At 47.6% G+C, this 240,473-nt stretch overlaps 5 protein-coding genes across 16 annotated transcripts; 4 read left to right on the plus strand and 1 right to left on the minus strand.

The window, feature by feature from the left end:
- Positions 1-4,601: 4,601 nt before the first annotated feature.
- On the plus strand, positions 4,602-51,644 carry SYT2 (synaptotagmin 2). Of its 4 annotated transcripts, none has more exons than XM_068918455.1 (11): positions 4,607-4,688; positions 32,591-32,646; positions 39,210-39,347; positions 40,178-40,360; positions 40,470-40,639; positions 43,002-43,127; positions 43,350-43,517; positions 43,663-43,830; positions 44,286-44,403; positions 45,251-45,384; positions 46,250-51,644. In XM_068918455.1, the coding sequence occupies exons 4-11, from the start codon at positions 40,195-40,197 to the stop codon at positions 46,454-46,456; spliced, it is 1,257 nt and encodes a 418-aa protein (XP_068774556.1). In that variant the 5' UTR covers positions 4,607-4,688; positions 32,591-32,646; positions 39,210-39,347; positions 40,178-40,194; the 3' UTR covers positions 46,457-51,644. The 4 variants fall into 4 exon arrangements, with proteins under 4 accessions (XP_068774555.1, XP_068774556.1, XP_068774557.1 ...); XM_068918456.1 differs by having other exon boundaries at positions 39,269-39,347; XM_068918454.1 differs by lacking the exon at positions 39,210-39,347 and having other exon boundaries at positions 4,602-4,688.
- Positions 51,645-53,014: 1,370 nt separating this feature from the next.
- PPP1R12B (protein phosphatase 1 regulatory subunit 12B) lies at positions 53,015-180,922 on the minus strand. Of its 8 annotated transcripts, XM_068918084.1 has the most exons (26): positions 180,530-180,922; positions 147,110-147,240; positions 144,849-144,967; positions 141,235-141,394; positions 138,861-139,005; positions 137,122-137,196; positions 134,532-134,611; positions 133,855-134,000; positions 129,080-129,189; positions 125,594-125,791; positions 124,732-124,814; positions 122,844-122,969; positions 117,729-117,914; positions 116,984-117,169; positions 103,796-103,886; positions 102,999-103,169; positions 102,063-102,246; positions 101,356-101,468; positions 99,234-99,281; positions 71,133-71,149; positions 70,470-70,620; positions 69,172-69,276; positions 68,834-68,887; positions 66,086-66,136; positions 65,692-65,759; positions 56,338-56,481 (listed from the first exon to the last, which is right to left on the minus strand). In XM_068918084.1, exons 1-26 carry the CDS (start codon positions 180,815-180,817, stop codon positions 56,475-56,477), a joined length of 3,093 nt encoding a protein of 1,030 aa, XP_068774185.1. In that variant the 5' UTR covers positions 180,818-180,922; the 3' UTR covers positions 56,338-56,474. The 8 variants fall into 8 exon arrangements, with proteins under 8 accessions (XP_068774183.1, XP_068774184.1, XP_068774186.1 ...); XM_068918082.1 differs by lacking the exon at positions 65,692-65,759 and having other exon boundaries at positions 53,015-56,481; XM_068918083.1 differs by lacking the exon at positions 65,692-65,759 and having other exon boundaries at positions 53,015-56,481; positions 99,234-99,277; positions 101,355-101,468.
- A 9,494-nt stretch (positions 180,923-190,416) lies between these two features.
- Positions 190,417-206,233, plus strand: CSRP1 (cysteine and glycine rich protein 1). 2 transcript variants are annotated; one of them, XM_068917950.1, is made up of 6 exons: positions 190,417-190,638; positions 198,152-198,264; positions 202,532-202,700; positions 203,532-203,661; positions 205,315-205,408; positions 205,779-206,233. In XM_068917950.1, the coding sequence occupies exons 2-6, from the start codon at positions 198,153-198,155 to the stop codon at positions 205,853-205,855; spliced, it is 582 nt and encodes a 193-aa protein (XP_068774051.1). In that variant the 5' UTR covers positions 190,417-190,638; position 198,152; the 3' UTR covers positions 205,856-206,233. The 2 variants fall into 2 exon arrangements, with proteins under 2 accessions (XP_068774051.1, XP_009665623.1); XM_009667328.2 differs by lacking the exon at positions 190,417-190,638 and adding an exon at positions 195,335-196,462.
- A 5,927-nt stretch (positions 206,234-212,160) lies between these two features.
- Positions 212,161-214,733, plus strand: PHLDA3 (pleckstrin homology like domain family A member 3). Its single transcript, XM_009667327.2, has 2 exons — positions 212,161-212,928; positions 213,861-214,733. Exons 1-2 carry the CDS (start codon positions 212,577-212,579, stop codon positions 213,980-213,982), a joined length of 474 nt encoding a protein of 157 aa, XP_009665622.1. The 5' UTR covers positions 212,161-212,576; the 3' UTR covers positions 213,983-214,733.
- Positions 214,734-228,146: 13,413 nt separating this feature from the next.
- On the plus strand, positions 228,147-232,225 carry TNNI1 (troponin I1, slow skeletal type). The gene is made up of 6 exons (XM_009667326.2): positions 228,147-228,255; positions 228,615-228,746; positions 228,835-228,924; positions 229,412-229,588; positions 231,226-231,336; positions 231,712-232,225. The coding sequence occupies exons 2-5, from the start codon at positions 228,621-228,623 to the stop codon at positions 231,331-231,333; spliced, it is 501 nt and encodes a 166-aa protein (XP_009665621.1). The 5' UTR covers positions 228,147-228,255; positions 228,615-228,620; the 3' UTR covers positions 231,334-231,336; positions 231,712-232,225.
- The last annotated feature ends 8,248 nt before the right edge of the window (positions 232,226-240,473 follow it).

Raw genomic sequence — 240,473 nt, forward strand, 5'->3', positions numbered from 1 at the left:
AGGATATCGGGGTGGGGACAGTGGCTCCAGGGAAACATTTCCTTCCCCGGGGCTTGGTGGATGTTCGCAGCATGAGTGTTGTGACAGTGCAAGGCTCCCACAAATGTGCCACGTTCATAGGCTGGCCCTCCTGCCCTGCCTCCTCCCCAGTGCCCCAAGAGAGGGGCACTGGGGGATGCACAGGGACCACACGGGGATGACGTTGATGTTTTGATTTCAGCAAGACACCCCACATTTAGGAAAATTCAGCTGCTTACTTCAAGGGTGATGTACAGGGGAGGGGAACAGCACCCACAGGCTCGATGCTGGATCGCAGATGCGGTCCCCACGTGGGGGCCCCTTCCTTTCCTTTGGCGGCTAGCAGGAGCTCATGGGCGTCTCTGCAATGTGGGCAGACAGGGCCTGCCCCCGCGTGCCCCAACCTGGCCCCGAGCTTATGGCCCAGAGGGGACGTAGGGCACAGGGTCCCCCAGCAGAGGATGGACACATTGGGTACAGCATCTTGTGTACACAGCAGCACCCGTGGGGGACAGCACTGTGTGTGCGTACAGCAGCACCCATGGGGGACAGCACTGTGTGTGTGTTCAGCAGCACCCATGGGGGACAGCACTGTGTGTGTTCAGCAGCACCCATGAGGTATAGCACTGTGTGTGCGTACAGCAGCACCCATGGGGGACAGCACTGTGTGTGTGTTCAGCAGCACCCATGGGGGACAGCACTGTGTGTGTTCAGCAGCACCCATGAGGTATAGCACTGTGTGTGTGTACAGCAGCACCCATGGGGTTCAGCACCCACCCACCCACACAGGAGTCTCCATTCAGCAGCTCCTCCCAAGGTGACCTACCATCTTCGTGCCAGCAACATCTGCTTCCCTGCAGAAATGCCACCCATTTCAGGGAGTGGTGGGGGAGGCGTCACAGCCCCATTGCACCCAGGGGAGCAGCCAGTGCTCGGAGGGTGCTCAGGGGCCCACGGGGGCCGTCTCCCTGTTCCCTCGCTCTGGGCACCATCTCTCTCGGCAGCCCTACCCGGCCTCCCCTTCCCTACGTGAGCAAGGGGGCTGCTCTTTCCTCACTGCTGCCTTGAGTTGAAGCAGCCTTAGCTAGCGCTGCAGAAGCACGAATGGTGACGACCTGTGTTTTAATTTAGCAGTGCCTGCTCATTAAGGCCAGGGTGAAGTCTGCCTTGGCTCAGGGCCATTGCGGGGGCGCAAGGAAATCAATCCTGTTATTAGGCGCTCTGGCTGGAGCAGCCTGTCACGTCCCGGCTCCTGTCTCAGACGACTGTCGCCCTGGTGCAGCTCGGGCTCTCGTGGGTGCTCTGTGCACCCGGTTGCTCAGAGCCAAGCGCTCATCACCGTCGGGGCCGCCATGCCAGCAGCTGGCAGCCTCCATGGCGCAGTCTGCCGGCGTCCCAGGGATGCTTGGCTCCTGGCTGAGATGAGCGTGTGACTCACCAGGGAGCCGGGAACCCTCTTGGGGGGTTGGAGCTGGAGGTGGGGGACCTGCCAGGCTGTGAGTGACAGCATGGGTTTGTGCTGTGCCCGCGGGGTCCCCGTCTTTGCCACCACCTCACCCCTGTGGTCGGGGCAGCTTGCAAAATAAAAAAGTGGTGTACTGTCCCCCTTGCTCTTCTATAGGCTCCCAGCCTTGCCTGGAACAAGACATGCTTTCCCTGCCTCAGTTTCCCCATCATCCAGGAGGAAGGGTTTTTCCTTTCCTCTTGGAGACAAACCCAGGATGCAAGGCTCCTGCGGTGACAGCCGAGACAAGCGGTTCGGCTTTTGCTCGCCTCCCAAGGGTCTGGGCTCAGGGGCTCACCCCGCGCAGGGCCAACCCGGCGGCTTTCCCCGGCCTGAGCAGAAACCCTGCCTGGCCAGGGCAGCACCTTTTACTGCTGCTTTTACAGCCCCTGAGTTCATAAAATGTCAGGTTGCACAGGACCCCGTGTTGCCACTCGTTTAATCAGTGGAGGACTTGGGAAGAGTGCGCCGCTAGTCGTTAATTTGATTCACTGGTTAGATATGCTCAGACTGATTGGGGCACATAACTCACAACACAGATCAAAAATTGCTGCCGCATCCCCGCCCTGAAACTTGACAGGCCATCGGTTTCCCTCCTTCTCTCTGCCAGAGGTGTCTGGCTCATCACTCAATTTTTACCAGCTTTTTATCACTATTTTGTCTCCCAATTCAAAGCCAAGATCCCAGAAGTGCTCTGGACCTGGTGTTTCTGGCACGTTGTGGGTGAAGGTGGTGCTGCTTCCTACCTGACCACCCACCTTTCCTCTCCAGATGCGTGGTCCTGTCCTCCCACACCACCACGGCTGCCTCTCCCATGGTATCCGTGAAGACCTGGGGGTATTGGGGTCCACTGCCCTCTGCTGCGAGGCTACTCGTGCCATAGGAGAGAGGTGTGCTGTTGCAGCAGAGCCACAGGACAGGCACCGTCGAGACCTTGGCATACCAGTATGCTGCCACAATGGGAAGGTGCTGGAGGAGGCTGGGAGCTGCCAGACTTGTGTGCACACAGAAAACGAGTGCAGAAGGACTGCCGGGATGGCTATGGCTGAGGCTAGCTAGGTGTATTATTAAAAGGTATTAGACCACTCCGTTAAGGTAATTAATTAGCCTTTCAAGTATCTGCTCTCCTCTGTGCTCTTGGAGGGAGATGGCAGTGCAAGGGACCTGGTAACGGCCTCGTCTCTCAGAAACATCTGACCTTGTTCCCGTCACTCACATCCGCAGAGCCCATCTAGCATCCCCACGCACTGGCACCAATGCACCGACACGCAGGACCATCACGGGGGTATCGGGGCGAGTTACAGCTCCCCCAGCGTCCACTCGGGTGCTGGCACATGGCTGCAGGGCCTGGGGGATGGAGAACATGAAGGACGTGGTGACCTCTGGGTGCCAAAGTCTCAACTAGGAAGGAGGGCCCGCTGAGTGGCCCAAAAATGGAGCGTGGGTGGATAGGGACGCTCAGGAAAGCCGCGCTGTGGTTTTGAGCTAGGCAGAAGGCACTGGGCCCGGTGCCGGAGAGCATGGGGCACAACCCCACTCCTTAGAGTGTTTCTTTCCACCTAAAGGCAGCAGAATTGATTGCATGGTGTGATGCTCCGAGGTCGAAGGAAATGCGGCTCGGAAACGTCTCTGCAGTGTCCTTGCTGGCAGAGCCCAGTTTGCCCCCCAATGGTGGCCCGAAATGCCATGCGCAGAGCCGGCAGCAAAGCGACTCTTCCTGGAGGACGTGGTGAAACAACAGCATCCGCTTTTGGGGGTAGACGCTGCCCCAGGCTCTGCTGGGACGGCCTGGCCCAGTGCCAGGCCTGGCTCGGGGATGCCTGTGGCCCTGGGGCAGATGGCCAGAGCCGGTGACCCGCCGGGAGCGTGTGGGGGCCGGGGGCTGGGAGGGGACAGGCATGGGGGGAGTGAGGTGACTGGTGTGGGGTGACCAGTGCAGGGTGACCAGGGATTTGACTGGGGCTTGGAGTGATCTGTGGGGGGTGACTGGGATCAAGAGACTGGTATGGGGGAGACTGATGTGGGGTGATCGGTGTGGGGTGACAGGGCTGAGGTGTCTAGCGGGGGGGTGACTGGCAGGGGTCGACTGGTGGGGGTGGTGACCAGGGGTGCGCAGATGGGTGTGAAGTGACTGCGGTGAGGTGACCAGTGAGGAGGACCTGGGAGGTGACAGGGATGAGGGGACTGGTGTGCAGTGACTGGTGTGAGGGGACCGTTCGTTATGAGGTGATCAGTGTGAGGGGATCAGTGTGAGGGGACCAGTGAGAGGGGACGGGTGTGCATGGATGGGTGTGAGGGGATGAGTGGGGGGGATCAGTGTGAGGGGACGGGTGTGCATGGATGGGTGTGAGAGGACCGGTGTGAAGTTACCAGTGTGAGGTGACCGGTGTGAGGGGACCGGTGAGAGGGGACGGGTGTGCATGGATGGGTGTGAGGGGATGGGTGTGAGGTGACCAGTGTGAGGGGACAGCTGTGAGGTGACTGGTGTGAGGGGACGGCTGTGAGGGGACGGGCGTGAGGGCACGGCTGTGAAGGGAAGAGTGTGAGGTGACCGGTGTGAGGGGATGGCCATGAGGGGATGAGTGTGAGGGGACCGGTGTGAGGGGATGGCCATGAGGGGACGAGTGTGAGGGGACGGGTGTGAGGGGATGAGTGTGAGGGGACGGGCGCGAGGGGATGGTTGTGAGGGGACGGTTGTGAGGGGACGGGTGTGAGGGGATGAGTGTGAGGGGACGGACGTGAGGGGACGGGCGTGAGGGGACCGGTGTGAGGAGATGGTTGTGAGGGGACGGGCGTGAGGGGAAGAGTGTGAGGGGACGGGCGTGAGGGGATGAGTGTGAGGGGATGGGCGTGAGGGGACGGGCGTGAGGGGACCGGTGTGAGGGGACGGGCGTGAGGGGACGGGCGTGAGGGGACGGGCGTGAGGGCACGGCTGTGAGGGGACGGCTGTGAGGGGACGGCTGTGAGGTGACCGTTGGGGAGCGGCCGGAGCGCGGGGCCTGCCCGTGGGGCGGGGCCGCCCCAGCCGGCGGGGCGGGGCGGGGCGAGGGGGCGGGGCGAGGGGCGGCCCCTCGGCAGTGGGCGGGAGCAGCGCGGAGCCGCCGCACGCGAGCCCGGAGGGGCCGGGGTGCCGCAGCGCCCGCTCCGCTCCGCTCCGCTGCGGCCGGTAAGTTTGCGCTTCCCGCCCGGGGCGCCCGAGCTGGCGGCGAAGTTTCCGCCCGGCGCCGGGGCTGCGCGGGACGGGGCTGCCCGCGGGCCGGGGTGACGCCGGTGCGGGCGGGAGCGGAGGTGTGACCGGGGCCGCGGGCACGGCGGTGCCGGGCTGCAGCGGGCGGGAGCGGCTCCTCCCGCCTTGCCCCGGTGCCGGGAGCAGGGCAGGGCCGGGGGCGAGGGCTGCGGCCGCGCTCGGCGCCGCGGCGGGACGTCCGGGTCCCGCGGCCGCCCGGGCTGGGGTGCAGCCCCCCGGCTGGCCGGGCAGGGGACGCGGTGGTGGCAGCGGAGGCGACCGTGAGCTCCTGTCCCGGGGGCTGGCGGCGCTCTGGCCGGGCTGCACCCCGAAGCCAACTTGGTGCAGAAGCACCTGGGGCTGCTTTGCCCGGCGGGATGGCCATGGGGAGGGCTGAAGGTGCCCTCTGGAAACGGGGGCGGCCACCGGCCCTGCTCCGGCTCCGCATCCGTGCGTGGGCGGTTGCGCGCCCGCCTGCGGGTGCCTTTGGGGTTTTTCGGGGAGACGGCCGGGGTGCGTGGCTTGGCCGCGGGGCGCAGGTGCGGCGCAGGGAATGCACCGTGCGGCTCCAAGCGGGGAAGAGCGCTGGTGCTCCCGGCTGTGGGCACCCGCAGGCCCTGCTGGAGCAGTGGGGTTGTCCGTAGCGTCCTGGCCGGCAGCCAGCTCCAGCGAGTCCGTTCTGCTGGACTAAATTCCCCACCGCGGTTCCAGCCTGCTATGGGATTCTCCTGCACTTCTTGCGCTTGTCGTGTGTCGTTCCGGCGGAGCGGTAAGGAGGTGCCGGAGCTGTGCTGGGTGTCTGCCTCGGGATACTTGAGCCTTTACGTCCCCATCTGTGTCAGAGCCGGGTGCTTTTGCCATCCCCACCTCTTCCCCAGCACCTTGCTGCTCCCCTGCAGCCCTCTTCCAAAAAGCACGGAGAAGGAGTGGGAGCGATCCCCAAAGACATCTCCAAATTGTGCAGAGGAAAGACAGTTTTGCAGCTGGCAAGGTGACCGTGGCACAGAGATGTGCCCGGGTCACCCATCGCTTTGTGGTCCCCAGCCCTGCGCTGGGCTTTGGCGTCTTTGCCCCACGTGCCCCTCCATGTCCTTCGGGCGAGCGCACCTGGGGCAGCGGGTGCTGCGGGGTGCTGCCGCTGCGGGTGCTCTGCCGGCCCTGGAGCTGTGGCAGCCGCAGGCCCTCTGCAGCAGCGAAACTTCAGTCCTTGAGCGAAGGTGCTCATTTAATTTGCGCTGAGGTGCTGCTGCAGATATTTTATTCTCATGCACGAGCTGCACAGAAGCGCCGCGACCGGCAGGAGTCGTCTCCTGCCTGCTGCATTGTTTCTCGCTAGCGCAGCTCCTTTGACGACGCGCCGCCGAGGGCTCCTGGCTCCTAGAGCTGCGGTGCCGTAGTCGGGGCGGATGGCGCTTTTTGGCCTTTGCTGCCTTTTGGTGCCTTTTTGCCAGGAGGCTGTGGTGGGAATGAGAGTTGCTCGGTGTGTTTTGTGTGTCAGGAAAGCGCGGGGCGCCAGGGGAGGCGATGCACCCAAGGTCATTGAGCCCGTTGGAGGCAGCGGGCGCGCGTCACTTGAGCTGCCCGAGAAGAGAACGATCTAGTAAAGCGCTAATCCTCTACTGTACCCCCAAACCCCTTAAGTGCTCTTGGGGCGATGCCGTGTCCCCTTCTTGCAGATGGGGAAGTGCAGAAACAGGTCTGACCTTGCCTGATCACCTGGAGAGCCAGAGTTTCTCCATCTCCTGCCTGCGCGGGAAAGCTGGGAGCAGGCCGATGCGATGTCCTAGAGCAGGACTGATGCCCAAAGCAAATGAGCAGACCTAGTGTCCACCGGCTTTTGCATTTTGCCCTTGGGTGCTGAGGGACTTGCCCTCTTGGGTGCAAGAGCCTGCTGTCCCCTTGCTCGTCCCTGCGGCTGGGATGCCGGCTGCCCTCTGCTCGCCTCCTGGAGGAGCTTGCACTTCCCTAAGCGCTCTTTGATTATTAGCCCTAATAATTGCGTTATCGCATTGATTGAAACGTTTCAGAGGCCAGAGCTAATTTTGCTCTTCATGCCTTCCTTCATCTATAATGGGATTTTGATAGCATCGTGCGTCCTGAAGTATTGGATAAACTCAGCACAATTCCCCATTTATTAATTAAACCTTAAATTAGGCAGCATGCGGCTGGAATGCGAGATGCCCCCGTGCCTGCATAATCCGGCTCCCGCGGCCAAGGGACGGCGAATGGCCCTGTGCCTGCACTCATGTGTCCCTGCCAAGCCCTGAAGCGTGGGAGCCAAATCCCTTTTGAGCTCGGAGGTTTGCCCGCATCCCAGCGGGGCCTTTCGCTTGCTCCCGTTCGTGCTGCAAGTCAAACGACGTTTAATCTGCTTCGGTGCCTGGTGGAGGGATCGTGATTTCTCTCCGTATCACTGCTACACGAGCAAAGGGCCAGTCTGGCAGCGCGGGCCCTGGTTGAGGGGTCTCGACGCTGGCGTCGCCCCTTTGGGGAGGTGCCCGTGCTGTGGCATGTTGGGGGTTGCTTGGGGCTGGCTCTGGGAGGGGACGTGGCGCTGGCTGACGCGGCGCTGGGGAAGGTTGGCCTGCTCCGGTCCTTCCCCAGAGCCAGCCGCTGGCGAGTTGTCCGTCTGCTCTGCACCAAATCCACCGCTGACAGGGGCCAAGTGCCTGAAAGCGTGTGATTCAGCATCTATGATGAGACCCTGTCTGGAAGCGGGTCCTGGTGGCTTTAAGGCTTTCTTCAGATAATGTGGCCTAATATTTTAATATGTTTTAGTTAAGTGCATCACTTTAGGCGTTTCTCGCTCCCCCACCCTTCCTGGTCCTGTGTGGGAGCAGCAGACGGGTGCAGCATTAGCAGATGTTAGAAAGCCTGGGGCAAAGTCTGTGCTTGTGGATGCGGAGCTGTGGAAGGGTGTTGGAGGCACCTTTCCTCCTTGAGAAGGTCTGGGCTTACCTAAACCAGGAGCTCATCTGACCCTGTGCCAGGTGGAGGTGGCGCGCAAGGATCCTGCCCTGGCTGGACCACGCCGGAGCTGATCCCGGCTCGGCATGAAGCCGCGGGAACGGGGATGCACGGCTGCATCCCCGTTCTGAGGTCTGAGAGCTGCTGGGCTGCTCTTGGGCCGGGGTTTGCAGAGCTGATCCCGCTGCAGCGAGGCAGGCACGCAGCGTCATGCGTGGGGAGGCCCCTTCGCCCTCGTCCGGGACGCGGGACGCTGCGTGGAGACGTGGCCGAGGGCAGGGGATCCCTGAGGCGGCAGCTCCTTGCTTGCGTCGTGTACTTGTGGGCCTCGAGTGTAGGGAGCAAGGGGAGGAAAAAGGACTTTATTGCCATGCACGGATTTACGAACCTGCTGGACCCATCTGGCAGTGGCTGGGGCAAGACGGGAATGCCCTGTGGGGCTCTGATCCCTGGTTGCTCATCTCCCAGGGGCGTTAAGGAAATTTCTCCTGTTACTAAAGCCCCGGGAGTGCTGAGTTACTGCCTGAGGGTGCCGGCACAGACGTGTGCCCTTTCCATGCACAAAAACCTGCATTGCTGCGAGCAGCCGCTGCCTTGTGCCGCAATGAACTCTGCGGTGAGGCCGTGCCAGGCTCATCTGTTTGTTCATGCTGCTTGCGAGACTGATGCTTGCACGCTCGGCAAGGCTCCAGGCTGCAGGGGGACCCACGGGGCGAGCGGCTGCAAATGCCGGTGTCGGACACCGGGAGCCTTGGTGCTTTCCCTGCACTTGCAGCTCCCTAGAGGCTGAGCTCTCGAGGTTCGTACTGGGGGAATATTGTGCTCTGGGATACACCAGTTGTGCAGCTCCCTCCTTGCAGCTGGGAGCCCCTAAAACGTTGCTCTTATTCCCCCAGAACACCCAAAGCAGAGTGGGGACCCGGTTGCAGCTCGGAGGAGCAGGGGACCAAGGGACCTACAGCCTGGACTCTGCCCCTCTGACGTAGGGGCAGACGAGCTGACCACCCCATCTGGGTGTCCAGTCACTTACAGTGGCTTTTTTCATCCGTGCAATGAGGCTCAATCATGTTAGTGCTCAAAGTGGCCTGGGATGTACTTTGTGTTGTGTTTAACTCCCTGCACTTGCAGGTGGATGCAACGCTGTGTCCTCGCCGAGCCTGTCGCCACCTGGGAGTTGTGCCAGGGTGGGTGGCCCAGGGACCTAGCACCTTACTCTGTCTCTGGGGGCCTCTGTGGGTTGGGTTCGGGCAAGCAGGGGCCAGGGTCGCTCCTGGACACTGGGAAGGTGGCCAGGAGCTGTTTCTCTGGGTCTCCAAGGCTGGCAATTCCTGTCGTGCTGGGAGCTAGCAGAGATTTCTTTTGGGGCTGCGTCCTGACAGGAGCCCGGATCCTGGGGGTGCTGGAGATGCATCAGCTGGGGCTGTGCCCCTGCAAATCGCACCCTGAAGCTGCTAATGTTGCAAAGGGAGGAATAAAACCTATATTAACGTAGATCAAGAACTGCGCAGGGCAGGAGCTGCTTGGTGCTGTGTGTTCACTCTCCATCCTCTCTTCTAAAATCAATCCAGCTCGTCTCTGTTCTCTCCTAGATTAGCTTCTGGCTCTTCCCCAAGAGCAGTCTGGCTTTTTTTCCTATTGATCAAAAGATATTGCTGTTTCACGGGGCCACCACCGTCAAGGCTTGAATTCGGGGCCCAGTGGGGAGTGCGTGGAGCAGAAAAACTTTGTAAACTTGGGAGCGAGCAGGCAGGGTGCCCTGTGTCCCGCTCTGCACGAGGCTGCTGGAGCTGGGTGACCGCAGCAGCCCCAGCAGCGGCTTTGGTCGTGCTCACTCACGGCCTGGCAGCCCTGCCCATGCTCAGCACTGTGCCTTTGCCCTGGCTTTTGAAGTGCTACTCCGGCCTTCGGCGTTGGATGTTTTTAATGACTTGGCCCATCTCCTTCTGCTGCCCTATTTAGCTGTGCTCTCCTCTCCTGCCTGCCGTCGCCCGCTGAGCGAGGCACGGCTGCCATGGCGTTACCGGGGCAGGGGGACAGGCTGGGTGCTGCGGTCCAGCAGGCAGCACCCGCTTTCTTGGGGACAGCAGCCTGGCACCTTTCTTTGGAGTTTTTTTTTTTCTTTGCTTCCGAGAGCCTGTGGGACCTGCGTGACCTGAAAAGCTCCTGCAACCGGACATCTCTGCCCATCCCAGGCCGACTGTAGCTTCACCTCTGCAGGTGTCTGACTGTAGCTCTACAAGCATCTTAAAGTGATCTCTCTTTTGCTTCTCAGCTAATTAGCAATGAATCTTCCTTCCATGAGGTCTCTGAGGCTCTCCAAGCATCGCAATAACACTTGATGAAAATGGAAAGCCGAGAGCTTTAACGGTGAGAAGAGGAGGAAGAGAAAGCAGTTGCTGGCCCGTTTGCTGATTGCACCGAAATGCCGCTTGGTTCAGCAGGGAGCGTCTGCTGCAGCGTGTTTGCCTGCTCCCGTGGGAGCTCTTGCACCAGTCCCAGTTTAATCTTTCTAGCATCCTTCCCTCGTTGCTTCCTGCAGCCTGACTCTGTGTATTCATGGGCCAGGGAAGCAGCGATGGTGGGGAGAAGGGAGGTTCAGGCCCCCAACTCCCCCTGCCTCCCTGGATGAGGGAGGGAAGCTGGGAAGAGGTGCAGGGAAAGATGGGGTTAGAAAGAGGCCTGAGGAGAGCAAGCAGCACCAATGGGTGCAAGGATGGATGCAAGACAAGGCTTTGAGCCACAAGCGCCTTGGGATACAGCCATGGGCCACTTCTCCCCAACAATCTACTGAACCGTGCAGAGATCTCCTGTGCACTTTTACTTACATCTTTCTCCTGTTTTACCTCATTACTGTCCTGATTTTACTCAGTCAAAGGCACAAAGAACATCTCTAAGCTGCAGCATCGCACTCCCAACAGCCCTCAGGCTGTCTGGCCAGCGCCCACTGACATCTCTGGGAACGAGCCATGGTCCCCATGCCCAGAAACATCACCGCATGCGTCTCCGCAGGGTGCCTGAGCGGAGCTGTGCTGCTGGGTGGAAAAAGCAGAGGCTGAACGAGCAGACCCAGATGTGCAGAAGGCTCGGGCAGTACGGTGAGGAGCGTAAAAACCTGGAGAGCTCTGTTGGGGACCCGAATACCCAGGCAGGTTGTTTTGGCAGCCTGAGAGATGCAGGGCTAGTATGAAGTTACTGCAGAGGATGAAATCATCCTTTCTCAGAGGTGCCATCTCTGCTCATATCCTTCTTGGCTGCCTCGTGGCCTCTCACTGGACTGTTTTTGTCATATCTTGCCCAGAGGCATGAACCACCCTGGTTTTTCTTGGATGCTGTGATACGACCCTCCTCCCAAGGTGGAGGCTCTGTGAAGAAGAGCTGAGTGGGGCAGCGGATGGCTGGACAGCCACCCCACACCTGATCTGCTGTTGGTCAAGGGCAATGCCTGTTTCAGTGAGGTTTTATTATTGCAATGACTGTGTACCAAAGATTCCTGTCCCGCTGGGAGCTGTCACGCAGGTGAACCTGAATGTCTGTCCCAGCATCTGTCCACTTAGCAGATGGTGCTCCATAGCTGATGACTTCTCTTTAAAGATGCTGAGCAGAAAGCAAAAAGAACATCCTGGGGAAATGCTCGTGACTTCCAAACCTGTCATGGTTTGCATAGGAAATTGCAGGAGCTGCGGCAGGGCGAGCGTGATGTCCCCTCTGCACCCGGCCTGGAAGAGCCAGCATGTGAGGATGCCTGTTTCTGCCCCGTTTCATGGTGCAGGCTGGGATCCTTGCCCCATTTCACACTGGTGTAGAGAGGCAGGACTTTGCCAAGGTCCTTGAGTGGGGGCCGGGGGCAGAGCTGATCCCGTGCGCCGAGTCTCTCCAATACTTTGACCTTTAGCTGTTCAAACTGTCTAAGCTGATGAGAGCTGCTGTAGCGCAAGGCAGTGCATTAAGGAAGCTATAGCCAGTTATTTTGACTTGGGAACATCATAAACCATTAATCTGGTACCCGAATGATGGATTACGGCTACCTTTAAGACCGTATTTTACTGTTGTTTCTTATTTTTACTCTAAATAATGTAGCTGCTGTGATGCAAAAGCAGGTCCTTTGTAAAAGGAAGGCAACTAGCCATTAAAACATCCAGTCCTTAAATTACTTTTATGTCATCTCCCTTGTAAGCCAGGGACTCGCTCCCCTTCCTGCAAGGGCTCTTGGCTCCACAGTGCAGAAGCAGAGAGCAACTGGGAGCTGGTCCTGGCTCGGCTGCCCCCCAGGACCTTTAACTGCACACAAGGGGGGCAATTTGGCCAGGAATTTGTTATGGGGTTCACGTGGGTGCAAGGTGTCTGTCACCATCTGTGGCACCTCCGTCTCTGCAGATGCTTAGAGGGCACATGTGTATGTTAGGAGTTTGGGTGTTAAAAATACTCTGCAGCAAGGCACAGCTCCGGGGACTTGCAAACGCAGTGAAATTAGCTCGTAGCCAGTCGGGGAGCTAATCAAATGGGTTTTTACAGGAACTGTGTAGTTCTCAGGCAGGCTAACCCATCTCCTGATTACTCATCTCCTGGGGAAGGGCCTGCGGTTGTGCCTGCCCTCTGGTGCAGATGGGTGAACCTGAGCACATCGTTAATTTTAATTAGATAAGCTTCTGGGTGCCAGCACCTGATGAGAGGTAGCAGAGATGAGCTCGCCTCAGAGGTGATGGTGGGGAAGGAGGGTGCTAGTGCTCTCTGTTAGCCAGCGAGTGTGGCCATGTGGGCAGGAGGATGGTGGCTGATGTGGCAGGACCGGGTGGCCCGCTGTCCCCAGTCTGTCCAGTCCTTGAATGCTGATGTGGGTGGTCACAGAGAGGAAGGTGGCGAGGGTTTGTGGCCCGGAGAGGCCGAGGAGACACCCTAAGTTGTGCTTTCCCGTTGCTGTGAAATAGCGAGAAGCACCTTGCCTGGTCTCAGAGACTGGCCATACTGAGTGCTGGCAGCCATATGTGCAGAGTTGCAAGGTCTCAGCCCACGTACTGGTATTCCTGCTTTTCTGGTTGGGGGTTTTGAGGCTTGGAAATAGCATTGCTGTGTCGGAAATGATGTTGCACTGCCAGTCTCCGGTGGCCTCCATCTGCAGTGGTGCCTCGAGTGGCCGCAGGCCATAATTTCTTCTATATTTTTCCACTTCTGGTTCCTGAGGGTGAGTGTGCTGTGGGGCCCAGGATCACAGAGCATCCAACCTGGCCGGGGTCCCAGGGCAAAGTGCTGTACCTGTGGTTTGCTCGTATTTGGGTTGGGGGATAGGGAAATGCGCTATCTTTTTCCGAGTGGCTTTCTCCGTGTGAAATATCTCGGCAGCTCACGTTTTGTGATGACGCTTAGCGCTACCAGAGCAGCAGCCTCACTCCCGCAAACACACTCAATTAGCCTGTTGGTTCCTGTTTTCCAGCCTTGGTATAAATATCCTTCTTGAAAAGCCCTTCAAGAAGTGCCAGGGCTGGAGCAGTTGGAAACATCCCTCTGCTTTAGGAGCATAAATCAGGAGAGGAGCGTGGGCAGCAGTGGGTTACCAGGGTAAAAGCGTTCCCCGAGCCACTGGAGCTGGTAGCTGATAGTGCCTGGGCACTAGGCCAGCACCTCAGTGGGGTGGATTGTGCTGATGGAGGGTCTGATTCAGTGACACTAATGCACTTATTCCAGATTTACACTAAGGTGAGAGGAGGGGGGATTGGGCCCCGTATTTGTTGTGCTGGCTGCCTTGCTGCAGAGCTCCTCTCTGCCCTGACGGGAGAGTGATGACTTGGATGGTGCGGTCCCACCACTCTGCTTCCTTGCTGCTTGCAGCCCAAGGTGTGCTTGGAGGTGCCCCAGGTCCTGCCCTGAGCCTGCAGGCTCTTCCTGGCCTCGCAGGGCTGGGACCGGCCTCCGTGGTGCTGGTGGGGGGCTGCTGCGCTGCCGTTCCTGCTGACGAGGGTTGAAGCAAAGGTGCATCCCTGAGATGCTTCCCTCCTTCGGCAAGCCCGTGTCCCTGGCCACCCTCTCCCACCTGCATCCCCATCCCTGCTCGCGTTGCACTGTATTTGGGGTGACGCGGGGTGCTGAGCCCAGCCAGCCAGTGGCTTGGTGCAAGCCTTGGCGATTGCAAGCGTGGCAGCCTGTACGGCAGGGAGGGTCAGGGCCTCGTGCTGCAGATGGAGGTGGACATGGCACCGTGGCCCACATTGGGACTTCAAGGCCATGGGTGCTGGCACCTGGCCCTGGGTGCAGGTTTGCACCCTGTGAACATGCATGTTGGCAAAGGGCTAGATACAGATATGCATGGGCATGCGGCTATGCCTTCCTTTTGCATCAGGGTCCTGCTGTGTCCCCCCCAGTTGGATTACTTGGGGGGAGTTTTCATCTTGTGGGATTTTTATGGTAGAGAAACAATCCCCAGGAGCTGATAGCTGCCTTGGGGGTGAGGGAGGCTGGGCAGCACTGGAGGGTTTTGCTTTTCAGGCTCCTGGGATAAACCGCCTCTGTGTTGTGGGCCACTGTTTTGGGGTGCAGCACTGCTTCTCTTGCCTGAGCAAGGGGACCCCACGGACCTGGCACAGGTCTGGAGCTGCCAGGGCTCCTGCAGATCCCTCAAGCGCTGTGGATCCCAGATCAGCAGGGTCTTGACTGCACTTCCTTGAGAGGGAGATGCTCCATGTCTATCCGTTCCTCCCTGAGGACAGTCCCTGTTGTCCCGGGAAGCCCAATGAACCAGCTCCGCTGGTGTTGGTGAAGCTGCAGGTGGCTCAACCTGACCACAGGATCTCTGTAGCTGAGAGTTGCAGGCTCACTGAAGCAGGCTTTTAAAATGCAAGGCTGGAAATGCTCCCCGTCCCTAAGGCGCTGTGCCGGATGCTGGCTGGGTTCTGCAGAGCGGTCTCTTGGTGCAGCCGCTACTCCTGTGCATCGGAGCTGCGAATAGCTCCTGAAATGCTGGGATCTCGAGGTGTTGGTGGAGGGTTCCCAGTCTCTATGTGATCTCTTGCCACCCTTCCTAACTGGGCAGTGAGTTTCATAGCTGGGGGCAAGGAGAAATTGGGAAATTGTCACCAGGGAATCACAGAATCACAGAATGGCTGAGGTTGGAAGGGACCTCTGGAGATCATCTAGTCCAACCCCCCTGCTCAAGCAGGGTCCTCTAGAGCATATTTGCCAGGATCGCGTCCAGGTGGGTCTTGAATATCTCCAGCAAAGGAGACTCTACGACCTCTGGGCAACCTGTTCCAGTGCTCAGTCACCCTCACAGTCAAGAAGTTTTTCCCCATGTTCAGATGGAACTTCCTGTGGTTCAGTTTGTGCCGTTGCCTCTTGTCCTGTCACTGGGCACCACGGAGAAGAGTCTGGCCTCATCCTCTCGACACTCCCCCTTCAGATACTTGTACACATTGATGAGATCGCCTCTCAGTCTTCTCTTCTCCAGGCTGAACAAGCCCAGCTCTCTCAGCCTTTCTTCAGAGGAGAGATGCCCCAGTCCCCTCATCATCTTGGTAGCCCTCCACTGGACTCTCTCCAGGAGCTCCATGTCTCTCTTGTACTGGGGAGTCCAGAATTGGACACAGTACTCCCGGTGAGGGCTGAGTAGAGGGGCAGGATCACCTCCCTCGACCTGCTGGCAACACTCTGCCTAATGCACCCCAGGATCCCATTGGCCCTCTTGGCCACAAGGGCACATTGCTGGCTCATGCTTAACTTGTTGTCCACCAGCACTCCCAGGTCCTTCTCTGCAGAGCTGCTTTCCAGCAGGTCAGCCCCCAGCCTGTCCTGGTGCCTGGGGTTATTCTTGCCTAGGTGCAGGACCCTGCACTTGCCTTTGTTGAACTTCATGAGGTTCCTCTCCGCCCACCTCTCCAGCCTGTCCAGGTCCCTCGGAATGGCAGCACAGCCTTCTGGGGTGTCAGCCACTCCCCCCAGTTTAGTATCCTCAGCAAACTTGCTGAGAGTGCACTCTGTCCCTTCCTCCAGGTCATTGAGGAATACATTGAGCAAGACTGGACCCAGGACTGACCCCTGGGGGACACTGCTAGCTACAGGCCTCCAACTAGACTCTGCAGCACTGACCACAACCCTCTGAACTCTGCTCTCTAGCCAGTTCTCAATCCACCTCACTGTCCACGAATAACACCGCACGCACCTGTTCTTTGGGTCTGCCCAGACTAGGCTGGTCCTGAGTCTGGTGTGGTCTCAGGAGTAGACCTTGAATTTGGGCCTCTGCTGGTTGGGTCCTGAAATGGCTGTAGGACTACCCAATTTCAGCAGCATCCATCCTCCATGATGTCTAGCTCACCTATGTCCTTCTGGTATGTGCCGGTGGGTGCTGCTGGGGTGTGGGTGCAAGCGGGTCTGTGAACCGGGCTGGCCCCAGGGTGGTGGGAGCAGATGTTCCCTCTCTCCAAGGAGGGTCCTTCCAGCCCCAGGTAGATTCCCTTAGGATGAAGTTTGTAATTTTTGCTTCTTCCACATCTGGGAACTTGGAAAGGTTCGGAAGAGGCCAAAAATTCTCTGTTAATTAAATGACCATTAGAAGCCAAGTCATGTTTTCCCTTAATTAGACTCTGTTCCCCATTAGGAGCAAAGTCATACAAATGGATTCAGAAAGCACAGTGTATCTGTGTAAACACCACAGCCTGAATAATTAAACCTTCTCCATCTCCCCGAGCCTAATGGAGTTTCTCTCTGTAGAGGGTGGGCTCCAGGCTTCAGCCTGGGAGATGCTGGCAGGAGGAAGGACTGGCGTGGGGAGATGTGGCAATGAGAGGCAAAGGTTTGTCCGGCTTTTTAAAAGGGAAGGGAAGAGCAGATCATCGAATAATGGTGGAAGACAGCTGCTGGACCTTGGGTGAGAGAGGGGCTTGCAGATAATGTTTTCCGTGTTTCCTTCATTGTGGCTCCTTGTGAGCCCAGTTAGCAAATGGGATCCAGGGGAAGGAGAAGGTTTGGGATCTGATATGACGCCCCTGGGGAGCTGCACTGAGAAGGGTATGTCTCCCCAGATACGTGGCAGCTCTCCACACTCTGCAGCTCCCTCAATTTGTGGGGAGAGAGACTGTGGTCATCCTCATCTGAAGCAGGAACATGCCGTTTGCTCCCCTCCCAGCATGTAGTCATCTCGCTGGTGTTGCAAGATGCTTGGATCAAACCCATCTGAGCGGGCTGAAGGGGGCTCTCTGGGGGCATAGTTGTCTGCACTTCTGGCAAACGCTGCCACTGAGCTCGGGGTTGTTACAATTTCCTAACTTTGTAATTTCATAACTGTTGCTGGCAGTTACGTGGTGATGAGTCCTCCTGCTCCTTCCTAAAGCATAGTTGTGTTTTAAGCCATGGATGACGTGATCCTAGGCTGTGGCTTGTGAATTTGCCGTTATCCAAAATGCTAGACCAGTGTCTCTACCTATTAATGTGCCGAGTTTGATACTAGATACACAGGTCTCATGCAGGGTGGGAGCTTTTGCAGTAGCTTTACACTTGTGCAAAAGGCCGGAGAGTTGGCCAGGCATCATACTGGTGGGGCTTTGAGTCTGCCTGAGATGGGCTGAGCTCAGTCTTCAGGTCTGGCTCTATCCCTGGGAGTGAAAGAGCCTGGAGGTGTCAAAATCTGACTCTAGATGCTGTCAAATACCTCAGCTCTACCTAAAACTCTCTGTTTGCCCCTGGGACATACAGCAGGGAGCATGTCAGCTCTTTATGTCCTGGGGTGCACAGGCTCCATCCCAAAAACAAGCCACAGGGGATCTCCCCTTTGCGGCCCATCAACCATGGCAGGGTGAATCATCCTCATCATGTCGTGTTTGCCGAACGATCCTCCCTGCTCAGGACCAAATCCCTCAATTATCCGACCATTGACTATTTGGGAATTTCATTAGCAGAGTCTTGAAACCACAAATAGTGGCGCTGGACAGTGCAGATTTTGCCATTGGTTCCCTAATTTGACGTTTCTGGAGTGCTAGAGGGTTGCCCAGGTCTCCTGGGGCCACCCCTGGTACCCAGGGGGATGATTGTTGGCCCAGTGGGCAGTGCAGAGTTCAGGCTCTGGGTTTGCCATCCCAGATGGAAGATAACTCATTGCTCCAAGCCCATGTTCAGAGCAGCCATTCGTTATCTAATGAACTTCCCTAGGTTCAGATAGGTGTGGACAGCCTCATCTTTCCAGCCCCTGGTGTAAGGCAGCAACTGCTGATGCAGCGATGGCCACTTTCCTGTGTTTGGAGAGCAGAGATAAGGCACCAGCCTACTTGGGCTGTCCAAAACATAACCTGAATGTGATTAATCACAGTATCGTGCTCCTCTAACTAGTTTCCAAAATGTGCCATCACTAATTACTACCTGAACTTCATTAATCTTGATTTTTTTTTTTTTGGTACGATTGCTGTTTTCTGCCCTTCTCTCCAGCTCTGTGGAGGTGACAGCGGAGGATGGGGGGAGGAAACCTTCCAGTTACGCAGCAACAGGAATCGCCCTCCCTCCCCTGCCGGCAGGGAAGGAAAGGTTTAGGATGCAAAACCTGCCTGATCCGCCCCCGCGCTGCCTTGCTGCGAAGAAATGGATGTTTTCCAGCAGTTACACTTTGCTGCCTGCAGAGCCAGCCTGACGCTGAGCAGATGCTCTGTGGAGCCGCAGCTGGGTGTGAGAGAGGCCCCGGAGACTTCCCGGCTGCCTTATAGCTCCTGTACCCCCAAACCTCCCTGAATCCCCACTGATAGGGAGCACGGAACGTGCTTGGGTACCTCTCTGGGTAGAGGCTTCCCGAGTTCAGGCAAGGTCCTTCCTTGTGTCCCCAGATCCCTTGCTCGGTCTACGCCTTCGTGCACCATCTCGGCTGATGCCGGGCAGGATTGCACCTGAGGCTCTGTGTCTGTGCTGTGTTGCAGCAAGTGCCATGCTCAGAGAGGCCCTGAGAGGTCCCGAGGACCTCAGGTGTCAACCGAGGGAGGTTAAATAGCCATTTATTTAAAAACAGCTCAGCACCATCATACTGGGGTGCTGGTAAAACCTCAAAGCCCTGTTCTTGCTTGTGAGGGCTGCTGGAGCCTGGTACCATGCGGACTTGCTGTGATGGAGCCCTTTGCTGCGGGTGCAGGAGGGATACTTGTATCATGAAAGCCTGGGGGTGCATGCGTGATTTTCCTTGGCCAAAACAGCTTTCAGGATGCTGGAAATGCCCCTTTTTGTGCCTCAGGGTGAGAAACGGCACAGGCCAGCTCATGGCGGAGCAGCGGGCATGGGGTTGGACATAAATGAGCTTGCTCCGAAAGTGGGATTTCCATGCTGGCTCCGCAGCAGGCACCTAGCAGCTCTTTGAGCGGTTCTCGTAAACAAAATCCATCACGGCCTGTCGGCAGGCGACATGCACCGTAGCCACTACCCTAGGTTTTTAATTAAGCCAGCTGCAAGGGCCGGCTTGGCTGCGGTGCCGGGGAAATTAGAGAACGGGGCTCATCAGTTTGGAGCACAGTTGAGCCAGAGCCAGATCCCTGGGCGGTATAAATCAGTGGTAGGGTACAGGAACCAAACCAGCTTACACCAGCAAAGCACCAAAGCATCGTCGGGGATGACTTTAGGCTGAGTCCAACTTGCACCTGATTTAAGACCTCTATAGCAAGTGGTGAGCAGGCATCGCCGCCCTCCAGGCGGCGGCAAAAATTTGAGGCATTGCTGCTCTTGCCTGGGGCGTTGCATCTCCAGCGTGCTGTCTTTATCTGCGTCGGAGGCAGGGAACGGTGGGAGCTGTTACCTGTCCTGTGAATAAATTGGAAACCTCGTTAATCTGTCACCTTCTCCTCCTCAAATCCTTGCTGTAACGTGCTCAAGGTCATGGGGAGACCAACACTTCCTCTTCCAAGTGAGAAGCAGTTTTACCCTGCAGACCGCTTTGCAGAGCCGCCTCTGCCCTGCGGCGCTGAACAGTGCTGAGCTCTGCCAGAGCCGGATTTGCACGTGCTCAGCCTTCGGGAGCAGTTTTTTGGCAGGGCGTTATGGCCTGCCGTTTGCCTGGGCTGATCCTACTCATGGCTGCGTGGCCCAGCGCCTGGAGCCAAGTGTGGCAGAGAGCAGCAAGCTGCCTGTGGAGTGAGATGCGATGCAGACGGCTCTTGGGCCCAAATTTGTCTGGATGCCTTGGGACGAGCCTTCCTGGAAGGAGACAGTTTGCAGGATATGGCCCCGTGCTGCAGCACAAGCTGCCTGCATGGCCCTGGCTGGGGCAGAGCTTGAGGCTGAGAACGGCAGAAGTCGGCGCGGGGGGTAACGCAGAGATCTCGGGCCTGGGGATGCGGTGCAGATCAGGGGATGTTGCCCTGAGATTGCCGCCTCCTTCCCAGGAGAGCTGGGAAATCCGCACTCGGTTCAGCAGCCCCCGCACTGCAGCGAGGGGCTCCTTCGCCTGCTGTTTGTCCCCGGTGTTTGGTGCATGGCCTGATGCCTTCACAGGAGGGTTCAAGGCTCTGAGGGAAGGCAAAGGGTTTAAAGCAGGCGGTAGCGCAGCAAACAGCAGCTCCACGTGGCTCCCATCACAGAGACACTCTGATGGACAGGGTCTGCTGCTCAGTGCAGCCGATAACGTGGAAAGGAGCCGGGTTCTTGCTGTGGCCACAGGATCTGGCAGCAGAGGAAGGGGTGATGCACCACCAGTTGCAAGGTAATACACTGTGGGGTGCAGGGGTGATGCATTGGGGGGCTGGGGGCAAGGCACCGTGGGGTGTGGGGGTAATTTATTGGGGAGGATCTGGAGCAATAGACTGCAGAGTGCAGGATAACGCATCTTGGGGTGCAGGGTGATGCATGAGGGTGTCTGTGCATAATGCACTACAAGGCATAGGACAACGCACGGCCGGATGCTGAGCTGCTGCGTTAGGGGATGCAGGGGCAATGCACCGCAGGGGCAGGAGTCCCCTGAGCCAACCTCCACAGCTTTGGAGGAACTTGGTGTCAGGTATTAGAGAGGGCCTGAGTGTGCCTGGTGGGATCCTGGAGGCCATATTGTCACCTGCGTGGGTCCTATCCCTTAGCAAGTGTCTCAAAAACAGCTGGTTTTCCTGTGCCACATCTGGAGACTCCTGCAGAGCTTCCTGCCCTCTCCCAGCACACCCCTGTTTCCAGCCTGTACTTACTAGTCTTTCCTTAACCCATCTTTGGTCTTGGGCCAAGGACCAGTATGGCTGGTTATTTATAACCATATTTATTTATTTATACCTTTTAAGATATTTATATCTTTCTTGGCACAGAGAGATGGTAGGGGGGCAGCGGGTGGCTAGCTCCAAATTGTCGCCTTTTTTGCAAAATATGCGGTTTTGTAAAATAAGCACACACCATCAAGAAACTGGAGGAACAACAGCAAATTCTCTTGCGTGACAAGGACGGTGGGGCCATCTAGAGCATCTGAAAAGATGTTTCCCTCACGAGGGGGATTGCATGGATCAACACAGCAGGAATAATTAGGTGTGGAGCTTCCTTCTCGCTTTGAGCCTTGCCATCTCATTCCAAACTTGGGGACAATCCCCAAAACTTTTGCAGCATAGAAATCCCACCTGCCCTGCAGCTTGAGCCTTGATGCTGCTGACAATTTCTATAGCAAGCGAGCAGTATTACCCCAAATCCAGCAGTAATCCTCTCCCAAGACAAAATGCCTGGAGGCTCGACTCCAAGCTGGCTGGGAGCTGAGGCCAGCAAAGCGCCGTGGCAGCTGCGTTCGAGGGGCTGAGGTTGCACATCAAGTTGCTGAGGCCCCAGTGCTCCCTCCGTGTCCTGGCATGAGCCACTGTCCAGCCCCCGGAGCCAGTGTTCAGAGGGATGGAGGCAAAAGCCTGAGGTTTGCTTTCCCCTGGACTGTTGCTGAGCTGAGGCACTTGGAGAGCATGGAGCATGGTCAGAGCCGAAGGGCCAAAATGACTGCGTTACCAAAACTCCCCTGAGTGCACTGGATTAGGTCCTGCAGGAAACTTGTTGGTAATTAAATCCTCATAGGACCTTGGGGCCCTGCATCTCCAGGTTCTTTGCTGGATGGGACTTTGTCCCTCTGGAGCGATGGCAGGTGGAGGTGGTTGACCACTGCATCGATCTAGCAAAAAACCACGGGATCATCTTTGCAGGAGAGAAACTCCAGCTTGACTGGGTGCCACTCAGCCCCGTGCAGCTTTGGCACGGGGGCTGCGGGCACCCACGGGTGGTATATGGGTCCTCTCACCTCTAACGAAACCACAGTGTCCCTGGTCCCTCGGGGCATCCACCTTCTGCAGGGCCCAAAGAAAGCCAGGGTGACAAAGCTCTGGGATGGAGGGAGCAGGAAGTGCTTTAACCCAGGTGACTGGAAGCTTTTGGGAGCTGGATGGTGGAGGTAGGTGCCGGTGTAGGGCAGGGAGCCCTATGGGACCAAGGCATGGGTCTGGGCGCGCTGGCCGAGAGCAGCACCGGGTGCTAAGCGGAGATGGAGAAAACAGGGCAGGTCTGTGGCTACCTGAGGAGGGTGGGAAGGCGCTTGGGACTTTGTCTCTGCACGCAGGTCCCTTCTCCAACTGCTGCTGCCGCAACTTTCAAGGCGGGGGTGGGGGAAAGGATTTCCAAAAGAGAGGAAAAAAAAAAAAAAAGAAAAAAAAACCCTATCAGCACTGCATTGCAGTGTCTGTGAGAGCGTCTGCCGCCCACAGACGGCTTGAGCCCTGCACAGCCCTGCTGGAGTCACCCAGGATGATCCTGAAGCACCCCGAGGTGGCCTTTCCCTGGCGTGGAGGAAAGGGTGGCTCAGACGAAGCTAAGGGGGATTGCAGAGCAGGAGAGGGCAGGTGGGAGCAGATGCTTCTTGGCGGTGGCAGATGACAAAGCAGGGGATTTCCCTTCTTCCGTGGTGGCAGGAGGCCGTAGGTGCTGGCCGATTCAATGGGTGTCCCAGTGTCCCAGGCTCCTGGCTGCCTCCCGCTGCAGAGCTGCTTCCAAATGGGGTTGGGTGATGAGGATGGTCTTAAATCCCTGGAGGAACCTGCTCCTCTGGGTGGAAGGCGCTGCTTTGTCCCTGGTGACAAAGCAGCTGGGCTTTCCCAGCGCATCCGAGCTGTGCCTGGTGAGGGGATGTGCCCAAGGTCGCCTCGGTGGTGGAGCCAGGACTGCTGAACTGCTAACAGGGTCATGACCTGCTAATTGGCTCCTCTGTTATCCCCGCTCACGTGGAGGCAATGCGATATGCAGCCTTCGGGCCGAGAGCAAGCCAGCCTGGGGGACATCAGCTCCCAGTTTGTGGCAATTTTGGGGCCTGAGATTGGCTTTCCTTCCTTGGGTGAGCAAAAGCCAACTTCTACCCAAGGTCCAAAGGCTTGGACTGAGGTTAAAAGTCCTGGCTTTTCCTCAAGCTCCTCCCTCGTAACCTCCAAAAATAGATCTGAGAGGACTCCAGTGCCCTGAACCCTTTTTCCTGGAAACCTTCCCCAAACCAGCCCATTCCCACTGGGGTTCAAGAAGAAATAAGGCATGGCCATGATGGCACAGAGGCTCCTTATTCTCCTGCTGCCTCCAGCTTCACCCGTGATCTCACTTGAGCTCCTCAAGCTTCAGTGGGGCTGTCCAGGTTTATCCAGTCCAAAATGGGCCAACTGAGAAATTTCAGGAATGTTTACTTTTGGAATCAGGCAGGGTGGGAGGTGCCATGTAGGGCCGTTGGCTTTGCTGGCGCACGGGGAGGCGCCCACGCCAGCAGCGGTCCTGCAGCACTTTGTCCAAGGGTTTGCTTGAATGTCCAAAAAAACCTTCTCAAGATGATGTGACGATGCGTTTTTTAAGCTCTAAAAATGGGGAGAAGCAGTTGAGATGGTCTGAAGGTTTCTTTGGAGATTTTTTGTGTATAATATCTTACTTTCTGGCTTCAGGAATTTGGTATTTAGAAGAAGAAATTGGTGATATGAAGTTTTCTTGCCACCAAAAATGCTCAAAACGGACATCCCCAGGTGCCCCAGGAGAAACCTTTCACGTGTCCTCAACTGAGATTGGTACTCGCAAAAATTGCCACTGTCTCCTCTCCTGCCCCATGTGCTGCCCCTCCTACCCCACACAGTATCACCAAGCGGTTCGGCTCCCACCTACCTCCCAGCAACCTGTTTCATCTCCTAATTTCAATGGATTTTTCGAGGCAAAGACCCATTTTCAGCACAAGCTCCTGGCTTGGGCTGTAAATCGACTGAGGTGAAAACGTTTGACTGTTTGGGGGCTCAGGCACCCTCCGCCTGCACTGACACCCTACAGCCAGCCCTGCCCTCCAGGAGCACCCATGGCCCCAAGCTGAAATGCAATTTGTGCATCTCCATGCTGGTGCGAGGCCCCCTGCTGATACTTTGCTTGCAACCAAAAACCCCTGGGCACTTGCTGCGACATCAAGGCCTCGTTAACCCACCATAGCTAATCGAAAGCACCTTTGCCCGCAGCCTGCGGGCAGCACCACTGCTATTTTTGGCCCATCCCTGGATTTAATTAAAAATGAGTGCTGCTTTTTTGGCACTGAGGCGGGTGTTTGGGATGGGGCACAGCCAGAGGGGAGGGCAGTCAGACCCATCAGGGGTCTGTCTCATGCAGCGCCTGCACTCGAGCTCCCTCCTGTGCCTCAGTTTCCCCCTGTTTGGTCGTTGGTGTTGCGAGCCGGGTGCTTGGAGTCGGGCCAGCCTGAAGTGACCGCTGAGATTTGTGGTCTTGCCTTGGAGCCATGGCAAAACCCAACCTGCCTGGAAGCAGAACGGGCTGCTGGGGCACACAACCGCAAAATATTAGTCCTTGGGAGCAATTAGTTAAGTTAATTAGCTCAGCCTTTTAAAGACTAGCTAAAGCAGCGAGGCCTGAAGGCTATCGCGGGCAGTAAATTACTTGCAGCAATGTCATCCCGACTCCCTGGTAAACTCCAGGCCCCAAATGGCAGCTCGTTTCCTTAAATAAATAATAATTAGAAACGCAAGAAGGGCTGAGCTGTTTTGATTAAAATCCTCCCTCTCACCTCTGCTGGTCCTGGGTTGTGCTGGGGAGCTGTTGCCTGGGATCACTGCTCACCCCTTCCACCACCGCGAGGATCCAAGGGTAAAAATCGGGCTAAAGATGCTTTGGAGGACTTGGATCGGTGGGTTGTTTTTGGTTTTTTTTTGCACCATGCAGCTCTGAGCTCTTACTCCAAATCCCTGTGTACCGCATCGCCGGCTCGGGGTTCCCGTGCCCCGCGGGGCCGCCCGCTGCAGAAATGGAATAGCGTCGTCATCGGTTTGCTTTGCCAGCAGGGAAATAAATGCCATTTTTTGTGTTTTCTAATTAGCAAATTAAGCGTTGCATGGCCTTGCGCCGCCCGGGCTGGCGGGGGGCAGCCGGCAGGGCTGGCAGCGATGCTAGCGGAGCATGATGGAGCGACGGTGGGACACGGAAGGAGGTGGGTTTCCCACGCAGGAAATGCTGCGGTGCAGCACTGGCAGGCACAGGGCATGGGCTTTGGCACCCCTGGGTGCCATGCTGCCAGCAGCGGTGTGACGAGCACCCGGCACCTTCGGGAGCGCCTGGGTGTGCCTGATGTCTGGTGCGTTTAAGCAGCCGGAGGTCAGAGCAAGAGCAGCGATGAGAAGGTGATGTTAGACCTGTTCGGGCTCGAAATAAAATGCACGTTTCTAATTAGGAAAGGAACTAAGGATGGAGCAACTGGAGTCTCTGAGCCCGGGCCAGGCAGCACAGCCACCGCCAGCAGCACACACACCCCTGTTGGAGGATGCTCACCTGCAGGCACACACACAGCAATACTCCGGTGTTCACACTTGTGTGCATTAAATGCAAACATGGCCACTATTAATACACAGATGCTCAACACATAGTACGTGTTGTGCCCTTCTAGGAATATGCACTCCAATGAGCACCCGCACAGACACATGTGCCCAGCCAAACACTGTGCACAGGCAGCTGGGCACATGTTTATTGTGGTGCAGGCATGTACACGCTTGCACACTGACATGCACAACACGTGCCCACATGCAAACTCATGCACAAGCTGATGTGAGTACACGTGCACACGTATGCCCGAGCACTTGCAGAGCCACTCGCAGGCTGCGCACATTTGCAAGCACATGCACAAGCACTTGGACACTGACACATCCCTGAGCACATGCGCGCGCACACACACGCACACGTTAACACATGCACACCTCCGTGTACATGCATACATACAGGCCCAGCCGTGTGCCAAACTGCTGGTGCTCAGCACCCCCATGCCCCTCGATGTGCTCAAATGTGGCCCCTGCCCGTGCAGCCGGCCCCATCCATGGGTGACATTGGTTGGGGGGAAGCGTGGCCCTTGCACCAGGCTGACGTGGGCACTGGGGCTGGCTGGCGGCCCGGGCAGCAGCTGCAGGGTTTTCCCTGCCGGACCAGCCCGCTGCGTGTGCAGCAGGATGTGAGAGGCATTACAATTGCCGGGGAGCGCCGGAGCGGAGGCGTGCGGGGTTCCTCGCGCTGCAGATGCGCTGCATCGGGGCTGCACGGCGGTTGGCACCAAGTCCGGCAGCGGCCAGGCGGGCTGGCTGGCACCTGTGTGGTAAGGGCAGCCCGAGCACCCATGGGCTTGCTGGGGGGTGCTAGAGGCAAGTGCTCAGCTGGGTGCAGGCGGGTCAGGTGGGTACCCCTGGTGCAAGGGAGAGTGCTGGAGGGGGCGTACAGGTGGGTCAGATGGGTGGCCAAGGAGAAAGGGAGGGTGCTGTAGGGGACATACAAGCAGGTCAGGTGGGTGACCAAGGTGCAAGGGAGGGTGCTGGAGGGGACATGCAGGCAGGTCAGGTGGGTGCCTCTGGTGCAAGGGAGAGTGCTGGAGGGGATGTGCAGGTGGGTCAGGTGGGTGGCCAAGGTGCAAGGGAGGGTGCTGGAGGGGACATGCAGGTGGGTCAGGTGGGTGGCCAAGGAGCTGTGCAAAGGAGGGTGGTGTAGGGGACATGCAGGCAGGTCAGGTGGGTGCCGCGGTGCAAGGGAGGATGCTGGAGAGGATGTGCAGGTGGGTGGCCAAGGTGCAAGGGAGGGTACTGTAGGGGACATACAAGCAGGTCAGGTGGGTGGCCAAGGTGCAAGGAAGGGTGCTGGAGGGGATGTGCAGGTGGGTGCCCCTGGTGCAAGGGAGGGTGCTGGAGGGGACATGCAGGTGGGTCAGATGGGTGGCCAAGGAGCTGGGCGCTGCCCACTCTGCCAGGAAAGTTTGGACACAGATTGGGATGTCGAGCCCTGATGCCAGAGACCAGGATGGCTTTGATGGGCTGACATAGGGCTCCCTCTGGGATGATGCTGGTCCAGATAGACACTGCCCTGTGTGTACTGCAGACCCCACTTGTGCTGCTGACCTGGGACAGAACCCCAGCTCTGGACCTCGGGCTGTTCTTGGGCAGATAGGCTGGCTGCTCATGGCCTTGCCCAGAAAGCCCTTTCATGCTGGAACCAGGAGATGTTGGAGAGCAGAGCCCTTCCAAAGGCAGAACGATGCCCAAGACTCCAGCTTGGGACCCATCACTGCTGGGCCACCGAGACCCACTGGAGCCAAACATTGGTTTGGGGCCATGATGGAAGAATGTGCCTGCCCAGCCCCGCTCAGCTCAGCACAACCTTTGTCCTGACACAGCTCTTCTTTGCTGGGAGAAGGCTGTGCAGGCTCCCTGGGGACGACTTGCACTGGCCAACAGGTTGGGGTTGAGAGATGCAGACTGCCACAGCATGTTTACAGGTCTCCCTGCAGAGAAAATAAAGCTCTTTTGGGGTCAAGCTGGTGTCTCTTAGCTGTATTGTGCGTTTGCTGTGCATAGAGCTGGCAAAGCAGTCTGTGCAAAGTCAGCAAAAAGGATGCAGCCTTTTCTGTCCCCGTCCGCCAGAGACTGCACGAGTCAAGGTCAAAATCAGAACTGGCGGTGAGCCGGCTGGCTCCTTCTCTCCATTTCCCAGTGCTCCCTCGGTCCACATCTGCTTTTTTTCTGGCTAGACCCATCTCGTCCTGCCTACTGCCTCAGACCTCAGTTGAAAGAAGCTCCTCAAGCTCCCTGGCCAGGCTCAAAACTCCTCATTGCCATTGTTGCAGAGACAACGTCTCTCTGCACTAAAAAAGATGTTCAGGGGAGAAGGACATCTTGTGCGGCGAGGCCAGGGCTCGGTGACCCACACCATGTTGTGCTGCTGAATTTATTAGTTTCCATGGCCATTTGTCACAGGGCCACAGCCTCATCTGTGTTCTCCTGACCATGATAGCTTGGTGCCCAGCTGCCAGCTCAGCTCCTTAGTGAGGCTGCCTGCCAAAGATGGCCTCTCGCTCTTTCCCTACTTTGACTACATCCAAGCCCATGGTGCAAGAGGCTTTCCTGGTCCATGCCATAGTGGCAAGGTGCTGAAGACAAGGCCTGACCATGTGCACTGGATTTGAACAGGAGTTAGTAGACTACTTTTCCCAGCAAGTCATGCAATTTTGGTAGCTCCCTCAGTGATGGCTAATGCCTCTACTTGTAGAAGGATGTTTCTCCCAGCCTTGGGCCGTGCGGGGCCACTAGCCTGCAGGGCTCTGAGACCGTTTGCTGCGCTGGGATGCTCATGGTGCATTCCCATGTCCTGGCCAGGGCCCAGATGGACATCCTAGTTTGGCAAGAAAGCAGACGTCAACTTGATGCTGTGTCTTTGCAGGATCTTCCAGAGCTTCTCCAGATCTTGCTGGTGCTCCTTGTGTCCCTCCCAGGCCATCTTCCATCACTGCCTTGCTGCCCTCCAGGGCTGCATAGGTCTTCCCTAGACCTGGCACAGGTCCTCGTGTCACCTGGCTGAATGCTTAGGTGGGTTTTGGTCCCTGTCAAGGGATTTTGGTCACCTCCTCAGTACCTCGTTTTGGAAGCCCCATGATCCTGCTAGCTCTGGGCAGCTGCGTAGCCGTATGTGGCTTGCTTTGGCAACCTTCTTACCACCTTTGAGAGTAAGTTCATGAGGGTAAACCCCTCCTAGGGGGTCCTAGGCCCCCCCCCACCCAAGGAAACATAGGCTGTGGGGATAGGCCAGCCACAGTGAGCAATGTGAGCTGCTTCGCTTTCACAAGGTCACCAGCCTCCTCCCTGTGCCGAGCACCTTCCCCCTGGTTTGGCATCGGAAGCTGCTGCGGTTTTCATTTTTTGCTATACAGCAGCTCCTTTACCTGGGTCCAGTAGCCGTTCAGCCCTGCCAAGCCTTCTTCTTATTAAAAACCCGCTTGATGTCTGCAGAGATCTTTCAAAACATTATTAAAACAAATCGAAGGCAATTTCATAGTCTGCCCTCTCTCTCCAAGGGGCTGTCTGCAGACAATGTCACTGCAGCTCCTCGATGTGTTTAAAAAGCTCCAGCGTGTCCTTCACCACTCTGGTGCCAGCGAAGTCCTTAAAGCTGGAAAAGGTTGGCTAGGCAGAAGGCCATTTATTTCACCTATATTAGCATTTGCACAAAAATACAGGTCAGGTCATTAAGGCAGCATTGTAAAAACCTTCCTCTTCTTCATTAAACTGGAAATTGTCCAGATTGCTAAACGCAGCTATTTTCTTTGCTCGCCTGACTGCATGTTTTCTCTGGCAGCTTTGCTTTCTTTTGGCAAGCCACAGAGATGCGAAGGGAAGGCAATCATGATCCTCCTCCTGCAGCAAGAGTACCCCTGTAGAAATCCTCCAGTTGCCCCAGGGGTAAAAACCTTGAGTGGGAATACTGGGGGGGGGGGGCAGCCAAGCTTCCAGCAAAACTGCGATGAATCCAGGGCTGTGATTGCACAGCACCCCAAAGGCTGCTAACCTTTAAGGGATGACTTTATAAAATGAAAAGTGATGGCTGTAGCAGGGCTGTGCAGGGCTGCTGTGATGCTGAAGTGGGGATGGCGTCCCGTTCCCGTCAGCTTGATCTGTAAACTGTTTGGAGTGGCGGCCAGTGGTGTCATGGTGCGTGGAGAGAAGGTGGGAGCTGTCCTTGCTTGACTGCGTCTGTATTAAATGCCCCAAAGCCCAAATTTGGGAATGTGCTTGGTGCAAGTGGATGCAGATTGCTCTGCCCCCTCCCACTTTGTTCCCAGTGGGCCGGTTGCAAGTAGGGGAGGCCGAATTGCTCAGCTGCTCCCAGTGCTGCCCAATGGGGCCTGGCCGTGGGGCTGTTGAGCTGCTGAGAGCTGCTGGCAGCAAAGGTGACTCCCAATAAACGTGAGCAAAAAATGAAAGGACAGGTGTTCTCGGCTGCCTGGAAAACTTTGCAAAGCCCTCTTAGTCCTTTGCATTAAAAAAACCCTCAGCAGCTCGCAGAAGACAATAGGCCTGATTTATGCTTCAGACTGTTCCCTGACTTCCAAGGAGCTTGGAGGCGCTGTTGGCTGCTGCCGTATCGCTACCCCTCGCATTCCCAGAGATGCTGATCTCCTCAATCTGCTCCAAAGCTCTCAGCACAGCGACTCCAGTGAGGAGCTGCTGTGAGCTTGCAGGGTAATTGCTCGACTATGGGGCTCTCTTCAGCAGGCGGTTTTTAATCCTGCCACCAGACATGCAGGCGAAGGAGTGGAGCAGCGACTTTTGGCACCCAGAGGAGTTGGCCATGAGCCACTTGGGCTTTGCGCAGCACTGATCCCCTGCAGCTTTGCAAAGCTCCCATTTTCCTGGGACTCCAGGATGAAAGCTGGTGCATGCCAGCTCGTTGCACTGTGGCTGGGTATCCGGCAGAGGGGCAGAGAGTGAGTTTGCACCTTCCAGCCCAGCTGGGGAAACTCTTGCAGTAGATCCTGCAAAGGACCTCAAGCAAGTCCCCCAGCCAATGGCAGAGCAGGTTGTGGGTGCCCAGGGCATGGCTGGCAACAAGGGTGGGAATCTAGTTTAAAAATGGGATGGCTGTGTGAGGAGTACCCCTTGATGCTTGCTCTAGAGCCCAGGGGGCCGAGTGGACTCAGCGGGCAGCTTGGGCTCACCGTAGGGGGGACAGGGCAAGGATTCAGCTCTTGATTTGCCCTGCAGGTCCCTGGGTGCTCCTCTGCTGGGCGCCTGCTGGGTGCCTGCCAGCGATCCCAACTGCATGGACGGTGCTGACTGGCTGCTGGGGTGAGGAGGAGGAATGGTGGGGCAGAGGGTTGTGCAGGGAGGAAGGCTGCCCTGGGCGAAGCGCTGGCTTCTTGGAGTGGTTTCTATGCCTCTGCGACATTTCTGGCTGAGGGAGTGGCTCCTTTGCTGGGAGCCACTGAGCTTTGTGCTGCCCTCTGTGATGCTCAAACCTTGCACCCTGCCACCAAGGCTGGCTCACTCTGTCCAACCATGATGCCCTAGCCTTGCACCCAACCCCAAGGGTCACCAGCTCTCTCCACACCTCCAGGTTATACCTATGCCCACAAAGAGCTGAGGAGCCCAAGCAGAGTTTGAAAACGTTTCCACTGATCATGATTAACCTTCAGAGAAGCCACGCAGCAACGGCAGTAGCTGCAAGGCACTTTTAGATCATTTATTAAGCTGATCCTCCCAGCTCAGCTCTGCTCTATCTGTGGCTGAGTTACAAGAGGTGCCAACAGCTGGTGATGCCTCTTACGGCATTTCCTGCTGCTCTGGGCTGTATGAAAGTGGTTGCGTCCATGGTTCAGGGGTGGGATAGGCACATGGTGCATGCAGAGCCCCCTAGACACCCGACAGGTTTAGGATGTTCGAGCCAGACCAGGTCAAAGTGCACTGACCTCCCCAACTGTCTACTTGGAGATGGGGAGGAGGTTGTGACCATGGTCCATGATGGTCCTAGTGGTGGCAGGAGGCTCTGGAGGCTAAATGGAGGCTACCAGGCAAAGGCTGAGGCCCAGGATCTCTGTGGCCACATTGTGAAATACCACATCCCATCCATGAGGCTGGAAAGTCAGGCCGGGCTCTGGAGTCCCCTTGTGTGGATGAGACAGTGACATGGAGAAGAGGGATTTAGGCTGGTCACAAAGTCAGAAAAGTCCTCCAGTCCCTGCCCTCCCCTCCAGTGAGCAGAGGGAGCAGCGCTGGGGGCGGTAAACGCAACCTGGCCCTGCGCCTTCTCGGGTGGGAGAGCAGAAAGGCTGCAAAGGTCATGCAGCATCATTGCTGCTCCAGCTCAGCCTGCAGGAGCATGAAACCCTCCTCCTCTGTGCCGCCACGAGGTATCCTGGCTGGAAAACTTGGTCTTGCATATATCGGAGCTTGTGGCTGTGGTGAAGGCCATGAAGGAATGACTGTGAGTGAAATCAGTGCTGTTCAACATAAAAATCCCCTCCTATACTACATGATCTAATGCTGAGTTTGCTGCAATGTCCTCTATGGTATGGTGCTGCTCTCGGTGTGCACAGCCTCCACAGTGAAGGCAGGCACTGCGCCAGCCTCCAGGAAGCAGGGCTGCGCTGCAGAGGCTCCAGCATCCTCCTTCCCTGCATATTGGGATAAACCCAGTCTGAGCTGGCCCCTTCCTGAAGACACCTTCAGTTTTTTCAGTATTTTCATCAGCCAACTCCAGTGAGGGTTTCATCCTCATTTGCTTCATTCTTGCTTGTTTCTGAATCTTTCATGTTTCGAAGCAAGCCAAATGTGCTCTCAGCACCCGTGTTTCAAGCTGGAGATTGCCACCAGTGGGCTGGCGTGCAGGAGCCAGGGCATGTTGCAGTGGGCAGGCGAAAGGGGAGGTTTTGCCATTGCTAGTGACTTTTCCCACCCTGAAGGATTTGGAGACATTTCAAGACCATCTGGGGGACTTGGGTACCATTTGTCTTTTGGGCTTTTCCCCGTCACGCCCATGAGCCTTGCTGGGTTGGCTGTCCAGGGCCAGCACAGCTGCAGCGGCTTGTGCATTGGCCACTGGCTCCTGCTGGCTTTTGCTGTCCACTGGTGCCAGCCTTACAAATCTCACTGTGGTTATTTTCCTGTCTTTAGGTCATTTCCAGCAGCCCCTGCAAGACTTCCTCAGCTGGACGGCACTTGGAGGCTGGGTAAGTTGTACCAGCGTGCAGGGCTTTCTGGGACCACTTGTGTCCATGGCCCAAGAGGCCATAACATCCGCTCTGGACGGATGTGCCTGCAAGTCCCTGAGCATGCCGGCATCATGGCACAATGGTCACATATCTGCCTTGTCCCTGGTGAGGATGGCACCGAGCCAGACTTTGGTCTGCAAATCCAGCTCCTGCACAGGCTGGTTTTGTCCCAGTCCACGGCCATGAAGCCCAGCAGTAATTACCTTGTGGGGCCCAGCAGCACCCAGCCATGGGAATTTTCCTGGGGAACCGCACTGAGCCAGGGCTCATCCATCTTCCTCCTATCAAGCCTCTGCCATGGCCAGCTCAGCTCCCACCACTCGTGGGCTGACAGCTGCCCAAAGGCGTGATGAATGTGCTTGCTGCCTGCGGTTTATCCCCTTGCTGTAAAAGTTAACATGCCCATCCAACGCAATGAATTATCACGGCTGGCAAGCCGCTTAGTCCCTCTGGAAGGCACCAAATCCTGAGCAAACAGCAGCCCTTTGGCCACTGCCGATGTGGATTAAAGCTGGTCCCCCAGTGCCGTCCTCCCTCCAGGGCTGGCATGTTGCAGGGGGGTCTGGCAGCGGCGGGGATTGAGCACTCAGCCAGGTACTGAACCAGTCTGGGCCTCGCTGATCTGCTTTCTGCTTGGGCGGCAGAGCTGCTTCAGTGGCGGGATCATTTTGGTCGTGTCTGTGCCTGGCCTCATGGGCTTGGGGAGAGCATCACTCTGCGGACATCAAACCCTCAGTAAGCCAGGGGAAGGGACGCAAGGTGTGTGCCTATGTATGTGCATATGCTTGTCTGCATGCGTGTGTGTGTGTGTGTGTGTGTGTGTGTGTGTGTGTGTGTATATGCACACAGGTGAGTGTGCACACATGTGCATGTGCACACACTCAGGCTTGTGATTGAACGGGAAACGCATGAGGTTTAAAGAGCCTCCTGGAAGTTGCTGAGATGTCGGTGTCCTGGCTGATCTCGTCCAGCCGTCTGCATGCCCCGGGTAACGGGGGCACCGCTAGAAATAGCCCGGAGAACTTTGAAGTGGGGCACAGCTGCTCCCTATGCTGTGCCAAGAGGGAAACTGAGGCACAAATGGAGAAGGGGTTTTGCCCAGGGAAAGCAGGGAGTTGGGTCTGATCCCGTGGCTCCTGTATGAAGTTTGTCTCCTGCAGTCCCATGCCGGGCAAATGGTGTCAATGGCAAGGTGGAAAGGCAGGCTCTCGTAGTGCCGATTGCTGCTTGTGGCAATGCACAATCTGCCAGGCGCAACCAGGGACATTAGCAAGCAGCAGTGCTACACGAGGCAGTTTTAAGGCCAAGCCAAAGCAAGAGACGACCATTCAGCCTGCAGATTTGATGCAGGCAACAGCAGGTCTTGGATTTCATCCTGCTGTGCCTTCAGCTGGCTCCTCACTGCTGCTGCTGCTGCTGATGCATCCCCCTGCCCATTGCATCTGATCTCAGAGGAAGCCTCTGATATGTGGGTTTTCATAGCATGGACAAGCTGGCTGCCCTGCAGCATCTCAGCAAAGAGCATTTTATCTAAAACTTGGGTGATGGGGGTGTTGAGCCTTGACTGCACTTCTCAAATTCTTCCTGCACCCAACCCAGCTGTCAGCAATGCCATTTTCCAGAGCATTCTCGGTCTCTTTGCATCCCAGACAAACTGTGGATTCATACTCTCAAGTGATCAAAATTCATGTCTCCAATCCCCTAAAATGCGAGGTCAAACAAAACCTTGTCTTTTGGGATTCTCCTTTTTGTCTTCCACCTTTCATGGAGCTCTTCCGGTGTCCGAAACACTAAGAGCTCATTAAAATAAGGGAGAAAAAAGTAACTGAAGCGTCCTACAATCATTTGACTCCAGGGTCTGGAAGTTGGAGTGCCAGTCCTAAATTTTGAAATTTCAGGATAAGATGGTGCTGTTGCCTCACCTCGCTGCTTGCCTGGCACCCGTGCACCTCGCCTTGCAGCTGATCTGTTGTTCCATCTGGCCAGGGCCAGGTTTGCTCCTACAGGCGCTGCGTATTCGGCGCCAGCCTCGCGGGGTGAGAGCGGGGGCTCTGCTTTCCACCCTGGCTTGCAGACATCACTCAGATGGTACAAATATTTGCGAAAAACATAAGTGCTTGGGGACAGCTCAAATTTGAGAGAAAGTGTCTGCATACCCTCCGTTTTCTGCCAGGTTGATGGACACCAGTAGCACTTTCCACCCAATCATCACCTCTGCTGTCACAATTTGCTCATAAATTTGCAATAATTAGTGCATTTTTCCTACTGAGTCCTGGTTGTCCTTGACAGAGGAAATAAATGGGCAGAGATGCTCAGCACAGGGCGATCCCAGGCCATTCCCAGGCCTCCTGATGCTACAGTAGAAAAGACACTGAGAATCACACCTTGTATTTTTTTAAGAGAGTTTGTGATATGCACGGGTGCAGATTAAGTGTTGGAAACATATGCTGAGTGTAATGCAGTGTTTCAAAATCCAGGAGGCACAAAATAATAATAAAAATAACAGACCAAAAAATACCCCAAGCTCTTAAACTTGGTAAGTATTATTTACTACCATTCTTTGCTTCTTCATGCTATTGCCCCTTGCTCATCTGGGACAGCTCCCCTCAGAGCTGGCTCTGAAATAACTTGGTCCTAAAGGAGATAACTCCAGTTTTTACTTCCAGTTAGAGATGCTCCCCTGTTCTCCCATGCACGATCCCGTTCCCCTGTGTTTTTGGGCATCATCTTCTCACTTGCACAGATGCTGCTTTGGTGTTTCATGGAGCAAATCCAGACGTGCTTCGCTTTGAAGGACCCAGAGGCTCACCAAGTGCTGAGAGTTGGGTTGAGACTGGATGAGTCACTCCACGAGCCAGCAACAGGGATTTTCATCTCAATGCAGGGTCCCACAGAGTTGCCCAGCACAGTGTGTGGGAGCATGGTGGAGACAAAATCCTCTGGCTGATGTGCCGTTTTACTTCGTCTCCTTCCCACTCTGACTCCTGAGGTGTCAAGGGTTGCCCAGAAAAGGCCCAGGAGGAGCTCAGCCGGACTTTCCACGTTTTCGCATCCCATTTCTGATGAGCAAAATCCATCTCCCCAGCAGCACTGGCACCTGCTTGTGCCTGCCAAGCTGGAGACCCGCGGGCCTCTGCTGCCCGGAGGTTGCTGCTGCTGCATGTTGTCCTTTTTTCCTGTACATTGCTCCTGCAGCGTTAGGAAACACCTCACATGATGGGTGCATGTCTCTTTTCCTTGCTTTTTATTTTAATTTACTGTGCATAGGTTGGGGCACTGTGGGGCGAGTGCAACACCACACCAGAAACAAATCGTCCCCGGGGGGAACAAGCCTCAGAAATTTCATTTCAATAGTCGTGGTGCCTGCTGGCTCATCTGAGCTTCACGACGCAAAGCTCCCTCCTCCTCCCAATAATTGATGCTTTCATGCCATTTTGCTACATTGCCCGGGGGGCCCACGTTGCTGCATTTCCAGCCCGTGGAAGGCAGCACCCACTGGCCTCTGAGCCACCAACACTGCTACCGTCCGTGGCATTGCTCACATTTTGGCGGAGCTGGAAAGCGGGGGTCAAAAGGCAGCCTGCAACCCCAGAGCGGCTGTGGAGAGCTGAACATCTTTACAGGAAGGTGGCCCAGGCTATTTTGTAACTAGTAGCACACCAGTGCTCAGATGATCCAAAGGAAGGGCTGCACGGCCCCATTTTATTACCTCCATGACACAGTTTTCTGTGATTTTCATAATAGATGGGCAGAAGCGCATTCCTCAGCAGTGCAGGCAGAAAAATAATAATAAGGGTGGCGGAAAATGCAGTGTGTCCCTGCCTTTCTACTTGAAAGCCAGTTTCTGGAAGATAATGAGGGCTGGACTTGTGCTTTCCCCTTTCAAAGGCAGCAAGGATAGTCCCGGACTGAGAGAGGAATTGCATTTCCACCAGAAACACTGCTGCTAGAAGCGCTTAAGGTCGAAAGGGAGCTTATTTTTCCAGGTAGCTCTCCGTGCAGCTGCGACAGCCCTTGGTGCAGTGCATTGCAGGGTGCCGGGATGCTGCCTTGGGCTCTGCAGGGAGGATGCATGGCACAGCGGAGCTGCCGCCTGGGGCTGGTGGGGGATCGGAGGGGACGGTCTGTCCCTGGGCCTGGCAGAGGGGACTGGCTCCACCCTGGGGTGGCAAAGGCTGCTGCAAGGCTGGTTTTTAAGTCAAGCAGCCCTGGAAATCTCAGCTGTGCCTTTGTTTTTTATAGCTTTTTCTAAAAGGTGGCAAAGCGTGTGTTTGCTGTTAATAGCCATGACCTTGGAGATGGCTGAGACAGAAATGGAAGTCACGTAATTAGCCTGTTTCAGCATTTAAAGGACTGCAGGTTTGACAGAGCCGACATGTGCAGCTCCCCCACCGCGGCACTCCTCTCCTGGCCTGCGTGTCGAGCAGAAACAACCCGAAATAGCAAAGGCAGCAAAGCAGGTGAATGATTTCCAGGTGTGGAGCTGTGCGCTGTGTAATTTGGTGCACGACTCGTGCGAGGCGGCTGGAGGCAGCGTGTAGATGCTGTTTTGGGAAAGGAAAGCCTCCAGGTTTGGACGGTGTGCACTGAAGCTGTTGATCTTCTGGGTCTCTCTCTCTGGTCGACTTGTTGAGGCAAGAATGCTCATTTTCAGCTCCAATTTTTCACAGGACTTTCCTAAATCCTGTGCAGGCTATGCTGGCCGTAACCCACCATCGTTTGGCCGCTAAGAGATGAGAGCAGCATAGCATGGCTTGCTCTCATAAACCTGAGCTGGTGGCTCACGGTTCAGAAGTGCCGGTGAAGGTTATCATCCGCCTTTCTTTGAGTTATTTACTGCATTATTAACATAATTATCCACCTGCAGTATTTCCATTGCTGTAACATCTGCAGGGGATGGGGGATGCAGGGGATGGAGGGCAGAGGAGGAGCCGTGGGGGCAGCAATGTTGGATTTCTCAGAGAGGGAGGAAAGGGGCTTCCTCCCTTGCTGGAGAGGTCCCTCACCCCTAGCAAGCCCAGCTCCTTCCTAAGTTATTAGCATTCCCAGGTGGCTCTTTGCTTCCCCTACTGGATATCTAAAAGCCCTTTCATTCTCCTTAACCCCACTGGCACCATTAATTCACTTGGCCTGCTGCCGGCTCTTATCTTTCCTTTGCAAGCACATAACTGACTCCACTCTGCCTCTTTTCGGCGCCCTACATTTGGAGCAAAGGCTCCTTTTTCACCAGCTGATCTTTGAAGAGTCTCTTTGGGACTTGCCCTGGTCACTGAGGATCCCCGAGGACCCCTGTCTCGAATCCTCCCTTCCTCCACCCTCTGGGAGTGCTGCTGTCCCAGGGCCAGATCCTGCCAGCTGCCCCGCCATGAGCACTCTGGTTCTGATGGGTGCTCCCACGTCTGCATGTGTGGCCGCTCGCTGCCCACACGTGCGTGGCACGTGTCTTGTTATGAGCACGGCAGATCTCTGCCAATGGTGCCATAGCTGGGATGCATGGCGGGGGCTCAGCCTGGTCCCTGGTGCTTTGGGTCTGGATCTGGGCCATGCAGGCACTTTGAGCACGGTTTGCTTGCAGGAGCGATTGCCACATCCACAGGGCTGTGGGGTGGATGGCCCATGCTTATGGGGTGCTTCAGACCTTGCAGGTATGGGGCAGGGGTCATGCGGGATGGATGAATGCAGGAGGTGCTGCTACATCCCTCAAGGGTCATCTCCAAAATTGCTGAGAGCTTATCCCTGTGCCAAATCGGTGAGCAATCACCCTACAGATGTACCTGCACGTGCCTTCTCCAAATACTGGAGCACGAATGCCTGTCAAAGAGCAGGACTGGCAAAGGGAGCTTGGCTCTGCTGCACTCAGGAGGTGAAAAGGAGCCTGGTGCCATGCGAGGACACAGCACCCAGCTGGCAATGAGCCAGCAGGCTCTGCCATCCCGCGGAGGCTGCTGGAAAATGGTTAATGAACAGGCAAATGAGATGTCTCACTTTCACATGGCTCCACAGAGGCTCCAGCTCTGGCGCTTTTTGTGTTGTAACCTAATAAGGGATAGGATCCAACCCTGTGACAGGCCGTGGTGTTACACAACTGAGTCTCTGCATGGGGACCAGAGGTGACATGTCCCCTTGCAGTCCTAACTGGAGAGGGCTGGCAGACCTGCAGCAGAGCGATGCATGTGCTGGCTCAATCCCACTGGTTCCTGTGTGCCTGGCTGAGGGGCAGCCCCAGGCCCTTGCCTGCTCCCTCGCAGCCTGCCCAGAGCTGTGTTTGCCTCTCCCCGTGACGAGGTGCGCAACCCCAGGCAGGACTATGGGTCCAAGGTTGGGGCTTGGAGCTGGGGGGACGATGACACACACCAGGGGACAGGGATGGCTTCTTTCCCTGCCACATCCTGGGATGTCCCAGAGCCAGGAGCAAGTTGGGAGGCTCCCACACTGGTGCATTGTGCTACATGCCAGGTCGGGGTGCCAGGCCTTGCTGAAAGTGGGGGGCTGGCCGCTACCTTGCTCTATTGTGTCTGCAGGTGCAGATCTGGACTGGATCCAGCTCATGCACTTTGCAGCCTCCCATTTGCATTTGCAGTGCATCCACACGACCTTCTCCGTGCTGGGATCAGGCTGGAAGAGTGCCAGCAACAGGCAGGTCCCCTTCGGCTGGCCAGGTTGTATTCAGTGTCGTGCATCCAGGGATGGCTTCACCCCAGCTGAGCTCACTGTCCAAGCTGGAAGGGTTATGGCACATGGCAGTGGTCTATCTCACCCCACTTGATATGCTGCCACTGCTGGGCATGGGCTCACTGATGCTCGGTGTTCTGGCACCACTCATCCTTCCCTGGGATGAAAACGCCCCTTCCCTCATCTCACGTGGCCTCTGCAGGCAAACCTTCCCCTTAACAGCATCTCTAATGTCCCTAGGAGGCTCCAAGCTCACATCAATGCTGATATATTCCCAGGTGTTGCTCCCAGAGGCTTCGGACTTGTCACCTTGCTGCCCTGGGCTCCTCTGAGAGGGAGTCTGGCTGGGGAGGTGGGGGCCTGATGGTGCAGCAGGTGTTTGGAGACCTGTCTCTCTGGCTCCTTGGCTGCTGTTTCAACCAGGAGAGCTCAAGGAAGGAGCCGTGATTGTGCTCCGTGCTCACACAGCACAGCTTGAGGGAGGCTGGGGCAGTGCCGCTAGAAAGAAGAGGCAGAAAGGTCCAGAAAACCTGGGTATCATCTGGGCTTCCCGGAGCCATGGAGTTTACCCAGGAGTCCTGACTCGTGTCCTTCCTCACTCTAACAGTTGGACTCCACAACCCTCAGACAGAAGATCAAGCATCTAATTGTCGCCCTTGCTGTAAATACAGATGTTGTCCTTGGGGCGGATGGATCAGGGACCTAGCCTGGGCATGAGGAGGAGTGGCAGCAGCAGGGGCCTAGTGGGGCGCTTCACAAGGTGCAGGGCAGGACAGATGTGTTGCAGGGTGACCACCAAGGTGATGTTGTGTTTCAGGGAGTCCCTGACCCACCATGACATTCAAACAAGCATCCATGATGGCTCCAGAGGCCGTGGCCACCACGATGCCCATGGCGACAATGGAGAATACCACTGAGGCCGCTGGCCCAGGCGAGAGCAAAGAGGATATGTTCGCCAAGCTGAGGGAGAAGTTCATGAATGAGCTGAACAAGATTCCCTGTGAGTAGCTGGCTCCTTTTCTAGGAGCAGCAGGTGGGACAAGGCAGTGGGGTGCCTCTCGTGGGGAGGGAGCTGTGAGGCTGACCGCAGCACTGGGTTTTGTCCACAGTGCCCTCTTGGGCCCTCATTGCCATCGCTGTGGTAGCTGGGCTGCTTATCCTTACCTGTTGCTTCTGCATCTGCAAGAAGTGCTGCTGCAAGAAGAAGAAGAACAAGAAGGAGAAGGGCAAAGGCATGAAGAACGCAATGAATATGAAGGACATGAAATCAGGGAATCAGGTAATGCCCTTCTTGACTACTCGACTGCATATCACACTGGTGGTTTTAGAACCATCCTTCCAGTTGAATTATAAGCCACATCATTAAATCATTTACTGTTCAGGCAGCAGAGCAGGGTAGGGCCCCCAGGGTCTCCAGGATGGAGCAATGCAAGTGTTTTAGCTAAGACAGCAGCACCAAGAGGTGCAGCTTGACTTAAGGAAAGAGCCCAACTGTCCCTGCAAAAGGAGTTGCTTGCAGATGTAGTGTGGCCCTCCTACATCATGGTGCACGAAGCACTCCTTCAGTGCCTTTGGCTGCCAGGGTTGTAGCTTTCCTAGCAAGCATTTCTTTCTATCCAAATGCAGGTAGCTCCCTGTCTGCATGTGGAGTGGGATGCTGGGTGGGGGGGGGGCAAGAGACAACTTGGACCGAAGGGTGAAGATGGCTCTGGAAGCAGCCCAGCTTTCTTTGGTGTGCTGCCAGTGAGCAGTGGCTGCTCCCAGCACCACAGGGATGAAGGCCAGAAGGGAACATGGTCGGCCTTTGCCCCATCTCTCGTAACGTGAGGTGACAGTGCCAGCCCTCCCTTCTCTTCCCCCAGCTAGCAGGAAAGTATGGGTCATTTCAGCAACCTGCCCATTAACTGTGATCGCCTCCTGGTTTGAGGCTCCTGCTGCTGCTATGCTCTCGCCTCTTTCAATTCCCAATGGCCCAGCATGGGACCGGATTCTGACTGGACTGGACTGGCCAACTGCTTCATCTGAATCAGCAATAGTTAATTTAATGCCTTTGTGTCTCCCCCACCTTGGGACTCGGAGTAATTCTTGCATTTCACGAAGCTGAGCCAAGCACTGCTTTTAAGAGAGAGAGGAGGACCACCAGGCCAAATATCCCACTCTGTTTTGGCATCCCAAAAAAGCTAACACTCAAAAGGCATGTGCTGCTCTGCAGAGCAGAGCTGGGACTGTTTCCTTGTCACAGAGAAGCGAGGAGCAGCAGCTGGAAGGAGGCTTTGGTGCCATCAGGTTTGGGGCAATCCTGGCTATTTCAATTCATCAGCTTAGTGCAGGGCCATTTGAAGAGTACAGAGGTTTTTGGGAGACTGTACCTGCTGATTAGAGCCACAGAGGATGATGTGGGCACCATAGGCATCCAGGTGGGCCAGAGAGGTAAGTGTTGAGTAGAGACACTGTGAAGAGTCTTCCTCCACCAGACTTGCCCATCCGCACCCCTCCACAGCAGCAGGGGATACAGGGGTGCTTCCCGAAAGGAGGAAGAGATGCTGTTTCCTGTCTTACCCTGATCTCTTCTGGGGCTCAACAGGCCCATACGAAACAGGTAGCAGAAGCCAAAAGCCCAATTCCTGACCTTGACATGCATCACTGTGTCCCATGGCAGACAGCCCGCTACCACCCCTGGTGCTAGCTGCTGTCGATGTTGTCTGTAATGTCGTTCTCTTCCCTTGTGCTCTCGTTGCCCACCCTCTGTGTTGTTCTGTTTTCTCTCTGTCCTGGGATGCTGTTCACGGTAGGTGCCATGCTGAACCTCACTTCTCTATTGGCTCCTTTCAGGGTGGGATTGGGGACCCACTGCCTACCTCTGAAGGCATGTCAAAGCACTAAGGAGCTGAGCAGCTCCCACTGGTGGCCCACAGCTTGGAAAGGCTGCCAGCCCTAAATGCATCCTGGCGTCTGGTCTGCGAGTGTAAAGAGGAAAATTTGCTGAAGTGGGCTCCTTTGCTTGTCTGCTTTTTGACAGTTTGTTGGCATATGGCTGCTCCATGCTACCATCCTGACTGTGCTGCTTATCAGCCTGGTGGAGAGAGATGGCCTTCTCTCAGATATAGGAGAATTAGGTTGCAGCTGTACTATTAAGTTAACAATGCCTGGAAATGGCCCTGCTAAGCTATTAGCACAGGCTGTAGCTCTCTCCCAAGCACAGGTTGGGTTGGGGGGGGGGGGGCTAACGTGTCCCTGCAACCATTTGCAATAGGTTGTTTGCATGCAGCTGCCCCATGCAAGCAGCAAACCTCCCTGGCTGGAGCTGACCCCAAACTCCTGGCACCCTGAGGCATCCCTGTGGCCTCATGCTTTACAGCATCTGTCTGGCTGTGGGCAGAACCAGTGCCACCTCGGGCTGCTACATTGGTGCTTTATTTCCTGGGGGGGTCTCCTTTTCCCTCATGAGGAGGACCCAGGGCCTCTCCTTGCTGTGGCTGCTGAGATGCCAATAGGGCCAGGCAGGCTGGAGGTACCCATGTATCTCCCTCCCTCTCTCTGGCATGGGTGTTGGGATGGGGATGCTGGGCTGTGACCCTCCAGGTGAGGGGCAGCCATTCTGTAGCTACTGGCTGAGCTGGGCACTGCTGCTGCCGTTGTAGGATCAACAGGATGATGATGATGCAGAAATGGGCCTGACAGAAGGGGAAGGTGAGGAGGAGGAGAAGGAGCCGGAGAACCTAGGCAAGCTGCAGTTCTCACTGGACTACGATTTCCAGGCAAACCAGGTGATGAAGGGGCTGGGGCTTGCTTAAGGAAATGCAGGAGTGGGGTTTGCCTGACGGGGGGAAGATTTGGAAAGGCGAAATCTCCCTGTCCCATCTCGGTGCTGCCTCATGGGATGCCCTGCCCTGTTATGCCGGAGGCGAGTATCCAGGACCTGACATGGGGTCAAGGACTTCAGCGCATAGCTGGGCTGTCTCACTGAAAACTCCCCTCTTCCTTCCCAGCTGACAGTGGGGATCCTCCAAGCCGCTGAACTGCCAGCTCTGGACATGGGTGGCACCTCAGACCCGTACGTCAAGGTGTTCCTACTTCCTGACAAGAAGAAGAAATATGAGACCAAAGTGCAAAAGAAGACGCTCAACCCTGCCTTCAATGAGACCTTCACCTTCAAGGTGAGCCCCTTTGTTTCCCACAACATGGGACTGTGTCTCCCACTCCATTCTCCCCTTGTTTGTTGGCCCTTCCTGTTAAGAGTGGGTGCTCCCTGGCCTGGGCTCCTCTGAGCCCATTGCCACCCTGGTGGCCCTTTTCGTGCAGGTCCCCTACCAGGAGCTGGGCGGGAAGACACTGGTGATGGCCATCTATGACTTCGATCGCTTCTCCAAGCATGACATCATTGGTGAAGTGAAAGTGCCCATGAACACAGTGGACCTGGGCCAGCCCATTGAGGAGTGGCGGGACCTGCAGAGTGGTGAGAAGGAGGAGGTGAGAGTTGAGCCAGTGTTAGGCCCTCAGCCAGCTCACACCCTTGCCCTGCAGAGCTGAGCTGTGGGGTGGCCCTGGCCACTGGGTGAACCCTGCTTTCTGGGCCATTCCACAGTTCTCAGGATTGCACTAGCTGCAGGGTCCCACCTGAATGCCAGGGTATTTCAGTGCCAAGCCCTGGGCAGGATCCGGCCCTGTTGGTCCTTTGTGCAGAAGCCTTTCTTTAAGAAAAATGAAGAGTATCAATGTCTAGGTGCTGTGCTGGGACTGGCCTGTCCCAGAAACGAGTAATCAAACCCTTGTGCCGGGACATGGGGTGCCAGCTCATGCCTGCTCATTCGTGCAGGCTTGAAGATTAAGCCAGGTTTGGGAGGAACTGCATGCAGGACTGTATCCTGGCTCTGCAGTATTATGCTGGCAAGGCTTTGATATCCTCTTCCTGCTCTGCTTGGCAGCCAGAGAAGCTAGGAGATATCTGCATCTCCCTCCGGTATGTGCCCACTGCTGGGAAACTCACTGTATGCATCCTGGAGGCCAAGAACCTGAAGAAGATGGACGTTGGGGGTCTCTCAGGTGGGTGCAGGCTCAGGGTCATCCTGCTCTTGGGAACATGAGCCCTCCTGCCCCGCCATGGTGTCTGTCTTGCAGGGCTCGGGGTAGCTATCTCCAGAGCCTGAGGTCTCCTGTGTTGGAGGCAGCTGAAGGTCTGGTTGTGGGTAAGGGGTGAGGAGAGAGGAGGTGGTGGGATGAGCCTCCTGTCCTTCAGAAGGACATATTGAGTGAGGTGTGCTGGCAGGTTTGGGGCCAGGATGCGGCATGATCTGGGTGGTGAAAAATGCTCTTCTGCCATCTCCTTGCCTTGGGGATGCGGACTTCAGTCGGTGGCACATTCTATGCTAGAAGAGACTTCTCAAATCCATTCCAGGCTGAGCTCTCTGCCCAGGAGTCCTCATCTCTTTCCAGACCTGGCTTAACCACAAGAACAGTAGTATTTGCATGACCAGAAAGGTTGAGCTTTATTGCTAGGGGTCCTGCTCCGGAAATGTGAGGCAGGTGAAAAGTAGCATGTAGGCCAACACCCATCAGTCTCACTCCACCATCTCCAGCTCTCCTACAAGGAGACCCACAGTACATGGGATGCAGAAAAGCCCCATTCCTTTGCCAGTTGCTCCTATAGATCCTCTCCAGCCCAAATATTTTGGCATTGGCCTCCAGCCACCAGCCTCAGACCACCTTTTTCTGCCAGACAGCAGTGCCCAGGAGGTGCCCAGAGTCAAGCAAAGAGAAGGGCCTTGCTTACACCACTATTGTGAGAACTGGCCAGGACTCCTTCCCTCACGGTGCAGCTTTTCCTGGGCTGGGACCTGTCCCAGGGCATCCCATGGGCATCCCTGGCTGACACATCTTCCTGCTCCCCTAGATCCCTATGTGAAGATCCACCTGCTGCAGAATGGCAAGAGGTTGAAGAAGAAGAAGACCACAGTCAAGAAGAAGACCTTGAACCCCTACTTCAACGAGTCCTTCAGCTTCGAGATCCCCTTCGAGCAGATACAGGTTCATATGATGACTTTCTTGGGGAGGATGGGGGTTAGGGAGACCCTACCTGGTCCTGTGGCTGCCCTGGGCACCTCTTGCTGTGGGAGCTTCCTGAGGCTGGACAGGGGGTCTGGCCACTTCTTGGCATCTGGGTGCCCTGTGGAGATCCTGGTCTGGCTGCTCATGAAATAAGGCCTGTCTCAACCTGAACTGGGGCAGATGCTGAGGGTGGCTGGGGCAGAGGTGGGAGGCTGGGCAGCACCCATGGGAAAGGCAACCGCAAACCCAGGCCCCAGCTCATGGCAGGAGCAGGGCTTTCCTCTGCTGCTGGTCCCATAGTGCCCGCCTCAGTGCTGAGCAGCAGGCGTAGCAGGGACCTAAGGTGGTCCTGGGGGTATTTTGGACATTTGGTAAGTGCCCAAGCTTCCCTGGACAGAGATGGTGTCACTGCACATGTGTTGGGTGCCCTGCACTCAGCAAGCCCCTGCCAGTCTGTCTTGCCCCTCCATGGCCCACCTCAGCCTCTGCACTTGCCTCTCTTGGCCCACCCCCAGCCTCAGCAAGCCACCATAGCCCATGACTCATACTCTGCCCCACGCTGCCCCTTGGTACCCTCTCCCAGATTGCCATGTTAGGATGAGCTGGGCCCAGCTGTGGCCTGTAGGCCCTGGGCTCCTTGGGGAAGGAAGCTGAGGACACTGTGGACATGGAGGGGACCCTGTCCTTAATATGGGTCATAGTGGGGCTCAGCCTTTCAGCATCCCTGGGACCCCTGCAGAGCCACTCCAGGGCCCAAGCCAGGCCTTGCAGGCAGCATGGAGGATGTGGAGCAAGCACGGCCTCTGTGCCTTTCCATGCCTCTAAAGAAGGCTTCCTCCTTTAGAAAGTGCAGGTCGTCATCACAGTCCTGGATTATGACAAGCTGGGGAAGAATGAAGCCATCGGCAAGATATTCACAGGCTGCAACTCTACGGGCACGGAGCTGCGGCACTGGTCCGACATGTTGGCCAACCCCCGGCGGCCCATTGCCCAGTGGCACTCACTGAAGCCAGAGGAGGAAGTAGATGCAGCTCTTGGGAAAAACAAATAGGAAGATCTGCTGGCCGGCACAGCATGGGCCTGTGGACATTTTAAGCGACCCCAAGCTATTGATACCTCAGTTACGCAACCTTTGGTTTTATTTTTTGTTTGAAGCTGAAATACCCTTTGAAGGCTGTGGAAGGGTTTTCAGACAGTCCCAATAGCTTCCAGGGGAAGAGGTTAAAGACATGGATGGTTCTTTTTGTTCTTCAGCACTGCTCCTTTCTGCTGCATGTCCCATTGCCTCCACACACCACCCCTTCCAGGGTGCAAAGCAACTGTCAGTCCTGGGGTCTTCTCAGGTCGCAGCATCACCAGCCCACAGCAACGTTTCCTCCATCCTTCTTCTTGGGTTCACATGGAGAACTGTCGAACGTTGCATGGAGATGATACCAGAGCCTGATAATGTGAGATGACCAGATCCACTGTGCTTGCTTTGGGCATGCATACCTGTGTGGACATCAAAATGGTGGAGAGACCTGGATGCCTCCCCTCTCCTGCTCTGCCTACCTTCACCCTTCGCAGTTTGGAAGGGCAAGAGACGTGGTGTTCGGATGGGAACTGCCAAGTCCCCTAGCCATCTTCAGGTTTAGCTTTTTCTGGTGAGAGGTGTGCAGAGATTGTGGGAGCCTGCTGCAGATTGGTATTGTGGCAGGGTACTGAGGCTTCTCAGCCCCATCCGACCGGGGAGATGATGTTGCAGCAGGCCTCGTATGGGATGCTAGTTTGAGCGCAGGTGACCCCCCGACGCCTTGCTTTGAGGAAAGGCATAATGGGCTGTGCATGCAACGGCTGCACCACGTAGGCACATGGGGCCCACCAGACGGAGCTGTGTGCTCCCTCTGGCTGACCAGGTGCCCCTGTGAACTGCCACCGCCTCTGCTGAGTACTGTCACATCACCAGAGGCAAAACAAGGACAGCTCTGGGATGATTTGCATGTATTTCCCATCATGCTTTGCACTGCCATATGTCTTCTGAAGACACTTGATTAAAACCTGTGGATCTAGATGCTTCCACAAGGAAGGTTTCCACTGAGAGGTCTCCAAACGCAAGGAATGGGAGCAGGCAGACCCACACTGCAGGGCTGAGCTTGGCCCTGTGCATGCCAGTAGCCGTCCCTGTAAGCCATGGCCACCCCAAAGGCTAAGAACATGTCCCCAAGGTGAGGCCCTGCTGTCCAGGTCTGCCCCTCCAGGCAGCCCTGGAGGATGCTGCCAGAGAGCTGCACCCCCCTCCCCCCCAACCCCGGGCAACCCCAGTGCAGCCCCAACCCTCTGCCCTTGAGTGGCCACAGTCCCATGGAGCTCCTGCTGCACTGCAGCATCCCATCACTGAGGCAGCAACAGTGGAAGGAGTGAGCAAGCCCATGCCCAACAAGGGACCAAAGACTCCCCCCTCCCCCCAACCCCAGCAAGCAGCTGCTCCACACAAGGCTGTCGGTTGCCAAATGCACCCCTGCTCCTTTACCCCTTGGGGGTAGAAGCCATATCCATGTTGCTAATATGGGCCCTGGTTGGGAGAGAGCTTCTCTGGGCTGCCTCTTCCCCCATGGCAGCACATCTCGCTCTCCTTGCACATCCTGCACCAAGCATATTAGCTGGAAAGCTAATGTCAGTCGCTGCTGCAGGAGGAGGAACCATCAGGTCTGCTCAGTTCAGCCTGGTACTGGAGCACTGACCGAGTGAGCTGTTGTCCCCATATTGGCTCCGATTCCCCAGAGGCCTTGCACTCACCGTGCTTTGTTTTGCTGTCCTGGATGCTGGCTGCTTCCTTCATCCTTTGAGCCTGCAGCTGCTCTAAGGTCCCTCCTGGTGTTCACCCTAGCATCCAGTCTTCCTGCAGAAATAGTCCAAGGAGCTGTGGGGTCCCTTGAGTCTCGGCTACCCCTTTGGGGATGAGCTGGCTGGACCTGTGGCTGAGGTCCCTTGAGCCAGCCCTCCCCTCGCAAGGACTGCTCAAGTTTATGGCAAAGAATCCTGGCAGGGAGAGCCTGGTCTGAGTGGCCTTAATGCTTGGGATTTTTACACTGGGTTGCACAATCAAGTAGCTATCAACAATGCCTTTTTAGCAAGCAGGACTAGCATTGCAGAAACAGAGCTTTGGGATGGAGGTGGGGATGCCCCAGGCATTGGGGACATCTCCCTGGGGGACAAGCGCACCACCTTGCACAAGGTGGCCAGCCCCACTCGTGCCAGGGGCTGGGACCTTGGTGCATGGCACTCAGCAGTCTGAGCTGGGGGACCAAGTGCCAAAGCTAAGCTCATCCCCACATCATCAGATGCTTCTGCAGTCCCTCCCCTCCCCCCTCCTGCTCTGTGACACCCACTTCCATCCAGGCCTGGCCCTGGGGCCCCAGCTCTCCCTCAGGGCAAACACGTGGGGCTACTGCCCCCAGGCTTGGGCGTTCCCTCCCTGTGTTTGATGCTGGGGAGGCTGAAGTTAAAAATAACGGTACCCTCTGCTTCCCTCACCTCCTTCCCCATGGAAGGACCACAGCCCCCATGCAGAGGTGGAGGGACCTGGGCGCTTCAGCCTGGGGAGGAGGAGAAGAGGCCGAGGGGGATGTGATCAGTGGCTGAGGGGCAGGTACAGATGATGGAGGCAGACTTGGTGGAAGGCAGGCAGCAGCCACAGGTTGCAGCTCAGGAGGTTCAGGTTGGGCAGCAGGACAAGGCTCTCTCTGGGAGGGAGGTGCAGCCCTGGGGCAGGTCTACAAAGGGGAGGGAATCTCCACCTTGGAGGATTTCAAAGCTTGGTTAGGCAAAGCCACTGCCCAGTGTTGGGAATAATCCTGCTCTGAGCAGGAGGTTAGACCAGAGACCTCCAGGAACCACTGGTTAGACCAGAGACCTCCAGGAACTGCTTCCACTACCACCTCCCACTGCACTTGGTCCATGTCCCTGGGCTTTTAACTGCTCCAAGGAGCCCCCTGCTTTCCCCACAGTGCTGCTGTCAGCCTAAGCTGGGGCTGCAGCATCTCCCAGTGCCACCCTCGGCTCCAAGCAGGGGGAGCTCCTGGCACAGCTGGTGGGCCACGATGGGGGTCCAAAGGGCTGGGCAAAGAAGGTCCCTGTGCAGGCAGCCTCACCAGGCTGGCTGGGCACTCCCTGATCCCCCCCCACTGGGGCTGGGGCTGCACATGAGGTTATCGGGGCTTTGTAGGTCGTGCTGTAGGATGGCAGTGGCACAGAAACAAGGGCGGCGCGGCAGGTCCTGCTATGGCCAGGCAGAGTGGGAAAGTGAGGGGGGACCCACAGGGTGAGCTGAGGCTTTAATTAGTCCCCTTTGCCCGACAGCTGTGTCAGAGTGCAAGCAAGGCCCTGCTTGGGGCTGCCCAGCCTGTGTAGCCAGAGGGAGAAGAAAACACTGATTTTTTTTTTTTTTTAATTAGACAGCTGGAGAGCTGAGGCAGTGGATGCTGCTGATGCCACCCGTCTGAGGGCACTTGCAGGAATCATTGTCTTGAATCAGTCTCACTGCAGAGTCCTGTGCAGCTGGGCGCCGGGGTTTTGCTTGGCTTACGTTTATATGGCGGGAGCAAGGGGAGAAACAACTCTTAAGAGCTCTAAAATCTTCCTGTTAGCGTTATGTGAGCGTGCATGGGCCCGTATCTTTCCATGGGCAGCAGGCAGGATGTGCATGCACACCTCTACACACACACACACACACACGCACACGCACGCACGCACATGCTCCACCACATTGCCCAGGGGTCTTGCAGGTCCCGCTTTGCCTGCGAGAGCAGAATCCTGATCCTGCTCTTTTCCATTCGGACTCTAAGCCTCGGAGGGAGGGGGGGACTGTGACTTTAATACATAATAATTCTTTTTTTTTTAATGAAAACGGGGAATACAACCAACATATTAAAGCCATCTGCGCTGCCTCTGATCCCCCCTTAGTTGTGTATAGTTAAATATATGAAGACATAGATATATATACCATGAACAGTGCATGAGATGCAGCCATATATAACTAGCAGCATGGTTAGAGCCGAGCGCGACGTTGCAAGCTCTGCACCAGTGCTGGCCTGCACAGCACGCCGGCGAGGCAGGCATTTCCGGCACGTCCGCTCCCGACCACGTTTCACCCAGCAAGGCAGAGACAGCGACGAGCAAGAACTCCTCATTGCCCAAGAGCTCTCCACCAGCCCCTTTATTTTCAATTAAAAAAAAAAAACAAAACGTGTAAAAGAAGAAAATACGCCAAGAAACAAAGCATGCCTAGGCCAATCCAGCCCTCGGCGGGGGAGCCGTCACCGACGCAGCCGTGACTTCCATGTGTGTCTTGTACCTGTGTCTTGTCGCGTTTATACCATGGCCGGGTAGCGGCACCATTGTGGCTTCAGCATCCTGTGTCGTGTTGGTGCGTTTCACCGTCAAAGCAACCTTAGAAGCCATATGAGACCACGGTGCGGCGGGACCCTGGTGGGGATGGGCCTGCAGCTGAGCCGTGACCCCCTTTCTGACCCTCTGTGTGTCAGCCGTCTCCTGGTTCCCGCGGGGCTCGGCGATGGAGCCCAGGTGCCAGCCCTCTGCGCTGGCCCGACACCACAGACACCACCGTCCCCCCAGGGACAGGGCACAGTCACCAGGCTGGGGACGCCGCTGGGCAGAGCTCGCAGGGCAGGCGAGCAGGGCCACTGAGCTGGGAGGTGCATTTCTTTCTCTTCCCACTGGTGGCATCTCTAAAACGGAAAGGTTGGGATACGGCGACGAGTTCACGGTGAAAAGGGCTTTCCTGAGGTGTCTGGGTCATTTTTTAAGTGTCTGCTTGGGTATCGCCTGCTGCAAGAGACTGGTTGAGTGTCCATTTTTGGGGGGGGGAAAAGACCTGCTTCTTCCTTTCCTGGCTGCACCTAAAACTCCCAGCGGCAAAGCCAGCGGCCGTAGGGAAGAGCTGGCCTGCGTCCAGCCGTGCCGGGGCCGCTGGCTGGAGCGTTGGAGGGAGGGGACCAGCCCGGCGCAGCTTGTGCTGGAAGCCAGGCCAGACCCTGCTCTATCCCGGCCCCTTGCAGCCCTCCCTGGGGCTCAGTCCTGCTCTCCCACCCGGTGTGTCATCCCCGTCCTGGTCTCCGCAGCGCTCAGCTCCGGCAGGAAGCTGCTTTTAAAGCCCCTTCCTCTCGTGTGGACTCTGTCGGTTCTGTCTCTATGTTGACTTGTTATTTTGTAAACAATCTCTGTCTCCTTATTAAAGAAATGAGCTGAAAGGAGCCCCCCCTTGCCCTTGGTTGCTCTTGCTGAGGGGAGGCTCGGCGGGGCGTCCACAGGGAAGGCCAGGTCTCAAGGCTGTGAGCCAGGGATTGAGGGAGGGATGGGGGTGGGGGGAGCCCTGCGAGGGGCCTTGCGAGCTAAGCATGGGGCCGGCCTGCAGCCCCGGTCTCCCAAAACATGTATGCGAGCTCACACACGCAAACATTACTCCCTCGCCCCGCTGAACGGTTTGAGCTCACATCTCAGTTAAGTGTGGCTGGTGAGATGTCAAAGGTCACCACCAAACTCTTCACACCTGAACTCCTATAGTTTGGTCCTTAAGTTCACATTTAGGACACATATTCATGCTCTACTTTGCACAGGTGCTGGGCACCCATAAACCCCAAGGGAAAGCTGCAATAACCAGCTTCGAAGACCACACTACCTATGTAGAGTTTTCTAGCAACCTTACTTGAGACACGTTTGAAGATGTGGGCTGCGGCGCTCATGTCTTCGCTATGGGTTGATCCTGGCTAAGCTCGAGGAAAGCAAAAGCAGGGCTCCAGCATCGTGGAGGGAGACCTGATTAGAAGGGAAATGGGCCTGGAGTATGTCTCCAACTGCCAGGAGTTGGCAAGAAAACGCTTGGCCATTTTAGTATTTTGCTTTTAGCTTCATAAACTCCTCTAATTCCTATTTAAAAATGATGTCTGGAACATTTCTTCCCCATCCATGTCTCAAGACGCTTCCCGCAATTCAGGTCAGATGTGACCCTGTCCTGTGTGCCTTCCAAATGAGTTAGATGGATTTCAGGGATGTACACCCACAATTCCTTCTTCTGAGCTCTCCTTAAACATGTGGGGTCCACAAAGTCGCCTTTCTTTGTGCTACAACTGCATAAGGTACATAGCTCCAGAGCAATTCTGCTTTTAAAGATGATTGCTACTGTTGTGCAATGGGAATGCTGAAAAAGCAAGGCTTTTCAAGCTAAACAAACAGCTTAACAGCAGCTTCTCCCTTTTGGCCTCCAGTTCAGTGCTGACATTTAATTTGCTCTGGGACGATGCTCTTGCAGCGAGACCATGACAGAAAGAATCCAGACTTGCAGGCTGCTCTCAAGAGACAGATGCCCAGATACTTCTAACGCAAAACATACGTTGAATAAAACTTCTGGAGAAAACGGGGACATACAGAAAAAATGAAGAGCACACACAATGATTCCTGTGCTTTTAGTTTTGTCTTTGAAGTTTGAGGTTAACTAACCCAACTGGCCGGACTTACTCTCCTCAGCTGGTGCTGGGAGCAACAGCCATATCTGTTCTTCATCCGAACTCATCACTTGGTTCTTATTAGAGAAAGATGGAAGCAAAGTCAAAGCTTCTATTTTATCAACTCTTATTTTATTCATTTATAAATACTGTTGTGTTTACAAGCATCATAGATGTGAATATTATTCCCAAACTTTCAAACACGTAATACTTATAATACTATATAACAACAACCAGTAAAACAAATCATTCATCTCAGGGTTTGAAAGGCCACTCAAAGTTGCATAAAAATACATTCTCTCCCCATCTCATAAGCTAGTCCTGCTTTCTCCAAGGAGTTTATTTACAAAGAGCCATCAAACTTGCAGCCACAATAGGTGGGTTCACCCCAAGCAATAAAAATGAATTCACCCCAAGCAATTGCTTAGAAAAAAGCTTCTGTGCTCTCCAATGGAGAGCACCTCTGGCAAATGCTCTGGATTCAAATAGGGATCAGTTTTAAAAACTGCTTTCTTTGCACTCTGTCCCACGTGCAGAATGCAAGGTATCCTATTATTTTATCTCCTCAGTGCACTGGTTATGTCACACATGGTTAACTGAGACCATAGGTTACTCTCAATAATTTGGTTCTCAATTACATTGTTACCATGAAATACTCACAGCTTTGGCTAGTCACTGAGACTAAACTGTTGGTGGGTCCTATACCCTAGTTAGAGTTTAGGATGATAATCCAGTGCTAAGCAGACACTTCATCTAAAGTGGTTTGGCTTAGAAAGGTGCCACACAGGAACTCAGCCTTTTGCACCCTTTGCATATTGTTCCTTAGGATAAAATGCAATGACTTTCCTGGTAGGAAGGGGGCAAAACGTCAGTGCAGGATGGGTTTGTCAGAATGGGTGGAACCCTCTCCCTAAACAGGTATCAGGTTTCTTCACACTTCCAGGGACCTGCCTCGTGAGAAGAACAGGATCTTTACTCTGCAGTCTTGTCCCTTGTCCTGCTGGGAACACACAATCTGAGATTCACGTGTTGGCATGTCAGCGCTGCTCGCAACCAAAACGACCGACAGCAGCAGCCCCAGCAGGTGAATTTCTTCGTCTTCATACAAGACAGAAGTGACTGGACTCCTGTCACGTTTAGAGCTGAGAAAGCCCAAGTCTGAAGCAAGGAGTGGGCCATAAAGAAGAAACATCAAGAAATGCAGAAGTACTTACATAAAGAGTGCACCAAGAAGGAAAGGCGTGCAGAAAAAGCATTGACCAGGTTTCAAGCCTTAAAGCTGTTAAATATAGCAGGGTTAAAATAAAGTAATAAAAAAGGATGCCTGGATTAGGCAGTGCTCTGCAGAAACCCTGATGCCATTAATCAGCTTTGGTCTCTTCCTCCCCAAAGCACAGCAGCAGAGGAAGCACTTCAGTGTACCAGGAGAAATGGCATCTCGTGCCATGCTCAAGTAACTCCACTGGCTGAGCGGTGGAAGAGGAAGCTCTGTCTAGACCTGCCCTGGGAAAAACTGGCAGCTCTAATGAGAACTAGAGAGATGGAGGCAGGCAGGATGGGGAGGGGAAGGAAAAAAATTGAGAATTTAAAAAAAAGAAACAAGGGAGAGGAAAATTAACACACTTTCTGAAGCAATAACCAGCAAAAGGTTCCAAAAAGCCCAGGATAGAGTGTTAGAGAGCAATTTTACCCTGTTGAGCACGGTCAGGAGTTATGCTCGTGTTCATGTATCGTATCTACATCTCTCATAGCAGAAAGATTCCTACCAGCCCTGCAGGAGCCATATGCCAAAGCTAGCAGAGGCACCAGGGAATGAATGTAGGTAATATTTCTTCCTGGTAACCTACAAGTTCAATGACTGTGACTCTAATTCTCAGCCACGCAGAGCAGGGAAATCAAAGGACAAAGGAAATGAAAGGACAAATATGTAAGTAAGTGGATGGGAAAGTGGTTTGGATACAGCAAGAAGTCTCTGTAAAGAGAAGGTATTTTTCGCGAGGAGTCTATTAAGAGGAAGCTCAACAGATCTGATGACAGGTAACTGCGGCTATCATCAAAATCACACAGCACGTGGAGGAGTCACTGTCTAAATGCCCATAGAGTGAACAATTTCAAACTGTTCTGAGTACAAATAACATGAAAGAGCTTTTTGAGGTCTCCTTCAAGGTCAAGTCTTACTGCGAGCTTCTGACGGGTTAGAAGACTTTCATCCTAGAGATACAGTTACCAGCATGCCCAGGGATAGTTCCTTCCTGCCACTCCGATACCAGTGTGCCCACACCTTTCCAAGGCATGCAGGAGGCCAAATGGTCACTGCTTCATGCTCCTCTGCCTTGAAACCTAGCTGCATCAAGTTTTTTTCACCAATGGATGGGTGGGTGAAGCTGGACTCTGCCATTCCCTCTCTCGTCTCCATTGCCTAGAAACAAAACAGCGCTCCATTTCCTTTGGTTAGCCTCATGTTGAAAATCTAAGCAAAGTTCCTGAAATATCTGAACAAACTCCTCTACAGGGCTCTTCCTCCAGGAAAATGTTCCAGATCAGGAAAGGGAGGCTGGTTTCTGGTGCAGACAGTTCCCTGCAAGGGATTCACACTCAGATGTAACAGATGCATGTGAAAGTCGCAGATGATCTCTACTCGTTCAAGCTCCTCCTTCAGAAACCTTGGCAAGTATCTGTGATATATCCTATTGCAAGGGGCAAGAGTCCAGATGCAATTAGCAGATACCACTAACTGTGCAGTAACTGAGATAGGAGCCCTAGAAGGATACTGCATGATACCTAATCACCCAGGCTGCAGAGGAAAAGCAAGGTGAGAGATAAGGGGTCTGATGCTGAGATTCAGCACTGATGTTACTGAACAGACTCAAAATCTTACATTAAATAAAAAGACTCGATCTACTGGGGCAAAAGGAGAACGAGGTCTCTGTGCAAAGCAGCTCTCATCAGTCTGTCTCAGAAATCAGCCCCAGTGTCTTTCACAGCATCACATTTTAACCAGAGTCCCACATTTCATGTGGGCAGTTGACGTGCATCCTCAAGAGTCACAGCTCCTGTTCACATTTCCCATCAATAAAGGGCTTGGACATGCTGGATTAGTTCTTTAGGTATTTCTGCATCACTTTTAAAAGTGGAGGCTACCTACTCCAGACTGGAATCCAACACCAAACACCGGGCTTCAGGAAGAAAAAGTTTTGGCAGCTCAAACACAGTCCTCACATTTCTCTTCTCCCTTGAATAAAATGTCCGAGATACCACAACGTGCTTAAATTAAAAATAATAAAAAGGCAGGGGTGTGTGTTGTGGGGGAAGCAAGGGCAGTAAGGGAATGTACAGCAAAGGGCAGGGCAAGGCAGGTGTGACAGATTGATCCCATGGCTGAAATGCTTGCTGTACTTTTGATAGGAGGAAAAGAGGTGGGGAGGGCTTGGTGGCAGGGTTGGCAGCTTGTGTAGGACACCCCTCTTCATCCTGCCTTTGCTCAGGCTTCCTATTTGGAGAGCTTGCTGATGACCCGAATGAGCGCTCCGTTTTCATCTTTCAGCCTTTGATTGTCTGACTTCAGCTCTGTCAAAATCTGCACAAAGACAAAGACAAGGCAGGATTAAACCTCTCGCCATTGATGGCTGGAAAAGTCCGACAGCTCGGAGGGAAAAGCAGCGGGGAGAAGGGGAGTTACAGCCACATCCACAGAGCGACAGCAGCAGTTGGCTGCTCAGCTCACATCCTTCTCGAGATCGGCGTGCCAAAGAAGCGTGCAGGGCTTTCCTTACCATACACCCCTCATCCACTGCCCTTATAGCGCTCAGGATTTTTCCACATAATGTCTCCATGTCTTTTAAGGACTGGCTTTCAGAGAGATGTAAGGGCGGAGGGGTCAAGGGGAGCCTTGAGCCAAGAGTGAGAGAGCCCCAGGAGCCAAAAAAAGCCCTTGGTGAGAAGCAGCGCCACCGCCCCAGCACTAAGTCAGGACCAGGTGGGAGGGCAGGAACCTTTTCAGAGTTGTTCCATTCCCAACCTGTTCCCAGTGGCTAATTAAGGCTCAGCAGAAAAGCAAATAGTGAAGACATTTTTCCCTGATCGTTTTTTCAATTTTGTCAAACACAGTAAAAGTGTGAAAGTTTTTCTACTTTGGATTTTTGACTCAAAACTGGACTAACTCTGGTTTGCAAAATCTCTTTAGAATAAAAACAAATCTCTTTGGGATCCCAGAGATACTTAATGCATATGCTCATGCCATGGCTAAAAGACTGGTCGAACATACTGCCTCAGTAGATACCTCCTTGGTGCTCAATGTTCAATACTGGAGTTAAAACGGGGGTTGCAACAAAGGCAAAAATTAGAGTGCTTTTATATTGGAAATACAGGAAGAAATAACTTTGACAAAACGTCTGAAGCATTTCTTATTGACCAAACAAGCCCCAATTCCCATGTTTCCCACACTGCTGGTAGGTGACCTTCAGTGAATGGCTCACAGGATGGGACTGTCCTCATCCATTCAGGAAGTGGAAAGAGACCCAATCTGGCCTGTCTCAGGATGTAACATGAAAGGTGTAGCACTCATCTAAGTATAGGATATCAGCAGCCCTGAGGGCGATCGGCAGCAGACCCTGCTAGGACAAGCTAGGATGGCCAGCGGTCACATGCAGGCACAAACGAGCCTGGCATAAGCACAGCAACGACTTACCTACATCGATATAGATCTTAGAGACGCAGGAATTCCCCCAAATATGAAATCCCAGCTGTTGTTCCCCAGTGGAACAACACTATGCTCTCCTTTCTCCGTGGAAACATGCAGATCTACCTCTGATCACAAACTCCTTCCTGGCCATCTAATTTGCACCTCTTCCGTTACCATTGCTATGTGATCAGGCAGCTGCCCAAATGGAATGGCATCACACACTGTTCCTGCTTGAGCAATTCTCTCTTTTAACTGTCATGCCAGGACATACTTGCACAGCCTGATTGCAACCTGTGCACCCCATCCCTACAGCCACACCTGGCGTTCAATGCACTCAATGGAAGGTTTTGCGAGAAAAAGAGAAGGCAGAAAAGTGCAGAATTGCAACGTATTGGGGAAAAGGCAAAACTAAGGGATGGGCTGGATGGAGCTTCAGCTAGCGATTTATTTCCTTTTTAAAATGTATCACGTTGGTCTCGGTGTTGGTGCTACAGGGAAATTTCCATGACAGGGACCGTTACAGAAAGAGAAGTCATGACTCATTACACAGTTGCCCACGGCCAGATGAAAGGCATCACCTGTCACCAAAGTGCCAAGGACGCAGTGAAACAGGGAAAGCATTTGCTTTCTCACTGCATATCTCTCCATTTGCTCCTGAGCTTCATCTAAAACTCACCACAAAGCATGCAATGCACTGGACTAGTTTTAACCCCCTGTCCTCTCTACATCACTGTTCGGGGTGCCATGCAGTCTTGAACGCGTCCATTGCTCTAATAAGATAGTGCTCTGAAATCCTGCCATTTGTTTCCTGGCTTTGGAAGAGATAATCCTGCCACAGGTTCCCATAAGCAACATCAGAGAGCAACAACTCAAATTTTACAGCTTACTGGAAGCTCTGATGTTGGCTGCCTTTTGCAAACATGCTTCAGTGCAACTTTGCTGATTGACTGGAAGAGGAAGGAACATAACTAAGTGTAAAATAAATACTTCTTGAGACGATTCATAGCTGTAGCATGACTCCATCGGTTTCCAGTGAAGCTTTCTGAAAGCTAAAACAAAACTTGTTAAATTTCATTCCTCCAAAGAGGAGGAAAATTATGTGGATTTAAGAAAACAAGATCCTTTAAAAAGCGACACTGCTGCTATGTAGTAGTAAATCTGCCACAGTTTCAAATAGTGGTATTACTGTACAGCTATGATGTCTAAGGACCCGAGTGAGACAAGGTTTAGAGTTAACAGTAATACCCTTCATTAAATCTACCGGAAGAGATTAAAAAAAAAAAAAATCAGATGAGCTCACAGACACGCAACCCTGCTTCAGCTCAGACCCAGAAGCAGTAAACTGCAAAGCTGAACACAAGTTGGTAATGCTTATACATGTCTCAGCTAGCTTGCACGAGAGAAAAGGTGGTGGCACCTTCAGCGTAGAGGGGATGTCTGCTGGGGAGAGGTGATAATGTGATTATATCCTAGCAGAAAAAGAGAGATGGGTGACTTAGAGCTTGCAAAATACTATTTCTCTGAGTCTGGAAGAATTTTGGTCAATCCTCCCTCTCAGATCTCAAAGTAAGGTAGGAAAGCAAATAACTTAAAGTCACTGCTAATGATAACGAGTGAGTCAGTGACAAATTCAAGAATACTTTTGCAGATTTAAACCAGAAAGATGGGGAGATCATTGCATCTGACCATCTGCGCTATTCAGGCCACAAAATATTAAATACTCACATACTCAGCCAAGAGCATGTGTATGATAAAACATTTTGTCTTGATTTGAGACTCCTGGAAATGAGAAGCCACAACCCCCCGGGGAGTTTGTTTCTATGATTAATCATTTTTGAAATAATTTGTAGTCTAAGAATAGATTTTTTTCATACCCTAGTGCCATTTCCAGCCCACTAGAGCATACTGCTCCTTCATTTCTTTAAATAAAATAGCTGTCTAATGGGGCCTGAATACCTCTCTACTAACCTGCAAAACACAGGTAGGGCTTGGAGGAAGAAGCATTTTCTGTTCTACTTCAGCACTGAACCAAAGATGTAGCAAGAAAGGATGCTATGTCACTGCATGGTATGTGAGTGTAAAGCTTGCGGAAGGCTCATCCTTAGATTTCAAACACTCATTTTTCAGCGGAGAATTTAAAACAAGATGAAAAAAGAAAAAGCTGCTGGTCTGCCTCCTATCTCGTCACCTTCCTTGTAGCCAGACCGCAGAAGGCAGAGGAGATGCTGCAGCACATAAATTCAGAGCAAAAAATTTATTTCTTTAAAATGGGGGAAGGAACTTGTTTCCTTACTCAAGTGATTAAGAAAATCTTTTGAGAACAGCCCAGCTCTAGATTTTTTTTAGATCGTCTTCCCATTTGAAATGTGTGTATTTCATAACATCCCTAGAAATGTGTTAAACTGTTAATTTTGGCTTTGGATAACCTTATTTGCTAGGTGCCAGCTTCTCACTGAACTAAGCCAAATTTAATAAGAGTTCTATTATGATCAGAGACATACCATAACACACACCTATTTTGAGATAAAATAATGGGGAAGGGGATGCTGGCTAACCTATTGGCACTTACAAATCACCCGAAAGCCATTTGTCAGTGTTAAGTCACCAGGAAGCAGCTGATCTTCTGCTCCTCAGTAGCCTTTTTGGTGCCATCCACTCCAACATGTACTCTTTAGGCTTCCAAGTGAGAGGGGGTGCATATGTCCTCCTAGTTTTCTTTGGGATGATGTACACCACTGGGAAAACATGGCCCCCCGGATGTGGGTGGTTAGTAAAACGGTCGAGGTCAGTATCTTCCAAGCAGAGCCAAAATCAGCACAACTAAATGCAAACAGTCTACGCTGAAACCCTATGTCCAAAAAGGGAAACAACACCATGCTTTTGGCTTTTTGGCTTTCAAAGAATCTGTTGCCACATGCTGGTTTTGAGTCACAAGCTTCATCAGACACCCTCAAGGGCAACGAGGCGGGGGAACAGCTCGGACAAGAAGAGCGGAGACCTGCCTGGAAGAGTGGAAGAGGGAGGCGAGATGCGCCGGAGGGAAAGCAGCTACAGCTCCTCTGATTCGGAGGGCTTAGCAGACACTGAGAGTCTGCCTACGACCCGGGTCAGAGCCCTGTTTTCAGCCAGCAGTTGCTCATTCATCTGCCTCAGAGTGTGAATCTGTTTGAGCTGGTGGAGATTCTGCAGAGAGTGACAGGAGTGGACAGAAAAAATACAGAGACGACATACCACGAAGACAAAAGGGCACAGAAATGTGAATTTAGTTCACAAGCAGTAAAGAACGGGTAATTAAAAAAAAAGGAAAATTAGCAGCAGTGAGTGCAAGACGGTCAGCAGTTCAGATGCACACAAGGAAAGCCGTACAACACACCGAGGATACTTCAGCCTTCAGAATGGTCTAGTAAAGGTGTTTTCCCACCACAAAGCAGGGTGGCCTCTTGTAGGTTATATTTCAGCTTGTGAGCTCCACCAGCACATAGCTCTTCAACTCATGAACTACTACGAGAATAGCCACATTGGCTTATCAACTACACAGGCTTTGAAAGTACTGCTGGCAATTGTGAATTTCTTTAAAACTCTTTTTCTTCATATGTTGCTAAAACCTAAAGTAGCCTTGTGTAGCAAAGAGTGGTCAGAGCTTCACGGGAGACTTTAAAATGCACCCAGACTGAAGCACCTAAAAGTGCCACTGCCCTACAGTGCACCACTGAGACACATATTGCATCCGCTCACATCCCTCTTTGCTGCGCCCCCTGAATTACGGCTCTGATGTCTGCCCTGTTTTCAGTCCTGCCGAAAGGTGTGCGCGTGTGTGTTTTTCCATAGATCTCTGCTAAGATTCAACTCTTCTCTGTCACCCGACTAAATTTATCGCTGCTCTTCAGAGGTGAAAAGTTAGGGATTTAAACCACTCATTTGAACTAGAGGAGCTTGAATGACAGCATCTTAAACAGGAGGCGTATGAAAACACGGCATTCTTAGTTACAAAAGAAAGAAACAGGCAAAGGACACTGTAGAAATAAAGCCCTGAAAGACAGGGTTAGCACAGTTATAGCTGCAACAGGAAGATACAGAACATAAAAGCAATGGAGAAGGTAGAACAGTAAAGCAGTAAAAGACATTAGCCATTTTTGGTACATGGAAGACTTTTCCCAGTGACACTAAAGCAAAACCATATGCTCGGCATTTATACCAACGGCAAGTGCCAGGAAATACTGAGGGGTCGAGAGCTGCTTTCTGGGCAGGCTCGGTCCCTCTTTCCTCCTGAGAACTAGTCCAGCAGCGGGAGCACAGACACTGAGCAGAAGGCAGGCAGGAAGAAAAACATCTGCGAGAACAGTAATCCCGAGTTCAAGTGGAAAAAACCCCTAGCTCACAATCAAATCAGCTTCCATCCTATTCGCAAACCAACGGGCTCCTCCCTGTGTACGCTTACAACAGCAGGGAGGAGACGAAGGGAAGGATCTCCTGGGAAATGAACTCTCTTTATCAGTCAGCACAAAGCATTCAAAGAGGGGTCACTATTTATGGGACTAACCAAACTTTTCTTAACCAGCGGTAGTGTTGGTAAATCTGTTGTGAGATGAAGAACTTGCACCTGACGTGCATGACATGGACCTGGCTACCGTTACCAAGGGACTCACTGCATCCTAGGATCTTTTCGTCCTAGGGCTCATATCTGTATAAAAAAGAAGCATTCCACGTAGCCCTCACCCTTCAGCTCAGTTCTAACTACCCAAAATCACTACCTTTATTCCCAGCTAACGAATCAAGAGATCTCATCTAAAAGCCTTGCAAAACCAACTGAGGCAACATAGATGAGGGCTGAAAGTTGGTTAAAAGGTTGGCTCTTGCTACTTACCCTTTGACATTAACCACTCCTATCAACTTCAGCCGTCATCAAATTTCTGACAGCAGATAAACCAAGAGGTCCTGAGACAGAGCTATGGCCGGCAGACTGCCAAAAGCTTCAGAGAAATCTTACTAGTGAGATTCATTTTCTACCCAATTTTAGTTAATCTATCTACCACTTAATTTACCCTATCTGTGCAGTCTCCCCCTGCGGTCAGTGAGGAGATAGTCATCACACTCTTTGAGGTGTTGATCTTATGATGAATTACACCCCAGAACAGCAGGAGGAAGATTCATACTGGAAGAGCCATCTCTTTTTGTGGTGTCGCAGGTTATAAAAGCTCTCTGTTTAATTGCAGAGATCGCAGCTGGCAGAAAACGTCAAAGACCTAAACATATGTAGAATAGGATGCAGTGAGATATAAGATGGAAAGGATTATGACTGTTTTAGAGACTACCTATATTTTCCAGTATAGCGCTAAACTTATGAATGGCAGAATCAAACACAGCTCAGCGTCAGCACGCTGTGGCAGGCAATAACAGGATCACCTGCGCTGAAGCATGTATGTGCTCCAGCGAGGACAGTCTTCTACTTATTATGCTCAACAAAAACTAGCAAAGGCCGGAAAGCTGGGCTCGAAGCCAAGGGCAAAGACCAGAACCTGGTCGATACTGCTGTGACTGCTTATCACTCTGCTTGATACTTGGACTACAGAATGCCAGCTTCTCAGTTCAGCCTTCAACTAAAGGATTTTGTGCCTACCACACAAGGGGAAATAAAAACGCCCAAAGCATGCACAATGCATGAGGCCAGGAGGTGCAGCGGTGCTACAGAATAAAGAAGCTTCTGTGACCTTCAAGAAAATTGCAGTGTTAAGTTGGGACCTCAGGCACTTGGCACTGCATTCAGTTCAGTGCAAATGCTAATTTTCTTTCTCCTTCCTTTGCCAAGTTCCTGTATCTCCAGTCAAATTCCGGGATCACCTAGGAAAATGCAGTACTACTGTGTCATCTTTGCAAGAGCAGGGCCTGCGGGAGCAACTCTAGCACCAAAGAATTCTTTGAGATCACTTATTTTGTCCCACTCCTCTCCATTTCTTGATTGCTTCATTAGTGGTGGTTAAACTCATGCAAGGGACAAAGATCACTATCTCAAGCATAGGATGAAGTACAAAGCATTCTACCACAGAAACCCAGGATTTTCCTGTAACAACTACTGTGCCTCCTCTTCCTAAGAAGTCAGCTGCAAGGAGAGGAAATCCTTTCACGTCGCTCTGGCCAGGACACCTGATATACAGAACTGGACATAGCGCTAGATACAGACACTCCAGCATCAAAAAACTGGATGTGGGCTGTGATAGTCTGATTCAATTCAAAGACTAGTGGGAAAAATGCTGAAAATTGCAGTATTCCTATGAGATGGTTGCTTATTTTCCCTCTGCGCTCTTCACGTTAAACACAGCTAGTGGATTTGCTTAAGTTACTTCTTCCTTCTGATTTTGCTCAATAGCTATCCAATTAGCTAAATAATCCGAAGGCAAGTCTAACCAGAACTAATAGGTTTGTTTTCATGGTGCCACATATACAATTGGGATTAACACAGACATTCTTTGGAGGTTATCTCAGTCTGCACAAACAGAACAGGGCTGATTCTCACTTTAAGGCAAGATGGAAGCGGACACAGAAAGTCCGCCTTCCTTACGGACACATACAAGCTTTGCCCGGTTTAATGTTTTTACCTTCAGAAACTTTAAACTCCTTTTTATTAAGTGGCTGTCAAGAAAGAAATGCCACAGAACACACAGGCTGATCACATGCTCAAGTTTTTGGCAAGACTAATGGAAATGTAGCCGTATCCCAGAAGAGAGATTTTCAAATTTCATGTTTATTCTACTAACAAAAGGCTATTTTGATTGTTTTAAGCAGTAGGAACACACCAAAGAGTAAGTGTCACTCTAGGGAATCTGATAGCTCATTATCAGCCTTGGGGTCTTTTGCTAATAGCAAATACATTGACTAGACCAAAGGCTCTTTTCGCTCATGTCCTGTCTCTAACAGTGACCAGCAGCTTCAGGGATAATATAAGAACAAGTCAAACTTCCAGCAGTGTTTTTCCCATTGCACCATCTTGGTTTTCACCAATTTGCAGCTCCAGGCTACCTGAACCAGAGGCACTTTCTGTGCATCCAACAGTTCCTACAGGCACCTCCTTTCATTAATTGCTTTCTGAACCAATGTAACTGTTCAAAACTGACAGACCACTAGAGGACACCAATTGGTCTTTTTACTCCATGGACTGAGCTGTTTTTTGGTGTAATTGACACAGCTAAAGAAATCGTTTTTCCTGCTGAAAAATATGCAAACTGCTATTGTCTGTGTTTTCTCTGGAAGGTCATATTTTTGTATTTAAAAAAAGTCTTTCTGGAGCTAAAAGTTGCCACCTGTTGAGTGAACACAGAATATGAAATTCAGGCATGTTCAGTCCTTTCTCCTTCCCCTTCTAGTTAATACATCCACGTTTATTTTCTGCTCTCCAAAAGAACAAGAGAGCCTTTACAGTAAGACTCCAGCAAATCATTCTGTTACTTATTGCAGCAGAAGAATGCAGCATAAGCCAACGGTTCCTCTCAAAGATGTGTGCATGGAAAATATATGCAGCTTCAACAGAAACGTAAAGTTGGAACCTCTTCCAGGACGGCAGGAAATTGTTTCCATCAGCGCACTGTGCTGGGAGAGGTCAGTGCTCTCAGCCCTGAGCAGTGTCCTTCCTTGCTAAAGGGAGGCAGCTCGGTCCCACCTGGATCATGCTAAAAGGGAATGAAACCACAGGGTACAGAACAAGGAGCATTTGGTGAATACGAGCATTAGAATAGAAGTACAGCATAAAATGATGTAATGCTGGTGTGTACTGAGGCAGCAAACCGTACTGCTTCCTGCTCTGTAGTGCTCCCCGCTAGCCCAGTGCTCGCAGGGCATCCAAGCCATGACAGTTGGACTACCGTCCTCTGAAGCAATGACACAAGAGAGAGGAGAACGCAAAGGAACAGTCTGTGGGGAGATGTCCTGTGACAGTAAGCCATGCTGTACGTTTCATCCAGAAGCAAATTCCTCTTTGCTGAAATCTATTCCTGGCTGACTTACTGACACAGCCTTCTTTCAACATGCTTTTGAAAAGGAATACAGAAATACAATCACTCCGTGTTTTCCCCTGGCTAGTGTGCGTGATCTCAAAAGCCAGCTTTGCCTTCTTACCCATCTGGAGGGAACCACAAGGGCATAACTTGGGCCGCAGACTTTTCAGCGCACAGAGGATCAGCACACTGAAACTCATCGATGTCACAAAAGGTTAGTTTTGGAAAGTGTTTAGGGAGAAACAGCTTTCACAGTTCTCAGATCAAACAGCGTAACAAATAAACATATGGTGCAATCAGATGAATGAGAGCAGAGCAGTTTTATTAGTATTCCATGTTCAGAGAACATGGCCATTCATGTAAGTTCTGACTGCGTAAAGGAACACACTCAGAGGTAATACATGAGTCCCTTTCCATGCATACCTTTAGTATCCTATTCCTGGATGACAAACCCAAAAGACATTAATAAAAGTATAAAAAAATGGAATAGACAGAGGGAATAGATTCTTTCATACCTTCATCTCCTCTTCCATTTCAGAGAGTTTCCGCTCCAGGGCTCGCTTCTCCTGTTTGGAAAGATTCATAACAAAGATGATCATGTGGATTTAGAAGAAAAAATTACAGTACGTTTTCTTTTTTAAAAAAAGAGAGTCTTGTATTTCTATAGGAGTATTCACTGAAAAGCATCCCAAAGTGATATACAAGTTACAAAAGCAGGAGCTGATCAGCAGATGTGCTACAGAAGTAAAAACACCATGGAACATGGCAGCAGGTAAAGCTATAGACAATATGTGCTATGCCCATTTAGGCAGATCTTCTCTGGAACCCGAGCTCTCTTTAGACCCCTTCAGTGATCCCAGTTTTCAGAACTTTCTGAAGAAACGTTATTTTGAGCTCTGTAGGAAGCCATGGATTTAACTGCCTCGCCCTGCCCATCACCGACTGATGTACCTGCACAGCTACTGAAGGACCCCAAGTTAGTACTAACAAAGATCAGCCTTGATAAAACTTCCTGAGACTGAGGGAGATTTCATCTAACATAGGTCCAAATCCACCAAGAGACTTGTGTAGGATGGTACTGACTACCACCAGATTAACTTCTAGGCTATTGGCTCTGGGGCTAGCACCGTACTAAGCATATATATTCTGTATACAGTGAATGGGTAGAGTTAAAGGTTTAGGACTCATCATTGCCAACACAAACAGGCGGAAGGCGATGAGGAAACCCATCAAGGCAGTACAATAGGAAACTGAACATGAAAAGGTGTCTGGAAAATCCTGCTTCTCCCAAACTAATTTAGGGATTTGAAGTCGTAAAGCTGTCTGCTTTCCAAGCATTTTGGGATGTAGATGGCTACACAGGTATGCTTTACTATTTGAACGTTGACGGAGCCCTCACTGGACAGCCAGAGGGGAAAGATCAACACTCAATCAGCGTGAGACGATTCAAACCACCCCAGGAAAAGTGCACTGATCAGGAGGAAATGGCAAGTGTGAGTTAGGAACAACCTTTACACACTCTTTCCCTACTCCTTTGCTCTCTGCAAAGAAACATGAGGTCAGAAGGAGAGCAAGCAAAACAGAAGAGTGTAGCCCTGGAAGGAAGGGGTTCTAGGTGCCTCTTTGTTAGCACTTGTTCAGTGCCAACACACTCCATCCAGTGCTTCTTCAGTGCAAAATGCATAAGCCATCCTGGAAGCAGGGCCAGAACAAGACACCCTTTAACCTGTTAACACTCTCTTTGCTGAGTAACAGTCAAGCACTTTCTTTCTAAATTTCAGAAACCTGTTATTTGCAGCTGCAGTGATACCAACTCAACAAAAGTGATGCAGGACGTTGACACAACTTGGAAGCATCTTACAGGTAGGAGATGGGATTTGTGGTTGAAACTCCCTCTGCTTGGGGAAGGCCCACTCTGGCCAAGTGCTCTGACCACCACACTGTTTTACAAAAAAAAAATCTACATCCATGTCATGACTTTCCCCAGCTGCTCTATTTAGACAAAAGTGGCTGCTGTGTTTCTGATAACCACATTAAGCCTGCTTTAAGCACACCTAAGAATCAGGATTACATGGATCACTGTTTTGAGAATCTCAGTCACAGGCTTCAGACCGGTGTAAAGATGCTCAGCTCAGCTTACAGGGCAGTGTCATGGGCCCAAGGGGCAGGTCAGCCTCAGGAACCTGCCTAACTTCAGCAGTAGAAACCTAGGCACCTAACCTGGTAGGTAGATCACATACTTGTACTGGGTGCTGATGAGCTTCACCTAATTCTGCTTCTGTCCTGTGGAGATCCTGAATGCGGCCTTCTCTGGAATACCTCCAGCAAATCCCAGAAAGAGTTTACACAGAAATAATTTAAGTCTTTCATGGCAGGAACTGGATTTAAACATTTGGTTCTACCAGGCAGAAAAACTCCTAAAAATTCAGGAGATGAAGCACTTCAGGAGGAACTAATGGCAGCTTTCCAATACCTAAGATGGGGCTACTGAGAAGCTGAAGCCAGGCCCTTTATTGAGGTACATGGCAGGAGAATGAGAGCTAATACTCATCAGCTGAAGCAGGGGAGGTTCTGACTAGATATAAGGAAAAAAATTCACTATATTAGGACATATTAGCACTGGAATAAAGGGGCCCAAAGAAGCTGCTGAATCTCTGTATTGGAAGTCTTCAAGATAGGATGGGTCAAAGCCCTGAGCAATCTTGTCCAAATTCAGTGTTGACTCTGCTCTGAGCAGGAGATTGGACCAGAAACCTCCTTATGTCCCTTCCAATCAGAATGAATCTATGATCATTTAAGACAGTGATTCAGCTAGAGACTGCAAGTTAAGCTTAATTCACTGCAATAATCTGACTGCTCAATTAGGAAGAAGGAGCATTCAAACACTCAGAGTTCAAGTATAATCACATGACCAACACCCAACTAGCATTGTGTTTTGTTGTCCCTTTCCCTCCTCAACCAAAACAGTCTATTTATTTATAAGGCTCAAAAAGATTTTAAAGCACAATGGATCAACAGTCCCTTAGTACCACAAATTATAATTTGTAGGTCTGCAGTTTCTTGTGACAAAAGAAAGAAATTAGATTTAGTTGCTCTAAAGGCTAAGCAGAAAAGTTGCAAACACCGAAAAGGTCAGAATGCAATTATCACTGTACACCACTCCACAAGGCAAAGATATAACGTATCTTTTAATTAGCATTTTCCTTCAAGAAACTACTATGTCCACCACAGCAACAGGAGGCAAAGACTGCAGAGATACGCACCCTTTTTTCCATTTCCAGCATGCTAGATCGGTCAGAAGTTTTCTCCTGTTTCTGCTACATAAAGTAAAAATAGAAAGCTATTAAAACAGAATGGCATTCATAGGATGCAGCACAAAGGCCTAGGTAGCCTACAGATGCGCTCGCACAGAGAAGAAGCAATCCTTAGAGAACCATTCACACCATACTTACTTCTGTGAACAATAACAGTCTCCTCTGTAGCTCCTTCCCTCACATGAGCTAATCCTTTCCCCCATGCATTTTTCCATACCAGAGCACACCTTAGCTTGTCATCAGCCAATGCTCAATCCTGCCAATCTAAGAGCCTGTTTTTGCCTTACCTGGGCTGCTTTTTCCAACTTTGATTTGATGTCAGCCAACTCAAGCTGGGCTTCCTGCAGTTTTGATTTCAGCTTTTGATTTTCAGACAGGGCACTTTCATATAACTGCAAAAAGAAACAAAATATTTCAATTAACAAGGCCACTCTTCAACCACTGCACAGAGCCAATCCCACCATACTGCTCCAAGCAGACATGTATCATACTCAGCGCTGGACAGATGCAGCTGTGGGGTTTGGATTGCTCCTCCATGTCAGGACATTAGAAGACGGGCAAACAGGCCCAGTTTGGATGCTCTACTTGTGTTGTCACAATTCATGTGAAATATGAAAAGAATTGGTCAATTTTATAAGTTCTTTAAACACAGCCGGGAAGCAAAGAAAAGGAGGGTTTTTACTTTAGGTAAGCCATCAAGTATAATAAAGAACTACAATAATCCATACAGAATGCATGTATGCTGAACGCATCCGAACTCATGATTCTTTTGTGCTCCCCAGCACAACACACCCTAGCTGCTTTTCTGTGCTTTTACTTTAAAAAGGAGGAAAAAGGAGGAAAATTGAGGACAATTTTAGGCCAATCCTAAATGGAAGATGATGATTTTCTTTTCCCCTCAAACCAGCAGAATTTCCATCACTTTAAGAGAACAAATTAGGCATAGGGCCTGGTTCTTCTGGACAGACCTGTTCATAAGGAAGAGTGGAGGCAAGCAAGACTTTCTAGTACCATATTTTTAAATTCTATAGCCACTTAAGAATTAAGGTCATCTTAATCTGTTTACTTTTCGTATGCTCTTTGCATTGTTGTACGTGTACGCACTCTGAGGACATGGCAGTACATACTACTGGCTTTCAAGGATTATACTGAAAGTTGCAGAGCTTTTGAAAAAAAAAATCTGGAGTGTAGTGCAGCGCACTGGGATCTGCATGCTTGAACCATGCTGGTAGTGCTCAGCAATATTCTTTCTTGCTTCTTTACTAATCTCTCCTAAGCATTTCTGCAGCCTCGCTCCCTCTTCCCCAGATATCTGACTTTGCATGGTTTCCTTTTACTCCTTGTCCTTTTTACCCCTTTGACACACTGATGCATTCAAAAAAGTGTGATTTTCAAAAGGCAATGGAAATAGAAAAAGGTCTTATGATGAGGCTGATAGCTTGCAAGCTAAGTGATTTTTGATTTGCAACGAATGAAAATAATCCCCTTTTCTCTTTCTTTCCAAAGACTCTCAGTGCAGGTTTCTGCAGCAACAAGCAGCTTCTAAGGTGCATGCAGTATCAATAGGACATTTAAGCAATCCTACTTTTTTATAGTCCCTGTTACTCTCCTCTTCTGTTCTGGCGCTGAGGGAAGCTAACCGGTTCTCTCTCCGGGTGTAGGCACTGGAGCGGCTGGAGGTACGATCACCATAGGAGGAGGAGTCACTGGTGGTAGGATTTGCAGCTGATTCCAACCTAAAACACAAAGAAGATTAGCACTGTGGAGCAGATATTAGCCTGAATAGTCAGTATGAGCCTGACTGGTTGGGACTCAAGGCTGTGTGAGACCCAGCGGAGAATAGGCACTGGGACTGCTGACAGCACTCTCCACCCTGCAGTGCAGGACATAGCTGAGAAAAGGCCAGCAAGCCACGACCATTTTAAACACTGAAAAAAAATCAGTAGGCATCAGCCCAAATCCCAACAGGGTAATGATTTCCCATGCATTTCCCATCCTCATGGTGGAAAGGGGCCCATTCCCACAGGACACCGAGGGTTTTCTCCTCTACAGAGTAGCTGTTAAGTAATTTGGGGAGCAAAGGATGAAAGGTGGTTCACAACAGTTCAGTCAAGGCACGAACCAAACGGCCAATCCCAGCTTCAGCTTATGCCTTTGATTTGAAGTACTGGGAACGCCCAAAGCAAGACAGAAAATATGCTATCCATAAATATTAAGTAGAACATAACCCAAGAAATAAAATTCTTACCTGGAAAGTCTTTCATGCTGAAAGAAGAATAAAAAAAAGAAAGAAAAAAACCATTAATAACCAGGAGAATTACAGGTTCAGTTCATGAATTGCAGACTTAGGGGCACCTTCCCACCTCTGATACAAGTAGCTGGTTTACAAGCTGAACAGCATTATCTCCCATGTTGAAACGGAGAATCACTGCCTCCTGCCTGAATCTTTTCAATTGCTTCAACCGCTCTGAAGCATTTCTGATTTCATTTCTTTTGCTAACCTAAAAATTACTGGACCTTGTTGTTCAAATCCTAGTTTCCAGAACTGAAATCCTTTCCCTGAACCAAAACTAATCCGTATCTTCCTTTCTAAATCAAAAATATGCTTCCCGACTTTGATCAGTGTCCTATGCATGATGTGGGTGAGACTGATTAATAGACCATGCAAAGACCAAGGTTCTTTGCATATTTGTGTTTAACTCCATTAAATCACAAATGGTATTTTGTCTTCATGGGCAAGGATCTCCCCCACAAATGAGGGTTTCACTGCAGCAAGGAGAAAACAGTAGAAGCTGCATGTGAAAGGAAGAGGAACCTTACACTGGCCAAAATGTTTGGCATATTTGCTGCATCAGGTTCTCCTTTTCCCTATCAGCATCCAAATCACTGTGGTACAATTCTTAACACTGTCTTTGCTGCAGCCCACTTGTGCTTATAAACCAAAAACTATCTGGGCCAACTTATACACGGAGTAGGTTAGAGAGGAGTTTTGCTTGGCATAATAATATCCTATAGGGGCTAGTTGTGGTAAACCTCACTTGTTAATATGAGTTTTCTGGACTGGACGGTTCTCTTACAAATGCAGAAATCAAACGGTAGTAGTGAGGTGTAATACAGGATACATCACACAAATCCGTCACTTCCTTCTCAGCTACTTTTCTTTTTGTCCAGCAGATGCTTACTCAACTTTGAGGTGCAGTCTAATGCTTTTTCAGTCCCTTGAACCAGAAATTGGGCCCAGGACTCCCCTGCTAGTTTTATTTTACAAATGAGCACGGTCCATCATTAAGCTCTACAAGTTATCGCTCTAGATGCTTTTTAACAAGTGCAAAAGCCAGTGCAACAAGGACACCACAGATAAGAATGGAGGTCAGACTTTTAGGGCTCAGACACACTCGTGTTGGACTTTACATCGTCTAGATGCACCGCTAAACCTAGCGCTAAATGCCTTGTTGGGAGGCAGATTGCTGCCTGTCTAGCACCTGAGCTGCTTAGAGGCTTCAACGCTCCTGCTCCTGCCTGATATCCAGAAGACGTCTCTGATTGCTGCCCACGTATCTGGAAGCACATGCCACGAGCAACTATAGTAAGTGCTGTCATTTATCTGGACAAGCACAGTAGAAAAGCAGGCAACCATGAGCCTAAAATCTCTCCGACCAAAATCAAAGCAACCAGGCAGAGCAGAAGACTACACGGGCAACTCCCAGAATGACAAGGACTGCACCCAGCGTGCATGAAAATACTGCCCTTTAGCTCAGCAGCACGCAGAACCACAGCTCCCTATTGCGCATTCCTAGTTGTTAAATCTTTAACTCATCCAGCCCTAAGTTAACCCTAAGCTTGAATTCTAATTTAAGAAAGGAGCATCCCCAAGCAATTTGCGGTCACAGCAATTTGGAAGGCTGCCTTCCTCTGTGACACAGCCCCTCAGAAGTGAAACGCGCTGATTTGACCCATACAAAAGAAATGAACTGAAGAATCCCAGCACGCTTGAAGCCCTGTGGACGGACGGCACAGTCAGCTTGAAAAAGAAACTGCTAAATTCAAAGTTCCCCAGGAATGAGTATATATCAGCATGTTCTCCCTACAGTTGTGCCTGCTGGGCCAGACACGGTTCCTGCGCAGGTCTGAGTGCTGGCCAGTGGCGTAGAGATGAGCACAACACTCCAGTACTCTTCCCTGATGCCGGTATGGGACCTGAACCGTGGCAGCAGGCAGAGCCCCTGCAGTATTTTGCTCTGACCCTCTCTCCATCCACCGAAGAAGTAGTTTTCTTTGCATCACACAGACAGGAAACCAGCAAAGAGAGACAGCAGACTATTTTCCACCATACCTAAGCCCACTGCACTCCCACAAGTTATTTAGGACACTGTCTAGGAAGCTTCTCAGGGGACCAAATGCCCAGCAGCCGTCTGCTGCTCTCATACAGACATTTGCCTACTTGTCCAAACAGCTGTGATTTGAGCCACTCAGTAAGAAGCTCACAGTGAGTAGGCTGAGAAGCACTTTCCACATGACTGGCCTCTTGCGCTGTGATATCATTGGAAAGATTTCCCATTTTTAGCTGCAAACCTGTTGACTGATGCCCTCATGCTCTTTTGTTAGTACAGTCTCTTGCGTTTGCCTCTTCGAAACCTCACCCCAGCCCAGAAGCCTGACAGGTCCCTGGTAATTTTGGCTCAATGACCCAACCTCCTCTGTTCAGCAGGAAAAAGGGAAATTAGGAAGTGATTAACAAGGCTCTTTCTGAAAGTTATTTGTGCACTTTGTGTACCCCTGTGCTAATCCCTTGCAGTGACAGCTTTTCTGACAAATAGCTGGGCCAGTAATCCACTTAATATCAAGCTTTACATTTATTTCAACAAACACACCTGCTTATGCACTGTAACAGCGCTGAGAAAAAGTTAACGCGTGGCAGGCCTCTTCAAAAGAGCAGGACAAGGCAACACGAAAACCAAGCAACAAAAGCAGAACCTGAGCAGGTCCCTGAGCGAGCTTGTGCACAGGAAGAATCATTTTTGTCTCCCTGCTCCCAATAGACAAATGTGTTCTGTAGGCAAAGAGAGCAGGAGTGCGCTTGTGCAAATGAAGGATGGAATAAGAAGGGAATTGTTTTAAATACAGTTGCTGGGAACGACAAAAGAAAAAAACCCAAGGGTCTGGTTTATTGTATATGAAAACCTTGCTGTGACGGATGCTGAGCAGCATTGTTTTAGGCTGCAGTTATCTCTTGGCAGAAGAGGTACTAGGTTAGACCAGAAGACCAGCTTGCTCCATTCCTGTTCCTGCTGCCAGCATCAGAGCAGAGCAAGCGTGTAGTGACTTTTCCTCCTACGTTCTGCCACCTTCCCGCCCATAGCACCTCTTAACACTTCTTGAGCTAAAAACTTTTTTTTTTTTTTTTTTAGTGCTCAGTGAATTCTCCTTCCACAAATCTGTCTCCCTTTGGACTCATTTAGACCTTTAGGTACGCACAGCCTCCTGCGGTGACAAGTTCCAAAATTCAACTGAGCTGGACAGAAACAAGTCATTGTCTCACAGTGGCCAAAGCGTGGTGGGTAAGGATCCTGCAGGACACTCATGGGCTCCTGAACTTGCCTTGGGCTTGAGAAAGAAAGGAAAGCAAATAACACTCTTAGATATATTTTTAAAATGCACTCATGCCATAGCACGCAAAGGCCAGGCCTCCTCTCCCTTTCTCCATGGTCCCTTCTGACACATTCTTGCAGCTGGTCAAAGATGCAGCAGCACATCTCTGCGTTGTAAAGTTAATTCAGCGTCTTATGGAAACAGCACTGATTTACAGGAAATCTTTACACTTGCAGCTCTTTGGAAAGCCTAGATATTTCTCTAGCTGTTCAATTTTCAGGTGCCTTTCTCCACATTGCTTCAGTTAAGGGGTATTTTCAGACAAAGATGATTCCGTTTGAGAGAAACTGGATAAAGCCTCGATCTGGAAAGCAGTGCCTGAACTAGGTGCTACAGCAGCTGTTGGAAACAGCCCTGCTCTAATGAAAGTTGCAAACCAGTTTTCATCAGCAGGTCATTCTTCTACATGCTGCTACCTTCGGGGAAGAAGGGGAGATTTATTTATTTAAAATCAATTTCTGTCTCAATATTTTCTTAGGTTTTGCCCAAAGGCTAGTGTTCATGCAGATGTTTGAAGGAACAGCTTATTCTTTTTTTTTTTTTTTTAATAATGATAGAGGAAAAAATGCCTGAACGTGGAAAAAATAAACAGTTCCACTTTCCACCTTCAAAAAGGGACCCATCTAAAACAGGTGATGTGAAAAGTTGCAATTTTTAGCAAGAAGAAAGACTTTGAAGCCAGGGGAAATATGCTAAAATAGTGACTGAGAACTTGCAAACTCAGGGTCCAGTTGTGACACTCAAGAGGTATCTGACACAGAGACGCGTAAGCTCTACAGCAACTATCTCTTCTCCAGCCACCGATCTTTCTTTCAAAACCACTTCTAAATGACAAAAATATAACTTTTAAGCTTCTGAAGCGTTAACAGTCTCACTGTGCAATGTATGTAAATAATGAAGAAGGTGGTATCCGCTTTGAGAAGCCGTCCCAGCCCTGCACAGCTAGAAACTCAGAAGTCAAAGTCAGAACATGAAGGTCAAAACTTTCCTGCCTTGACGTCTTGAAAGGAGGGAAACAAAAGTGCAAACCAAAGCACAAACGTGCACTTGTCCTTTAAGTTAGTGCCAGAAAGGGCTTTCTTTTCCTGCTTTTTCTCGAACAAATATTGTGCCACTTGCTATGGTTAAAAAGGGGATGCCAAAAAGCATGGTGTATCAACTGTAAGAGTGTTTTTTTTCTTTTTCTGGCTGTTAATATGGCACATTTGGAATCAGACTGTCAGTTTTACCCAGCCTATATCCCTTAGGATGGAAACGTTAAGAACTGCAGAAGCACCGGATTGTGAAATTATCCTTCCTGCAATCTAAAGAGGGTCATATCATTGCAGAGATTGGGGAGGGGGAAGGAAGGCCCTAGGGAAAAGTTAGGAGCTAGAAGCAGCTGGCCTGGTTCAGACAGCAGCATGCTTTCCTGGCAGCCAGCACTGAGCCAATATCCAGCTATTCCCAGAAAAGAGCACTGAGACCCGGAAGGGGATATCTTTTGAAGGAAATCTTAAAAGTGGAGAGCACCTGGGGGCATGCTCTCAAGTTCCTGCTAATCCTTAGCTCTTTCCACCTTCCTCCGCAAGAAGTTCACGATCACGTCCCCCTAAAAGTGACAGCCCGTCAACCAAGAGGTCACAACTTCTTTCTTCCAGTCCATCTCATACAGTGTTGGAGAGGGTGGAAGACAGCGAAGGGGTTCGCCAGCCCTCCCGCACAGGGTCAGAGCAAACTCAACCCAGACGGGCTGGTAAAGAGCAGCACATCTGCAATGAGCCACAGAAAAAAGACGAAAAAGGGCAAACAGCAGCATAACAGACTTGCCAAAGGGTGCTCCGCTCCTTTTCCTGTGCCAGCTGCTTCCTTCTGGGCCCCTCCAATTCTCACCACGTTGGCTTTTGGCATTCCCAGCTAAAAGGCCAAGCGAGGTATTGGTAGCCACTTTATTCCTTTGGAAAGCCATGATGGTGTGGAGCACGAGGAATCCCGTACACTTTTGATTTTCGAAACGCATTTGGATTACAGAACACAGGAGACTTTCTTTAAAAACTGAAAAATTTACAGCTTTTAGAAGTTCAACAAAGCAGAATTAAAACCTAATCCTGTGTGGAAGGGTTAAGAGAAAACGCAGCCCTGAAACGCAGCGCCAAAAGCAGGGGGGGATCAGCCACTTCTCTCGCCAAGTCAGCAATTGGCCTAATTGCTTTCAATTGCATTTTTCTGTGGCTAGGATTTGACCCAGCAAAGATGGGAAAAGTCTGTTTACATTTAAAAAAGAAAAAAGCAATTTTGGGAACATTTTATGCTTCTTCACCTCTGACTGGCCAACCTCAGGAAAATCTGCACTATTTTAAGATAGTTCTCAAGGCATTTGTTTTGGTGTGTTTTGTTTCAGAGATCCTGACCGATGCTCCTGATTAAATAACCAGCATTTAACAAGATGCTAGAGCACAGCTCCAGCCACGCTTTCCTCCCCGCTCCTAACCAAGAGCAGAAGTTTTAGGAACCTCTTGAATTCTGTTCTTCTGTTGGCAAATATCCTCCTGGCGAGTCCTGTTTGTTTTAGAAATTAAATGTAAAATAAAGCCAGCTGCTCTTAGGGCCGTTCCTCTCCCACATGTAGGCAAAAACACCACTGATACAACAGGAAACTACTTGCCAAGAAGCCGACACATTCCTATCGTTATGCAGCTTTCCTGCTCCCACACCACCAAAGGTCTATGCAATTGGCTATACTGATGTATAGCAGCTGTAAAAAGGACAACCTCCCCAGTGGTTTATGCTGTTGCAGCTAAAAGTCTTACCGGAGCTGCAGAGGAAGAGCTGAGCTGGAAGGAGGAAGAGCAATGAGGAAGGCCCCATAAAAGTCCTCAGAGAGGTGGAAGAATCCTCCCCATTGAATACAAATGAGATAGGTATTTTACACTTGTCCTGTAACCCAGATATTTTTGGGCTCAATTCTTCAGTGCCTAGAAAGTCTAATTTTCAAATGGATGCAAATGCAATTAGATTTGTTCTGCATTCAGAAATTGATAGTGGTTTCTGAGGTTGCTGCCTCCCCAGGAAAGCCACCCTGCTGTAGCTTGTACAGCTGCCTGTTAGCTACAGCTGAGATGACAAATATTGCTGTCTTCCAAGCAAAGTTTGCATTTGTGTAAATGCAAGGATTACAAATCCCATTCGTATGATTAATAATCTGGTATAGCCAAACCACCTCCATATAACTTCCAACTCCCAAAAGCCTGGTGCAAATTATGTTTGCACAAACTATAAATCAATAAACTTTGCTTAATACAAACTGCTATTACTGGAGCATAACATTAAAAGATCCTCCAAGAAGGAAAAGTGGCTTTGGCAACGGGCTGAAGTGGATCACATTGTTTACAATGAGGATAGCACATATTTAATCAGAAACAAATACATGGGGCTGTGCTAGAGTGACGACCGCATCTCCTGTGATCCCAAACACTTCTAAACATTTTGCACTTTTACAATGGTTTGCATTATTGCCGTTACATATGCGCCTCAGGTCCCTGCATCTCTCTCACATGGCCCTTTGGCTTTGCAACAGCTGCACTTTATTACCACCGTCTCTTGGGGATAAAATTCTCCATGTAAAATGGCAAGTCGGATTGTATTTTAATTTAGTAAAGGCCACAATTCAGAAACCTGGTTTTGTTGCTCTTAGTTTTCCTTCTTTTCTAGGGGATCAAATTTTATTGGTGAAAAATTTAATTTTGCAAAGTGATGTGATCTTGGAGAAAACTCTCCAGACAGGAGGAAATAAAAGCCAGGCAGCCAGGCGACACAGGAAGAGGAGGTCTGAACTCCCAAACTTCTTCAGTATGAGAACGCTATATAGGTCTGTAGGCAACTTCTTTCTTGCCCCTGCAAACACTTTGCTGGGACTTTTCCAGGTGTTATCATCGGGTATTTAAATACCTATTAGGAGACTAGCCAGAATTCAAGCTGTCTAAAGCCAACCTGCTGACTTTTCAGTGCGAAGCCCTTTTTAAAGTCCTCTGGCGGACACCTCTTCTATCCTGCAACCACATAGCATTCCTGTGACAACTGCTACGGTCACAGGGAACTCTTGCATGGAAAAGTGATTAGGGACGGTTAAGTGCGCTGAACCATCTATATTATACTAAGCATTTTGTGCTTTTAGAGTTAAGACAGTTACACAGCCTCCTTCCCTTCTCATTTGTTCCAGTCTAAAATAGCTCCAGACCAACTGTCAGTGATTTGAACCTGTAGAATCTCACTTATCAGTTTGAGGACCTCTGCCTGCTCCAAGGAGGATAGTAACCTCAGCAATTTTGGGTCATTAAAAATGATTTACAATTCCCTGTAATAGAAGTGTAACAATTCCCCAAAATGAGTCCCTACGTTTTTATTTGACGAAGGTAAGAAACACCAGCTGCAGCTCCAGCGCACTAGACATCATCTCCACTAGCAGAAGCCTCCAAGCACAAGGCATGGCTAAGAGGACCAGCACAGGTACAGCTGCTTGAGCCCTGGGGAAAGGGATGGACTGAGCTCTGCGTCTCTCCTAGCCCTGTTTTCTACGGGTCTGTATTCCATTTAGGAAGAACAAAACTATAATGGATCCGGAGGTGGATCCTGAAACTGAAGCAAACACTGGTTTCCAGTGCAGTAGTTTGAAGCATTCAGCAGTTTCTATCCACTCTCCCTGTCACTTCCTTTGGCCACTCATTCCCATCCCACAGCACCTCCCCATCTCAGTTGTGCCAACAGGCTTGGTTTTGTGTCTGTACTATGAACTGACCCAAATTACAGATACCCTCTTTCTCCTTTTCCCTTCATCTTCTTTTATAATCCAGACCAATTCCCCAGTCTGGCTCCTGCTGCAACCTCACACTGGCATTCACATGTACTCTGAACCTCCGGCCTCCTTGCCCATCTAAAGGCAATGGTTAAAAAGGCAGAGTGAGGACAAGTCATTTCTCTCTGGCTGCTTAACCAGCTTCTTCAAAGGCACCCATCACAGAGCAGGTGGTAGTGAGTCAAAGGGGGAGTTTTAACATGAAGTTGGAGTATTACGTTGCATATTTCTTTCTTTGTGACCAATCACCAATATACCTAAAAAAGCCAGGTCATAAAGCAGGCTAGATCCCTCCAGGACCTGGATGCTACATTTGAGACTGCAACCCATTTTTCCAGCCTGTGTGCTCCTGAAGACTCCTCATCTATAGAAGTGGCATGCGCTTTCACAACAGCAGTAGAAAACAAGAGCTATTTTGGTAATGTGGAAGGAAAACTGGGTTTCATCTGTCCTATTAAAGGCAGTAGGGCCAGGGCACAGGATTAAGCACTTGGTCCATGACCACTTGGCCTGTTTACTTTGTTAACAGTCTCTCCGGTAGGGTTTTGGCTTGGATCAATTTGCTCTATTCCCTGGAAGGCAGGAGAGTTGAGGAAGATAATTTAGCCATAGCAATGCAAGCTGGGGCATGCCACTTCAGGTCCGAGAATGGGCCCTGGCCCATTTTATTTAAATGTACAGATGTAGTCAGTGATAGAAGAGTTGTCTGTCTACTGGTTCACAGTAGAGAACATCCAACTGATGGGTGATCTATGAATGGCTAGAAGATCACAACACGCTTCTAGTTACAGAGAGTTACAAATGACAACTCAGAAAATAGAGAACAAACTGAATATAGAATGATTTCTTCCTGATATCCATCAGGAACATGATACTTGAGAAATAACCAATGCTCAGATGTGATAAACAAAACAGGGTACTGAAGAACACAGGCCAAGGTTAATTATCCTAAAGTTCAAGTTTCAGTATCCTACATTTTACATTTTTATATATATATATGTGTGTGTGTGTGTGTATACACTTATATATAGTACATGTATCTATATACACACACAGGCATGCATATATAAATATACACACACACACACACACACACACACATATGTATACTGTAACTAGTCAGCAGAAATCCAGAAATTAAAAAGAAAAACGTCATGGGACAACTTATTTGACTCCATTTCAATTGATGCAGTACCATTTTTATCACACCTAGAACAAGCCCAAGCCACTAACTGGAAAACCAGGAAGATAAAGTTTCCTGGGGAAATGTTTATAAAACACTCTTTATTCTATAACATACTTGCAGCAGCAAAGCCAGCCAAATGATTCACACGGTTCTACCTAATGCGAGAATAAAGCTGTTACCATTAATATCTGAAACAGGATTAAACTTGCTGCAGAAGCAAAAGCACTCAAAGAGTGAAAACTGCCTGTCAGACACATTCATATTCAAACCTCTTCCAAGGCTGTAATCCCATCAAGCATTTCACCAATGGCTCAACGCTCCTGGACATCTCTCTCTGATTAAAAGTAGTCTGGTTTGGCCGCATTACCAGGCCTCTAAGATTTTAGGCCATTATTTATATTTTAATATCCAAATCATGCTAGGTTTATTTACATATAAAGCATCTGCAGCTCAAGTGGCTAATGATTTTGTGCAGCATTATTTTTTCTTCCTCTAAGATTTGGTTTGGATTCTGAAAGTACTTGTCTGCATCAACATCACACACAGATTAAAAGCATTTGCTGCCATGGTAATTGCTGTTTAGAACAACTGCAGGCTTGATTTGGAGACAAGCTACCAGACATAGCAATTTGAAAACCTTTGCTTTCTACGCCCAAGTATTATTATCGAGTGACTTAAGTGAAAACATATGGCCCCTACAAGGTGATAGCTGTTCCATCACATATGCCATTTAGCACATGACTCCTGCAGATACTCAAATGAAAGGTAGGTTATAATCAATCCATACATATTACTGAGTATTCTCACAGCTTTATTACTGAGATCCTACTGACAAAAATCTGCTTGGGAGAGTTCAAGCAATAAGCACTGAAGGTGACTTAATGAGGGACTAATTTACCATCAGAGGGAAAAAGCCATGAACTGAAACGGTGAATAGGGCTTAGGAACAATAATTGTGCAGTTTCTCACGAAGCAAGCAACAAATATCAAGTGATGACAGCTAGTCAAAGAAATGCAGCCCCTATTAAATGTAAATAGTGTGAGGTTTTAAGTTTTTGATTTTTTTCTGTAGGACAACAGGCCAAGGAGCGCTCTGTAAAGGGAAGGAAGGTTGACAAAGAGGTAGGAAACAATTGAAAAGCTGCATTTACAGTCTGTGCAGTAATCTGTGAGTGTACATCTTGTTTAGTTTTCATGTTCCTAGCTAACCAGGCTCATACTGAGAAATGCAAGGGTTATGAAGCACCAAGGAACAGAGGGATGAGCCAGCCCCACCATAAATAGAGTCTTAAAAAAAAAAAAAAACCTCAGTCCTCACTTTTACCCTACTCCTTCCAATCTTGCCATCTATTTGCTTACTTATGCACGATGCTCAAACATGTCATAATGTGGAGTTGCCTGTAATGCCCTCCACAACTACACAACTAATGTTTTGTTGGAGAAAGAGAAATCTTGGGCTAAAAGACTACGGTACAAAACTTGTGATGAAAAGGTCACCACCGCCACCACAGAAATAGAAGCTTCGGCCAAAAAACTGGAAGTTCTGAAACAATTTCAAGGGATTTTCTTTTTCATTTTCTAGTAATATCCTCATTAAAGCAACTGACACTTCTGGAAAGGTGGAGCTAGCACAATGTTTACCTTGGATGATTTAACAGGATTTACTTGGCTATTTCTGTACTGGTCACTATAATTCCTGAGTGTTCTGTTAAACACAAGAAATGAGATATTTTAGCTTACCAAGGCTTAAGGGCAATAGGACAGTGATGACCTTGCACCATGGCCCTGGCACATGAAGGCGCCTACACACCAAACACTAGACTCGAATCAGAGTTTCCTCTGCATGCCTTTTACTCACCATCCTGCCACACTGTACTCAAGGATATTGCCCTTCTTATGACTTGTAAGAGTTCATTGCAAAGCGCTCATGCGTCTCGGCTGTGCAGCTGGGGATATCCCATTAAATGAGAGGGAAAAAAAATGCATGCACTATTATCATAAGACACAAGGAGGAGGAATGCTACGGCCGGCAGAGCAAGTGCAGCAGGGAATGCTGCAGGAAAGTGCTTTGCAAATGACATTTGAATGCAGCTGTTTGGCACTGGTAGCTTAATTTTCTCCAATTTGTCTGCTTCTCCGAGAGGCTTACGTATATGTACCAGCAAGTGTAAGGTTTCCTATTGCTCATCCATTTTCTCCCCCCTGCCCAGCTGGCAACTTTTGAGTCCCCAGGCCATTCAGTATCAATCTAACCGGACCGAAAGAGAAAAGACTCAAAGATATTGCTTTCCTACCTGTTTTATTAAAGCTGGCAGCTAGTGGTACTTGGCTGAAAGGGTTGTGGGCACGGAGGAGAGAACACCCACCCATCCACCCACACACCCCTACCTATGGGCCACAAATTGATAGGAAATCGCACACTTCATTATTTCGCTTGCTCATGGCAGAATCACACTGTTCTGGAGAAACAGTTAACTAACATACTTTGTTCTAGTCTCAAGTAAATCTTTCCTAAATTAGCCTTTCAAGGCACTGGCTATTTCCATAACCCTGATGGGACCAAGGCTGTTTCCTACACTGACTTGTGAGCAACCACTGCAGCACCTGCCATCTGGACCCTTCCACAGGAACGCTCTGGGGCGAGGAGAATCGAGATTTTCATCTTCAGGTGTTTCCTTTTGCCACCATCCCAAGGCCATGAGAGGCTGAGGAAAGCCCTTGATTGGGCTTTTGCATTTCCACTAGGGACTTCTCCAGCCCTAGCTGCTGCATCTAACACACCGGAAAGTTCCCACCACTTCCTTTAGCGTTCACTGGGGCCTGCAGGAGTGCACAGACTTGTCACTGCTACTGGCTGAGGAAACTAGTAGGTCCTATTAGTTTGCATCAAGGGAGCCCTGGAGATCCATGCAACGTGCAAGTGAATACAGCAGTCACAGCTCTTGCGAGACGTTTGTCACCTGTTTATATGCCTCAAATGTATACGGAGGGGAAAATGAGTAAGTCTGTGCATGCAGAACTTGACTGATTTCAAAACATTCAAGAAATTAAAACAGCTTTGGTTTTATTCTCTAAGAACTTATTTGAAGGATTCCTCACCTACTAAGCTGGTTATCAGTAAGTTGGCAATTTACTCAGGAATGGTAAGGACAGCTGTAAAAAATTCTGAAGAAAGACTATTTTAGCAGGCAGAGGATAGTTCTGGATTATTTAAAACCTCCCAAGAGATATTCCAATTGCAAACTGGAAGAAAACATGCTCCTACCCCTCCTGGGTTAAATGGTTAACAGCCCAGGGGCTAACAGCAGCCGCTGCAGACTGCAAGGCTAAAGTTTCCTGAGGTCAGGGACTGTTTCCATTAACAAAACGGCAGTAGGTTAAATAGCCTTTTACATATTTAGGGCTATGCTTTTTACAGACGGTGATTTGACACTAAAAATGAGCAGACAATGCACATCTGATTTGAGCAAATACAGTGCTCAGATTAATGTAATGCCTGCATCTAAAATTAGCCTGCCTTTTTCCATCTAATTCCTCCAGGCTTTGACTAAGGCATGATAACTTTTCTTGACTATGAAGAGACTGCTCATATAACAACACGGACTTTGAGAGGTTCTTGATAGCCCTTCACGTGACACCAAAGGTATTAACAATACTGTTACAAAATGTTCCAGCTTTAAAATGTCTCAGTAGATTAGGACACCGTCTCCACAGTCTGGGGAAGACCACTACCTTGACTTGTCAGCGTCTCCTGTTGCAGGTTGTTGTCTTCATTTTTTGCGGTTGAAATTATTAAAACGTAGCACAGTTCAGCACAACCCCAAGGCTAAAAGCCCCACTAGATAGCAAACCTAGCTTTCACAGCAATATCAAAATGCTTTTGCAAAAAGTGCAGCTTAACAAGCTGGTCAGGTTTTCCCTCATTTCCACCCAAGAGGTTTTGTTCTAGCAATAACATACTGGGCGAGTGATGTTTCTGCCTGCTGTGACAGCAGGTTAGGGGGGAAACTCCTATTGCAACAACTCTCTATAAGCACTAACGCGAATAATCACAGTGCAAGGCCTCTACAAATTTGCAGTTTTGTTAAAACCTGTCGCCACAGAAGAACCTTCCCAAGCTTTAGGTAAACCAGCCTCTTTTCAAAGCAAACCACTGACACAGGTATCCAAGGGTAAGGCAACAACCCAACAGCAATAATCTCTGCTCAGAGCTGGTGCTGAGCAGGTCTCGTGTAATACAAAAATGAAAAGGCTGCTTACTCTGAGTGTCTTTGCAATCGGGGAAGGAGAGGATGGGGGAGAATCTGACTGAGACTTCCTGCTCCGGGTATATTCTTTACTCCTGGTGTACAAGGACGACATGGCCTCTCAGGCTGGGGATCTTTTGGAGAAGCAATAAAAGTCTTGCTTTCCTGTCGCTGGGCAGGTCCTTCTTCCAAGGTCAGAACAAACTAATTAAACTATTCCCAGCTCTGGTAATTAAACCCCACTGTTTAGGGTGTATAATTTTAGGCATTAACCTGCGGCAGGGAGAGTTGAGGCTCCACAAGGTTTCTTGTCCAAGCTGAAGAGAAAGTGTCAAGGACTAGCTGCGTTCCAGCGCGGGGCGTTGTGCCGTGCCACCCTCAGAAGCCAGGCCCCTTCCCAAGTTTTCCGCAACAGGACATTTCCTCTCATCCAGAGCCTTGGCGCAGCAGAGCAAGAACGCTTCTGACCAGCTTCCCCCGGTATTCGCAGGAGGCAACAACTCCAGGCTCAAAAGCCAGAGAAACGGCTGGTTTTATCTAGCCGAGAAGCTTTTGTACAAAAAGTGGGTTTGCTCCCGAGCTCTGCTGCGAGCTCTCTGCGGTGGCTGTGCCGAGCTGCATGATTTAAGCGAAAGGCGAAAGCATAAATCAGGAACAAACACTGGTTTGGAAAGGGGCAGGCCAGATGAAGTTGTGTTTTGTTCCGTCCTCCTCCTTCCAGACGCCTGTACACACACACACGCGCGCGCGCTTCGCTCTTCCCTCCCCTCCGCCGCCTTCTGACATTCCAAATCCTTACTCGCTCAGCGAGGAATGCTGGAGGCAGGCCAGCAGCAAAGATTCACTTTCAACTTGGGATTTGGGCTGCCACTTGTAGGAAAAAGAAAAAAAAAAGAAAAAGAAAAAAAGAAAAACTTACACGCTCCTGCTGAGGCCTTGCGGGCTAAGAGCGGGGAGTCCCGCGGGGGCAACTTCGCCGCACTTTGCGAAGCTGAGATTCGGGGCGCTAGCCCGAGCACGCGTTTTGCGGCGGCGACAAAGGGCGATATTTGAAAGGACACGGAGAGGTTCATACCATTAAAGGGAGTACACGTTCGTGCAGCACAACAGGATTTTGTTGTTTGCTCATGAGCCTGCTCGGAGCCGTGAGAAGGCGACACTTAGCTTGTGTAATATACACTCATTCAGAGGAGCTTTGGGGATTGAGGAGGAGGGGAAATGAGCTTGGAGAAAAGGAAAAAGGGTGGGGAGAGCATTGCACCTCTTTCAGTTAAGCTCCCAGCTAGCTCTCTGCTGATCTGTACTGCTGCTGTACAAACCAGCCCACTGGAAAACAGCTCTCTGCAACATTAACAGTGTCTCAGAGGCTACAACACTGTTCACCTGAAAGGCAGAGCGGACATCATTAATGTCCAACTACATAGGCACACAGTTTGCTCATTTGACAGATGCTGGGGAAACGTGCCCTGAAACGCACAGCGGGGGTACTGATTTAAGAGCCCTCATACACTAAATACAATCTGGGAGTCAATCACAGCAGCCGTAAGGTGGCAAACTACCTTGTTGGAAAGGCCTCAGCTCAGGTGTCTGTGCTGGACCAGCTCCAGTAAGCCAAGGTTAAGGAAACAGCACCACACTGCTGGGGCTGACACTATTGAAGGATTTGTACTGATCTGGACTCATTCACACCAACCTGAACCAGAATCAGCTACTGACCAAATAGCTGTGGGCCTGAGTTAACCCATTTGCCAGTCCAAGTTCTGTCCCAGTTCTAAAGGTTGCTTTATCATGGAACATTTCATAGTCAAGTGTAAAAGGAAAAAAAAAAAAAATATATATATATATGTATATATATATGTATATATACACACACATAAATGTGTATATATATGTGTGCATGTGCATGTGTGTGTATGTAAAAATATAACTATTACTACACTTAGGTGTCTCTGTTAATCTGTAATATTGCCCCTTTTTAGCCTACTGCCAGGCAATACATGTTAATTTTACTGACGTATATAGCTGAGGAATGGTGCCTGGAACAGCAGCTGCACTAATTTCTCCCACCATGCCGCACCGTTATCACCCCAGGAGCAATGCAGCATTGCTGCGTGGCCACGGAGAGAGGGAAATGCGGCTTTTGGGTTGTCCTTCTCATGCAAAGTCACTTAGAGATTGGGTTTTTACTTGATACCTCATCAAGAGTTACTCATCATTCACTGACTGCAAGTGAGAAAAGTTTGGAGAGGTCTAATTTTTCCTAGCAATATTTTTGCATTCACTTTTACAGGTACGGAAATTAAGTCAAGGCACATAAGAAGCTAGTGACAGGCACCCTGCTGCTCAAGGAGACTGTGGTAGGACCTGGATCTTTCGAGCCTCCATCTGCTGCACCCATCATCCCCATCCTCCTCCTTTCACAACAGGAATTTGACTCTGCTATACAGCAACAACAAAGTAATTTAGACATTTTAAAATGTATATTTGCAGAACTTGCACACATATGCTATCCTCTCACACGAGTCTGATGTACGTGTAATTGAAACTGGCCTAACCTGTGAGGCAACCAGTACACTAGAGTGGCACAATAACAATTACAAGTCTGTCAAAGCCCAGCTTAGTCACCAAGGTGGAGTTAAACAATTCCGAATTGCAGTTTTTTTTGCTTCCTCTCCAGGCTGGTCCAAGACCAACAATTGCTGCATCCCTCCATAGTCACATTTCTACTGAGGAGGTGGGGCGAACTCTGAAATCAGTATTAAAGTATAGAACTCACAGCGTGGGCCTCAAACCAAAACAAAAACTAGCTTTCTATTCCCTACTAATTAAAAGTTAATTAGTCATCCAGTGCAGATGCCTCACAGATTGACAAAATGCATCGTGGTGGACAATAACTCATTTTCAAGAGAAGGGGTAGAATGAAAATTAGCATCCTTATTAGCCAGGAGAAAGAGAGCAGAATGGGACGCAATATGGCAAAATATGCCAGGTTTCATCACTATTTCAACAAAAGTGCCTAATTTATGAATTTCTTCCTGTCATCTCATACAGTTTCCTTTCAAGTCTTCCCCAGTGTAAGTATGAAACCTGACTCTTCCTTTGCGGTTCTGCTGTCCTCACATCCTGATGTTTGTATATTCAAGGTCATGGTTTAGATCTGACTGTTTCTGTCTCTTAAGAACATTCTTAAGTTAGCAACAACAGCCTGTTCTGTGCTATAGATGTGGAGGCACTTATTCTGCTTGGGAATATTTATACAGCTACCAGGAGGACATGCAAATAAATCTTCCCCGAGCTCTTCCACGAATGCTGAACACAAGCCCCATCACGAGATTCTGCAGAGGCTGTAACTTCATGCTACAACGTATTTGCGGGCAACATCATCTTCTCATCCTTGAGTACAGCAGCACCAATATGTTCTATATGGAGAGCAACGGTCTTGATTAAGACCACTCTTCAGCAATCATTCCTTTTCCTGTAAGATGGTTGTCCTCTCCCTTTCTAGATATTTCAGGTAAAGATAGGAACTGGATACATAAACAAACTTGGGTAAAAACAAAGGTATTCTTGCCAATTAGACTGTATTTTTGTAATGAATTTGTAACGAGGAGGACTCATATCCAAAAGGAGGATTACAGCTGCTGTGAACCCACAGCATGTTCATGGGAGTGTAGCGGAGAAGGAAAGAAGCCTTTTGGGGATACCAGAACTCTAATAAATCTAGCACTGAAGGATGAGAGAGATCATTTGGTAGCCTTGGGGTAACTTGTTCCAAAAACATCTCCTCAAAGTCCTGTCAGGTTTTCCATGTCAGGTTTACTGCAACCTCGTGAACGCCTGCGAACATCCACATAGCCACTGAATTATTTCCCTTTCAGTTGACTTTTCCTTCATTTCTAGCCAAACCTTCCCATCTCCCCAAAGCAGGCACAGTGTTGAAGAGCACATTCTCTTCTCCGGCTACGCAAGGCTGGCCTACAAGGCTGCACGGCTCAGCTGATGGAGGGCATGAGCTGAGGACATGAACTGGGGCCACACAGTACCAGGATGCTGTCCACATCATGTACCTTCTGGCCGGGGTCTCTCTGCCTACATCTCTGTTAAAGTAAACAAAACAAGTTGCAAGCAATGCAATGCAAGAACGACGGTGCTGTACTGCAGGTAGACAAGATGAGAGTTACAACCCAGCTGGATGAGCAGCACAAAGGGGGAGAGGCAGGCAACGTGCTTCGTGTTCTCTTTTGAATTACTCAGACCGTTTTGCTCACTTGGCTGCGAGAAGCAGTAACACCCTCCCTGCTAAAGGAAGACTGCAATAAACCGCAGGACACTTCTGGTACCTCTTTCTACAGAATTTACTAGTTTGCAATTTAATTAAAAACCTTCACAAGCCTCATTTCTGCATGCTACACCTGCAGGAAGAGAGTACACTGTTTGTATGTTCAGCCATGCTCTAGTTCAGGGAAATACTGAAATCTATATTTCATATTTTATGCAATACTTAAATCAATTCCAGAGCCCCATTTATTCCCGTGACAGCTCTCTGAAGAAATTGAGTGAAATAAACTATCCTGGCAGGAGTTTCCAGGAATCAGGCTACAAAATCACTACATGTCTGTAAAATAACTGTTCTGGGCCTAAAGTAGTTTGTAAAAATGCCAGAGAAATTCAGTTTAAACATGAAATATCCATTAACTATTGAACTATTAGTGCAGGCTAGAGAGAACAGACTCAAGATTAGATTACTAGTTGCCTTCATGTTACTCATTTGGCATACAAAATAGAAATCCATAGTAGCAAGGGTATTTATTGTACCACTCCGTCATAATAACAGGAATTTAAAGAAGGTTTATACTGTGGGAAACATTTAGTAAATCATATGGCTGCATCCTCCTCATGATGTCCCAATATTTGTGATTATTTAGGCCCTAAATAATGGACAGTCTTTGCACATGCTAAATTTTACCATTGTTTTCTCCCAGGAAGAAAATCTTATGTCTTGCACTTGTCTTCCACTGTGCTCAAAGCAGACCCAGGCATTGCTATTTGTAAAGGGAGAGCCCATGATGAACGTGAGATTTGGTCTGACAGTCGTCAGAAATACTGTTTTCTTTTATCATTGGGTGTTCCACAGCCAGATGAAATGTTACAGATGCAGGTGATTGCTACACAACCAGAACTAGACATAAATCGTTCGTTCCTCTGCATGGGATCTTGCATTAAAAAAAAATCACAAGAGCATCACCAAAAACGTTGAAGCTGAACTCACGTGCAAAGAAAAGTCTGAATCGTGCATACGCTGCTGCTCTCACACATCTTTATCCAGTGGTTCCATCACCTTTAGAGTAAAGAAATTCTGCTGGTTCTCTAGACAAACTGTTCATTTTAGTGCATAATCGATTGATTTGAAACTAGCAGCACCATTATTTAACCCCAGAAATATGATGAAAAGCCTGTCTTAAAAGTTGTAATAGTAAACCTTGCTTCTTGGGCAGCCAACTCTCCATTATCTATGAACTCTAATCCAATTTGCAGAAATACTGTAACAATCAAAAGAGCCGAGCGCTGGTTATGTGGGACAATTCAGGGTCAAAGCTGTAGCAGCTGTATTGACTATAATATCCAACCCACCGTTATTGTGGATAATGAAAAGTTGATTGAAAATACACGCTATATAAAAACCACTTTAAAACACTGTAAATAAATCACTACAGAATTATATGCAAGCTTTAACAGGTTCAATTATAGCTTCACAAGGTTTATTTAGAACTGAAAAAGGCAGTAATGGGTATACTCAGCAACAGAAGGCTGAAGGACCATAGCAAAGAAATTATTGGGCAGGCAATAAAAGCTCCGTTGTAAACGTGATGTAAAGGCACTGCAGCAGTTTGCCATAAATGGAATACAAACTGTAGAAGTGAATAGGCTTTCATCTGCAGTGCACTGACTAGGATTCCCATGAGCAGACTTGGCATTATGTCTTGCAGATACGAAGCTAAGCAGAAGGAAAGGATCTTCCTAGCCTCCTAAATGCACACATCTGATTATCAGCTGACATTCTAGATTTGCACGTTAACAGTATTATACTTCCCCCACTGTTTTATTCCTATCACTAAATTTATCATAAAAAGGCTGGAAGCTATACCCATCAGACATACCTGGATTAGCATTAAGCAGTAAAAGCAGATACTTTTAGTGTGGGCTGAGCATAGCACATTATAAATATAAAACTGCAGGATTCTTTTCTTTTTTCTTTCTGACAAATACAGAAAATAAAAAGCAGGAATGAAGAGAGTTGAAAAAGCAACATTGTGAGCACAGAAACTTCATTTTAGCACTTGTAAGTGTCAAATTATGCAGGTGGGAGAAAAGTATTCCAACAGTTCTGCAGAGCAGAATTAACTTTCGGAAGAATGGACAAGGCACCTAGAACATTCAAATACAACATTTGAAACAGAGAATAAAAGAATGGGTGTTCACTGACAGTTCTAGGGGTTTCCCTAACTTCAGAGGTAGGGGACTGCATTTAAAGAAAAGCTTGCAGAAGAGGGAGAAAGATTTCATCATCTTAAGTTCATTATCTCCAGAAAAAGATGGTGTTAAGAGGATATAGAAGGAGATGACATAACGGTAGCAATAATCAGAAACAACCTACATCACTGCTGCAATAGAGTCCTGTTGTTCGAGGGAGACAGATGTGGCAGTGACTACTTTGCCTAAATGTCTCCAAGATCACAGATTTGATTCCATTCATGGCTGTACTTGCAATCACGGTTACAAGCCCAGAGGCCTGGGGCAACCTCAGCAACTGCATATTTTCATGCCATAACCCCCACTATGCCTCTGCACCAGTGGGAGGACTGATGTCTACAGTTAATTTTCTTCACGGCCATCCGAAACCTGGTCCTGTCTTTTTTTTTTTTTTTTTTTTCAGTCAGGTTTCTTTCACAAAGTCAATGCTATGTTTTGTTCAAAAAGCAGCATTATAAAATCTGGACAAATGCTTTCCACTGTCCACTCAGAAGTACAGTTCAGAGCATTGTCCATGCAAAAATCTTGTGATTTCATCAAATGACTGCCATTAAGGATAACATAATGTTAGAACACAATATTTCCCAGTAAAGGTTGTTCAAGGGTTGCACTCGGGAAATTATCAGTAAACACTTCCCCTCTTCCCTGATTCAGCTGTCTTACAAAAGATGGAAGAAGCACAAACATGCTGCATTACAACATGCTGGTGAAAAAAGAAAGTGAACATCAGTGTAAGAACCAGATGTAAACACAGCCATTCCAAGCTAAAAGGGACTTTCCAAAACATGACATAAATAGAGAAATGAAAATCTCAGAGGGCACTCAAAACACAGTCATGCTCCATTCTGTTCTTTAATCTAGGTTCATCAGATCCCGTATACCTCCCACCCAACCCAGCCGCCCCATGGTTAGAAAACCTATGCATTAGCTTGTGTATGGAGGCAACCAGCTGACACGAACCAATATTTGAGTGTCACTGGCCAAACAAATGTATAACTTCAACACATTCCTATCTTACTATGCTTCAAGCCTATTTCTGGTGTTCCTTCCACAGCAGCAACAGATTGTGCTGCAGTGTTAGAAGGTTATGTTCACTCTCAAGAATGAAATCTAGGAGCAATGAAAGAAGACTATATAAAACCAGTGCCTTTAGCATTAGCTACATACTAGGTATCTACTATAATAAGTAAAGGAAAAAAAACCCAAAGCTGGTGACAAATTTCTGCCAGGAAGGAGTTTTACAGCTTAAGGATTCTATATCTTAACATACCAAATGACAAAGTAGCTGCTGCCAAACAATGTTACTTATAGTAGAGAAACTCCATGTCTAAAAGCAAACAACAAACACTGACATTTCAAATATGAAGCTTCTTTCTGAACAGAAGCATGTGGGAGAATATAAACTGAGAACAAAAAAGCAACCTTTTAAAGACAAGGGTGACAAACAGCATCGCCAGACTTGAGTCACTGGAATGCACAATTTTTTCCTACTGGGTAGTTTCCAAAGGGTACTTTATTCTCAGAGGATTTGACTTCAATTTTCCAAACAAATGTGGATTATTCTTCACTCCTTGTAAGTCACATGGCAGTACAGCTTCTGCTTTTTACTCCTTCTGGACAAATCTAGGAAACAGATCATTTACTAACTAAACATGAGAATGCACCATTCTGCTTGGTCTTTGCAGGCAACAAGGGCTATCTGCTCTAGAGGGGCTTTGCCATCGACCCACAAAAAAGCATTTGCCAGTAGATTGGTGAATTAATATCAGAAAGGAAAGAAAGGAGTGCAATACGTTTAGGAGTTAGCACCCGCTGAAGCAATCTCCAATTGCCTATATGCACAATTCATGTACTCTCTAAGGCAGACATCCGTGTAAAAATGACACAGCCATTAATGGCTATGCAGACATCTACTACTGTTTCCAAGAATAATTCAGCTAATTGGATTTTTTGGAGGATGTCTTCAACTATTATCAGGAGGGATCCGCCTGGGCTACTGGAAGACTGACAATGAAGTACGATTGTCAGCTCCTAGAAGGATAGAGAATCTGCTACAAACAGTAGAGATATTTTTCCTTTCCATAAAGGAAACTGTCAAAGTAGAAAATTATTAACACAATTAGATATAAAAAAAAGAGCTATTCTGTCTTTGAGATGTGAGCCAGGGAGCAATCCCGTTCCTCAGGCCAACTGCTCTAGGCCAATGGCCACCCTACTCATAACCAGTGCCCTCTCCAGGAGCCTGGGCTACGTCCACACCTCATTGAACGCGACAAGATCACACACACAGCACTAATTTGCCTCACACTGCCACCCTACACAGTCTGCCATTGCATTGCTCTCACTCCTATCTGGGGAGGAAGCAAAAGGATCCCAGGACACCTGCGAGATGGCTCCTATGTAGGCAAAGGAACAGGACCCTGGGATGAAAGAGGGTAATTTAAACAGACTGCACAGGCCTCCCAGCAATGCCAGCAAAGGCAAAGGTGGGTATCTGATTCATAGCTAACCTCAGCTCCACAGCTTTAAAAGAAATTATTCGCTGACAACTTGGAAAGATTAGTCACCTTGGACTAATTCGAAATTGTGAGGGTAATTTACTAAACAAGAAGTTAACGTTACCTTAAATAGTTAAGACTCCATGACCTCGTAAATCATTCTGGGAGTTCTCGCTGTTTTGTTTTACCTCCCTGGGAGTCGGATCGATTTTTAGCTGGTTTTGTGTCACTCACCTCCATCGTGGACACTGCTTCACACTACACCTTCCTAATTCAGCAACTTGGTGAATTACAGGAATTAACCTGAACATATTTAGCTGTAACCTCGTAGTCTACGTAGCACACTGGGACTGCTTGGCTTTAGGCACAAGCGATATGCTTTCCCAGTGCAGTAAATAGGACCGGGGCAGCCAAGCTGATGACTTAAATGCTGTATCACAGGGATAGCAGACAGCAAGTCTCATGCCCCTCTGAGAACATATTAAGGTTAAGAAAAGCCAACACAGGCTTATTAGGCTAGAGAAATCATGAGGCAAATCATCTGTGCGGATGTGAATAAGTTTTTGTAGAAATATTTGCAGAATGCATCTTAATTTCTATAGTGTCTCCCGCCTCCACCTCCCAAAGAATCCAGGGCATTGCAAATGCAATGAAGCTGTTCCTCAGCATACTAAAGGCTCTATGGGAAAATGCAAACTCATGTTCTTGCAGCAAATTTCTGCTATTTTAGACTCAACTTTATATTGCTAGTTGTATACATATTAAAGATCTCCTTTCCTCACAGCATACACCACTCATTGCAGCATTTTGTTTATAAACAGGACTAAACAGAGCCAGTCTCTCATAGCCTTATTTTAAACATAATTAAATGCCCTATAATTTAACTATAGTCATGCAAGTGACGCACAGTACACCACCTACGTTACCTTGGACGTGGGCCAGATGGCTTCCCTCCCATGTCATATTGCATCTAGGCTAGAAGTAAACATTCAAGGGTAAAACCAGGGAAAAATACTTGCATCCTAATTCCCCAAAAGGGACCCCGGGCTAGTAGCACTAAGGCATATGGTAAACAGTATCATATATTGCTATACAGATTAAAAGATTTCCCTTTCATATCAGCTAGCAAGAAGTTCACCTATTTTGTTCTCTTTTACTAATCAACTTTCCCTTGTATCTTGGCAAAACAGTGCAGCCTGTGAAGACATACCTTACCATATTAGGCAATCTGAGTTCAGAAAGTGGAGGACTCTGATCCTTCCTTAGCTTAAAAAGACAGTCCACAATCACGTCTACAGCCTGCACAATGCTACACTTCACTTTGCTGAAGCAGGGAAGTAACAGGGTGATAAAATAATGAAATCCATGGTAGTTCTCAGGACTTCTAGGGCTCCCAATATGTCCACTCTGACTTTAACAGGCAAGTGAAAAACACTGACTTAAACTACTTTTGTTCCTCTGGTCATCTATTCAAAAAGATGAATTTGATAAACAGTCTAATTACAAAAGCTAAATTGGATCTCTCCACAGAAAATAAAGTGCCATTAAAAGCAAAAATATAGGTGATAAATAGAACATACGAGAATCGGGACTCCCAAGTTATAGCTCTGCAAAAGCTAGAACATTATGACATTTAGTTTGCATAAAGAATTTTCCAGTTCACTGGTCTTCCCTTAGAATCCAAAGAATCAAGTTTAGAAATTAGTCCTCCTAAGCTAGGAATTCAGTTTTTATTAGCATCCAGGTGCACCTGGGGATTTCATGTTAATACTACAATTAGGCAGAAAAGGAAATGTTTACAGAGTAGGCTGAGCAGCATTTTGAAGACTTTAATACACTCAAGATTCATAAATCAAAGCACAGGGAGACAGGGATGGAGCCTATTTAATACACTTACTGTGATCTAAATCCATAATTATATGCTTCAGTATTATTCCTGCATAAAGTTAATTCCATTAATGTGTCTGGGTTTTACATTGTGCTATACAGACTGTCCTAGAGGAAGTTCACGAAAACAGATGTTTTCTTTTGACACTTTTATTGCCTAGGAAGTTGTTACTTTACAAAATGACACTCAGTGTGTTCCACAGTATTTAAACCTTTCTGTAAGACGTTGCAGTAATCCACACAATTACAATGGCATGGTATTGCACAGAACTAAGCGTTACAAAATCTGAACTGCCCTTGATAAACTGTACAACACATGGGTGACACGCACATGTTTAATGCCACTGAAGAGAATGCAAGGAGATAAAATTCTTTAAATGATTACAAAGCATTTTCCTATTTCTGTTAGGCACAGTATACCATTTAAAACACGCTTTTCTTCCAGATTCGTGCCCAGTTTCTCCTGCTATGTCATAGGGATGGTAGAAGTCAGGTATGAGTCAAAACCAAGAGAGCTAGGGATAAAGAAAACCCTTTCCAGAATGTGACGCAGGATCATCCTTCTTGAGTCTTCGTCATTATCCTCTAAATGCTACATCCAAAAACTAGAGCCATTAATTTGTATGAAACTATAAAGATTGTCCAGCTAAAACTCTGGCCTCACAACTCCTGAATTCTCACTGATATTTCACAACTACTGCCTTGCTGCAAGCGAAAAGGATTCCTAATACAAGTCTATCCACACTGCTCAGCCCGGTAATGCTAATGTGATCTCTGAGTCTCTCGCAATTTTTACTTTCTGAGAAATGGAGACTAGACCGAGGCCAAACTCTTTTCTCATCTCTGGTTTGAGTTCAGATCTCCTCAAGCCGAACAAAGGCTCTTTCCTTTATATATTCTTCCCGGTGGAACCACGCAAAAAAGTCTCCTAAAGCGGCTTCCCCAGAGGCTTTTTCCAGCTGTAGTCCTTGTTCCCTTGAACAGTTATTCCACAATAAAACTTCGTCTACCCTTCCAACTTTCCACAATGTATTCAAGCAGTCTACATCACATGGAGAAAGGCGGGGCTGGTAGCAAAACATATGAAGGTTGCCTGACACATCCTATTCCGAGACTGCGCTCTGTTGCCTACAACTCGGCCAAAGTATCCGGGCTGGTTTCCCACACTGGTGCTCGTAAGCTTCAGCCAAAATAATTCATCCACTCCTGGGAATTAGAACATCATGTATTTTCTCGTTTTTCAAAAATTGCATCTACCTTTCCTTGCTGAACTCTAGCGCTGCACATTTTGGAAGGAGGAATTCAAGTAGGGCCTTTTTTGGTGCCTGTGAAAATCTTCCTAATATCAGCCGAGATATAAACACTGGGGAAAAACATATCTGCTCACATGAACTCAGAGGAGCCTTTGGAGTCCTGCAAATAAATTGGGACATTCCAGTGAGTTTGAGTTCACAGTGCTGATGCAGGCACCTGCCAGTCCAGAAACGCAACTTGGTTACTGATGAATGAATGATTTTTAATTGTATTTCCTGCTTGGCTCTAGAATCAAAAAAGTAGCTGCGTAGTGACTCTTGCTGAACTGATGGCTAATTAGCAGGACAGAAATCTCACTGATTTGAACTGTAAAATAAATTGAGGAAGAGTGACCAAGATAAGATACATGACCCTGAAGGCAAAGAGTAAAGAAAAAGAACTGGAAATTGGATAAAAAGAAGAGGACCTGGAGAAAGGCGGGGTGGAGGTGGGGGAGGAAAAGCATCAAGAGAGCAGGAGGAGAGTCTAAACCAGGCTCCGATACATGTGAGGTGCATAAGCAGAAAACAGGAGACTGCTGCCATGGAGCAGATGCACAAAGAGCCCAAGGAAACTGCAGGGAAGTTGCTGTGCGTTCGGTGGGAACCCACAAGAAAATTGCGGGAAGCATCTTGCTATTAATTTGGGAGAAGATGACATAATTAACTGCTGAAAACTGGGTAAACCTGCATTTTCGGGTAGGAACATATGCTGAGTCCTTGTTAAACACAGTATACTCATGTACAAGAGTCATGAGGACTGTGCTCAGTAGTGTTTTCAGCAATTTTAGTACTAGACTCAGGGAAGTCTCCAAACCTGCAATCTCAGTATTCTTTGGTCTTAATTTAGCTAATCTGGGACAACTTCCCAGAAGAACAAGACATCCCCACCAAGGAATCTCTAGTCCAAAACATAGCTACTGAAAACTAGGTGTCCCTATTATTTTTAAACTTTAAAAAACACATTTCCTTCCTTCAATCTTATTGCAAAATTGCAGAAATTTCAAAACAATTTTAAGGATGATGCTCTGCACGAAAGATTCGGCCGCTTAAGTGGAAAGTGTGATAAAGCTGTATACACCATGAACAGAATCTCCTGTGGGAAGAGCTTGGCTACTTAAAACAGGTGGTGCTTCCTCTTTAACACACACAGTGGGAAGGAATGTCCTACATTTCGCATTTGCAAAGAAAGCATTAGCAAGGCAAAGGCTGGCACTGAAAGACGAGCACATACCAAGAGCCATCCTAGCCCAGGTCTCTGGTCCCCACAAGGCTGACTGTGACTTTTTCCCATTCCGACTCAAATATTGCAAAAAGAAAAACCAAAGTGTACTCCAAAGAATATGACTGAAAACTTTGAGCAAAGAACCAGTTAGCTTTTCAATAAACTGATGCTTCGATCCCTCTAGAGTACGGCAGAGCATGCAAAAAGGCTACTATTAAGTTTAATGTTTTCTGTCCGAGATCTAACATCAGGCAGCGTGCTGACCCCTGTGCAACCTTAAGATTGCTATTTTTCCTAGCTCTTGCACATACTGCTTTAACAGTTGGGGAATTTATTTAGCCTAAATCCACTGTCAAAGTCATGTTGTCAGGCTCAAATGTACTTTGGACAAAGAAAGACAAAAACAAAAGAAACCACATTAATTTGAAAGGACTTGATAATTGTCGCCAAGGAAAGAATAGGGCCTCAAAGGATAATGGGTCTACTGCTATAACAGGGAAACAAAGAACAAGCTCTGACGTGTTGCTTGGCAAGACAGTTTCCCAAAAGGAAACAAATCCATGAGGAGACAAGAGAACAGATTTTGGAAATGCAAAACATAAGGTCTAAAATAACAGCGTCAGAACAATTCTGAGATACAAGGTCATGCGCTTTCCTCAGGACACCTGACAGCCAAGCTCCCCAGACATGGCAGCTTCTGACAGCGCTCTCAGTAACGCGTTCTCCCCTACTTCTCTGCTCCAGTCCCTTCAGGTTTGAGAAGCATCTTTGTGGTTCATAAAGAGCAAACTTTTGAACTTAGGCCACTCTGTAGATATTCTGCAACTTTCAGAATAGAACTCAGCAAGCAATCTGCTATTCAGAACCAGCTCCTGGTTTATACACAGCTCCTGAAGAGAGCTTGAATCTCTTGCATTAACAAAAGTGAAGCCATAGAAGGCCTCTTGCAACCACCATTCAAGAGAGCAAAGTACCAGCTATTTAGACATATGTTTTCACTTACCCGAGTTTCCTTCACTTCCTCATTTCCATCAACTTCATCATCATCATCCTAGGATAAAAAAAAAAAAACACACACACACACAAAAACCCCAACGTAACTAGGCAGCCCTGGGATTAACAAAATTTTCATCACAGCAAGAAAACGTACTGTTTATGATCTGAGGAAGTTTCTAATAAAGTATGCATGAGAGACTCTTTTTATAGGTAGGTGCTTGAGGAGAGCATTTGGGAAGGATACCTAGAGTGAATATTGTTCAGAGCACTTATCTGACCAGGCCAACAGAGAACACAGATGTCAAATATATTCCCCAAAGTAATTAGAAGTGTATTGTAGCAGTCTCTGTATAACAACCTTAAGTACAGTTAGTGGCACAAGTGTTTGACAGCACACCACTTTATTCCCAGGTGTTAATAAGTAATAAGCTTTACAGATGCTCTTTGGGAGCAGAACCAGACCCAGTAAAGGGGAAAATCACTTATCACCTGATGTTCCGAACAGTTGAGAAAACTTCCATGGGTAGCTGACTGGCTTACCAAAGTAGTTTTTATTGTAGCATGCCTGGAGTTCAGGAGTGTTGCAGGGCGGCAGATTTATTTTTTAAATGTAAGCATCCAAAACGATGCCTATTTGTAGGGTGCTTTTCTCCAGATTTGCTTGGACATTACAGCTAAGAACAATTCTGTCAAAATAAACGTCTGTCTGGCTGCTATTGGATGATTATCAGAGCAGGTTTGGTAAGCCAGTGGCCATTTAGAAGATTAGTCCTGGGGATAGAACTACTCTCTTGAGATGGCTACTGTGACTCAAGTGCTCCTGAAGACCAGGCTCTGGTTATTAGGAGAAAGAGTAATAGTCCTTAATTTGCTTAGGAAATAAATGCCTTGACACTTGAGATGACCACGTGTCTGAAATGACAACATAATATTGAGTTACAAAGAATATCCTCCACTTCAAATAGACTCCAGAAGGAAAGAATAACCATGCCAGATAGCTTGCACTTAGACAGATACTTCCCACTGCCTCTTTGCAACAGCTCCATAGTTGTGCCCTAGGATTTTACGGAGCAATGGTAGACTATCATGGCATCACATCTGATTCCATATTGAACTCAAGATATTCCAGAAGTTGTATCTGAAGTTTCATATAGAGACAACTGGGGAAACAGAAGCTCCGAGGAATGATTTTCCTCCTGTTCTGAAGCTAGTAATGTTGCTACAATTATCCTGTAGGCAACCAGACAAGCTGTAAAACATTTAACTAAAGGAAAATAAAAATAAGCAAGAAATAATTTTGGTGCCCATGTGCAAAAATTACAGAATTATTTGAAAATATAATTTCTGACATTTCCAGCACAGTCCCATTCAACTTATCTGTAATTCCACAGATTCAACCTATCTATAGCTGGACTACTGGGTGTTTTCATATTATTGTGCAGGAAGCCACCACCTCTGGGTGCAGGAGGAAGCCTATATCTCCATACCTATACTAGAACTGCTGCAAACTTCTACCATGATATCATCGTATTTATTCTCCTGCTTTTGAAAAAGGTGATCTGGTTTCCTACCTGATTCTCTAACCAAGGTTTGGAGGACTGGCTTTCTTCCCTCAGACTGGAGAAATCCCTTGAAACCAAGACTAGGAGAAATGACTATGAGACAGATAGCTCTTCTGCACACGCTGTGTGTGTTCTTTGATGCTACACAGGGGATCCAGACCCTGGTTTTATTCTTCATTGTCTTCCCTTTTGCAAAAGGGGCTAAAGGGCAGTCAGATCTGGGCTCAAAGGAATTTGAAAATACTGCCAGTGGCTCATGACCTCCTTCTTCCAAAGAAACTAGACTTCTAATCTCTCTTCTCCCATGTGGGCTAATTCAGAATTCTGCAAGGATCACACTGATCTGCAGTTCAAAAACAGGCCTCCCAAAGCCTGCTGCTTTGATTTTACATAGGCTAAACAGGGAAGCGATTCCTTGGGAAGGGCCCATCTGAAATGCAGTCGGAGAGGGAAGGACTAACGTCAAATCAAATGACTCTTGGAAAAAATCTGAATCTTGAAATTGGAAGGAAGTTGACCCTGAAAATAACAGAATGAGTTTCTCTTCTCTAAGAAATTAAAACTCACATCTTTTGTTGAGAAAATGATGCCAGTGCCTCTTCGCCTCTCTTTTGGCCGTCGCCTCTCTCGGATTGACTGTTTGTTTGGAGATCTGTCATCTAAATCTTGATCTTCACACTCTAGTCAAGCAAAGAAAGACTGCTTTGGTTTCAGTGATTTACATCTGTGCTTTTGCTAAGCCACCAGGGTTCTTTTCAAACTGATCAAGGTCATCTTGGCTTTTGTTATATTACCCCACAGTTACTAAATGAAATGAAATGGAATCCCCATGCCCCATTACATCTAGCTACCCACATACTTCCCTTTATCAGAACCCAGAGAGAGATTACCCTAGCTGTCAGCTCCCCCCAAACCATCCCAGCTTAGTTTTATTCTGAGGATAGAATGTACTCGTAGAACCACTCCCTCCAACTCCAAGATCTAAAAGCTTCCCAGATGACTATCTCAGTAAGTTACCCAACCAGGAAAACATCCTTTTACCTCTCGCTGTTATATGGAATAGGCTGAGTAGTGCTCTGGCTTGGTATCCTAGGTTAGGAACTCCATTTAAACAAATAACATCTGTTTGATGAGATGGTAGCGCCTTGTATCACTCCCCTCATAACAACAAGTAAACTTTACTGTGTCTGTCTGTGTATACTGAAAGTTCTAAAACTCATGAAAATCCCTGAACTGACACTTTTGGATTGTTCTTCATCCTGCTGGACACATACCATTTTTCTCCATCTCCATGGCTGCACCTCTGAAGTCTGCTGGATTCACAGAGTCAAGACCTAGATACTTATTTGTTCGAGTCAGGTAAGAACTTGTGTAAAGGAGAGGTGCTGATGTAGAGGGAGATACAGGTGTTGTAGGTTTGTCTGTTTGTACTGGGCACCTTAATCGCCGATAGACAGTCTATAAACAAACAGCCATGACAAAAAGTTAGTAGAATGAAGAGGAACTATACGATGTGGGATTGCAGGTAACTGGATAATGGACATAATCTTTTAGACTGCATTGTTTTCTTCACTGTTGCTGGAAGTGATGACCTCCACTCGCCAGATCAGGTACAGTTCATTCCATCAGACTAAGGTAAATGTAAAAAACATCGTATAGCCACAAAGTGAGAGCACCTTCCCATCATTAGTCTGGTATCAGTCTGTTTGACCCTACCACCAATAATAGGACAAACAAATTATCTGATAGAAACAAATGATTTAGAGTTTGAAAAAAAAACAATTAATACAAAATAAAAAGAGTGGTGGCACAGGAGAAAACTGGTCTCTCTAGCTTTCCAATTACGCACAGAACATCAGTGAAAAATGTTAACACAAAGCCTCTAGTCCATACAACAAGGAGGAATTCAGGCCTCAATTCTATCATTAAACAGAATTATCTGTGATTTACAAACTTTTATTTTTTTCTGGTAAGAGATAAAAAAGTGATATTCTCAGTGGGGAGCAAAGGAATAGCTGACCTCTAACACCTACACGTCCACATCCCTCACGTGGATTGCTGAGGTAAGGTGGTACTCCTGCACTATTTCCTTCCAGCAAGTCTGTCCCCCGCCCCACTAAAATAAGCAGAGATCCTCCAAGGAATTTCTCCGCTATCCTAAATGACTTCATCAAGTGTGAAACAATGAGAACTTAGGCCAGGAGGATCACCTCCTCATCGGTACTTCTGCTCCACCGTGGTCGGGTCTCCTGTCTCTCACTGCTGTCTTCAGTAGGCTCTGTGCTCTCAGGTTTCTCACTTTGCTGTTCCTGAGCTTGCCGTTCTGCCCGAGACCGGCTGAAGGTTCGCTCTGCCTCCTGAAGGTCTGTAAGGGTCACACCCTAGAGAGAAAGTAATAGAGAGAAACTTCTTCTTTGTGCAATTAGATTTTAAGTCTTCCAGGTCAGGTACCAAGTTCACAGTGTCCAGCATACTAACATCTGGCCAGGCTAATGCTTCTGGGCCTCAACTTTAAGCTAACACAAAGAGGATTTAGCTGACTTTAACACACTTCTCAGTGTACTTACGCAGTCACTAGCTCAAAGCAGCCCAAATATACATGATCAATCTACACACTTAAGGGTAGATAAACTGCAGAAATTAGAAGTCTGAATTTAACTCACGTATACTTGGAGGAATATTTGAAAGAATTGTTCACAGAAACTTTTGTCAGAATCTCTCCACTATTCTTAGGGTAGACAAGCTCCCTATCCTAAGCCAAAGATTTAAACACTTTCAGTTTTTTGATACAATGGGGAAACACCATTAACAGATGGAGAAAATTAGTTTGTTTCTTAGATGCAAGACCTAGAGAGCTGTGAGAACCAACTATCCAATCTGTTCTCATTCTGACCTAGAGGTAGCTTTAACTCTGTAGTAAGGTAAGAGGAAAAGAAAACCTTGCCTTTTCATCCCACATATAAACATGAGAATATTTTTATTATTATTTTTATTGTATTTTTTTTACCTGTGTAGACCTGCGAGTCTGTCGGGCCTGTCTGGATCGTGCCTTCCTCAGAGATTCTGCTTCCTCATCCCGCACTGGAGTCAGATATGACCTAAAAAAAGGGGGGGGGGGGCAGAGTAGGTTAAAACAAAAACAAATGCTTTGCCTTCCTGTCTCTGCAAGCTCTAGAGCAGAAGTGTTATTGTCTTTCATATGGACAAAAGTCATTTTAGCGTCATCTATCAGGATTATTTTCTCCTCCTGTTTAGGGACAACTTTCCTATGAGTGTGAGATACCCAAACGCTCACATTACATTCTCCCTACAGTCTCTAAATAAACACTTCAGTTCTGAACATGTTCTGTTATGAAAGGAGTAACCATTTAGTATATTATTTGCCCCGTTCCATGTCTTACTGCATCATTTAAGAAAGCCTCTCATTCACATTAAGATCTCAAGAACAAAAATCCCGCACGGGCACCTTCGTCACACCCTCCTTTCTGCCATTATATTCATGATCATATTTCTGCAAAATGTGGTCTTCATCAATATGAAATCTGTTATAATAGAAACCAACCGAACTACATGCATCTCACAAAAACAAAATACCTTTAAAAGAGTTAAGGAACATATTAAAGAAATTACTTCCAAAGACATTGGAGGAAACTGAGTCCCTTAATACTAAAAACCAGACAGTTGAAATTTGGAGCTGAACACCACTACATTTCATCAAACCTAGGAGGTTTCAAAAGAATTATTTGCATGAAAATATATAAACTGAACTCTCTGCACCGGCATTCAGAGTGGAGGAACTTAGGGAAATTCCTAAGTGAAAACTATCGTTATTGTAGCACAAGCTACAGGGATAGAGTCAATCTCAAATTTTAGCAAAAGACATTTTAGAACAAGTCAACAAACTGAACAGTAACAATGTACCAGGATTCATTTCTATTTCCCCCAAATTTCTGAAGCTCAGATGTGAAATGGCTGACTTAAATGCAGCATTAACTTCCACTGAAGTGGTTTCAGTACTAGCAGAATTGAAAACAGGAAATAAAATACAACTTTTAAACAGCACTCCGGCAGTGAGAGACCACAGAGCAGTAAGTCAGATTGCCATATTGGAAGTGGAGTGGCTTCCATCTGAGGTAAGACTAATTAGATTGGACTCTTCAGTCTCGTTAATGGGGAACGACTATTAACACTGTCTCAGGATACATGAGTGAGAGTGTCTGAAATGAAATGGTCTTGTAGGTTTATCACTGCTCCAGGATAATGGAGTATCAAAGACTAGATAGGTTCAAAGAGTAATTAGCCAAGTGACAAGAGAAAAATCTACCAAGGAACACGCTTAATTTCTTCTTGGATTCTTCCCAGCTGTCCTATACAGATCACTTTGACTGTCAGCGGAGAACACTTGAGACTCTCCTCCCCTGAAATGGTTGGGTGTATTTGATTAGACAAATCATGGCCTGAACTCTCCTGACTATAGTGCCGAGAACTCCAAAGAGTATAAGGAGAGTATGAAGGATCATCTGTGATGGAGATGCCTGCACTGCAGACTTCTAACTGTAGGGGAGATGAATCATACTGTAGGAGCTGGCTACAGTGGAGATGTCTACATCAGAGCTGGCTAGACTCACTTAACTGCACTTCCAGGGTGCAATTCATCACCTTCAGAGAGAGCCTCTAGCACAGATCATGTGAGCACATCACAGAAGAGCTCATTTCTTTCCATTGATTATCCAGACAGAAACACTAGCTGTGATGGATAAGCCAACAATGGAATCACCTAAAATTCAGAGAGACGATTGTCTCCTAAGAATTTGCTGTTTCATAAATGAAAAAGCTGCTATTTGATGAGTGAAAGCCGTGCAACTGCTAGTTTTGCAGACAAGTAGTCCTCTTTTGCTTCCCTTTGTACAGTGCATATAGGCTACGCAGGTAATCGCACATAAAAGAAAAAACAAACATTTTCTACAGATTTCAACACGTATAGAATAGCTGCTATTTGCACAGCATCCAGAAGTAATAAGCCATCCATACAGGAAAAATGCATTTGCAAAATATACTGCAAATTAAGTACAGAGTAGTAGTAGTAAAACAAAACAAAACAAAAAACCCTAAAACATATAAAGTAACTAAATTTGTAGCTAAGTAAGGTGGACAGTTTACTGCAGCAGCTTTGAATCAGTGGAATTTACACGTTCAGTACTTTGGACGATTCCAGGATTCAGCAAGGAGAATACAGGAGTATGAAGCTATCTACATGCAAAGGGCAATAAGAGGAGGAAAGATGATAACAACTGTTCTTGCCTGAGGAGGAATTCAGTCCATACAACAGCAAATGCAGCAGTGGGCCACATTCTGCTTGTTCAGGAAGGCTTCTGGGACGTGTGAGCAACATGAGCTCGCACTTAGAGCAGCTGAAGAACTCCTGCACACTGCACAAATAAATTACGGAACTCACTGCCACAGGATGAGAGGGGACAAAACAGATTTTAAAAACAGTTTCAAAAAGAGGTTAGAGAAATTCATGGAGAACAGATCAGCTACTAAACACAATAGCCTGGGCATAGCCACAGTGAGCCGTAAGAAGGGCTTTGTGGTAGGGTCAGAACTGGCAGGTTTACAGGAGCACACTAAGTCTGCAGGGTTTCCCTTGTTTCAGTATCCGTCTACAGCTTTGCCTGCAGGGAGACAAGTGTATGGACGTAGCACGCATGAATACAGCAAGACAAAAGTCATTTTGCACCTCTTTCCCCTTCTTCCTCGCAGACTTCTTTCTCTGCTCTCTGCTTTTTTATATAAAAAGATAGGCATAATTTCAAACATTATTAGCAATTTTGGGCATCCAACCTGTAGCAGCAACCTAATCTTCAGAGTACACTTTGCAAGTCAGAATGGCTCAGTTCATGCTGCAGTCTTTATCGACTGCCAACTTTTGGCTTCCATTTACGCAATTCTCCACCACTCAGAGCTCACCCAAAGCCATTTTACAAGTATGAGATAACTGAATTTTCTGATACAAAGCAGCAGTGCCACTGCATAGTGACATAGCTGGTTTCTCAGAGTAAGCAGCTACAGCCTTTTCCTGTTGCTACAAGAAAGTGGCTGCACTGTAAACATTTCACATTCAGACAGCAAGACACACCTGCTGGCAATTCAGGCGCATTTTTGCTCTGCTTGTCAAAGGTATTTTTTGGGGGGGGGGGGGGTAAAGACAGATTTCACAATTTTATGTGATGCTTCACTTTGCTTACAAGCTGAATTTTAAAACACTATAGTAAGTGCTAAGTAGAAGGGGAGAGAGAAAGCAAATGAACTGAAATGAGATGGCAGGTCCAATGCAGACACAAAGCAAGGCTGGTCTAAATCGTAGAGGGAGAGCAACACAAGGCCTGCCAAAGGAGAGAAAAATACAGATCGCAGCAAGCTGAAGAGGAGAGACAGCAAACAAGGTACAAGGCAGTCTGGAAACAGTCCACAAAGAATTACATTTTCAAGGGGACAGACTGCTTATTAAAGTGCAGCATCTATGTCATCTTATGAATTCAGGCAGCAAATACCACATGGCCCAGGCACACCTTTAAAGAAATGGTCTCATGTGTTGCACCTTCTGCAATAAGTTTTCTCTGAGAAATAGGTGAAATAAGAGAAGTCACCAGGCCAAGTCCAAAGCACACAGAGCAGAAGATCAGATTTTTTTTCCCCCCAGAGTTTTGGTTGCAAATGTAAGCAGCAGAATATAAATCGTTAGAGATGTGTACGCGAGAGTCAGCAAAAGCACTGCAAAAGTTCATAGTTCCCAGTAGGGCAGTGTGTGTACTGGGGCCATGAGAGAGCTATGAGCTTTTTGTTGGTGCATTAGCTAGAAAGAAGTTGGCAACCGAATGATGAATCTGGCTTCTATTTGAGTCTTCCTGAATTCACCAATTTGCTTTGTTAACTCTTTTAATCAGGTCAGGGCAACACAGAAACACAGATCCCAAGTGCTGATCTACATCTCTGGCCAAAAAAACCCAGTAATAAAATCTCCAAGTGGAGCTTCAAAACAGGGCAATAGCAAGCCTGGATATACAAGCTGGTAAACCAAGAATACAAGAGCAAATCTGTTTGTTAGAGAACCTAAGCCAGAGGCAAAACAAAAACAAAAAAGAAACCATACTGTGGAGAAAAACTCCCTCTCCCCAGTAAGGTAAATGATGCAAAAAAAGAAATCAAAGTCCCCTGTTAATGCTGCAGAGAGGAACATTAACAGATGATTTTTTCCATGAAACACAGGAGCTTCTGATAACCTAGTTACAACACCAGTCTCCTTTCTTTCTTTCCTGAACGCGTCCAAGCACATGCATGCAAGCATCTGTGACAAACGCGGTCTGCTACAGCAGAGAGTTCGTGCAGCTACAAGTAATCAGCCACCTTCGGCAAAATCGCCCAGTCTGAGAGTCTGTGAAACGTCTCGAAGTTGTACATTCTCATACTTCAGTGACCAACACAGGGAAAGCACTCACCTAAAGGACGCTCATCCTACAGGGCTCAACATCTGACAAGTTAAACATTCATTTAACTTGACAGCCGCTCTTCTGTCAAAGCAGATCCCATGAGTTTCACCCTGCTGCCAGCATACAAAAAAATTCTGATAAACACACCCACCGAGCCGCCATGGATCAGGCTGGGTTTCCCCCATCCCCATCACGTCCTTCTCTGGTAAGTCCACGTTAGCGCACCGACAACATGCATCTATTAGACAACAAACATTTAGTTTCCGGTATTTCCATGTTTGGCACCGTTGAAACTGTGAACTGGGGCTACACTTAACGCTGCTTCGTCTATATGAAACTTTGCAGTGCACAGAAGCCCCTCCGCTGGCTCACTAAACAAAATTACTAAAACTAGAACAACTGTTTTTGTAGAAGCCAGGACGGACTTTTGTTTCTCCTAGCTCTGAATAGTACAGGTAAGGGAGCCCAGCACAGGTTGGGCTTCCTGCGAACAGAACGGCTCCTTCAGGCTTATGGATTACCATATGGATATCCAGACTATAAAAATGTTTGAAATAGCTTTTCTCAAGAGCGTAAGATCACTATTTAAAACATTGCAGTAATTTCAAAAATCCTTACCATACGGATTCATAACAGCATTAACTATCCCAGAAATCACAACAAGCCAGCTGGCTACAAAGCTTTCTATCTAGACTGTTCAAACTGTGAAACTTAATAAAAACACTCTATCCTTCTAAAGTGTTGTGAGCAGACCACACACAAAAACAAAGATCCTACCTAACACAGTTCTTCAAAATACTCTGAAGGTCAGGCCACACTTTGATATTTCTAGGTAAAAAAAAAAAAAAAAGGAAAAAAAAGGAAAAAAAAGGAAAAAAGAACAAAAAGCCCACCAAAAGCCTGAAGTACTGATACTGTTCCCTTGGAAACAACTGGAAAAGTACAGCATCCCAGCAATGCAATCCTACAAGCTGGAAATTTGCCATTAGCTAAGAAACTATCTGTAAGCTGGGGGAGGGAAGAGAAGCAAGTGTAAGCTCTGTAGGAAACAATGCTGACAGCAGTTCCCAAAATACAATTCCTGAAGCTACATAATAAAGGATGTACCCAGCAGCAAATCAATCACTGCCAATTGCACAGGGATAGAAAAGACACTTTCCTGCTCTCACATCTAAGAAAGCAACAGGTTTCTGTTCTTCACTGTATTTATCCTTGTGCTAACATGTTCTGTGCATCAGCCCACAGCAACTGAAAATACTCATTAGAAAAGGGGCCACAAAAAGTTGGCTAATGATCATTTAACAAGACCATTTAATAGGCTGGAGAGAGGGACAACAGGTCAGACTGCAAGTTTTTCAACTGGGAATCAGAGCAGAGACAGCCAATGTTCTGCAATTTAATAAGCTGAGGACAAAAGGATAACAAGATTTCAGGATCATGCTCTTAAAGCATTCCTCAGTTGGCTGGAAAAGACTCATAGGTGCATGCACCATTTTCAGGCCTTTGCTTTTCTCTTAAGTTAGTCCTCACTGTTGCAAACTGTCATTGTGCTTCAATTTGGACAATGAATTCTCAACTCATAAATGTGTGAATTTCAATGATCTATTTACAGGATGATTAGCAGGTTAACAAGCACAAGATGAAATTCTTTATTTGCAACAGCTTTTCTTTGCCTAACATGTTCAGGTGCTGATCCAAGGGATTAAGAGACTTGTGATCCTTGTCACTTGTTAATCAAAACAACAAGTACCCTTTATCCCACCTCAAAACTCATGCTTTGATGTGATTTTTACAGTGGTTTAGGATTACATGTATGGCAGCTGATGCTCTAAGAATACTTCCCAACACACAGTTCTTAATGACTTTATTGTGTGTGTGCTTTCCCATCTGCTTGCATTCAGCTTACTATACGCTCTTCAGAAAGCAGAGCTGCTCCTTTTGTGTTGGGTTCCTACACCAGCCAGCCCAGTACAAATCTTCCTACAGACTGGACTACTGCAATACAAAAATGAGTAATGCTTTAATCGCAGAAACAAGTGGGAACTCAGTCCTGCTCATTTCCAGCCACAAGTGCTCTATTATTTCCTCTTGTGAGAAGAAATAGCAGCAACGGCACCTAGTGAGTAGGCAGAACTTCTGAAGTTTGGGGCAGAAGGAGACAGCACACACATTCGAAGCATTTAGATGATCAATTTTATCCCTTTGCATTAACTAATGCTATAATCACCCACTCAGCATCATGGTGAAGAGTGAAAAGGCAGAAAATGTCACAGTGATTGTGCCCTTAAACTGACTGCATTGTCTCATGAAGGCTTGCTGCTGCTGTGAACTCGGACCTTGAAAGTTCCTTCAGGAAAGGTTTAAAAAAAAATTCCAGGGAATTTTTCTGCAAGAGAAAAGCAAGGAGACCTGTAAACAAAGAAAAAAAAAAAGCAAGCCAGTAACGCATTTTCCCTATTGATATCTCAGTTATTGAACGCATTAGTTGCGCATGACACAAGTGCAAAGCTTTCCAGGCTGGAATATTTTCAAATTAGTTTCTGTTCAGCAGAGGACATTAGGTGTCAATATGCAATGCTGAGCAGTTTAACACTGTATCACGGAACAATGTGTACTAGAGTCTGCAGTCTTCAGAGGCTGAATCTCTGCATTAAAAAAAAAAAAAAAATTGCTGCATGAAGTGGAGTGAGATTAAAGGCACTTGCTAACTCTCCAGCTCCTGCCAGCTGATGAATGGAACGAAGGCAAAGATGCACGTCCTGCTTCCCCCAGATTTTCTCTTTCTCATTTTTGAGTGAGTTCAAGTCAGAAAACCCAATCTGACTTTTTAAATCACCTCCAGTAGACCTATCACAGACTCCCAGAAGCTAGTTTGCAGTTTGAAGCAAGGCAGGAAATTCCCAAATGAAACTCACTCTGCAAAATCTGAATATTTGGGAAATGTCCCTTTGCAGCCAAACATCAAAACTTGCTGGTGATAAAAAGGGTTCAGCTACTGAACCTTAGGAGAAATGCTCACTTGGCAGATAGGACTAAGAAGCCACCGACTGCCACCTTGTGGAAGGATCTATTTAACAAATGTCTGAAAAGTTTCAAGGAATATAATCATGGATCAGCCCCCCAGCTGACTTACAGAAAACAACACTGAATATTAATAATGTATAACAGATTTCCATTTCCTACTGAGCTAAGACTGCAATTTCTTATCATGTGTCAGAGGCTCTGGTTCAATTTCGAGTGCTTGCTGTTCCAAGGAATAGGAGATTTATTCGATTTGCTCAAAAACTTTTCCTACAGAAATCCCAGGGCAGCTACCTGGCTTCATTTGCTTCTCTACCTGCAACATCCACACGTCGGTGCTGTGGAGCAAAGAACTTAATAGTTAATTGCTGCTTTTGTGCTAAATTAGTTCTCAGCCATGCCTTCATACGGTGTTTTCACAAATATTTGCAGTGTATATTTTAGTTTCTATGGCCATTTTTGGACGTGGAAAAGTATTTGAACACATCAGAGTTAGCAAACGCCCGTACCCTGAACATTCACGTAATGATACTCAGATATAACTGAAATCCTGGCTACAGAACTTGCAATCAGACAAAGGTGGTATTAGATTCAATGATCAAATATGTGAAACATGTCAGTGGCTACAATTAGTAAGTAGAGAAGAAACGCAAACAAATTCTGCATAGAGATAGAGATGGGGAAAGGCAAGTTTACCTTCTGCTTGCGCCATGCTGTCAAGCTGCCGATCTTTTAAACTGGTTAGCTCAAGTGGTCCCTGCTTCGCTTCCTTGACCATTCCTGTAGGATCCTGCATATATTCCTGCTTTCAGTTAGCAGGCCAACCTACGGCCTGGGCTCCCCCGCCCAAAGCAAATGCCAAAATATCGCGCCCCCCCCCCCGCCTCTGAGCACTGGATAAAGTCAGTCGGCAGCTGAGCATGCAGCAGCACACCTGCTTGCCTTCTTTACAGGAAACGAGGCTCAAGAGCAGTGACCCCCATCCCACACCTCGACCTTTTTCCAAATAAAAATGCAGCCTGATTTCTGATACAGCGGGAGCAACCTCGTCTCTTCCCAACATGGAAAATCCAGTCGCCGGAAGAATTCCTGCCCTCCCACGTCATCTGCACCAGCAGCTTTTTTAAAAAAGGCCATCTTTATCTGAAAGAGATTAACTGCAAAAGCATGGTAGATAAATGCTTTCAACAGCAGGTGCCAGATGATTGTTCACTCCTTCACAAGTGAGAGGCCTTTTAACTTTTTGTTTGCCTGCCGCGCGGCACAGGGAGGAGAGCTGTCCCTTCCCAAGCGGCAGCGCCTTGCGAAACCATCTCCACTGCTTCAGATCCCCGGGGGCTTTCCCCAGGAGAATAGGACTGTTCAGTTTTAAGTCACCCTATGATATGGATTATGGATTCAAACACTACTGAAAAGAACAAATATGGTAATGAGACAACTCTCAACTTTTTCCACTGATTCCACCAAAGTGAAATTTAAATATCCCTTGCATGCAAATTCCATAGTTTAACTCTTAAAGAGAGCAGCATTTCCTATTTTCTGTCAGATGATAAGGGTTAACAGACCTATCAGGCATCCGCACTCACCCCAGAGGAGTCATGTTCTGAATTTGGACAGGACAAGAATCACGAGGTAAAGAGACTTGCCAAAATTGTTCATCTAAGTACTGGTGGAGGAGGATTCAGCTATTAATACAAAATTAGAAAGCCTAATCTATGTGCTACTATAAATGGCAGCCGGGTCCTTTGAAATCTCTTGGGAATGAAGCAGAAAAGAGAAAATATTTGCTAGACATTTATCTAGCATGTCAGTGAACTTTGTTCACCTGAAAAAGTTCACAGGGGAAACTCTAGAGGGCAAGATGCTCAGCCGAGAACAGCCATCAGCCCCAAAGCTCCTTAAAAACAAGCCTAACTCTTATTCTTGATTTCTCTGCAAAACTGGTCAAAGAGTACACTAACAAATAAGGAAGACAGAGATGTATTTTCTGTCTCTAGCTAACAGCTTGCCCAATCACCAAGTATTACTATCCTGCTGGAACCTTCCTGATGAACAGGAAAGAAAAATACAATTGCAAAATGCAATTATATAGACAAACTGCCTGGGGAAGACAAGGAGGGCCAAATTGAATTCCTAATTCTTACAAAACCAAGCAAGTTTTCAAATTCAAGTGTGTCCTTTCAAACTGTTCACACTCCTGAGAACACACAGACTTGAGACCTGCCCTCAAGGCTTTCACAAGTTCTTGGTGAACACTCATCTCACCGCACCCAACAGCCGACCACAAGCCGTGGACTGCATGCTGGCTGTGCCCTGGGAATCAGACTGGTTATGTGAAAGGCTTCAGAGTAGCCCAAAACCCGAGACCTTCCTCTCAGCGCTAGATATCTCACAGCGACATCTAGACAGGTCTGATGATAAGTCACATCCAAGCCTTGCAGGTTCTCCTAAAGAGTCACCTCCATCTGCAGGGAATGTCAGTGCTCCTAAGAGCCAAACCTGTCTTCAGCATACAGAGAGCCCTACGAAGCAGGAACCCAGCACCTAATGAGAGGAATAGCAGCTTAGATGGGCTCCTGGGAGAAGATGTGATCACAGAGCACTGCATCGAAGCTACAAGGGCAGGATGGCAGATAAACTTTGCCGAGGATCTTTGAGCGGCGCTAGAGGCCGCTGTCATCTCGGATAAGAGTGGATAATCCAGCAGCAGCCAACAGGAGACCCCTGAAGCCCTGCCACCTGCTTGTACAGAGCGGAAATCAAGATGAGGTTAGTTTTGTACCAGGAAGAACGGGATCTATGAGAGAGATTGTGTGCACAGCACTGACGTGCTCGTAATTCACCATTAGCAGACACTGTGCTGCTTAGAGTTCACCTGGAAAAATTCATTTGAAATGTAAGACAATTTGACACTGGCAGGAGATCATCAAAATGACCAAAGAGTAACGTTTGTCACTGGCTCCAACATTCCCATGGAAAAGAAAAAGAAATTAACTGGCAAAAATATTGACTCTAGAAGGTGGCATATTCCCATCCGCTTAGCATCAGTAAACTGCAGTGCTGCAGCAGAATTAAGGGGGCCTAACATGCAGCTGAGTACATGTAAATATGTACAGCAGCAGCTGGCTCAGCGTCCAAGACACATGGCTCTAACACCAGGCAACAATTTGTCATGGTCAGTCCAGGTAGATACTTTGCCTTAAATTCCCCCAAATTGATTTCTCCTGTACTGCCTTTTTTTTTTTTTTTTTCTCCCCTCCTCTCTCTCTCCCTCTAAAGACCCGGGGCATGATTCACACTATTTTGCAACTACTGGAGCATTTGCTGACCAATTTAGTTAGCCAACAAACAGCAAGTAAAACATCACGGAAGAAACGCTAGAGCGAGCCAGGACAAAGCGTGCTGGCTGGCAGACGATGCAAAACCGTACTCCAGACCATTTTGCTAGTCATTTTTCCCCAGACCTAGTAGAGCGTTTTCTGCTTTAACCTTTTGGCTTCAGATGGACAATTTAAGGCCACAAGTTAGGAGATATTGCTGTGATCTAATATTAGATGATAAGCTTGTTTATGTTTTTGTTGCTAAGAGAGACCTGGAGCTTTGGAAACCCTGAAGCAGACCAAATGCTACTGCAACAGCTGCCGGTGGGAACTGAAATCCATACAGTGCTTCCCTGACAACTGTTTGCCATTTTCCTTCTCCCCACCTCCCTCCCAAAACTGGCCTCTTTCCAAAATAATTTTTTCCCATTTAGGTGACCTCTCCGGTTTCTTTAAGTCCATACTTCCTAGTTCAAAACGTGCAAGCAGTTACCCATTCGGTATATCCTGCTGTTACAACATTCCACATTCATAAATAAGGCTTCCTCCACCCCTAAGCACAATGCATCATTGCTGTGTTTTTTCCTCTAGGTAGTTTCAAAGCATCAGTTAAAGGTGGGAGGAACTTTTCTGGTGTTTCTCTTTGCATTAGCATAATTCATAAGAGATGGTTCGCTAATAAAAAATGCAGGAGACTTAAACAGATCTTCTATATTATTTATAGAAACTGATTCGGTTTACAAGCAGTAAATGCAGTAAATTTGGTTTACAGTGCAGTAATATTAATAGATGCTCTTTTTGGCATTTACAAGTACTATCACAGTCAAGCTCCCTGTCTGGAGACTGTGCCAAGAGTCTAGTCTGGTGGGTTTTGTGGAGCCCATTTTTCCTGGGAAGAATCTAAAGCTTCTGAAATTTTATTCTGGGCTTGCCAAAACGGAGATACTGTTGTGGAATCATCTGAAGTATGAACTGAAAGTACAATACACACCCTGTCCTCTTTTGCACAATCTCACTTTGCACCAGGAGTATCCTTAGGCAACTGATCTCAATTCAGCTGTAAATAAAAGCAAGCCAACTGACCCTAGCAAAACTACTAGGAAGGCATAGAGGCACTCCTAATATTATACATAAGTGTCCTTGTGGGCAAAGAGGATGTTCTGTAGTAGCTCTTTCAAATTATTTCCCCGCATAAAGAAATGAAGCAATAGCACAGTCTAGCCTTCTTAGATCTACTGCAGCTGAAGCAAAGCGGTCTTGAGAGGTCAGGTGGCTGACTGCAGACTACTTCTGAGCTCTACCATCTTCATCCTTACAAGCTGATAATTTCCATTATTACTTTTCAGGTCCTTCAACTTCAGGCCATTTAAAATATTTCACAGTACTATCTCCACTCACAAAGTTTGGTATTTTAAGGAGAACTAATTTTAGTTTAGAAGAATCTAGTTACTGAAAACACTCCATGAACTGGCTGCTGAGTACAATTCACTACTGCATTTTATTTATTACCATTTATTTTAATCAACGTCATTGGAAGAAAGAGATCTTGCAAAGGTTAACTTGTTTGCAAGAATAAACATGGACCGTTGGATATTCTGTACTTAAATGCACAAGGTAAATTTCTTTTGAAAAAGAGCACCAGCTATCCCAGGTTTATATTTTTCCAGTCTCAAAATAACACCATGTGATAAGAAAGAGATATGATCAGCTAGATTCAGCATCATTCAAAATGCTGCTACTATTAGAACAGCCTTGGTTGTACATGGAAGACTTCTACCTTTGCACCAGTCTTCCTTTACAGTCAACAGAAAGAAATGTATGCTGCTGGAGCACAGTTCATCTCCTCATGTATCATACGTCCATGATTGCTCAAATAAATCATGCTCCAGAAAATGTTGGCTTTTCACCATTAACTACTGAGGGAGTCTAGGGGACTTGCACAGTAAAGGTGTCTCCATCTGGGCATATGTAAACTTAGCTAAGAAGAATGAGAGAATGTTCTTTTTCTGAATGTGTCTTGGTCCAACACTCACATCAAGATGGGAGTCACGTTACAGAACCTACTGCAAGTGGCTACTGTGCTGTCTGTCTCTCTACACAGAGGCTTTCAGGACTGAGATTAGTAGTTGAGATAGCTACTGAAGAGAAAGGCTGAGAGGCACTGAAAAGACAAGCAGAAAATTATGAAACTAAATTTCACCTACAGCCCAGTGATGAGTTGGTCCAAAACTTTAAGAAGGAGCGAGGCCAGCAGACTGCAACTCCACAGAGCACCTAAGACAGTTCTTACATACCCACCATCACCAACATGTGACATCTGGTCATACAGGAGGAATGACAGGAACTGGCACTCTTCTCACTAACCTTCTGCGCTCCCTGGCTTCCTCAGCTGAGAAGTCCTTTCCTGTAGTTGAGACAGCACCGGCATTCGCAATACCATTGGCAGAGCCGAGTACAGCACGATTTGTGATTACACCTAGGGGGGTGCTAGCAGAGATGCCCTCTGTATTTTTCTCTACAGCAGAATCAGTTTGTTGCCTGAAAGGGGCTCTGAAATAGAGGAGACATAATGGAAAGCAAAGCAAGTGAACTCGACTGCCAACTGAGAAGACCAGGCACCTCAAGGGAGCACTGACAGTTCATTTTCCTGGTTCTAGAGCTGTGTTTTTGAAGAGAACAGCACACATTAAAATGGTTTTAAAAAAAACTTGTAGAAGAATAAACAGGAGGAAATTATAATCTTGACACCCCTGTTTGTAGTAAAAAATGATGAGAACATTTTACTGGTGAATAAGCAGAAAGAATGAACTCCAGGAGCTTGTAAACCGAATGCCCAAGAGCAGCCGGAATAAAACACTGCCTATAACAGGACAGTAAGAGTGCACAACTAAGCACTCCAGTGAGTGAAGAAGCTATGGTCACACATGGTATTTTAAGTGCTTCCTGGTGCATACGCACTCCTGAAACAGTCCAATAGACCAATACAGAAGTATCTTACCAGCACTTCCTGTGTGGAAGTATATTTCTAACCCACAATCCATTCTGGCATTCAGAACTTCCAACCCAAATGCTGATTTTCTTCAGCATTATCTGAACTGCGAGCTGTTACCTGGTATACTGGCGGGCTGATGCAGTAGTGTTCACACCGAGAGATGTGGGACAGGAAGAGACAGGTTGCCACTGGGTGCCCAATGAGGTAGATGAACCAATGGTAGTGGGTGAGGTAGCTAGAGATGTATTGCGACTGGTTGAAATGTAGGGACTGTTGAGGTCACTACTTCTACCAAATGAAGCACTGTAAAACATCACAAAATCACGTCCTTCAGAGCACAGTTATTATTCAACAGAACATCACCCCAGCTGGGCTCTCAGCTGGAAAGGGAGGGAATATTATATCTTAGCAAAATGTATGCAAAGAGATTAGAATATAGCAGGGTCACTGAAGATCATTCATGCGCAGCCTAGTGCTAGCATCACACCTTTTAGATAAGCCCAGATGAGTTTCAGTGAGAGAATAACGGTGTGGAGGTGAATCAGTGAAGATCAGAAGGGAAAAATCTTACTGCACTGAAAACAGCACACACTGCACCCCCGTGTATGGGAGAAAGGTAGAAACAATGAGCAAGGATCAGATTGCTAAAAGCAGGGAAGGAAAGAATGACATAAGCAGGTCTGGCTGCATCACCTCCTACTTCCAGTTTTAAGAACTTCTTTTCAATGGCTTACAGCTTTGGCAAAGACGACTAGTTCAGGCTCTGATTTTCTTTAGGGAGCATTTGGCACAAACTCCGTGCCAAATTTCTATTGGGAAAATAGGTACCAAAATGGTCCAAAAAATAATCAAGAATAAAAGTTGACCTAGAGAAAGAGCAGACTAGGACAAAGAGCCGTAGGTTTATGGAAGGCTAGGGTAAACAGACTAGAACTGGCAGTCAAAACTGGAGCATGAGTCAGACAGAGCAGCCTGAGGCTGAAAGAAAACTTGAAGGGGACAGGTCCACTGCCAAGGACAGTTCAGGGGAAGATCCAGTCCAATTCACTTTGGCACCCAATTTACAAATACGTTTCATATATCAAGATCATCAGCCAGCCCAGAATAAGCAGCTGGTTCCTCTACAGCCAGAGGAGAGACTGGTATACCCTGGATGGCCTCCACGGGGAGATCTTTTACATATGGGCTCTTCAGTTGATGGGCTTTTGCCATATCCAGGTCAAAGGAATAATCAAGTTATTGTCACCAAGTAACAACCTCCACCAGACCCCAAACAAAGCTTCCCCTGGAAAACTGGCTCCTGCCCTGGAGGACTGTGAAACACGAAATCCTAATGGAAATAACTGCCTCTCCTTGTTGGCTCTTTGCTCAGGAGGAAACGGCCAAACCTTGAAGACGTGCTAGGAGGAAGGGTGAGAGCAGGGAGCTGAACCTGGCTGGTGTGGGTGCAGAGCAAGCAGCTGTGAAGTTGCAGAAATGAGAGGGAGAAATCAGTGCCTGGCATAATGAGAAGATGATGGTGGCGGAGCACACGCGAGGGGATTGAACAAGAGAAGGAGCAGGCAAAAAGCTGGTGGCAACCCTGGGAGAGCAGGGCTGATGTGGATATTCAGACCCTCTGGCACCCAAGAAGGATACTAAGGTGCAGAGGTTGGGGTGTGAGAGGTGGCTGGAAAGGAGACAAAGGACTTGGGAAGGGAGGAAACTAGTAAGACCTGATACAGACTGTTTTTCAGAAGGGAAAAGGTAATGGGTGAATAGGGGAGAGCTAGTGGTTAAAAAGACGAGAGAGCAGGACAGAAGCAGAACCAAGTACCGGGGAGAATAAAGATGTGGGGGACTTGGGAGGGGGAGAAGAGGAAAAGAGAATAAGAGCATGGTGACACTATCCAGTGTGCCCACTCCCACACCCACCCACCCTGGGTCGGAGAACTGCAGTGTTGGGGTTCAACTCACACACTGCTGCTCGCAAGACGGGAGCCAAGGCATTGCCAGCTGTACAGGAATTCAACTCCCCACCCCATTATCTTGCACACGTGCCACCAGGCAGTTTGAGATGGACTCTAACGCTTTTAGTCAATTGCTCACATTTGGTGTTAGCAGGCCCAGAAAATTACAAGAAAAAAGGTTAGCTGGAAAACCTTGTTAATTAACAGCTGTGTCCATATGAATCTATAAAAAGGAAGATCATGAATTTATGGTAAAGAATTTGACATTAGAAATAAAAAGGACACTGACACACTGCTATTCATTCTGTAACATAAACACCAGAGAACGAGTGATGAAATGGAAAGCAACATCTCAAATTGATAAAAAGTAATACTTCTGAAAACAGCTAAATTCAGAAACTTGTTGCCGTAAACCAATAGGGCAAGTGGGATTCAAAACCCCTCCGACACTTACACGCACACTAACAAAAAAAATTTGCACAAAACACGTAACTATTTTTTGAACACACTGCCATGGGGTATTGTAGAGATTGAAATGGGATTTCCTTACGAAAGTTAGACACAGGGGTGGTTATTAAGAACAATGGCCTAGGTATGACCCTGCCTCCTAACTTAATGATTGCTGGAAACAAGGAGAGCACAGGAGGGAAAAAGACTACTCTTAAGTCATCCTGACTTTTGCACCTTGTCCCTCAATACTGGTTGCTCTCAGAATCTGGACGGCATGGACTGCTGACCTCACGTCCTGTAACGGTTTTTTATGTGGAACAAAAATAGGAAGACAATATATCTGCAAATATGAAGCAAATGAAGAAGAAACTAACTGTGTGAAAAAGTTATTTCACTTTAGGGTATGTGATCCCTCCCTGTGAGGCATCTCTTGTCAAAGGATGTGAAAGGAAGCAAGCTAGATTAATTGTGTGCTATGCCATTTTCCCCCCAAATCCTTTTACGTATGAGTAATGTGAAGAGCTGTTCAAAGGGCAACATGCACTGAAATGGAGAACAAGCTGTCACAAAAGGGTTCTGTGAAATTTTTCCCTAGTCATATACATGTAAAGTAGAATGAATGGCAGCCAGGACCATTAGACAGAGAGCTTTAACATGTGCTTCAACTAAACTTGACAAACACTTGCAATATTACTGCAAGCTATTTTGTTTCCTTTACAGCAGAAAAGCCATTCTGGATGCCTTAGAAGAAAATCTCTTGCTGTTGTATACTCTTTATTTGGGGGTCATATAGAAGGACTTACAACATTTAACTAGATACCTTCATGGAAATTAGTTAAATGATAATGTAAAAGGGAATGCAGATGTACTGAAGAGGTCCTGTCAGTAACATCCAAGTTTGTCATGTCCACTTCAGTTCCTCTTCTCTCAGGATGAGCTTTTAGCTTTTGGAATTGTATTTAGAGTTTTATTAATACATGGAAGTGACAAAAAGCGCATCCTTAAAGGGCAACCTGGTTCCCTTTCTCATCTTAGAGGCTGACACTCAAGACTGGAACAAACAGAGGTTGAATATGATTATATTTAATTCCTCCGTGCTTTTCTATAGAAAACTATCAGCAGGTAGTGGAAAAATTGATTAAGGTTTTAGTGCTTGTCCATTAAACGTAAAACCACTGAGATCTTTAAAAAAACAAAAACCCCAATAAAACCCCTACCTTTTATTCCTACTAGACAAAGCTTTTCTCTGCAATTGCTCACAATCCAACACCCTCCCACGAGAGGCCAGAATTCAGCCTTTGTGACAAGAAATATGCTAGTGAATCCACTGCTAGGGAAAACCTTAGTTGCTCTCTGTACAGTTTAATGAAGGGAATACAACACAACTATATGAACTACAATACTAAATCTGGTTCTGGACTGGCTGAGATAAACAGTCAAAGATTGTAAGATTTCAACAGACAGTGATTTTAGTGATGTTACTGACTGGACTGTCTTTCAGAGCAGGGAGCAATAAGGCATGGAAGCTGCAAGAAGCAAAAGTTTTCCAATGCAATCAGCAGCTGCTTGTTTGATTGCCTTTAAAGAGACAAGCTACGGAGGCTGGCCTGTCATCAGGTCCCAGGATAGATGTGAAGTCACTGGAATGGCTCAGCAGATCAGGAAAAAAAAAAAGAAAATCTACTGCTTGAAGCAGATATGTTTCACCTTTTGTGGAAATACGTTTGCTTGCATGCGCTCAGCAATTGGAGAGATATGTCCTGTAAGAGAGCTTACCACTACCAACATTACAAAACATATGTCTCTTCCCAAATACCTCAAGCAATTGTTTCATCTTCAGGACAGTTATTTAGTTCAAGATCTAGAATTTCGTGAAACACCATCTAAATCTTTGAAATATTTTTGGCCTTTTCATTAAGCACAGATCGAATGGCTTTGCAGCATGACATGTTTATAGAGGCTATTGTGATGGCTCCCAGTGCTCCCTAAAATAAAGATGAGGTGATGGTGCAGTACTTGCACAAGGGAATGGTCATTCTTCTTGCAATGGAGATGAAAACTCAGTAATGCATGATTTGCCTTACTCCAACAGCAGGCCAAGAGCAGGCCACTGGTTCATCTCATTCATAGTTGGCCATTGGCTGGTGCCTCAAGGAAATGGAGCCTCTGCCTTCCAAACAGGTAAAAGATACTACCAATTAAAGAAGTTATGTACAGGATTGATCTCCTGATTCTGCTTGGCCAGTCTACCAACAATCAGAAATTGCCTCTACGGTTTCACATACACTGTGCAGAAACGGTTTTCTTACTGCCACAAGAAAGTGTTTGGAGACATCAGTCACACTCATTAACAAGTGTCAACAGTAACGCACAAGATGACTACTATTTTTCGTGATAATTTTGAATCCATAAACATGCACTAACATAAACCAAAACTACAGAGGAGCTACAACTTACCTGTTAATAGCTATCTGAACAATGATTTCACAGTATAATTGCTGTACTCTGTTTAAGATCAATTTTTATTTTATTATCTAACCATAATACTAACATAACATTGAGACAAAAGATTTTGCATTTGAAATATATGAACAAGAGCATTTAAATTCAGATCAACAATTTACAAACCAGCAAAAATGATGGTCTTTAAAAAGACTGTTTAGCATGACAAATGTAGGCAAATCTTAATTTTTGTTTCCTGCTCCCAGCAGTAAGAGAGTCCCAAGGCCAATTACACTGATGCAGAATTCAGAAAGCAAAAGAATGAAGTTTGGAAGGTATGTGAAGAGTAGATCTGATTGCCTAGGAACCCATATAAAACAGTTGGCCATACCTTTTCAAGTAGGTAGATACATAGGTGGCTGGTGCACCCGAATGAGGGGCTTCGTTTCCCTTTGATTCATCCCTCCACGGCTGCCGGGTGTAAGAACCACTCCGCACTAGGTTAACAGCTGATTCTCTAAAGCAGTAGAGAGCAAAACGTTGGTTTAGAAAAATTTTCGGAGCACGCTTTTGGTTCCTCTACAGTCCTGCTATGAGGAGTATTTACAATGCAAAGCCTTCTCTTACACTTAGGAGCACCATTTTTTGCAGGTGGCACATCTCATTGAAACACTCCTACTGGCCTTAACATTAGTTTCTGTGAATACCAGCTGTACTATTTAAGAATCATAAGAAGATGTGATGTTTTGCTTGAAGAGGAGCAAGACCTTTTTTAAAGCTGAAAACTTGTAATTGAAGTTTAGATTGCCCATAACAGTATTTTAATATATTAAATAACACCATTTGATTTTGTCTGCCACCTTGTATCATACAACACCGCACAAATAGACAAATATTGCAACTGCAAGGACTTTTTACTCTCCAAGTTATCCAGGCAATGACAGAAGTAAAAATGATTCAGTACTGCGTATCCTTTGCTATGCTTAGCAGCAGAAAACAACAAATAAAATAAAATAAAATATGTGTCAATATCTAAAATTACTTGACAATTTATGAATAAAGTATTAGTAGTCCTATTCAGCATAATTACCAGGGCACGTTCTCCTAACTCCTGTAATGATAATACGCCCTGTTCCGCTCTGGTCCGGCCCATGGGCCAGTCATGGGCTGGACCTAGAGCCAGCCTAAAACGTATGCAACAGTAACCCATTTACTCATTAGCCTGCAACTGTTTTTCATTTTTCAGCTGCACTACTGATTCTGATGCCCTTTCATGGATGTGGGTTCCATGAAGGAATACTCATGCTGTTTCAAAAGGAAAGAGTACTGGGGAAAAAGTTCTACAGAGGATGTCTGGTTACCAGACCAGTCCTGCTTACTCTCTATTTTATAGAGCAAAGGACACTTATCAGCAGTCAGCTGGATGTGCCACTCAATATGAGCTACTGCCAAAACCACTCGGGCTTATCAGTCATTCAAACACAAATTGTCTGCTAAATTCCAAATCACAGTAGCTGGCTGAGATTAAGCAAGAACACAGCAGGGAGGTTCCAGCAAAAGATCAGTGAAGAATCTCAAACTGTGCTAAAATTCTCTCTCCTGGTCATCTTCTCCTATGACTTTTTCACAACAATTATAGTTCACAATGGCATTTCTATGTGTGCTTTTCTAACACTTTTGGAGGAGTGGCTGGAAACGATGCTAAGCCCAAGTCTTCCTCCCTCTTGCAAAAACTGTGAAGAACCTGTTTGGAGGAATTAGCTCCTCAGCCATGTCTTGAGGTACTTGAGACATTTATCCCATTTATACTGTGGTTCTGTCCAGGGGCAACTATATGAAATCACTGTAAAAACCAGCCCCTGCAATGGAAACAGTTCCATATATGAGATATTCACAGACTCAGGTGACTCAAAAAGTGAAAGAAGTGAGAACAAACAGATTGAAGGTAACTATTGAGCACGTCATAGAAATACAAGTGCAAATACCAACTACAGAAACCGGGAATTTCCATATAAAAGGAAAAAAGAGGCATAAATCTAGTTTCCTGGATGGAGACGATATATGTAGGAATATAGGGGTGGAGAACCCAGACTGCTGTCCTGCTCATCTAAATGAAAGGCAACTTACCAAAACATTTCATAGGTCAGAGATAGCTCCAAACATTGTGAATACCTGTGCACTTGGGACTGCTGAGAAAAGATATGAAGCGTGAACACAGGAAAAAAAGGTATTCTGGAGGAATAGTCTACGGAACAGACGCTGAGTTCAGTCAGTCTTACCTGTTTTCTTTTTCTTCTATATCGCTTGTACTGCTTAGTCTTCTGGGGGCTATCGTGGCAAGATAGCTCTTGTTGTCTTTATCCTGATGAAGCAAAAGAAGTATTTCAACTGCAAAGCTGTTATACTTTCAGTGCATTCAATGAGAACAACATTTTTGTTCCAATTTCTTCAATTAAGAAAGCATTTTCCTCTCAACCAACAAATGGTTTAAGGCATTTTTGGATAAGAAATCTGACAGCATAAAGGTATCAGTTTTGAAAATGATTTCCTGAACAGCACGTTAGTAAATAGAAGCAGCTTCTAACAAGGTCTTATCAAGGACTACTTGTAAATGGGCAGCACAGCTACAGCTAGTGAACACATGGGATGGGATCCACTAATATAGCTGGTGGATACATGAAGAATCCATTTAAATCACAGCAAAGGATAATTTCCACTGCGGATGTGTGCTACTGTCTGCATTAGATAGTTTCCATTAAAGAATGGGCCATGCCAGACTGGCAGCCATTTCTCATTGGCAGCAGGCTTCAACCTGAGCATTAAGTAGGTAAAAGGGGCACTACACAACAATTCTGCAGGGAAAACTGGCAGGACAGGGTTAAAAAACATTTTATATACATACATACATACATATATATATATATATATGTATGTATATATGTATGTGTGTGTGTGTGTGCATGTGTGCATATGTGTGTGTGTGTGCGCGCGCACGCACGCATGTAAAGAATGAGAGAGACCTAAATCTGTTCTGGATACAAAAAATGGCAATGATTCAAACCCAAAGGAAAAGGGTCTGAAACCTGTGAGTAAACACTGCGCTAGTGGGATGCACTAAAACTTCTTTGCTAGAAGCCAAACCTTTTCTTTGTTGTCTAATAATGCAGATATACGAGGACTCGACGAAGAACGATAGATAGAAGAACTCCTATCTCTCTGTGCCTCACGAGTAGCAGCGACTTCACTCAACATGTTGTGGCTGCCAGTCTTCCGCAGACCCAGTCGCCAAGATGAAGGTGACTCATCCTTCTGCTCTTCTGACTTGTTGAGCCAACTGAACTGTAGAGGAGAAAGAGGGACATTTGGAAGAAATAAGGGTACTGCAAAGCACAATCTAAGTTCTGAAAGAGTATTAACAAGCCACAGCTTTTGCTGGGCTACACTTGAAAGCATAACACTTTGATTTCACTTCGAGTCAATTTGATTTCCTGCTTAGGTTTAATTACATGACATAGCTCAAGAGAAGCTCCGAGGGAAGCAAGCTGCTGCAGTGGCCTCATCCCCAAGGATGCACAATGAAAGAAATCTTGTGTCACTGTGCCGCTCCCCTCACCCACATACTGCCCTCTTCCAGCTCTGTAGTGAGAATGTAAAAAGAACAACGAAGCTTTTATTAGTACTGGTTTGGGAAGGAGGAATTATTCAGTAAAGGCAAAAAAAAAAAAAAAAACTAAAAGTAATCAACTCTTTTAGGACTAGCTGCAAATAAAACTTTTGCACAGACTTTTAAACTGGAGAGAGTCCAGCAGAGGCCACTAGGACGGTCAGGTAGCTGGAGCACAAAACCTGAAGGGGGAGGGACAGAAGAAATTTGGGTTGTTTAGCACGGAGAAGACAAGGCTAAGGAGAGATTAAACTGCTCTCTCTAAAATCCAGAAGGGTGTGGGGAGTTACAGGAAACATGCGGCTGGACCTCTTCTCAGAATTCTGCAGTGCAAGGAGAACGAGGAACAGGCACAAGTTCCAGCAAGGAAAATTTCATTTAGACATGAAAGAAAAAAAACTTTCCCCTAGGAATGATGCTGCACTGGGACAGGGAGCCACACAGATGGGGATATCTCCATCCTCAGAGACTCTCTAGTACTCAGCCAGACTTGGGTAGTTCAAAGCAACATGATGCAGGTTTGAAGTTAATCCTTCTTTGAGCAAGAAGGTGGAATACAGGCTTCCACAGGCCCCTTCTAACTTAATTCCTTGTACGATCATGCAATCACGTTCTACACATATTACAGAACGGACCTTCATGTATTTTGTTACACGAAGCACTTTTGACAAGCATGTATTATTCCTCAAATGTACAATTGTACAAACGTACAACCTTAGCTACAACTACAAAGTCTCACAAAACGATGCCTACTGCCATTCAAGAATGGAGCCTGGGCACCACAATAAATTCTTCCACAAAGACCGGGGCTCACCACTGAATTGTGTGAAAAAGGCAAACAAAACATTAGGAATTATTAGAGAAGAAACAGAAAAGCAAACAGAACATCAGTAGGCCCCTGTGTGACTGAAGGATACACCCACATCGTCAACATTGCACACAACTCCGGACTCCACAGCTCAAAAACAGTATAAAAGAAGTGGAAAAGATTCAGAGAAAGGCAACAAGAAAGGCAATGAAAGTATGGGGAGTGATTCAGTGTATTAGGACTCTTCAGGCTGAGATTCAAGAGAGGTATACAGAATCATAAGTGGCACCGAGAAGGGTGAACAGGGATCAATTATTTATTATTCCTTCCCATAAAGGAACTAGGGGCAGCAAACAAAACCAGCATGTGGCAAGCTTAAAGAAACAAGTGCAGGAAGCTCTGTACAATGTGTAACTAAGTTGCAGAACCCTTTGCCACTGCATGCTGTAGGCTTCCAAACATAATGGATACTCAAAAAGTTACCGGGTAAGTTCACAGAGGAAAAAGTCAGCAGCGGATGTCAAATACAAAAATACCACCCTCAGGCTCAGCAAGTCCTTGAAATGCAAATGGCTGGAAGGTGGGAGACAAGTCCAGCTAAATTCTCACGTCTTCTCTAGTATCTTTTGATGGTCACTCTCAAGGGCAGGATACTGGGGTAGACAGGTTTTGGGTTAAAGCTGATAAGGTGTTTTTATGCTAGGTTCTATGTAACACAGAACATCTGACATTATTCAAAATAAAGAAAGCTACTGGGGAGTTCTGTCCTTGTCTAACAAGACTGCAAAGGTAAATTTTTGTACACAGTGTGTACTGTCTTAGCTAACATTATTTTAATGCAGATGAACAGAGTTTATCCGTACTCCACTTATTCTGACACTTCCAGTCTATTGAGCTACAAAACTCCAATGCTTTTATGTAGCTTTGACACTTTCCTTAGAGAAAACTCAATTCCCCCCTGTAAAAACTCCCTCCTGTAATTTCTAACCACAGACTAACTCCCTCCTATAATTTCTAGCCACAGACTAACATCTCCATGAATGGAGGCAACACAAGCACTCGCATATCCCTATATATAACCCAATCTGACAAAGGCAGTTACAAAACAACAAAAATGTAAACAAATGCAAAGGAGTCAGTCTTAAGGGACTAAGGTCAAATTAACAATGGCTTTGCACATAGGCCCACTTCTGTACCCTCACAGCATTACTGTGGGTACAAACAGCTCAAATGAGGTGAAAATAAGACTGCAGCGAGGAAGAAGTTAACTGCACTGCTCACACCTCACAGCACCCTTCTACCTTTAACAATTCCCCAGCTAAGTAAGCCAGGGTTGAACAATGCCCAGAGGAGCTCTCTTTCATCTAGCCAAGAAGTGAGACTTAGTAGCATGTTTAAAAAGGAAAAATGTGTCTAACTAAGAAACTTTTTCCCTCTCACATGTACCCAGTACTTCAGTCTTTGGCAAGTAGCCTGCATTGTATATCTGTCTTCCACATTAAGAAAAGAAAAAGAAAAAAGAAACCAGAAGCATAAGATACTCATCCTTGGAAGAACATGGAGTTTCCTGGTGCCAACTAGCTGAGTGACATGAGAGCTGGAGAATTCAGATAAGATTTCAGCAACTCTGCTTCACCTTTAAAAAGCTTCCATAGCCTAGCTATCTAGTCAGATGCAAACTTTATCCTCTCTGCTTACTGGGCTATAACATCATGCCACTGAATCAACCGAGTTTGGCAATTCAGAGACACTTTAGAAGATAATGCCAGCTTCGCTGCTAGGGAAACAGCGGCAGGAACCAGCAGGAACCAGGTTGGTGAAGGATGGTGAAGGATCTCCTGCTGGTAAGAGACTGGGATCAGCTATCTCAGTATTGACAATGACACAAAGTACTTGCAGTAAGCAGGGTGTCTTTTGTGAACAGCACAACTTGCTTCAGAGGATAAAAGACTGGGAGAGGCATACAAATATCCTCCTTTGTGCTAGTCCTATACTACTGTTAATACAGCACCTTTATCTTAATCACATACTATTGTGTTTTCCTAATTCAACTCTTACAGCTCCTCTGAAAACCAGTTTCCGAGTGACTATTTCCCAGTAAAACCTACTGCTTTCAAGCACTGTTTGAGTCCACATTGATTCCAAATGCACTTACTCTTCTGGCAGATGCAGTGAAGGAGTTGGGCTCTGGTGGTGGTATTTGTTCAGTGATGCTAGGCCTGGTTTCATGGCTGGAGTGGTTGGCAAAGGACTCTTCCTTCCTTTCTACAATTTTAAAGAAGAAGAGAAACCAAACGTTTCAGTATTGTACTTCCAAGGCTCTTCTTTACAAGCACAATGTGCACTAACCTCAAATTCAGAGTTGCTGTCACCTCAGAATGCTTTAGATCCTAAAGATGATTTCAGTGCCACAGCTAAACAGTCTTTTTTCTGCAGGCTTTCTACTGACTTTTTATTTCCCCAGTTCCCCAGATATGTTTGCCAAGAAGAGCAGAAGCAAGCTTTTGAATGTCACCCCCCCAAGACAAGCAAAATCTTTGCAGAAAACATTTTAAGTAGGACAACGGAGTTTATTCACAATTTTATTTCCTTTCTCAGTGACTGCTCTTCCCTTGTGAAATTCAGGAAGAAAAGCAGAGTGTGCCATTACCACTGCAGTACATGAGCATGCATTAGAGCACGCATCTTCCGAGTAAGCCTGGCGGTGGATTTCGTTACATGGTTCTACTGCAGTTGCTCACGTTAGCAGGCATAATTTCTGGTCCTCTCCAGGGACGTGGATTTTTCCACACGAAGCTAGGACTGATTCCCAAAAGAACTCCTTAACAATGCCCAAAGCAAGCTAACCAAACACTATCAAAGCTCACAACTGGCTTGCAGCTTGTTAAGACAACTGGAATCGGCCAGAATTAAAACTTTCTTCTTATCTATGCCCCAAAGCTGACACTTCCGTCAGGCTTTATCATGGGGCACAGAAACCAGAGACTATGCTTCAGGCATTCTGTTTGAATGCAAAATTCAAAAATCAAATTCTGTTTAAATGACAGACGTGCACAGGGCTCTTATACAGGCTATTTACAAACCATGGCCACGTGCAACATGCCTGAGAAATGATGTCCCTACAACAACAAAATGCTTTCCTCTCACAGCTAAAAGTGCCTCACACAGTCCTGCTTTTGAGAAAACAAAGTCACTTTGAGTGTAACCACAAAATCAGCATCAGGAAATGGGGTACGTGCAGCCAACAAAAATCTCCTAGTACACATAAAAAGCAGTTGGGTAGGGAGCATCTGTGAGAATGGCACCTTGGAGCTTGGAGATCTTTCTGAAACAAACGTTCTCACTCCTAGATACAGGATTCAAAGGACACAGGAAACAGAAAAGAGCAAGTCAAGAGAAACATTTCAAAATTACAGACAGTTAGCAGAACTGACAGAGCCAAGATTAGAGAGACAAGCATGCACCTCCCCTAGAAAAAGTCTGCATGATATTGAAGTTGACCTCCACCTATCTCAGTCACCCTTCCCTCTCTTTGTATTATCGCAGAACTTCCAAAGGTCATCTGCACTGAATATTTCATTTCTTGAGTCTAACGCTCTGAAACGTCGCACACTTTTGCACAGCCCTTTTAGGAAGCAGGCGGTAGATTACTCATATCTCCCTGTAGGCTTGAATCAGCTTACAGGAGACCATGAAAATGGATAGAGAGCTGGACAAAAAAATTACACGCTTGCCATTTGCTGGTTTCTTGAGACTGAAGTCTGTAAAACATGGGAGAATTCAAGACACTGCAGGAAGGAGAGAAATATAAAGCAAACAGATCCAATCTGACAGTTGGCAGAGATCATAGGCTGGACTAGATGCTGACTGGTGACCCATTTTGGAAGTTTATAGTACAGAGGTCAGGCTTCAAGGTCAAACCTAATTATAAGGGCAAAAGCCCAAGAGGTAATGACAGGTTAGGAAGGAACTATAACTGTAAGCAATGTGACTGAAAGGAGTCAATCGCAGATGAAGGATAGGTGAAAGCACCTTGCACTGGCAAAGTGAGAGATCAGATGATCACAGGCATCTTTGTCTTCAGTGCAGGACATCACATTTTACTTTACTAAAATTTGAGCAATAAACCTCATGAGCTCCAATCAAAGGGAAACAGGTCAGGATTAGTTCAATCTCCCCAAACTGAGGTTGGTGAGACTGAAAATTTAGTTCTCCCATTTGGTAATAACTAGGCCTTCCAAAACGTGACAGGAAATTTCAGTCTTAGATGTCTTAGATGTCATTTTTCTAGAGGGTATTTTGAAGCATTTGGAGCTTCCCTGGCCTGCTTTAATTCACAATAATCGATTATTGTAACAGAGTAAGGCTGTCCTTGCCCCAGATAATGATCACAGACTTTTATACTGATCTTTCTCTTGGTTATATATAGCTCAAATGCAAAATTGTTAATTGTTCTCAAGATGAATAAAATGACATTAATGCACTTTGCTTCTTTTGTTTGAAGAGCAACACAGATTGTAAGAAACATGGTACTCTGAGGCACTCCAGCAATTTCCCTGATCACCTCTTCAAATTTCATAACCTCCCTCATTCCCTGTAAATCCCACAAATCTAACACAATCTGAGACCCTTCAAAATCATACTTCAAAATAAAATTCTGTATTATACTCTCATCAGCTTCTACTTTACGCCATTTCATGCTCAGTTAGCAAACTGCTCCTATTTTTCCTTTAAGAGGTTCACTCCTAACAATGTTTTGCCTTTTTCTTCTTCTTTAATTCTTAATCTGGTCTTTAAACTCTTTAGGGCAATAACCGCCTTTGTCTGTCCAGCACTGCTCAGAATTACAAAGCCATATAAGTATTAAATATCAGAAGAAACTGAAGAGGTGTATGAATAAGAGAGTAAAGAGATAATTTCCATGTTTTCAAAAACAGACCTCCTGCACCCATGTAAGCATTTAAAGTGTCTAGCAGATACAGTATAACTCTTAAGATTGTATTTGAAGCTCTGCTAATATCAGTGACATCTATAATTTTCTATGAAAATAAATTTTCATCCCTACGTCTCTTTGGAGGACTTTTTCACTCGTACAACATGTGGGTTGAGGTCATCTGGTCATGAACCTTTTTTTTTAAAAGGCATACTGAACACGTGCACTCCATTTATATATGCAGCAACTGACAGCTATGTCCACATCTCCTTGGATGAATTCATATTCATTTTATTAGAGATTTGAGAAGTTTACGGTGTAAGTAATTTCAATTCTGATTGAAATTTCTGCAAGGGGCCAATAATCTCTCTGGGAAAGGACAACACAGGTGACAAGGCCTGCAGCCTGATCCTTAAGCTTTCTGTCTGCCAACTGATTTGGCCTTAGTACTTTCCAATAGATTAGTATACTGTAATGTGCTTAGCTCAGGGAATTAATTCAATAAAAACAACTGCTCCGGCTTTATGCAAAATTAAATGCTGAATGCTGTAGCACTTTTCTTGCTGAAGGATCCCATACTGTTCCTGAAACAGTTAAATACCATGTAGTTCCATTTGTTACAGCTGCATCTACTTTATAGGTGTTTTGGTCAAGTTCTTGCCATGTTTACAAGAATTGGTACATCACTATACAGGGACACTGTCTAGTAAAACACTGATTTATGGAGCAAATAAATGTGACTTCTACTACATGACTGCTTCTGCCACTGACCTCTCCACTACATTTGCTTGATTTACAAGCCACAAGATTTTTTCACCTTGTTACCCAAATAGCTTTTGTAACTACCAGCTCTGCAAAGATCAGCCAGGATTCTCAACACCCCTCCTACTGTGATAAACATTGTAATCCTCATACAATTAGAATACAGGCAACAATTTTTACTGATACAAGAAGCAAGGCAACACTTTAAATTATACTTCCCTTGCAAGGATTTATTAGTATACTGAGATATAGCCCAAATAAGCCGATGTTAAAAGCAGTTTAACCATTAAACACGTCTTAGTCTAAGAACCGTCTCTCTTTACAGAAATACTATGTACAGGTATTGGATTACTGCAAAATTAAGGTTCTTCATTTAAACTATCCATGCTGCACATATATGCTGCTTTGGAGATAATGGAAAAGGAATGGGATCGAAAGGAAAGGAGTAAGACGCCAGCTATATGCTATAATATAAAGCCTAATGCCACTTGATGTACTTAACCATCATTTTTCCACTGTGTTTTGCAATTATTATACAACACAACCAGAAAAAAAAAGTTCCTTGTCTCTATAATTACACAGAACAATTTCAGCTCTTCAGTTCAATGTTCTGATCCAAATACAGCAAACAGATTACTTCCTCCCCACGTGTTCAATTGCTTTTCTACAAGCTTGTGGTAACTGAAGTGATCACTGATTCAGCCAAGTAAAATAAAAATAAATCTGTTTAAGAAAAACTTATGCAACACTGTATTAACTTAAATCCAAGTGAGCACAAAGTAGAAGCTAAAATTCTAACCATAGCTCTTTTCTGCTGATCTGGGAGTCAGCAAGGAGAAAGGAAATACCTTCCTTTTTCAAAAGAATAGCACTGCTTTGGAACACTGGGGAAATCAAAAGGGAGATGTTTTCCTGTGGTTAAAGGGTGTTACAGGCACTTTTTAAAAGGAGAAGACAATTCTTCATTGCCTCAATGCCAGCCATGACAAGTGAAAGAGTTTGAATTTTTGATATTTTAAGGAAAATATTTTTAATAACTAATTTCAGGAGAAAGCCAAGCTTTGACATTTAGAAAAAGCTCTCTAGTACACTAGCTAGAGAGTTCTCCATATTCTGTACATTGAAAGAAAGACTTCAGGATGTCTTTAACAATTAAACAAAAAGATGCAGTTGTCAAACTGAGCCCCCACTGCTGCTCTGCTAATGATTAAATCTGAGACTCTACTATGTCTTACCTGACTCCTTTTCAGCATCTGATTCTGAAACTTCATCTTCTTCAGCTTCCTCCTCCTCCTCAGAACTGGAACTGCTAGAGTCCTTGTTCTCTTCCTCCATTTCCATGGACTTCAGTGTATCTTCCTCATAAAGAATCTTCTCTTTGCTGAAAAAAATAGGAACTTTTAATGACTGCCAGGCAAGTGAGATATTTCTGCATTCTACTTTTTGGAAACACATACACATGATTTGCTATGTATAGAACAAGCAAAAGGACAAAAGCCATCTACAGACTCCACATCCCAGCATATCCAGCATTGCCCACTTGTTGCAGATTCCAATGCCAGTCTCACATTTCCTAAGTTTGCAGGCATTTCTCCATCCAAAAATGGGGTGTCTCTGCCTAGGGCAACACAATCCATCAGTCGGGCTGCACAGTTCTGTACAACTGCAACTGTGCAGCTCTCAGTCCAAAGGTCAAGCTGATACTCAGTAAGAGCAGAGACTGGGGAAGCGAGCACCACCAAGCAACTGAGCACCCAAATCCTTGTTCAAGAACTTGAAAGAAACAATAAAATGAACAGGAACAGCAATAACTTTTTTAAACCAGTTGAGGCAAGCTGACTGCTAGCAGATCAAGCCAGTCTCCCATTGCATTCTGCACAGCTCTTTGTCAACGAAGAGGAAAGAAACCTACTTTGGGAAGAGTCCACTTTGAGGCTTGCCATTCATGTCAGCTTCAATTAGTTTATTCCTCGTCTCCTTCTCACTTCGCAGCTGTCAAAAACGTCCAAGAAGATAGAAGAAAGAATCAAAAGACACATCTTAACAAGCCACCTCAGCAGAATCTGGTAATTATCACAGCATAAGGTCAAGCCAGCCTTGTTAGATGAAAAATACCTGCCCTTATCATAACTGTGGATGCGGCTTAACAAGCCAATTCAACAGACAGCATAGCCGTAAGAGCGCTGGATGTCTTGGACTGGAGCTCCACAACGGCACAGCTACACACTGAGCATCTCCTTAGACTCAAGCTGCTACAATTTAATCAAACCTTCACAGAAATCTGCAGCAGTCAGTGCTTGAGACCCAGAGACAAATGCTGACTTCCACTGTACTGCCCTCAGTCTGCCCACACATGCACAGTGCTGGAGATCTGTCCACATGTGCTTGCATGCACATGAAATCAGCCTAGATTCAGTTTAAAATCTGCTGCCTTGGTAGCTAATATTTACCTGCTTTCAGAGTGAAGTATTTAAGTCTGCCCTGTACAGACAACTGATGGATCTCCCATGAGGGTGAGTCACTGCTTAAATCCCTCAAATTCTGGCCCAAGTCATTGCACAAGAACACCCGTGATCACCACACCAACTGAAGTATTTTGCTCAAGCACCAGTAATGTGAATTGTGTCACCACTGATGGATAAAGCAATAACTGCAAATTTTTTTGGTAGCATCTAGCACAGACACAGTTGAGCTTTTAAAAAATAAAGTAACAAACCATAATAAAAAAAGAACTGCAATTAGAGGCTCACTTGCAAGTCTCTCATCTGTGCCACATCTCATAGTTACTCCTCCTCTTTGGATAGGAGCAGCTGACCTTAGGCACACGAAGCAAAAGCTCTGCAAATTCTGAATGTGTGAAAAGCTACACAGAGTCCAGCGCAGGACCAAAGTTTTGGGGTACAGCATTTTATTAAAGGGTATAAACTGCAAGAGCACAGAAAAGGGAAGTGCAAGAAATCCAGTCTGTCTCATTCACAGGAAAGTCAGAAGATAAATTCCAAAAACAAAATTAATGCCAAAACAAAACCAAATGAAATGTTTCCAGCAAACAAAATTTCCTTTCCATTCTAACACCACCATGATTTGGCAAGCGTGGTATCATTTTTTCTGATATACTTTTTGAATTTAAACTTTAGATTAAAAACAGATTGGAGACCCATTTTGAAAGTGAATAAATGTATGTGTTCTGGAACAGTCTATTCCATCTTTAATAATTGCAATTTCTTTTACTTCAAATGACATAAACATGATAAAAATGACATTTCTGTCAAAAAATCATATCCACTGAAAAAAAGTGATCAGGTCTAGAGTCTTCTCTTCTTCTCAGTTCTACTACAGCTTGCTATAGCCATTTAATAAATTGGAAAGGCCTTTATATAGTGCAACACTATAGAGAATAAGAGGGTTGCTGGTCCCTGCTAAGTAGGTCCAAAAATGGGCTAGTAGGCACCTAAAAAAAATTCTGATTGTTGTTTTGCTTTTTCTTTTCTCCTGTGGAATGTAGGTATCTGCAGAATCCTGGGGTAATATCATAGGAGGAAATCCAAAATACAACAACAATAGTATTTATCAACACCTCATTTAGGGAGAAGCTTATTGATTTTTAAAAAGATTCTGTGAATGTTAAGGATGCTATTTAAGGATGACAGCAGCTGTGTTATCATCAGAGTTTGAGCTCTACCACCCACATTGTCAGTTCCTCAAAATACTTTACTTGGTTTTATCAGCAACGTTCTCGTTAAGGATGTTTCTAAAACCAACATTTTAAATGATACCTTATGATTTGAGGGTTTTTTGTTTTTTTAAAGAAGGTTTGTTTGTTTCTTGGAAACCCCCAAATGAACTAATTGAGTAGATCAGATGAAAAAGGAAAGAAAGTAATCCTAAGACAACATTGTGGTTTGATGACTGGCTTACTTTGATCAAGATATTCTTTGCCTTCCTTTTCTTATGCCAGCTTTCTACTTATAACCCTTTCCAATATCTCCACGGCATTATGAAATGGCAGTTTAATATGGTTTTTGAAACCACTGAATTTTTCAGTGTGCAACTCCCTGCAGTTTATAATTTCTGCTCAAAAGAAATCAAAGTGTCTCACTACTGTAAGAAAGGGAAACACACTGATACCATGCTTCTTAAATACAAACACAAAGCTGACAAGGGTAATTGTTCATTAAGGAAAGAGTAGTTTGTTTGCTTGCAAGCTCCCCAGCATCAAAAGCCACTAAAGAATAATAGCAACTTCGAAGATGAATTGTACATGCCTTAGAAGTTTACAAAATTCTGCATGCCAATAAACTACTGACTTTGAGAGAGTCATGCAGTTTTCTAGATTTCTAGGTATTAAAAATACTGGTGTAATTAAAGATTTCCCAATGACTAGCATAAAAAAAAATAGCTCGGCCTCTGCTTCACGCTTCTGTTGAGATTATAAGTTTTATAGAACATCCGTGCGTGAAAGGGTAATTGGAGAGGTGGAAAACGATCATCCAGAAACTCACCACAGTCTGTTTCTTCTGCAGCATTTCTAAATGCTCAACAAGTCCCTCATCAGCCACGTCGAATGGTGTCTGGCCCTGATGACACATGCAATAAGAAAACAAAAGATGCTATCGAAGATGACATGCCAAGACGCTATTAATGCCAAGATGGCATTAATAGTCAAAAAAAGCACTCTTTACCAGTGAAGAACAAAACTGAACGTATTCTACATCCTCTCTCCCCAAATGCTGGGTAACATACTCTGTTTAGTTATTTCACTTTAGAGTAGGGAAAGCCAAGCAATGGTGATGGTAGTTTAATGACGCAAACCATGATCGGACCAACCTTAATCATAGAAGCACAGTTCCAAGATGCGCAGCCTGACAGTCTGCTGCTACTCAGATGAAGCAGTCAGGATTACTATGTTTGAGCTTCCAGGTTTCTAAAAGGCATGCTCTGGTACTGAGGAAGAATATGATCAACCTGTCTACTATTTTATCCTGTATTTGAACCTTCCGATAGGCTGCCAATCATCAGCATGCCAAAAATTTAGGGACTATTTTCACACCAGTGGACATTTACAAATAACACAAACCAGGGACAATTTCTTTGGGGCATCAAACAAGAAATCCACTACATTTTCAATGCAATTAAAGCTATAATCATGTTATTAACACACGAATAATGAAACCTGATGGCTAGTGCTTGAATAAATACAGATTCTCTGGGCCACCTGACCTGGACAGGTAACAACACTTGACTAGACTGGGAACAACAAATAACTCAATGCAGCAAATATAATTGTTTCCTTTTTCTTTTCAGGTTTATCATGACAAAACACACTCATTCTGAACACTCTGAGAGAACACCTGATGGCATTTAAAACAAAACAAATTCCCCATATTTTGGATGCCAAAGAGCTCACCATGCTAACACGTTTCCTGCTCATACAGCTATTTCTTTCACATCAGTTTCCAGGACAGAGCAATGCACTCACACCATATAGCGCCACATTTCTCTTATCAAATTCTCTTGTCTACTTTCATTCCCTGATGCTGCTCCAAGTAAATACATCCTCAGTCTCCCACTGCAGAAGCAGCCAGGGTATGCCTCAATCAGCCGCTGCAGGAAGCAGTTCACAGACACTGCTGGCACACCGTAGCAAGGAGGGCAACACAAAAAGCACAAGTTCACTTCAGCTCTTGAAAATCCATAGGTTTTTCAAGGAAACACCGCCATCCGTTAAGATGGGGGGCTTTTAGCTAATATCTTACTTTTTTCCCCTCGTTTCTCAAAAAACCTGAGTGAATTTTTCAGTCTTCCCTGTTTATGAAAAAAGGAGTAAAACAGGAAGGATTTAAAGCTATCAGTTTCTCAAGGGTTCGCTGGTTTTCAGCAATTTGTACTTTAATATTAGTATACCATTTTGCACTCTACAACTCAGTTTTTTGTTTAATTCATCAGGATTATACTAAAGAAGGAAAATATATACTAGCATTTATCTTTTCTCACAATCTTGGTCCTCAAGATTCATCACTGGGTTTTTTTTCAGTAGTACTTAAAATATCTTTTTCTGTCTTCCTCCAGCAAAAATTCTTCATTTTCTGGTGCTTTTAAATGCTCCACTACATATGATATAAGAACTGCTCACCATGTAACCTTGTCATGCCGCCGGTTCAAGGGATAGGTAATAAATCTTATATGCATCTAGCTATAAAATACATTGCATAAAACGTGCCAACATCTTGTGCTTACTAACCAGTTTATTTCTGATGTCCATGTCGCACAATGCCTCAGCCAAGATGGAGCAAGCTTCTTTCACTCCCCAGTGTGCAGCAGCATGGAGTGGCGTCCAGCCATCATTGTCCTGGACGTTCAAATTAAACCCAGCCTGGATCAAAAGCCTAAGGAAATAAGCAATATTGATTTCTGCCCATATGAGAATGACTCTGCATAGAAGAATTCACATCATGAGCCACAGAGCAGGTGACATGGTACACAATAAGCCAGTAATTTCTTAACATGTTATTCATCTAAGCAATATCCCACTTGACATGTTCACAATCATAACAGAAAAGGGGGAGTATAATGAAAGGACAAGTGACTTCCGTCATCGTAAAAACTGTCGGAAAGCATCTAATCGGTAAGATTCCCTTTCAGCATGTCTTAAATTGAGAGAACATCTTAATTTCTAATCAGGCATTAGTGACTCGGTCTGAACTCCTCCTTCAATGGACAAAAGACACCACAATCTGTCAGGCACTAAGCAAATAGAAAGCATCTCTGTAGACTGTAACCTCCATAACAAGCAGCCAAGCATAGCACCTGGTATTAAAAGGACATTTAGTAACTAGAGTCTAGTGTTGGTTCTACCAGTGAACAAGGCTACACCGTAGGAACTGTCTACGAGAAGAAAATGCAGGCAGGACTGCCAGGTAAGAAGCAGAGATATTACTGACTGTGATTGACAGCTGTGTAATTTGTAAGTTAAACAACCCACATCTCAGGGTTGCCAAAAACGCATTTTTGCAGACTAGACTTTGCACGGCTAAAGCAAATTGTACCCAAGTAGACCTGCCTGGGAACACCCTCATCACATATCACCCTGCCTACCTTCCACCCGCTCCCTCTCCAGCAGACCAAAGCACTGCTGTTTCATAGCATCTGAAGATTGAAGATTTAAAAACAAAAACAAACAGAAAAGACACAATTGTAGTCTGAAGTTTCACAGGCATATGTGCAGTAGCACGCAAGTGATCTGGTGAAAGTACTGAGCAGCTCATGTATCAAAACTGACTTATCCGGTTGCTTAAATATTGAAGGCTATCCCAAGGGAATTCTGCAAGTCCTGCATAACTGCTACTGAAAATTTACATTGTGGGGTTTTCGCCTCCCAGAACTACCTTCCTTCAGCACCCGGGAAATCCAGCATGACCCCAGAATGGTATTAACAGTTTTGAAACTCCTGCAGCTTTACACTGATGCGTTATTGTGCTAAATAAAACACAGTCATCATATAGCAGTGTGTTTCTCTGCGAAAGAAATTTTAAATCAGGTGCTGACTTTATGTTGATTTTCCAGCTGGCAAAAGGGAGGAACATAGCTGCTAAGAGACTCAAGGTCACAGACAAATTCCATGTCTCATTCGAGAGTTAGCTAGCTCCTGGCTTTCAGCCCTTTTGGTTTAAGTCACTCAAGTTTTATACTTGAACGTACAGGGTGGCCATAAAAAACGCAGGAGTGAGACAGTATTAGCTCTCAGTGAGGTCTGTTTACCATTATAACATTTAATGCTGAGGGGTAGCTGTGCAAAACTAGTCAGCTTGCAAATTATGAATGCAGCTTTCATTTGAGTACTGGAAACACAGCCGTCCTCCGGACCAACACTTCAGTTTCAGGAGATGCTAGATTTCTATCCGACATCAGCTGTGTTAAATTGGTGTTCCTGAGCACGGCACAGGCGTGTACAGTTCCTTCCTCAGACAGCTTATAACTCAATTATAAGCTCTAACAAATGCATACAAATGGGGATCATGGAGGACAACAAAATCACTGGAGCTTGATAAGAAGCAGCTACTATGCAGCAAGTCACGACACAAAAAAATAGGAAATAAAGAATCAAGGCAGATGAACATTTCCAGAAGCATTTTAACCCAGATAATGGAGTAGCCTTGCAGATTTTTATGGATAGCTCCACCCACACACAAAGAACAGAGGAAAAAGCTTTATTGTTAGAAACCTTAATTTGACCTTACCTGTAAGAACATGAATGTTTTACTGCCAGGAAACACTATATTGGGCAAGTTTACTCTCATAATAAGCTTTTTAGTGTCAGAGCAGTAGAAATAGAACCGTTCTGTAGTGGGATCACTCTATCACTGCTGAAGGCTGCAAGAGCAGTAGCACTGAGCAGTAGGGGGTATTGAGACAGGGGTGGACACTGCATTTTTCCACTAGACTGATAAGCTGGTCATGTAAACTGTTGGGGTGCTCGCAACTGCTGTAGGGCATACAGGCTGAAATTATACATTTATCTCCCCAATACTGTTTAACTATCTCAACTATAAAGCTAGATAGGTTCCTTAGGCAACCACCCTTAATTCAGTGCACCCACCATGGAAAGGAGTTCCTACCTCATGACTTCAGAGTAGCCCTTTGCTGCAGCAACATGAAGAGCTGTGGCACCTGTTCGAGGCTGCTTTATATCCTCAATTCTCCCACTGTTCAGCCACTGTCGGGCATCCTGTAGCATTTTCTGCTCCTCTTCTTTTCTTGCCAGGTCTAGGTCTACACCTAAGAAGGCCAAGTATAGAATAAGGGATTATGAAGTGAAAGTTCCCATATATTTATTAAATCTACACAATGTTTTGTTTGCTATACAATACTTGTAACTCCTTTGTAATACTCCACAAAAAAACCCACCAATAATAATCAGCAAAAACATTTTCCAGGAATTAGGAGAATTCATACATCACTGACAGATATTTCAAGGCTAACCAAAAAGAAAACTCTGAAAGTTGAGCCACTTGTTGCAAACCAGCTACACTGTGAACCAGTAATGGGTGGAAGGATCATATCCTAAATATTTAGCGTCTCAGATTTAAATAATCAAGCCATGAACAACAGTTTAACAAATTTAATCAAACAGAATGTGAGTATAATCCACAGCATGAATCTGGAGAGAAGACTCTCAGACATCTACAAGAGCAGTACAGCCTCAGACATATATTTACTTAAAACTCAGTACAATTAACTCCTACTGCACCAGAGCCATTTATGCAATGCACAGAGAAAGGAACATTTAATCAATTACCCTGAGTAGCAAAGCAACAAATTCCTTTAAAAAAAAAAATTGAAATCAATTTGAGGATAGAAGGCAAAAAAATTCTACTCTGATGGCATAAAAGATCTGCTATAGAACAAGTTAGCTCAAGGGAGTCCATTCATACAGATGCTTGAGGCTTTCTGATAACAAGGGGGACAAGTTTCCCACACTAGCAAACAACTGTTACTAATGCGGGGAGGCCAGGTGGTTCTGCCTGATGGACTACTTCAACTGTCACTAAACCAACAAGAGGCAAAACTATTTTAGCCTTGTTTTAGTAAGTGGATATGACAAACTAAAGAATTTTTCATGTTAATGAGGTCATGTAAGGATGACATACCAATCAGAAGTATAGTACAGCTTCCATACAATGACAGACTAAGCATATTTTTCTTTCAAGTAGAAGAGACCTAGTCTGAAGGGGCATATGACAGACATCTCTAAAAATGAAGAATGGTGTTGAAGCGCAACAATTCCTAGGCATTTGTTCTCTCAGTATAAGCATGCGATGATTCCCAATGAAATTATTGGGCATTAACATTTAAAACAGAGCAGAAAAAAACAACAAAAAAACCCACTTAGCAACTCAGAGTCTTAATTATGAAACCCACTGCAGCAGGATGCTGCTAAGATTAAAATCCAAATGGCTTCAAAACAAGGATTAGACAAATTCATGGAGGGGCAGCAGCACATCTGCGACTATTGAACAGAATGCTGTGTGTGTTAAAATTTTCCGAGGAGAACTGTGCAACTTCACGAAACAGAAATCCACTGGGGATTCATAAGTACACAGAAAGCCCATGCGGCTCAGGAATTCCTTAAGGTATGGAGGTTGGAGGCTGGGAAAGCGTTAGGGAGAGGAATCATACACACTTGTCTTGTTCTTATAGTTTGCCCTAGGCATCTGCTTTTGGCTACTGTTAAAGACAGGCTACAGAGCTAAGCTTATCTGAAGTTTATAACACATTTATTCCAGCAATTATGATCCTTTTTAAAGTGTGCCAGTGGACAGCTTCTTGGTGGAGACAGATGGTTGTTTCAGAGCATCCTAGCAGGATACCACTAATGTGGTGAAGCAATGAAAAAGCCAAACATAATCCTAAGAAGCATCAGGCAAAATATCTGCAACAGAGACCAAATTACTGCCTTGTAAGATCTCAACCATGTTACTACCATGAACAGCTCTTATTATCCACTTTAAAGAGAGACAAGTTCATGCTGACATAAAGAAAGGCTCTCTATCTTCTTGATCGCTCAAGGTAGCCCGACTGCTAAGAGAGAGAGAAGTGTTTTGGACAGCCCAGTAAGGCAAAGGCTGACTGCAGACAGAATTCTGCTCTTTAAATAAGTGAGCAGAGTAAATTTAAGTACGAAGAACTATTTAAGCTTATGTCAAAGTGAGGTGGCAGTGGGAGGAAGGGAACAAACTGAGAATAAGCTGGTCATAAACACAGCTAGGCAAGAAATTGAAAAGTTTCTATTCACCAGAAGGAACGTGATCCTACATCAAATTTCCAATAGGGGTAGTTGGACAAATAACACAACTGGCTTTCAGATAGACAAGCTACAAACTCATCAATGGAACAGTAACATAGTTGATAAAAACAGCAAGGGATTGGTCTCTTCCTAACTATACCTGAAAATAACGTCAAAAATAAAGTAACTGCTGTGCACCAAGTAGACTACATCGGTGAGAGAGGACTGGATTCTTTTCAGTATACAAACAATCCCAGCACCAGCCTAGAATAATTTAGATTGAAGAGACCTTTGTGGGTCTCTAGCCCAACTCCCTAGTCAAAACAGGGGTAACTTCAAAACCAGATCAAGCTGCTCAGAGCTGTATGCAGTCGATTTTTGAATACCTCCAGTGATGGGGATTACACAAATTCTCTGGGTCCCAGGGTCCAAGACTGCACCACTTTCCTGGGAAATAGTTTTTTTCCCTTTATTTCCAGTCAGAACTTCCCCTGTTCAAATTTGTGGTTTCTGCCTCTCATTTTGTCACTCTGAAAAGAGTCTGGCTTGATCATCTTTATAATCCCCTTCAGGGTAGTGGAGGACAGTAATTGGATCCTCCCTGTCAGCCTTCTCAAGGCTGAACATGTAGTCCACAACTCTGCAATGTGACTATGATTTGGATAATTTGGTCCACATCGGCCCAATTTGTTTGTACCACGTCATTACTTCCCAATAAGTTGAGGTAAATGCATCCTTCAAAAACATTCTTGATGAACTTCCTGGATAGGCTTTCTTCCTATGCAAACGTATACACACCTAATTCCCTGCAGATGAATTTCATGAATATAAAGAAAATTTTACATCGGTGAAGCATTTCTAAATTATGACACGAGATACACTGTTCAAGTTACTTGCAGCAGTGATGTTTTTGCAGCGACAACAGAAAGAAAAGCACCTCAGAAAGACACACTTGATGAGAAAAGGAGAAGCAGGAGAGGAGACAGGGTACAGAAGAAATTGAGGGAAGGATCAGGACAAAACAGGTCATTCCAGACCAGATACATTCATTTCCTGGTCCCCACCCTTGACAGGAATATGGATCTCACCTCAGTACTATTTTATCAATTCTTAGTGAAGCAAGAACATTTATTGATGCCAGAAGTCAGAATTAAACCTCACTTTGAAAGTAAATGGATCAAATGAATCAACTTCAGTATTGTGCTGCCTTGCTTTTAAGAGTCCTACTAAGAAGGACAGAGAATGCACACTGAGTTTTTGCTATCTTGCACCACAAGCCTTCCACATTTCCTCTAATGTTCTGCTACCTAAACGAAACCCTTCTGCTACCTCTTGGGTCAGATTTGAGATCTCTGCACCTATAGACAAACAGTTAGCCCACAGAATTTCCTTATAGAAACTCTTACATGCCTAACTCGTGCATTGTCAACCCCACTACTGATTTACCTTGTTTCTTTACTTGTTCCAGAAGCAGGTCCTTCATGGCTGCTTCCTCTGCGATGTCAGATGGGACTTCACCTTCACTGTTCACAGCGGCCACGTTGGCTCCATGACTAATTAAGTACCTGTGTGAATGAGACCCATACCTATGTGTTAGACTCTGTGAACAGGCTTCAGTGCAATTTGCACAGTAAATCAAGTGGCAGAACAAGATACTTATTCTTCCTATTCAAGTTCAATTACCACACAAGTGTTCCATACACTTAACAATGAATGTCTTTAGACTAGAAATTTGATAACTGCAAGGTCCTCCCTTCTCTGGCCAGTGGCTCATGCTAATAGCTTCTGTTTCTCTATAGCCAGTTAAATCTCCTAGTTCCTGTACTAAGATGATACGTTATTCTTGTTTTTTAAAAGGAAACTGGAGCAGAAAAGTCTTTTTTTATTTTTCCACTTATCTCTTTACAACTAGATCAAAAGTTCACTCAAGAGCAAATAATATCTTGCTCAGCCTGTTAATCTTGTCACAAGTTCAACCCAGGGATGTCCAGGAAATACCTATTTAAACACATAAATCTAGGAGGGTAAGGTAGGAAAAGATAGCTGATTTTGAATTTATTGTCAATGCCTTTCAGAAATACTTGTTAGTATTCAAACTGTGGTAACTTTTTGGTAGCTGTGGTGGCCTAAATATATAAGCACAGTAGGTTTTGTAAAGGAGAGTAATATATTTTATTAGAAGAACAAGTATTTGGGGAAAAAATAAACTGATACAGGATCACCCAAAGTCAAGACTAAGAGTTGACCCCAGGAGGAGTACAACACAGAAATAACTGGGCTGCAGAAGATCTTTCTTTGATTAGAATATGTTGTGGAGGATAATCTTGAGAAACATTATTGTTTTCCTATATTTTTCTAGCCTACGATGCAGCCTTTCTTTCACAAAAAGATTTCAATCAGAAAACTACCACTTAGGTGTGCCAATTCTTTGGTTCCAATTATTCCACCACTCAGGTCATAGATGTGAGCAACTCTCAAAATCTCAGAGCAACTTGCTGGTGCACAGGAACAAGTCTGGTATCAGTATCTTCTCCAGAACAAGCAGAATATTAGTCCTGTGTGAGCATAATGAATGCTCAGATCAGTTGCAGAATGTTATTTCAATTCTTGAAATCAGTAAGTCTGCCAAGAAGGGTCAAATTTTAGTTGAGAGTCACTTCTAATAGATTACTGTTCCATTTTAAATATCAACTGGATAAAAGTGAGTTATATTTACCATCTCATCTATACATATATATATATTTTTTTTTTTTGAGTGCTGGTACTTACTAGATTATATAATCTCTCTATGGCAGGCCACAGAATTTCACCTCCCTACATCCATACAGAGCCTCGTAACTTGTGTTGTAAATAAAACATAAAAAATACAACAACATAAGGCTTCATTTTAAGTGGGTTAATTAACAGGTAGTTACTTTTATCTACTCCTCCATCTTTGTCAGACAGTATGCCAGTAGTGGAAACATAGGATCTGAATTTGAAGAAAAAGAAACGATGTTGTTAGCATATTGGTGACTCTGAAGCCCAGAACATTGCACTTTTCTCTCTAAAGACACCAAAGAGAACTTGAGTGCTGCTCCCATAGGTCTATCTACATTAACAAAAGTTAGTCACTTTGTAAATCCTCAGAACTAGGGTAAATACCGGTGCAGTCCATCTCTGAATTATCTTATATAGTGCAATGCATCTAAAATTGGCAGTTTACATCTGAATAGCTGAATAAATGTAATTACACTAATATGCATTTCTGTATCATACAAGTACAGAATTACTTTCCGTTAGAGAAGTAAAATCCCAAACCCCTCTTACGTAACATTTAAAATTGCACTTGGGATCCCTGCTGAGGTAAGTGCACTGCAAAGTAACTCTGCAGCCGTGGCATTGCACTTCATTACACTTCTCTCTAAGCTTATGTGCCTGCCTGTCAGCCATCGCGTTTCCCTTTTGCTCAGCATGTCTTTAGCTAAAGCATCTGATATATCTATACGCTATTTTAATGGGATCAACAAAAGGCAACCAGTTCCAGGTTCCATCTTAACCTTAACAAATTAAGGGCTCGGTAACAGGAGAAAAGCATCTTCTCCATTTCCAGCTTTGCTTCAAAGATGTTCTATGACTCACGGAGCAACAAACAGCTATGTACCTCCTCCAAGGAGGAGGATGCAGAATGTGTTATAAATACCCACAACAGCCTGAAACTCACTCACTCTGCTATGTTCAGATAGCCACATGATGCCACTGCATGAAGAGGGGTCCAGCCCTCATTATCTTGCTGGTTCACGTTGGCTCCGTTTTCTACAAGGAACTTCACCATGTCCAGGTTCTCATCTATACAGGCCTGAGGGAGAAGGGAAGGGGGGGACACGAAGGGAAGGGAAGGAATGAAGAAAAGAGAGAAGGGGCGGGGGGAAAGTGATGGCGTCAAATCAAGTGAACAACCTTCATTTGCAGTTTACTGGCAGCAAACAGTTCCTGGGCTGAATTTCCGACACTATGAACTGACACACTTTGAAACTTAAGATATCGTGAAGTTGTGAATTAATACAAATTTATTTCAGAGCTTTCAAAAATTAATTGCAACTGAGAGTCCCCAGGTGGACAACCTCTACATTTGCTTTGCCTCACACCAATTGATCTCTTTTGCTTTTTCTCTCCCACACTGTTATTTGCCCGGAGCGGGGCAAACACCCCGCTAAATGATGTAAAATGATACATCTGTGTTAGTCTTAGCTATGGCATCAAATTCCTTTAAGCAAGGCAAGTTGTGCATTTATTTAGATTATGTTGTTCCCAGAAAATGTCAGTGAAATAATGTCAGAACGGTCATTAAAATGACATATAGCTAGGGTTAGAGCTGGGCAGGGAAAGTATGATCTGAGTAAATCAGAACATCTCTGTACTGGATGATGTCCTTTACAGATGCCTCCATAACAAAAGTAGACTTTTACAGAAAAGTAACTGCATAAAAGAGGAGAACACAAAATGGCACTTTAAATTTAACTTCTTTATTCAGGAGATTCTATTCATTTTCCAGACTATAATAAAGTACAACTTTTCCTGTTACCATCACAGAAGCAATGAGCTACTGAAGAGAACAGCATCCTCTTCTTCTAGTCGCTGTACTAATTCCAGAGACAGCATTTACAGAATCCTCGCTAGCTTTGGGGTTGCCGGAAGAAAACCTAGCTAAATTTTCAAGTCTCAGCGCTTCTATTAGGTGGAATTCCTCCTTCCTCGAATTCCTGGCTACAGCACATTGTGTTTCACTTACGGTTCACTGGAGGCTGCTATTTAAGGATGAGCTGCCAATTTAATACATATGTCCAAATCCAGTTGCCTCAGCTTGTAAGCGCCAAGCATGACTAGGAGGCAAAAGGACGGGCTTTTACTTTATGTCCATCTACAGGCAGAAAAGTAGTTCCTCGTTATTAGAGATGGAATCAGCTCGGTCAAAATTGCTCCAAAATACAGCACTTGATCCTTTTGCATAGCTTGATATGGGTATATCTATCAGCTATGGAAGTCAGGTGACTTCAGATGATCATTTGTCTAAAATGAGCAACGCTGACTATCCATTCCAACGCTGACTATCCATATCCGCTGACTATCCATTCCTATGATGTTAAAGACAAGTAATGAAAATGAGGAAATTGTCTTTGTATTTAACCAAAAAAAAAAAAAAAGAGAGAGAGAGAGAATCCTGTATTTTATAACATGTCCATCTACACTGCATTGCTTATTTCCAAAAAGAGAGACATGCCCCAAACCAGGCCATCATACTCTTCGTATTTGTATTTGCAGACTTTTACAGTGCAAACAAGTTATTTGTACATTTGTTTGGTTCACAAGTAGCTATCCCAAAGGTTAACTTTTAAATTTTGTCCTTCAAAGGGAGCATGCTCTGGAAACTTCAGTTGCAGTACAGCTACTTGGCAAAACCCAGAAAATGCTAGGTACATCTACCATGCTAGTAAGAGAGACCTCCGGGGCAGTCTCAAGCATCCAGATCCAGATCGTGTTGGCGCTGAAGTGTGAATGCTTCCTGGTCCTGTTTTAGGCTGGCTTTAACTCACTCTTTGCCAGAAAAAAAGTGCAGGCATAATTCTAGAAGTAGGTTACTCCTGGGACTACTCTAAAAACAGAATGGATGAGACCGCACCTGGGTTGGCTCCATCCACTCTGCTCAGTCCTCCAAGCCTCTCATACCTTTAGATACAAAACCTCAGTTTCATTCTGTAAACCTAAGTCTGGGGGGCTTCCCTTAGATTATTTCAGACACTGAAACTGGAGAAAAAAAACCCAATCCAAAGCAATCCCCCCTCCTCCACTTTTAATTAAGTATTGGGGCCTGAAGAGTATCACATTGAGCTCAGAGCAGGATATCCAAGCTAAGTATTTCTTCTGTACCTGACAGGCACATGGGAACTAAGGCATGCCCTGTATGCAAGTGATTAATTTTAAGACATGCTGTAGAAGACGTGCACTCCAGATTTCCTTAATGCTGTAAATTATACAAGCATAATTTTTTAATGACTTGCATAATTTGCAGGATTAAGGAAATCTGGAGTGCACGTCTTCTACAGCATATCTTAAAACTAATCACTTGCAAGCCATATTTAGCATGCCATAGTTCAAGTTTTCCCCAACAAATCTCAAATATGTTACACTTACTACTTTACTGATGAATTATTTACATTTTTGAGCTGGGAACACAACCATTACATATCGCTTTTTTAAATGAAACCAATTTCATCTAGAAATGTATTGCTCTATGAATAACCAAGATGAGTTTGTCCATGCAATGGTTTCTTTTGAGGACCATCACTTCTGGCTGACTAAAAAATTAGAGCCTCGGAGAAGAATTTTATCAATGCGGCTCTGACAAAACAGAAAGGCAGAAATTTCGCACCTGTGCATACTTACTGCTAAATGCTGTATTTATTTGAGCATTACCTGCAGCTTAAGTGCAAATCTAAATTTAGGCTCAAGAATGTTTTCATACTGTGAACTCTGTATGTATTTGATAGATAATTTTATTTACATCGTTTATCATTCAAACCACACAAATAGCTACCACCCACTACATCTGCACAGACTGGGGACAGGCCAGGCGAAGAGAACAATTTTTCCTCAAACCACTGAATCTACCGGGCTCCAAAAAATATCTGTTTATATGCAAGAAAAGAAACCCCCACACATTCTTTCAAATTGTTGCTTGCAATTGGCCTTGTTCTTCTGTGGGTCCTTGTGTAGCGTGGTTCCTAGGGAATGCACGCGAGAAACAGAAGGGATAACGGGATAAATCCCCACCTGTTCCCGCAAAGAAATCGGCAGTAATTCGATTCGCCTAGCTACCAAAGAGATAAAACGATGACAGAGTGACAAAGCTACATGGGTGCTGACAACAGCAGGCATAAATTCACCCGCTTCCCCGAAGGAACCATAACGTTAGTATTTTCATGCGTGCTCTTTGAGCCTGCCAGGAAGAAAAGGTTGCGTGTAAAGGTGTATTAAGGCCTTAATAGAGCAGCAATGTAGTCTTTAATATCTAAGAAAAAATAACCCTCACTGCATCCTCCTGCATCACAAAAGGCTGCTGTTCACCTTGTGAACAAGCAACGCGACACTGCTTAGCAAATATTTATTTGAGTATTAGTTAGTGACTTACAAGAATAGAAACGAGCACAGGGTTGAGTAACGTGAACCAATTTTTAAGTAACTGAGGCTGAGTTAACATGAACAGGTATAATTTCTAGCCAGCCACAGATATCAAAACGTATATCAAGATTATTTGCATGTTTTTTTCAGTCAGACACCCTAAAAGAATGCTGCTTTTATTTTAATACGCTGTAACACATTTAACACATCTTGGAGCAAGGATTAGGAAGACAACAGTTGGGATAACTAGCAAACACAGCAAGTCCTAAAGATCTTCCAAACCTTAAGAATGTTTAAAAATATGTTTAACAGTTAGGAGAGATTAATCAACCCTTTACAGGGGTTGCAATCTCTCTCTATGCATACTTTAACTAACAACTGAGTTACATTTTTTATGTTGACTCAGAATCCGTATTTGTACACACGTTATTGGTATTAATAGTTTCATACATGAGATCATTTTACCAAGCTATAAATTACAATACAGAAGTCTTCGCTGTTTAAAAGTTTGCAGGGGCACACACTTGTCCACCTAAAATTTTAAGAGCCTCGAACGCTTAGACCCTGGCACTCCTCCAGAAAACATGTGCTGCATGTTTTATTGAGCATATCTGCCAAAATTAAGCACCACGAAACACCACATAAGAAGAATGCATTCCCAAAGAATCAGAGAGTAAAGTTCATCTCCTGGATAAGCAAATTAGATTTCCTGGGGTTAAGGGAGGAAGGAGAACAGGAAGAAGAGGAAGTAAAGGGGCAGATGTGTCCTCCTTCAAATACTATTAATCCTACAATCTTAAATTTTGGAGATTGGATCAGTTTAGTAACCTGAGAGGATCTACTGGTATGCAAAGTTATCCTCTTTGATTTGATATAGTGTTTCTTGGGAACATTGCAAGAACAGACAGCAATATTAATACAAAGCAGATTTTTTTTTTTAATCCCCCACCCCAAAACATAGGAAAGAAAGCCAAAAAAGTTCTTTGAGAATTAACATTGTATTTTTGGTGGGTAGTTATTTAACGGAGAATTAAACCTCCCATTTTGCACATTAAATTAAGCTTTGCAGGAAGAAAAATACATATTCAGATAGGCTTATTTCTTTCAGTTTTAGGTGCTGCTGACCCTTGGCTGCTGTGATTTCCACACTGTGCTGTGGTCCACACTGGTGGACCAAGCAAGTTCCATCAAGGGTGAACTTGGCAGAGAGCATATTGCATTTCTAAATGCAGTCCCATTGAGTAAATATTTAGTTTACAAACACAATGCCTACATCAGTTGCTGTTAGTATACTAAAAGAGGCTAAAATGTAAGGTAACTACAGAGCACAGCATTTTGGTCTTTTTTAATTATAATTTTTCATTCCTTCTTTACCTTTTGTCCTTAACCTGTATGAGATATAAGGAGATACTAGGGAGATGAGATAGGGAGGGAGGACACAGTGGATACCTTTCCCCCCTAATCTGAGATCTTCAGCGGGCTAACCTCCTGCAATCCTTGTATTTTTCTTGGCAGTTGGTTAGCTCCAAATGCCTCTGGAATAGCATTAACGTATTACAGCTTGAGCAGCCTTTGATGCAAACTGCAGCCAGTGCCCAGAATTACCCACTAACCACTCAAAGAAAGTTGGCTCATGCAATTTAAATCCCTGGCATTGCTGGGCAAGTCTCCATCCCCAGCTCACGGTGTTCTGCTCCTGGCAGCAGACCAGCTTGTAGCAGTTTTTCCATAGGGAGGAAGTGCTCAGTTTCTAAACTTTGCAGATGCTGCATATTAGCTTCCCCCTCTTAGATAACAGGTGTAGACCTTAACAGCCAGGGACACTCACTGCGTTTTTTTTTAAACTAATAGCTACTGCCAAAGCACTCTTCTTTACAGCCTCACAATTATGAAAAGGGGACACCAGGAAACACGTCACAGAACAACTCTGCAAAACTCTGCTCATCTGGCAAGGCTTGTTCAACTACCAGAAAAAAATCCGATCTTTATCTTGAACGAAAGCTCATTACTATAATGGTATTGTTGAAGTTTGCTCCTTCCTCAGAGCATGCATAACACACAAGTGTTTTCTGGCTTCTGATGAGGATCGGCAATGCAAAAGCTTAAAATTGCCTGCCGAGGTATTAACTTCGCATATCTCCTGGGCATCCCCCATAGGACAGGGCTAGCAAGATCAGGGAGTAAAAGGAACCAGACAAGACTAAAACATTCAGAGGACTCGACCAACAATCACACTCCCATAAGTAACAACATGGAAACAATAAAATACTTATGACGTTATTACTCAGGGCCATCAGCAACGTCAGAAAAGGGCAGCTAGAAATAAGGTAATTCAGACTAGGTCCCAGACCAGAAGTACTTAGGCACTGAACTCTCCCCAGATACCTTTGCTTCTGATGGGAATTAGGCACCAAAGCATTAGTTGATTTAGCATGAGGTCTCTCAAGCAGAGGCTGCATCAAATTTAGTAGACCCCTGGCCCAAGACTGGTGTTCCAAGATGGTCCCACCATATAACAAATACATACAGGATAGCAGGAAGGAGAGCAACTAAACCTCCTCACAAATTCCCAGGAAATTGCTTGAGATCAGCTGAGTAAGAAGAAAATTACCCTTTCACCTCTACATGGAAAAATGGAGATGGCTAAAACCCCAGAAGAACGCAGAAGCAATGGCAGTAATTGTCACGGTTATTGACATCAGCAGTACTGTCACAGGGATCTGCATTAATCCAACTGCTTTCTCTACAACTTGCACAGTTTCACGACAACTTAATACACAGACAAATTCAAAGCAACTGTTTTCAGGTAGAACAGTTCTCATCAGTGCTTCAGTAACAACTCCTGATTAGCAGGTCCATTTTTATTGTCTATTTACCTGTGCAAATTGGTAGCACTGTGTACACTGGTGGACCAAGCAAGTTCCATCAAGGGTGAACTTGGCAGAGAGCATATTGCATTTCTAAACGCAGTCCCATTGAGTAAATATTTAGTTTACAAACAGCATGGCACATCATCCATTGTCATATGATCATGTAATAAAATAGCAGCAATGTGCACACAGGAGCTTGGAATCAAAGTCAGCCAGGAATCCTACAGTATCTCCTGTGGTTTTAATTCTGGCTATATTTAATTTCCTGGTGTTCCCTCCTTCGAGGATCACGATTTAAGAGAGAGAACCTATGTATTTTTTGAGGAGGAGGAAAGATGCAGGATGGGAAAAGAGGAAAGGGCTACCGGCTTTGGCATTTGTGTTGCATATTTTTCTACTATGAATACATCAGTCTTGTGACAGAAACCTATCTTGGTAACTTCTGCCATTCAGAAGAGTGAAAATGCAATAATCCTAATGTGTCAGATTCCCAAGTAGCAACCAGCAAGGTTCCCCCCTAGAAATCTTATTCGGCAGCTCCACTCGTCACATGCAAACACAGTATGTAAGCTAGCTAGTCAGACGCATGCCACCTCTCTTACTGCGTATTAGAGAAGTCAGACTTCTTGATCTCTTCTTAATGACTGCAATATTCTCATCAGCCTCTCAACAGTATAGTACTTCCTGGTCTGGGCAAAATGCTGCTGTACAATCAGATTGCTCATGAAGCAACAATATTAACCCTTTTATCAAGCTCTACTGCAATTCCAAATCAAATGTGCCCATGACTTCAAAGGTCTCTGTAATTCCAGCCCTCCCCCATTACGGTTTCTCTCCCTCTATTCCATCACTGCTCCCAATTTCTGTGATCCATAAGTTACATTTTTAACTTGCATTTTAATGGTATGGCATCCTTGCACTAATCTTCAGGACTCTCTACCATATTTAAGATCCTCCAGAAGGCCACTCCATTCTTCTATACAATGGAGCAGTCTGTATAGATTTGGATATTGTTACTCACCCTTTTAGAGTATAAGGCCCTCAGAACAGGGACTACCTGTAATTCTTTAAAAAGCACCCAGCTCTCCAGATGCCTTGTGTCAGTCGGATAAAGGTTAGCAACATATATATCATGGAAAGGACCTCAGGAGATCTCTAGTCCAATAACTCTGCTCAAGGTAGGGTCAACAGTGAATTCAGACCAGACTGTTGGTCAGTGGAGATGTGTATGCATGTGTGTGTATACACATACACACTTACATCTATAGATATACACATACATACATAAACTGTTTATTCTTTGCAAGTTCCAGGGGAATTTCACAATGGTGGGGAAGGAGTAGTATATACAGACTTGTATCATGTGCCTGCAGCCTTTCTAATCCAGCCCTGACTCACTTCCATTGTTTAAATGTTTCATTTGCCCAAACTTCCAGCTTTCTTCTCCTGAACGACATTCTCATGCTGGAAACCTGAACTAGACTCCTTTGCATCCCAGAGGCTGTACCACTCATGAACTACAAGAGATTCTGCATTCGATATGGGGTGACAAAAGTAATTTATGATGTCATACAAACCAAGCACACCTCTTCCTGATGTTAGCAGTGGAACTGTTTTGACAAGATTAGACAGATCCACATCATGCTCAGGAACCGATTACAAGGTTTTCTTTGGGCTAAATGAAGAGCTGCAGTGAATACGGGCAATAAACAGCACTAAACTAAAGCAGAATGTCCTTCTCTGAGCGCATGCAAACACTGTCCTGAATTCCTCCTGAGACCTCACAGCAGCTGAGATAGGTTAAGTGCAGACTGCCAGGGTCCGTCCGTCCTTCCCCAGCTATACATTCTCATACCTTGCCTCGCACAAGATTTATATCATCCACATTTTCAAGTATAAATTAGACTTACATCCACATTTTCAAGTATAAATTAGACTTACAGAAACAGCAGTACCCTGAGGGTGTTGCCCGTCTAAGCTTGGTGGGATGCATTACCCTCACAGTTCCTGTCCTTCTCCACTGCATACAGAGAGAGAATACGCTCCCTGTGGAGCGGCATAAACCTACTTACTATGAGATGAGATGAATCCTGTCCTTAGTGACTTTCCAATAGTCGCATGAGAAACATCCAAGAGCCAAGATTTACTAGTTCACTCATTCTTAGACTTAAGATGGTTTTCTTCACCACAACCTTATGCCCTATGTACCCAGGAGAAAGATCATCAATTGACTGCATGGTTACAGGGGACCTAGAACACTTTGAGGAGTTTTTTAAAATTGTTAAAGGGTTGCTGCAAACCAGAGGATGACATTTATACTTGCAGATATTAACTGCTGATACACTGGACTGGGAGAACTAGCAGACCAGTTAAGTCATGCTGTCACAACACACAGGTCACAATCAATGGATTAAATGACAAGACTTACTTATGTTACATTCTCCTGTCGTAAGTATAAAATATACGGAATAAAGTTAGCCTGGAGTTAAAGGGAGACAATCTTCCACTGAATGCAAAGCAAGAGCAAATATGCAATGTCAACATATACTGCAAACAGGCCAACACTCCACAAATGAAGGCAAGCCTGATGACAGCTGAACAGCATCAGGGTTGAATCTGGGAACACAGAGAGAGGAGTTCACAGAAAACAAAGAGAAAAGCACTCCCAAAATAGCCTTGCAACTGTCACCACTACCAATTGTCAGCACTGGAAGGTATGACCTTGCCACTGTGTCTCATGATCACAGCTCTATACTTACAGGGGTTTTTGACAGAACCAGCACTACCAAAAATCCCATGTCCACGGGATCCTGTATCTCCAGTAACACATATGATATTTGCCAGTGATTTTGGGAAAAAATAAACGGCTCTTACTGCTGCTCCTGCAAAAACATGGAGCTTCTCTACCTTTCTTCCTCTTTTCTCAGCCCTTGCTTCGGGCAGTCTTTACGGCTAGAATATCCTGCACAGGTACTTCTGTACCTAGAACTTAAAAGTTTTAAAACTTTTATGATTTAAAAACCTTGTGCAAGTCTAAATCAGAAGCAAGTGTATTAGAACCATCAAAAAGAGGCACCTTCTGCATAAAAAAGGGCGGGGGGGCAGCATGGAAAGGAGGGGAAAAGGGCATCTTTCATTTCCTAGTCTAGTTAATCAGCTATGTTCTTTCATTTTTTAAGAGCAGCTGAATCACACTCCTCACATAAGCAGGAAAAGTAATATGGATTATGTCAGATTTTTCCATTTAAAAAAGCAAACAAACTGGAAGTACTCAGCAGTATCCATGCCTGTCATCAAAAGAAGCTAACAACAATTCTCTTAGAAGGATTAGCACAATAAAAACCCAGCAGGGCACAAGGTAAAAAAGGGATATGTGCAAAGGCGTAATTATTTCATGCATGTAGCATTTTTAAGATGAAATAGCAGCACAACATGTCAGGTGGAGAACGGCTTTGAACAGAAGCCACGTTTTGAAGTTCTCAATGCCTTTGCATATGCACTGAGGACATCAATCTATTTAAAAGGAGTGAATATAAATATCTACTGCACTAGACTATAGATGGTTTAGGTAAATGTCTGTAAAATTCTTGATAATTATCAGAGGACTTGTGTTTTCGCTATGTGGCAATGATATTGCCAGTGAATGATGAAGCACCATGCTTCAGTTCGCCCTTGGCTGCTGTATTATCTCCTTTCACAGAGGTGGACCTTAGCACGCCCAAGCTTTCAGCTCTGCCTTCTTTAGAAAACAGGAATCACTGCTGTAAAGAAAAGAAAAGGTCAGTTGGACATGCACATGCTTCCTACCCTATTTAATCCATCTAAAATGTTACTGAACTGGGAAGAAAGCTAAATTGTTCTGCTTTTACTTGCCGTGAGGAAAACAGGCATAAGCAGGAGTGCCTCGTTCTTGCCCGTTCTCAAGTCTTGCCCCTCATTTACATTTTCAAACAAATATCATTTTGACAAATCTAGCAAGATCAGCTAGGAGCACAGGTGCCAAGTATTTCACTCTGCAAAGAGCAGCTGAGATCAAATCCAATGACACTCTCTCCAGCTTCATCTTATCTGTGCTTTTATTCCATGTGTCCAGCAACCTAAACCCAATTCATGTTACGTTCACATAGGACCCAACACAGTGACTCTCCACTCTCACCATAGTGCTTTTACTCTGTAATCAGTAAAACGGTTTTCCATTTATACTTACAGACCAGAACACATACCTCTAGATCAGTTACAGGCCATGTGGGACCGACCTTAAAATCCAATCTAGATTATCATTTTATTCCCTTCCTTTTCATCCTCCTCATCCCCCTAATTCCACTATGATTTTTAATATCCATTATTTCAACAGCAGTTGGAGGCTAATACTTTATTCCATCCGAAAACATCTTGAAAAGAGTCCAGTACTTGATCAACTGCCAACACTAAAAATAAAGTCTTTTTGTCACTAAAAAGTACGGACTGCCAGTTTTCTAATGGTGTAGAGCAGCACTAGCTTTTCAAGTCTCACCAGTTTAGTCATTCTGACCACTAAGTATGTCATTGCTCTCCCACTCAGCCAGCGCTTTCTGGCACAGAATCAAGACAGTCTATGTAAAAACTTGCCCTTATATTACTGACATTTTAGTTTCAGCACTGAAATAACTCTGAACTTCATACATTGAGAAGTTCTAAATATTTCACTCTTGTATAGAAAATGGAAGACTTGGCTCTATTAGGTTTGCTTAGCAAGGAAATATTCTGCTCACAACCCTCTTGTTCTTCAGCTCTGCAAGTGAATTCCATCAGTGGTAATACTGTACCTATTTAATGCAGTTCCTTAAGGCATTTTTACAAAGCTAGCAGAATATCTGATGGCAGAAACCGCCTGCATATTACATAAGCACATATTCCAAATGTCCAATGATTATGAAAATTATGATCAGCTTCAGCCTCCTCCAGCCCAGGCTAACATTCACCCCTGGTGTCTTGAGCTGCCACGGGAGGTTGCACAGCAATATGGTGAGGCAGATGAGTTTTCTGAGCCAAATGAAAACTAACTTTGTTGGTAATGGGAAAAGATCACTTTTCAGTCCACAAGCAAGCAAAGTTATCCGACTCACACCACACCTGCTAGAACTGAGAGATGAGGTATGAAGACGTGGCTGGGCCAGAAGAGGACAGGGCCACTCCTTGCACTGCAGAAGTTAGACTGGCTCCAGCAATCTGGCAAGCTAAAGGTGAGATTTGTATTACCTAACTACAGATGTCTCATCTATAGACAGACACTGAAATCCTCGTTGGGCAATTCAGGCTTTCTTTAGTTTCTCCAATGGTATGACTTTGCAGCCTTGCTATGACGGCCTAAGTCAGGGCTGCCTCTCTCCTGGCCTATGTCTCACAGCTGACCAGCAGACCCTCTCCCTCTTGACAGGCATTGGTACTTGTCTGATCCCCCAATAAGCAGATCCAGGGAGCTAAACTGGCTGTTAGCGGGACCAGATAAGCACTTACACCCGTACAAAGAACATATGGCAAGAGTAGGATGAAGGGCAGGACTGAGAGAGTCTTAGGCTGCCACATAACCATGTACTTGGACATCTTGCTTATGTCAGGATAGACAGCTCAGGCTGTATATGACCTGGGGAAAAACTGTTTTGCAACAGAGAAAGCACTAAAATTACTCCAGTAGCCAGTCCTACTTTAACAGAAACCTAGCTCTTCTTTATAGACCCCAAAGCTCTTGTAAGGGAAGTGTTATGAAGTCCTGCAAACTCCAAGAAGTGCCCAGTTAGCACTAAGAAAGGGCTAAGAATATGAAAACAGTGAAATAGCCACCATATGTAGAACACACCCTAATTTGACTGCAAATGAAAAGTAAGAAAAAGAGAAGCTTCCTTGTGCTTATTCATAGCCAACTTATTCAGAAGCAGAATATCTCGCTCTGTGCTCCACATACATCATTGTCTGCCGGTCACACCAGGTTTCATTTCAAGATCTGAATCTCACTTTTGTGGCCCAAAAAAAAGGGAAAAACAAAGCTCATTTATAAAAGGAAAATACACACTCAGTAATTCTATCCATTCTCATTGCTAACTCTGCAATGCATGGAAAAAGCTTAATTTTCTTCTTTGCAGTTAAAGAATCAGATAGCTAAATATTTTCCTGAAAAATCAGGCTTGTGAGCTCCTAGGAAGTCAGCAAAAAATCATCACTAGACAGGTATGTAGCAGCTTGCTCTCAGGCAGTTTCTAGCCCTGTGTGACTAAGAGCCTTCACATTTAAGTAAGCAAGTGCATTTTCTTAGTTATTCCCATTCTTCCTGCCTATTACTTAAATAAGAGAGAGAGACAGGTATCCACCATGGCTGAACTGCCACAGAAGCATCAGAAGTGTCCCACACGAAAAGGCAGTACATCAATTACAGAACACAGAACTTTATTTTCTTTCAAATGTAACAAAGAATGGACCAGACAAAGACAGTGTCAAATTAAAGGGAAAAAAAAAATCTTTCTAAAGTGTTTCTACACTTCTGACCAGAGCTAAGATTTTGTAAGCATTTCTGTTACCACTGGAATCAGCTGGATTTACTACTTCGCTTAATATGCTGCAGCCTTAAGTAAACGTTTTATTTTAAATGCTCGTGAAACCTTGGCAATATTTCTGCTGCAATAGCAAATTAAGCTTTTATATTATATATATATATACATATAAACAGAATAAAAAAGCTATCTAAACACAGTAATTAAGGTCTGAAATTTTTAGACTGGCAGATGAAAGAAAACAGGAGTTCATGGTCTCATGACAAAGCCTGCACATGTTCTGCAACAAACTTTTCAAGAACTCAAAATACTGGAAGAAGGCATGCGTTTGGTAGAGGTTTAAGAATCTGATTCACAGAAGTTTTCAAAGGTCAATCATGCTTTCCAAGAATTCCCTTGACCTTGGCCCTTGACTCTACTAGGGCTGCTCAATACATAGGCAAGTTTTTTTTTTTAAATCCTCTTCCTGAATAAAACAAAATAAAGCAAATCTCAGCATAGCCTCCACTGACAAAACCATTCACTCATGGACTGACTGCTAGGCATATTACCCTCATGCTGCCATCAACAGTCTAAACAGAGGTCAGGGACTCTGTTCTGGTGACACCCATGGAAAAAATGAGAAGGTGGCAAACAGGATATGGAGAACAAGTGATCCATTAAAGCAAATGATCTGTAGAAGAAAGCCATTAAAGAAGGACAAGTACTGCTGGAATAATTGTCCCTTTGCTTGTCCCTTGCACAAAGACACTTTCACAGAGTAACTGAACACTGTAAATATACTAAGGATGTTGCCATGTACTGAACTCTTCAGAGCATGACACCAGATATCTTGCTAGTTTGAAAGACAGACAGAACTAAGGTGTCAACTTTCCCCAGTAACATTAATGAAATTTTGAGTCTAATCATCAGGAATCGTGGTCTCTATGATCAAAGAAACACAGAGAAACTCAACCACAGACTCAGCGCAAATTCATCTTTTCACAAGAGAAATTTAAAATCAGGTAACTTGCTCCAATGCAATGCAAACACCCTGCATGGCTTAGATGCTGACAGTCCAGCGTGAACTGCAGATTGAGTACTCTCTCAGGACTTTGTCACATAACCCTGGCTAGCAGATACTGAAAAAATACATAGACAGAATGCACAGAACAGTAAGGCTACAAGGCAAAAGGAGTAGCCAGGGCAGGGAGCAGGCCCTCCACCTCTATGACTACCATTTGCAGAAGAAGCTGCCAGACAGACTGACTGGGCATACAGGCAAATTAGAGCAATTACCCATCCTTCAAGTAAAACAAATGCAGGTGGAAGTCCAGCTACAGGATATTTTTTTTCTAAGTTTATTGCACTCTGTCATCTGGGCAATCGTCTGCCTTGTAGGTAGGCGGCACGGATGTGTACACAGTGCTGGCAGCAGGCGTTCCTCAAAGACAAAGCACCACGCCTGGATTAGGAGAGGGATTTAGGAGAGGGAAGAGTTTGTTGAAGATAAAGCCAAACTTGCAGGGCCATGAAAGAGTCTCACTTCTGACCAGGTCACCCACTTCTGCTGAGGAGGAAAGAGGAGCAAAGGGGTAACATGAAGCAGTCCTATCTCTGTGCTACATGTGAAGGAAGAGCTCACACTACGAAGACAGTGAGCTGACGGTTGGAGCAACAGTCCTACAGATGGGTCTGCTGCGCTGCAACATGACTATGTCAAGAGAAAGGCTCTAGAAACAAGATGCACGGTGTTAGGGAAAAAGCTGAGCGCTAGGACTTTTTGGGTGTCATTCTTGGAAATCATGTCCCCACTAAACACAGGACCAGATGAATGGACAAGCAGGAAGCACCTCACTGCACAGCTGAGAATATGGAGAAGGAGGCTTCACTAGGAAGTTAGGAAACTCCTGAAACAGAGAAAGGGACAGATCTTATCAAAACCATAAAGAATCAAGCTGCTGGTACTTAAATTAGCAGATGGTATAATACAGAATTAGTGGATGCATGCATAATTGTGATATTTTGGAAAAGAGTCACTAAAGTTTTTAAAAAGGGAAGTCGTATGACACAAACCTACTGCAGTTCTTCAAAGGGTTAATAAGCATGAAGATCAGGTGAATAATCCACAGGGATTTTCACAAGGCTTCTGACCAGGTCCCTTGGGAAAAGTTCTTAAAGACATTAAGTTGCATGGATAAGAGGAAAGATCTTCGTACGATTAAATATATTTGTACAGTGGGGAGATCTCTGCAAAATACACAATAGATTTTCTTGCCACAGATCCCTGCAGAAATCTCTCCTGGGGTCTGTGTGGCTCAATATATTGAATAAATGATCTTGAAGAGGAGGTGAGCAGCAAGGTTAAACTTGGCTGATGATGTTATTCAAAAAAAGTAAAAAAAAAAAAAAAAAAAAAAAAGACCAACCTGCAAAAGAATCTTACAATACTGAACAGCTGGTGGTAAAATGGCAGATGAAATTCAATGCAGATAACTGTAGAATGAATCACAGACAAAAAAAATACACCTAACGTCACATGCAAAATGAAAGGCTCTGAGCTTATTACCGCCATCCAGGAAAAAGCTCTTAGGATTATAACAAATGGCTGTATGGAAGCGTCAGCTCCAACCTCAACAACCAAATCAAATGTTAGAAGTTATTTCGAATGGAACACACAAAACAGAAAAAGTCATTTGGCTGCTATAGAAGTTCATGGTGCACTAATATTTTACAGCATCATAAGTGGTTCTAGTCTCCTCAGCTGAAAAGGATGTGCTAGGTATGAAAAGGATATAAAGAAGCATGGTTAAAATATCCAAAAGCTAAAGCTTCTCTACAAGGAATAACAAAGTAGACTAAGACTTTTCAGATTGAGCAGACAACACTGCAGAACGATGTGCTAGATGTCTATGAAATCACAAGGGGCCAATATCAAGCAGAGAAGAAATGATTATTCATTGTCTCTTCCAGTACAAGAACTAGAAAACATCAAATAAGGTTGACAGCTGACAGAACCAAATCATTTCCTCGCTCTGACACAGATAAGCTGCAGAACTGCAAGCTGCTGAAGACTGAGGTCTGGGAAGTTATCACTGCAGGTTTGCTCTCTTCTTTTACATGTTCCCCCCAAATTCTACTGACAGGACTAAATGGACTTGGGTTTTGATTCAGTACAAATGACACTTTATGACACTGCATAAGCTCTCTGATGGGATAGCAGCACCTCTTAAAAACGTCCCTCCCCATTCTTCAAAAGCATCCCTTACGGATTTCTGTGGCATCACAAAAATGGTTCATTCTATTTGAAGGGCACCACATGGAGAAACAAATAATGCTTTGGGGGAAAAGACTGGCTAAAGTACAAGTCAGAGAGATAAGAGGAAAACAAATTGTAAAACATTTGGGGAAACAGGATACTCTACATCTACACTGCACGCACTGCTGTAACCTCAATTCACTACAACTGTACCAGCAGTAACTTGGTCTAAGTACGGAAGCACAGTATTCAGCAGAGACTGCAAAACCTTGAACCACTGGATTCAGCAGGGACTGCAAAACCTGGGTAAACCCTTGTCTGGTTAGTTGGCACTGATGAGCCTATTTAAGGCCCAGCTCTGCTCCACCTTTTCAACAAAAACATAGAAAAAGAGAACACATTTTATTGGTGTATGACGAAAACAAAGTGGAGAAGTTAAGGAACCACAGAGGGAAGAATCAAGTTTTGAAGTGGTGCTGACAAATGTTCCAGAAATAAAGTGAAACGGGGAATTTCCTGCATTTAGGTGGGAGGCATCTAATACCAAAAGGCAACATAAGGACAAAAAGGACACGGCATTAGGGTGGATCACTGACTAAATATTACTAGGTCCATGCAAGACAGACCGGGTCTGAAAGCAGCTTAACCACCTCCATGCCTCTGCAAAACAGGCCTCATTCATTTGAGTGCAGCATCACAGCTATAATCCTACTTGTGCCAGGTCTCAGCTGCTAGGGCTAATGCACTACACCGACTCAGACGGCTAGAACCCCCCCAGGGAGCTTTTATGGTCTTAATTCAATGTTTCAAAGGTACATTTACTAAATATATTCTTATAGCATTAATGATTTATGCCATTACTTCTAGTTTTGCTTTATCATTGCCTCATCTCCATCCCCACTGGGTAATTAAGGCTTGGCTGAATGATTCAGTGGGGTGGTACTGTAAAAAAAAAAAAAAGGGGGGGGGGAAGGAAAAAAATAAAAAAAGCAAATCTCATTCTGGAAGACATTAAAGATAACTGCATCACAGGAAGAAGTCCAACAAGGCTCACTATGGGTTTAGAAGACATTAACTAGACAGAAAGATTAAATAAACTAGATTTACTAGTATCTAGGTAAAAAAAAAAAGTTTGAAAAGAACAAAGAGCCTGTTAGTACTGGAAAGGCTGTTATAAAAGGGACAGCAATTGCTTGTTCTCTATAGTTCCAGAGCAGAACAAAGAATTCAGTTTCATTTGCAGGAAAACAGAATTGGGTAAGACACTGGGAAAAGCTTCCTAACTGCTTGGCTAGCCAGACGCTGGAACAGGCTTCGAAGAAAGATGCAGAAGACGCACTTCATGAAGATGTTTGAAAGCAGATTAGATAAGCACCTTCTGAAAATAATTCTGATATATCTGACCCTGCCGCAGTGCAGAAGACTGGATCAGGTATTTTGGGATCTCTTCCAGCCACGCACCTGTAATTCTACAACTACAACAGACTGCAGTCACCATCAAGACAGCACAGGCAGGAGGCCTGGAAAAGAACAAATGCCAAAAAGTCAAACAAATGGTAGAGGATGGGGTGCAGGTAGCCTTGTTAACATATAGGTATAGGTGCTTTCGTAGTTCTCATTCTGTTACTCAAAATATCCAAGACTGCAATGGTTTCACCATCACAGCACTCTATTTTAAAATATTTAATCCAGAATCAAATTACATTAAAATGTCTTTATTTTTCCTAATGCAGCTGTTCTTGTTTCAGACGAGGCTTGTTTTTTTTTTTTTTTTTAAGTCACCAGCACAAGTTACAAGAAGCTGGACATAATGTCAGCACATGGATTTACTCCCAATGACTACAATCAATTCTTTGTTCCTTGTTCATTTTCTGCAGCACTGAACAATTTTCTGAGAGATTAACAGCATCTAAACTAAATGGAATAAACTGGATTTTGTATACCAACTAGGCTGTAAACTGAACGCAAGCCAATACTCAAAATAGCCAAAAGACAATATTTGGCCATAAGCATAGGGCTCTTTCTATAGCAACTATTAATAAGGGATCAAAAATAACTCATGCAATATGGTCTGAAGTTTAAACCTTGGCTCTGCTGGCATACAGGTTGGCACAGTCCTGAAGTCGCTCATCAAGAGACAGACACATTCACCACTTATCTTTTTCAGCGTGAGGGAATGCTTGTTCAGAATAACTCAAGTGATATCAATTTGAAAGACAAACCATTTAAAGCTGCGAAGGTCAAACTGTGTTTGTCAGTCATCCAAGAAGGAAAAGAAAAGTGAGTACAAACAGCAAAGTAAAGATGCAATACATCCCTTGCAAGAATATCTAAATAATGTGTTCATTCAGATGTATTTCAAGGGGAGTCCTGCATTAGTTTAGGTTACTGTAAACCAGGGAAAGAAAAAAACAAAAACTATGGATCACCAAGGTGGCATCCCACACAGGTACATATTCATCCTCCCACTTTAGAGGATGCAATGAAATATAATCTTCATGCCACTGCAGAAAGCTACTCAAAGAGTCAATAAAGTTGCCTGTTAAATATAAAGCATAGTTGCCCACCATTTGTGCAATATAGTACTTAGTTTTCTAAAAACCGCTGAGCTTTAATTTTAAAACTGTTGCTTTAACATTGAAAAGGTAAATTGCCATATTAAATCTGTTCTATCTTCTTCTTCTTCTTGACTCTAATCTGTGATAAATAATGCCTTTTGAATTATCCTTAATATCACACAGGTAAACTTTCTGGTACATCATCCGAGAGTCTAGCAACCTTTACCTTAAAGACTTCTTGAGTCAGAATTTTTACCCATGATTTTTTATCAGGCAGTTTCTGAATGTATCTAAGGGTTTGGCATCAACTCTGACCTACAGCAAGAAGTTCCAGAGTTTAATTTTATGTTCCATGAAAAAAAAATTATTTAATTCTCTAATATCCTTTAACTCTTCTTTGTGAGAAACAGCAAAGAACCCTAATCATATCGTATACATCATTATATCTCTCTCTCTCATACATCTGTACTTGTGGCTTTCCACCAGTCAGAAAGAACTGTAGGCTGTTTTGACCTTTCCTTGTTCAGATATCTCTCCATAAGTTTGATCACCTTGCTATTCTTTCCTGTATCTTTTCTAATGACTGCATTTTTTTGAGATGGCAGAAAGAAGACTGCACATAGTACTCTACAGATGGGCACAACATGAATTCATACAGTGACATAATGACTTCTATTTTAGCTATTCCTTTCCTAGCAATTCTTAATGTTTGATTTGCTTTTTTAGCCACTGCAGAGCACCACACTGATACTTTTATGTTGTAACATTAAATCCCCAAATGCCTTTTCCAGCCTGTAATAGCTGTATTAGAACCCGTTGCTTTTCCCCATAAACATTACTTCCCATTTTTTGATCAAATTTCACCAGCCATTTTATCAGCAAATTACCCTGTATGGTGAAACCCTTCACAGTCAGCTTTCATTTCATTATCCTGAATATGCAACACCGCCAACAAGCTTTGTTACCTCACTCTTTATTCCCTTATCCAGCTCATTTATAGGTGCACAGCACAACAGGGATTCCAGTGGGATGCGCAGGATGACTTCCCCTCCTGCTGTAAACTGATTTTTTATTCCTACCCTGTATTTTGCATCTTTCAGACAGACATTAGTCAATGAAAAGATCTTTTTATTTCACAACAACTTTGTTTCTTAGGGCTTTCAAAGACGAACCTCGTCAAAAGCCTTTTGGAAAACCAAGGGTATTACCTCAGCCAGATTTCTCTTCTTTACACGCTTGTTGACTTCTTTGGGAAACTCCTTTGCGTTTATCATTTCCCAGGTTCTTGGGGTCCTTTTTAGAAACTAGCATCACATGGAGGGAGAACTGTCACTTCCCACTGGCACAGAGCCCACTCTGGTACAGAGATGGTGCTCTGGTACTTGGTTTGTTTAAAGCAGTATGTTATACACCACCGGTAATAAACTTAGTGACTCCATGCATGAGTTCCTTCAGACCTCTTGAAGAAATATCATGTGGTGCTGAAGATTTGATACTTTTGCTTTGACTGAGGAGTTTTGAAACCTCTTGTGTCAATATTTTGGCATGGTAAAGCTCAGACAGCTGCATGTTTTTTTTTTTTTTGACTCTGTACAGGAAAGATTGAAGGCCTGCAGATACAGTATCGCTTAGAAGCGATACAAGCTATCCAAATCTGAGACAGATATGTCATTTGAAACTATTCAGTTTGGCTGCAACTAAGATTAGGACAATCCCAATAGTCTCCAGAAAAAAAAAACTGAGACTGTGTGCTCCCTGAATACAGTATACATCTATTACAGTCACTTCGATACAGAGAAGAAAGCATATATGCCACCCCATCTAAAAAATGGTATGCCACAAGGGAACAATGTACCCTCTTTCAATTTTGAAATAATTAGGATTAAAATTATCCTAAATCATCAATTCTCAATTTTCTTTATTGAAAGTCCCTCTCATCTCAGTATGCATAAAGCTGCATGAGTTACATTTGTTTGCAGCAAATGCATTCTCTCTCATGCACACACCTCAGTAAATACATGTAGCCCCACATTCCTCCAGTCGAACATGTAAGAGGAGGGGCAGAGGAATATATATACGTGAACAGAGAAGGGATGAAAAACCTGGGAGGAGAGGTACATATAGTCTTACCTGAAAGGTGGAGGGTGCACATACAGCCTTTGCATAGAGTTGCAATGATCTAACATACCTAGTGTCTGATACAGCTCATCTCACACTGGGAATAGTGCTCAGAAAAGGGAGCACAGCATCGAAGCAGCAGCAGGGGACTCAAGGCACCAGAAATGGCCCCGAGCTAAGAAGTATCCACAGCTCGAACCTGCAAAGTGGGCAGAAAGGGCCAAGAGCAATGGGACAGCCATGAGCCATAGACTTAGTGTGATCCCACAGCTGTGTTCCTCAGTTATCTGGAACACAAGAGGATTCGGCACTTTTTTCACGGAATTAGACACTTTACAGAAGCTGATTCCCCATTTCCTTTTGCCTTAACTGTTAGCCTTCCCCCAAGCAGTTAATTAGGGCAGCCTAATGACAGAGGGTCTAGGAAACAAAGGACAGTGGGTAGCCAAATAACAAAGGGACTGGGATATATGACTGGGAGATAAGTTAAGCTCAATAGTTCCAGGAAAGTCAGAACTCCTAGACTGGCACTTTGCTCCATGGGACAGCACAGCTACCCTGGAGCAACACACACATCCAGGGTAGGCAGGCAGCAATTAGCGCATGCTGGAACTGCCCAAGGATAGCAACCAAACCAAAGAGGAGCCAGATCCCACCGATGACTATCCAGAGGAATACAAAGTAATAACAGCTTGTCAAACAATGCTGTTTTTCTCACCAGTTCCTCCTCTTCCTAGCCAGAGGCTTTCAGCTTGGTCTAAATAAGGGACTGAAGCTGCCAAACCTCACTCTCCCCTCACTGCCCCACTTGCAGAAAAACTGGTTTACAGCTCATGGGAGCTGTGCAGTTCTAGCTGCCAGACAGGTTTCCTCACCTTAGACCTGGACAGGAGCAATGCTTTGCCTGAGCAAAGGCCTGACAACTCAAGGCCACTTTTTAAACCCAGCTCCGCAGGGTGCCTAGCAGCCAGATATGCTACAGGCTGCGCATACAGGGCCATACAGCCCTGTTTGACTCCTTGCAAGTTCTTGGTGGTGCCAAGGTTAGGCAAAACTGATCCCTAAGATATGCTTACTGCAAAGACATAGGCTAACCCCTGCTGGCTTGTAGCTGCTCACTCTTGCGGTTGACTAACAGGGAGTGAGCAGCAATCACTAAGGGGCTGCCTGCAAGAACTACAGCTACTCATCCTCCTTAACAAAGGAAAATCTGTACCCTAGGGCTTCCTGTGCCCTCCTTCCCACATACAGATGGCACTGAGCAACAGCTAATGTTAGCAGTGCTGCTGAGTAAATTGGTACTTGGACTGAGAGTAACAAGGGCTCCACTAAAGCATACTCATGAGCCAAAAAGGACAGTTCAGCTTGCTTTATAGCATTTCCTGTTACATCAGCCAAGCAGCATACCTCAGCAATTGGAGGACACAGTTTAAGCTTTAATAAAATTGAAGCAGTCAAGAAAGATAAAAGAATATCCCCAGCCTTAATAGCCTCTGATATCAGTCTGTATTGCAAAAACGTTAAGATGCATTTACTAAGGTGGTAGTAAGAAAGAGAAATCCACAACAATCATCTCACTTGAGAGGTATTACCTGGCAGTTGTCTACTCCTACTCCTACTCACCTGTGTGTCTACTCCTGAACAAAAGAGGCTAAGACATACCTTAAAATTGAACTGGTGCTGACAGCTAAGCATTTCTGAACCAGCTAGTTAAGCCATTGTGCACGTTTGCACCTAACAGTAAGGAAGGCATTGAAAGTATGCAATGACAGCAATCGCTCATTAGTTGCGTTTCTGCAAGACCAAGCCCTAAAGAAGATAGAAGACAAGCCAAATAAAAAGAAACCTCCCTGTTTCCCTCATGGCAGGGGACCTCACCCCAAAATCTTTTTTTATAAAGTTTTTACAAAAAAATTCATATATATATGGAAGATAAGGCAATCAGGAAAATACTCTGTTTAGTCTGCTGTGCGCACAAGCGTTTGACAGTCCCTGCAAAGAGCTGTAGGCAAGTAAAAGACTGATGTTTCATGAAATGCACACATGACTAAAGAGCTGCAGCTGAGTAAACTAGTAACAGCAAGGGCATTTATGCTAGAATGAATGCACTAAGGAAGGTCCCCAGGAAAAGTAAAATTGTCCTGCTTGCTGCAGTTTGTTACATCAGGGCCACAACCCAGAGAATAAAGGAGAAGGGAAGATCATCAGTCACTTCTGAGACCAGACGGGATACAGCTAAGGGTGTGGAGGGAACCGGCTGATGTCGTCACAAGGCTGCTCTCTGTCATCCTTCAAAGGTCAGGGCAATCAAGGGAGGTTCCTGATGACTGGAAACAGACAAACACCACAAATCTTCAGGAAGGAAGATCCAGGGAACTACAGGCCAGTTAGCCTCCCCTTAGGCCCTGAAGAGATGGAGTAAATCCTCCTGGAAGCTGTTTCCAGCCACAGTAAGGAGAAGGTGGTGACTCAGAATAGCCAGCATGGATTTACCAAGGACAATCAAATTAGGCATGATTTTTCCATCTACAATGAGAGCAATGGCTGTGTGGGCGATGGGAGACCAGTGGGTGCTGTATACCTTTGACATGGTCACCTGTAGTCGTCTTAGTAGTCACACTGGTGAGATTTGGACTACGTAAGTGGATAACAAGGTATGTGGAAAAATGGCTAGAATGTCAGTCTCAAAAGGTAAGTACTACAAGTACTTACTTACTTACTACAAAGTCCTGTGGCATTCCTCAGGAGGTCAATACTGGGGCCAACACTATTCATCATCTTTATTAACAACCATTATGAACACTAATTATGGAATAGAGTGTACCCTCAGCAAGTTTGTGGTTGGTACAAAATCAGTTGGTGTGGCTGATATGCTGAGGACAGGGGTTGCTACTGAGAGGGACCTATGCAGGCTGGAGAAGTCAGCTGACAGGACCTCATGAAGTTTAACATAAGCAAATGCAAAGTCCTTCCCCTGGAATGGAATAAGTTGTTGCAGTTACAGGCTGGAGGCAACTGGCTGTAAAGCAACTCTGCAGAAAAAGACCTGGGGGTCCTGGTGGACAACAAATTGAAAAAAAGAGTCGACAGTGGGCCCTTGCACTGAAAAAGGCTCATCACAGCCTGAATCAGCAAAAGCGTAGCCAGCAGGTTGAGGAAAATGATTATTCTCCTCTATTTGGCACTTGTAAGGCAGCACCTTGAGTACTGTGCCCAGTTTTGGGCTTCTCTGTCCACACACATGGACATACCGGAATGAATACAAGGAAAGGACTGGCTTTATTCAGTCTTAAAAAGAGAAACCTCAAGGGACGGATCTTATTACTGTCTAAAACTATCCAATAGGAAGGTGTGGAGAAGACAGAGCCAAATTCTTCTCAAGGATGCCAAGTGGAAGGAAGAGAAGCAGTTAAGGTAACTGTTTTTACAGATTATTATTATAACTGTCTGGAAGAGATTGACACACATTGACATTTGGCTACTCAAAAGTTGCTGAAACAATGATTATGAATGCAACTTCTGAATACCATGCACAAGCTTTGAAAGACAAACTCCCTTAAAAGCTAACAGACTGATGAGAAGGTCACCCTGTTGTCAGCTGCTAGGCTGGGAGCATGATGCTGTTCAATCTCCTCCTAAGGAATATGGTAAAGGAACACAGAGGAAGACAAGAACCAAAAGCATGCCTCAAGTGATGAAACTAGCTTTAGAGGTTTAGCACAGTCTTCACCTCCTTTGGAAACAAGTCAGCAGCACTTTCTAACCTTCTGTAGAGAGAGCTATTTCAGTATTTCAAGCAGGATTACGGATACTGAACTTGCTGCAGGCTGCTAAAAAACCTTGTGGTAATAGACTTGAACATACCATCTTGCATATGCTCATCTGTATCTTTGAAAGTATCTTTGCCAGAGTAATCATTTTTGGTAACTGAAATTGTTATATGAATGCAATGTGTGGATCACACCTACAGTAGGAACATTAATATGACGCAGATGTCAAAAGACCCAACCAGGGCATGAAGTTTGTTAGCCTAGGGACTTCAGCTGACATGATCACATCAGCTGAAAATCAGATACTTGGCAAGCCTGCAGTGTTTGCAAGACTGTCATGGATGTAGTTAAATTTCCTATCCAGGATCAGGATATACGCCTCTTCCTGTACAGGTGTAGGCCACACTAATACAACTAGCTCAGACTCAATTAACTTCAAACAACTCTGTCCACCTTAGAGAGTATGTCATCTCACTTGCTAAATCAGAGAGCAGAGAAGAACAAACAGGATAGCAAAATGTCCTTTTTGATACAGGCTTAGAATAGAACATCTTCCAAAACCTCAAGAGTATTTGAGGAAGATAACTATTCTGATGACTTCTCTCAGTAGAGGCAGGATCTGTCTACGGTGCAACTCAGTGCAGTGTCTTACCTATATCAAAACAATTAGAGCAAACCCTATTACTCACAGCCTGTTGAGTCAGAGTTCACCTTCCTGAACAATATTCAAGGGAGAAAACCCTATTAACATATCTTACACCATGTATCAAGTTGTCACAATCCATAATTCATACTAATATTGGGGAAAGGCTGACATCTGTATGAATTCAAATCCTGGAAGGGAAACCCTGTCTCATACTTTGCTTTTAAAATGAAACAGTTGCACCATTAGTTAGAGAATGCATCAATTCAAGTAAAAAACCAGTTTGGTTAATTTGGTTCGGCTCTGTGTGCGGGCCCTATTAGATTCAAGCTGGTTTATATCCATTTAGATTGTGGTGCTATATTTACAAGTCCAAACTAAACAGATGTAAGCCAGGTTAGGCCAGCAGAGCCCACACACAAAGCTGCATCAGTTAACTAAATCACTGTTAAAGAGTCACATCTTGTTAAACCAGCAGTTGTGTTTAGACAAGGCCTCATACTACAAGTTGTTGCCATCACACAATTTCAGATGTAAAAAAAGTATAAAGCTTTGTAATGAAATAGCATTAACTGTCTAAGACAGCAAGGAATGACAAATTATAAATAGGAGGTGGCTTCAGACAGATTCCAGAAATGGATGGTGAGCAACCACTGTGTCAAATCAATGCTACAGCTCAGAGTATCAGAGAGGGGCTAGGTTTAGTTTTACCCTGAAAAGGCAGTGACACATAAAAGGCTAATGGCAGGTGGTCATTCTGCATTCTGTACATTTCACAAAGATTTATGAGGAAGGCTGAATGCTAGAAAAGCAATGCTGAAAATTGCTTGTGTCCCTCTGCAAGGTCAGCTTATTGTATTATGGAAACAGTCTAGTGAGACTCTTACAAGTTAAGGCTGTTAGGGTTTGTTTTTGGTTTTTTTTTTTTCAGCTAGAGGAATCATGCCACCAAGTAAAAACAGTATACCAAAAAAAATTCACACCATTTACTCCTAAAGAGCGATTTTTCAAGTTATTCCAGGTGACCAAAATGGTATTTGAGTTGGGAGCTTAAAATCGGAGAGATTGATCTTTCAAGAATGTGTTTAATATGAAAATATTTAAGACTGTGCAAAGCTGTATTTTCTAAAGTACTATTAATTTGTAATTATTACAATTATTACAAGGGAATGCTGTTATAAAAAAAACTGTGTAGGTGCCTGAATCACAAACTTTCACATTCATGATTTTCAACAGCTTGATAAGGAAACAGAGGCCTGACTCTCAGGCTTCAACTCTCAACAGTGTGGAGTATGGTTCTCACTAACCTAGGAATCTAGTAAAGCAACACTTTCCTCCTAAAAATGTACCTTAAGAATTAAATTTTAAGAACAGTCCTGTTTTACAACATTGAAAGAGGCCTGTTCCATCATAGTAAGAGATGCATCTCTGGAGCGGAAGGAGGAAATAAAAGTTGGCACCTACAAACTTTGCAGGTAGAAGCTTTATCACAGTCATGCTCTGAAAAGCACTGACAGTGCTGGCAGATCACACTGCCCTCTGTTTGCAAGACGTTGATAAAAGCTTGTAAGCGTTTCTCTACACAGGCCAGTATGGACCATACTTACTGCTAAATTGTTCTTAAATCCATTTGTGCTGAAGTAACTCCCATAAAAATAGGCTCCTAAATCCCCCCAAAGAGTTCCCTCGAAATCCTTATAAACTGAAATGTTCCCACTAAGGCATATTGCACACCTCCTCCTCTAAGCTGCACCTTTCATCCCTGCGCAGATCAGTTTGCTGCAACCCAATAAAGGAGATTGTAGGGACAGCTGTTGCACCTCCCCTCTGAAGGACAGCTGAAAATAAACTGCAGACTCAGATCCCAGGATTTATACTGGGCACCTTCTTCATGCTAGGGCCATACCATTATCACTAGGTCAAACAGCTCACTCATTACGGAGAGACTGCACAAGGGGAGGGGGCACTATTCCCCTTGAAAGGGTCTGGGTTTCTCTTCAGTTCGTTCTTATCCCAATCTTGTGCAAAAGCACAATTTAAAAAAAAAAAAAAAAGATCAGACATTTCAGAGCATTTAATGCTCTCTCCTCATTTGTATTCGGAAGAGTTAGAAAGAAAAAAAATCCCAACTGATAGAGCCACTTACATAATATTCCCTTCTCCCAACCTCCTTAAAAGATTTCTCTCATATACACACTCTGACAGGCCTTTTGGACTTATGACATAATCCTCAGTTGAGAGCTAGCATATCAACTCAAAAGTCCTACATTCTCATATTAGTCAGTTATTATCTCAGCATATGACAACACACAGCACTTAGAAGTCTCACAAGTCCCGGATTACCTAACCTGAATCTAAAGTCTCTAAACTCGTTCATTACAGGAACAGCTCCCTACCCCCAACGCGCGCTGTTAAAATAAGCAAGAGACACTATAAATTGCAATGATAATCTCAGGTTGGCAGTAGTTTCATCTAAGTTACACCTGAAAGGCACATAAATGTTGCCTTTAATGTTTCAATAGGTTTCAGCCATGCTAATGTGAGCTGCAAGACACGAGCCTGCAACAGCAGACCGTTCCGGGCACTGCATTCATTGCTCATTCCTGTACCTTTTGCTGAGCCAGCTTTCAATCTTATCAGGTAATGTCGATTCAGACGAGTATGCAGCATTAACTACTCCTCTCCATCTCTAATGCGGGTTTAAGAATTTCATTTGCAAAAGTCACAAAGCTTTTGGTATACATCAATGAAAGCTTTCCCTAAAATACCATCCCTTCCCAAAGCGGCTTTCCAAGTGGGAAGAGCGCTCTGGATTGTCCAACAGCAGTGCTGTAGAGGTGACAACTTTCCATAGGATAGCACCAAGGGTCAGGGTCATCAGGTCCAGTCCCCGCCATAAAGGAAGTTGTAGCCGAAAATCCTCTCAGTTCACTCACTCACCGTTTAGAAGAGCAGCAAAGCTGGACTCATCTAATCACTAGATAGGATAAACAGAGACTGAGGAAGGAAACAATGAAGATGCACTTTTCCCACCACAAATATTCATCTATTTACTAAAAAAGATGACGGTGGACACGGAATAAGTTTCCTCCTAGCAGCCAGTAGCTGAGTGATGGCTGCAATTGGCTTTGGACCAATTCGGACTCGATCCTGGAATCTGAGTCTGCAGAAGCCTAACTAATAAGGTGAGAAACTGCCCCTAAACAAAGCAAAAGAAAACTTCCTCCAAGGGCTGTGATGAACAGCAAAACTCCAAGCCTCTAACTCATTTCAGTCCAAGGTTAGTTTGTTTAGTCTAGAGTTAATTCTGCCCACTTGGAAGATTGTTTTGAAATAAAGATGCAAGGAACAGACAATTCAATTAACCCCACTGGGAGAAAACAGCGAGCCAAAAAGGGACCAAAGAGCCAAAAGCAAGATAATAAAAGTATTAATACTGGTCAAACAGCACTTCAGATTTTAATTAGCTTTGTCTAACACATCCTGCCATATTTTAGCTAGCTTCAAAGCTCTTATACTATATAGAGAACTTACTGCTGTACTACCATTCATCAGTGAAATCCTAAAGAAAAAGAATATTTCAATTACCCTAGTGATAAACCCTATTTTTGACGGTGTCAAATTTCAATTTGACAAGCAGTGTCAAATATAGTACAAACACTTTGCAACTTTTATTTATGTCGGCAGAAGTTTCTTTCTTGGGAAAGACACTTTACAGAGCACGGCAGAAAAGGTATGATTCCTCCTAGATAATCTTCATTCCTAAGGATTAACAAATTTTTAGGCAATGCAGCCATCTAACCTTAAAAAAAAATTAGCCTGATGTATGGCATTATCACCACCTATTGAGGTAGACTAGCTCCTGAACTTCGGAAAAACAGTTGTGATGCCCAAAATGCATGCCTATGTGACACCTGCGTTCTCATGTAGATTGTGTTATAATACCCTCACGTTTTAAGGCACAAACTACCTTTTACTTTCTGGCAGCTAAAGAACTTGTCCTATAAGCTCTTGCTGTATAACTGTTCTGTGTGGGGAGCCTCTGCCTTCTGGCAGTGATTGTCAGATCTATCTTGGTTATCCTGTAAAACAAATCCAGACTGCTTCAGCCACTACTGTAGTTCTAATAGAAGATGCTCTTAAATAGATCTTTAGAACTAGCAATCCTTTGCTCCATGCTCACTAGTACAGATGTCCAATTAACTCCCCTAGCTATGAAAAAAAAAAAAAAAAAAAAAAAAAAAAAAGAGGAATCAAGGAATCATCTCTTCCTTCTCCTCAGCCTCTTGGATTTATTCCAGTGTTAGTGTCACCATGATTCTTCTAACAGTATCCTGGATGTTGCGATTAGGGAAAGTGGTCTTCCATGCATTACCCTCCCCGGCTGTGTTTTGGGACTCTCCAACAACTGTGTTGCCTTCAGCTTTCCTAGGACTTCCCCCAGCGTTGGAGAGGGAGCAAAGGGCCAAAGCTTTTGAATGGCAATCAAAAACTGATCAGCCTTATTTTGAAATGGATGCCACTTTACTCTGAAGGGCAGCTAGATATGCCTGCAGTTTTACCGCTCTGACTCAGAAGCGGGAATAACAAACTGGGACTGCCAGAGAGGTTACAGTCCCAACTATCTAGTCCACAGTCACTGTGCAAACTACCTGAGTTTTCATAAAGCAGCTTATGAACCACCATAGTTGTCTAGCACCTTAAAATAAATCAAACATAAGTGCCAGTCTGCTTTAAAAGTGTTGCACATAGCAGACATTCAGGAGTTATTTCATGAGCAACTCAAGTCTCCGTGGAATAGGCAAAAAGGAAACAGCTGGTAAACCATCAAGGAGCAGACAAAAGATAAACAATCTTTTCTGCTGTCACCATCTGTAAGAGAGTCCTTAAAGACAGAAAAGCATTATGTATTACATTTAGCGATGCCTTCCCAACCAGAAGCATCAGAATTCTTTTCCTTAAGATACAATTTTTGCAGAAGCTTACTCTTCAGTTTCCCCTGCCACTCAAGAGGAAGAGGGCATTTCATGCCTGCTTCCCACCATGATTCAAGACTAAAGAAGCTTATCTGCCACCAACTTTTTGTTTCATCTATGTATGGAGGTTTTCCTAATGATTTCTAATACCAGTAAATTTCTAATTTACTCACGTTAAGCTAATAACCTCCTTTAAACAGAAAATCAAAAATAATCTATATTCAATAAATTAAGTTAATCATTGGTAACATGGGATTGATCCATGTTAATCCAGGAGCATTCTGCAGTCACCGAGGTAGAAATGTAAATATAACTGAAGCCACAGTGCAAATAACAAACATTAACACCGGTCTTTGGTCTAGGTTTATGCTGCACCTGACACTTACAAAGAGGACAACCACACAAGCTGGAGGCTCAGAAATGGCACTTGCAATTTGAAAGGTCATCTTCAAAATACAGCTTCATAGTTATAAATAGCAAAGATAGCTTCTCACCTAGCAAGGAAGTACACAGTTGTTCTTAGTCACTGTGGCCAAGACACTACAGAAAGTGCAAGATGCTTCAAGTTTATCTTCATTGAAAGCCACAAAACATTTGGGGCCACCATGCATTTCAAACAAGCTAACCCAATTTGTCTTAATGTTTTGTAGAAGCAGATGCAGTCTGACAAATTAAGTCAATTGACTTAGTTAAGCCTTCCATAACCTCTAAAGACATTTGCTTGCACAGAGTAAGTTTCACTTTAAAATAAAATTCTTTAATCAGAGAAAACATTTTTATCCGCTCTTTCCTTCAATAATGTAAACTTTACAACAGGTGGGATATCTTTCCTCACTGCCTGGCTATTTGGTTTTTACAAGTATTACAGGTTAACGATAGGAGACAGTCACTACAATCTGCTCTATATCTCAAAATATTACGTTTCTAATGCTAATAGAAGTCATTAGGAAAAAAAAAAAAAACATTGACATGTACTATATTCGTTTCAATTGTCAGCCAGCATTCTGGGGACCCTCCACTTACTTGACTTCCAGCTGATGCTTTTTCATAGACAGTATCTTTTCCCAAATAATATGAAAGTAAACATATTCTGAACACCACATTCAGTGATGAGGAACTGAAAACAACCTCTCCAACCACGAAGTAAGGAAGGTCAACTTCCCTTCCTGAAAAGTTTCTGAAGAAACAATTCATATAGGAGACTTGTATAATTAGCATCTGCTTGACTACTCACTCATCTAAGCGCTTTTCAAAGTATCAAGTCCTAGATGTTACTGTTCAATACGTTATCTGATACTTTGTTAGCTTCTAAGACACAATTCTTTCCATATACAGAATTATATTTGTGGCCTGACTGGTGATTATGGCTTGTCATACATTCAAGAAGTTTGACCTTGCAATGATAACCACCCATTGATCAATGTCTGATGCATCTTATGTCCTTCTGGATATACTTTTGGCTGAGCTTCTCATTGCATGCATCAGCAAGATACACTGATATTTCTGAAGAGATCATAATCAATCTTGGCTCCAAGACCTGGAAAACCCTCACAAAGTCATTCTAACTCTACCATGTTTCCATCCACCTTAGATTCAGTCTTCTTTCCTTATCAAAATACTTTTGACACCCAGTTCTTCAATAACTGGCTCTTGCTAGTGCCTGCATGATTACTTATTTATCTGATAATAAGCGTATATATGCTATATAGGAGGTTACTCACGCAGCGTTACTTATTTGTTAGTGCTGTGCCAAAAGAAAAAAAAAAAAATCAAAAACAAAAAGATGAGCCGTTACAAAGTTCACTACTTTGTCCACTGAAGTTTTATTCAGCCTGGTGGCCCATGAGCTCCTATGCTCACAGACTTCATAATATACTTTCAGAACTCCAGAACAGAATGAATAGATACTACTGCCATTTGCTCACCAAGAGTCACGAGGAGATGAACTAGTGAATCAAGCTTTTCGGGGTCCCAAATATTTCACTTCAATAATACCAGCCAAGCAAAGGAGAAAACCTAATCAATTCAATTACTGCCCTTCTATTTGTGTTATTAAAGCTTTATTCTTTACAAACACATTAATTCCAGATGTTATTCCTGGATCGTGCTTCTTTCCCGCATCCCGTCACCACACTACATGCCTAATCTACGAAATCTCGAGCTATGAAAATTTTCTTCCCGAAGCTGGCCCCGATTCAAATCGGATTCATTTCACTGACCAGATGCAGCAATCTGGCAAGCTGATTTCACATGCTTGGCTAAACTCTGCATCAGCCTTTAGATATCCACAGGTTTACCAATATTAAAGGGTAGTAGTTTCACGTGCTCCCTTACATTTATATTGATTTACATAACAACAGGAAAAGCTACTGCTGAAATGCAGCACATGTTTCTCAATAGGCAAGACTTGGCTATCCTGAAGCTAGACTTCTATGATTACTTTTGTATGATCTTTAGCACATTTGGACGCATATTAATAGAAACCATGTTGCTTATCTTAGATGTTGGCACTTTCTGCTCTGGGCAAACGTTGCCAACAAAAAAAGTTTTGGGACTTTCAAGGCAACTTTGATACAATACGAACACGGAGGCAGATGAGCTGCTTCAGACCTTCCAAAAGCTGACACCCCCGGTACGTTTTCCAAATACCGCTGGTATTTCAGTAGACCCCAAACACAAAGGCGTACATTTTCCAAAAAACAACAAATCGGCCACCCCGCTTCCTGCCGTGCTTACAGCTCTGACAGCCTAAAGCTTTATTTTGCAAATTAAACTACTTCATAGCCCTGTGAGAACTCGGTACATCAAGCTGCCAGACTGGAACATGCCACCGCACTCGGCTCCAAACCGGGTCTCTCCTTCAGACACGTCCTAAATACGCAGGACGAGGCTCGGATCAAAGCTTTCTGCCATGGCTTTGTTTACAAACAACCCACTACTGGTACTGCAGGTAACAAGCTGCCTTCCCCCTCCCCTTGCCAAAAGCAGGGAAAGCGCTCGAAATCCTCATATCCCCGCCGTGCTCGGGGTGCAGAGCGGAGGAGGCGACGGCAGGGCAAGCCGCAGGCTCTTGTTTCCCCCTCCCGGATGCCGGCTGACTCGGCGGGGCCCCGGGCACCGCGTCGCCCGAGGGAAGAGACGGGGAGCCGGCAGCGGGGAGCCACCCGCCCGCCGGGCCGCGCTGGGGCCGCCCGGGCCCGCTCCCCCCCCGGCCCCGGCCCAGCCTCCCCGCGGGGACCGGGCCTGGCGGGCGGCCGGCGGCGGCCCGGTACCTGGTGCAGCGCTGTCAGCCCGTCCACGTTGGTGGTGTTGATGCGGGCGCCGCGGCCCAGCAGGCGCTTCACCTCCTCCGTGTCCCCGCTGGAGCAGGCGGCCAGGAAGACGGCGCCCTCCTCGAAGCGGACGCGGGACCCCCCGGCGCCGCGGTGCCGACCCCGGCCGCCCCCCGCCGCCACCGGCTCCTGCTCCGTGAGGGAGCCCTTCCAGCGCCGCAGCTGCTCGGCCCGCCGCAGCCGCGCCGACTCGGCCCGCTTCCCGCCCAGGTGCTCCGGCTCCGACATCGCCGCCGCCGCACTGAGGCGCAGGGAGCGCGCCGCCCCTCAGCCGGGAGCGGGGCGCAGCGCCCCCGCCGCCATCTTCGCTACGCCCCCACCGCCGCCGCCGCCGCGCCCGCGCCGCCCGCGCCCCGCGGCATCCCGGGACATGTAGTTCCCGCCGCGCGGCGCCGCACCTGCCGCGGGGCGGCCGCAGCTCCCAGCGGCCTGCGCGGCGCCGCCGCACCTGGGCGCGCTCTGAACTACAGCTCCCAGCAACCCCCGCGCCCCCGCGGCCCCTCCCTCCTCCCCGCCCGGGCGGGCTGGCCGCCATCATCTCACCCTCCCTGAGGGGCGCTTGTCCCGGGACTGGCCCCCGGCTGGAGGCAATGCCGCCTGCGGCCCAGGGCCGCTGGGCCGAGCTGCCCCCTGCTCGTGGCTCGTGGGCCGGCAAAGGGCCGGGGCAGCTTGGCAGCCGGGCAGCCGTGCAGCCCTCGGCCCTTTGGGGCTAACCCAGCTGGGAGCAAGGAGAAACAGCTGGCTGAGAAAACAAGTGTGTCTCAATTTCTTGGGAAATGAGGCTAAATTTACCAGATCCAGCTGCCCACCCAGCCCACACACTCAGCTGCGAGTGAGCTGGCCTGGAGGATGTTGAATTTCTTGAGAAATTTCCAGTTATTCCCTTAACTACATCCAGACCCCAGCAGTCCCCCGGGCTAAGGCCAGCTGGTGTTCATGGCGCTCCGGAGGACGCTGAGGACTTGAGGTGGACCCTGGCCCAGCCGAGACCCTCTGCTGCGAGAGCGACTCTGCAGCCAGCAGGCCGAGCACGTCTCCATCGGCTGGGCCAAGCCCAGACAGGCACCACCGTACCTGCCCGCCAGCGGAGGGCGGCTGCTTCCAGAGGCCTGCAGGCTGGGCAGGGCTGGGTGCTCTGTCTTCCAGCTCTACCTGATGTAGCCAAACGCAACCGCGGACGTTTTCAGATGAAGCGTTTGGGTTGGCTTCGTTGTGCCTTGTCTGAGCCCCCTCTCGTGGCTAGATTGTCACAAACAGCATAATGCTTGCAGTACGGTGCAGAGCCTTTGCTTCTTTAAAATATTCAGGATTGTAGCCTTACCTGGCAGATAGTTAAACACATTCTTCGTTCTGAGTGCAGGGACTGCGCCTCTTGCTTCAGGTTATTTTGCGATACCAAGCTGCTGAAGAGAGGATTTGCCTCAAATTGTTCAGTAGAGGAAATAGCGGAACAAGCATACTGCTAAATGCTGAGTAACAAATTCCTTAGACCAGGCAGGAATTCAACCAGGAGTCTTAAAAAATATCAATTTTCAAAAGAGGTCTAGGAAAAAACAAAGAACCACAGCTCAGTATGTCATATCCACGGCAGGCACTCTAAATAATAGAGTGTGTGCCAAAGGGACACATATGACATGCCAGGAAAGATGTTAACGTGGAATTGGTAGGGTCGTATGTCGCAAAACTGCTGGAGTTCTTTGAATATGTGGGGAAATGTGTGGACAAGGAAAACCCTGACGACAGAGTCTAGCTAGAATTCTGGAAGGCATTCAGCAAGTTCTCTCACCAAACTTCTTGCAAAAAGACAACTGCTATGGAATATGTATGAAAGTGCTTAAATAGCAATTAATTGGTTACGAGTTGTCACACTGGGAGAATGTCACCATGGGGGTCTGCACTCTGTGCTATTAAACATATTCATAAAAATACCAGATCATTCTTCATTAGCAGCCCAAAATCGCAGATCTGACGTTAGGAATCACTATAGAGGTTAGGAACTGCTATAGAAATGTTCAGAGAAGAACAAGAAGAAAATCAAAAATCTGGAAGAGCTGTCTGAGGAATGACTGAGCAGACAACAACTCTTTAGACTGCCAAAGAGGAGATGGAGCTAGAAGTTTCTAAAATCACAAGTAGCCTGAAAAGGTGCTTTAAGAGAAAAAAAATCAAATCCAAGTAACACATTCAGGCTGAAAACAAATCTGTGAAATAGGTCCTCCACACAATGTGTAGTTTAATAGGGAGCTCCTGGTAGCAAGGCAGTATGGGTACTAGATATTGAGATGGGTTTAAAAGCAACTGGATGGATTCACAGCAGTAAATCAATCAAGGGTCATCAAATAGAAAGTCATTGTCCTTGGTACAGAAAGGCCTTTGACTGCAATTTGCTGGAGGCTGGGATTCCCTTAGCATCTACTCCTGGCCCCTGTGAGAGATGAGTAGCGTGCTGGGTTCATTCAGTGTGACCATTCAATATGGTCTTCTTATGCTTTATATTATGTTCTTCACAGCGGGATTGATTATTCATGGAAAGAAGCATGCTGAGTTCATGCTGGATCAGGCCTGGAGCTCCTTAACTTTGCATCTATTGTTTCCAAAATGTCTGAATACAATTCTTCTGGCTGTACGCCAGGCTGATGTGAGCTGTAGCTCCTGCACAGAGTGATGGGCACAGCCATGTTAAGGGTGCAGCCTGCAGCTTTGTGGGTGCCTTCCCCATCTGCAGTGCAGGAACTGGGCTGTGGCCCATCATCCAGCCCCTTTTCCCCCTCAGCTGACAAGGCCGCCCCGTGTTCCTATGAAACTGACTCTCATGAGACTATCTGACATTCATGGTTTTCAAAACAGGCCTTTTATTTTCCTTAAGGGAGTTTTACCCAGGCATATTTGGAGGATTTTTGTCCAGAACTCCCATACATCTGACTAAGCTTCTGGGTGCTGAGAAGTCCTGCACAGCCATGGCTCATGAGAACTGGCTGTGAAGTACATGAATAGTGAGCCCAAAACTTCTGGCATGCATCAGATGTACCATTGCTTCTGGGATGCAGAGCTGCTTAGCACGTGCACAGCTTTGCATATGTCCCCAAACTGCAGGATTTACTCTGTATGCCAATGGGTCGGTCCAGTGCTTCTTGGAAATATCAGCCGCAACGTGCATTTTCCACATGCTGGAAATCACAGCCAGAACTATGACAGCCTTATTCCAGATCTGACTTCTCTTGAAACTGGAATATATCACCAGACAAACAAACTTGGCTGGAAGAGGGGACTGTTACTCTGTGGCGATGAGCAGCTCCCAAATACTGAGCAAAAACTTTTAGCAGTATTTTGCACGGTGTCTATGTGCCTACCAAGTGCTAATATATTAATTTGCTTACCATTTGCCCCTGTGAAAGCAGGAAAGCTCTCAGATCAAAGAGGCACAGAGAGCACAAGTGGCGCATGGGGGATCTGTGGTTGAACTGGAACTGATCTTCAACATTGCAGATGTCAGTCTCCTTCCTTTCAATGTCTCTGTGAATTTCCTTTAACTGCTCTACTAAACATGACTTTTATTTATACAATGAATTTCTGGAAATGGTCTAGATCGGGGCTTCTTACTCACCTCTGTAGGACAACCTTTTTGTCTGAAATTAAAAATAAATCATTGGTCCCTTTATGTTTACTGAAAATTTTCTTTGCAAAAACACCTATGAGAACCATGGTAGAACAATGCAGGAATCTAATAGCTTGAGAACCACCACGGTCATGACTTCACCACTCTTTAAAGGTTTTGGCTGTCCTGACACTATCCTGCAAAAGTTAATGTTTTTGTTTCAAACTTTTAACAACATTTTTGATGCCTTGCAACCCCCGGTTGTCTTTGTTCACTCCTTTCGGCAATTCTGTTCCCAGCCCACCAGTCCAGGACACTATTTGACTTAATCTGCTTGTGTGAGCATTTCCAAGTGCCCAGTCATGCAAAGTCTTTGGCACATTTTAACTGCACACATTGTTGAGCACCCCACTGGAAACTGCTGGGGCTATTTATGCTATGTGAAGCCAAGCTCATGCTTAAGTCCAAGCCAAGTCATGCTTGCTTGCGAAGCTGTCAGATCTGCAGGCCACAGTCCTGTGCAGGGTCTGGGAGTCAGGGGAAATAAGGGAGTCTCCCTCATCCTTTCCCACTTGCATGTCCCCAGGCGTGGAGCGACTCCCTGGGAAGTGAGGAGCATCCCATTGCCAGTGTAACACTAGATGGCGTGGAGACCCAAGGCAACTACCCAGAGCTCTGGGTACAGCTTTGCCTCTGGTCCCTTTGCTAATAAAGGAATCACTGAAGTGAGAACAGTGCACTTGTTTTCTCCTTCATCCCCTCAGACAATGTACTGTCTGATAGACATTGAGGCTGCAGCGAGCAAAAGGGCAAGGACAGCCAAAGCCAGCCCTGTGGTGCACAGTCTGAGAGAAAAGCACCTCTGCAGTTTGGGGAAGGCACAGGGGTGTGGGATGTGAAGAGATTTGGACTGTCTGACCTAGAAAGGGAGGCATGTCCCTCTCATCCTGGCAATGCTCAGACAGCAAGGAGTCCCACTGTCTGTGGACAGGCACCACACACTCCTAGACCTCACTCTCTATAGATGGAGTTAGGTACTTCATATGTTTGATCTGATCTCCCCTCTCTCTCATCCCTTCCAGGGCAAAGAACAGATATGGGATTTGCAACACTGGACCCCGAATCTGCGGGCGCAGAGGTGCTTTCTGGAGCTGATGGCCAGCTTTCAGTACACTCACTCCACCTCCTCTGAAGAAAAGAAATAGGGGTGTGCGAGCATCCGAAACCTGACAACCCCTGACTCACATCCTTGGGAAGCCAGCTGGAGGGGAGAAGTTTATCCAAGTCTGCTGAAGGTCAATGTCTGTGACACCATCTCAAACACTGTGTATTAGACACATTATCTGAGTAATCTTTAGACACATTATCTGAGTAATCTGGCAGAGGTTTCACAACCTCCAGGGGAAAGGATGCACATCCCCATGGGCTACAGCTATGTCAGGTGTGGTGGTATCACTCTAACCCTCTACAAGACCTTAGAGAACCTAGTGGAAGGCCCATGGACATCATGTCTGGCTGCACTCAGTGACATCAAGGCATTCATGTCTCCATCCTCCATGCAATATGCCAATGTGCATCATGGCAACTGCTAACGCCCAACTCAGTACTGTGGCTGTATTCTGATAACCGAGACCCACATATTGCCTTCAGTGGGGCCCTGAATGCATGGCTAATATGATAGCCACTTGTTCATAATGTTTCCAAGTGGTGAGGTGACCTGCTATGCTCTGCACCTTTGGATGGGTATGCTGGACAGCCATGCCACAGGGCACAGATGTAACAAGACTAGGTCCTTCAGGTCACACCTGCCATGGTCAGGGCCAGGTTCTCATGGTAGGCGATGGCCATTTGTGCACGTTGTAGGAATGCATCAGCCTTTGTGGTGCAAACGTGTGCATCTTTCCCTGGTTCCTCAAACACTCCAATACAGAAGCCCCATTCTCTGCTCATAAGATGTTAAAATGTTCTCTCCCCCCACAAACAGCATGACAACCCGGGTCCTCTCCTACTTGCAAGACAAAAGGCATTCCTCTCTGACAAAACTTAGGTACTCTCTTTTCTGCGCTCAGGATACTAGCAACATATTCCCTTCATGAGCCTAATCCCATTTCCTGCATTTCAGGCCTTGGATCAGGACAAGCAATTTCTTCTCCAGAATTCAGGAGTTCCTGCTGAATCTAATGCCAAAGTTCTCCAGATCCAAAGGAAGAAGCCTCTTCATGTCAGCTGTCTTTTTTCTTTAATGACTACTTACATTTTCAAAATGAAAAAGGCCAGCCCAAGGAAGAGAAATTAAAAGGGATCATTTGCCAGCTGTGTCCTGGCAATTCAACTTGCCTGGCTTGATAATGCTTTCCACAGCCACAGCAATCAGGAGCAGCCAGCTTCTGTCCATCCTCAGCTACTACAAGGGCTGGAAGGTCTTCATGGAGCACAGATGCCACAGGGACTCCAGAGTGAGAGGATGAGGGTGGGAAGCTGCTCTAGGCGCCGGCAATGCTATTCACTTAGCCTAGCTTCCCTTCCCAGAGCTCCCTCTGGAGCTGGTTCTGGAAGTGGCTAACCTTTGTGCTGGCCTCCAAGTCAATGTGAACAGTCATTGGGTTGAATCTTCCCTGCATTAAACTGGATTAGGCTTTTGAGAACAGCAGGCATGGATCATCTTTTTGGCTGAAAACAAATGTCCCGTTCTGCCACCTAGCCCAATCTAAGAGTAGACTAGCGTAGTGGGACAGCTTGGACCAGAGCAATGTGTCCCTCTGGGCTAAGGCTAGCTGGGGACCCTGGTCTGAATGGGCCCATGTTGGGGCTACCATGGGACAGGGTGTTCCAGGAGACCAAAAAATCCTAGGAGAGAAGGGGGTGGAGATCCCCTCTATGCATGGTGTTGCCTGTCCCCTGTCCTTGTGCACAGTTTGCTGAGGGATCTGGGAAGGTGTCCTACTTTCCTTCCTGCCCTCCTGCCAGACTTAGTCTTCCAGAGACAGAGGGAAGGTGCCAGGTGGTGGCTGGATCCAGGTGGATGTTTCTCAGAGTTGGGTGGGGATGGAGAGTGGGAAATTGTACCTCTACCAGCTGTGAATTGGGTGCCAAGGGAGAGAAAAGCAGACAAGGGAATACCCCGATGTGCAATCCTGGCAGGAGAGTCTTCGTGTGCAGCAGGGAAGGGAGACCTCTGGTATGCAATAGTGCTGTGCTGCCTGCTTGGCAGCAGTGAGGGCGGGTGGGCATGTCTGCATGCCCTGCGAACAGCATGCGATGGACAAGTCTGCACTGGTTCGATCTATATGGGCTGCATGTAGGCCACCCTCAGCTTTTTACAGTGAAAATAGCATTGCCTGGAGCCTTAGCTTTTTTTTGTTTTGCTTTTTTTTTTTGCTTTTTTCCTCACTTTCCTTGTGAGGACCTGGGCCTCCTCAGGCCCCTGTGTTGCCCTGACGTAGAAACACATGGAAAAAAAGGAGATGGCACCTTTGTAGCCCAGCAGATGCACTTTCTATAGCCTGCTGCCAGGGATATTTGTGTGTGAATGGGATCCTGTGGTATGAGGGTAAGGTAGGGTCTATGGGGATAACGCTGAGAGGTGGAGTATCTGCTCCTGCAGATGCAGAGGTTGCACAGTGCCTTTAGTGCTTTACTCTTTATTAATAGTTCCAGGCTCCGTTTGTACTTCTGTAGCCTGCCTTCCACTTGCAGCTCTGTAACCTCTCATCTAGTTGTTGTGGAAGTGTTTTTCCAAAGCCTCTGTGACGGTATCCTTGCCCTCGTGGTTGTATGCTGTACTCACGTTGTTTTCCTCATTGCCTTGCATGTGCAAGCCCAAATACCATTATTATGGTGGGTTCTCATGGGAAACAGTTGCCATGGGCATGAGAATCACCTTTTATTTCTCACCCCTCCCCTTTCCTACACCTTGTCTTGTAACTTTTAATTTATATTAGAGGAAAATAAAAACTGTGTGCATAACAAAGTAGACAGTAGTCCTTTAATTATCCAGTAAGTATTACCAGTAATATATCTGCATATTAGCTTAGCAACCAGTTAGCAAATAGCAGCTTCTTAGATATGAAGATGCCTTGGCTGACACCTGGGCAATTCATCCCTCTGTAGGGACTGTCTGAGGGGTGGCATGATCCCTGGATTCCCATTGACAGGCCACAGACTGCTTTCACCTACTCACACACTCAAACCCTGTTTATGCTCTCAGGCCTTGGAGAAGAAGTGAAAACACATCACCTGTTTTTTTGTGGGAGAGGACAGCACTCCATTCCCTCGCAGGTCCAGAGTAGGTGGGAGAAATCACAGATGTTCTTGGCAGTCCTCTTCTCTGCAGATCTGCCACTTGGCAGGTGCTACGAGACAGATACCCAGCCAGGCCCAGCTGGAGCTCCCCTAACTCTGGAACTGCCATAGGGTGCAAGCTTTTTCACAATTACCCCACCCTCCTTTTGCAGTTAGACCTATGTAGTCCCAGCACAGAACATCTTTGATAGCTTGTACCTGATGAGGAGCTTCCTTACCCATGTTGGTGGAGGGTGTCATAGCCCTGAGGGCACTAACAGGCCTTGCCGGCCCTGCCCATTCACACCTGGAACCTACACCCACACCCTGCCCATGGGCCTAGGGTACCATTTAAGCTCAGCCCTGGGCCTTCAGTTCTTCCCTAAACTATGTTGTAGGAGTGCTGGTCTCCATTTCAGCCACAGCCATGCCCCTGCCTGGCCACAGACCCTCTCATGTAGACCCCAGCCCATGAACTGACTTCCTGGCTTGGCCTCAAACCTGTCTCATCACTATGAACTTGCATCGTGATCACTGGGCTGTGTCTGACCCTGATTACCGTTTTTGGACCTGACTGGTCCTGACTCTGACCTGCAGATTGAATTCTCAGCTTGATCTTGGACCAGCCTCACCATCATAAATTTGCCTGGTGATCCGGACTCTTGGTTGGACCTGGCTGCCATCCCTGGGCCTCCCCATAGCTTGGGTGCTATGGGGCTGGGCCCTGGCTGGTGAGGCCCCTGCCCTGCCACCATGCTATCATGCTTGGCTCCTGGTCCCTGTCGCTGAGGGAGCAGCAGCCCTTGCTGTGCCCTGACAGCAGGGGACACAAGGCTTTGGGAGTTTACTAGCTGGCCTAAGCCGAAAGTGCACCAGGGACTGGGCCAACAAGTATAGCATGCAAATAACTGAGTTGCAGGGTATGGGAATGCTCCCAGTTTAACTGTCTGGCATTAGGTATAACCTTTCCAATTTTACGCTGTTGCCTTTGAGCCTTTCTTTATTCCCTCTTTTAGCAGACAGCAGTGTTGAAGCTGGGGACTTGTGGTGACAATGACAATGATGTGCTCCATGCGGGTGACATCAACAGAAACCCATCAGGGAATCCCCTTTGCAGCTTCTGTGCTTGGGTCATGAACTCCCAGGTGGTGGTTACAAAGGGGGGGGGGGGGGGCTGGTGGGATCCCACCTCCCACCCCATGGGGGCACAGTGTGGGGTGGTGGGAGGCAGTGCCAGGGCAGTGTGGGGAGGGGATGAGGCAGTACTAGGCATGGCAGGACAGTGTGGGGCAGTGTGGGGTGGCAATGGGGCAGTGCCAGGACAGTGTGGGGAGGGGATGGGGCAGTACTAGGGGTGGCAGGACAGCAGGGAGCAGTGTGGGGAGGGGATGGGGCAGCCCTAGGGGTGCCGGGGCAATGCTAGGGGTGATGGGGCAGTGTGAGGTGGCAACGGGGCAGTGCCAGGGCAGTATGGGATGGGATGTGGCTGTGCCAGGGGGGCCGGGACAGTGTGGGGTGGCAGAGGGGCAGTGCCGGGACAGGGTGGGGTGGGGATAGGGCAGCGCTAGGGGTGCCACGCAGTGTGGGGTGGCAATGGGGCAGTGCCGGGGCAGTGCCAGGGGCGGAAGAGGGGCAGTGCCAGGGCGGCAGCGGCCCCGCGGTCTTGCGGCAGGGGGGGGGGGGGGGACTCCCGCGGCGCGGGGCGGCGGGGGGGGGGTCTCCCGCGGCGTGGGGCGGCGGCGGCGGCGGGGGGGGGTCTCCCGCGGCGCGGGGCGGTGGCGGCGGGGGGGGGTCTCCCGCGGCGTGGGGCGGCGGCGGCGGCGGGGGGGGGGTCTCCCGCGGCGCGGGGCGGCGGCGGGGGGGGGAGTCTCCCGCGGCGTGGGGCGGCGGCGGCGGCGGCAGGGGGGGGTCTCCCGCGGCGCGGGGCGGCGGCAGCGGCGGGGGGGGGGTCTCCCGCGGCGCGGGGCGGCGCCGCCGTCTCGGTGGCGGCGGGGCCGCGGCCCTCGGGGCGGGCAGGAGCCGTGACATCAGGCCGGGCTGGTGCTGAGCGGAAAGAGCCGCCGCCCCGGGACCCGCCTTCTGCCGCCGCCAACAAAAGCCCCCGAGCGGCCGGCGGCCCCAGCGCCGCGCCCCGCCGCCCGCAGCACTGCCCGCCCGCCCGGCCCAGCCGCAGGTAGGTCCCGCGGCGGCGGCGGCGGGGGGGCCCCGGCCGGGGCGGCCCCGGGGGCTCGGGCTCTGCCGGCCACCGCTGCCGAGCCAACCGGGCTGCCCGCTGCCCCCCGGCGCTGCCCAGGCCGCAGTGGCCCTCTCGCCCCCCCCGCGCTGCCCCCAGGGCAGGCAGCGCTCGGGAGCCCTGCGGGCTGCCCAGCTTCGCCCTTTGCCCAGTGCTGTCTGCCCGGCATCCCTGTTCACGCCCAAAATTCTGTCCGCTCCCCTGCCCGGCAGAGCCCCCAGCCCTCTCCGACCGCGCCTGCAGGCAAGCATGCAGGGGGGGACGTGGGCCAGGGCGGCAGCTTGAACCCAGTGCTTCAGCACGCTTCCTGCCCTAGCAGGATGGAGGTGCGTGTGGATGGGCTCATCAAGCCACAGAAGGGAAATGGCACCAGCCCTTCTACGGATGACGCCGGAATGAGCAAGCCAATCCTGTTGCTTCAAAATTGGCGAACTTGCCTAACGTGGCAGAGAGCGAGGGCAGCAGGAACTGAGTATTGAACGCGACAGGTCACATCCCTCTCGGATGTCAAAGCTTTCAGCTAGCCTTAATTTTAACCCTCCATTAGGTAGTGTTCCTAGCTGCATTTTTGCAAGGGGAAATCTTAGGGTTGCGCTCTTGGGATTGACTGTGAGGGAAGTCCTCGCTCCCCGTGCCCTTGCTGAAACATAAGCTCACTGCTAATGCTTCACTTTTCAGCCTGAATAAAGCTTGTATGCAGGGAGACAGCCAGCCACATCCTCATTTGGTGTGGCCTGGCATAGGTCTCTCGAGTTAGCTGAAGGGATTTACATGACTGAGGACCTGCCTAGGCGCGCTCGAGCACAGTTTCAACTTTAGATAGGTGCTGTTTTCCAAACCTTAGAGCGGGCAGTGGGGCCATCTCGTAGGAGAGGATGTTACTTAGCGCTTGGCAAAATAGTTGGTGCTGCCTAGTCACAGCTGGCAAAGTCTGGTGGAGCTGGAGCTAAGGAATAGATGCTTGGAAGTCCTGTGCGTTGGTCGGGGAAACAGCTCTGTGCAGGAATATAGGATGGATGGACTGGGTGAGAAGGTGTGATGTGAAAGTGTCACTAGCTGTAGGATCAGCTTGGATTCTTCACCTTCTGGTTCTTCTGAATTTTGGTGGATGATATTGGAAGTATCTTAGGTACTGTGATCCGCTCCCACTAGCTCTGGAGAGGACTTGCTGCTCAGCAAGTAGCTCAGCGTTTGTGTTTGCTGCTGCTCAAGGGTGGATGAAGGTAATTGTGAAAGTACTGTGATACTTTTTCTACTCTGGTGGTTCAGTGAGTGCCATCTGTTCAGCTCAGGGCATGCAGCTGGCCTTCGCTGTCATCTGAATCTGTGCCTTGCCTGCAAGGATGTCAGTGCACCGAACTCTGCCTCGAACAGCAGAGCTCTGATTGCTGCTTCTGGGAGGCAGCACAAGATGGTTAGAGCATGACTGATCTGAAAAAGGCTTTGCAAGAGACTAGAATGAGCCGTCTTGGTCAGATGCTGGATGGGAAATCCCTGCAGAAATTAGTAGGTTTTCTTTGCGTACCTGAAAATGCTTTTTGCTTTTGTTCTGGGTGAAGCTGGGATTTCCTTTGAGGAATTAGTTAAATCACCCAATCATGATAAAAAAACTTTCAAGTTACCTCTGTAACCAGCGCTTGGGAACAGCATGATGGACAGGATGTGTTGCTCCTCAGGAATGTTGCTGTTGTTGAGAGCTGACAAATAGCCATGTATGGTAGGAGGCTTAGTGCAGCGTTGTCCTGTGGTGACGCTGGCTTGTTCACTTTCACTGCAAACCTGAAGACTTGCCTTCAGTGCTGCTCACAGAAGTTTTTCTCCTAGTAGCATCTGACTGTCTTGCTTTGGGAACTGGGTGCTATTGAATACACAGTCCATGTGCATGAGGATCCCTTTCCACCTCGGACCCCTCCAACTCCAGTGCTTTTTTCCCTCCTTTTTGAGCAAAGCCCTCAGAAACGTCTAGCTTAGTGCAGCTGGTTCTTCCAGGACAGTTCTTTAATTTCCCTGTCATGGTGTTCAGTCTTCCTGTGTCCCAGTGCTCACCAGCCTCAGGACCCAGTTCTCTTCTTGCTCAGCAGTTTGACATTGCTGTCTTGAATGATATGTTGATTTATCCTAATTTATGCTGTTGTCAAGCCTAACTCTCCCCACATCACTCTTCCACCCAACCGATGATGTGGTAGGGGACAGTTCTAACTTGCTTCCTGCAGAGACATTTTTGCTTGTGCCCAGGCAATGTGAGGCCGCTTAGTGAAAGATGCCTGGTATTTCCCATTCTGACTCTCTATGCAGGTCAGCTCTCTCTCAGAGAGAGCTTGCTCTTCCTGGCCAGACATCCAGAAGAGCTCAGATCCTGAGGAGAAAGGGCCCCGTAGGCCTGCTTACAGTTATGTAGGTGCAGAGCTCCTGACAGTCCCAGTGATTTTCCACATGGTGTTGTGTATATCTCCTGAGCTGATTTCTTTCTTCCTTGCCCATAGGCCTAATCTAGCCACGTCCCTTCTTGTTCAAACTTCTGCATGGCTATGCCAGCTGCTCTCCAGTAAACAGGAAGGTGGTAATCCAGACCCCGGAGCTTGGGGCTGCTGCTTAGATTCCTCCCCTTTGGTTTGTCCCTTTGCCAGGCCACATAGTAGTTCTGCATGAACTACTGTGAATATCTTTAATGTGTGAATTTTGTGCAGCGCTGATAATGCTTTCCTGCCATCCACTTGCATTAAAGCTCTCATTGTTTGAAAACAAGCAAGCAAACAAACACTATGAGACTGGCCAGTATGAACTGCCGTGTACCTTTCTCCTGTTCCTTAGTGATCTCCTCCTTTCCAAGTGCAAGGTGATTGCTCTGTGATTGATTACTGTAGGATTTTTTTAGTAGAACATCTGGGCTTGCACTTAAGACTGGTTTTCCAGCTATTGTAGAGCATGGCAGAAGCATGAGTGGTTAGTTCTAGGAGTTAAAAATCAGCTGCTTTTAGGCAGGTGAAAAGGTGGTTGTTAGCTTTAGTCTGAGTGAAATGAGCGTGCTGATCTCTGAAGCCCCTGTAAAGAGAGGCTGACCTTCTGCAAGTTCCTGCTATCTACTGGTTTGGTCTCATCTGGATGCCACTTTTCCTGAAAGTGCAGGCTAAGATAAAAATCTCAAAGTACCAGGATGTACTGGTTCCGTACTGGTTTGTACCTGCCCGTATGGTGTAGCTTAGACTATCTCTGAAACTGCTTGTGAGATAAGCTCAGTGTAGGTGAGTCTATAGATGAACTATGTTGCTGTAATGTTAGATATCAGACTCTGAAAGTGTAGTTAATCTCAAAAAAAAAAAAAAAAAGGTCAAGATTGGTGTTCTGCACTAGCTGCACTTCCTCTGCTTCCCAAATACAGCTGCTGATAAAGTGACTATATGTTATTTTTTGAGGCCCCTTACCTTATTTGGAACAGATGATGGACCTGCTCCATGGCTGAGCCACACTTGGCACAGCGGAGGAAGCAGACTGTAGGACTACTGTTTTGTTTGTGGCAGAAATTAGAAGTTAGCTCCATGGGATGTGGAGCTGCAGGAGGCAGGAAAATAATTGTGTTTTCTGGCAGCCTTGAGTATTTCTCTTGCCTCTGTTCAGTGAGGTCTTGTGTTGCAGGACAGTGACCTCATGTTCCTCATTTTGTGTTGGCCTAATAACTGATTTGGAGAAGTGCAACTGAAGTCAGTAAGTGCTGCACTTGGATAGAATATGGTGTTCAACTCCATGGTGTGAAGTACTCTGGAAAAAAAGTTGAAATGGCTGTAAACCCTCAGAATAGGTGTCTTAAGGTGATTAGGGAATTGGGATGATGGGTCTATCTCTACACAGCTGTTGTGAGGATTTTGCTTTTACCTCTGAGAATCCAGTCTCAGTAAGCAGGATGCTGGCTTAGAGCATCTGACAGTCTTCCTGTGATCATTCATAAGGTTTGGGGTATATCCCTGTTTTCCTTTTTTCTTTTTTCCCCCTGCTATTCCTGAACTGCAGAATAAACTGCTTTCTGGTCCACCTTGCAGCCTGATAGACTTCCAAGTGTTCATGTGGGCTGTGGGCTTAGAGGGAATTCCTTTCAATGTAAATCTTTTCTCAGGCTTTCCGTGTGCTCAGCTGTGAGTTATCGCAAACCCAGACATCCCCAGAACAAACTGATGCTATGGTCTCTCTCCATGGAAAGTTCATCTTGGCCCGTGCCAGGCAGTCTTGCTGCAATACCTATTTATGTGGCTTTTCTGGGGCTGCTTCTGTGCTGCTCAACTTGCTGGACCCCTCGTGGTGGGAGTCGCTTGTCCAAACCACAGTGAAGTGTTCAAAGTGGACAGAGCCACCCATTAACTTTGTATGGTGGAGGAAGGAAAAATGGGCAGTGAATCCCACGTAGCAGATATCTGCCTTGAATTAGGTGAGCTACACCTAGGAGCACCTTTTTCCTCCCCATAGACTCCCAGGCTGCTCAGAGGAGGGTGCCCCCCTTGCAGATGGCTCAGCTGGGCAGATGAACCCTGCTGTTGGTGACAAACAATGTGTGTGGTGAACACATTGTGGAGGCAGGCGAGAGCAGCTGGCTTCAAACCTCGCAGGGCAGTTTGTCCCTGAATGTGGTTGCAGATGCCTTGGATGTGGAGCAGGGCTGCGTAACAGTAGGACTTTCGGGAATAATGATGCAGGGGGCTGCATGCATAAGACTCTCCATGAAAATCAGGGCTGATGGGTCCCAGCGGTTCCTGCTGGGTATAAAGCTTGAGAGGGGATGAGGAAAGCAGAGAACATGTTTATTGTGTCTAGCCTTGTATTATTGATGAAGAGGGGTCTGGCATGGGTGGCAGTGTGTGCAAAAGTGGCCTCCTAAAAGCTGCGCTGTCCTGAGCAGGAGGGGGCGTGCATCCCTTGGCTGGTGAGGGGCTGCCATCACTGGATGTTTCTGCCCTCCAAGGAAACTCTTGAAACAGGTCGGGCCCTCCTACTGCAGCACAGTAAAATAACAGGCTCTCGAGAGAAATGCTTCGTGTCCTTTTAAGGCAATCAAAAGGCCTGAACTGAGATGATCTGGCTGAAAGGGAGGGATTTGGCAGCCGCTGAGCAGTGGTAGGAAGCCCAGCCTGCAGGGCGTTGAGAAAAGTCTTCCTGGCTGCTGTGATCACACCCAAAGCACAGCTCCTCAGATCTCTGGAGCTGGCAGAGCCTCCTCTGTCGGTCCCCCTTACCCAGGAGCCCTGCACCCTGGTAACCTGGGCAGCTCCTGCTTTGTCCTCCACCAAAATCCTCCGTGTAGGGAGCTCCAGCCTGGCCCCGCTCCAGTCATGGCCTGCTCTCTGCCTGTCTTGTCTACTTGCTTTCCCAGGCTTTTTCCTGGAGCCTGAAACAAGGCTTGTTAAAACCAGGTTTAGATCAAATTCCATTTCCTATTGCCTGACTAAATACTTTTGTTCCAGCAAGATCTCGACTTTTACAGATACTGGAAGGTAATGAGGGCTTGAGCCTTATCTCTCTGCCTGATATTTATACAGTTCCCAGCCCTGCTGTATTTGGCATCCATCTTCCTGACTGCTGAGCAGGCAGGGCAGTGCTGCTAGCCCACCCACCGGCCGGGCAGGTTGGAGGCCCAGAGTTGGGGCTTGAACCCAAGGTGACCTAGGCATGCAGAGCTACTAGGAGGAGCGGCCTCCGTGGCTCTGTGTCGCTGGCTGCTCAATGGTTCTTTCGGATCCCAGATTCCCTTCACCAAAGCTGTGCAGCTGATTCAAGGGAGGTAAGGGGTTCCTGCTCATGCAATGGGGTGGCATGCTGCTCTTGTGGCATAGTGTGCAGGTGCTGCTTGTTTTTTGGGACCTTGTGGGAGCAGGATGGCGAATCATAAAGTGTTGGTGGGAAGAGGCCTCTGGAAACTTCCCAAGCTGCAACTTGTAGCCATTGCTTCTTGTTATTATCATCAGGCACCGCCAAGAAGTGTTTGGTTCTGCCACCCTTGTAACTGCTCTAGGTTGCTGTTAATCCTCTTTAGCCTCCTCTTGGCTGTGCTAAACCAGCCCTGTTCCCTCAGCTTCTCCTTGTAGGCCATGTGCTCCAGTTCTCCATATGCCTCCTGAATGGTGGAGCCCAAAGCTGGATACGTTACTCCAAGTACAGCCTCCCCAGCACTGAGTAAAGGGATAATCACTTGCCTCGTTCTGCTCTCCATGCTCCTTCTGATTTAGTCCTTCAGATTCAGTCTTAGTTTGCCTTATTCATGATGCGGGTGCAGCACTGGCTCGTATCTAGCCTGGCTCTGTCCTAAACGTCAGGTCCTTTCCAGCAGAGCCCCTACTCAGCCAGTCACTTCCTGGCTGGGACTTATGCATGGGGTTATTCTGCAGCAGGTGCACAAGTCTGCTTCTCCTTTTTGAATGCCTTGAGATTTCTGTTGGCCCAGTCTTCCAATGTATGAAGGCCTCTCTGGGTTGGGGGTCTGTCACTTGTGTTAGCCACTCACACTATATTTTGTTTTCATCTGCAAATTTGCATATCAAGTGGCATTTTGATCATGTGTCATCAAAGAGATTTCAGGAAAGAGCAGAGATAAATAGAATGATTTATTTCCTACCAAGGAGTTGCATCAGGGCTGTCTTATACTAGGTAGGTTACTGCTCAAGTGTTTGTTATGCCTGTGAGCCTGAAACCTTGTGACTGCCAGTTTACCAGCCTTCTTGATGTTCCTCTGGTGCTGGAGGAAACTGAAATGCCCAAGTACAGGGAGAGGCTGCGAATGGTTGGCCAGGCAGGCACGGGCTAATAAGGCCACGGAGAACATGGTGCCAGAGCTCACTGTGTTTGGTGCTATCACAGGTGCCAGCTCTTGGCCTTTGAGCAACCCTGAACTCTGCCCTGCCCTGTGGTGGCAGAAATGGAAGAGATGTTCAGCTGGGGAGAAGAAGGAAATGTTTCCAGATGGGGTGACAATCTATGCAACTCGCCAGCACCAAGAATTGGTTACCTTGGATGTTGCTTTGCTGTCCTGTCAAGGGGTTATAGCAGGGCTGTAGTCTAATGAGGTGCCAGTGCTATGTACCTCTTTATGCTCTGTCTTCCATCATCTTCCTGCTTCCTCCCTCTTCCTCATACAGAAAGGAGCTGTTGGATCGCAGAGTTTACAGGAGACAGGGATTTCTGCTTCTCCTGGCTGGCAGGACCAGTCATCCCTATAGGCAGATTATACTAATAGATGCTGTAATGATGGAACTGTGGGCATCCTGAGTCCTGCTAATTAGCAGCCCTGCTAATCTGTGCAAACAGCAAACATTTGTGGGTGGTCTCTGCATGTGTGCATTTGGAAGAGCCATAGGGACTTCTGCTTGCAGGTGGAGCCTGGCTGCTCCTTGGCCCTTCCAGATGGCTGCTGCCCAACACGTGCCCTGTGTGGTTTCCTGCAATGATGTTATTTCTGCCTGTGCCTTTCCCACAGGATGCCGAACTGGGGTGGAGGGAAGAAGTGCGGTGTGTGCCAGAAGGCAGTGTACTTTGCTGAGGAGGTGCAGTGCGAAGGCAACAGCTTCCACAAGTCCTGCTTCTTGTGCAGTGAGTACCAACCCTTTCCTCTCCCCTTCCACCCCCACTTCCTGGCTCTCTGCTGACAGGAGGCCCGGTCATGTTCTGTTTATGGGCTGTGTAAACACTTGTTAGGATTCCTCCACAAACTGCCCAGCTGCGGGAGCTGTATGATAGGCTTTCTGTTTTTCTCCAGACTTGGGAGTAGGATTTGTTGAAGGAACACAGATCATCCTAGGACACCAGGGGCTATCCAGGCTGTCAGGGATGATTTGAGTCGGCATCTGTGCAAATTGTTGACCTCTCCCTACACCAAGGAAATGCTTGGCTGAGTCCTCTAGGCTGTTTCTGAATGTTCAAGATTGTGGAGTGTGTGCTGGGGATCTCCAATTAGTGGTGGTGGGAGGTGGCATATCCCACGCACTGCTCTGGAGAGATGCTAGCTCAGGTCCTCAATTGGGCTTTGCCATGTTAGCGAGGTTGGTTAGGCCTGCAATGTCCCCGCATGTTCGGTGTCCCAGATGGGAAGATGTGGTTCTGACCTGGTCCTTCTACAGATGGAGGGCCTACTGTGAAGTGCTAAAACATCACCTCCAGCCTCCCTGCAGCAGCTCTTGACCTAAGTGTCACCTCTAGAGAAGGGCAGCAGAACAGGATCTGGCTGAGGATTAACTTGGTGCAGAGGCCCCTTCCTCTGTGTGCTCTGTGGGAACCTACATGTCCTCTCCTGCTCATGCTGCAGTATCCCCAGGTACCCTTCTCCTCCCTTTGAGGATACCAGGGCAGCAGCATGGGGACAGGTGAGGAGTGGTATATTGCTGAAAGCAGCACCCACCTCAAACCTGGAATCAACCAAATCCAGAGGGGTTGCAGGGGCCTTTGAATAAAAAGTTTAACATTGTCCTCAACCAGACTGTCCTCCCTTGAAGACTGTCCCATAACAGAACTATTGATTCTCAGATATCAATAGGGATGTGCAAGTTGCTAGTGTGCACTGGTGACTTATCAACACATTACATCCAGCACAGACCAGAGTGAGTAGAACTGCATCTTCAGAGCCATCCTTGCAGTGGCACTCCACTGAGGGTTAACATTTTCTCGGCTGGTCCCTATATTGTGTTCCCAGTTTTACTGTCCTGTTGCAGCAGGGAGCACAGACAATCCTTTCCATATGGGCAGAAAACAGAGCTAGGGCCTATGAATAGGCAAACAGCTAGAATTAATGTCAGTAGACCTATTCCAGGGGAAAAATAGCAGTGTCTTCCTGGGGCCAGTCTGTGCTGTGCTCCTACGTCCGCCTTGCTAGATACTGGATGCTTCTTGGCCAGTCTGTCTGGGATGTTGTGTGCATAGATGCATGCAGAGGTGGCAGATGATGTTGCTGCATCTGTTCTGCACTGTGTGAGCGGTGTTGGTGAGCATGGCCAGTAGTTCTCATCCTTGGGAGTTTCCAGTCTGAAAAACCTTGCTGTTTCCTTTTGACTCAAGGAGACTGAAGGGGAATTGCTGAGAGAGGCTTTCCTTCTGGGTGGATGGGAGAGACTGGCAGCTTGCAGCTGTATGGTGGCAGTGCTGGCAGCTGCTCTCTGCACAGGAAGTCATGTTTCTCCCGTGGCCTCAGATAAGGTGGGCGGGGAACGCTAAGGAATCAGACAAGACATTACTTCAAGAAGGGAATACGTGGCCAAAGCAGGGAAGAAGGTGGGCTTGTTTTTTCATGGATGGAAGCTGCTAGGGAGTTGTCCGGAGCTGACCACAGCAAGAGCTCCCCCCACCCCCCCTTTTTTTTTTTTTTTTCCTTCCCAGGAGTGCATAATCATGTTCCACATATGCCAACAACAGCTCTGCCTGTCCTAGCTGCAGGCCCTTCTGTGGCAGTGGATTGCATGCTGGCCCACAATGCTAACTGCTGTTTCCAGTCGTATGCCACAAGCTACTTCTGATGCTCAATCACACTGAACACTTCATGTGTTCCTGGCCTGTTCCCCAGTATTACATTTGGGCCTCATCAGGGAATTTGAACCCACTATCTTTAGGAGAGGAAAAACAAATACTGTGACTTGATTTGCCACCAAAAAAAAAAAAGGAGCCAAACCTACCTCAGTGCATTAGAACTGGAGATAGACTCAGGGAGAGACTTGGTGGTTGGCTGAGTGGCGTTGTTCCAACTCAGTCAATACTACAAGGCAGAAATGTAATGTAGTGAGGCCAGTGTTTGGCCTCTAAAAGTAGCAGTAGCTCCTGTATAAATCATCTTGTGCAGTGTCTCAGCTGCTCTTAAAAAAAACAAAGGGTCCTTAACTCTGAGTGCAGTGTGTTGGAATTTCAGCAATGCAGAAACTTTGGAGCTGGGGCCTGATTTCCAGGAAGCACATTGGGAAAGAGGTTTTTCTGTTGCCTTATGAAGCATCAGTGGCTAGTGAAGATGGCTGACTGTGGAAAGCTTAGGCTAGAGACAGCCTAAATCAGCTCGGCATAGATGTGGGGAGGGAAAGGCAGATAGTGTTAGTATCGTTCAATATCATCCCTAGGAAAAAGCCATTTAAACCTGTCAGTGAAAGGGGCCAATTCCAATACTAGATGATCTGTCTAAATGCAGAGTTGCTCCTGATCCTCTCCATAATGCAGAAACAACCCCAAAGGCAGCACATTAACTTGGCAGCTCTGGGTGATGGAACCAGTTTACTAGAGCTGCTTTCTTTGAGAAGTGGAGATGAGTGCTCTCTTCCCATTGTTAAGTGAGCCCAGAGCGCCGGCTCCTGCTGCAGTGACACGGGGAAGCCTTTAGCCAGCAGACAACCCTGAGAGATCCTCCTTAGATGGCAGTACACATTTTCCTTTCCACCTCCTGCTCCTTGCAGCAGTGCCTGGGGTTCACTGCAGCTCCAGAGGAAGAGCACCATATTTAGTAACTGGGCTGAGGAACACTGCCTCTCGCCCCCATATTTAGTGTGAGTTTGTTTTGCTCCAGGAGGAGGGCTCTGCTTTGTTTGCATTCTTGCAATATCGGTAAAGGGCAAGCAACTTTTCTTCTGGCAAAGGGGCAAGCAGCCTGCTGGGAGCGTTGACATTTAAGGCATGTAAGCAGGATTGGGGAAAGCTGTGTCGCAGTTGTAACAGGATCTGTTTTGGGGCTGAATGCCAGCTCCATGGACGCCTTGGGCGTCTTGATCCTGTACCGGGGCAGGTAAACACCGGAGGTTCCTCTGAGCCCTATTTGGATTGTGCTCCGCTCCTGTTTTGACTTGCTGATTTGGGTGTTCCAGGAAGGGTTTGGAAGCCAGCGTGGAGGCTGAGATCAGAGCTGGGATGGGAGTCAAGAAAATCTAAGAATCGGGAAAGCAGTCTGTGTGGCCTGCTCCCAGCACCAAGCTTGGGCTGAGGACTGGCTCAGCTGGATCCCTGAACCTCACTGCTGACTCCTCATGGAGCCCTTTGAGGCTAAATGCAGAAAAGGCCCCAGATCTCCAGTGCATTTGGGCGTTTCTTCCCCATGTTCCAAAGGAGAGGAGGAAACTGAAGTAGCTCAGAGGATCTGGACCGTATTCACTAGCTGCTTATTTGGGCTTTTAGTCCTTGTACCGCTCCCTTTATCTTATGCCTGTGTTAATCTTTGAACACCCAGCTGAGATAGCCCTCCTCAGCTGAGACTGCTCATCCTACTCATGTTGGAGACAAGGGGTAACACATGTTAGCATGAACATCTTTCACTGTGGTCTTAGGGCACTGAGAGGCAGCTATAAGCAATAGCTTACTGTACTTAAAAATTACAGTGCATGAGCTGTAGCGATGGCTGCAGGTGTGCTTTTAGTCTGTCCAAACATGATGGAAAATATTTGCTTAAACTACTTGCCACCGAGTGCATATCGCTGTGTATTTGCAGCAGACTAGGACTATGTGCAGAGCTGCAGCTGCAGTTAGGCACTGAGATTCCCGTGCATGTGAATTCTGCAGTGACCTTCTCCAGTGCCCCCTGTCCTGGCTTAAGTGCAACTCCCATTTCTCTAAACTGCTCCCACCAAGAATACTGGCATCAATAGGGTTAACATAGCTTTTTCCTTATCAAAGCCACGAGGTTGATAATGATTGCTTCCTTTTAAAGCCAGACAATGTTCTTGTTGTGATCCTTATCTCCAGCTGTTTTGCATGCACTCCATTTTAACAATGATCTTGTCTAGGGTTTCCTTGCTCCTTGAAAACTGAGCTATACTATCCCTCATGAGGACTTGTTTTCTCCAACAAATTAATGAGCTTTGGGTACACAGGGCTAATGGGATGACCTTCCCCTCTTTTCTAGTGGTCTGTAAGAAGAACTTGGACAGCACCACTGTTGCTGTGCATGGAGAAGAGATCTACTGCAAGTCTTGTTATGGCAAGAAGTACGGTCCCAAGGGCTATGGATACGGACAGGGAGCTGGGACCCTGAGCACTGACAAGGGCGAGTCTCTGGGAATCAAATATGAAGAGTGAGTTTAAGTGTTTTTTTTTGTTTGTTTGTTTACACTGGGGCTGTTGCTGGCACCTTCTCCCACACATCCTCCTGGTTGTGGTGCTTACCTGTGTAGCCCAGCAAACCATGCTAAACTTCCAGTATTTCTTAATCTAGGGAGTGCCATGGCCTACCTTGCTTTTGTGCTCCCCTGAGAAAACCTACTGAGCCCTACTTGCCCACTCTGTGACACACAGCCATTTTCCTTCCTTGCTTTTGGGACTGAAAGTGTCCTGGAGCTAGTTGAGAGTGACAAACTCTGAGCTTTGGGCCAGTCCATATGCTCAGGGAGGAGGGTAAAGCCTGGCTTCAGCTAGCTCTCTTGGTTGCTCAGAGAGGTTGAAGAATCAGCCCCCATCCTGTCTCATGATGTGGCTAGCTCACAGGGAAACTTGACTTGGATGAATTTCTGCAGGGCTGGATGGGTTATCCTTCTACAGGTTTACACGGCCGAAGAAACAGCTTGATGTAGCACTAATAGGGCAGAGGGAGCTGCTTGCCAGTTTGCTGGGGAGCTTGCCAAGTCCTGAGCATGCCACGTAGCTGTGGCAGGAGGCTTACATCTGCCCTGAAGTTCTCAGTTGGATGCAGGCTTGGTAGGTCATGTCCCGTCCCCCTGCCCCCAGCTGACCATGTTGCCCCACACCACCTGGCACACAGGTGTGGGGCTGAAGTTTCTAGGGGGCTCAACACCATTGTGTCCTAAGCTCTAGGCCTGCCCAACTTGATCTGGGATTTGTGATCCCACAGCTCTTCCCTCCTCCTTCATGTTTGGCAGCACTGATAATGACCTCCCTCCCTTCCACAGGGGCCAGCCCCACCGACCCACCAACAATCCTAACTTCTCTGGAATGGCCCAGAAAGTAGGAGGTTCTGATGGGTGCCCTCGCTGTGGCCAAGCGGTGTATGCAGCTGAGAAGGTGATTGGAGCTGGAAAGGTAAGAAGAAGGATGTAGTGGTTGGGGACGTGCACAGACCATGAGTTGCTGTGTGGCAGGGAGACCTGCACCGAAAGTCTTGACCAGGCCCAAAGGCAATTGCAAGCCAGACTGCCAGCACCTCCAGCTGGGGCAAGGCTTGGAGTGCCATGTGCTAGGCTCATGTGGAAGCCTGGTGCCTAAATGAGACCTCAGCACACCTGAAAACCAGGTTTTCCAAGCTGCCTCTCTCTTCCAGATACATGGATTGGAGAGAAGTACATGTTATAATAAATAACTGGACTGCTGCTCCACAGTGGTCAAAGTGGAGGTCCCTGCAGCTAAGAGTGTTGGGAGGATGAGCACAGATGTAGGACATGGCTACTGCCATCGCTAACTGAATGAGTGATAGCCTCAGTCCAAATCTGAGGCACAGGAATGAATTTCAGTGGTCAGCGCTACCCATAGGGCAGCCCCCTGTACGGCATGGGAACGCTTCCTGCTCTGTCAGTTGTGAGACCCAGAGTGATGTCCATGTCCCAAAGCAAACCTCCATCCAGGGAAGGGTAGTTGTGCAGAGCTTGCCAAGGCAGCTGGGTCAGGCTGCTCGGCTTAGTGCCGAGGAGGCCTGAGCGGCTGTGCTGGGAAAGCCTCACCCACCTTACCGCATCTTTACCATGATGCGTTACCAGGAGTCTGGTACTGCCTGAAGCTGAGACACTCGCTGACCTCTGCTACATTCTGTCCTCTCCGAGATTTCTGTGTTTGTCCTCTCTCCCCAGAGCAAAGAGGGGAGGAATTTAGTTGAAAGAAATAGGCTCCTGGCATCATCCTATGCAGGCTGGCAGTGCAGGAATTCTTGATGGATGCTTTGACGGTCAGCCCAGGGTGAGAAAACAAACTTACCCTTAAATTCATGATCCGGGCGCTAGGCCTACTGGTAAGCTTCTGTGTTCGATGTTTACGAGGAACCAGAGCTGGTGAAGCAATTACATTCAAGCAAAATAGAGAGGATTCCAGAGCATGTATTTCATGTGCTAATGTTTGCTGGATGACTCCATCTGCTACCTCCTCCTCCAGCCCCAATTTCACATTTTCTTCCAAAAAAGGTTTCATGTTTTCCAAACTATTTTTTTAAAATTCCTCCATGAGTAGCTCTGGCTACTCTACAGTCTGCTCAGAGGCTGTGAGTTGATTTATCCCTTAAGTACTGGCAGAGCCATGGGGGAGTTTTATTTTTAAACACTGATTTCTGTGTTTTTAATATTTGCTTGTTGCCTTCCTTGGAGCTGTAGTTGCATAAGGGCAGGTGTCCCGGTCCTGATGTCACCATCAGCTAGCATACAGCAACAGTACATTTACTAATTTGGAGGAGTTTACTAATTTTATGTTTTATGTTTACTGATTTTTTGGGGGTGTAAAGCAAAGGACTGCATTTCTCAGAGGGATACACTGCTTGGTGAGGGGACTGACTCATCAGAGGGTCCATCTTGCTGATGGTTGGGACCATCTGACCTGGCTGGTTTAGACAGTCAAGGATGGGTCAGGAACAGGACTTCTGAAGAAGGGCACTGTTGCTGCTGCTGAGGAGGTCTGGGATACTCAGTGGTAGGCAAAGCGTTGCTGTCCTGTTGCTGTATATTCTCTGACCGGCCTCTACTCCTGTCCCCACAGTCCTGGCACAAGTCCTGCTTCCGTTGTGCCAAGTGTGGCAAAAGCCTGGAATCCACCACCCTGGCAGACAAAGACGGGGAGATCTATTGCAAAGGTGAGTACCACCTTCCCTGCTGCCTTGCAGCTGGCATGGAGAGGCTCCTGATTGTAGGTACTATCAAAATCCAGGGTGGTTCATCCTGGAATCTGAAAGATGGAGGCCTTGGGTGTCAAATAACTGTGCAGGGAACTGGGATGAGACCAACGTATGGGGAGGCGGCGAATCCCAGCAGCGGTATATGGGGGCTGACTTGGCACTTGCCGGGGGATTTCCCCGCTACGCCTGGGGCCTCTGTTTCACCAACAAATGTAGCAAACCCTGCTCTTTTTCAGCAGTACCTGCCTCAAGAGAAGGACCTGCTCTCATTTGGGTGCTCCCTCTGTGCTACTGGCCTTACCTGACTCTTCCTTCCCTTCCTCTGCAGGCTGCTACGCCAAGAACTTTGGGCCCAAGGGCTTTGGCTTTGGGCAGGGAGCCGGGGCGCTCATCCATTCGCAGTGAGGCACCCAGGGCCTGGCACTCTGCTCACACTGGGCTTGTCTGGACCAGTCTTTGCTACCTGATCCTTCCCGCACTCGCAGTGAGCACCCTTATTGTAATCAATAACCGCCTGCTACTTCACAGCACAAACTCCTTCTTCTCTGACCTGACCCAGCGCTCTCTGAAGCCGTGGGGGTCCTTCCATCGGTCTCATCAGGCCCTGCTGATACAAATATAGACGGGGGACACAGCTCACACACACATACACACAATGAGGCCCATCCTCTGGAAATGTTCTGCTCCATGTTATCCGTGAAGGCGCCTCATCCTGCCAGGATGCGCATCCAGCCATGCAGTGCTGTGTCACAGAGCAAGTAATAAACATCAAAGTTGACCAAAGCCTGGCCTTGCTGGAGAGATTATTCCCTGTCCGGGGCTGAGGATATCCACTGACTGACCCAAGCAGGAGGCACAGATGAGAGTGAGAATAGGAATGTTGGTAATCATGGCTTGTAATTAAAGCACAAACGCAGGGACTACCCAGTAAGATTTGACATAGCCCAGCTGTGGTCAGTCAAGCTCTGCTAGGTTTGCACCAGCTGGGCCTGGCTCTCCCCCATCCCAACACTGGGTCACCACTGCAAAAGCAGCCTGATTCTGGGAGGCCCAGAACAGACCTCGTGTGTGTCAGTAACAAAACGCGTGTGCGCACCATACCAGAATTCGTATCAGTGCTATTACATGGCACTCCTCCAAACAGGCATGCTGAGCACTGCTGAGTAATTTAGGAACTTTTCACCTACTCCCTTGCTCAACAGCACTGTTAGCCCATGACCTTAGAAACATCCCAGCTTAATTTGTCTTTATTTAACTTCTTTACTTTCTTTTTGTGATTTTTTTTTTTTCTTGTATAACCAGTGTGGGATACTCGCAAGATCAGCCTCACTGTTGCTTAGAGTTGATATCATGCTTTGGCTTGCAAGGTCCACAGGGAAATTTTGTCCTTTTTAAGCATGCTGGTTTTAAACATTGCAGTTGCGTAAATGAGATCAGGATAACATTTTCAGAAGCACAATAATAGCAGAAATCCTTTTGGGAAGTAGGATTTCAGCTCCTTTTATTTTAGCACATTTTATTTATTTATTTATTTTTACCCGGAGTAAGGCTTAGGTGAGTAGTTCTAATTTCAGTTTAGATCCTGTAAGCCTTTAGATTGGTCTCTTGTTCAGCACACCCTTGACTTTTGCATGAGGTTTTAAGAGCTGGGTGAGGGGAGTAACCCCTTTAAGCATCTCCAAAAATCCTCCCCCTAGTTTCCCCGTCGCTCAGTCTGGGACTCACATTCTAGCTGGCCGAGTTGCTCTAGTGTGTGTGGTTGGGGGTTTGGGTGAGGCTCTGCGTTTGTGATAGCTGCTTAGGTTTGTGTAGCAGGAAGCCTGGTGGCAGAAGTGTGGTAGCAGATCAAGAACTCTGTAGTGCAGTGGGCTCGTGTATCCCCCTCTTTATGGAGACTGAAACTCAGCTAACTCGCTTGGCAGAAGCCCTGCTCCCTGGAGGAGGTAGGGGGGATTAGGAATCTGCATGCTTTCTCTGTGAGCATGGAGTGGATGCTATGTTGCAGCATTTCAATTAGATGTGCCACGTGCAAGGGTTGTGCCCAAGCAAAGCTATTTATTCAATAAAACTCCTAGAATGAGCCTTTCTTTAGTCTCTTCCCCCCTAATTGTAGAGACTGTGTCAGAGAGAAGACAGGTACTGACAGATTGTGAATGTGATGGATCCCATAGAGGGGTCTCACCCCTGGAGATCTGGTCAAAGCCAGGACAAAACTCTGGATCTGAGTTTCTCAGGATTATAGAATAGATGTAGGGTGGAAGGGCCCTTTGGAGGTCTCAGATCAAATCTCCTGTTCAAAGCAGTGCTAACTCCAAAGGTCAGATTGATCAGAGCCTCTGGCATTCGGTGGAGTTTGGAAACTCTTCAAAGATGAAGGTCCCCCACAGCTGTAGTCCTTGTCCCAGGGCTGCACCATGCTCATGGGGAAGTTTTCTTTTTCTTTATGTCCATCAGAATTTCCCTTGTGGCACCTGTGTCTGTGGTCTCATATCCTTTTGCTGTTCACCTCTGAGAGGAGTCTGGCTCTGCCTTCTCTAGGTAGTAGAAAACTGAAATTCAGTCCCCATCAGCCTTTTCTTCTCCAAGCTGAACAAACCAGCTTCTTCAGCCTCTTCTCTATCTAATGTGCTCTAGCCCCTTCATCATCGTGGTCACTATTCATTGGCCTCTCTTCTTTGCTGGTGTCTTCTTGTACTGAAGGGGCCAAAACTGGACACAGAGTCCAGATGTGGCCTTATGAATGCTGAATAGAGAGGACTAATCGCTTCCCCTAACCTGCTGGCTCTAGTCTTGGTAATGCAGTCGAGAAAGTGGTTCATCTTCATTGCTGTCAGGGTACACTGCTGGCTCCTGGGCAGCTTGTCTACCAGGACCTTTTTTGCAGAGCTGCTCCATCATTCTCTCCTAGTCTGCCCTGATACATGGTTTCGTTCCATCCCCTATCTGACAGCTCTACAAGTGGGCCAATTTGGCCATGTGATAGCTGCTGGGCAGCAAACCCAGATGCTTGCTCTCAGCAGCAAGCAGGAGGGGAGCTCAGGTAGCTGCATGAGGTCTGTATTTCCCCAGCAGCAGATCTCTTGGCCAAGGTAGGAGGTTCTTATGTCAAGCTGGGTACCAGTGACTCTGCTGGATTTGGGTGCAACGTGGTAGTAAAAGCCAACGGAGACCCTGCAGCTCACGAGGAGAGCTGCATGGTGGGTCGTTGCTGAGCTTTCAGCCCTAAAGGTCCCAGTTGACAGTGTGGGCAGTGTCCTGGGACAGTGACCTTGCTCTGAGGGTTTGCAATCTGGTGCTGCATGCCTGCTGAAGTTGCATCTTCCTCTTGAGAAGGGCTCTGGGTTGGCTCGAGGGCTCCACGAGCCTGGAGGGTGGTAGGGACCAACACTGGGTGTTGGGGCTACGCACCTGGACAAGGCATGAGATGGGGTGGCAGAGGCCAAGGCGCAATGCCTGGGAGAAGTGTGGCTGGGATTAGGGGTGCTTTCAGGGCATCCTCTGCCCAAACTGCAGCAGGACAGCTGCAACTGTCTGCTACCCTCTGCTGGTTACAGCTCCCCATGCATGGGCACGGTGCCTGTGCTAGACAGACACAGGCATCTGGACATCTGCACCAGAGTGTCACCCAACTCCCGTGAGAGGCAGCAGAGGTGTGTTGCACCCAGCAGAACCCGTTCCTCCCTGCTGCCTGCATGGAGGGGGCTGCTAGCCCTTGAGACAGGGGCTGTGGGATCCAAACCTGTGTCTCAAGAGATGAGCCAGTGGGTGGGCTCGTGGCCAAGCTCTCTGCAGCCTGGAAGAGCTGGTGTTGGGGCTAGTGCTGCTCTGAGCAGGAGGGTAGACTGGAGCCCTCTGAGCCCCTCAGCTGGCTGCATAGCGAGTCCCTGCCCTGTGCCATCATGCTGGGGATGCCATGCCACCTTGTCTCAGCCACAGCAGTCAAGCGCTTTGTGGGAATGTCACCCCAGTGGCTGCTGAGCTGTCTCAGGGTGGGACCTCCCTTGCCTGAGCCCTGGCCCCCCCGGCAGCCCCCATTTCCTGCCCCTAAGGGCTCTGTGTGGATGAGACATGCACGGGTACTGGAGGCGGCCCACGGAGCAATGCCTTCTGCTTGCCAGCTGCCAAAATGCAGTGCGTCCTGTTCCGTTTGCTTGAGGGCAAGCGTCAGCTTCCCAGGCAGCCTGGCAGAGCGAGGCTCCTGCGCTTCTCTGAGAGTTTGGAAATGGCCAGCCAGAGAAGGAGGAGCAGACAAAAACTATCAGAACTCTTATTTCCACGGCTAAGGAAAAATTAGCTTCCCTTGGCAGCTGGAAGGTGGGGAGAGACAGTGAGCAATGGAGCTGAGACCTTGGGGAGGTTTGGTGGTAGCTTTCAGCTCTCCCCAGGATGGTGAAGAAGGAGGCTGGGGTGGCTAGTATCTGCTCTGCTGGGGCAGCTCTGCCTGTCCTGCACAAGGACTCATGCCTAGAAATGCCCATGGACATCCCAGCTGGCCGGATCAGAGCTGGGAGCAACCATCCCAGCAGGACTCACAAGCGAGTACCCTGGGCTCAGCATCCTTGGAGCTGAGCTTTACCAGGACCCTGCCTTGGAAAACAGCTCCAGATGTTCCTGGGAGGAGCCCCCACGTTCATACCCTTCCCCCCAAATGTGTCACTGTGCTTCAGGTGACCTCTCTGGATATGCTCACCCTCTTGGCTGCGCCTAGCCCAGGTGCTGAAGTAGGCTGTGGGGCGCTCAGGGCTGTGAGGCAGCCCGGGCTGCGTTACATAGCGAAACCAGGGCTCCTGGGACACACAGGATTTCTGCCAGCGTGGTGAGGTTGGCCCCAGGGAGCATGAACTAGTTCTTGGCTTTGGCAGTTGCTGCCCTGCCCTTGTAATTAGGGATAATTAGGTGCATCTCATCAGTGCTGCAGACTTGCCTCCTGGCCATAACTCGCTGCAGGCTTTGCCCCAGGGCACTGTGGCCAGGACCCGGCACCATCTGGGGGGACAACAGGGGCCGCAGAGGGGCTGGGAGGAGCAGGGCTTGAGCCAGGGTGCAGGGGGGCATTCAGGCTGGGATGGCCAGGGCCCGCGGGGGGATAGGCAGGGCTGCTCAGGAGGTGAGTGTCAGGGCAGCAGACGAGCGCGGCCGCGTGCCAGGGAGCCCGTGGGCTGTCACCCCAGACAGCAACCCCTGGGAGCATCGCAGGTGTCTCCTGGGTGGATTTTTTTCCCCTTCCACACCCTGCATTTGTGAAGGTACCTGCACCCTCAGCATCTCCAGGGGCACATCGAGCCAGCTGCCTGGGGAGCCACCTCGGCAGCCCACGGCCAGCACCAGAGCCCCGAGCATCCCTGCCGGCAGCCTGGCGCAGCAGCGCAAGCTCCTTTGCCAGGCAGAGACGGACCTGGCACAAGAACAGACGAACCTGCGGTGGCCAGGAACGAGACAGGCTGGAAACGAGACGGTGTTTTGCCACGGGGCAGGGCGGACTCGGGCCGGACCTTGCTGTGCCGCACTACCGCGGATCCAGCCAGGGCGTTCGTCCCCTCCCTCGCACGTCCTGCCGGGCTGGAGGATGCTCACCTTCACTGGGGATCTGCGGTCGCAGCTGGCCTGGCCACATCGAATCCTTCTGCCGGTGGGGACGGGCCTGTCCCGGTGCTGGGAACCCTGTGCTGAGCACCCCTGTGCCGAGGGCTGGGCGGGAGGCAGGCTCTCGAGGACTGTCCCTCACAGGGCAGCCTGACATCTCTGGTCTCCGGTCCCCACGCGTTCCCCCCTCCTTGATCAGAGGAACTGAGGCCCCCCACAGCCCCCTCCCCCCGCTGGCACTGCACCCCACAGCCCCCTGCCCCTGCTGGCACTGCACCCCACAGCCCCCTGCCCCTGCTGGCACTGCACCCCACAGCCCTCTGCCATGGCTGGCACTGCACCCCACAGCCCCCTGCCCCTGCTGGCTCGGTACCCATAGCCCTGTGCCTGCCTGGCACTGCACCCCACAGCTCTCTGCCCCCGCTGGCACTGCACCCCACAACCCCCGCCTCCACTGGCACTGCACCCCACAGCCCCCTGCCCCCGCTGGCACTGCACCCCACAGCCCCCTGCTCCTGCTGGCACTGCACCCCGTAGCCCCCTGCCATGGCTGGCACTGTGCCCCGTTGCCCCCTGCCCCTGCTGGCACTGCACCCCACAGCCCCGTGCCTGCCTGGCACTGCACCCCACAGCCCCCTGCCCCCGCTGGCACTGCACCCCACAGCCCCCTGCCCCTGCTGGCTCGGTACCCATAGCCCTGTGCCTGCCTGGCACTGCACCCCCCAGGCCCCTGCCACCACTGGCACTGCACCCCACAGCCCCCTGCCCCCGATGGCACTACACTCCCCAGCCCTGTGCCCAGCTGGCGTTGCGCCCCAGCCCCCCACCTCAGCTGGTACTGCACCCCATGTCCAGGCCAGCACTGCAGCTTTGCAAAGCCCTGCCCATGCCCACCCAGGCTCGGCTGCCGTGCGCGCGGATCTGCGTGGTGCCCCTGTCATCTTTACCAGCCGTGCCCACCTCAGCCTTGCCCACACCGTGCCCTGCCAGCCCCACACGCTGCTGCTGGCCGCCCTGGGTCATTCACACGGCAGCCCGGGGTGCCAACACCGCTCGCAGGCAGCCCGGACGGGCCTCCCGCCCGCCAGCCGGGCCGGGGCTGAGCCGGGGCTGCGCCAGACCTGGCTGGGCTTCGCCTGGGCGTGAAGGGTGTCTGCAAGGCAGGAGGGGCCAGGCGAGGCGGGGAAGGAATGCGAGCGGGAGAGCGGCTGGGCATGTAGCGACAGATCCTGGGGAGCGCGGAGCCGGGGATCCCACACGCTGCACGGGGCAGGCAGCAGAGCCCCGGCGATAGGAATCGCAGCCAGCATGTGGCACCTAATTGCTTCCACCCTTTGAAAGCCGCCGGCGAGCAGACAGGGGTTAATTCCCCGGGGAGGGTGGCGAGCCCCAGTGGCTGCGGCTGCCACTGCCGCAGGTCCTGTCCCCCCGGGAGCTCGGCTCAGACGTGGAGGGGCTGGAAATCCCCAGCGGGTGATGCCTGTCTGGGCCAGTGCAAGGAGCTGAGGATCCCACGGGGCTGCTGGCCGGCTGAGGAGCTGCTATGACCCCAGAGAAGGTGCTGAGAGAGGGGCTGCTGGAGAAACGCAGCGGGGGGCTGCTGCAGCTCTGGAAGAAGAAGCGTTGCCTCCTGACAGAGAAGGGGCTGCAGCTCTTTGAGCCCAAGGGCTCGCGCCGAAAGGAGCTGAGCTTCTCACGCATGAAGGCGGTGGAGTGCGTGGAGTGGAAGGAGCGGCACATCTACTTCACCGTGGTGATGGAGGACAGCCACGAGATCGACTTCCGCTGCGCCCAGGAGGACCCGGGCTGGAACGCCACGATCACCATGGGCCTCGTCCGCTTCAAGAACCAGCAGGCGATCCAGATCGTGCGGGCCCGGCACAGCTGCAGAGCAGGTAAGCAGCTCCCTGCAGCTCGCTGGGAGAGGGCTGGGGGCCCGTGGCTCCACGCTGCGACGCGACTGGTGCCTGGGGCAAGGCTCGGGGCCTCCTGGGGTGCAGGGACCTGCCGCAGGATGAGCTCATTGACCATCACCTCAGTGCTCTGCTGCCATCCCCGGGGCAGTTTGGCTCCCCCCATGGAAAAGGCGCAGCGGGAATTGCAGCACATAAGCAGGAGCCATGGGCCCGGGAGCATGGGGAGCCCCATGGACAGGGACACCCCCCAGCCAGGGTCTTTGTGGAAGTGCTGAGTCCTGTGTCCCCAGCCAGGGCTGTGGCCCCCGGCACTTTGCTCTGCCCTCTGCTTCCCCCTTGGAGCTGCTCAAGCTTCACCTGCTGGGATTTAATCTCCTCACGTCCCCCAAAATGGGGCTTTCTCATACCCTTTCCTCTGGCCAGGGTGGCCTGACCCTTCCACCCATTCCCATGGTCAGGGTTGGGCCACTGTGGTTTCTACAGGAGGCCAAGCTCGCTGCTGAGCTTCCATTCCTCCTGCTGGCTGGTGGCCATGGAGGGGGTGGCCTGAGGAGCAGCTGTGAGCAGGGGCAGCTCTGTGTCACCCTGCCCTCTGGGCAATGGCCCTGATGCAGGACCTCCTGGGATCTCCCCAACCAGCGTCCTGCTCTGCTGGGTGGTGAGTGGTCCCCAGGGACACTGTGCTGTCCAACCCTGCATGTGGGATGGATGGAGGTGCTGAGGCTGCCCAGCTTCAGGCAGTCTTGGCCCTGGGTGCAGGCTCATCATGAAGGACTGGAGCCCAGCCCAGCCTGGCATTGTAGGAGAGTCGTACGGACACTGCAGACTCTTGACCCTGCTCCACAGTGCCGTTTGGGCCTGATCCTGCCCCATGTCCCAGCACCAAGGTAACGAACGCCTTCTTTCCACAGTGGTGCAGTATGACGCAGCCTCAGCGGGCCAGCCCGTGGACATGAAGCATCCGAAGGGCAGGACGGAGAAGGCCCTTGGCTCAGTGGGCAGCCGAGAGAACGGGATCCCAGCAGGCAAATGAGGCCAGTGCTCTGTCTGGTCTGGGCACACGGGTGGCAGCCCCTAGGGAGGCCAGTGCAAGCGCTGGCTTCCCATGGCCTGTTGTGCCTCCTTCAGCGAGAAACTGTCACGCCGCCAGTCAGCCCACAGCTGCACACTGCCTGGGGCAGGATGGAGAGGCACCTGAGGAGCCAAGCTGGCATGGCTGCAGGGGTCAAGCTGCATGCCCCTTGGCCTGTCAGCGTAAGAGTTGAAGGGGCAGAAGGACACAGCCAGGGCCATCACTGGGGGGTCCGGATATGGCAGAGGTGACATCTTTCCCCAGGGACCCACTGTCCTTCAGCCAACATGGCCTGGACCTTGATGGACTGTGAGGACTTCCTGGGTCCAGGCCTCTCCTGCAGGACAGGATGGGGATGGATGAGGCTGAGATCGAAGAAAGCATCATGAAAGTACGCTCTGTTTTTTTTTGTGAGGTGGCACTGGGATGGATTGATGCAGCCAGAGACACATTTCCCCCTGAGCCCTCACCTTGCAAAGGGGTTGGGAGGCTGCCCCAAGCTGCTGCGGATGGGACCGCTCCACTCATTTTGTCCGGATGCCCTGGTAACGTGGGCTTTTGCAACCGTACTGCCAGACATCCTCCTGCCTGGAGCCACCCTCACTGTTAGTGCCTCAGGCCAATGGGTGATGCTGGAGAAGACAATGGGCATCTCACCTTCCTGTACCCAATGGTTCCCTTATGTTGTATCAAACAAGTCATTTTGCTGCTTACCCTGTTGTCACTTTTGTCTGTGGGGCCCCACAAGGTACATACCCTGCACAGAGCTTCAGCCTCTGTTAACTCTGTCTTTGGTATCCCCCTAAATCTGCCAGTATCCCACAGCAGGGGTCTGAAGCCCCTCGCTCCCATCCCGAGCTTCTCTGGTCATCCATCACACTCAGCCCATGCCCCCAGGTGTTCCCACGGCAGCTCCCATACTGGTGACCTGGGAGCAAAGCTACCTGGCTTTGCAGGCTGCGACGGCAGGAACCGGAAGGCAGAGCTCCTGCTGGGGCTCTGCCCCGACAGGCAACACAGATGCAAGTGCCTCGAGCCACTGGGCTCCACAAGCCGGAGCCTGAGCTGAAGCCCGGCTACCGGAGGCACTGCAGATCGTCTCGGAGATTGCCCAGCAGTGTGGGAATTTGGGAGCATGGTACGCTGTCCCTCTGGGCTGTGGCAGCCAGCCTGAGCCTGCGCACCTGGAGCCTTTGCCCGGCCCTACGGCAGGGCTGGAGCCCATGGGGATCCCGTCCCAGCTTGAGCTGCTCTGAAGCCCCATGCCAAGGCCAACTGTGGAGTGGCTTTCGGGAGGGACGGTGGCATGGTCCCCTGGCATGGCCCCAGCCCACTCACCTTGTGCCAGAGCCAGGCTCACGTTGGCTCTTTCTGAGCAGCCAAGATTAGGAATGAGCACTTTGTTTGATGTTTTTCTGCTCAGAAAGGACTGCCTGACCCTCCCTAGCCAGAGCACGTTGGCTTTGTTTGCTGAGAAGACCCTCCGCTTTTGTGGGGAGATGAGCTGGGGCAGGTCCAAATTGACGGGGGCTCATCCTCCCCCATTTGGTTGCAGCCTCCCTCCCTTGGCTGCAGATGGGCTTAAACTAGAAGCCAGAGCTGTGCATTATCCCTGGTCATTGCTGGGGACAGAGGTAGCGAAACATAGTAGTTTACAAGAAGGTGCTGGATACCAGCAGCTTTGAACTTGATGCCACTCATGTCTGGTCCCAGCTGGGGCTCAAGGTCATTCTGGCTGTCTTGGAAGCTAGTGAGTTCCGGTTCCTCCTCGCTTTAGTGTGTCAGCCAGGCCAGGGTGTCTGTCCAAACCAAACCCCCGGGGCAGTGAGCTCTGTGCTCACCGTGGGGTCACCTTGGGGCAGGGAAGCCATATCTCATGTCATTCCCACATCAGTGGGGGATGTATTTAAACTCTTACCAGCATCCAGGCTGGATGAGAGCTGAGATGAGAGCCTCTCCAAGTGCTGAGCCCACATAGCAAAGGAGCAGAACCCAGCAAGAGGCTTTCTGAAGTCTTCCAAATTTTGTTCCTGTTTTGGTCCGCCTGACTCCTGCATTTCGACTCTCCTGCTCTCCTGCTCCCTGCAAAGAGATATTTTTGTTTTCTGAGTGCCCAAGCAATAGAAGTAGCTGGGGAACAAACTGGGTGTGCATATGGGTCTGCCCTGCCTGTGGACATACACCCCCACACTGATGAATCCAAGTAGCAGTGGAGGCCATAATAGCCGGGAGCTGGGAGGAAATTTAGATTAATGGAGGTAAAGACACAAAAGGAGCAAGGCAAATAGCTACTTCAGAGTTTCAGGTCCAGGCATGGGAAGGCCAAGCTGTAGCCCTTTTCCATTCCTGTCCTGAGCTGCTCATCACCTTGCACAGCCAACACGCAGCCAGTTCCCCTGCCCATGTCCCCTACCCAACCTGAATTTTGGAGTTTTTTCTGAACAGAGACCCAAATCTACCAGATCTGGCTGTGTGGGGGCAAATGTCTTCCAAGAGTGGATTCACAAACTAAATCTGGTAGCAGGGAGCCTGGGAGATGAGAGCTTAGCAAGCCAGCGTGCTGTAGGAGTGGGTGGGAGATGGGATCATTTTACTGTCATCCTGGGAGGGTTGGAGTTTTCATGCAGCTCTCCAGAGGAAAAGGTCATACAGAGAGTGAAAAACAAACAACCAAGACACTCAGCCAGATGGGCCCCAGCAGCTGACACAGCCCCCATCACCCAGGAACTGCGGTTCTGGGATCTATGTGCCCATTTCTGGCCCAGATCGAACTGAGCATTGCAAGGTGAAGCCAGCCACCTGGAAGCTGGGTAAATGTCTGGAGGGCTGGAGGCAGGGGCTCAGAGAGCACCTTGGTTTGCAGGCGAAAGCAAGTGCTGGTCCTTGTGTGGGTGCAACAGGGTCTTCGGAGCACTGCGGTAGCCCAAGCACTGAGAAAAGGTTTTCAGCTGACTGTTTGCATAGAAACAGGGATGCAAGAGAGCTTGCAGGGTGCTACCAGCCAGCCCAAACAGCAGAGCAAGGACACATGAGAAGCTTTTCTAATCTCCACATCTCTCTCTCCCTCAGTCCTGTTGGAGGTTTTGGGGGGGCGCAAGGATGAAGCAAAAATTCTTGAAAGACAAGGCAGCAAGCAGAGAGCAGGGCGCACTCCCTGGACACCCTGTTGGGGGAAAATACTGATAAACTTTTACTCCTGATCATGTCCGACCTCCCTGGTAGGGAGCATGGCCCATTAACCCTTCCTGCAGAGTCCTCCATGTATGGCATCTTGGGTGCTATGGGCTCTGGGGCCACCCGGGGAAGGTGCTCCCACTCAGGTTACTGCTACTGTCTCCACCTACAGCGGGTGCTGGGATCTCACCAGGAGATTTGCTACCCCCAGCCAGCAACAGGCACAGGGACAGAGCACAGCTGCCTTCCTTCTCTCCTGTCTGGGTGCCATCCGTGGGTGATGCTGGTGGCAGGAGTGTGAGGGCAGCTGCATGGCAGGCTTCACATGAGATCCCACTATCTTCATGGCCACAATGGCACAAGGCGAGCGCACAGCAGAGACGTCGCCCTGGAGGTGGAGAAACTGAGGCATGGCAGGATGTTAGGAGCTGGGTGGCTTGCAGCCTGGCCCCACAGCATGCAGGCACCAGCAGCTGCAAGGAGGGGCTGGCTCTTGGCCATCTTCTGCTTCGGGATGGTGGGGGACACCAGGCAGAACTGTAGATGAGCATTGCCCCCAAAAGGGAGCTGGGTGCACCGGAGCTGCCTGACTTCAGAGAAAGGAGCCTGAAAAGCCTGTTCAGCTGCTCCCAGCCCTGAGGAGGCCCAGCTCTGTAGATCCTCCCCATGCAGCTCAGAGGATGCCCAGGTGCCAGAGCTCCTCCATGCAGGCTGGGGGCTACTCCAGGCCTACAATGCCCACCCAGCTGGCATGGGAGTCCCCATGGGTGCCAGGCGCTCTGTGGGTACCCAGGGCTGGCACCTTTTGCACAGCACCCGAGAGAGAGATCATTTGGTGGAGAAGTGGCAGGGGGAAGTTTGAGTCCGTTTTTTCTGCCAGATGAAACCACAGCACCCAGACCTGGCTTCTCAGGAAGGATTGCTGGGATTGAGGGCAATCGATTGCCTTCAGGATGAAATAACTGGCCCCATGGAGGAGGTGAGAGCACAGATGCATTTGCCAAGGCTCCTGCAGTGTCTGAATAACCAAATCGGAGAGAGAGGGGCTGGGGAGGTGGGTGAAAAGCTGGCTGAGCCACCAGGCTCAAGGGGGAATGGGCAACGGTTGGAGGGCCACACTGTGCTCCTCAGACGTCAATGCTGAGCAGCATCGGGGTCGGTTCAGAGGTTCCTGGGCTGGCTGGACCCTCCTGGCAGCCAGCAGAGGTGGTGGGGGCCGTGCTACTGTGATGGGCCTTTGGAGAGCGTGGTGCTGCCAACGCTTCTTGGCAGGCAAGGCCAGGCGTACCTCCTCCACCATCGTGTGCCCCAAGGGGAAGCTGGCAGTGCCTCATTCCTCCTAGGAACGTTTGTATAGTTTGTGGGTGTTTTCTCCTGAGATAAGATGGAAAAGATCAAAATTATAGCACACAGAAAATCTTCTCCCCCACCCCTTTTTTTTTTAGTTTAGGTCAAATGCCTGGCTTCCTTCATCAAATGCCTGGCTTTCCTTCAGATGCTACCCAAATTATTTCACTGTTGTCATCCTTAATTACGATTCTTAAATCACTAAATTTCATTTTGGAATCCCAAACCTACTTCAAACAGCACCAGGCTGGAGAGGTGCCCTGTGCCCTGCCTCCACTGCCACATCTGCATGTCCACGCTCTGGGGAGCAAACTGTCCACACAATCCTTGTGACTAGTTTGGCCATTTTGGATAAAGTCCTCCTAGCTTTGGATGTAGGAAGAAATGCTCTTGCCCATAACATAGACCTAGGGATCCTGCATGGGGTACAGGAGCAGAGTAAGGGCTGTTCACAGAATTCCCCTTCCTAAATGTCCTGATTTCGGATCCTGGAGTTGATGTCTCAGGAGATGGAGAAGGCAGTAAGTGATGAACACTCTGCAGTGAGCATCCCATTTCATCCACCCGCTGGAACCCGTGGGAGGCAAGGGGCAGGGTTCACATCCCAGTCTGGCACTGCAAAAAGAAACAAAAATAGTAGTCAGGCATTGCTGGAGCTGCAGAGGGCAGCAACAGAGCTGAATAAACGCCAGCACCCGGCCTGTCACCCAGGGTCCCCAAGCACGAGTCACCAGGCTTATATCAGCCTTGCAGGAAAAGGGGTTGTTGAGATGTGCTGAGTGTCTCGGAGGTAGAAGGAAGACCCTGGAAAATACCCTGCTAATGTTAAAAAAGTGCATAAGCCCCTCCCCCCCTCGAATTCCTGAATTTTGGAATTATTGAGACTATTTTTAGGGGGGAAGTAATTTGTCTTAGACTGAAAAATGGAACAGTTTTTAGGATATTTAAACTGACATCACAGTTGAACCATGTCAGCCCATTAAAACAGAACAGCGAATATCCTTTCTTTAATTTGTAAGGATCAAAAAGATTGACATTGGCAAGGTTTCGGTTTTCCTCCTGATTTTACATTGTTTGGCAAAACAGTGGAAACCTTATGGTCTTCAGTGGGTGACTCAGCTCTCAGCTCCATTTTAATATCTTTTCATTATCTCAAAGTAGGTAATTCCTCCTTATTTAATAAAGTTGTTTCTATGTGCTAATCAAATGAGACATGGTGTATTTGCTATTCCTAAAGAACTAGTTAGCTTTGAAAAGTCCTTTCTTAGTTTTGCTAACTTCTGCAAACATTTCAAGCCTTCCTAACAAAATTAAGCTCAGAAAAAAAAAATTGTCCCTCAATAATTCCAGAAGGGTGACATCTCTTTCTGCAAATGGAGAGGCAGTTTCTCTCCCCTTGAGCTGAGGATAGGCTGACTGGGAACCTGTACTGATCTCTAATGAGATATGGGGATGTGCTGCACAGCAGAGAGAAGGAAGCATCGCCCTGGGGAAAGGTGGTTACTGGTGTGCTGCTTGAAATCCTGCTGGGGTAACCAACCTCTTGTGTTTGGTGATTATTGCTGGCTTTTTCTAAAAGGTACCTCTCTACACGGAGGGGGTACCAGGACAGGGAGCAATGTCCAAGACTCTTGTCAAGGGTATTGCCAAGGGACAAGCCATGGCTTGGAAGGTGGAGGATGTTTCTCCCATTTTATGAAAATCATCTGGACTTTGGATCCAGCCCTGTGGCTGCTTCCACCTGGATTCACTGCCTGTATTTATCCAAAATGAGAAGACCAAGTCTCATGTGCAAAGTTGCCCATACCTAAAGAGGCTAATCACAGGCCTGGACTGTCCCGCAAACCCACGGAGGTTTGTGCACTCCATGGATGATGTTTTTCCAACCAGATGGGGCCTTCACCATGCTGGGCCACATGACAGAGCAGGCCCATGGCAGGAGGCTGCAGCTGGAGAAGCTTCCCGGTTGCAGGAGCAGCCATGTCTGCCGGAGAGACATGGTCCAGGCATTGGGTACTAGTGGAACATGGACCGTCAAATCCCAAATGGGAGAGGGGCCACAGCCCCATAGGGTGGTGGGACACCCAGGTGTCCTGGTGGGGCCAGTGCAACAGAGTGAAGCTTGGCAGTGCAGAGGTCTGAGATATGAGAGATCTCCAAGCCCCATGGGGCATACTTGGGGTCTGACCCAGCCCCTCACTGATTCCCAGGTCTGGCTGTGATTACTGTCCAAATGCTGCTCTGCTTTCCATCTCCATGGCCAAACCCGTGGCCTGCTCTGTTTTGATATCTGGTGATATCACCTGAAATTGGAAAGACCCACAGACCCAGCAGGCTGAGGGAATCCCTTACAGGGCTACAAAAAGCATTGCCTTGAAATCAGCCCGGTTGGAGAATATCCTGTATGGCTGTCACCCTCTGGTGTCGTGAATAGCCAGAGTGACTGGGATTAGCCGGGTCCCTTCTGGCAGCTCATGAGGTGCAAGAACCACCAGATGATCTGCAGAGCAAACACCCAGTGATGGACCTTTTTATCAGGATAAATCACATGCACCCTTATGATTTTATTCCAACATGAAACTGCAGTTCTCCTTTCTCCTCTCCAGTCTTGCAGTGACCTTAACTGTAGGAGATGACTCGCTGGCTTAAATATCCCTGCACCTCTGAGCAATTCCACAGGAGGAAAACCTGCTCCCTCCGCAAGGTGAGTCTGGGGGGCCTCCTCCTTCACAACCTGCGAGGAGCCTGGGGCAGCTGGTAGGCTCCTGCGGTCTGCCCCAGGTTTTCAGGCTGGCTCTGAGCATGGCAGCTGAGGGGTGGAGACAGATATGTTTGGAGAGTGCTGTCCTGAAGGACAACAAAAACTCAGCTGTTGTTTCTAAGTCTGTTCCTGATGCCCTGGGAAGCCTGTTATCTTTGTAAATGCCACTGACATTGGTGAAACAAGTACAGTACTTGGAAGAGGGCAAGGACAAGATGGGTGGGATGGCTTGGCCTTGAGGTGGGAAAGCGATCCCTCAATAAAGCCTCAAGTCTGCTTCAGGTAACAAAGGCTTCACCTGGGATGGCCAAACAGCTGATAAGGGTCAGATAGCTTTGAATTTGTGTGTCCAGCACCTTAAGGAGTCAGAGACTGTTACAGCCCCAAAGCTGGTTATCCCAAAGCTGAAGAGCAGTCGTGGTAGCCCCTGCCATGCTTGTGGGGCTGATGCCAAAAGATGAGGAAACATGAAAACCCTACAGGCTCAGCCCTGCAGACATCTCCTGCTGAGCAGGATGCTTGCACAGGGTATCCAGGGGCTGTTTAGAGGGAGAGAGAAACTGCTGACATCCATCTAAGGTGGGAGGAGTGAGTTTCATGGGCAAGTTGCTCACAGATACAAGACCAAACACAGGTACCTTTGGTGACTTGCAGAACAACCTAGGTGTGTGGCTGGGACTTTTACAGACAAATTGGCTGTTTCTATGGGCTCAGGTCCTGGCTAACTCAGGCTTCCCTATACAGGTCTTGGGGAATTTGCTGTTGGCATCCATCCTCTACGTAGCACCCTGGAGGAACACCCCCCCCCCCCCATTTGAATCAACGGGTGCCAAGAGCAGGGGGATGTTATTTTGCTTTTAAGAAGCAGTTCTACCCAGGTGTAGCTGCAATCTCAAGGAAATGGGAAACTTGGGCCCATCCCAGAGTCCATCTGCTCCAGGTAGCCCCCTGCCCTCCCAGGGGAGAGTGTGGGGCTGTGCAGGGATACAGAAGCCTGCAAGCTGGGGATGGAAGTGGCCTGTTTGTGAATTAGGGATGGAGATCCAACACATCTTTATCATGATGTCAGCTGGAGAGGAGAGATGAGGAGAGCCTGGGCTCCTGCCTTCCCTTCCCCACTGCTGACCTCACGTGACAGTGCTTGGGCTTTGAAATCAATGCCTGAAGCCTCAGAGCAAGGGGTGCTGTCGTCACCCCAACCCTCGCCCTGCTGGCTTCCCCACCCTTTTGTTCCTCCTCATACAGGGTCCCAGCAGAGGAGGAAACCTGAGACTGGAGCAAATGGCATCCAAAGCAGCATCTGTCCTTTGGGTAGCGGGAGCTGGCTGGATCCCCTCTGGTGAGAGACAGGGAGGGCACAGCCGTGGGGAATGCAGCTTGCCTTTGTCACCAGCTAATTTTGGCTCCTCTTGTGCTCTGAAAACAATCCCAAGGCAGATGGGAGGAAAGGGGCAGCATCTGATATCAGCCAGATGCTGGAGGCATGGCCCTGCTGGGCCTTTTGCCTTATAAAGGTCTAACGGGGCTGCTATAAAGCCTCCTCCTTGTCAGCCGTGCAAGCAAGCTGGGAGGTAGATTTCCTGCACTGGCCCACATCATGGTTTTGAGCGAGAGGTGCTTGGAAATGGGGAAGGAGAAAGGCCCTTGGAGGGGGTCCCTAAGGAGGGCGGGCTCAGTGGGGTTTCTCCTGTGCTCACAGGCACTTGCTCAGTGCAGGTCAAACAAGGATGGGGCTGCCACTGTCATTGCCATTGCCTTTGCCACTATCACCGTCACTGGCTTTGAAAAAAGGATGGGGAGAAACTTGGCCCCAGGCTGCTGAGATTACACCAGCTTGGAGGCTTCTGCGTCATCAATCCCAAGGACCCAGCTGCCCTCATCGATGACCAGGCAGAGGGAAGGAGCTCAGGGCAGGCACTGGGTGGCCCAAGAAGCAAGGAGAGCGGGTGCTTGGACCAGGAGGTGGCAAGTCAGCCATGCATCCGGCGCTCTGCAGGACACAGGGGCCGTCTTTGCTCCCCACAATGGGGCTTGTGACTGCGGGTCCCTCCATGACCATAATAGTCTCAGGAATTAAAATACCAGGCATTGTTCCTGCAGGGCTGGGAATTGTTTGTGCCTAAACTTGCCCCTAAAAATATCCCAGGGAACAGGTGCTGCCTGTCCCCCCCCGCCCCAGCGGTCCTCCCCTGCTCAAAGCCTCCCTCTGTGGTGGACATGGGGGCAAGGGGCTTTACAGAGGGCAAAGTGGTGAGACAGTAGCATTTTGTCTGCTTTTCAGGGATTTTGTGGGAAAGTATCAGGGCCTGCGTTGCTGAAAGATAGCAGGGAATTGCCTGAGCTGTGCCTTGTCTCAGCCCATGATGCTGGGCTGTGCCAGTCCGGCCGGTCTTGCTCCCCAAAGAGGGGACTGCCTCATCCTCAGTCCTGACAAACCCTCCAGCCAGAATTCAACTCCCCCTGTATCTTGGCTCCATCTGCTTCCCCCCACTCTGCTTTTCCAGCACCAGTGAGGCCTTTTGGCCAGCAGTCCTGTGGGGGACATCAGTCTATTCATGTATTGTCTCTGATACAACATGTGCATCATTATGCATGGGTGTCATCACTGTGTCAGATGTCAAGCAACCTTGGATACCTCCCCCCGTCACCCTTGGGATATTTTCCGGAAAAAAAAAAAAAATCATTGCAGTGCTTTAGCTCATGACTTCTGCCTCCTTGCAGGCTCAGGGTCTTTTCGGTATCAACATATGCATGCTTGCATGGGATAAGAGCACAGCAGATGCACTGGGAAGAATCCACCTATCCTGCACGGACATTGCCTTACTGACTGGCTGGCACCATGGTCAGCCTGATGCCAGTGTGCATGCACATGCAACATGTATGTGAGCAGTGCGTCAAGCAGCAAATGCCAGCAAAGTTCGGGTAGTTCATACGCACACAGCACAAGAATTCACCAAAACACAAGAAGGCTCTTTTGGATGTGCCCAGAGCTAACGTTGCACGTGGGTGCGTAATACACGTCTGCAACATGCACTTGTCGTGCCGTGTTTGAGATAGTGCCCCAGGTGTATGCAAAGTGTCGAGGGGTGCTTGTGCTTACAGCAAGCATGTATGCAGAGTAGGGGGTATGTGCCTGGGCTATTTTTACTGACCACTTGCAGACAGGCTGCGATTTAATACTCTCCCTCCTTCGCCAAGCCCCGACAGTGTGCGGCTCTCCGGACGTCAGGCATCACCTACCCTCCCGCCCAGCCCAGAGGTAAGAAACTGCCCCAGGCCCAGAGTGTCCCTCCCGTGTGTGACTCCTGGGTCTGTTAAGGGGTGTTAGGTTAGCCCTGAGGGTGCTTTTGCAGAGCAGGTGACACAGACACTAGTGAGAGACCAACGGTATTTGCATGTCGAGGCATTGCAGAGAGATGCCCCTGGCTTATGATCTTTTTTCCTGAATTTCTTCCCCTTCCTCAGAGTAAGATAGAGACCTAGCTGTTAGGCCTGGCATAGGATCCCCTCTGAAATTTGCTGGCTGTCACCATTTTCTTCACTCTCAAAGAAAGGATTGATGAGACTGCAACGAAGGGAAATACTTTCTAAAATACTACTGTGGCATTGGAGCTGGGATTTGGTTGATTTTCCAGGCAGCTCCTAAAAAACGGTAAATAGGACTATCTTAGGGAGCAATTGCCCTTGTGTCTTGGCTGGTATCTGGCTCCTCACTATCACGCTTGTGCTTTTCCCCTGAGAGCAGGACGAGGGATATGCGATACGGGGCATCGTGGTGTGAACAATGTGTGTGGCATCGTGTTTGCATGTCCGTGGTATATCCTCAGCCACCTGGGATTGGGGCGACTGTCAGGACTGACTGCATTAGAGATTAGTTCTTTTAAAGATTTCTCTGATTTGATAGTTTCTGAAGCTTTGTAAGTTTTTCACGGCTGGGGGCATGCAAGCATAATTCAGAATAAATATGTCCAAATTCTCCTGTCCCCATCAGAGAGTTGAAGTCCCTCTCAGGTGCTCCAGACCTAGCTTGAGCCCCGAAGTCCCTGAGTAAAACCCTGCAAGGATGCAAGATTGTACAACTTGTCTTACCAGCAAAGCTGAGCCCCAGCTGCCCTCTGGGAGACCAATTTAGAAAAATCTGGCCCTAAAAGTTGATTGACATTGGCATTGGCTGTCCCAAGGTCCAGTATGGGTCCCTCTTCTAGGGACCCTTGGCGTTTCCCCCATATGGCAGAGGGAGGTGCTGAGAAGCTTTGCCCAACCCTTGCTCTCCTGTGAGAGCCAAATGCTTTTCTGCTTTGCCTGGAATAAATCAGGAGAAGGCAGCTGGGACCGAATGCCCTCAATATGCTGGCAACCGCCAAGAGGAGCTGGCTTGCCTGCATGTCTGAGCGGAATGCTGTATTACCAAAAAATCTCTAAAAAGGCATGGAATTGGCAGCTCTGGTTATATCTGATTGACAAGCTTTTTGATAAAAACACACTTCTTGGAGTTATTCAGTGCTGAGCACAGGGACCTGGCAGGCTCCAGGAAAGATGGCTTTTCCTGGGCTATTTCCCAAAATAGCATTTTTCTCCAAACTACCTACACTCCTTTATGATACAATTATGGCAAGGGAGCTGAGGAAGGGACAGGGACAAGAAGATAGAGCAGCAGACTGGGAGGTGAACTTATGTCACTGGGACTTGTTCAGTGTAGGCTCCATGCAAGCTTGAGAAGAGAACCATTTGATACTAGAATTTTTCCCTTTTTTCAGCAGAAATCTTTGGGGTTTAAAATAATTTTCAAATTCATGGGGACAAAAGAGGTCGAAACAAAAATCTTGGTCAGCTTGGCCCTTTCAATTCAGAGGAAAAGGATTAGATTCAACCCTGAAAAAAAATGCTATTTGTTTTGGAAATATTTTTTATTCCTGATTGGAAAGAGGAAAAAAGTAAACTGATTGGCATTTTCCCATGAATTTTTCTATGGTTCAGATTTATGTGGTGCCCTGACTTCTTGGCAAGAATGGGAAGTGTTAGAAGCAGCTCAGGAGGAAGTTAGCAGAGGCAGTACGTTTTAAAGCAGCTGCCAGGGAATAGGATTACCAAGTGAATGTAAAATATGAAATCACCAGGATTTCACCAGGGACACAAACCCTAAAGGAATATGCTGTGCCAATTTGCTGCAATTTGTGACCGTTGCCCCTTGGTTTATTGTCTGCCACGCTTGAGAAGTGTTTGCCTTCAACATGTTTGCAATTGCACATGAGGAGCTACAGGATGTTATTGCATCCCCTTTGGCCTCCTCTCGGACAGACTAAACCAGCCCAGCTCCTCCAGCTGATGCAGTGTGGGGAGCCTCGAGGTGCCGTGTTTCTCATTAGCTTTCTAGCCTCTCTCGCCTCCAGCCGTTTGCCTGCAGCTGGAGTGGGTGATGTAGCCAGCAGTGGTGGCAGAACAGCTCAGAAATTTGGGAAAAACCCTGAGGAGCAGGGGAGTGGTTTCCTGCTGATTGAGTGCCACAGGGCTGGCTGGAAGCAGGCTGGAGCTTGTTCGAAATATGATTTCCTTGGAGCTGTATGGTTTGTCCTTGTGTTCCACAACCAGATGGTAAAGCCAACTGCAGAGTTGCTTCCCTCCACCAACAGCACGGGGCAGCACTACACCTCGGAAGTGCTCTGTAGTCACTGCTGAGCGTGCTATGGCCCATCATCTGTGGACAGAGAAGCGGCAGGAACAGCAGGCAAGAAAGGCAGCCCCTTCTCCAGGTCCTGCCTTTCTGAATGCTTCTTTCTCTTCTGTCTCAGGCAATATCTTGCCTAGCTGCAAGAGGGGATTCATTATCCAAATAGTGCATTTAGGCCAGTTCCCAGCTGAGGAGGGTGCTGAGATGGCCAGACAACTTGGCAGAGGTGCAGTGCCATCTTGGGGAAAGTGATGCTTCTTGCTCCCACTCTGCAGCCTCTGCGTTGCCCCATCACACAGCCATTCTGCCCAATTCACTCCCACACTAGCTGCCTGCTACCCCTGTGCTCCCCATGCCCCCTGTGGCACCCAGCCCAGTTTTTGGGCTTGGACTGCTTTGGGATTTGTATCTTCATTTCAGCTTCTTTCCCTTCCTTGCAGGTAAACAGCGTGACATCACCATGCCAGAGCCGTAAGTAGCATGTGTTCCCCTTGGCTTTGGCTGAATTCCTCCCTTAGCCACAGGGCTGCTTGTGCCGACAGAGTTTGGTCCTTCTTTAGGGGGTCCGGCTTGAAGAATGGTCCATGCTCCAGACCCCTGTGATGTTCCCTTTGTAAAAAATGTCTTTCTTCAAATAAAAACTGTTAGTCATTTGAATGTCCTGGTTCAAACCTTGGAGCTTGCCTAGATCAGAGACCCTGATATAGCCATCCCCAAGTGGGCAATGACACTCTTTTTGCTGTGAGGCTCTTCTTTATAGTATGTTGTGTAATATAGCATATTCCCAGCTGTGAACAGCAGGAAAAAAACACCCTGCAAAGCTTTCATCAAGCAATGGCATGGAGATGTCCAAGCCCTGCAAGAGGGCATAAAGACAGCTTGTGTGCAGTGTTTGAGTGTCATTTTGACTTTCTAAAATGCAGCGCTCAACTTCTGCTGCTTTTCAGGAGAGCACCTTCATCTCAGCCTGGCAGCAGACCTGGCTCACTTACAGGTTGCAACTATTGTATAGTGAAATAGGGAAACCAATTGTAATAATATAAAATACTTTTCTTGACATTTACTCTCTTGATTTCTATCCGCTTATGCCCTATTCTGTTTTTGTCTTCCTTTTTGCTCGTTCCTGAATGAATGCCTCCCTGCAGGGAGGTAAGTGCCTTGCCTTTCCTGAGTGATCTAGATATTTCTCTGCATTTGCTGCGAGTTTATTTTCAAAGATTCTTTTTGTCCCCTTTTCCCTAGAGAAAGCCCAAGATCACAGCCTCACGCAAACTGTTGTTGAAGGTGAGTCCTAAGGGCTGGAAACTCCCTAAGATTTGTTGTGGCTGAGGGAAATCATTTAATGCAACAACAGAGCAAACCAATGCAAAGAAAGTGTTCACGTCAGCATCCATCAGGAACACCACCACCACAGTGATATCTCTCGCCCTGTTTCACCTGCCTTCAGTGTCACCACATAAAGGGTGTAGGGATTTTTTGATGTGTGTTGCAGCATTGCAGTGATTTTTGGAGGATTACCACAGCAAGGGGGGGTTTGGAAGGAGTTGGGACTCTCTCCCATCCTACAGACCTTGCGTGGGGAGGCTCAGCAGCTAACTGAAGACCCTGTCTAGTCAAGCCTCTACTTTTTGCTTGTTCCCTAGAGCTTGATGCTGGCAAAAGCGAAGGAGGAATGGGAACAGGAGCTCATTGACAAACAGTCAGAGAAGGAAAGATATCTGTCTGAGCGGATCACACCATTGTATACCAGTGGGCTTTCCTTGAGCCAGCTCCAGGTATTTCTCTGATCAGAGGATGAAGTGAACTCCTTGGAAGCAGCAAGGACCATCACTTACTGCTCTCCTGCTGTGCTTGACCCCCCAGGACCTGTGCAGGGAGCTGCATGCGAAAGCTGAAATTGTGGATGAAGAGCGATATGACATCGAAGCAAAATGCAACCATAACACCCGGGAGGTAGGAGCAGGAGGGGCTATTTGTGTCTATGTTAATTCCCTCCTCAGTGGTGACTTGGGCCTTGACAGGGGTCTTTCATAGATTGGACTGAGCTTGGATGTGGGACGTGTACCAGGCTTAACTCAGGGTTGGTATTTGCTCTACAAGAGCAGACAATCGCTCAGCACAGGATTCATCCCTGCCTCAGAGAGTTCAGTGTCACCTGGGTCCACAAGCAACCTCCTTGCTCTCCTGGTCATCCCCTGAGGGGCTGAGAGGTCTTTTATGTAGCATGGCTACAATCCAAGTGGGCTGGGACAAGGCCATCACTACAGGTCTGGGCTCAGGTGCACAACCCCTTAGTTGGAGGTGGTCCTACTCACTGTGGGAGGGGCTGGGACCCCTCTGAGGCTAGGAGCAGACAGAGATTCCTGCCTCACATAGGGGCATTTTGTGCAATGCAGTCATACAATGACTTCCCCTTCCATCTTGTTTCCTCAACTTGCAGATTAAAGACCTGAAACTGAAAGTGCTTGACCTCCGGGGAAAGTTCAAGCGACCCCCCCTGCGGCGAGTCCGGGTCTCTGCTGATGCTATGCTGAGGGCTCTGCTGGGCTCCAAGCACAAGGTTTCCATGGATCTGAGAGCCAACCTGAAGTCTGTCAAGAAGGAGGATACGGAGAAGGTGGGTGTCTCTTTCAGAGGTCAGAGGTGGAGAGACCTCCTAGGGCTGCACCTGTCTTTCTGCAATGTCCCTGTGAAGCCTGCATGGGTTACGCTCAACCCTTGTAAGCCCTGCGCCTCAGAAATAGCAAGGGGTGTAGTCCTTGTGAGGCATTGCCCATCGCAGGACGTTGTAGGACCACAAGGGAGCTGTTTGACTAGGTCAGGTAACTGGTGGATGATAACAGGTGAGATTCAGGGCTTTGTCCATGATGATCTTCCCTCCCAGAGCTTGGGGGTACTTTCAGCTGGGGTAAAGTGGCACAGACCCCTTAACATGCTTGTCAAGCTGCACTCTATGAGAGTTTGGTCTTCTGTCTTCCTGGGAACAAGGAGAGCTCCTGTTCAATACAATCACACCCAGAAAATACTCAGGAAACTCCTAGGCACAGATTAGATAAAACAATGCAAGCCCAGCAAGCACACCTAGCCTGAGACAAACAGCACAGTTCACGCTGACTTTGCAGAGATGGGAGAGGGGAAAGTCTCTCTCCATACCAGAGACATAGTGCAATGCCCAAGCCTGCTCACGGTGGGCAGGCAGGCGTAGAGGCAGGTGGCATGCCCCTTCGAGGGTTCAGGACCGTGAGGACGCAGGCAGTGTCAGCCGCTCCTCCTGCACCAGATCTGCCTGCAAGGTTTTACTCTTCTTTCAGACCAGAAATTACAGTTTGAAAAAGCCCAGGCAGGAACACTCCAACTGCAAGAGCACTGTCAAGGGGAAGAAGTCCCAATACTGGATTTTGGCATTCTTGTTGTGATTCATAGTTTTAGTTCCATCATGTGTTAAATAGCAATAAGATACAGCGCCTGTGATACAGACAATGTCAGACACAGTGCGTGATGTTGCTTTTCAGATTAAGCCATCCTGCCAGTGTCACAGGAGACCGCTTTGACATCCCCAAAGAGAATGTGGGGAATTTTGTTCTATGCTGCATTCAGGAATTGCAATTTCTTGCTCTGATGTCAAACAGCAGCAGGTTATGAGATGTCAAGATTCCCTCCAGAAGAGTTCTGCTGCTTTCTCAGTGCCTGTCCTCACTGTGCACCATGTTTTAACCCCAGGTTCCAGCTCAGTAGATTGGATGACAGTAGATTGGATGTCATTTTTCAATTTTGTTTTTCACTGTTGCTAATAGGGCATGTTTTTTAATCCATTGAATTGAAAAAAATTGTGTTTACAAGCCTCAGTGCCAGGTATTGAATAGATCTGAGTTTATTTTAGATCTCATGAGATAATTTGGGGGCATGGCTTGTAATATGTGAACACTTGTGGGATGGCAAAGCAGACACCTGGGCATACTCTCAGAGCCACTGTCGCCTACCCTTTCTGTTCTAGAAGTGGCCTCCCAGGTCTCGTTGCAATCCCAGTTCTCTTCAAGAGCTGAGAGAAGGTGGAGATGGGGTTTATGTGGCTGAGACCTCTCTGCAGAAAGTGTATTTGCTTGCATTTGCCTCAGTATGCAGTCTGAAATAATTTCCACGTGCATGCCTTCCCTGTGCTGCCTTCACGCTGGGGCATGTGAGTGGGAAAGCATAGGGCTGCCAGGTGGTCCATCACAGAGCCATTGCAGCCCCCGGCCCCGTCTCACCCTGCAGGAGCGCCCTGTGGAAGTGGGTGACTGGCGCAAGAACGTGGAAGCCATGTCCGGTATGGAGGGCCGAAAGAAGATGTTCGATGCTGCCAAGTCCCCCACAGGCCAGTGAGAGGTATGGCAACTAGTCTGCCTTCCCCTGCCATGCCCCGCGCTCCTTGTAACATCCCTGAGCAGTGCTTGTAGCTGGGTGAATGCAGAAAAGGCATCCACTCCTTTCCTTGGGCTTTTCACATCTGGCTTCCTGGCCTGTCTCTCTCCCAGCACATGGGACAGGGCCCCAGGCCCACATGTCTCCAACATGGAGCCCCTGTCCACAGCTATCCCCTTGCTCAGCTTATCTCCCTGGCTTTCTGGGGCCTGTGCAGCCACACTACAGTTATCCTGCACAGCACACCCATTGCTGGCATCAGCTTTGGGCCTGCAGCATGGCTGCTTCAAGACAAACTCTTCTTTTGCCCCATTACTCTGCTCTGTTTCTTTCCTGCAGGAGCGTCAGGCCAGGAAGAAGAGCCTCCCCAATCCTGCTGTCTGCCTCCCTTGTCCTTGCTGCCCCTCCTTGCTCTTTATGCTCATACCCTGAATTCACCACTGAGCTGAAGCGTGTGGACAACTACTTGGGAAGGAGATCTGAGCCTCTTCCTTTCCGTCAACCCTGGCCTGCAGCTGTGTGCAGGCCTTACCTTACTCGTGCAATCGACCCTGCTCCAGGGTGGCCCCTGCATAATGACTCTCAGGTGCCACAGGTGTCACCAGCATGGCCAAGGGGCTGCCATTACTACTCTGCCAGCTGGCACAATACGGGACACATCTTCTCATGGGCAGCTCTCATGTGTCTGTGCTGGGCACACAGCTCTAAGAGGCCTCTAGCCATCCCTCTCCTCCCTCTGCTGCAGAGAGGCCTGTGAGATGGCTACTGGTCTTCCCGCTCCCCCATCCTCTGTCGTGTGCAGCCTGAGATACTCCCACGCAGTTGTACGTGTATTAAAGGACGGTCTCCTGGGCAGAATGTGGTGTGTGCTCTTCACTGAAGCAATGCGGGAGCTTTGGCCAGGGCTGGGAGCATGCAGTGCTGGTCCATAGCCCTGGTGGGGAAGATAACCCAGTCCTTTCCTTCCATCCCGTGATGTCCCCATGCTGGTGCTCAGACCAGCAGTGCTCCCTGGCATCTGACTTGCACCGGGCCCTTCTTTTCCAGCCTATGGGTCCCAGCAGGGCTACAGCCTCCCTGTTCCGGGTGCCCCATCAGCTTCATTTAGACCCCCTGGCCCAGTGCCTGGTCACCCTCTCCCTTCCCACACACCGCAGCCCTCGCAGGGCTCTGAAAATGCACCAACCTCCCAAGCAAAGTCAGTGTGGTTTGGGCATCCTTAGTGTGGAGACAGCTGTCTGCAGGCTCCCCCCACCCTGCTTTCTTCTCTGTTTTTGGAAATGCCTTGAGAGCTTGCTCACCCACACAGTCCCTCCCTGTGCACTGCTGCACTGACTCTCCTGCCAGCTGCCCTGTCTCAGGCACCAGTACTGTGGGAAGAGGGGCAGCCTGGTTTCAAGACTGAGCCTATCCAAGCTATTTCAGAAGAGCATGAGCTGAATCCACGTTCAGCCTATGAGTTCCTAATCACAAACCTACAAAATTGCAGCTGGTTGTGTGGAAGCAGGCTGGGAATGCACTGTTACATCCCAGGAGCAGGGATGGAGGGAGGCGAGGGGAGAACTGGTGTGAATTTGGGCTGAATAGGGGCTTCTCCCTGGTTGTACCGTGAGAGATGCTGAGTGGGAACAGGCTCAGCCCTCACGGGGGCCTCTTGATGTGTTGCAGCAGTGCCTTATCTGTGTCCCCAAGGTTTTCAGAGCAGTAGCAGCATGTATGGTTTCAAACCTGGGCCACACCCTAGGTGTTTTGCAGCCCCCCCCGCTCCTGTTTAGTGCAGCTTGTAAAATATGCAGGGCACTATGAACTCAGAGCAAAGTGCAGGTCTCTGAACGGGCACCAGGACAGGAAAAAAACCAGCATCAAAAGGTGCGTGATCTCCAATATATCTCAACCTTCTAGGGAAAGCACTGCATTTCCCCATGACAGAGAAATGTGTCACCGCTCAGGTGGCCCTTGTGGGACTTCCTGCAGCAGACTCAGGTTAGCATGGCGGCCAGGCAGCGCAACTGAGGGAGAGGCAAGCCAGATACGTGGTTTTGGATTTGTACTCCAAACCAGAAGGACAGCTGTATTGCTTTGGGTGTCACACACCCTGCTGCTTTGCTCAATTCAGTGATACTGAACTGAACCACTCATTTCTGTGCCTGGGCAAAGAGCCAGCTCGGGGCTCTGCTGGAGTTAGAGCAAGTGGCAACCGATGAAAACACTTTTATTTCTAGCATGGTTCGTAGCACTCTGGGTACTGCAACACCTAGCAGCTCCTTGACAGAAAATTCGAGACCTGATAAAAGAACCATCCCCAAATCTACCTGTAGGGTTGAATTGGAGGTGGTGGTTAGCCGGAAAATCCACATTCACTCTCCTCCCTCAGTAAATGCAGAGGCTCAGCCTCCCGATTTCCACTTGACCTGAACTCCCCTCCCTCCACCCCCATAAGCATCCTGCTAGTTTGGGGGCAGGATCACCTCCTGTATGACCAGAGCAATTGCATGGGGCACACGGGCTTCTTCTCAAAATGTTTTTTTCCTTCCCAAGCTTAATTCTACAGAGCAGCCACAGCCTATACAATGTCAGGACATGCTGCCCTTGCTGTAGGCAGCGTGCAACCACTTCTCCTTACCCTAGACATCTCAGGATACATATTCAGCTGGTGCAGCCCTTATAAGCAAGGTGCAGGCCGACCTCCCAAGTGATTCTACTCCCAGAGGCGATCAGCGATTATGACCCCGCATCAAATGGCTGCTTTGGAAATGCACAGGCTGCAGAGCGCTCCATGGGGCAAGAAGCTGTAGTCGGGATCTTAAAAACCACAGTTGGAGGGTCAAGGCGAGAGAGCTGCCACCATGGACTGACCTGCCCCATGGCTTGAGGCTATGATTTCACCCCTCCAAGCTTGCTGTTCCAGTGGGATCCATGCCAAAACAATGTCCTGAGATCTCACTGCACACGCTATCCCCAGAGGGAACTCACACACTCTGCAGCGATTCTGGCGCAGGAAGAAAGGTGTGGAGGGAGAGGTAATATCTTTTACTTGACCAACTGGTATAGCTGGAAAATGCAGAGAGGTTTCATGGAAACAAAGCCTTCTTCAGATCAGAAACAAGCAGAAAATGGCAAGGCAAGTACAGATCGAGAACAATTGCTCTGAGCTTAGTATAATTATGTCAATTTGGCAATTTGAAAGAAAGGAGTGGCTGGCATTTGCAGAGCAGGGAGGGATGGCAGTGAGATGAAAGGCAATACAGCTGATGGCTGCTGTGGGCAAGGTCCCTGTTACACCCCTCACCCAGCCTGTTCCTGTGCCTGGTTCATCCTCAGATTCTGGATCCTGCAGACCACTGTGCACCAAAACACCCAAAACTGCCACAGAGCAAAATCCACAGGCCTCGTCAGCATGTCTCTGCAGCCACTCTGAGAGAGGCAGCAAGAATACACTCAGCAAGGCCCCCAGAGCCCACACACACTTATCTAAGGGTACAGCTGACTTTATGCAGCTGCCTTGTGTTTTAGATTAAGGGGGAAAAAAAAATCTTTGCTCCATAAGTTCATGTATTTTTCCAAATATGTCAGCTGGAATATGGTGCCCCCCACTCACTGTGTCTTGCTTTTATCATTGGCTGGTGCAAAAGCACACTGATCAGTCACAGGAACATACAGTCTGATGGATTTCAGCTTTATTAGAAACACAGAAAAAGCCCAGTTCTTTACAGAGATGAAATCTCCAGGGGAACCTGCAGCAGTCCACTTTGAGTGCTGTGCACTTCTGGTTGGCGTAGGGGCTTGGAGCCAAGACACCTCCTCCTACTCTGCTCTGGAGCTGTTTTTGGGGCTTGAGGCCAGCTGGGAGCCCAGCTTTCCCCATTGGTAAAAGGAGCAAGTTGAGCTATCATGCTTTTCATCCCAGGGTGCACTTTGCTTTAATTGCACCTGGCCAGCTTTGATTTCTGCAAGCAATCCCACTTTTGGTTCCCTCCCAGATGTCAGTGCCAGCTCTCAATTTCTTTTCTCTGAACTAGAAGAGAACCTTATTGTAGCCCTTTTTTACTTAAATTCAGTTAAAATGAGATTTGCAAGATCCTCTCCCTAGAAAGAAAAGATGATGCTGAAGCAGTCTCTAATGAGATTGTATTTATTTCAAAAAGAAGTTTATTAAGTCATCCTCCAGGTTGCTCCATGCAACTTTTTACCCAACAGCTCTCTTCCTCTTTACTTTCCTCAAGTTCAGTGACAAGTGTAGCTCTTACTTGGATTCTGGCTTCCTCAGCTTGGTAGTCGATGCTTCAGTTTTTCTATATAGCCCTGAGCCTAATCTCTAAGCCTGTTTTGTGGGTTTGTTCAACAAGCCCTGTGAGCAGGCCCATTGTAACTTTTGACTATGAGGAACCCCCAAAGCAGACCAAAGCACTGCAAGCTTGAATTTGCAGAAATTATTTAAAGGTGACAGTAGAAAAAAATCAGTTTAATCAACAAAATGATTTTCTCCTGAAAAGGTTTTGCTGTCAAAACTGCAGCTGTGTGTTAGCAATGAGGGAGATGGCAAAGGGCTTGGCCTGACAGCCTTTCAAAAATATCCTTCCTCGTTGTTTGTAAAATGGTCTATTCCTTTTCTAGGATGCTCCGTGACCTCCTTGCTAATCAGTCAGTGCCTAGAGACATTTGAACCATGTCTAAATATTGGTCTGAGAGTATTTGCAGCTCAGCTGGTGGCTGGAGCTCGCTGGGTTGCTGGCCGTGGGAGGAGGGTTAGCTCCAGTAACACCAGGGAAGGAAGGGGTAAAATTCATCTCATTGCCTCTGAAGACCACACTCAGCTTGTCTTTGCTGGCATTAATATCAGGCTACGCTCCTCAGACAGGAAAGTTAAACATTACCTCTTCATGGCCCCCTGTGGCCTCCACGATGTCCGTGCAGAGCTGGGGGGTGATTAAACCTTGCGGCATTCTGTCAAGCAGCACAGCACATGGAGCTGCATGGGAAGAAACCCGACTGGCTGCTGTCTCAGCTGCGCCAGATCCACACTGTCATAAAAATCTGGTCGTCCTGGGAATCATGCCAGCTCTGTGAGCCCTTTCCTTCCCCTGTCATATAAAGCAGGGTGAAATAGGTTCCTTAACCCCTTTTCCCCTCCATTAGCCTGCTCATATCTTCACTTGCATCCCTCCAGGCTTGGGTCCCTGAAGCCCCCCAGGACCTGCTCTATGCAGGTAGACAACTAAATTCATGTGCTATGAGGGACATGATCTGCCATACAACTACTTTGTAACTGGCAGTATAGGTTACGCTTAGTCTAGCCATGTAACAGGTGACCTGAAAAATTTCCACTGAAACCATTTTTCGGTGTTGTCCATGCATCTCTATTATAAAATAAGACCTTAGGGCATCACAGGAGACGGCATCTCGTCCAATCTGCAGAGGAAAAGGGGAATCTGAAGGACACTGGCATCCATGTGGCGCCATGGTGGTATTTTTGAAACAAGGTATTCTAGGGTTTGTCTAAAATATTAAATTTTTTTTTTAACCCTTTGAATTACATTATCAAAGGAAGAAAGAAAAACCCTTGCTAGTTAGGTGCAAGGCAATTTGGATGATGATTATTCCCTTCCTATAGAAAACCTTAGTTTATAGTTTAGTTTGGTTTCTGAAGCAAACACACACTAATCATGCACACTTTCCCGTCTGGCTTTCTTTGCACAGTGGGGTGTATCTCTGTATTATCAATTTCCAGTGCATCTCACACGTCTGTCCAAAAGCTGAAGGAATTTTAGCCTGGAAATTACAGGCTTGGACCATCTCAGCACCCACAAACTGCCGCTTTGGGGAAGCAGGGAGACCTTCATGTGCATGGCAGAGGGATGCTTTTTTAAGCTCCTAGACCCATGTGAGCCATTGCACTGCAGCAGTGACAGGATTGCAGCTGTCTGAGCAATGGCAAAATGCCTCCTTTGCTTGATATTGAGTCTCATGTCCTTGTCTCCTGGGGAAGTGCAGATAGCGCTGACTCCTCCAGTCCATCACTGGCAGCAACACAAGGATGACCCTGCGGAGCTAAAGGAAGAGAAGAACTGGGCCCAACACCAGGGGAAAGCAAGGGCAGAGAGTGGAAGTGTAAGATTCACCCCTGGGGCCTTGTGCAAAGTTGAGAAATGCCCTAATTACAGTGCAGTTATGGAAACTGGAAGCTCTCCGCTGCCCTGTAGCCAAAGAAACAGGCTCTGCATAAGGATGAGACGCAGGACACTGTTCCCAAGGGAAAAAAACCCAGCAGATACTGGTGTAGCTCCTTAGTGGGTATGAATGGGTGTCTCTCTCTAGCAGGAATTTGCTGATCTGCATAAGATGAAGTTCTAGCCTCCCTGAGCTCCTCAGGCAGATGCAGGTCTGCTTGCAAAGCCCTCCTGTAAACCAGCAGGAAAGCTACCCCTGGGCAAATAGGTACCAGAAGAGAAGTGCAGTATTACATTACAACCTTTTTTATACGCAACAGGTAGCTGCAGCACAACTCCCTCAGCCAAGGATCAGATAACTTTCTTCTCCTTGTTATAGATCTAGGACAGCAGATTTGGCAGCCTGGTGTTTAGATCAGATCTAGATAAATGTTAGACTGGTTTCCCTGAGCTGGCATCCCTTCTCTGTGGGACCCATGTCCCTGCCTAATTCCATGACCTCCATCTCTCTGGAGCTTCATTATGGTCTGTGCTGGTGAATGTCCCTTTGGTGATGAGCTCAGGAACTGCAGGCAGGGCTTTTGTAAAGGGAAGTCCAGTCTTACAAAGCTGTTGGAGTTCTCTGAAGGGAACAACAAGCACGTAGATAAGGGTGACCTGGTAGATAGAGTCTTCCTGGATTTCCAGAATGCTTTTTTTAATAAAAAGCCTTTCAGCAGCCATAGATAAGAGGGAAAGTCCAAGGATAGATAAATAATCAGTTAACAAATAGGAAACAAAGGAAGGAGTAAATGATCAGTCTTGCATGGTAACCAGTGGAGTTTCACCAGGGTCTCTGCTGTACCTCTACTCTCCCTGAATGACCTGGGAAAGGGGTGATAGTGAGCTAACAAAGTCTGCTGATAATCCTGGTTTAGTCAGTGTACAAAGATAAAGGCTGACAGTGCAGACATTCAGAAGGATCTTGCAGGACTTGGGATTTGGGTGACAAAATGGCAGATGAACTTCAGTGGAGTATAAAGTGATACACATGGAGGAAAAGCCATCATGGCTTCACATATAAAATGCTGGGCTCCAGGTTGGCCATTGCCTACTAGGAAGAGGTACCATGGGATTATGGTCAATTGTTCCAAGGAAAACATGAGCTAACCACTCTGTGGCAACAAAAACAGAAAAAATAAAAAAATCCCAAAACTTAATCAAATGTTAGGAACTATTAGGAAAGGAAGAACAATCAGAAAAAGAATCCAGCTCTCACTCACACCTTGCATATTCTATGCTTTCTGGTCTCCTCTCAAAAAAGAATATAGCCAAACTGGAAAAAGTCCGGAGAGATCAGCAAAGGTGATTAGAGGTATGTAATTGGCTTTATATGAGATGACTGTGTCACACATGGCTCTTCAGCCTGGAAAAGAGGTTGGGTGGGGTGAAGAGGTCTCTAAAACCAGGGGTGTTCTGGAGAAAGTGATTGCAGATCAATGCTTTGCACTCTTCAGCACAAAAATTATCAAAAAGATCAGTAGGAGCCAATCCAAGCCAAAGAACAGGTGGGAACTTTTCCTGCAGAGAAACAGACTTGGGGAACTTCTTGGATAAAACAACAAGGATATTGCTTTAGACCAACAGTTTTCCTGGGTTTGAAGGAAGCCATGCAAATTAGTGAAAGAGAAACCCATTGAGGGTTTTTAAATATATAGGAAAGCATGTTCAACTCAAAAGGCCTCTGAGCTGAAAAGAAGCGCTTGAGGAGTGTGAGCGGTGAGTATCACAGATGCTTGTCCTCTTCCTAATCCCAAGCTGTTAAATGACTTTCTAGAAATTCTTCTTAATAAGAAGAAGAATCAGCAAGTGTGAGGTTTTATATTCCTTTGCCACATAGATCCCAGCTGGGGTGTTCTTTTACTACATCAATTCTGTTTTTTAAAATCCTGTTAAGTCTTTTGCTTCAGTGATAGCCTTTGGCAATGAGTTTTGCAAGTGAAGTGCTCACCTGTGCATTGATCAGAAAGGTTTATTGCTTTACAGTTCCTTGCTGATGCTGGACTGCTATATATGCTATATAACCACTTACAAGGTTATTTAAGTAAATTTGTTTTTCTTATATCATAGCTTGTTGGATTTTCTGTGTATGAAATCGTTTGAAAGACAGTTGATGACTGCAAAAAGGAAGAAAACCAGAGAAAGAGTCTTGCTTAGAGCAGATGGCTCATTTGACAGGGCTATCTTTAAGAAAGGGGATTTCAGTCAGGAACCTTTGATTAAAATAGTTCATTCGATTGTTAAGGTCCTGGGCACTCACCTGTGAGCTGGAGGCCTACAGCATGTGTGGCAAACATGGTAATATAGCCAGTCCCGCAGGTCTAGTGGAGCAGAGAATGAGACCTGGGGAGACAGTGGTGGCAGCGGGAGAGCCCAGCAGGTACAGGTGGAGGAGCAGACAGCCTGAGGCTGGTCCTGCAAGACCATGCAGCCCCTCTCACCAGCTATGGCCGGTAAAAGGGCCCTGGGATTGCACCAGGACAATTGCTAGTGTTCCAGTGTCACCCTTGATTGTACTCTGAGCACCCTGCATGGACACCAGCTGGGGAGAGGAAAAGGTCTAATGTGCAAATGGGAAAAAGGAAAAAGATGGAAGGCTGGACGGATTGCAAAGGAACCAGGGACTGAATTCATACTTAAGCAGTCCCAGATGTCTTCTTTTGCAGGCCTCTACTGTGAAAATTGCCTGGCTGGCCCAGGCCCCATCCAGTGCATGTGGTAGCCTCGGGGTCCCAGATATGTTGCACATCAGGGCCAACCCCTGTCTCTTCAGTAGCCATGCAAAAGGGATCTGGGGTTTGCAGGAGGCCTGGGAGTGGTCTAAACCTCTGCTTCTCCAACATATCTGAGCATGTTGGACTCATCCGAGAGGAGCTGCAGCCACCCAGGCAAAGA

This window comes from Struthio camelus, chromosome 24 (genome assembly GCF_040807025.1).
Source record: "Struthio camelus isolate bStrCam1 chromosome 24, bStrCam1.hap1, whole genome shotgun sequence".
NCBI lineage: Eukaryota > Metazoa > Chordata > Aves > Struthioniformes > Struthionidae > Struthio > Struthio camelus.

What these genes read in the sequence shown, in the direction of transcription:
- SYT2 (XM_068918454.1), top strand. Translation starts at nt 40,195, where the DNA reads ATGACATTCAAACAAGCATCCATGATGGCTCCAGAGGCCGTGGCCACC. An exon ending in TGAGCTGAACAAGATTCCCT is followed by an intron (nt 40,361 to 40,469) that starts GTGAGTAGCTGG and finishes TTTTGTCCACAG; the next exon opens with TGCCCTCTTGGGCCCTCATT. An exon ending in GGACGTTGGGGGTCTCTCAG is followed by an intron (nt 44,404 to 45,250) that starts GTGGGTGCAGGC and finishes CTGCTCCCCTAG; the next exon opens with ATCCCTATGTGAAGATCCAC.
- PPP1R12B (XM_068918082.1), bottom strand. Translation starts at nt 180,817, where the DNA reads ATGTCGGAGCCGGAGCACCTGGGCGGGAAGCGGGCCGAGTCGGCGCGG. An exon ending in GTATCTACCTACTTGAAAAG is followed by an intron (nt 117,915 to 122,843) that starts GTATGGCCAACT and finishes GATGTTTTACAG; the next exon opens with TGCTTCATTTGGTAGAAGTA. An exon ending in AAATGGAAGAGGAGATGAAG is followed by an intron (nt 56,482 to 66,085) that starts GTATGAAAGAAT and finishes GTCTTTGTGCAG; the next exon opens with ATTTTGACAGAGCTGAAGTC.
- CSRP1 (XM_068917950.1), top strand. Translation starts at nt 198,153, where the DNA reads ATGCCGAACTGGGGTGGAGGGAAGAAGTGCGGTGTGTGCCAGAAGGCA. An exon ending in CTGGGAATCAAATATGAAGA is followed by an intron (nt 202,701 to 203,531) that starts GTGAGTTTAAGT and finishes TCCCTTCCACAG; the next exon opens with GGGCCAGCCCCACCGACCCA. An exon ending in AGGTGATTGGAGCTGGAAAG is followed by an intron (nt 203,662 to 205,314) that starts GTAAGAAGAAGG and finishes CTGTCCCCACAG; the next exon opens with TCCTGGCACAAGTCCTGCTT.
- PHLDA3 (XM_009667327.2), top strand. Translation starts at nt 212,577, where the DNA reads ATGACCCCAGAGAAGGTGCTGAGAGAGGGGCTGCTGGAGAAACGCAGC. An exon ending in CCGGCACAGCTGCAGAGCAG is followed by an intron (nt 212,929 to 213,860) that starts GTAAGCAGCTCC and finishes TTCTTTCCACAG; the next exon opens with TGGTGCAGTATGACGCAGCC.
- TNNI1 (XM_009667326.2), top strand. Translation starts at nt 228,621, where the DNA reads ATGCTGGCAAAAGCGAAGGAGGAATGGGAACAGGAGCTCATTGACAAA. An exon ending in TTTCCTTGAGCCAGCTCCAG is followed by an intron (nt 228,747 to 228,834) that starts GTATTTCTCTGA and finishes TTGACCCCCCAG; the next exon opens with GACCTGTGCAGGGAGCTGCA. An exon ending in AGAAGGAGGATACGGAGAAG is followed by an intron (nt 229,589 to 231,225) that starts GTGGGTGTCTCT and finishes CTCACCCTGCAG; the next exon opens with GAGCGCCCTGTGGAAGTGGG.